The 288358-nt window shown below is 37.0% G+C and overlaps 1 protein-coding gene across 1 annotated transcript; it reads right to left on the bottom strand.

Annotated features, from left to right (window-relative positions):
- Window positions 1–58102: 58102 nt before the first annotated feature.
- On the bottom strand, window positions 58103–209383 carry PRR16 (proline rich 16). The gene is made up of 3 exons (XM_062018517.1): window positions 209145–209383; window positions 104396–105292; window positions 58103–59496 (listed from the first exon to the last, which is right to left on the bottom strand). Exons 1-2 carry the CDS (start codon window positions 209304–209306, stop codon window positions 104534–104536), a joined length of 921 nt encoding a protein of 306 aa, XP_061874501.1. The 5' UTR covers window positions 209307–209383; the 3' UTR covers window positions 58103–59496; window positions 104396–104533.
- Between the last annotated feature and the right edge of the window lie 78975 nt (window positions 209384–288358).

Genomic DNA, 288358 nt, shown 5'->3' with positions numbered 1-288358 from the left:
AATTATTTCACATCTACACGTCTGCAATTAAAAACAGTAGTCTATTAGTCTATTGCATATCAATGTATTTCTCATTCATCCAATATACTTGTAGTGAAGACACCAGGTGTATTATACATATGAACATATTTATTAGGCAAATTTCATTCTCACAGGAAATAAAATCTTGAAATCAAATAGAAGCAAGATTCTTGAAATAAATTATATTTATGAAGAGAGTAGTATTGCAGACTCTGAAGAGCTGCAAACTAACTTGTAGTACTTGTCTTGTTATCAGGATTTAATTGATATACTGTTTCTTCCATGATAAAAGTTGTCTTTCTATGGTGTTTCTGCACTTTGACTGGTTTATGTTTAGTATCACTTATCTGCTCTCTTGCCTCCATAGAAAACTCACACAGAAATTGGGAATGATCTACACATTCCTTGGGATTGTGATGTTACAATCCTCTCTAGGTACTGAAACAGTTCAGTCAGCGTTGGGATAGGTGTTTTTGTTATCATATTTTTAACACAAAAAGATTTCTTGTAACTACTAGAATCCTAATTTTTATTTCTAACAATGCTTTATTATTGCCCTTAGGAAACAAAGATGGAAACTTAACATATTATTTTTAACAAGATTTTAAAAAAGGTGCAATTATAGAAACAATTTTCGCGTTGTACCATGAAGTTGGAGTCCCTTCTTTCTGAGGTCTCCAACATAAATGAAACGTGACAAATCCAGGTAAGAAGTTAGAGCTAAGGGGTAAGGCAAAATGAATGTCCCTGTAAATTGCCCTTTGGCACACTTGAGTTACATGATTTGTTGAGAGAGATTGTGAAGTTGTCACTTACTCCACTCAGCCTGCACCATTTGATGATTTAAGAGGATGTTCTGTAGTCAGATGAAAATGAGGGACACAACATACAAACTTCATAAAGCACAGAAACTATATGTGATTTTCATTTATTTTAGATAATTATTTAGTTGACTGTCTTCGCTGAAATTGTTTTTAATTGATTAAAAATATATTAATACACCATTTAAGTGATACTCTTGAATAGTAGGATACACCTTTTGTTTTGAATGATGAATTTTGAGCAAATCCAATTATCTTTTTAAATATACATTTCATAAAGTATATCAAGCTGTACATAATTCTCTCAGGAAATCAAATGTACTGGAATGTTTTTAATGCTTCACTGCTTCATGAAACAATCATGTTAAGAACTTCTCTTGTGCATTATGTAGCTTATTAGAGAGATACATGTCATGAACCCTCATGTTCTTAAAGCCAAGAAAGAATAACCACTTTTCATGTAAATAATTTAGAATTTGTTTTTCTGTGTTGTATTTCTGTAATATTTAGAAGCCCCAGAAACTCCACTATTGCCTTTAAATATGACTGAAGTAGACTAGATATGTGTAAGCATCCTTCAGACAGTCCTAAGCCCCTCCATTCCTCTGTCCTCAAAACTCTCCAGAGCATAGTTTCTCCTGAAACTATCATTGCCTTTTCCTGTTTTCACCACACGTTGAAAAACAAAACAAAACAAAAAAATCCCTATTAGGTATTCCTAGTGTTTTCATCTTGTTTCACTACAGGCCTTTTTTCAATGTAATATGTTTACCAAACTTCATTTGAATTTACATATTTTCACAGTTGCTCTCTCACTTTATTTTTCAGAATTAAAAACAAGTTGTCAGAAAAAAAAGGAATAAAAAGAGGAACAAAAAAATACTACCATGTTTTAATTCTGAATGAAAGATCTGACTAAACAAAAGAAAAGTTACTTTTTAATTGCTCTCCAATTGAAGATTATTTTTTTTCTCTTGCCTTTTTTCTTTTTTGAGGACAGTTTTTCCTCTGGAAGCTAAGTTTACAAGTTATGTAGAAGATTTCTAGAAGCATATGTGATCCTCTCTTTTAAGCATGGAAAAGTATGTATCAGACAAATCAAGCAACAGACAACACATACCCTGGACTGTGATTCTTTGCTTCACCAATGAAATCAGATATTGATTGGTGGTGGCAGAATAGACACTAAAGCAGCTAAAATTTCCCTTGTTATTCAAATTACAATCAAAAGAAAATCCCCACTAAACTCCAACACAAGATCCCATGCATTTTGCAGTATCTGCTAACAATTAGTTTTAATTCAGGCCCAGAAGGAGCTAATAAAGAAAACGCACAAATGAGACTTCTGATGAAACTCTATTCCAACTGCAATTAAATCAGTTCACACTTTGTGGGAACGAACTATTACCCAGGTTCACAGCAGTCCTTGGAGGATAGGATAAATTACTACTGGTTTTGGTTTGCTCAGGTACTATGGGTAAAGTGCCATGTCTTGAGAAGTATCAGCATTCCAACACATACTGTTCACTGAGGTTAACATGCTTCAGTGACATTGAGAAAGTAGCCTAAAGCTAGTGACCTGCTGTCACTTCTGCTGCTTCTTTTTTAAGACATTTCATAAATATGATGGAAAACAAAACAAAACACTAAACCCCAAACAAGAAAGGTTCTGTCTTTTCGGGCAATGTCAGGTGAGAAGTGAGACACTTTTGTGCAAGCCTCTGGTGGAATTAATATTTAAATCTGTATTTTAAAAAATGAAATAATATCCAGAATAGAACGTTAACAAAATAGACTAAGTAATTAATCCCAAAATACCACCTAGTCTGATGATTACAGCCCCTTTGTTTTGAGTGTGTAAATACAGGTTGCCTGTGCACTAAGCAGCTGTCTTAATAGACAAAGGAGTTATTCCTTCACCTTGAATGGTTTTCTAACTAATGTCTAAGTTGACCTTTCATTTCCCTTTTTACTTTGCTTTCCTGGTTTTGTATATGTTAAAATGTTCTAAATAGAAATAAAGTATTTTATTCAGAATAAATGCAAATTTCCATTTCAGCAAGGAGGAGTTCTTAGAACTTTTCTGTAAGAGAAATGGAGACCTATTAATGAGAACTTGGATTGAAAGAAGCTTCTCAAATTTCACATCATTCCTGATTATTCTTACAGTTCATTCAAAAAAGCTGTCTCAAAATCATGAGTCGTTAAACACTATACATGGAATGGTCTAGATGAAAAAAATTCTAAATGAGAAGATTAATGTGACTACAGGGAAACAACTATGCAGCAAGTCAGTCCACAAAACTGAGAAGTCCTCCAGTCAGAAAATATATTTGTAAAATAAACTGTGAAGAGCAGCTACTTTTCATTATCTTATCTGTCCTTCATATTACCATCATAAATGGTAATGTCACCTTTCACCTGTTGTTGCTAAAAAGAATTGCAGTCAAACATTTAATTTGACCTTTCTTTTCCTTATTTTAAGTGGGGCTGCATAAAAATGAATATAAAAATACTTGATTAGGGTCCCAGCTTTTTATTTGATTCTACTCTTGAAATTTACAATTACTATAATATCCTTGCTTCTTTTGAGAACATATAACATTTTAAAATAGGAAAACCTGATGAGGGCAATGAGGAGAAAAAAAACAAAACAAAACAAAAGAAAACCAAAGCTAAAAAGAAACCGTATAGTAAATTACCATGTTCTGCAGATAAAACCTATTCAGAATCATAATTTCTTTAGAAAAATGAGAAAGTATGACGGTAGTAATTGTAGACTAAATATGAACTTGCTTACTCACAACCAAGGTATTTCATGCAATGACAAAAATACAACAGAACAAACCTTATTCCTTAATATAATTTAAGGAAATACTATTTTAAAAATTATTTGCAATGATATAGTTTGCAGAATAATCTGTTATTTTTTCCTCCATGTTTCACCAAAGAAAATCAAAGAAAAAGTAAGCTTCTGCTAGTTAAAACACTTATCTCAGAGAACGAGAAAAATTACTTGCTTTCGGTCTCAGAACAAATAATTGAAGTTAGTTATTGCCCAGCAGAATGCAAGATTCTAATCAAGTAGATTAGATTTTTTTCTACAAATATTGCATTATGTTTTCAGACATCTCATTCATCTTTGCACCAGAAAAGGTAAGAAAAGTATGCTATTCAATGCGATATTTCAGTCACTAGCTGCTGGATTAATTTTTCTATCTGAACATTTGTGTATCTGATTCATTTGTCCATCTGTTTATCCATTAACCTCGTTTACAATACAGATGTCTACATCTAAGCAAGTTCCTCCAGGCATCCTCTATAGTATTCTCTGTCATTAATGTAAACTGAAGAGAGCTTGTACGATAATATTCATCTCACCATAAGGTAGAAGTCTAAAATCACAGTTACTGTTCCTTAAAATTACTGTTTCTCTGTATTCACTACAGGGAACTTTCAAGCTGAATAGATTAGAGCTATTTCAGATACTTGAGCTAGGGCAGATTTTTGACAGTTTAATTTTGATTTTTGATGCCACATCTCTGTAGAAGATTTTCCTATAGAGTCTCAATTTTTACTTATTTTAGCTTTCTTATTTGGCAGATTTGTGTGGATTTTTGATTGAGTAATTCAGTTTGCCATATTATTGTCTTGTTTTCCTTCTGTCATTTGCAATGTGTCCAGTTCCTGTTCCAGAGACACAGACATTGCCCTCGTGCTCTGTCATTCCAGAATTTTCAAAATGTTCCTTGTTCAGCATTGAAATTCAACCCAGATGCTACATTACAGATTCACAAGAGGTGTACAACTGTATTTCTGACTCACAAATTTCAAACCTGTTAAAAAACTTGCAGTTGTTTGCACTTTTTTGGTTTTGTTTGAAGTTTTTGTGGGTGTGGGTTTGAGTTTCATTTTTTTAATGATTAGTCTAACATCTCCCCAAAGCCATAAAGTTCTTACACCAGTACTGGCTAGAGGCTGACCTGCTGGAGAGCAGCTCTGTAGAGAGGAACCTGGGAGTTCTGGTGGACAGCAAACTACACATGAGCCAACAATGTGTCCTGATTTAGGCCCATAAAGGGATAAAAGACCACAATTAGACTCAAGTACCAAGACTTGAGAATTGTAAATGGGCAGGGAGGGCTTAATTGCCTCTTATAGTCCCAGACAAAACAGACCGGGCTACTGGCTTTGGGAAGAAAACAGAAAATAATTTAATGCACCACCAGCCAAAACATAACCATAAAACCCCAAAACATAACCAAAACAAAAAAACACAGAGTGGTATGACTATGAAGAGCACAGCCTTTTATGATCACTTTCTCCCCACCGCTCCCCTCCTCCTGGGCTCAGAGTCCTGATCCTGGTGTCTTTTTCTCCTCCCTCATTGAATGGCTCAGGGGGGCAGGGAATGGGGGTTTCAGACAGTCTTTTCCTGATGGCTTCTGCCATTTGTTTCTCCTCAGAGCAGGTGGGCTCCTCACTAGTCTTCCCTGCTCCTCCGCAGGGTACCTCACACACCCGGCAGCCCTGTATGGGCTGCTCCAATGTGTGTCCATCCCAAAGGCTGCAGCTCCTCTCCATCTCTCCTATGGGTCTGCTCTGCAACAGGGCCTGTGCCATGGCCACCTCCTCACACAGTGTCTCACCCATCCGGGCACACTCATCCAGAGCTGCTGGTGGCTCTCAGTCCTGCCATTGCCCTCCATGGGCTGCAGGGGTACAGCCTGCGTTCTCGTCATGGGTTGCAGAAGGGTCTCTGATCTGTCACGCCTACTTTTTTTCTCCTTCTCTGGATGTGGAGTCTGCATGGTCACCTCCATCTTGTACCACTCCTACATCTCCTCCCAAGCACTTCAAATTCTTGTCCTTAAATAGTTAAGGCAGAGATGCCAGATTGGCCCAGCTGGGCTGGAGGTGGATCTGAACCCAATAGCCAGAGGAAAGTCCAAGAACTCTTCACTGGGTCTGCACTGCAACCTCCTCCCCCTGTTACCAAGCAAAAGCAGCTCCTTGCTAAACCATGACAGTGGCCAAGAAGGCCAATGGTATTCTGGGATGCACCAAGAAGAGTGTGACCAGCAGGTCAAGGTAGGTTGTCCTCCCCCTCTCCTCTGCCCTGGTGAGGCCTCATCTGGAGCCCTATGTCCAGTTCTGGGGTCCCCAGATCTAGAGGGACAGGGAACTTCTAGAGAGCATAGGGCCACCAAGATGATTAGGGGACTGGAGCATCTTCCTTATGAGGTAAGGCTGCAGGAACTGGAGTAGTTCAGTTTGGAATAGAGAAGACTGTGGGGCTATCTCATTAACATTTAAATGTATTTAAAAGGTGTATGTCAGGAGGATAGGGCAGAATGTTTTTCTATAGTGCCCTGCGACAGGACAAGGGGTAATGGACATAAGCTGAGACAAAAGGATCCACTTCAGGAAAAAAAAGAAAACATTTTATACTGCCAGATTGAAGGAGCCCTGGCACAGGCTGCCCAGGGACAGTGTGGAGTGTCTTTCCTTGGAGGTCTTCAAGACCCGTCTGGATGTGTTCCCTGAAACCTGAAGTAGGTGGTCCTACTTTAGCAGGAGAGTTGGGCTACATGATCTCTAGAGGTCACTTCCAATGTCTACCACTCTATGAGTCTATGATTCTAAGGGTAAAAGAGTCTTTCTTCTTGCTTTATAGAACTTTTGAAAATTCTTTATTTTCTCTGCTTGTTCTTTGGGAATGTAGAAGACATGAATAATATCTTCATCTAATCACCTGGAGGTCTTCAGAACAATGCAGAAGAAGACTGAAGAAGACTCATGTTGTGCGTAGGAAGTGTGGTCAGCCTGGTGCTTCCTATGTCTTTTTACTTTGAAGATAGGTATATCTCACTGCTTAAGACAGAATAAAAATGTATCTATTGTAAATTAATGTGTGATGTAAGTTCTAGTCCTGAAATGTTAAGTACTCTTTCAGTAGGTATGAATCCTTAGATGTCATATACCCATGTCCTTCAAAATGCTTTCTATTTCATTTTCCATTTAGATCATCTTTCCTTATTAATATTAATAAATACATTTACTTAGGGATTTTTAACTTTTTTCCTTATTATTTTTGAGAGATCTATTTATAGGTTAGTCCTCATACACGTTTCAAATAGTGTGAAGCAAGATTTGAAATAATAAGTCTTCTTGAGAAAAGCCATAAATTACCAAAAAATTATTTTTCAGTTAGTTTATCAGAGGTACAGAGTCATATACCACGCCCTGCACTTGTTTTGAAATCAGCCTCAGAAGATAAACCATCAAAAAATAACTACTATTGACATTTCTCTTTCAAAAACAGTAAATCCACTTTAAGCATTCTCCATTGTATAATACTGCAGTCAAACAGAAAATATTTCAGAAAAAAACCACCATAATTGTTCCAATGATCAATGAGCAGAGATTGAAACTGTGAAAGTAAACACAAGTATCCAAAGCTTACTAATTTTAGTACATTTTAGTTAGTTGGGAAATCCTCTAGAACAATATTTAATATCCTTATTACCAATCAAACTAAGATATCAGTAAATCTCTGTAAATAACAACATAAGATTAAACCTTTTCAGTCAGTGAAGCTTCTCTTTATGAATCTGTTTCTTGAAGACTCTAATTACCAAATCATTATTTTCAGATCAGATAAATTTTATTTTAGATATCCATCACTTTACCACTAAGATATCTGAATTTTTTTTTAACTGATATTGTTGAAGATGTAGTTGCACTAAAATAGGTTGTTTTGTTTTCTTTTTTCTTTCTCATTATTCATTCTTTCTTCAGACTAAAGTTCACATCTCTTATTGACTAAAACTGTATGAAAACTTGGTGTAAAAAAATAATTTTGATATCTCTACGTCCACTCTCAAAAGTTGCAACCAATGAGTAACAGTTTACATTGACACACACAAAAAAAGGCATGTATCCTTCCAGTTCTTCAATATGTGAGTTATGGATCTTCTCGACATAGAAATAACAAATGTATAAGCTGAAACGAATTTTAAATTTGCATGCTATTTTGTGGTCTAGTCCTTAAGAAGACATCTTAATAAGCTTTCAGACTGTGTAAGCCTTGATTTCCCAAAATGTACATTTTGATAAACCATCTAAATATAATAAAATATAAGCCATAAATACTAAGATTGTATTATGAATCAAAGTTCTTTCTGAATATTTTGAATTATTTCCTGTTATTTTTTCTTATTTTTTAAATTAGAGAATAAATTAAATAATCACTCCCTGGAAATTCTGATGTAGGCTTTTATTATGAATCACACTTTGATATGATCAGGAATAAAATGTTTATGCATGTCTGGAGAGATCATCCAGTATTTCATGACATGATATTAACTTATTTTTTCTAAAAGAATTAAAAATAATTTTATTCAGTAATTTCTGGGTGCATTAATTCATTATACTCTCAAATTGCATTATTTCATGTCCAGAAAGCACTTTTTATTAGTCATAGCTTGCAAATGTCTAAATTGCACACATATTTCCTGTCAAGGACATAGCAGTTTGTAGTAATAAAATTCTTAAAAAAAAAAGGACAACTCCCAAAGGAAAAGCATAGTCATTAAATTAAATCAGTACACAGAAAGAAAGAACTGTTCCACCCCCTTATTTCAGGAAGCTGAGACTGGTATTATTATATCTCTAGGTCATGATGTAGTTGCAAGGATGTAGTTGCAAAGCTAATGAGCTAGAATCCCAGAGACAAATTAGATTGAGGTAAGCTTTCTTCTTTCAAAGTTTATTAATGTAAACTAAATTAGTTATTTTATTTTAATAAGAAAAAAGATATAATGCAAATGTGGCATTACAATGATGAAAATTTATGAATGCAAAAAATGTGGGCTGGGTCCCAAGCCCCTATTTTGATCCATCCTCTCCAGGCAATCCCATTCAATTCTGGGTCTCATCAAACCCTAGCTAATATGCTCAGCTCTTTAGCTCCCTTGAGACTAAATTGTTAATACTGCAAAAAAATGCAAATACATGCAGAAGTAATTCCTAAATATATGTTTATCAAAGAAGTCTTTAAATATTGCTTCAAGAGATATAATACATACATGACTTTCATCCTTTCCAAAACTATACATGCCAAACATTCTTATTTTAGTTATAGAATAATAACAGATTGTGACTAATATTTTCATTTGAAAGCATATAAGTAGATTTTAATTTTTCCGTGAACCTCAAAAGTAAATTAAAAAATACCAATATGTTGACCAAACAATCCAAGGCAGTATCTCTTCTGCTTCAGCTTAATGCCACCCCTGCAATCATGATAAACAATTGTGGGAAAATACATTGAATAATCACAATTTTTGTGGTGGATATTTTGAATAGAAAAAAAAAAAAAAAAAAAAGGTTCTTGACTAGGTGACTAATCCCAACAAAATAAAGCATGTTTTAATTGATTCATGGTATGCATTGGTCTTCTGTGGTTTGCATTTCATAAATATCTCTTCTTCATGTCTTAATGAGGAAGAAACCACTGCAAAGAACAGGTGTTCCTCTGTTTAGGATCCCAGACAATAAAAGGAGTCACAGTCTTCTGTTTACCTAGTGAAGAGAGGCTAATGGATGCTCCTCTGGGCTTTTTGAGCTACAGACATAAATGAATACCAGAAGCTTAAAATAACACATTTTGAAATACATTTCATTAATTACTTGCCAGAAATTAAAGATATAATTGTTTCACAAAGTAACTAGAAGTATTGTCTTCTAGAAAAAGAAAAGATCAAAACTTAGGTTTAGGAAAAGAAACATAAAAAGATATTTACTTTTATATATCCATATTTATAGTCAGTTCTTCATGTTCCATTTTTATTTTCTACTCTATGACCTCACCTGATTAGTTGTTTAAACACACAGAATTGCTCCCTAGATCACATTTGTGCATCTGCTGCATCTTAGTTTGTTTAACCAGTGTCAACATGTGACAGCACATTTATAACAACAATAATGAAAATAAAGGAAGAAATTCACATAACTGAAACCTAGTTGGATTATTCATTTCATCTATGTCAACTTTAGGAAGAAGTTCTGTGAAAAAAAACAGTTGTGCTATCTTGGACTATGGAAGCAGTACAACCACCTTGCTCAGATTCACGTTTGCTTCTCTATGTGCCACTGTGCTTTTCTGTAGGTACATTTGTTGTGGTTTCACCCCAGCTGGTAGTGAAGCCTCACACCACCTCTCGCTCACTTCTTCCCAATGAGATGAGGGAGCGGATCAGAAGGGTAAAAATGAGAAAGCTCATGGGTTGAGATAAAGATCATTTAACAGTGAAAGCAAAAGCAATGCACACAAACAAAGCAAAACAAGGATTGTCAAGGGCAGAAGGGTATTCAGCTATCTCCAGGGTAGGAGGGCTTCATGTGTAACAATTACTTGGGAAAATAAGCATTGTCACTCCCAATACCCTTCTCTTTCTTCTTACCCCAACTTTATATGCTTTATATGTATGATGTCTTATGGTCTGAGATATCCCCTGGGTCAGTTTGGGTCAGCTGTCCCAGTTGTATTCCCTCTCAGCCTCTCCTGTACCCCCAGCTCACTCGCTGGTGGGGTGGGGTGACAAGCAGAAAAGGCCTCCACTCTGCAAGCACTGCTCAGCAGTTACAAAACCATCCACATGTTATCAACACTGTTTTCAACTCAAATAAAAAACATAGTCCCATGCCAGCTACTGTGAAGAATATTAGATATCACAGTCAAAACCAGCAGAATGTCCTTCATTTACATGACACAGAAATCAGTTTAAAAAAAAAAACAACAACAACAAAAAAATCCAACCTAACAAAAACACCACAACAGGAAAAAAGAAAGCTTGTTGGGAAAATGTATCACAGCTTTTAAGATCCTGTGAAAAGCCTGAAGTCTATGACACTTTTGAAGCCAGATCATAAAGAAGTGACTGCAGAAGATTTATAAACTAATTAACACAGGTAGATTTTTTTTCTTCCTCTGTTTTGATTCTTCTATTAAGTAAGAAACAACTACATCAACATCATATTTTCATACTGCCCTTGAAAGGTGATTAGAACTTTGTAATTTAAGGATGGATCTTCAAAACAGTTTGAATTAATAATTCGAGTGTATCTCTCATTTTGGACAGCAATCAACTCCTACACAGAGAGAGTGCTCCAATCTTGTATTTTATTCCATTGAAGAGCAATAAAAGTCAGAAGTCTAATTCTTTTAGACCTTTGGAAATCCCAGTTAAAAAGAATAGTAAGAGATTAAAAAGTAATAGTATGATGTACCACACACTTTTTGGATAATTTATGAAATAAAATCTGCTTCCTAAAAATATATCATGGAATACAGATGCAGCTGAATTGTCAATATCGACTCAAGCCTATCTTCTACTGTCAGCTTGTAATTAAAAGTACTTACATCTGTTGGAATCTTTATTAACTAAGGGTACATAGATGTTATTGATCACATTCATATGGATGTGACAACATCTTTCCTGATATTTCGCTTCAATGAACTGGATTTCCTGTCAATTATCTTGACTTTGTTTCTTTTTGTGGCAAAACTAGTTTTCAGTAGAACCTAAATTACTCTTCCTCCCTTCTAAACACTTCTGCTTTGTTGGTCTACATTATGATTTGTCAATGTGTTACAGTTGTAATAATAATGTTTAAAGAAAATGTTTTAAAACATGTCTTATCTGAGCACGACGTATCTGGGCATGGGTACAGAACAAGGGGTGGATAATGTCCTGGGTTAGGTGGGGATAAGGTTAACTTTCACCAGATACCACAAGGAGACTGTGCAGGCTATTGAATACCCTGCTGACATCATGTTCAGTACATACGGGTAGCTATCAGGGCGTGGTGGTGTGCACGGGAACTGCAGTTCCTCAGTCAGGCTGAGCCTCAGGCTGCAGGCGGTGAGCAGTGACACCGGGCATTGCTGTTTTCTATATTCCTTAGCTGACATTATAACTCCTTATTCTCTATTAAATTGTCCTTATCTTAACCCACAAAGCTCTATAGTTTCCTCTTGACTCTCCTCCGCATCCTGCTGAGGTGGAGAAGAGTGAGAAATTGTGTAGTTTGATTATTAGCAGTCAGAGCTAAAACACCACAATCCTGTTCCAGTGCAGACTGAATTATTCCATGACAAGTGGTATCATTGTGCTTCTAACCCTGGAGCAGTCAATCCCAGGTGTATTGGACATGCCTCAATGTGACAGCAAACAGTTGTCTACACTCAGCTCCTAAGGCACTGAGAAAAACACATTGACAGTGTCAATTGCCACATACCGCTCGACTGGTTTCGTATTAGTTCTGGCATACCAAGTATGGCAGCATTCGGTTCTGACATTAATTTTTGCCAAAACAGTTCACTGTTAACTTCTGCCCTTCATCAAATTTTTGCCCTGGCCATATGGGACTACTAATGAGTGAGCAAATCTTGCTGGTCATTTCTTACCTCTCCAGGCAGTGAATCAGATGATGAACGCAAACCAGAGAGTTTTGATTGATTTGTTATTGCCCCTGGTGTACCATCATGACAGCAACTGGTTCCTGCTGTTCAACCTATGGCAAGCCCACAACAGAGGGATCTTCCAAGAGATCAAGCAAAGTAATCAGTTGTTTAGTCTTCTCTAGATGCATGGTGGATACACCTAAAACAATTAAGAAAATTTTGGGTCCTTGAAGTACCCTCTCTTTAGTCAGTCTATGCCAAGGATATATGATCTCTGGGCTGGTCACAGAGGTATTTAGTATTTATCATGGATCATAACATTTTCAACTTTACTTTTTTTTGTCTACCAAAGTGTGCCAGCTGTTTAACCTTGCAAAATACATAAGTAATTCACCAGTCCTTGTCATAAAATTTGGCTGTTAGTTGTCCTGGTCAGCTTACACTTTTTGAATGAGAACATAGCATTAATTTTTATCTAGAATTCATGGATTTCCTCAATGTTTCAGGATTAAAGAAAGTTAATCATAGCTATCTCTTTCAGAGACTATTTAGATTTTCTGTTTGTAGACAATGTTTAACATCCTTCAGGCATCAACTGCTCCAGCCTGAGTCCCTCACAGGTTCACAAGTCCTGAGAGCAAACCTGCTCTGGTGTGGCCCTCTCTCCTCACAGGTCCTCTCTCCCCTGTGGTCCTCTGTCCCCACATGGTCCCAGGTCCTGCCAGGAACTTGCCCCAATGCAGATTTCCCACAGAGTCACAGCCTCTTTCGGGTATCCACCTGCTATGGCATGGAGCCTTCCATGTGCTGCAAGTGGATCTATGCTCCCCTATTTCCTCTGTGAACTGCAGGGGTACAGCTGCCTCATCATGGTCTTTACCACAGGTCACAGGGGAGTCTTTTTTCCATGCCTAAGCACCTCCTCTCCTTCCTCCTCCACTGACTTTGGTGTCTGCAAAGATGGTTTCACACTCTTACTCCCTGTTACGGTTGCCATTTAGCAACAGCACAGCAATGCCTTCCTCTTTTCAAATACATAATTCACAGAGGCATCACATTGTCACTATTTGGCCAGGCCTGGATCAGCTGCCAGGTCTATCTTAAAATTGACTGGCCCTAGCCCTATCAGCTACAGTGGAAGCTTCTGGCAGAATTGCTTCTGGGAAGCTCTTTGTTTAAAGAAGCCACCCCTGTAGTGCCCTCCGCTACCAAATTCTGAGCCAGGCAAAACCACTACTGTGACATATACTTTTTTAGACTTCAGGAAAATTATTAGTAAACTAGAAAGAGGTTTTAGATATATTTATTAATTCTTTTTCTTTGTTGACTCATGGCTGCCCATCCACATGAAAAATTGAAGATTTCTCAGTTGTCATCTGTCATTTTCTGCTTGTCTTTCCCTACTGACAAATCCTGCTCATATTTTAATGTAATTTGATTAATTATTTATTTGAATTAGTCCTTGTATAATATAAAATATGTGTTTTCTTTTATGTATATGAACCATTTCACTCATGCTTTTACCATCTTGAATATAAACAGATCATGATTCCTGACCTCTAAACAACAAGCAACTTTCAGATTAGTGAATATTTTTGTATTTTTATAATTGTTAGTATACTATTGCATACATTAAGTTATTGTTAGGTATAATGTAGACACTTTTGTCACCTTTCCTAATGATTTCATATTGCATACATGAAACTTACAACATATTTATCTTTAAGCTGACCTTTCTTTTAGCAGTAAAGTTATCTTAAAATTTTAAAAAGCAGGTCTGGAGTGAAATACTGAATTAAAATTCTAATTGGTAGAATGCTTTAAATGAAGCACTTATTGCTACCACTCAAACACACACCAATTTAAGATCTTTTGATATTAAAACAATCAACATAGTTTGAAAAAAGAGTTTCTAACATGACTGTATTGTTACTATCTGTAGTCATCTGAATCTAGCAAAATAGATATAAGTAGATAATCTAATATACAAGTGACTTTCAAGCAGATTTGAAATTGTCAATTATACCATGATTATTTTCAATGATGGAAATACCCAGTTCCTCTTTCTAATTTATGAGACTCTAAGTATTGTCAAAAACAAGAAAATAAGTTCTTATCTTAAACTTTCTTACCACAGTAGTTTGATGGTTTGCAACACCCTAAGCATATACAGCACTTAAAATTTACATGAATGTATATAGACACTTCTGTGTACATATGCATAGACAGCTGCATAAGGCACGTGTTGATTTAACTCCGTCTTAACGTTAAGTTCCTTCCTCTCTTCATCCGAGAGGATGCCAGTTCTCATACTATGATGAATTCTAGCATTCTATAAAACCAAATTTTCAGATGTGCCATCAATTCTTTCCCACTTTCCTCTTTTTGCTTACAAAAACAGCTGTGATAAAATCATCCAGACTTTTGACTTCTTCTATGCTCTTCTAAATAAAATTTTTGAAATGTCCTATAATGTGTGTATTTAATGGTGTGCAACTGTGACCAATCCAGATTTCTCCAATAGCTCAAGACAGTATGATGTTCTTATTGTGAGGAGATAAACATACCATTATTTTTCTGAGTGTACAGTGCCAAATTCTCTAGACATTTTTTCTAATTAAATAAAGACTACTGACATTTAGTTATATTATTAGCATGTCTGAACAAAACAATTAGTCAACAAAACAGTTTGCAATCACTATTGTCCATATTTACTTGTTGGTATTAATATCTGCATTTAATTAAAAGAAATAAAAGCATTGAAACTACAACTATCATTTGTCTAAAGCATATACTTTGCATATACTTTAATAATAGAGAAAAAGGAAAGGCTTCAGGTAGATCCTAGTCTGTCAGTTAAAAGTCTAGTCAATTCAAAATACTATTTGAAGGAGACGCACAAGAGCTATTATTCACTTCTTACTGGCTTTCAGTACTAGCAAGTAGTAGTAGCAGTAGTAATAATTGTAGTCAGGACAATCAAGTCAGAAGCAGTCTAAAATACAGATTGAAAGACGGTATCACTCATATTCTTACTATAGCCTATTATATGAAAATAACATTGAGCAAAATCATACAGGACTGCTTTTTCCTGACTGTTGAAATTCAGATTATTCCACAAAGAAAAAAAAAAAAGTAAAAAATCCCCCAAACCACGTGCAAAAATCTACACCACCACTCCAACAAGAAAACCCCAACTAAAACAAAAAAAACAAAACAACCAGATCTTCCCTCCTACCACACAAACATATGCCAAAAAAACAACCAAAGAAACCTAGTTTGTATGATTTTAAAGCATGAAATAATTCAGGAGTATGTTTTTTTCTAGATAAACACAAGTACTAAAGTAGTCTGCAGCTGTGACTTTTCACAGGAGGTAGTAGGTCAGCTGAGGGGAATTTGAGTCAGGTGCTAGCAGTGTTATTTTTTTTTTAGAATGAGAGCTCTGAAAGTCAGTCTTGCAGGGTTGAAGCTAATGCTTCATCTCTGTTACATCTTGCTTTAATATTTTTTTCCTAGTTTTAAATCTAAACCTTGACAAAATTGACTGTTAATAAAATGGTTAAGACAAATGTCATCACTATTTGTTCCTGATGTAGACTTAACAGATCCTTCATCTTAATATGGTGCTTCAAAATTTCAGTTACTATTGTATCATTCTAGTAACAAAGATCATGCAACATAAAATCTTGATTTTTGCTACGATTTGTATTTCACAATACAATCACTTACCAGGTTAAATAGTAATAGTAACAGCAGTAGTAGTGTTAGTAATATAAATATTGTTATAGGTATTACTTTTATTATTTCATAGAATCATAGAATCATAGAATGATAATGGTTGGAAGAGACCTTTAGAGATCATCTGGTCACACACTCCTGCAGAAGCAGGTTCACTTAGGTTCACTTAGGTTCACTTAAGGTCACACAGGAACACATCCAGGCAGGTCTTGACCTCCAGAAAAGAAGACTCCATGACTCATCTGGGCAGCCTGTGCCAGTGCTCTGTCACTCTTACAGTAAGATAGTTTTTCTTATGTTTAAATGGAATGTTTTGTGTTCCAGCTTCATGCTATTACCCCTTTTTCTGTTACAAGGTACAACAGAATAAAGGGATGCTTCAACCTCCTGACATTCACCATTTAGATACTTATAAATATTAATGAGATCCCCTCTCAGTCTTCTCTAGACTAAACAGCCCCAGTTCCCGTAGATGTTCCAGTCCCCTGATCATCTTGGTGGTCCTGTGCTGGACTCTTTCCAGCACTTCCCTGTCTCTCTTGAGCTGAGGATCCCAGAACTGGACACAGGACTCCAGATGAGGCTTCAGTAGGGCAGTGTAGAAGGGGAGGACAACTTCCCTCCACCTGCTGACCACACTCTTCTTGATGCATCCCAGAATGCCATTGGCCTTCTTGGCCACGAGGACACATTGCTGGCTCATGTTTAGTTTATCATCAATCAGGACTCTCTCTGCAGAGCTACTCTCCAGTAGGTCAATCTCCAGCCTGTACTGGTGCATGGGGTTGTTCCTTCCCAGATGCAGGACTCTGCACTTGTCCTTGTTGAACCTCATGAGGTTCCTCTCTGCCCAACTCTAAAGCCGGTTGAGATCCTGCTGAATGGCAGCACAGCCTTCTGGGGAATCAACCAGTCCTCCCAGTTTGGGGTCATAAGGGAACTTGCTGAGGGTACCCTCTGTCCCCTCATCCAGGTCATTGATGAAGATGTTGAACAAGATTGGCCCCAGAACGGATCCCTGTGGAACTCCACTGGCCACAGGCCTCCAACTCGATTCTGTGCCATTGATCACCACCCTCTGGGCTCTGTCATTCAGCCAGATCCACCTCACCGTCCACTCATCCAAGCCACACTGCTTGAGCTTTCTGATGAGGATGTTATGGGAGACAGTGTCAAAAGCCTTGCTGAAGTCAAGGTAGATGACATCCACTGCTCTCCCCTCATCTAGTCAGACAGTTATGCACTCATAGAAGGCTATCAGGTTGGTCAAATAGGATTTCCCCTTGGTGAAGCCATGTTGACTCCTCCTGATAACCACCTTTTCCTTTATTTGTTTAGTGACAAATTCAGGATGAGCTGTTCCATCACATTTCTGGGATAGAAGTGAAGCTGACTGGCCTGTAGTTTACTGGGTTGTCCTTCCTGCCATTTTTGAAGTCTAGAGTGACATTGACCTTTCTGCAGTCCTCAGACACCTCATCTGTCCGAAATGATAGTCCAAAAATGATGGAGAGAGGCTTGACAACCACATCAGCCAGCTCCCTCAGCACTCTTCAATGCATCCCATCAGGACTTATTGACTTATGAGCCTTAAGCTTGCCCAACAAGACTTTAACCTCTTCCTTTTTCATCCAGGTTAAGTCCTCTACTGTTCAGGCCATCCTACTATCCTTGCTGGACTGGGCTTCCTGAGGGCCAACCTTGGCCATAAAGACTGAAGCAAAGAAGGCATTCAGTAGTTCGGCTTTGTCTGTATCCTCAGTCATCAGGGCATCCTCTGTGTTCAGTAGCGGGCCTGCATTGCCCCTAGTCTTCCTTTTGCTGTCAATGTACCTGAAAAACCCCTTCTTTAACTTTCCTGACTAGATTTAATTCTAGAAGGGCTTTAGCCTTCATGGTTGCAACCATGCATGCTCTGGCAATGTTCCTATACAATTCCCAAGAAGTCAGGCCCTGTTTCCACCTCTCATAGAGGACTGCTTTCTGCCCAAGTTTTCCCAGCAGATCCTTGCTCATCCATGGAGGCCTCCTGCTTCCTTTTTCTGCTTTACTATATGTGAGGACACACTGATCCTGGGCTTGGAGGAAATGGTGCTTGAAGATCAACCAGCTCTCTGGGGCACTTCTGCAATCTAGGGTGTTATGCTATTGAGATCTCTCCAAGCAGATCTTTGAAGAGGTCAAAGTCAGCTCAACTGGCTTATGTTGATGATAATAACAATATCATAGAACTGAGAGGTAAAAAATTAGATTTTTTTTTTTTTAATTTAAATTTGACATATTTATAGACAATTTCCTTCCATTTCAACTGCTAGGTTGAAATACAACCTAAAGCTCAGTTAATGTATTCTAGACATCACATTTGCCCTGTTAAACAGGTTGCTTTAAATATATAGGCAATAAAACAAGCAGAAAATAATAGAAAACCATAAAATACATTGGTGACCTTGTTCTGTCAGGAAATTAATGAAAAAACCCAAACGAATATAATAAAATTTTACATCTGCTTCCAAACATAATTATGAAATAATCACAAAATTCCTGTGTCAACACCTTCACCTGTTTATTTTAAACTTTAGTTAACTATAAAAGTCCATTCCTTAAAAGTCAGAATTATGTATTTTTGTGAGTGTTTTGGCATTTTTTTCCATTTATTTCTTCTTTTATAGATACATGAGATAAAAATAATAGTTTTTAAAACCCACTACTGGATCAGGAAGTATTTCCATGAGGACAGAGAATGTCCTATGTTTAATGCATATACATTTCCTTTCTGCAATATGTTTTATTGGTGACTTGAATAGCAAGTCTCAGTTTAATCTTCAAACCTTTGAAGGTTTTCTTTTAGACTTTCCTTTGCTCTTTTCCATAAATGTAAACACCTAAGGGCCAATGCAGAGTATCATTTCATAGCTGAGACAAAGAATAGATCCTTCTGCTGTTTATTAAGTAGTGCAGCTGAACTGAAAAATAAGAGACAGTGTTTTTGAGACTGCTAGTATGTACTGTTTCACCTGAAATAACATGGAGGATAACCAAGCACGATACCTAATTTCATTACTTGAGACTTTTAATTGATCCTGCTTTTGAAACTTAGTCTCTGAAAACAAGTACTCTGGATCTTTTAGGTAGTGTAGTCTGCAACTTCCTAGAAATACTTTTATTTTTGAAAAAGATCCCAAATACAAAACAAATGGAAATTCCGTACCAACTCTAGATCAGATATGGCCGTTATGACCCATGATAAGCACTATTTAGTTTTGTAAGAGTTGCCATTTGACCTTAATATCGGAGGTAAGTTACTCCTCTATGTGACTAAAAAACCCTCTAGTGATTTTGTCCACTTTACTCCCTCATCACATTCTGCTCCTTATCAGACAGGCTGTTGCTATGTGTCCTGAATAAGAAGGGGGATGGGGGCTGATTCTTCAGCTTGACTAATATATCTTTATTCTTTTTAAAAATTTGTTAATAGATGAAGTGAACAAAAATAAATCCCATAACAAAGTAAATAATATAAGGTAGATCTGGAGTTTTAGGGTGAATTACGTTGATTTATGACCTGAAATTTTTTTGCAATTACTTTCTAATAAGTGACAATATTATATTCTTGTTTTTCTGGTCCTGTAAGATATCTTACACCCCTGGGGCAATCACTAGATTGCACATCTCTCAGCCTCAGAGTCCACTAAAAATTCTACTTCCTGACACTGAGGCCCTAACTTTAGTTTTATCAAGGGCTCAGTTCCTCCTGTGGTCCTCAGCAAATAGAGCCTCTGACCCCTCTATTCTTCCTTAAACATCTGTTCATCCTGGAATCTCCTTCTACAATTCCTTTTTAGGTGTCCCTTCTGTTTACAATAAAAACATTCCATCATCCTTTGATTCCTTTTTTCTGATGAATGCACCTGTCTCGCAGGCTTTTGTTTCCCTTTCTCATTGCCTTGGACTACTGCCACAGTCCCTTTCTGCCCCTCCTGAATGGCTGCCACTAAAAGTCTAGTTTGCTTTCTCTCGGCTTCCTCCTCTCTCCTCACATATACTTTTTGTGCCTCCCTCAGTAATTCATCTAGCCCTTTTTCTTGCCAGTCTTCTAATTTTTCTAGTTTCTTTTGGATATCTACCCATGATTTTGCCACAAACTGAGTCTTTAATAACGCCTGTCCCACTGGAGCTGTTGGATCTACTCCAGAGGCTTTTACATAATCTCTGAAGCCAGTCGGTCGGGGTTTCGTCTTTTCTCTGTCTCTCATTGAATGCTCTGTTAATATTCTGTCCTCAGGGAACAGACTCTCTGATCCCCTGGACAATGATGGCTTGGAGGTCTGCCATATGGGCTCTGTGCTCTGCCATCTGGTTATTCCAATTGGGCCTTTGCAAGGGCCATTTCACATCTGCAGCTGGTCCTGCCTGGTGCTGTTGATCCCAGATTCTCACTCCTGCTCTTCAAATCATTTCCTTTTCCTCCATTGTGAATAATATACCTAAAATCGATTGGAGTTCATGCCAGGTATAGAGATTCAGCCCTAAGAACTGATCTTATCTCTCAGACACATCCAGAGGATCCTCTAATAAACTCCCCATCTCCTTTTTGAATTCTCTCACATATCCGGTATTCAGGGGCACAGCTATATAACTAACCCCTGGTCCTCCTATCTAAGCTCCTGCTCCTGCATTCACAACGGGGACTTCCCTCAAGGGAAATAACCCCTCCTCAGCCCTTCCCTCCTGAGTCCTACTCCTTGTCAAGGGGCCTGGAGGTTTCAGCTCTAACTCGGAGTTTTGGTCCCGATGCTCTACTTCTGGAGGGACGAGACTCACCTCTGCCTCGGGCAGAGGGGGAGGTGAAAGAGGTACAATTGGAGGACCAGGCTCAACAGTTGGTGGAACATATGGGGGCGGCCAAATCTCCTCTTCGGATGGGCTCTTTGCTTTCTTTTCCTTAAGAGCGAACAAGGATACCTTATCAGAAGGTTGGGGTATCCAGAGACTCACATATTCAATTTCCTCTTGGGTAACGGTCTTCTTATCATTTACCCACAAATTGAGATCTGCTCATAACCAGTCCTCAAAAGACCCAAATATGGGCCAAATAATATGGGGATTTCCTAATGACTTCCCCCCCGTCCAAACTTCCATACAGTAATGTACCATCTTTTCCTTACTCTTTTGTCTTCTACGGGGAGAATCATTCCAAAATTTTATCATCGTTCCCAGAGGACTTTCTGGGGGAATATCTGGCAGCCTATCCCTATGGCCACCCATGGGATCAGAGGGCTTGATCTTCCTCTGTCCCATCTTCCAGAGTGCCCTTGACTCGTTCTCACAATCGTTCCCCTCAGTCATGATCCGCGCCCTTGCGGGCAACGGGAACTGCACTACTGGAGGGTCTACACTCGCTTGGTCTCCTTGAGACCTCTCTGTCACTCGCACTCTAGGATACCCACCCCGACTGAATGGAACCACACAAATACAGACCCAATCCAGAGTCTTTGTTCGGATCTTTGTGCACAAAAATTATGGGGTACTGCAGGTTTATTTGCTTATTTGCCAAATTTGGAGGGGGTTTGGATTACAGAGTTTGGCAAGGGAATTTCCCACACCAGGGCCATCCACAGATGGGGCGCCCCTCTAGTCTGGAAATCCAATACCAAATCTACCTGTATCCAAGTCACGGCACCAAATTGTTATAGATTGCTGTGATAAAGTTCACAAGCCAATTTAAACGAGTCATAGATCAAATTTATTAAGCAAGCGGCAAATAAGCAAAACAGCACTGGGTGGCCGGGAGACTCTGCTCCACCAACGGCACGTGCCACCCCCCCCCCCCCGCCCCGTATCACAGTCCTGTCATACAGTCCTTATCTGTCGGGTGCATCGCTCCCTGGTGCACTCTGCGCATGTGCCCATCTTGTTACTAGGGGGTCTTCTTCTGCCTCCTGGTGGTTGTAGGGTGGTCACTGGGATGAAGTCAGTAGTCTTCCTCTAGTGGCCCGCTCATGAACTCTTCTCTTGGCTCTTATCAGCTCATGCGCAACCTATTGTACCTGCTATAAGCATCTCAGCCAACTGCACCTGTGCACATTGTAGAAACTTTACGGTTAAAGTTTTACAAGACTTTTACAATTACTTTAAACAGTTCCTTGCACAACTATTCTTTCATTATTTGATTAACGAACATGACCTTTTCCGTTACAGTAGGAAATAATTAATAAGAATTGAGTCAATAATAATTGGCTCAGCCTCTGAACTCAAGGATAGAATTTGAACTCCTGACCAAACTCTGCCTTTACCTGTCATTTACTAAAACTAAGCAAAAAAATACTTAGTGTTCATGCCTAAAATAAAAACGTTATTTATCTTTATTATCTGCTTCACTTACTAAGCAGAAGCAAGTAAATGCATGTAAAAAGATACCGAATTTCTCCATAAACTATAGATTATGTGTTTATGGAGAAGGTAAACCAAGGGTGGTTCAGACTGTATATGAGGGGAAGTTTCTTTCCTGAAAGGTTTATCAGGCATTGGAATGGCTTCCCAAGGAGATGCTGGAGTCACCATCCCTGGAGGGGTTTCAAAGACGGGTGCATGTTGCACTGAGAGAAATGGGCTAGTTGTTGGCAGAGCTGGGACTTCGTGATCTTAAAGGTCTCTTCCAGATGACACAATTCTATGATTTCATTAAGCATACTTTGATGCATAACTTATTTTGCGATTCATGTCTTGTTTTTTAAGTGCTAGAAGTGTTGCTGAAAAAAAAGAACTCAGACATTGATTAAAGAGTTTGACTGAAGATATATCAATTGCTTTAATAAAATGTAATAAAATTTAAGGGAGGTTTCAGTATTCCTACGAATACCAAGACCAGTGCTTAACTTTTATAAAATTTCTTCTGCTGCATTGCTGACCTCCTTACTATCCCATCATGCAAGCAAACATGGAATTTGAAATCTACCCGGAATAATTTTCTTTGAACTTTACATTGTTTTACTCTTGTTCTGCTATAATTTTCATATTTTTCCTCTGATACTATCTGCACATTCTCAAGCTCTCATTTTCCCTCTCTCAACTCTCAAATGACTGGTTTTATTCATATAATGCTAACCTACCTTCGGGATTCTACTAAATGATTGCAGGAACCAAGAAATAATTTCCCCCCTGCCAGAGAAAACTTATCCACTTCATGAACGGGTCAAGAAGCTTTCCTCTACAGTCAGAATAGCACCTAATTGGTGTAGCTGGTCATTTGCCAACTGCGTGTATGAAAATATGTAATATGGAGAACTCCTTTCTGATGTGAAAAATACTGTGTTCTTCAGAGTGTTAATGATGTGTTTATAAAGAGTATGATTACTGTGAAGTATACAACTTTTAAAATAAAATAGGGTAAAATTCTCAAATATTTTCAAAATGAAATTATTTCTCAGCAATTGTAAACTAATTCCATTTCAAAAAAGATTTCAAAGTGTAAGTTGCTAGACTGTGCCACTCTAGATAGGAGTAAAAGTTGGGGAAGGCTTAATAATAGGTAGTTTCACTAAATAATGTAAAGTTTTAATTTCCATAAGATTTTTTTTGTATAAGAATCAAAATTAATAAACATTTAGCACCTTGAACTACCTCTAATTTTATATTTTTATTTACATCACTGATAAAAAAATTATTTTATCTGTAATATGTCATTATGTATTTATGAAATATTAATATATTTGCACCACAAAGAGTATTCATTTAATTACTTGAATGAATCGATTTTTCACATGGCTTAATTTCAGAATTATTTTCATATTTTTATAAAAATATATATTACATTCTAGCTTGTAAAAATACATGAGAACTCTTCCAGGGAAATTTCATAAGGGATTCATTGCCACTGACATAGTGGTTGTGGAGTTAAATATAATCATGCTGGGGTTTTTTGCTGCACTTGTGCTTTTGGAAGATTAACACTCAGACAAAGTCAGTTCAATAAATCTTCTTTACCAGTATTTTTCATTGATACTGAATTCACACAGACAAAGGTAACTTAGGAGTTGCAATGCATCAGACAGACTTCAGTGTATTTTGTGAGGATGTTTCAACTAACTTCATTGGGGTTTGGATCAAGTTTTATTGTCATTGTGATACAGACACTTGCACCTGTGACAAAAGAGCACTGACGATTAATTTTATTCACTGCTAACTAATCTTTGATTCAACTACAGAGTGAAGTAAGTATTTGTTTCATATAAAAGTGAAGTAAAAGTTACTTCTACCAAATCTAAGTAAATAAAACTTCCTATTTCAGCACACAGATTGTTAACTTTGTGAAGCAGAGTTACTGGGAAATAAAGAATTTAATAAATAAAGGCAGTGTCATGGTTTAGGCCCATTAGGGAACAAAAGACCGTGATTAGCCTCAAGTACCAAAGACCTGAGGATTGCCAAAGGGCAGGGAGAGCTTAATTGCCACTTAAGGTTCAGGACAAAACAGAGAAGGCTACTTGGTTTAGGGAAGAAAACAGGAAATAATTTAATGCAACATCAATTAAAACATAACCTTAAAACCCCAAAACACAACCAAAATAAAACAACACAGAGTGGTACAACAATGAAGACTCCAATCGGCCCTTTAAGAACACCTTCTCCCGACTCCTCCTCTCTTCCTGGGCTCAGAGCCCTGATCCTGGTGTTTTTACTTCCTCCACCCCTGAACGGCTCAGGGGGGCAGGGAGTAGGGGTGCCAGTCAGTCTATTCCTGATAGTTTCTGCCATTTGTTCCTCCTCAGGACAGGTGGGCTCCGCACCAGTCCTCTCTGCAAGTCCGTGGGGTACCTCACACACACGGCAGCCCTGCATGGGCTGCTGCAAAGTGCATTTATCCCAAAAGCTACAGCTCCTTTCTGCCTCTCGTGTGGGGCTGCTCTGTGGTGCATGGGCTCTCCAGTCGGCCTGCGCCATGGCCGCCTCCCCACACAGTCCCTCGCCCATCCGGGTGCACTCACCCAGAGCTGCTGGTGGCTCTCGATCCTGCCATGGCCCTGCATGGGTTGCAGAGGCACAGCCTGCATTCTTGCAATGGGTTGCAGAGGGGTCTCTGGTCTATTGCTTCTCCTTCCTTCCTCCTTCTCCGACTGTGGGGTCCGCCTGCCCACCTCCATCTTGTATCACTCTTACACCTCCTGCCAGCACTTCAAATTCCCGTCCCCTAAATAGTGATGGCAGAGGCGCCAGATTGGCCCAGCCGGGCCAGAGGTGGGTGTGAACCCAGGAGCCGGGGGAGAGTCCGCAAACTCTTTACCGGGTCTTCACTGCAACCCAGTCCCCCTGTTACCAAGCAAAAGCTGCTCCTTGCTAAATCATGACAGGCAGGAAACCAGGATTTTAAATTTTTTTGTATTGTTTTCATGAGATACAGAATAATGCTTCCAGTGGTTTGTTTGTTTGTTTGGTTTTTTTTTGTGAAAAATAATGAAATAAAAATTAGCAGACAATGTTGTCCCTTGCTGCTTTGTGTCAGCCATGTCAAAATGCAACAAGACCTTGTCTTATATGGATTTTGTCACCTTTTCTAAAACACCAGTAACATTAGCTGTGCATTATGGTAATTTGCCTGGGAACTGTTGCCTCTTCCATCAGCCATTCCTATATTTATCAACGCACATTTGTGTTTTCACTTTTTTAGAGAAAGAGAAGCTTACAATTGATGCACGGTAACTAAACATATCAGACTGCATGAGGCAGCTGCATTTTCACACAGCATTCCTTCAAGACTCTAGACTTTAAAATTCTCCTTCATAATTCCTTTTTACATAATACAAACTCAAAGCAGAATAAGCTCAGGGAAACAATGTCTCCACGCAGAGAAGACATGTTTATTGGTATAAATCTCATGAGAGATGTATTACATCCTAATGGTGGTGAAAATTAGGCTAGTCTTCTCATCAATTTTTCTGAGGAGATAAAATAAGTTAACAGTTACACCCATGTTCTAACTTCTCTCCTTACTTCCTTTTAATTTTCCTTGAATCTAGAATATACACTGTTACATGAGCATTTATATTTCACGCTTAAGTTTGTTAAGTCTTTAAAAAAAATATATCTCTCTCTACAAAGCAGTGTTTTGAACAGAAAGATCTATACCAGTGTACATTTCCAGTCAAGAGACTTCACATTTCAGCATGGTCTCATGTGCCTGAAGCATAACAAAATCAAATTATTTCACTCTTTTTTTTAGGTATCACCTCTCAAAAAGCTGCAGGCATGAAATTCCTAGAGCATAATCAGCACTTAACACCCAGCTGTGAAAGTTGTTTGTTTGGCTATCACCACTGCAAGTACACAGCCAGGTCTTTACCAGGTATCTTGAACACACAGTACAGTTTGATAACTGAAGTCCAGCTACCCAAAGCTTGGTATCCACAGTTTCTAAAGCGTTTTGGTGAGTTCAATACCTTTAACCAATCTTTGCACTCATTTTGCTCTCTAAGGATAGCGGAAGAGTCCAGGGACTGTTGATCAGTCTGTTGAGCATAGTGCTGTACACAAAAGGGAGGAAATGTAAATAAAACCAAATCAAATAAGATATCTATAAAAGAAAATCTTGATATTTTGCATTAATTTGTTATAGGTAAATACTCAGGTTCATACTTGTTCTTCAATTTGTGGAGGAGAAATATCTTTTGCTACTTCTCAGTCTTTTTGTTCCGTCTTTTTCAATGAAATATAAGAAGAGCTTGATAGAGTATTTTCTTGGCATACATTTCATCAGTAAACATTTTAATTATTTCTAGCTGCACATTTCTTACCAAGGAATGCAGAAAAGTCATAGGAAGATATTTTAAATACTTGGACACAGTTGATTTCAATGTAGAGTATGTTTTAAAATAATAAATATAATTTCCTTTTACTCCGTGCTGCTCTTATGCAATGACTTTCAAAGCAGAAATTGCACTTTAAATAATAAGGCTTGTGTGTATAAATCCTGAATTTCTTTGAAATGTGCCTCTAAGGAGCCATTGGCCTTTTCTGTGTAGCTCTGTAACTGTAAAAGTCTAAAGTCAGCCTCAAGGCCTTTCTGAATAAACAGCTTTTATTCAGCCTCTGGGACTGTGGAATGGAATAGGTGTTTTACTGAAATGCAAACAACAGTGGCCCACTTCTCTTTACTTCACTTTACAGACACTAATTTCTCTGAACCAATTGATGTTGGGAGTCTTGATTTCCCCTATGTGGTTCGCTTAATATGTTTTTCTGTTAAGCTTCTTATGATGGGAACATTGACTTGTTTGCTCCAAAAAGATAAGCACAGCCAGATTAATCCCAGCACAAATATCACCAGGGCTCTTTACTTATTCATCAGCTGAGATGTCTGCACAGGTCCGTGACTTAACTTGGAGATCCATGATGTTTTCCCTTTTCTGCTCAAGCCTTGCCGCACCTTTTTGCACTGGGCTGCACTACAGTTGCACCCTTATATGGCCTGGTGGATTCACATAATAGAGGAAATATCATCCATTTTTTCCATTAGTTATTTCCTAAAGTTTTCCCATCTATCCTTCCTATTAACACTAGCATTAAGCAACACAAACTGAACTCTACTAATCTATTTTCACTTTTTATGTTTTTAATTTTACTAACATGAACATTGGAGTTTTCATATCTGCTATGAACCTAATAAAACTCAATGTTCTGTGTTTTACTGTCTCTCGACTGGTGAGTGAACTGTGCTGTTTTAATTTATATTTTGCTAGATAAACAATACAGTGGGGAATTGATCAGTTCATGGTCTTTTTCTCATTATTATTGTAATGTCCCTTACAGTCTCACACAGAAACTGTCTGTTCTGCGGTCTGAAGAACAGCTTTTTTTCCCTTATTTTCCTGAATATCCAGAAAAGGCCAGGTTGCATTTCAGGAGATTAAGCAAAGATTTTAAATTAATGTGTTAAATCTCTTAAAAATATTACATACTCTGCCTTAATTAAAAAAAAAAAAAGCTGAATTACAATAAATGGACTGACATACACCAGATTTTCTCTTAAGAAGCTCGGCTTTTTAACTGACTCTGAAAATAGAAGCAGTTTATTCCTTCCTATGTCCCTAAAACAAAATGTATAAAAATACACAAATCTGCATTATATTTTGAGTCAAGTCTCTGCCAATTTACTTATCTGAGTTTCTGGTTTGTATGAATGGACAAGAAGACTGAAGGGCAGAATGTAGGTTTTTTGGCTCTTTAGTAGACACAGTTCATATCTCATACAGTTTACATACATATAAAATCCTCCAATTGCTTTAGTTATATTTGGAGAGGAGAACCTCACATCCAAAGCAGTTTTTTCAAGTTCACAATAAGCAATGGCACATGTGCTTTAGCGATTTCTGCATAACTACTGAGGTTTCATCAGAGCTTCCTTTCCTTCTCTCCAAAGTGCAATCTTTCCAGTAAATTTCACAGTTATCATGGGATAACAACTGAGTTTCCCAATTACTATATGTAAAGAAGATGATCAGAAGGATTGGAATTGGGTATTTTTAGCCCACTATCTCTTAGCTATTATAGAGTCAGTGTTTGATCTTCATGGTAATTGTTCATTATAACATAAGAAAACAGAATGATTATGGTGCAATACATTTGCAGATGTGTTATTTAGCTGTAAATATCTTAAGAAAATGAAATATTTCAGTGAAAAATAGGCACAACTGAAGATTTGAAAATCTGGACCTTAAGACCTAAAATATGAGTTTTCCGTTTTTTTTTAACTCATTCCTTTGGGGATTTAGACCTAGAACTAAATTCTTTTCTTGCCATATAAGTTTATGAAGAGACCATAAAACTGAAAATTTAATACAGTTCAGAGAGAGGAGAATAGGCCAAAGAAGAGGGTTGATCTGTATCATCATAACATTAATCGTCAACAGATGCTTCCATGACTTGGTTCCTGTTCTATATTCTGCAGAACTGTAGGAGTATCACTTTTGCTTCTCTGGATCTTTTTTGTTGTTGTTGGTAGTGGTGGTGGCAGTGATTTTGAATCGAGATTCTTTTTTTTCCAAAATTACATTTTAAATGCCAATTTCCCTAGGCTAGACTCTTTGGAGATGATTCACATGCAGAGCAAAGAGCATAGCAAAATATTAAGGTTAGTTTTTCAGCTAAATGGATGTCCTGGGATTGGCCAGGATAGAGTTAACTCTCCTCAGCCGCCGCCGGGGGGGGGGGGGGGGGTGTGGCCGGGCACGTGTGACGTCACATCAGGCTGCCAGGGCAGCGGCCGCGCAGCGGCGGTGCCGCGGTGACTGCGGGGACTGTGGTTCTGCAGTCGGGCTAGGCGTCGGGCTGCGCGTCGGGCTGCGGGCCGTGAGCGGTTACACTGGGCATTGCTCGCTTTTCTGCGTCCCTTGCACATCATTGTAACTGCTTGCTCTTTGTGGTGTTCTATTGAATTGTCCTTAGCTCAACCCACAAAGTTCTAGAACTCTCTTGATTCTCCTCCCCATCCTGCTGAGCTGGGGAGCAGTGGGTAACTGTGTGGCTTGGTCATTGTTCAGCCAGGGTTAAACCACCACAATGTAATTACTGTAGTAGATACGTAAGTATTTTTAAAAAAATATTAAACCAAGATTCTTTTACTTCTACCTGCTCTTCAGACAGAGTTTGAAGAGATTACATCTCTTCCTAACAAACTCAGAGACACTCTTGCTGGTCTGTTTTCTTTTAGATATCTATTTTTTAAAGCCAAGAAAATCTTCTTACAACTTAATTAATTTACAGACACACATCTTAATCGATTGCTTTGGAAGTATGGTAATATGTCTAAAGCATATTAGATACAACACAAGTCACAAACGTAATTTAAATGCACTAGAATAGCTCTTCTATATAAGACTTAACAGAAATATTGTTAAGCGTCATCACTGAAAGCCTTTGAATTAATGTCTTGTGACTAGTTCACTTACATTGCACAAAGCAGTCTCTTCCTCTGACAGCAGGGAGTTCAGTGTTAGTAAGGATAAAATTACTATGACCGTTACCCTCCTTATTAGTATGTGAAATTAGTGTGTTTTTTTCTGCTTCAACTTAAGAAAATTTTACTCACTTCATGAATAACTTTTTAGAAGTTAGAAAGCAATACCTTATTTCTATTCCCTATGTCACAACATAGTGCATCAGATAAACACTTTAAGGGAGTTTGTTGATTTTTGGAGCATCTTTTTTGATAGATTGACTAACATAATTATATTGCAATAGATTTTGTAAATTACTTAATAGAAAAAAAGCTCTCTCAGTATGTTTCACAGTGCTTGTAGCTCCACATACCATGGTGATTTATGGTGATATTCATCTTAAGATGACAAAAAGTATGACCAAAAAACTTAAATTTTAAGGATTACAGTGGTGCCATAGGAGAGGCTAGAAATATTTTTTTGAACTATGTTATTCAGGGTTTTGTTTTGGTTTTTTTTCCCCCTCATTGTGTGCTTTTAGCCTGTTGTTTTCTGGAAGCGTTTTTTTTTTTTTTTTAAGTTCTCTTATAATTTATTCAGCCGTGAGATAAATAATGTGTCTTCTATTCAAGCGTTCTGACTGCAAAAAATGATTACCTCCTTATAACATTTGTGGTGGTCAGAAATAATAATAAACATGGATAAAGATTAAAGCCAGAATGCTCAGTATCACAGATTGGACTGAAACTGCTTAATCCCTTTGCAGAGCATTAATGAAGGCATTAAATAAGCCTGGATGCAGAAAGCTGTTTCAATCAAATCTGTAGATGACTCTAAACTGAACAGACTTTAAATATCAAGAACAAAAAAAGAAGGTAAGCAGACAAACAAAAAAGACAAAAAAATCCCAAACCAAGAAGTGATCAGAAAGGCAAACCACAGTAAGAAGGTTTTAAAAATGTGAGGATACAAAAAAAAAGTGTGAGGATATAAAATGGAACACAGCTTTCTGGACCATCAGAATCAGACATTGAATTGATATATATATTCTATTTAATCAATATTACCCATTGTTTTGCTATACCAGCATACTATCCCAGGCTGTTCCAGCTTTTTCTACATCACATTCTTTTATTTTGAGTTCTTAAAGCTGGTGGTCAGTACAAGGGACACAGAGACATATTGTCTGAAGGTAGATAAAAATTAGAGGCATTTTAGAAACATGAAACCAAAGGAGATCTATATAACTTAAGCTCCCAAAAAATGTTTCGTACAGTTCTCTTTTAGTAAGTCGCAGAGAGCTAAAGATATGCTATAGATCTGTAAATGTTGTGCATTCTCTCAGAAGAGTATATTAAACAAATATAAGTCAATCAGAATACATTCTAGAACTTTTGTCAAGCTTGGTTTCGCTAATAAACAGAAAGTTATTCACAAAGCTCCAAGAAACATGCTCAGAAATTCTGTCTACTCAAGGAATTGCTTATCTTTTGACACCATGCAGTTTTCTACAATGGAGCAGCTCTCCCCACAGTATGTGAAATAAGAACATAGATTTTTTTCTAGGAAAACTGAATACACAACTGTCTTAAGTATTGTTAAACCCAAGGAGAAATATTTTCTGCCTTTACTTTTTCACCTACAAGCACAACACATCTGTGCAACTCTATTAAAAAGTGCTACATATTTAAGTTTTAAAGTAAAAAGAGAACTGTTAAAATCAGAGGTATTTCTGCAATACCTTTGTCTTGTGCTCTGAGTAATGTCTTTTCCAGGTTGCAAAAACCACTATGTTGATCAATCCTGCATTTCTTGGAGATATGAATCACAAGCTATAAAATATTTCTCAAAATCAATAGAAACGTTGTTCCTAAAAATAAAATGTGAGATTTTCCCAGGCTGACCGATGTCCCTATAAACAGTAAACTGAGGATATCCTGAGACCCAGATGGTGTCATCTGACTGCTGCTTGCTGGCCTGCAGAGTTTACAGCATCATTCACTGCACAGATGGCAATCCCTGTCCATATCTATATAGCACAAAAAAATGGTGTCTGGCTTTCAAAGAGGCTCTACTCCTCTATCAAAAATGATACTGGATAGTATTGAGTGAAGGTCAGTTAGTTCAATAATGAAACCAAAAACTGAATCTTTGAAAAGCTTAGTTTACTAAGCTCTACTTAGTTTACTAAGTTTACAAGTTTACTAAGCTCATTACTGAGCTCATTACTGGTTTGGTTTGGTTTTTTTAAGTCTTCGTTGTATCATAACAGCAAGACTTTTTTTTTTTTTTACAAGACCTTTACAAAACTTCTAACACAAGCTCTTCTGTCAGTTCATCAGTTTTCCTTTTTTTTTTTTTTTGTTAAGTGCATCGGTCTTTAATTTTTTTAATATTAATATAAACCTGTGTTGTAGCCAGAAACCCTGTAAGCCTTCAATGGATTTATTAATAATATATGCTCAGACACACTTTACCATCTTTTCAGTCTAAATATTGATGTTTTAAACAATACCAGGATATAAAACTGTTGGGAACCAAACATAAGGAAAGCACTGACAAGGATTTGCTGAGACAGGAGTATGTTAAATTAATAAAGAGCAAAGTGTGTGAGAGAAGAATTACATGTCACAATACCAACTGGGCAAGAAAACTAAATCAGTGCTGATATAAGGACAAGAAGTGACAATATATGCAATGGCAAATATGAGAACATAGCTAGTCTTCACCAGAGGAAAGCTGGTGGGGTCTCAAATTGGTTTGAGGAGGTCATGAGAGGACACTGCCTCTGCTACTTTTTGGACCACACAGTGAGCTAAAGTAACCAGTCAACAGGGAATGTTGCTTTTCTTGCTTGCCAAGGTAGTATTCTGGTCTTTTGGGGAGCTGAATCAAATTAAGTGATCAGATAAGTGCTACAGAGATGGTAGAGTAAGGTGGGAAGGTAAGAGAGAAAGAAACTGGTTATGCATCTTTCAGTGGATAAGAGCTGTTAATTTAGCATAAACCACCTTATGAAAATATACTCTCAGGAATTGAAGAGTCAAGCTACTTCTGACATGCCTAGATGAAGGAAGGACAGGATTTGCAGAAACATTTATGTGCTTGTAGTTTTTAAAAATTTCAGAATTATGTTTTCTACAGCTTTTCCTTTTTGATGGTAGTATAGTAGTCTTCTGAAGACAATCTATACCAGAAAAATACAGAATAAAATGTACAATTTGTCCTTCAAGTGGAACACAGCCATTTGTCTGTTACCAAATATTGTTGCAAATAAAAATACATCATGGTTAATTTAAAAAACCTTGTAAACACCACTACTTCTTTTACACATTTAGGTGGTATTACTAGGAATTGAGCAAACTATTTAGAATATTTTAATAACAGATTCACACCTGAAACTAGAACCTATATGATAACTGGATGTGTGCCCAAGTCTGTGAAGAGGGAACTTCGACTTCCAGTCTTTATAAACTCCAGAGCTCTTCCAGGACTAGCTTTGCTTAAGGCATTCTCAGACTAGTCTTAGCTAGTGAGCTTGTATTTACTTTGACTAAAAACCCAACCAAATCCTACAGTATCCTTGGCTGACTGCAGCACAGATCTGGCTCAGAGGGGCCAGAGGGGTGCTGCTGACTGCTACAGAGGACAAGCTGCTACAGGACAAAGGTAAATCTTTCATTATTGAAAAAGTGGAAAAAGTGGGTGTAAAATATGTGAAACAAGCTGAAAGTGAGAGCTGAAAAAGAGATTATATTAGCTACTTTTTAAGGACTTCGAGTATTTTATAATTTGGTCAACCTGATGAATGATATGAAGTATTGTTTTAGTGTTCCCAGTCAACTTGGAATTGCAAATGTATCCTAGAACAAGGATAAACAAATATTTTTTCTAATTGTAAATGACTTCTTTCAATATCATTTTCCAGTTGTTGTCATGTTAAATAAGTTCTTCCTTTTAAAGAAGTACTTCTTCATATATATCTTCATAGAATCATAGAATGGTAGGGGTTGGAAGGGACCTCTAGAGATCATCTAGTCCACCCCCCTTTATTTCATTCTTGTCAGTTTGTAAGCTTTGAAATAGAATTTAAAGCAAGTCTGTTCCAAATTTGATCAGTTGAAGTTATGAAACAACCTCTACTAAACTGGTAAATATTTCATGCAGTTTTGTGTAGAAGGTAACCATTTCAAAGAATTTATAGAAAATAAAATCTTGCAAATTCCAAAGAGACTTCTTTCCTAGGCAGGCAAAGCTTTGTCTTTCTCTGCTACTTTGTGTCACAATTTGTAAGCCTGGTAATGTCTTAAGAGCTGCATGGTTGCATCAAAACCTGTAAATACATCACAAAATGAGAATTCTACTCAAAACTATGCATGGGTCTATAATAATAATAAAAACCATTAAAATTTCCAGTGTAGGTATTAAGAAATGTGTCTATATTTTGGAATGTTGCATCAATATTTTCCTCAAGTGACTTTTTCTGCTTTCTGCTTGCAATGGTGTCTGTAAATAAAACTGATATGTGTTACTGAATATGATTTCTTAGTAATCCAACAAAGCAATTGTACCATGGGTTGATAAAATAGTAGGTTGACTCTTTTGAAACTGTTTCTTCCAGACTCCAAAGTAAACAGATTTGGTTTTCAGTTTCTCCTTGTGAAAGCAATCTGTGATCTGCCTCCAGGACTGTCTTCATTGATGTCTCAGGATTATTTTTATCTGAGTTTTACCCATAATACATTACAGTCCCCAGAAATGTGGCATTTCCTAAAGTTCTCCCTGAAAATTCTGTGAATGACAGTTAGAATATGGAGGCACAATAACAACTTTTTAAAATAAAAAGTATATTTACCAAAAGGTGAACAGTCCTCTGAGAAAAGATTTTAAACAAGTGTGTGTTTTATATGTAAACTCTACTTCCTTTCTTATTCCATTCATTGTCCAAACACGCATTAGTATTTATGCCCTTAACTATTTTGCAGGCCAAGTGATGGACTACTTGCTGCAGATTCAGTGCCTGATCTTGCAGAATCCCAAACTAACAAATCCACACAGATGAAAACAATGTCATGTTGGATTAGATCTAGACTCAGGAAATGCACATTAACTCAAGAATTACATCTGAACTAATAAACCCCAAGTCTCAACAGGGCTCCAGAACTGTAACATCTCTACACTGTGTCTGGACTTAACCTAGATTACACCTGACAGCTCTGTGCTTCTCTGTTATGTTACAGTATACTTTTCAGGCTAGGGTTAGAGCAGATGAAAGTCCATACCCCACACAAGCCCTCACTGACATTGTGTTGTCAGTTGACCTACACTTTGTCAATCTTCCTCCCATGTTCTGGGTTAGAGAACCATTCCTTCTCGATTAAGCTTAATCTCTTTGATTTTTACAGCTCTTGCCTATATTTGTCCTCTAACGACTGTAAGTATGAAATAACTCACTGCAATGAATATATGCACCGAAGCAGGTACTATGGAAATTAATATAAAACTGATATTTCTGTCTTTGACAGTACAAATTGCCACAGTTATCATAATGCTTTCCTGTTGGTCACATTAATCCAGGTTTATTAATAAAAGGCCCTCACTTTTAAGGAACTAAAAGCATTTTTTCAATTTTTTCACTTCACTGAGGGAGGATGATGCAGATGTCAGCCAAGATAGAAACACATAAACTACCCATGTAACAGAATGTTACCCGTTTGAAAAACAGCATCATGTTGTCCTCCTAAGGCAACAGCATTCCTTGCAGGTATTGATCATAACAAACTTGCCAGTTGTGGCTGTGTAGAACAGGCAATTCCTATTAAGCTGAAGCTCTGATGAGTTTTGAGAGCCTAAACTCTCTGGTTAATGCTGTGCAGAAATGTACTTCTCTATTTATACTATACTACTTATATTGTTGGAGGAGATATTTTACATTGTATGTTTTTCTTCTGGTGTTTCTATTTCATGCAACACGATTTTACTTTCTGGCAAACCACTGAAAGATGCAAAGCATTCATTTCAGATACTGAGTTAGTTCAATAACATTGATAAAAGGACTTTTGGTTAAACTTGGTTTTGACAGCAAATTAACTCAAGCACAGTTTTCCTCTAGAATCCTATTGACATCTAATTTGATACAAAACAGTGACATTCAATGACTTCAACATCTGTGAAACATGTCAAGTTTCTGACACAGTATCTGAGAACTGCAAAGACTTTGAGATGGCAAAGGGTTACTCAATACATTCTTACTGCACTGCTTAATACTTCCAAATACTTAATACAGCGCAAATATGTGATCAGACAGCATTCCTCTTCCTTTCTCTGTCTCCCATCCCTGCCCTTCCTTTGGAATTAACTGTCAGCTATAAACCTGAATGTGATATTGCTTTATAATTAAAATCTAAAGCCATGTTTGTTTGTTCAGAATGCTTTTTTTAGGCTTCACACATTGCTGTCACTATCATGAGAAAAGCTTTTGCAAAATGTGATATATTTTATTTTGCATCATCACTGTAGCTCATTTTCATTGGGATTAGTTGTTTATCAGTCTGATAAATGTAGCCTGCAAGTCTAACACAGTTTATGGAAGATTGTGTTTACAATGAATAGTTCTGATAGATGAAAATATAATAAATTAAATTGTGCCCTAAGTTACACAAAAAACTATCAGTTATCTCTGTGATCCTCAGTGCTTCCAAGTATAACTTAGGATAACTTGGGGCATGATACTTTGTATAATTCAGTATCTTTGTACTGATCTCAGGTCACTGTTTACAAATGCTCATTACATTACAATATATTTCAGATAAAAGAAAATTACCATATAAATAACTTCTGGTCTTTGTTCTCCTTCCTGTTTCCTACCCACCTAGGCTTTTTCCTTATGATATTTTTGTACAAGCAGTTATATGAAACTTAAATACATTTTATTATTATTTTTATATGGACTGATTTTATGTAACTTAGCTAAAAGGACAGAAAAAGGAAATGAAATGGGTAAGGATGTTCTTACTGAAGAGTCATCTGCCTTCATTTCCATCTGAACTCTGTAGTGTTTTGACATGCTTAAAAAATAGCACCAGTTTGGCAATTCTTTTGTTTGCTTAGGGGAAAAAACAGTTTAATTTGTGTGCCTGGGTTTTCTCTACTTTTCAGACTCTAGTCACTTCAGTGAAGAAAAGAGGGTAGATACTGTAATTAACTAAAAATGTGGTTAATTTATATTAATGTATGTTAATTTATATTCACAAAAACATACTGGTATTCTGCTAGCTTAATTTCCTTTGGGATGCATTGTTTGAACTATCACCACACTTGCAACCTTTGAAATTTGGGATACTAGGAAGCACTAGGTAGAAAAAACAGCAATAGGTACTTTGCAAAGGATGCCTGTCCTTTTTCTTTTTAGTCGCACCTCCTATCCTACATGCCTGGTAAGGTGGCTGCAACCACTCTTTGGACGGCAACATAGATGTTGCATTTCCCTCTCTACAGGCCTTAGAAACTTCACATTGTTGAGGCCCTTGCCTTATGTAAGATTTGGCTGATAATGTTTGCAGTGGATTGCCCTTGGCTGGATGCCAGGTGCCTACTAAGTTACTCTATCAGTTCCCTCTACAGCAGGACAGAGGGAAGAAAATAAGATGGAAAAAAATCATGGGTCGAGTGAAAGAGAGTTTTAAAAAGCAGTAGCAAGTGACAGCAAGGGAAACCAATAAAGTTCTGTTCTCTGCTTCAACAGAAGAATGTCCAGCCACTGCCCAGGAAGCAAGGCTTTAGCGTATGTCATGCTTGCTCCAGAAGACAAACCTTGTAAATCACAAATGCCTCCCCTTCCTCCTCCTCTCCTACAGGTTTTATTGCTGAACAGATATCATATAGTATAGAATATTCCCTTGGTCAGTTTGGATTAGCTGCCCTGGCTATGTATCCTCCCAAGATCTTGCCCACCCCCAGTCTACTGGTGAAGGGAGGAGAGATGTTGGAGAGACAGCCTTGATGTTATGCAAGCAATAGCTGTGGCATTGGTGTGTTATGAACACCTTTTCTAGCTTCCAATGCAAAAAAGTATCTCATCTCAGTCAGACCCAGCACAGTGGCCAAGAGTTAAAAAAGTGAGATGTAGAGGTAGATAACATAACTTCGCAGGCCTTGTTTCTTCAGGCAGCTAGGCAGAAAACCAAATGAGATGCATGAATGTCAACTAAAATAAAGTAATGCATGGAACAATAGAATTTGTACATGAAACCTGATTCTGTGGAGACAGACTTTAAACAGTAGATGAATAACATGAATGATGTGTGTGTTCTTCTCTCAAGATTTCAGTAAAAAATAAAAACTGTATTCATTTAAGCCTGTACAGATTAGCATGATATTTAGAGGGCAAAGCCTGTATTTTTCTGAATTACTGCTAGTTGCTTTTTAATCTATGGTGTTTTAGGAAGAGATTTAACAGATGGTTTGGATTTTCTCTAAGCTGTCATGGCTGGTTGCTACATTGAAGACAACCCAAAACCTGAAAAAAACATATCTGTATTACAAAGGTCAAACATTAAGTAAAACAATCTCAACTAATGCCTGTTCCACTTGGTTTGCTGAAAAGTGTAAAAATGACAGGAATCACAGGACTTTGATTGCAAAGTCAGGACCAGCTACTTGATTCTTTGTGACAACATCTATAAGCAAAGTTTCTCTTTCCTATGCCTTCTCTCTGCCTGTGCCACATCCCCTCCCCTCCTAGTATGTAGCATATCATCTAGTACAATAAGAGAGCTATTCAAAACTATCAATAGGATGACTAGCCTAAATTTTCTTGATCCTAAAGAAAAACATATACAACAGCATTGTTTTTACTTCATTGCTATTAAATATTAAATTCCAGAATTATATGTTTTATTGCAGTAAGATGTAGAATAGTCTCAAAAGGAATATTCTTCATGGAATTACACTTATTAATAAATAGGGAAGATAAATTCTCTTTCTAGACTTCAACTATTTTGAACTCCATGGTATTGATCAATAGTCGGCTGAACATGAGCCAGCAGTGTGCTCAGGTCATCAGGAAGGCCAATGGCATCCTGGAAATAGTGTGGCCAGCAGGGCCAGGGACATGATGAACCCTTTATATTTGGCACTGGTAAGGACATATGTCAAATGTTGTGTTTGGTTTCAGGCCCCTATCTACAAGAAAGACATTGAGGTTCTGAAGTGTATCTAAAGAAGGGTAATGAAGCCGGTGGAAGGGAACTGGGGTTGTTTAGCCTGGAGGAGAGGAGGCTGATGGGAGACCTTATCACTCCCTATAACTACCTGAAAAGATCGTAACAAGATGGGGGTCAGGCTCCTCTTGCAAGTAACAAGTGATAGAACAAGAGGAAATGGGCTCAAGTTTCACTATAGGAAGTTTAGACTGGATGTTAGAAGAAACTTTTTCACTGAGAGGGTTGTTAAACACTGAAGCAGGCTGCCCAAGGAGGAATTTCTGAAGGTGTTTAAAAGATATGCAGATGAAGTGTTGAGGGACATGGTTCAGTGGTGGGCTTGGAAGTGTTAGGTTCGTGGTAGGACTCAAAGATCTTGAAGGTCTTTCCCAGCCAGAACAATTTCATGATTAAGGGGTTCATTCCCTATGATAAAAGAAAGAACTGAAACAGTTAACTTCCAACATTTTTGATTCAGTCTCCTTCTAAGTGGACAAAGTTGTACTTTGCCCTGACCTGAAAGCTCCAGAAAGCTGGGAAAAATTGAATATAGATGCAGTACTCCAACACCTTGCCATACAGAATAATTGCATTCTACAGATGCTTGAACTTTCCGACAAATATTACTCAAGGAGACAAAGTGACAACCCAGAATCCAAAGAAACAAAACTGTTTGGGTTGAAAATATGTGGAGATCAATGTTCAGTGGGCAAAAGGCTGGAAAGCAACAGTCTTATTTTATATTGCCAGCTAAGCTACTGAATGTTGTCATTAAAAAATGAATGATATAACCACTAGCAGAGTTACAACTAGGGTGCAGAAGTTCCTTACTCCAGAGAAAAATAGTTGACACTATATTTGGGAAATTCTCTAGTGTAGCAACTGCAGAATTAAAAGTCAATAATAACTCTTTCCAAAGTATGCTCTAAACCTGACAGAAATGGTGTGTATGGGGATGAATCATTCATCCTTTTAACAAGTCTGATGGCTACTACGTAGTGAACCAAGCAATTTATTTCTTTAAGCATTTTGCCAATAACCTCTTCTGTGGCTTCTGCCCTCAGGAAAAAAAGAAATATTTTAAATATTTTGTTCAAATAGAGCAATTAATAAAGAAAATACCAAAATAGATGCACGGAATATATATTTTTTCAAATACAGAAAAGTTCATGTACTATAAATACGGTAGTGGTTGACTGCAACAGCTTTTTCTAGGCAGTTCAGACCTCAGAAGGGGGACACTCCTTTTCCTATTTGCATCTTTGAAATGATTAAGCAATTTTTAATATGAAAAGGAATAAATATTAAGTCAGAATTCAATGTTGTTTAAGCTATATTTAAATGCAGTTCAGCAGCTGGAATCCAGGCAGCATGCCAACATTTTATAATGAAAGAACATTGCACGAACCACCACAAAATACTCTCTGGATCTTCTTCAGAGATGGTATTTCAAAACCAGTACACTGTCCGAAAATAAAGACTGATTTTCTTGTTCACACCATAGCAACTGTCTCTGTCTCTTTCCATATTACAGTGGTAATACAAAGTATCTGCAAAGTGGCTGCAGACTGAGATGACAGATTTCATTGTATCTCCATTGTACACTTATTGCAAAGTCACCAATATATTATGCTTTCATTTTTTTCTCTATAGAGGGATATGGTTGTGCAGTTCTATTAATAATCTGTTAGAGAAATTAAGGACTGTAAGCCAAAGAAAAGATAACCATTGTTATTACACAAAAAGATTTACATAAGAACATAATGGATTTTTAACATGAAATACACACTTTAACAAAAAAATGATGATGTCCTAGGCTAGTGGAGTAGTGAATTTAAGAAATGTCTTGCAACTGCACATCATTCAGGGATTTTGCTGTTGAGAACTATTGAAGGCAATTGCAACAGTCTGACATCAACATGGTGCATTATTTGGGGCTCTAGTGAGTGAGGAGTGACTCCTCCTTCCAAATCTCTCAGTGGCTGTGAAAACATCAGCAGTCCACAAAAGCAAATGTTCTTTTCTCTCACATTCAACCTAGAAGTAGTTTTCTAGCTCTGCAGTACTGCCAGTATCCGCTAGTCTTAAAAAAGGCAAAATCAGAGAGTGACTTTGAAAATATTCCAAAAAAAAAAAAAAAAGATCCACAGGCTAGCCAACATTCATTCAAGTGGATGTATGGATAAAAACTCATTTCTACGTAGGCTTTAAATTAAATTCCCAGCCTGATTTGAATGCCCGAAAGTGTAGTAGGTGCACTACATGCTGTAACTGCACCTAGTAGGTAGCTACTCTCTTGATAAAGTTGAGTAAAATGCATTCATGAGTAAAGGCTTTTCACTTGATAAATTTCACCAATAGCCCAGGACTCAAATTTTATTACTTTGGAGACATTTCTTAGCCAACAGGACCTGAAAAAATAAAATTTTTTTCCTTATAAGGACCTATTAGATAGAATTAAAGTGAGTAGAGGAAAAGAATCACTTTCTTGGTGGGAAATTCGTAAATATGCAAAAATTTAGGATAGTAATAATGTACTTTACATTTGTGAAGACCAACACCACAGAAGGATGTTTGTATTTTCATCCACATAATTAAATATGGTATTTTTATCCACAAAATTAATCTTGATAAAATTAGTCTCCCAAGTTCATTTTCATGTACCATGAAGTTAGTTTGATGGTAGACCAACAAGCAGCTCAGGAACAAGAATTTTTTCCTACTTACATCAGGGGCCTGGTTTTTAACAAACCTTAGTACAGGACCCTGTCAAATTTAAACTGTTACCTAGAAACTCAGAAGTATGAGATTCTTTGAAAGCGATGCATACAAAGTGGCATGCTACATAGTATTGCTATGTTTCTGGATGGCTTTTATGTGCATTTGGAACTGGTGAGGTCAAATTACTTTTACAGCTGTGATAAAATACTGAGCACTTTTTAAAGAACAAAGGAGCAGTCAATGATACAAATACAACAGAGATAAAGCAAGAAGTGTTTTTCTTTGCCCCAGTATTTCCTCATCCTCTTTTTATATCTAGGTACCTGAGATTCAATTTATCTTATTTAAGCTTCTATTATTAAGACAAATGGAGTCAGTACATCCTGAATAGCCGTCCTCTGAGTTTCAGAATGGTTTAAAATGCTGTTTGAGTTTTTTGCAGGTTAAGAAAGTAGTAGCAATCAGTGCAAGTATCTTACAAAATCAGTGATGTTGATTGCTAGTTCCCTGTTACACCTCTTTCTCATTCTTCATGTAGTAATACAGCTTTAGAGTTATATTAAAAGAATAATAAATCAGAAGAATAATATAATCTGGCATCTAGCCATCATTGCAGGAAAGCTGTATATGAGAAAGCAATTAGTAATGATTTATTTCCAAACAATAATGACACAGACATCTTCATAAATAAAATTAAATGTATTTTTCCTTCAGTATATATGTAGCCCTACTGAGTTAAAAGCAGCAGTGAAGTCCTTATGCAGTATGTACATTGTGAAATACAGATGTGTATATTTAGGTCCAATACCAAACTAAACTGTGTATTATTAATTGAGGAACTGAGGCTGTAAACAAACTGGGGGTTTCAAATAGCCTTTCAGAGAGATTCAAGAAAAATTGTGCAAATAAGTTTGGCTTCCCCTTCTTCCTCTTCATTACCATTACAAGTGCTATTTATTAATTCAATTACTTTTCCCCTCAGGCCATACATTAGTGCTGCCTAATACAGTCTTCCTAGTCTCTTCCTGGATGCTGTTAGTGCTCTTCTATTTAGTTTCTTTTATGTACACACCTGTGTGCATGGAGACGAAGTCTTTATATCAAGTATTCAAAGCTATCAACATTTTCATATTTCACCTCGCTTTAGATTAATTTTTTAACTTAATTTTTCCTTTTAGATTTACCCTAAATGAAGACTGTTGGCAAACTGACTCGTTCAAAAAAGTTATTATCCAAAGCTAAAATAGAACTCATGAATGTGATGCCACTGAGCCTTCATAATCATAATGTAAAACACTTATTTTAAGGGGAGATAGACCAAGAGAAGCAGAAATGTAGGCAGCAATTTACATGATCCTTTGAGACTGCCATATTCTGGACAGTCAGCTCGTATTACTGCCAGGTGCTTATAATACTCAGCTCATTGCATTTATATATGATACACTTGCTTTATAACCTCTCTTCATCAGGAATGCAGACTGATGTGACATAAATAAAGACCATGTCTCAAAATTGTAGCACAAATTTACTGCACCAAACACACCCAAAAGACTGTTTTGTATAAAATCTGCCCCCTGAGAGCAGGTGTTTCTAGGCAGGAAATTCTGTCAATCTCTTTTTCTTTCAGAAAGACTTGTGTACATAGTGAAGTCTTCTCAAAGGTTTCCCGTTTCCCTCCCTGATGCCTGGTCACTTTTCTCAGAAGGCAACGAAGAAGTTGAAAGTAAGTTTGCTACATACTAGACATAGCCACAGAAGTTGTGTATTTTCATTGCAAGAAATATTCACTATTTATACAAGAAAGTAGTCTGCAAGAAAGTGGCTTTATTTACAGTAAAATGTTTGGGCATTGGCAAGATGCTCCTTCCACCAATATATTATATGTGTACCTTCAGACCACACTCTTGGCAAACAATCTGGATAACACCACCTCATATGTTAAGAGAAAAATGTGAGCATAAATAGTATGTATGTGATTGAATACATAAAACTGAACATCTTGAATGGCAGAGTAACCGTCAGATGAATTAAACAGTAAGGAAGGAATTAGCAACTTTAGACATGAAGATGGAATCAGCCTGAGAAGAAGTACGTAAGAGAAGCAAGAAGTTACTTAACCATAGAGACAGACCTTGGAATGGAAACAGCAGCAACCAATACTCCATACGTATCAAGGAGTTTATGTGCTGTCACCCCTATTATAAGGTGTGCTCCTCAATGGAGTACTTCTATTAGATTGCACCTCATTGTGGTTTGGCTTCTGTGCTCCTATTCTCAAACAGCCCTCTTCTGTATCCTGCATTCATCTATTATGACATACGTTATTTCTCAGATTCAACCAGAGAGCTTTCTTTCTATGTCTATGGAAGACTCTAGTTAGTATATATGTCATTTTCAGTAATTATCATTCTCATATTTATCATTCTGAAATACTGTAAATAATTTCCCTTTGCCTAGAGCTTTGTTTCTCCCAAATGATTTATGGATTTCACTGACGTTGTTAGACTCTGGTATGTCAAACATGGGAAAACGTACTTTGAACATGGATTTAGAAGAATAGGAGTTTTTCACATGGACAATATAAGGTCCATTTAACAGAAAGTGTTATTTAAGATATTCTTTATCATAGTATGAATAATTTCTAGCTGAAAGTTACACTTTCTGGACTGATTATCTTGGAAGTACATGAAACTATGATGCTTGGAAACACATTTTTAGTCCAGCTTTAGTCCTGTTTTAGTCCTAATATAACTTATAGTTGCGCTTAACTGTTAAGGGTGCAATATTTGTCCATATAGAGACTCCTTCCTTCCTTCTTTTTTTTTTCTTCTCTCTTTCATACCTTTAAGAACATCAGAATATTCTCTAAACATATGATCAGAAACACCCACGTTTTCTCTGCAGGAAGCAGTATCAATAAGTAGAAAAAAGTATGAATGTCATGCTAATGCTTTAAGTATCGTATGAGGCAGGTAATCCACAAGATCATTCCTTACAAAGAATAAGATGAAAGATAGTATATTTGCATTGGACTTAAAACAGATGTTTTGTAGTTATTTCCAAGAAGTTCCAAAGAAAGTTTTATTTTGGGAAGATAGAAATCAGTGATAGTTTTAATGATGGATCTGAGAAACAGTGCTGGTACTTTGAGACTCAGATGCCATCATTCTCCTGGGCCTTTTGAAGGCTCACGCAAGGCTTGTGAATGCAATTTAGAAACTAAGGCTGTGAGAGTCTGTGGGCAGAAGAAAGGGTGGATGTGGACCTTCTAAGGAACTCTAGTCTAATTCAGCAGACTTTATGTAGGATCCTAGGGAACTCAGTAAAACAGGAGCTTGTTACTGTAGCTGTTCACTAGTACATAGTAGCACAGGCTTCTGAGCAACGGAACACAGTCCTAGTGTAAAGAAGAAAATTGTGAAAAGGCAGTCAAGCAAGTAAGTTGTCAGCCCTTGTGCTTGCTTCAAAGGATGTTATAGTACTTATCTGAGAGAAGAATTTTGCCATTTACAGTAATTTTCTTTCTCTGTTTTAAAAAATCGGATTTGTTTCATTTACTACTTAAAATAATTTAGTGGTGCTTTAGCTAAGCTAAAAATTCTTCTTTCTGAGTAGTCTGCATATGTCATCAGCTCACCTACCACATTCCTCCAAAAAGCATCCTTATCAAAGAAATAACTTATGCATTCCAAGAAGTAAGTGTCCAGGGATTTAGTGCTTCAGAGTTAAACTGAGACTCTCAACACATATTAACTGTATTTTGTCTCCAAATGATCATGATTTATATACACACAGTTTAGGAAGTATTTCTTTCTAGAACTACAGTATCATGAAGACGCAATAAGCATCCTTAGCATAATGCCTAGATTGGATATTGGAAAAAGAAACATTATATATTCCAAAGGAAAATCATTCTCAATTTTGTACTCTACAACATTTTTGATTCATTAATGTAGCCCAAGGAATACTCCTTACTGCAGTATGTATCACGTCTAATTTGTTATATTTGTTATCATTCCATTCTTCAGCAAGATATTAAACAAAATGAATTGCCCTTGGCAAGATGACAATGAAGATAAATGTCAAAACTCCTTCATCCAAACCTGTAAAAAATTTTCTGTATATGCAAGCTCTGTGCCTGCATTCTTTGTGGTTCTAAATAATATATTATCTAAAAATTTCAAATATTAGAATGGTATTTTCATGCAACTTCAATGAAAAATATGTTTGCATATATTTACATCTATATAATAAGATTAAATATCAGTGTAACAAAAACTGACATGATGCTATCTTGGGTCAGCTTTTAATGGGGAAGAAGATGATTCAAAAAGATTGAACAAGTGAAACTTATTTTGGTTAAAAAAAAATAAAAAGCAATAAAATAACCTGAAATCTGATTAGTACCAAAACAAAAATGATAGATAAAAATTTTCGTGGATATAGCTGGCCACTCACATTAGCTGTTCGAAATGTTCTCTATACCTGACAACTTAAGGTTCCAGCAAAAAATATTACTTTAAATGTATTTGTACTAGAGAATTAAATGAGGCTTCATATATCAAAATAAACAGTAGGTTAAAAAATCATATCTAAATCACTCTTAGTTAAAATTTTAATAATAAACATAACAAAAAACATGTCCCTCTAGTAAACTGATTTTTTCTGTGAAGACTTAAGTAGTATATGAACACACAGCAGGAGATCAGCAGGTGATATCTATAGTCTTTATGCTTCTACATCTATGTAATATGTACATTTTATCAAAGATGTGAAACCAGAGACTACACAAAAAAATTTATCATCTCTGCAATCCACATATTTGAAACTCCCTCTGTTCTTCATGTTTCTGCTTGGAGCTCCAATCTTTCTGTCCTTAGAGACATCAGTAAATTGCATTTCCTATTTCAATCAAATAATCCCACAAAGTTTATGCCAATGGCCCTTTCATGCTAATTTGAACTTTGAAAAGATTTTGAAGACAGCTTTTTGCTTAGAGATATTCACACTTAAGTTAAACATTTTTATTAAATATATCTGTCCATGTGTCTGCTTTGTCAGTATTACCCTCCTCAAAAGAAAAATTACTAGTTGCAAGGGTAGGTTCTAGAAAGAAGATTTGTTAAATGTTAATGCAGGTAAGTAGAGATGATAATCTGGTAATATTTGTTGGAATCCAATGAATTAATATGAGAAGGCATGAAGTTTCTGTCTTCCATTTATCTGGGTAAATTTTCAGCAGCAGTGTATTTTCTGATTATGGAAAGTATGATAAGGCCATAACAAACTATTTCCATTTACAAAAGTTCTGATAAAAGCCAGCTTATCTGTTACCTTTACTCAGTGAATCTAGCTGCAAATTACTGAATTATTTTTAAACATAACCATAAATCATTGGTCAAAACTTATTTCAGTGATCTTCTTGAATTAAGAAGGATTCATTTTAAGTAGCTTCAGTGAAGGTTAAGCATGTAATCTAAATCAGCTTCCCATCTGCTCAGACTTTGTGCCAGTGGAAGGATGTATATCCAGAAGATAATGAATTCTCACACAATACATCTCAAATAATGAGAAATAAACATTATTCATTCTCGGCATTTTTCCAAATCATATCTCACTAAGATTCTCCAAGGAACTGAACATCCTAGTTTTTTGATAATTCAGTAGCTTTCCTACAAATAGTGAACCAAACACTAATTACTCAATTTCCTATTGACTATCATTGAACAATAGTGGTGAGGAGAAAAGGTGTTATTTTCATTTGAGTAAATCCCTTTGCATGATGCTGTTGACAGAAAGTAGAATTAAAGTGAGAAAAACCATCATTATACCTGTGGCAGGACATATATATTTTCATTCTGCTAGGCATCCAGATTAAGTGGAAGTGATAAGCAAGTTTCAGGCAACAACTTTTTTTTTTGCCCATTCATGATGATTCTGTCCACATAGATAACCACCTACTTTGAAATGCATATGAACAAAACACCAATGAATTAAAAGCTAATTCAGATAACAAGTTCAAATGGGTTCTGTGCTTGCCAGCATAACAGACTATTTGATCTCAAATCTTTATTCATAAGAACAGGCAATACTCAATGTTTGCAAATTTCACATTTTTTCAAGCTTTTCTATGGTATTTTCATTGTAACTTTTGTATATTTTATAAAATCTGACAACCAAATATCTTGTGCTTGAGTCATCCTGCTGTGTCAGGTAGATTTTTGGTAATATGTGTGTCATAATGAGCACAATGTAGCTCTTTGAAATGTTGACAGGTACCTTTCACGTTTATTCTTGGGGTCTCACCCACCTTCTTTTACCATCTTACCTGTTCCCAGTTGACTATTAAGTCAGTAAGTCTCCAGCCTCATATGCCATTAGTTGATTATTAAGTCAGTAACAGTCTCCAGACTCATATGCCATTTAACAGCTTTTGTCCTGTTTATAGAGGGTCATCTAGGTCACTCTCCTGCCTCTATACTTGAACAGCCATGCCTAAATCTTTCCTGTCACCTTATTGTATGCTTCAAGACCTCTAAAGATTAAGATTGTGACACTTATCCCAGTACTTTTCTGTCCTTATCTTTCTCCTCATATTCAGCCATTGCTCAATATGGTGGATATTGCACATCTGGACATCTACTGAACAGGCTATACAAGTCACCCTAGAAGTGTCTAAAGGGCACTGTTTATGACTTCCTAATGCAAAGTCTAGAGGAGTCAATTAGGGAAATACTCTGATCTGCTGCTCAACGAGGAATAATGGTTGTGAATGTGATGACAAATGGCAGTGGGGTTTGCAGTCAACAATACTGAGATCAAGATTTGGAGAAAAGCTGAGAAGAAAAGTCACAGACAAAGGGCAGCGGGTACAAGCTGGAACATAAGAGATTCCAAAGAAATACAAAGAATTTCTTCACTGTGAGGGTGATGGAGCACTGGAACAGGTTGGCCAGGTGGGTTGTGGAATCTCCTTCTCTGGAGACATTCAAAGCCCACCTGGAAAAGTTCCTGTGTGAACTACTTAAGGTCCTGCTCTGGCAGGGGGGTTGGATTAGATGATCTTTCAGGATCCCTTCCAGCCCTTGAGATTCTGTGATTCTGTGACTTTGACCCTTAGACTCCAGGACAGCAGATTTTGGCTTATTTAGAATATTGCTGGAGTAATCCTCTTGCACTGTCCTACAAGGGTCACTCAAAATAGCTAGCTAACTTTTAAAGAAAACTTAGCTGAAACACAGGATTAAACCACCCTTTCTTGCAGGAAGACCGGAATTTTAAACCAGAATGGTTAGGCGGAGAACTTCTTTAAGAAATGTGAGAAGAAACTATACAGGAAGTGAAAATAAGGACAGGAAACAAAAGAAGACTATAAAAGCATTGCTTATGCTCTTAAGGATAAAAATCATGAAGACCAAAACCTGATTAGAGCTAAATCTACTTAGAAGCATGAAAGACAACAATAAGAGTTCCTACAAGTATGCTAGTATCAGAAAGAATTTCACAGAAAATAAAGACTACTGAATGGGAGAGAAAATTGACTAACAGATTATATGTAGAGCTAAATTATTTCATGCCTTTTACACCTCAATCTTTGCCAGCAAAGTCTGCTTTTTAACTTCAGCATGTATCAGCCTATTTTAGGAGTGAGACAGGCAGGAGATCAACAAGTTGGGGACAGCTTAAAGAAATTGGACTTACTTGTGTACATCTGATGAAATTCACCTCGAGCTGTTGAAGGAGCTGGCTGAAGTGAGCACACGGCTATTATCTATTAAAAGCCCCAGTAATCAACAAAGATCCTCAACAACTGGAAAAAGTCAAACATTACATTCATCTTAAGAAGGAAGAGAGATTCAGGAACTCTAAACCGGGAAGCCTCACCTTAGACAATGGAAAGATCATAGATGACACTCCTTCAGAATTCATTTCCAAACATGTGGAAGACAAGACAGCCATCAGGATCAATGTGCACAGATTTACCACTGGCAAATCATATTCCACCAGCCTTAATGGCTTCCATGATGACACATGGGATCAGTAACAATGTCCCTTCACCTTGGATGATGAGACAGAATGCAAACACCACATTTCTGGATGATGTTTTTGAATGTCTGTCATAACAGCAAAAATTTGAGCCAGCAGGATCCCGAATTGAAGCCTCTTGAAGTTTAACAGATGAGCCAAGCTCTGCATCTGTGGTGAAGGAATTGTTGGTGATGGGGACTGACTAGCTGAGCAGCTATTCAGGACTTGAGAGTGATGGTTGACCACAAAGCCGACAACATACTCTAGCTTAGAGGTAGATGGCCGTTATCAAATGCTCAGCAGAGGAGCGCAAGAAGCCTAGAAGCACATGGCTGATACGGAGAGATTGAGTGAGGTGGGTTTAGTCTGTTAATGTCTTACAATGCATTTTCAGTTAATTTGTGACTGCGCCTTCAGAAAACAAATGGCTTTTTCCTACTTTTTAAATTTTCTTTTTATTTCACAAATATCTCCCTTTCACCACTACACATTTTAACACACTTTGTTACACACTTCTCAGAGTACAATAAAAAAGATGAAGAAAATGTAAATCTTCATTATAAGTTTGTTTTAATGTGAGCTAAGATCTTCTACAATGCACATAAGTAAAAAATATAACAAAATAGAAACAGATGAGCTATATAGTGATGATTTCATTCACATAATTTCATTCGAAAGATCACATCATTAATTCAAATGAAACAAAGATATAACCATGTATATGGAAACACTTCTCATACACTCCCAAGATGTTTTAAATTAGCTTTTTCTTAGAAAAATCTGTTTAAACAGCCTATAGAAAATACAGTGCCTTTGGTTAGGTTTTCCACATATGTGCTAAGTATTTACTTTTCCATAAGACAAAATTAATCTATATCTGATAACACAAGACTAATCTGAATTATCTGCTTCTAAGCAAAAAGGACAGGGCACATGATCAACAGGCAATACATTCCCAACAGATTAAGTTATTTGTAATGTCAGAGATGACAATTGTTATTTGACAATAGAGGACTGAATAAATCAGAGGCCTCTTTTAGCAATACGAAAGCAAATAGCCTTATAGAGGACCAGGGAAAAAAGAATAAGCATTTGTTCTAAGAACAGATAGATGAAAAACAGTTTTAAAACCAAAACTGCTGTCTTATTTCAGCAATAACACCACAGTTTAAAAGTGCTACACACATGGATAATCAAATTGTACTGACTTAATTATAATAAATAGAAATTATTTACTGACTTTCCCAGCTACAACATTTTAATATTTTTCTTTATTTTTTTTTTATTATATAATTATTCTTGCACAATTATTCATGCTTTGCAAAACCTCTTTAAATGGAAACAAACAGACCAAATCAAATAAACTCTGTTACATTCCACGTTACATGTAGATTTTGGTTCATTTTAGAATCTTATCCAGGCTAGCCATTCAAGACTGGTTTCAAAAGTTTAAAATTGTGTTGACGCAGTTTTCTTGGTAATAATAGTTTTAATTGTGAATAACTCAATTAAAATGCCTAATTAAAGTTTTCAAGTACAAATAATAGGTTTGCTTCTGTCAGTTTGGTGTATATATCTAAAACTTCTGTAGCTATTTATACGTAGGTAATTCAATCAACATGACTCAGAAGTAAACTACAAAGTCCTCAGAATTCTGATTATTCAAATGTTTCCGTTCACAACTTACAATCCAACTGCATGTGTCAGGAGAGTGGATTTATTTCAATGACAAAATTAGGGAAATAAATAACATACACATTTACTTTAAATAAAAATATAATCAGTATTAATCAATAAATTGTAAAACATAAGGGAAAGTTTTACTTTCTGAAGCATGCAACTCTCTGCTTGGAACTGTTCTTTTAATTACTATACATGCTTATTTAAACCTCAGTACCCAAACATCAATGCAACAAGTTAATGAACATTAGTTGAATTTTTATTCATGACATGACCATCAGAATACCATTACTTACCTGTCTTAAGACTTTTTTTGTTGTACTTTATTTATGAATGCTCTTAAATAGTTTTGTCAACTTATTTGGAGTAATAACAATGCCTCTAAAAAATACACATCAGACTTTCAAAACCAGAATTTGTTGACCAGTTGCTTCAGCTTACGTAAATGACATACATGGACCAATGATCAAGTGATCAATGACAATGATCAAAAATATGAATGAAGGAAACCATCTTCATGATATCTTCCCTGACACCAGTTGGTAATGCATATCCCCTGATAATGGGATAATCAAATGTAGCAGCTCCCAGTGACTATTTTTGCTTTGCTTCTTACAGATTCAGCTGAATCCCATACACTTTTGGCATACACAAAACGTTGAAAAGAGTTCCAGTTTTCCCCCATATTGCTTAAATAACCAGTTTTTTGTTGTTTTTACAAACTACTTGCTTTGTTTGATATCGCCTATCACTGGACACTCGATACCAACCGAGTTTTAACTGCTTTGTATTTTACTTCCCCTTTCCACCTCTGTTTTGAGCAGAACAATCATTACTTGGTGTTATTTCTCAAACACAATCTAATCTTACCATTTCACTACCTTTCCCATTCATTCTCTTAAGTTTTTTCTACCTTGATTACATCTTTTTTTTTTTTTTTTCTTTTCCAGATAAGGATCACAGCTGCACATATTACTTTAAAAGTTAAGTATCAAGGCCTACTACACATCTATTAACAGATACAATTCATTTATTTTGTCGGTCAATTTCTTAATAATTCTTAGCTGCATACTTGTGACCTCTTAGGCACAAGATTGAAATTTTTAGAGGAATATTTAACCCCCAAATATCAAACTAAGTGAAATACATTAAATAAAAATTGATCTTCCTATAGCTCAGTTTACATTGATCTTCACTGCATTTCATCTTCCATTGTAATAACCAGTCATTTAGGCCACTTAGATGGAATACTTTTAATAACTTAGTAAGATCAGCAAATTTGTCAAATAACTATTAACTACTTTTCCAGAGTATTCACATGGTCACAACTATTTTGAGAAGCATGGATCCCAATACCTATTCCGTGGAACTTCACTTACGGCCTCTTTACATTGGGAAAACCGACCATAAAAAACTCATCCTTTCCTCTCATAATTTATCATTGCATTTACAAACACAGGAAGTTTCCTTTTAGCAAGTTGAACCATTTCCTTGTGTTTCTTCTTAGGCAGCCGTGCTGTTTCCTGCAGTGTTTGGTGACATTGTCACCGTTAGATTCCTTCTAGTTTGGTTTTTGTTTTTTAAGAGTTACCTCAGTAATACTATATGAAGACTATGAAACTGGTAGTTTCAACTGTTTTGCCCAGTATTGATTAGTGGTCTAGACTGTTCTTTCAACCTCCCTCAAATTCATTTTCAAATTGGTGCTGTATTTCTAACTTCATATCTCAAAAGTTGTCAAAATAGTTCTAAACACTGAATTTCACACCATAATTACAATTTTGACTGTTTCATGGGTATCTTTAAAAATATTAGATGTATGTCATCTGATCTTGTTAATTTCTTCGTATTGTTTAGTATCAGCTCATGACAATTACTTAGATGAGTTCTTCCATAGAGAAAAATTACTTTGTGAGGATCTATCAAACCCCTACTACAACTAAAGCAGAATTAAAATGTTAAGACAATTTTATTCCTACAACTTCTACTGTTTTCTCTGTAAGATTCAGTCTTATCCTTCTAACTCATTTCTCATTTTCTCCCATTACTTATGCCACATGCTTGACTCCAGCTATTGTCTTTTTCTCACTCTTTAGCGGGATTCACCTGTGATCACTATTTAAGTGTCAACCTTTCTTTACAGCCTCCTGTATTTACAAGGACTCCTTGATTCCTCTAAAGTATGAACTTCTCCTTACATAATTTTTGCAGTTTCATGGGAAAATATTCCCTATCAACTGTTCCATAAGTCATCAAAAGTCACTGTAGAGATCCTGCTCTGTTGCATCAGTTCTGTGACCCCTACAATGAGCAGGACCATTTTGAACTTAATCAGGTTGCTCGGAGCCATGTCCAACCTGACCTTCAGTGTTGCCAGGGATGGGGCATCTACCATCTTCTGTGCAACCTATTCTAATGTTTCACCATCCTCATTGTAAAGTGTTTCTTCCTTACATTTAGTCTGAATTTAATCTTTTTTTCATTTAAAACCATTCCCCGTTGTCCTATCCCTACAGGTCCTACTAAAACATCTGTCCCAGTCTTTCCTATAAGCCTTCTTCAAGTATTGAAAAACCTCACTGGAGGTTTTTGTTTTGGTTTTTTTTCACTTGATCAATGCCAACTCTCTCAGCCTTTCTTCATAGCAGAGGTGTTCCAATCATCTTATCGTTTTGTGGCACTCAGTCCTCCTCTTGGACTCGCTTCAACAGGTCAGCGTCTTCCCTGTGCTGAGGGCCCCAGAGCCAGAGGCATTGCTGTGGCATCTCACCACAGCAAAGTCAGGGGACATAATCACCTCCCTCAATGTGCTGGCCATCTCTCTTTTGTTGCAGCCTCGGATATTGTTGGCCTTTTTGGCTGTGAGCACACACAGCCCGCTCATAAGCAGTCTTTCATTCACATTAAGTCTTTCTCAGCAAGGCTGTTCTCAATTCCTTCATTTTCCAACCTGGATTGATACTGAGGTTTCCCTGACCCATGTGCAGGACTTTGTGCTTGGCCTTGTTGAATCTCATGAGGTACACACAGGCTCACTTCTCACTCTTGTTCATGTGATTCTGGACAGTAACACATGTCAACCACTCCACTCAGCTTGGTGTCCTGTGCAAACTTGCTGAGGATGCTCTTGATCCCACTGTCTGTATCATTATCAAAGGTATTGAGCAGTACTGGTACCAATACTGACCTCTGAGGGACACCAGTTATCACTGATTTCCATCTAAATATCGAGCCATTGACCACTACCCTCTGGATGTGACCATCCAACCAATTCCTCATCTACCAAACACTCCATCACTTAAATCTGTACCTTTCTAATTTAGAGAGATGGATGTTGGGGGAAACTCTATCAAAGGCCTTATATAAGTCCAGATAGATGACATTCATAGCTCTCCTTCACAACTGATGTAGTCACTCTATCATAGAATGCTATTAGTTTAGTCAGGCATAAGTTGTCCTTGGTGAAGCCATGCTGGCTGTCTAGAACCACTTCTCTTTCATGCATTTGCGCTAACATGGCTTCTAGGAGGAATTTCCATGATCTTTATAGAGACAGTGGTAAGGTTAACAGGGCAGTAGTTCCCGTGGTCTTTATGAAGTTTAGATAATTTGAAACCTACAGCTTATTTCCAAACATCTCTTCACTTTTGCCCTACAAGTTCCTCTCTCCTTTTCTTCTGCCACAGGCACACAGAGAGTCCATGCCCACTGACTCCTCCTCACTGTTGGCTAGCAGACAACGCTTATATCAAATGATAACATGGTACCTCACAGTCAGCAAACATGTTCCCATACAGCTCTCCCCTGATGGGCTCTGGTTCCACTAAAATTTCTGCCTTCATAAGTCCTCCTGCCTTCAGTAAGAGCCTTAAGGTAGGACCATGGCTGCCTTCCTCCCTAGGCAATACTCTTCCACAACAAAACTGGCATGGTTATCTTGTGGACAGGTTTTATTACAGCATCATTGAAAAGCCTTGCTATGAATTAGGCACAGATCTATGTCCCTTGGGGATATTCATGCCTTGCAATGTTTAGGGTGCTTGTTTGTATCAGTAGAAGGACACTTTTATAACATGGTGGTCATCAGATCTTTTAAATCTTTTACTTTCACTTCACAAACCAATTTTAACATATTACTATTTTTTAATGAATGATGGGAGTCTTTTTCTTAAAAAAAAATCAGATGCTGACAGTAAGTCTCATAGATACATACAGAATTATCAGCTTTTTGTTTCATATACCTCATCATTTCAAGCATATTGATTGCTTCAGATAGCTTTTTAGATGCTAGACAGCACTGCACTATTCTAGAATCACTTCTCTGGAAACTTCTTATAAATCCAACACCTGTAAACTTACAAAAGAACCCATCAGTCACCATAATGTAACCTTCATTCAAAAAAGTTGTATTGGTCTTCTCAAAATGTAAGGTCATGGAAAAAACACAAAATTTTTATTGTTTAATGACATACACTATTTTTTTCCTCTGCTTTTAAACCTTATGAAAAAATATTTCAGTGCTAATACTTGGCCAACAATTTCTGAAAGAAATTCCAGTAGAGTTTTATTATCCTCTATTTAAGTGTTATCTCAGGGGAATATCTGCATAGTATACTGACAGCAGTTCAATTTATATCACATATTTAGCTAAAGCTTTAATTATTAAAGTTTACAAAAATAAAGAGAACTGTATTTACCCCAGTGTCATTGGTAGTTAAGATGTGATATGTGTGGATGCACGTGTGTGCACACACATTGAAATTCACTTTCCATCATGGAACCCCATTAATGCAAAGCTGTAACAACAGCATGTAATTGATAAGAACCATGATTTGCAGTATACTCTCCCAACTACATTTGTAATGTATTTTTGCATTAGACACATTGTGTAAAACCTCTTCTGGGACAAGGCCATTATTTTTCATATCTGTCATATTTTTCTGAAGAAAATTGTATCTTTTTTTTTGGTTGGTTTTTATGCAAAAAAAAATTTCACACATAAACTGATCTAGAACTCAGAATGGCAGAAAAGTATTTGCAAGTAATTAATTATTTCACTAGAATTTTATTGGGCTATTTTCAAATATAGGTGAGTGCATTCTGTTAACAAAAGTAAGAGCTTTTCCAAATATTATTATTAGATAATAATGGAAGTGCTCAAATAATCATTCTGAAACTTTGTTATAGTTTCAATAGTGTTGTCCCTTCTTTAAACAACTCTGAATATTAGTCTCAAAGAGTAAGTTCTCTAATTTTTAAGTACAGGTCATCCAAATAGGGAGCAAAACCAAGTCCATACAAGTTGTGTGTCAAAATATGTTATTCTAAGGACACAGAAACAAAATCACTGTAAGCCAACCATAAGCTAAAATGTGTAGGAACAAAACAGAGCCATTATTCCTTTACAAACACAAATATTTTGTTTATCCATTACACCAGTGGAAATCGACCACTAGCTTTCTTTAAAAAGAGTCGAACTATGAGATGATCCCAAGCCAAATGAGAGGCTAACATTCACTTAATCATTTCATTTTGTGATTTCCTGACAAACTGTAAAAGCTACTTATGGCTTCAGAGTCACAAGCAAAGACAGAGCTCAGGTCTTTCTCCAAAAAATACAACAACTTGAGCATCTTTTGCTGTAACAGGACTTGTGGCACTTACTTCAGCAGAGCTGTCATTTCATTCATCAGCAGGTAAAGGTGCACATGCATGCACACACACACAAACACACACATACACTAGTTAGAACATTAGAGCAATACATTTTTAAGATATCTGCCCTTTATAAAGTTAACCCATAGATTAAAAAAGCCTTGAATTTTCCATTTTTTGTTGTTGAAAGACCATGTTTTTTGTTAGTAAGCACTTAGTAAGTTCCATAAAGAAAGGAAAATACAGAAAAACATACTCAGTTGTAAAAATCAGATACACATGTCTGAATTTGAGATCATTGTTTTAAGTGAACTGGGGATCACATGCTTTACTTTTCTCTTAAAGTTACACACAGGCTAATGGACTAAGAAAAAAAAGAAAAAAAAAATTATTCAACACAGCTCTAGGATTGAAATATCCAATGACAACAAAACACTGCAGTAGATGGATAATGACTATGTAAACTGTAGATTGTTCAAAGAAACAAGCTCTTAATCTGTAGCTTCCCAAATTGTTTATGATCAAATACTATCAAGTTCACAGCCTTGTCAATATGATAAAGCAAACAAAAAACAAACAAAAAGCCCTAACACACATGCATACTGAAAAAACTCCAACCCCAAAAAAACTAAACCAGTTTTTGGATGAAATAAGACAGCTGACAAAAGGTCTCAGTAAAATTTGGGAAACCACCATTATTTGACTACATTCCTTCCATTATTAAATATCTAAATCTTCACTTGCTAAAACTCATTGGTAATAAAAAAAAAAAAATCCCATTATATATTTAGATTTTCTCATATGGATACTAAAATAAACTATGTTCTGAAATTAAGAGTTAAAATACCTCCATTTGTTTTCCATACATATTTGCCTGTATAAATATACTTCATCAGTGTACAAATTACAGTATTTATATTAAAGCTTTCAGTCAGCAAATCATTATAGCTTAACACAAACAAACAAATCCTGCTTTTTGGTTCTGTAGTTAAATCTATTTTGGAGATAACGAAAACCAGCCAAAATTAGTGATTGCAAATAATATCAACCACACATTTATTTAGAAAAATAAACTGAAAATGCTGCTTATCTATTAGATTTCTCCATGAAGTATAGACAAATGGCTAGAAAAATTTTATGTCAAATACTTATTACAAATGACTCTTTTAACAGTAACTGGGACTACAATGTCAGTGTTCAATAGGAACAGTTTGGATGTATAATTCAATAGGCTAAATTTCTTGGCTGCTAATATGATAAAAAAATGGATAATATTAGAAAAGATTATATCCCCTTTTCAAATACACTCTATCATTTTCTTATGCTTTTCCATATATATACATATATCTATATATGTATGTATATGTATTTATTTATTTAAACCTAAGAAAGGACCATAGTCCTTTCTGTGAAGAGATCCCCATAGTGAAAGAGAGTGTAAATGTTTCTCTTCAATTCTAACTTTTTAATTCCTCTTGAAGCCCCGGCAAAATATAGCTTGTTGTGGTCAAAAATCTCCTGGGGCCATCTGTGCAAATGGTGGCGCACATCATTACCCTGAATGGAAGTGACAGTGCAAATACTAGAAGTGCATTGAGATGCAATCTTTAACAGCTGAACTTCTTCAAAGTCGAGTGGAGGACAGGAGACAGCGTCTTTCTAAGCAATTTAACATCACTGATGCCCCGTTCCTGTATGGCTTTGAATATGTACAAGGGATGACAGAGGTCTTCTTTCCGCACAGAAAGTAACATTCTTCTGTTACAGAAAATGTATTAATTTTCTGTTATCACCTAAATGCTTCAATTCTCCTTTTGGCTACATATTGAAATATTTTTGGACACTGACTGGACTCGCAGAAACTACGTTGTTTGTTATACTGGTTGCTCAGCACAGAAGTCCAGTGTCAGGTTTGGAGAGAGCAGTTCCTGCAACGGGGGAAGACATTTTGTCCTCTTTATTCTTCTTCCCCACTAAAGGGAATTTAAGGCTGTGGCTTTTGCTAGGACTCAGCTTGTAGCTATCAGATCTGAGAAGGATGATTCAATACAGATTACACTCGTGATCATTTGTGCTCAGACTTGAGGGGCTTTTCCATTCTTCATGGAGGGTTGGGTTCCTGGTTACTTCTCAGATCTGGCCTGCAAGAAGTCACAATGACGAATCTGATATGCAAGAAATTAACTGACATGCCTCCAGATATAGATATTTCTTCAAGCCTGAAGGTGCTGATAGAAAGAAAAGAAGACAAGGACAAAGTCATAAAAATGTTTCTTTGAATAGACAAATTTAGTAGCAAACAAACCAGAATTTTGAATGATTGTTTCTTTTTTTTGCATGTAAGGAAGAGTTCAAATAATTATGACATTTTTGAAACTTGACCTTTTGTAGTTGTACTTTATTATTGGTACATGTCTTAGTTCTCTACTGGAATAAATGGGTTTAACTTCAATGGTGTCTTTGGAATCACCTTATAATACACTCCCCAGGAAACTGATCATTACTATTCTATGTCACTGAGTCTATGGGGATTTTGAAAGTATGAGTTTTTAGTAATTTTTGTAAATTCTTTCTAAGAAGATTACTCTTCTTAACCTACCTAACATAACAATTCAGCTTAAAAATATGCCTTAGGACACAAAATGAAACAAGAACTCTTGAGATCTCAAAAATAAAGAGCTATACATTAAGTATTTGAAAAAAAAAACCAAAAAAACCCCACGAATTCAAGTCTAGTTTAACCTTGGATTCCAGATTCTAATCCTGTTCTCAAATTAAATAGTGAATTCAGCAGAAGATTCTCACCTGACAGGTTAGTTTCCATATCACTAAATACTATATAAATTTTTTATTTGGGTCTTTCACATTCCCTTTTATGAAACTGCTTTAATTTGTATAAAACATTAAAATAGTCCTTTCACTCTCAGTGAAAGAGAATCATCCTCCAATCTAGTGCTCAGTGACTCACTGTTTATTAGACAAGATGAAGCAACAGCAATAAGAGAGATTTTATGATACTTACCTGTCGGTAGCTAGGGTACTAATTTAGGTTACGTGATTCAATTCACACCTCCTCAGGAAAACCAACTTTTGTTGGTGATTGATTTTGTTGGTGATTTCCTTGGTGATCACCAACTAGCACTGGTGGTTTACACCCAGAGTTAGATAGTGCAAGGGGAAGGAAAATTACTCCTTTGCCATTAGTTTTATGAATCTAGCCTTTCATTTTCGTTTGGTCATATTTCATATTGACTGGAATGCTTTAATGATAAAGATTGCCAAGGTATAGAACAGTATTTCATTTTGGCAGGGAAAAGAAAAAGAATCTGAAGTTAGTGTGCAGTGATCTTTTTTTTTTTTTTTCCCCACAATCAAAACAGAGTATCAATTATTCAAGAAAAATTAATTAACATTTCAAGATTGTAACAGTGGCCCAGTGTAACCCAACAGTCTAGTAAAGATAGTATAATAAATTTGTGATAAAATTGTCCTGGAAGGAAGTTTTTTCCTAGTCACCTATTTAGAGATTGGCTAAAATTATTAATGAAAAAGGTGAGTATCCTAAACATCTGTTAGCAGCTTATTTTTTAACTGAGGATAGTCTTCATATCACTCTAGGAACACACAAGCGTTTCTTAGCTTTCACAGTTTCTGGCTTCAATTACATTTGGCCTAATGATTCATGTATGTTAGTACTTCTTAAAAATCACAAAAAGAAGATTGCGTTGCCCTTGAAATCAGCTTCATGAAACAGGATGAACATAATACAACAAAGATATATGTAAAAGTAATAATAACAATAATTTAAAAACAAATCGTATATATTCTGTATCAGAAAACTTATTCTGAAGACAGTACAGTATGGTACTGAGCAACCACAAATATGAAAAGCAATGTAATTTTTTCTTTTCCTCTGGGTTGCATTTCCTCAACATATTCAATATCATGCTCACAAAACCAGTAAGTGGTTTATCAGTTACACCTGGATTTCACTAGCATCTAATTCAATCATCAACCCACATAGTTTGATTCATTCCCAGTCATGTAACCGTATGACATTCACTTCACTTCATGAACACTCTACTAAACAAGACGAGCCCATCTTTTGTTTCTTCATGATATCTTTGCTAAAAAGCACAAACTGCACCACTGTGAAAAATATGATACACTTCTCCATACTAATAAATAATTTTTCAAACTATAAGATTAGGGCTAAGCTTGCTAAGTGAAAAATTCAGAAAGAGACAATGCCTGTATTAAAACCAGAAGAAGCAGTCTATCTTGCCACTTAAAAAAAAATCCATAATTAAAAATCATTATTGTACTCATGAAGACGTGAGACACAGAGAGAAAATAGACCAGTCATTGAAAAAAAAATGTGTTTACTAAAAACAGATTCCTGTCTTGAATTGTGTAATTCTATAGCTTTTACATTTCAGTCACTACATTGACTTCACCACTACAAAATCCCTTCATTGCACTGTATCTTGTCAATATAAATTGTAGTGAAAAAACCTAGACTTACTAGGAGGCTAGAGTACAGATAATTTAATGGAGACTGTTTTGTTAAGTCGCATCCCTTCTCCCCATTTTTATTACTTTGGCAGTGTCATTGGGTTGTTCTCTTCCCTCTACGACATCAATTATTTAGCTCAAAAATCACAGGCTCAGAGAAACCAATATCAGTGTTTCCTCCTCTTCTACAATTAAAAAAAAAAAATTCTTTGTCAGTGTTGCCAGAAAGACATCTATTCCCTTTTGCTTCCATTTGCCAGTTTTCTTTAAAACTGAAAAGGAGTTCAGTCCATTCTACCATGACATCCTCCTCCTTGTCACAGCCATGATCTCAGTGTCAGTGCACAGAGGGAGAAGGCTACTAAAGGTAACCCACTTTTCATCTCAGACCTATGGGATGGCTATGCATACACTGGTTAGCATAAATTGAGCTGTGTTTTACAGGTTTGGTACAGAAAAGGAAAATTATAGGACAGGACGGTTATAAAAACTTAGGTGAATAAGCTACTCAGATATAGAGATACTCAGATTCAACTTAAAGTATTTAAAGATTAACAAATGCAGTTTGATTCTATAGGGACATGATAGGAAAATATCAAACAAATTATATAAAAGATATTTATTAACTTTGAACTGAAGAGTACAATGGTGACTATCAGTGATCACAGAAGAAGACATTTCAAATGTAACTTTCTGTGATAGGTCTAGTGCCTTTTATGGAAAAAAAATAAAAGGAGAAAACAAGTAGGAAATTCACTTCACTTTCAATTGAAGAAGAAAGATTTACTTGATTAATACCAAATCATACAATTTCCACATCATTTTAATAGTCTGATAAAAGCATCTGAAAGTCTAGCTGTTTTAATTCTCCATTATTTAGGCTAATTTAGCATAGGCAGCATAATTGGAATATATGCTGATACCTGTCATAAGCCCGCTAACAGTCAAATCACTTGCCAAATTATTTAGTTTTACTCACATCTTTAAGCGTATATAGATATTGTTTAAAGAGTAATGACATCTGTTCCCATTACTTAGTTAAACCTGAAAGGTACAGAAATACTTAGATTCAGATATAGAATATTTATAGAATATTTTTTCTACATTACTTTAGGGGTTTGCCTCAGATGCATTACTCTGCTAGTTCTTTACATAGACAAAAGAATTATTGAAAGGGAAGAGAATGCTTTGGTAGTGTTGGAGTTTTTTTCATAGAATTATAGAATGGCAGGGGTGGGAAAAGACTTTTAGAGATCACCTAGTCCAATCCCTCTGCAGAAGAAGGTCCACCTAGAGCAGGTCACACAGGAAAACATCCCAGGTGGGTTTTGAAGACTTCCAGAGGAGACTCCATACCGTTCCTGAGCAGCCTGTGCCAGGCCTCCATCACTCGCACATTGAAATAATTTTTCTTATCTTTAAATGGAACTTTCTGTGTTCCAGCTTCATCTCATTACCCCTTGTCCTGTTGCTAGATATAATAAAGAGGTACCTCAACCTCCTGACACCCACCATCTAAATATTTGTAAATGTTAATGAGCTCCCCCCTCAAGTCTCCTCTTCTTTAAACTAAACAGCCACAGTTCCCACAGCCTTTCCTCATGAGGAAGGTGCTCCAGTCCCCTGATCATCTTGGTGGCCCTGTGCTGGACTCTCTCAAGAAGTTCTCTGTCCCTCTTGAGCTGGGCAGCCCAGAACTGGACACAGGACTCCAGATGAGGCTTCAGCAGGACAGAGGAGATGGGGAGGAGAACCTCCCTCGACCTGCTGGCCACATTCTTCTTGATACATCACACAATGCCATTGGCCTTCTTGGCCACGAGGGCACATTGCTGGCTCATGTTTATTTTATTGTTGACCAGGACTCCCAGGTCTCTCTCTGCAGAGCTGCTCTCCAGCAAGTCAGTCCCCAGCCTGCACTGGTGCAGGGAGTTGTTCCTCCCCAGATGCAGGACTCTGCACTTGTCCTTGTTGAACCTCATGAGGTTCCTCTCTGCCCAGCTCTCAAGGCGGTTGAGATCCCACTGAATGGCAACACAACCCTTTGGTGATTTTTTTCTTTCTGGTCTTATCCAAGAAATCCCCATCATGACCCTGATATATTTGGGGTTTTTTTTAGTAGGTACATATTTGAATAACAGATTTCAGAGGGTGAAAACATACAGCTTCAGTCAGATGCCATGGTATTTCAGATAAAAATGGATATGTTTTACTGAATGGAAAAATAATGTTTTTGCCAGAAGTTTCATTTCTTCATCAACATTTTAACTGTATGAGCCACTGTTTGCATTTTTGTGTTCTGTGGTATAAAACTTTTGTAAAACCTTCTGTAAAACCTAAACTAACCAAGTCTAAACAAAACAGAGAATGTAAACAAATCCACCACCACACTTCTTTGCAAGTCATCAATTTTTTTCTTCAGAAACTTTGGAATACTTATGTGTGATTGCTTCAACCCAGTGTTTCAGTCCATAAATAATTCATTCGTCACTGAGCAAACAAGAATTCCCAATTGCTTACTAGAAGTTTTCCTTTTCCTTTTAAAGCTTTGAAAGAGATTCTAAATGGCATGAGAAATGAAATTAAAGTTATACATTCTTTTTTCCCTTTACATACTATAATTCATTTATATGTTTATAAAAAAAATATTTCTGGGAGAGTGTTTTTTCCTTCATTTTGTCTCTAGGATACATATTTACTAGATCCCAGAAAAGCTGTCTTCCCCCCAGAAATAGCTTTGGACTATTTTATCTTATATTTGACTAACATTCACAGAAAAAGCAAGAACTTATCAATAGTCAGGAATTAACTTTTTTTGTACTAGACTATTATACAAAATTCAACCTATCTTGTGCTTCAAAGGAACAAGGCATGAATCTTCCTAATTCTCATTTACAATTAGGCTTCTGATATAGATTTTCTTAAAAATACAGGTCAAGTACACATTAATGTTTTCTTATCAATGCTGTAATAAAAGATATATATACATATAGATAAGTATAAACAAACATAAATATGCATTATTTATATATCCTATATATGTGTATACATGTTATATATATATATATAAAACTTATAATTCTCTCTTCTACGAAGTTATGTTAGCTATAGGACAGACAACATCCACAAGACTGCAATCAGCTAGACTGTAGTTTGCAAGGTCACAGCCAAACCCACAGTTGAAGCATCCAACAGTAGCAGCTGAGCAATCAATGTGCAAAATGGATTAGGTCTGTCTACACAGAAGTAGTCACTCTTCATCGTAGTTTCATATGCTAATGTTAATGTGGAAATGAACTTGAAATACTGACAGCCACTCTATCATCTGGTGATGTCTCTTGAAGGGTAGATACTAATTTTTTACCATTGTTAGTGATAAAGAAATATTTGCTTCTCACAGCATCCTTCTGAACATCAGAGAGGTAGGGATGTATGTCTAGGTAAACTTGAGGCTTACTGCTGCTTTCCCAGATTGTGAACAGAACAGTTTATGAAAAAACAGTGCAAAACACAGCTAAGTCCCTAACAAAAGTTTCTACTTTTAATGATTAGTGAAAAAATAGCCAGTAACACATATCAAAGCTGTCCCTGCTATCTCTTTATATAGTCTAAGGACCTTGCAATCATTGCCATTTTACATTTTTAGTTCTCAGAAACTAAACAGAAGGTCTCACAGGTTAGAAAAGGTGTCACTACCTCATATCCCATACACATCAGTGTTCTTTTTCTGTAAAAATTCAGATTTCCTGTGGTTTAGTTTTGAATTAGTCAGTTCCTGAAGCTGACTGTAGAGCAGGAAACAAAATGATAACACAAATCCACGTGAACCTATACTCACTCAATAAAACATTTCTTTGAGTATATGGCATAATCTACATGCCAATGGGAAAAAAAAAAACCCAATAAAATCCAAACAACTTTATGCCAGTGAAAGTAACAATAGTCTCAGGACAAGTGAAAGTTCACACAGAACACTCAAATGCTTTAAAGGACTTGCTATTGTTTAAAAATTTTGAGTTTCAAGTTTTTGGTTTTAGGGGTTGTTGTTTAATTATGTGTCTTAAAGTGATATGCAAATAGCTTGAAAATTATTCTCCCCAGAGTATATCTTCCAGCTGGCGCATGTAAACTTTTCTTATCCAGTCTGGAGTTGGGAAGGATAGATGACAAGTGAACTGACAGACATCCACTTGCTTATCCAAAAAAAAAAGTATATAGTGAAAGAAGCCACAGCGAAGACAATGTAACCATCAATATTTTTACTTTTTTTTTTGTCATTTGCAGATCTTTCATCTATTTCAAACTACTCAAGCAACCCAGCAGACTTTTGAGATTAAGCCTACTTTGCCAGCCAAAAGGACTTAAAAGACACCAGAAGATACCTGTCAATACTTTGGCCAAGTCCTTCTACAGGTATGACTATTTAGGGATGAAATAAATTATGATTCTAGCTGACAACATGCTGTTTGCTAATAAATGCTTTGCAGGATTTACTTTTTCCTTTATAACTTGACACAAATATTTTACCAAACAAGAAAACTACCAAATGTCACTGGTAGCAGAGATATGGAGATTACTGCAACTATATTTTCCTGTTTTCCCTAGACATGCAAATGTGACTAAAGGCTTTCATTACTATTCTTACTAGTCAACACACTCAAATTCATTTTTTTTTCTTTACAAAAGGAAAGGGTTTTCTGTGATGCTTTTCAGCACTGACAGGCTCTGTCTTTGTAGCTAGGAATTTTAGCTGCTGCAAATTACTGAATAGCTCACAGCTGAATCTTGGATGGAAGCCTATAGGTGCAAAAGAGGCTCTGAGGCCATGAAGAAAAAGAATAGTATTTTTGGAAAGTCTTCACACTTCAGCAGCCTGCTGAAAGACTTTCTAACCACTAGCTGCAGCCCTATTCCATCAAAAGGCACCACAGAAAGGGTTGCATCTATTGATTGAGACTTCATGTATCATAAAAGAACACTGGAACTTCTACACATTCACTTACCAAGACATGACCAGATATTCTCTTGACCTCCCAAGGAAATCATGATATAGGAAGAAATTGAATAGAAACAGTAAATACATTCTAAAAATGAAACAGATTTTTTTTTTTTTTTAACGTAAAAAAACACCACAGTTTGAGATTTCTTTCCTTATTACAGGAAAAATTCAAAGCCATAAAGCATGTCTGCATTAGACCTTTCATAATGTCCATAAATGGTTAACAAAGAATGTAAAATCTTTGGTTGGATGATTTGGGTTTTTTTTCAATATCAACATTTGCAAACCTGAAGACCTTTGACAGTGCAGACTGGTTTGCTGACTGAAAGTCACTGGCCATTCGTGCTTTAACACAAGTGCTCATCTGATTTTGGAATGATTTGCTTCACAAATAAGCTCCTTGGGCCAATAAAACCAGCTCAGAATTCAAATATTAAACTCCCCTGATAATGCTATTCAGGAAAATGTTACTAGCACAATGTGGAATCTAGTACTTTGCAAACTAAGGGCAGGCCTCAGATACAGCATTTGGCCAATAAACTACCAAAAACTGTTGTGCGGGCAATTCTGTAAGCTGTTCACCAAAGAGGTTAGTCATTTTGATTGACTTCCTTGAATCTGAAGACAAAAATAAAACCTCTGGATCTCTTTGTCTTAAATGGTTAGTCAGATATGTAAGAAAGCCTGCTGCAAATTCTTGTTTCCAATCAGAGCAGTGGTACATGCTCTGGGCTATGTGGGTTGGAATTACGCTTGAAGCGCTAAACCTACTGTGTGCTGGCTGGGTTGCTAAGATCCTCTCCAATGTTGCATTCCAAGTCACAGTTCAAACCAAGACTTTAACTTTTCAGATAAGTCACAGATAGTCCTCTGCATATTGGAAACATCTTTTCAAGCATTTCCTCCTCTGCACAGGACAGAAGGCCAAAATGACTCTTATTTTTTTTCAAGTAGGATATACCTTCTATCTCTCATGATATACAGCAAAGACATTTGGCTTTGCTTTCTGTAATCAATGTATCCAGAAATTATTTGCTTTTCTGAACTAGCCAAAATAATTACAGTAAAATACTTAATCTTGAACAAAGATTCACAAGGCTAGTTAATTTTCTTTATAGTAGCTAGGATGGGGCTATGTTTAGGAGTAGTACTGAAGAACAGAAAAAACACAGGGATATTTTTATTACTGCTGAGCAGTGCTTACACAGCATCAAGGCCTTTTCTGCTTCTCACTCTGCTCTGCCAGTGAGTGGACTGGGGGTGCACAAGAGTTGGGAGGGGACACAGCCAGGACAGCTGACTCTTGACCAAAAGGATACTCTAGACCATATGATGTCATGCTGAGTATATAAAGCTGTAGGAAGATGAAGGAACGGGGAGACATTCAAAGTGATGGTGTTTGTCTTCCCAAGTAACTATTCTGCATGATGGAGCCCTGCTGTCCTGGAGATAGCTGAACACCTGCCTGCCCATGCAAAGTGGAGAATCAATTCCTTATTTCACTTTGCTTGTGCATGTGACTTTTGCCGATTAATCACAACACATGAGTTTTCTCTTTTACCATTCTAATTCTCTTCCCTATCCCACTGTGACAGGGTGAGTGAACAGCAGTGCAGTGCTTAGCTGCTGGCTGAGCTTAAACTATGAAAAAAGTCTATGGTTACAGTTAGTTATACGCACAAATTTCTAACTTCCTGACTTTATTTTGTACACCATTGCTAACTTCTATTCTACAGTTTTTTAATTTTCTGGTGTTTGAAATAGAGTCAATTCTCACTTAGACATAATCCCTATGCCTAAAACACATCGATGTTGGCTGTGGTACCTTGCATGGGAAGGTGGTTTCTTCTTGAAGTCACTGGAAATCATCATTGTTTTGATGTCTCCACAGATGCTCTGAGAGGCATCTCTGTGCCCTGAGCAACTTCTCCAGTGACCCTCTTTCCTTTCTATGGAAAAGAGTTTGACAGGAGTACCAATATGAGAAATAAAACTGAAAATACAGGAGGCCTCAGAAACAATCTTTGTTGAAGTCTGAAGGCCAATAAAATGCTACCTATCTATCAGAAAGCTTTTTCAAACTAAAAAAAAAGAGAATACGGATAGAAAAAAAGGCCTTGCAAGTAGATTATCCTGATTTCTCATAATCATGGGTTTTTTCCTTTGTTCCTTCTTTCCTTTTAACACTAAAACATTCAAAAAATAAGGACTAGTGTTAGTTTAGACAGATAATAGGCATCTACGGCACTGATCATGCATCAACCGTGCAAAAGTCCAACTTAAGGTAGGGCAACTGTCAGGAAAAGGAAAATTCCCCAACACATATGACACTGTTGTATCAAAAATTATTTGGTGAAAAGCATTAATTTAGTCACTAAAACAAAACCCAAGAAAGGAATTTACATAATTACCCTAATGGTCCAGTAAACAAAATATAAAAAAACACAAATGCAATACCATAATGTTTAAGTAAATTAAGTCATGGAAACATAGATTCATTTTAAAACTCAATTTTTTGAATTTTGTGTTACCAGTGAGTACAGCTTGGTAAAGACAACACACCTTACGTACAGTTCCGTGTGACAAAGCAACACATCCAGAAGCAAAAGAGGAAGCAAAGGCTGTTGAATTCATAATTTGAGTAATCCCCTTGAAAATCAACTCTGGTATAGTCAAAATGCACCTTGTTTTGATTTTCAGGGTGTTGAATTTTTCGGAGTTTTTTTTCTGCAAAGAAAAAGTGAGGTGCTTACTAGAAGTTCTTAGCTGATTAAAATAACAATGGGGGGAAAAAAAGGCTTTATATTTCCCTTGCAAACCAAACAAAAGAAGCTGGAACTTTGTCATGATGAAACTTTCTTCAACAGTTAATACTGAAAAACTTATTAATCTTTAATAGCACTTCTGGTTTTTTTAGATTATCAAAAGCATCTTAACTCTTAATGCCTAAATGAGCCTTTAATCAAGAGCGTTAAAAAAATTATAAGTGAAGAAAACTGGAACAGCTTGTTTTTATTTCCAATGCTTGCTTGCTTGCTTTTATTTCCAATACTTGTATTTCATAGCTGCAAATGTACCCTTGGACAACAAACTGGGATAACAAACTGAATCATCTGTATGAATAATTAGAAGTATGTGCTTACTACTCACAATTACATAGTTAATTTTCCAAACACTTTTTTTTTTTTAAGGGCTTTAATATATAAGCATGACTAAAAGTAAAGGTGCTAGATTTACCTTTGTAAACTGTTTTACCCATATCATAGCGATTTTCCAGTAACAAAACAAGAAAATGAAAACCAGGAAGAGATATAACAAGCTCTTAGTATGAGGATATATAAATGACTGCATTAATCACAGCTGTTAAGTCAGTGATCAATTGAAAGCTCATTGCTAATGTAACGAAATCTTCACATACCATGTCAAACTTGCAAAGTATTTTTGTATGGACAAATGACAAGCTGACAGCTGACTTCTGAAAAGCCTTTTTCCACAACACCAGCCTCCATTTTGAGTGAAGTTTTACCACTCCTCCCACCAACACAGAGTATGTGCTGAACAGTAAATTGCTAGCTGCATCCTCCTGCAATCTTCTATTAAAAGTCTCAGTATAACTGTGAACTTACTTCAAGAACCAAATTCTAGACTATTTTAGGGAATAGCTAAACAGATTCCAGCAGAGAGCAGACGAAAAGGCACTCAGCTGCCCTTGTTGCTGCAATTAACATCAATTAACCAAGTCATCGAGAAAATATGGCTTCCTTTAAAGGGGTGGAGAGGTAAGAAAGGGAAGGTTAAAAAGGTAGAAAGACTTAATCCCTTCTTGTGGCCTTCTTGTAGGAAAAGTCAGCTTCTGATGTGGGATCTGAGAAAAAAAGGACAGGAGATCAGAATTTGGTGAAGTTCTTATGTGCCGTTTTTTGTATTTGTGGCTGTTGAGAGAGGGAGAAACCTGGCACAAAGTGCAATCTGGCTGGTGGTCACACTTGCAGAAGCAGCACCTTAGAGTGTGGAGTAGGCCTAACAGGGCACTGCAGGCAATGGAAAGGCTTTACATATGATGCCCCAAAATAGGGAGTGACATCCATAATTGTTGAATAAACTGAAGTGGGTACATGCTTGTGGAGATTGCAGAAGAGGAGCTCATCTATGTTTAATGCATGGGATATAGTAGATGAAAAAGGGATGCTCTGTCCTTTAAGTGTGGTGATTATTGCTTTTCTAAAACGTAACAACTATCCCAGTGCTCACTTTCACCTCTCTTGTGGCACCTTCCTCTACCAAAATCTCAAAGCAGCTGGAATTGCTGTCATGAACAGCTGAAGCCATACTGCTCCTTACAGAAACACAGACCATGCTTTAGATGCAAGGGAAGAAGCAAGTTCAAAATACTTCATAGAATCATAGAATCATGGAATGGTAGGGATTGGAAGTGACCTCTAGAGATCATCTAGTCCAATCCCCCTGCAGAAGCAGGTTCACCTAGATCAAGTCGCATAGGAACATGTCCAGGCAGATCTTGAAGACCTCCAAGGACGGAGACTCCACAACCCCTCTGGGCAGCCTGTTCCACTGCTCCCTCACCCTCACAGTGAAATAGTTTTTTCTTATATTTCAGTGGAACTTTTTGTGTTCCAGCTTCATCCCATTACCCTTTGTCCTGTTGCTAGCTACTATAGAAAAAAGGGATGTCCCAACCTCTTGACACTCTGCTTCAGGCAGAGGAAACAACTCAATTTGGATTTCTCTTATCTCTAACAACAGAAGGCAAAAGAAAGGCAGTCTACAATCATCATCTCCTTCTCCAGCAATTTGTAAATCTAGCATATCTGTCTCATGCTTTATTAATGATTGAATGAAAAGTAATTGGATTTGTGTCAGACCAAATATCTAAATGCTGAAAGGAATGATGTTTCAGTTTTTCATTTTTGCCATACAAATACACAGTCCACATTTTACTTTCACTGTGAGTCAAAATACACTGGTTTTCCCTCCAGAATTGAAACAAGATAGATGTAAATAAACACTTTGAGCCCTGTTGGCTTTCACTGCTTGAGATAATGCAGCCACCTCAGGTGATGATGATAGTGGAAAAGTAAACTGTCATCTTTTATCTTCTTTTTGATGACTTGGTCTCTAGGGCCAGTATTATTGTAGCTACATTTCACATGTTTCTAATGTTAATAGAAATACAGGAGTAGAGCTACAGATAGCAACCAAAAAAAGCTAACCTTCTATCTTGCCTGTGGGCTGAAGTCAAACTATACACTAGTTAAAAAAAGGAATTATCTTGTATGCAAGTATTTTTTACAATAGAGATTAGAGGTGAATAATTCTTTCTACGTATTATCCTCCCTCCTTTTACCTTCCATAAATAAAAGAGTTCAATAAAGTGTGAACTGATTGTTAGCTGAACACTCGAGTAATTGATAAGAATGCAGTCACTAAAATGTGGTTTCTGCATTAGAAATTTTAATTGAAATACAAGTCTTCTGCTGTTCAGATAGTAATTCTTTAATAAACCTATGTGTAGAACCAATTAGAAATAATTTTATTTCACTGAAGCTGTCAAATAGTACAGTAGAAAAACTAAGTGGGATGAGGGTGCCTTGGGTTTTTTTCCCTTTAAAAAATAGGCAATCAGAAAAACAGTAACAAGATTAAACAGATAAAACTCCTTTGTTTGATAGGACTTTGAAATAAGGGCCTGTTAACTAAGATGGAATTAGAAGGAAATTCCAAGGAGGTTATTTAAGTTATCTATAGTAAGTAAAATGTAATTCTTAATGTTTTATTCTATAAGAAGTAGCTAGTACACTTATCATGATTAATAATATTTAAATTTCTCATTTAATTTTTCAGCAATTAAGAAAACTGTTTAAAAGGAGCATCTCTTCTTTTGATGGTATCTAGCAACAAGGCAAGGAGTAATGGGATGAAGCTGGAACACAAAAAGTTCCATTTAAACATAAGGAAAAGCTATTTCATTGTGAAAGTGAAGGAGAAATCCTTCAGAGTCCATAAACAAGAGGAAGTATAGGACAGAAAATAGAGAAAGTGAATTTTTGTCCTTGTAACTGGTGAACAATTTAATTCTGTAAGTCATTAGTGAATAGAACTGTAGGAAGAAGATATGTTCATGTAAAAGATAGGAAGGCATACTCTTCTCTCTGAAGCTTCATTGAAACAGTCAACAAACATTGAACAGTGTAAGAGCAGAAGACTGAGCAGGCATGTAGATACACAATTAGTATGATTAAGAAATTAGAGAGGATAGTTGTGTGACTATTCTGAGTGTTGAAAGCCTTGATAACTAATAAAATAAAAAAGAAAATTTTGATTTGTTGAAAGAATTTTTTTATGTTTTTATCAGTATCCAACATATGCATACTGGAACAATGTGTTCTGAGGTTATCAGCTCCCTAATGTGTGACAAGTTCACAGATACTATCTGTGAATAAAGACATAAATACCTATGTTTAGAGTAGGTGATTTTAATGTTAGGGTCATAAATGCCTATGGAAGTGGAGAGATGAAAAGAATAGAGTTTAAAAAAAGTCTTATAGGCCCAACTCTACATGAATGTTTTTTAACAGTGTCTGAATCACTCTTCATTTAGGAAAAGATCAGCTAAGTTGGGATGCTTCTTGTTTTTTTGAAGTACTTAGGGAACAGTGACATGAAAGATCAACAGGTTATCAGAGTTCAAGTGTATCAATGCACATTTCTGTGGAGAGAAAGTTTTCATTTTTCACAAATGAAAACCGGAAGCATCATGTGGCAATAATATATTTCACATCTGTTAAACAATGCCATGATGAATGTATTGTAGAAAACGTAAAAGAAATAAAATGACAAACCACTACTCATTGTTATACACTGGGAATTTTTCAGATAATCATGTACTGTAGTAATATCATGTACTGTAGTTAAAATCTTCCACCTCGGCTGTGAGACTATTTACTCTTGCAGGAGCTAAGCCACTCAAGTGGGATACAGGATGGGGGCGGAGTGGGAACATTGCACCCCAAACAGCTCTTCTGTATATACCCAGCAGTAAGGTGTGTAGATGCACTCTTGAGTGTCAACTGAGACACGGCACAAATCATTGCTGTCTCTACTGCCTTTATGCCCTCAACTTACACGTAGTTTGTTTTCTTGCTGATGTAGATATCTTCCTTGTGGTCCAGGCTATACTGACAGCCAGGCTGTAGGGCTTATGTGGATGAGTAGGTGTCCACCTAGAGTGAGATATCACTGTAATAAAGTGGAACAAAAGTTCAGCGACCTTTCATTTAGTGGTATTACAGTCTCATTTGAAAGGTTCAAGTGAATCTGAAATGTACCACATGGAGCATAACTGATTCAGCAGTAAGAAGCATTAAATTATACAATTAATACATATTTTACTTCTGTATCTTCAATCAAAACCCATTGATTTGAAGACAATGTTGCAATGAGAAAACAGATAAAGCATTTACATGCTAATAGCCATCCACTGTTTTTCCATCAATTCACCACAGTCTTAGAAAGGAAAAAAGTTTTCCCATAACTTATGGAAAATCAACTTAGTTTTCAGGATTTGGTTGTGCAGCCTGAGAGGTTACTAGGTGCCACAGAGGTGAATGCAGCAGTCATATAAATATTGCACATTATTTTCATGGTGATTTATAATACAAAATATTTGAAGGCAAAATTTTCTGTTAAACTTGCCAACACAGCTTTGGAGAAGAACCTTGAGTACCTTTTAGACTTTAGAGCATTCACCTGCAGGGATGAGCTGTAGAACCAGCTCCAGAAGCAGTTATTTATACCATCTGCCTATAGCGGTGCCACATAAGCAGCACTGGGAAGACAACTTTGACTGAGTACCATCTGGGAGCAGATGGTATTTGTAAAGAGAATGAAGCCATCTGTCATGGGTTGATCCTGTCTAGATGCCTGGTGCTCACCAAAGCCACTTCATCACTCTCCTTTCTTACTTGGTCAGGGGAGAGAAAATATAATGAAATGTTCATGGGTCAAAATAAGAACAGGGAAATCATTCACTATTTACCGTAACAGGCAAAACAGACCGAACTTGGGGAAAGCAGTTTAATGTGTTACAATTCAAATTCTCAAAAATGAGAATTGGAATGAGAAATAAAACTAAATCTTAAAACATCTTCCCCAGCACCTCTGTCTTCTACTCAGACTTAACTTTACTCCCAAATTCTCTACCTCCTCCCCACCAGCAACACAGGGAGATAGGGAATTGTGGTCAGTTCATCACAATTTGTCTCTATCACTTCTTCCTTGTGAGTGGATCTCTGTTCTGCTCTGGCCTTCAGCTCTGCAGAGACAGTGTCTACCTTACCATGGGCTACACCATGAGCTGCCGGGAAATCTCTGTCCTGCTCCTGGAGCACCTCCTCCCCTCCTTCTTCAATGGCCTTGCAGAGTTGAACCTCACTGATTCTGCAGAGTTGTTGCTCTCACATTCTCACTTCTCTCTCCAGCTACAATTGCCTTTACATAATACCTTTTCTTAAATACATTATCCCAGGGGCACTACCACCATCTCTGACAGGCTCAGCTTTGGCCAGTGATGGGTTCATTTTGGAACTGGCTGGCATTGGCTCTATTGGCCAGGGGGAAGCTTCTAGCAGCTTCTCACTGAAGCCACCTCTGTAGCCTTCCAACATCAATTGAAGGCAGTGAACCTCATCTGAGCACTCAAAACACATTCTTCAGTTCAAATGAGACATGACAGTAAAGAGATTCAACAAGGTGAGCAGAATGAAGCTATTACCATTAAGTCATAGGCATGATACCCAGATTGCAAGTTAATATTACTACCAAGGTACTGTAGTGGTTCTGTGTGGCCAGGTTTTGGTAGCAGGGAGCTATAGGGTGGCTTCTTTAAACAAGGAATTGCTAGAAAATTCCCCTTTAGCTGATAGGGCTAGTGCCAGTCAGTGCTAAGATGGATCTGCCACTACCAAGGCCAGGCCATTTAGTGATGGAGGTAACGCCTCTTTGAATAACGTATTTGAGAAGGGGAAGAAGTTGTTGCACAGTTGCAAAACAGCAGCAGGAGCAGAAGGGAATGAGAATGTGAGAACATCTCTGCAGACACCAAGGTTGATGGAGAAGGAGGGGAAGGAAGTACCCAGGCACTGGCTGAGAGATTCTACTGTGACCTGTGGTGAAGACTATGGTGAGGCAGGCTGTCACCCCACAGTCTATGGAGGTCCACAGGGGAGCAGAGATTCACTTGCAGCTCATGGAGGACTCCACGTCAGAGCAGGTGGATGCCCAAAGAAGGCTGTGATTCTGTGGGAAGATCACATTGGAGCAAGTTCCTGTCAGGACATAAGAGCCTGTGGAGAGAGGAATGCATGCCAGAGCAGGTTTGCTGTCAGGTCTTGCTATACCGTGGGGGACCCACAATGGAGCAGTCTCAAGGACTGTTCTTCTGGTGGATGTCCCATGCTGGGGCAGGGTGTGAGGAGCTGCCCCCTGAAGGTCCCATGCTGCAGCAGTTCATGAAAAATGGTAGCCCACGGGAAGAACTCACATTGGAGTAGTTTGTGAAGGACTAATGTCCATGGGGGGAACCCTCCACTGTAGCAGTGGGAAGTGTGAGGAGGCCTCCCACTGAGAAGCATCAGCTTCTGTAATGAACCCCATCTCCCATCCCCTGCACCGCTTGAGGACTAGGAAGGAGAGTCCTGAGAAGATGGAGGGATGAGGGGAGATGTTTTAACATTCAGTTTTGTTTCTCAATTTCCCTGCTCTGATTATTCATTAATAAAACAGACTTTTTCTCCCCAAGTTGAGTCTGTTTTGCCTACGATGCTAATTGCTGAGTGAACTCCCTGTCCTCGTCATGACTTATAAACCATGCAAAGTATCTCAACTAGGCCAAACATTCAAGAATAAGCAATCACCTCAGTAAAACTGAGCAACAAGGAATGCTGCTCTGTCACAGTCAAAAATGGCCAAAAGAATCAGGAAATATTTGCATTTTGTTCCTGGACATATCTGAAGTTTTCCAAAGCTTATTAGGATTTTAGGTAGTCATACAGTACCAAACCACTAGATTGTCATAGAAAGGTCATTTGGAGTTCATCCAAAATTCCACAAGTTAAGCCTCATAGTACAGATGCCCAGAAAGCAACACAAGCACAAAGTTTAAAATTCCTATCCTGAAATGCCTGTATGTTATGTAGTGACTACCATATCCTGGAGATGCCTTTACTTAATAAAAGTGATTGTTTGCAGCTTTACACATTATAGGTTTTGTAGACAGGCAAAAACGCTTTTCAAGACTGAGTCATTTTTCCCAGTTGACATTCACATTTACCTGCAATTCAGAAACAAGTATTTTTGTATCTGATTTACCTGTGAACACAGATTTTCCTAGAGATCTGACCAGATCTGACCCACCTTAAATGAAGTGACTCTATCTTTTTCCTTTTAAAATGCAACCAGAGAAGGCACTTAGAAGACAGAAAGAAGAAAGAAGAGAAAGAGATGAAACCATATATTCTATGACTGGATTTTTAACCCCGTCTTCTATTTAGAAGGTAACCATGATTCCCAAATACAAAATATTATGAATATGGGATTTTCGCCCATTGTTTCTGCTGAAATTATGCAAAAAACTTTGCCTAGTTATTCAGCAAGACAGCATTACTGCAGTTACTGACTCACTACAGGTGATCTAAGGATTCTGACAATATAGGTTTATAAACAAAACCTCACATTTTATACTGAAAACAAACTTGCTCTCTCCTAATTTCTATCCTAATACTGTGCTACCCTAAAGGATTTTGACAGCTAACCCAGGGTACTAAGCAGAGAAAGTATAAGCAAAAAAGGTCTCTCATGACCTGAAATAGAATACAGTTTTCAGGTGGATCTTCTGTAAACTGAATACGCTTCAAACACTGAAAGTTCTTTCAGTTCTTAGTGTTTAGTTTCAGTAGGGTCCCTGGAATAAGTTAACATGCAGAAAATATAATTCATACCTGTTCTGTGATACTGAATCAAGACTCAAATGATTTTGAAAAAGTCTTGCCTTGTCCAGGACATCCATCCATGTTTCCTCTACATTCAGCATTTTTTTAATGCTTCCTACAAGTTAATAATCTTCAAAAGGTTACTCTTTTGCTTCTATACATATGTCTTCCTTGAGTCTGCCAGAGCAATACTGGTAAATGTTTTCTGCCCAAATATTCTTCCAAAATTTTCATCTCATGTGCACAGACATCTTGCTATACAGCAGGTTTTGCTTTTCTCCCAGGACTCATAGTCTAACCTCATTACCTGCTGTACCTGCAGTACCTACACAATGACCAAAAACTAAAATTAAAAAAAAAAAAAAAAGATAGGCAGCACACTTATAGCAGCTGTCACACTGCTAGATAAAATGTTCTAACACAGTCACTGCAATTTACCCCATGAAACTAAACAATACAAACCAGCAGTCTCATTATGGCATTAAGTTCAAATCATCTATATATCATTGCTTCTTTATTTTGTATTCGTCTTGACTGCTGTAACAGATAATTTCTTGAGCACTTGTGAAGCACAAGGAAGATTAGCATTTCTTGTAAATGCCTTCCTTTTTGGTATATGGCAATGAAAGACAGTAATATTTCCTATTTAGGTACTCTCCCAGAATGTTGTGACCACTAATAAATAATTATAGAGAAAGAGAGGAAAAGAAAGAGAGAGAAAAAAGAAGCACAGTCCTATAGATAGAAGCAATAGGGAATGCCAGATAATATTTTCCTCAGGTATTTCTCTGGATAAGTTTTCAAGGTAACTGAAGCCCTGAAAAAAAGATTCTAGATAAGGGAAGCAATCAAAAACTAGATTTCATGACAATCAAGTTATTGTAGTAAAAGACTTGAGAAGCAATGAAGTACTAAAATGTCACATAATTTCCACCTATTTGCATTCATTTGTATGTGTGAAGAGCCTGAGCTGCTGTCTATAGCCATTTAATCACCACAATTCACAACCTTTCATCTGGCCTGAACATTTTATGAGCTGGCTTTGGAATTATTTTATGCACCTGCAATTTTCTCTCTCTGCAAGGAAAATGAGAATGCAAAGTAAATGAATACTTTCTTGAAAACTATCCTATGAGATCTGCTGTTGCTTCAGAAATTACAATAATTATAATCTGTAAAAAGAACACTGCAACACCTGGTTGCTTTATTGCCTGTGATATTCAAGACAACAGTGCTTGCCAGTGTTACTGGAAAGCAGTGGTAATATTTGTAAGTGATTCCGAGTGTCCAACCTTTGAAAAATTTTTAAATTGCTATTGAAGCAAATGGACCCAGAAGTGATTAACCAAAATGTAACTTTATGTGTTCTCCAAGTTTCCAAAATAAGCAGAGACAAAACCAGCTTTTTCTTTGTTTGGTTGCATTTTTTAAAAAGATGCATAGTATTTTGCTCAAATGTTTTATGTTGATATGACAAAAATACACTCTATGGAATTTTCTTAGTAAACTCATAGAGGAAATATTTCTTATAGGCAAAATTACCTCAGGGGAAAATGAAAGTATCTTTTTTTCACCGATTACTTTCTATGTAGGGCAAATCTCTCAAAAATGGCATCTAGAAACTAAAGTCGGTAAATCAGTTCAATGGGCCGGGCTACCTGCAGACAACATACCAACAATATCAATGAATACTGAAGCAACAGAAGGCATGTCTGCATGCTTTTATGCTAAGGAATGGAAACAGAGATATGGTTGTGCTCAGACATATGTGATAATTTAAGGAAGCCAGTGAATGTCAAATTACAAAACCAATGATAGTGTCATTAACTAAAACTAATGAAACTTTTGATGATTATACTTTCTGCTCTAACTACAAACAACAGTGACATACGGTTCAAATAGCCCAGCAACATGGTGTTTGCATTTCAATTCACAAAGTAACAAAGTTAAAAACGTGATGGTGAGACTGAATCAGCTGTGGAAAGCATTAAGTGAACAGCTTGAAGGATCAGACTTATTTATTCAGAGCAGATATCTCTCAAGAAGGAAAATGAATGGTGCTAAACATGGTTTTATACAATATTCAATGCTAACACAGAAAGGCTGAATCATAGCTTACAAATTTATGAGGGAAATTCAGACTCATGAAAATCAAAGAAAACTGAAGCTGGTAATAATAACTGTAGTCTAATCCAAAGCAGCAAAGACTTTAGCTAGATAAAATTGTTTTCAACCTTGTCCATCAATGGACATAACATGGTACTTGAGGCATCTACCTCTAGTCTGCCTGCACTGAGTATAACAGCATATCCACAGATACCTCTGCTTTCTGATTCTCGAATGCATAATTTTTCAAAATTATCTAATTCTGGAAGTGTTCAGGGTCAGGCTGGATGGGCTGTGAACTGGTGGAAGGTGTCTCTGACCATGGTAAAGGGGTTGGGAGTAGATGATCTTTAAGATTCTTTCCAATCCAAAATGTTCAATAATTCATAGAGAGGTAGGGGTTGGAAGAGACCTTTAGAGATCATCTAGCCCAACCCCTCTGCTAAAGCAGGCCCACCTAGATCAGGCTGCACAGGAAAGCATCCAGGCAGGTTTTGAAAACCTTCAGCAAGGGAGACTTCACAGTGCATCTGGGAAGCCTGTGCGAGGGCTCCCTCACCCTCACAGTAAATAGTTTTCCTTATGTTTAAATGGAACTTTTTGTGTTCCAGCTTTTTTACATGACCCCTTGTCCTGTCACTGGAAACAACAGAAAGAAGAGATGCCCCAACATCTTGACAATCAACATTTAGATATGCGTAAATATTAATAAGATGTCTCCTCAGTCTCCTCTTCTCTAGACTAAATAGCCCCAGCTCCCACAGCCTTTCCTCATAAGGAACATGCTCCAGTACCCTGATTATCTTAGAGGCCCAGTGCTGGACTTTCTCCAGATGTTCCTTGTCCCAGAACTGGACACAGTAATTCTGTTTTATCTGTTTACCATTTAGTCAGTGGTTATAACAGAAGAAGAATAATCTAAAAAGGATCCTGAAACTAAGACTGTGTATGTGACTATCTTCTGAAAAGGGATTTTGAACATAGCATGATGGGGATTCTATATTTGCCGTTTCTTTCCTGTATCTTTACAGTCAACCAAGCAGCCTAGAGTTTCTCCACATGTGAACCTCCTCTTTTCTTGTAAATATTACTTTTTTAGACTACTACAATTTCAGTGTTATTTGCTGTTTAAGGATATGCAATTACAGAAAACCTTTTCAGAATCAAATATTATGATTATTCACAAAATTCTTAATGTATTGATATCAAAAAATGCTAAAGACTCTTATGACACACCCATTTTCTTCTACTGTTAAAAAAAAAGTCTGATGGTAAGCAGCCTGTCTTTTTGATTCCTTTGCTGTTTATCCTAAAATATTTGCGTGATTCTTGTCTTGACTTATTCTGCACTTGTGAAAACACATAGCTGGAAGAAAGAAAACTTTAGCCTTTTCTTTTAATCATACTTGTTTTCTGCCCACCCTCCATGGTTTCTCTACTGACAGTTCACTTTAATATTTTACTGTTCCTTCCCCTTAGCTTAATTTTTTTCTTCATCAGATGATGAAAGTCAATGTAATTTGGGCTTACAGAGGAAAGAAAAAGAATAAAAAAGCTTGAGGTGAAGTAATATTCACAAGCATAAATATCTAACATGGTACAAATACATTTTCTTTCCAATACTATTTTCTAGTAATTCAAATATAATTTTCAGTAGAAACATAGATCTCTGCAAAATTCACATGACAATAGAAGAAGAAAAATTGTTAATAAAAACATTATTTTAGAGATGTTAGGAAATTATAAAAACAAATATATAATAACTGTGAAATGCAAAGTTATCCCTAGGTCTTTTAAAAACAGGTATTTGTATATAATTTGCTATATATATTCTAGATCCTATAACTGGTCCAATTTCAGGCTGACTTTGCAAAATAAATGGATCAAATGGAATTGCATCTCTGAAATTTACAGTTTTCTAATACCATCATATCTTTCATTTTTGCCATATGCATTTGTGAACAGATTTTTGTTCTGAGAATATACATTGAAGTGTTTTTCTCAAAGTTTTTCTATATCCTTGAAATTTTACAAAGGATTTAGGAATTTTATCTATAAAACCAAGATATCTAATAAATATCTACCAGTCTGCACTGCAATGCAATATCAATGTATATAAAGAGAAACGATCAAAGTAAAAAATAGATTCCACTCATGGAAGTGAATTGTTTCTCTGCAAAGTAGCACAAGCCTTGGTAATTTACAAATCTGTACAAGGCTTAGATCAGCAATACATTGTTTATAAGTGGAGAATTTAATATATGACAAAATCCAATATGATCCAGAACAGCCCATGCAAATCACACTTTGGAAAAAAATACTATTTTGGTACAGCAGTAAAATAAAGTATATGAATTTGTAAAAATTATCTTAATCTTTTCAGGTGAGGTGGAACAGGTATTACATTTTATTATTTTATCTTTGAAATTCACCTTGGAAATTTCTGTGGCATAAGTCCATCCACTCCATCACTAGAGATCTGTGTGAACTCACACCTGAGAAGTCTGTCGTATTCTGAAGAATAATGTTACAGACTTTTCAGAATATATTTTATTAGGAAAGAGCAGTAAAGCACCTTATGGAATTGCTGTCACAGGCAAGACCCTAGGAGAGCTCTTTTCCACTTCCTAATGACTCCACAATAGAATACAAGTGTACAGCATCTTTCTGTGATTCTGTGAGACGACTGCAAACTTCGGAACTATGCTGCAGACTTGAAAAGTTTCCTTTAATCAGGAAAAGCTGATTTACTCTGATAGCTCTGTTTATGAAATCTTTTTGTTTACACAGAAAATAATATAAAATTTTTATTATGCAGAATCCAAAAACATTTTCTTAAATATTTTGAAATATGTGTCATTTAAACACAATCAGATTCAAGAAATATTTTATTTATTGCTTAAGTAACTTAAACCCTTAAAGTTTCATTCCTCATTTGGTCCCATTACATGAGTTGTTTCAGATAGAGCCTACAACATGAATGACTGCATTTTCAAAAGACAATTGAATATAATAATTGTTCTGAAGAAGCACTGTTTTTCTAACTGTGCACAGGGCTATGATTTCTGTCACAAAGAGAGTAGAACAATAAGTATATTTATAGTCCTGTGAATATTAGTCTTCTCAAAGGCACAAGGATTTTAATGTTTTTTAAAGAAGCAGTTTTTAAAATTTTCATAAACGTATATATAACTAATGTAATTCATCTTCACCTTAACTCTATACATGAAATTCTGCATTACTTTACTTTACAGAACACGAAATCTTGTTTGAACAGCATTTCATATAGGATTCATTAGTGTTCCTAGAGATGGCAGAGGAAATTATTTTATATTAAGCCTTTAAAATTTCAGAAAAAAATAAACAACAAAAATATTTAAAAGCAATGTACTTTATATTAGCGTGGGTGAAGAACTGACAGGAGGTACCTGAACTTGAGGAAAACTGCAGCAATGTATCTTTCAGAGCTCAGAGTGACTTTCCCATTATATTATAACATAACTAAGAAACACTTACACTGTGGAAACATTGAGTATAAGTCGTTTGGTTTTAATGGATCAAAATCACTATTTGTATAAATTGTTATGAATATACTAGTGAAATGTGTCTGTTTCTACCAGTGCTGAATTTGGCTATACTTTTATAAATAAGAGTTTGCCCTGAGCTATAGCCATGAACTCTTCTACATACAAAGGCAACAGGTTTCCACTGCAAACTCTACAGTGGAAAGGATTTTCATAATGAAAGGCAGTCATTAACCTCTCTGCTCAAAGTGCAGGGTGTGATTCAAAAATAGCAGGTCAGTGTGGGCAACTTTTACAGCAGAGCAGAATGAATACAAAACACTATTCTGACACAGAGCACCATGTGGATTTGAAGATGCAATTATTGTAAAATGAAATGTTATTTTTAGTATGATTTATGGTGGCTCAATTACAATCTCATTTTGTTAGACATTTAATAGAAGCATGCAGTATTTTGTAAAAATCACATGAAACTATGGGTTCATTTATCAGCCTCTAACCTGACCCACTGCTTTTACATATTGCTACATAACAATTTCCTTCAAAAGATCTCACAAATCCCCTTCAATCAATTAAGTTAAAACCAACAACAACAAATCAAATCCCCAAGTCAAATGGTATTATCCGTGTATTATTTTTAACTGTTTTATCATTAGATTTCAACTACATTTAAAATATATAATCTGTCACTCTCAGTGAGTATTAGCACTCTGCAACTATAAATCCAAAGGACAAAAGAAAACACTAACACTTCATATTCCTTTCTTTCAAAAGGTGATTTTTGGGAAAACAAATAAAGCAATGCATGGTACACTAAGAATAAATTTTCAGCATAAAAGTTTCTCTGTGTTTATGAAACCAGAATGGTTGTACCAGACAATGGTAATAGAGGATGCTTATATGAAATGAAATTTGATATATCCAATCATAACATACAATAAAAAATTTTATGCAGAAAATGAACCTAACTTTTAAAAGTCCTGATTTCAGGGCCTTCAGAATTTTTATAGATGAGAACGACCAGGTCAGGACCATGTCACCAAGGTGACTGGGACCTGTTTTCTTCAGTATCATCAGAGACAGGACAGAAAATAGGAAAGTCTCATGGTTGAGACATACACCGAACATATGGCATTTTTTACTTCATATCCTCTAAAGCACAAAAAGCAGCAGGATTTTCTCCCAGCATATTCATAGTTTTGAAGAATTCAAGTCATACGTGCTATTTCTCTGTGTTGTCAGTTGTGCTATTTAAATGATAAGAATGTAATCTTCTTGGTCTAACAAAAAGCATAATTCTCAGTTCAGACAAATGAAGTTTTTTGTTATTTTGTACATAGTTTAATGTTTAGAAGTAGCTACCTGGAAAAGGCTTTCAAATGATGTGGGTCTAAGCAGCTAAGCAGGTAAACATCTCCTGTTAAATTCCTATAATGTTTTCCTGATACCAAAGAATTACTTGAAGTACGACGGAATTGTTCCAGTTAGAGTATACCTGGGATTTGTGCTCCTATCTATACACAGGCAGATCTGTCACTATGTATGAACCTTAGAACCCATATGGTATTTTTATGCAACTGGCCTTTGCCACTGTAAATAAACCTTGAATAAATACTTCATGCCAAAGTTTCTGTCTCTACAGAAAATATCTGATACTTTTTGTGAATGCTTATCCTTTCACTAGACTATTACAATGTGGTTCAAATAGGAAAAGATCTGCATACAGCAAACTTTATTTTAAATCTGGTCAGAAACATTATTTAGGAAAAAACATGTCACATTCTCACCATAGATAGTTGGGCATATAACCTCAAATATGTATGAAAGTCTTAGTCCCATTTTGGACAAACTCTGTCACCTTGAAACAGTCATGATTTCCTCAGAGTGGACCAAAAATTAATTATATCACTATTAGATACATTAGTTACCGTAGTGGTTGGTAAGTAAGTATGTACTCCTTAAAATTACCCTTGTAAAAAGTCTCTCTGCATCAAAAGTTTCCTTGGCTCAGTACATCATGTAAAAAGTCAGCTTCCTCTGAGAGGGCAGTCTTTCTCAAGCTGGAGTTATATAAGGAAAATGGCTATATGAAATGACTGCCATAATCTTAATAACTTGACATTTGTTGAATGCTGCAAATAATTGCTGTGAAGTTGGCCTATGCGAACCTAATAATGATGGTGTATTAGAAGTGGTGCAGTCAGTAGGTCGAGAGAGGTTCTCCTTCCCCTCTACTCTGCTTTTGTGAGACCACATCTGGAATATTGTGTCCAGTTATGGGACCCTCAGTTAAAGAAGGACAGGAATCTGCTGGAGAAACTTTAGCCCAGGACCACCAAGATGATGAAGGGAGCGGAGCATCTCCCTTATGATGAAAAGCCGAGGGAGCTGAGGCTCTTTCGTTTGGAAGACAGTGAGGAGTGATCTCATTCATGTAAAGGACAGGTGTCAGGAGGATGAAGCCAGGCTGTTCTCAATGATGGCCAATGATAGGACAAGAGGCAATGGGTACAAGCTGGAACATAAGAGGTTCTGAAGAAATACAAGGAAGAATTTCTTCAACGTGAAGGTTACGGAGCACTGGAACAGGCTGCCCAGATGGGTTGCGGAATCTCCTTCTCTGCAGACATTCAAAATCCACCTGGACAAGTTCCTGTGACCTACTCTAGGTGGCCTGCTCTGGCAGGGGTGTTGGACTAGATGATTTTTCAAGGTCTCTTCCAGCCCCTGAGATTCTGTGATGTACAATAAGGCCAAGAACAATTGGCCTTATTGATGTACAATAAGGTCCTCCATATGGGTCAGGTAAAATCCCAGTATCAGTACAGTCTGGGAGATAATAGGATTGAGATCAGCCCTGTAGAGAAGGACTTGATGATACTGGTATATGACAAGCTGGACATGACCCTGCTATGTGCCCTTGCAGTCAAAAAAGCCAAAAGTATCCTGGGCTTCATCACAAGCAGCTTGGCCAGCAGGTTGAGGGAAAGCTCTATAGCTCAACTCTGCTCTGATGAGATCCTATCTGCATTGCCTCCAGCTCTGGAGTCCTCAGTACAAAAAAAGACATGGACTTGTTGGAGCAGGTCCAGAGGAGGTTCACAAAGATAATCAGAGGGTTGTAATAGCCTTCCTAAGAAGAAAGGCTGAGAGTGTTAGTGTTGCTCAGCCATGAGAAGAAAAGGCTCTGAGGAGACCTTATTGGGGTATTCAGTACTTAAAGAGGGCTTATAAGAAAGATGGCCACAGACTGTTTAGTAGGGTCTGTAGCGATAGTACAAGGGGTGATGGTATTAAACTAATGTAGCTTTAGACCAGATGAAGGAATACATTTTTTATCATAGGATTGTGAAACAGCGGAACAGATTGCCCAGAAATTTGTTAGATGCCTCATCCCATGTGACGTTCAAGATCAAATTGAACAGAGCTTTGAGCAACCTGATCTAATTGAAGATGAGCCTGCTCATTGCAGGAGAAGTTGGCCTAGATACCTTTAAAGGTCCCTACTAACCCAAACTACTCTATGATTCCATAATTTGCCAGACATGGAAAGCGAGATTTTAAGGTTAAGTATTAAACATGTTTCAATATTGTCAATTTACACCTTAGTGTGGCAGTGAATAAAAAGAACAGGCACCTTAGACTTCACTTGCACAGATATCTGAAGAGCTACTAAGAGATGTCAATCCCTCTCTTTCCCTCTCTGACTCTCTTTCCAGCTCTTCTTGTCCCCTTGTGTCTTTCATCAACTGCTTTGCCCAGTAGCTACTTCATAAATGCTTGATTCTAAGAATTATTTCTGACATCTGTTTCAATTTTATCTTTTTTTCATGCCCTTTTCAAACTCTATATCTTATCATCAGTACAGTGGGCTCAATTCACTCTTGATGTAACTAATCTAGCCGCTGGCTCTAGGGATGGTTTTGGTCTTGCCTGTTCAGGGTTAATTTCTATCTAGGCTATTTGAAATGACATTTCAATTCAATTCCCTCTTAACTATCATGTTCTGTTATATGCATTTGTACTTCTCCCATAACTTCAATTTACTCCCAGGACCACCTCTATGGCTTTTATGAAACATTACCTATTCCATGCAGCAGGTTTTTGTTTTTTTTTTTTTTTAATACCAGCAATGCTTTTAGGTTTCCTGTGGTTATGTTAGTCAGAAAACTGAAAAGAAAAACTTACAGGCATTATACGGATAACAACCCACCCCCACCCCCAAAAAACAGCAAGTCTATGACGACGTGGAACTAAAACATATCCTCCCAATCCTTATGTGTTCAATACAAACCAAAAATGTTAACTATTTTGTCATCTCATGGCACATGGCCTTCAGGAAGGAAATTTTCTGAAGAAGCAACTTAGATATTACCTGGAAAACTCATCTAATAGCAGATGTCAGACAGCAGTGATGCAGTTGAAATATTTTCTAATTGGCTGTCTTTTCTCACATCCTTCGTTCACCCTTTCCTCTTCACCTCTACTTCACCCTCTGCTTTCCACTATGGCTCATTCCTTCCTTTCATTGCCTCTTAAACTTGCTTATTCATCCTCTCCAAAGCTCTCCTCTTTTCAGCCCTGTCATGCCATAGCATAACTTTGGCAATGGTCAACTGGCCAGCAAAAATGTTTCTTCCACCCTGTTTCTGTGCCATAAATTAAGGTTTGATCCTTTGGAGAGAGGGCTAAGAGACAACTTCCTGTTATTCTGTGTAGTATTTGTTGCAATCAGTAACCCCTCAACATACGTAACCCTCAGCCATGCCTTGGGTCCACACAACTGGTGCTTAAAAACGTTTGACAAGTATTAGAGAGACCCAAACCATAACCACTCAATAAACTATTCTGTCTTAATAAGGGCAAGAAACAACAGCATAAGCTTGCAGTTATTTGTGAAACATTGCTACATACAGTTAAGCATACACAGAAATGTCCATAAATGTTTATAAATTTTTCATATTTGAAACAGTATCAAGCTCTTCCGTTCAAGTTGAAGCTTTGGTTTTTATAAATAAACTACTGAAGCAGCATTACAAAATGATATGCCAGGAAAGAACTCTCACATTTTGAAACCTTGACCAAAGAGACTTTTTCTAGTTTTTCTAATATTTTGTTAGCCACATTTAAACATTTGCTTGCATATAAACATGGGCATATCATACTAGCTGGGGGAAAGAAAACACATTTAAAATTTCAACACAATGCCAAAATACTTGCTACTGAACATGTTGGTAAAGCTTCTAATGTAAAATGAATATGGCACTTCTGCAACTTGGACTGCCAAAAACTCTCTAACAGTAAGCAAAAATGATGAAAAATCAGTAGGCAAAAAGTTTTATTTTTCATTAACTTACATCACTTTAAGCTCCTTGGGTTCAGAAAGACATGAATAAATAATGGAAAATGATCAAAAAGTTCTCCAAAGCAAAGAGGCCAAACAAACTTTTCACTTGTACATCATACAAAACATGGTAAGTGATAAACAAGTTACCTCAATAAATTGGATACAAACAAAACAACTGAGAAACAAAGTGAATCACTAAATCCCAGTTGCCTGTGCCGCGTAAGCTACTCTGTTCACCAACAGCTGCATTTGTCTCCAGTTCCTTCTTGGGAAATAGGGCAGGGAAAATCTTCTTATCACCCCTTCTCTGCACTCTTCCTCATCAGCTCCTTGCATCTCACTGCTGCTAGCCTTTAGGTGGATTCAGCTTGCACAGGAATGAATTCACCAGGGCTCACGCTGCCATTTACTACCAGTCTTCAAATAAAAGCCATGACAAAGACTATATTCATGTGTTTTGCTTGCTTGTATTAGGTGTAATTTGTGAGATTCCTCTGTGGATGTAAAAAAAATCAAACTACTTTCTTACCTCAATCACCTGGTGACGGTCAGTAGCTCTGTGCTACATTTTTAAAGCAAATTTGACCTCACACCCCTCATTTAGAAAGAGAAGAGCCAGCTCTAGTTTTGAAAAGTCTTTTTTATTGCACCTCAAGTAACAGATTGTAGAGCTTATAAATTCATAATCAAGCAATAGATACACTGAAAGATTCCTGAAAAACTGCCTGAAAAACTCTTTTCTTTGCTCTCTGTTCCTTCAACTGAGTCATTTTTGTTTAAAATGAAATAAATGGAAAATCATAACTATATTAAAATGTGAAGAAAATGCTGTCTTGATTTTATTCATGGAATATATTTTTAAAACATATTTTCCAGTAAATCTATTTCTCTGATAAGCAGAGAATGGCTGTCAGTTTTACGATTTGATTTTAATAATTTCTCCCTCATTCATGTTGATTTACAAAAAATCAGAAGTGGTCTAACAAAAACATTAAGCATGGAATCTGGACTGCCAGAATAACACATAATTTGTATATTGAGCAGTATGAGTGCACATGAGATATCATTCATGTTTCTACTTCGTATTAGTTTTCTATTTCTTTGAACAGACTGAGAAACCCTTCTTGACCTTAGGCTCTATGTAATTGAAAAAATAACATGTGCATGAGTAGTGACAGTTAGGCATAGGTTCCACTGTGGTGTAATAGATTGATTTTGTCTGGGTGTCAAGTGCACGCCAAAGCTACTCTATCCCTCCCTTCCTAAACTGGACAAGGTGGAGAATACGGGTTGAGATAAAGACAAGAAGAGATCACTCAATAATTACTGTCATGGGTAAAACAGACTTGACTTGGGGAAACAAATTTAATTTATTGCCAATCAAAGGTCAAAATAGGATAAAAAGAAATAAGGATGGATCCAAAAACTCCTTCTGCCCACTTCTCCATTTTTCCCATCCTCAACTTCACTCGCTATTTTTTTACCCCTCTCCACAAGCAACACATGAGGACAGGGAATGGGGTTTGCAGTCAGTTCATCACATGTTGTCTCAAATGCTCCCATCTCTTCACACACTTCTCCTGCTCTAGCATGGAATTCCATCCACATGAGACGGTTATCCATTAATTTCACCAATGTAAGCCCTTCCCACGGGCTGCAGTTCTTCATTAACTGCTCCACCGTGGATATCTTCCATGGGATACAGGCCTTCAGGAACAGACTACTCCAGCGTTGGTCTCTGGTGAGGCCACAGATCCTGCCAGAAAACCTGCCTCAATGTGGGCTCCTCTCCACAGAGCCACAGGTTCTACTAGAAGTAGGGTCCAGTGTGGATTCTCCACAAGGTCACAGTCTCCTTCATAACACATCCAACTGCTATGATGTGAAGTCATCCTCAGGATGCAGGTGGATATCTTCTCCACCTTGGACCTCCATGGGCTGCAAGGAGACAACCAGCTTCATCATAGTCTTCACTATGAGGTGCAGGGGAATCTGATCTCCAGCTGCAGGATTACCTCCTCCTTGTCTTTCTTCACTGATCTTGATATCTGCAGAGATGTTTCTGCTTTCTCTCAGCTGCTGTTGTTGAGCTTTTTTTACCCCTTCTTAAACATGATATCATAGAGACACTATCAGCACCTCTGACAGGGTCAGCTTTAGCCAGCATTGAGTCCGTCCTAGCATTGGTTGAAAGTGGCTATGTCTGATATGAGTATAGCTTCTGGCATCTCCTCACAGAATCCACTCCTGAAGCCTTTCCACCATACCAAAACATTGTCATGTAAATTCAAGTGGTTACCTGGCCTATCAAAGTTTAGGACTCCAAGCTTCCTAGGCCAAATCTGTGTACCAGCTATAACAGATCACTTCCTAGCAAAAATTAAGAATGTAGCACTACTCCCTTTCTGCCTTCTATTCCCATGCACTAGTTTCTACAAAATGGAAGCTGAAAATGCTTTGACCATTCATGGTCTCATCAACCCAGCTGAGAGATCATATTCTTCCACACAATACACAAACCCACAGGTCAAATACACAAGGGATAAAACTGTTTACAAGTATAGGTGATTGAATCAATCTACAGTTCATAGTTTTTGCATTCAATACAGATGAAGTAGTGATGATTTATCAAACAAGCAATTTCCCATTAAATAGAAAATGAGCACAATACCTCCGTAATTATAGTACTTCAGAATATTTATCTTGTGTCCAAAAATGGAATATAAATTTGATTGCTTTGTATTTCAGACATTTTAAAGCTTCCATACATAAATTTTCTTCAAAAACACACTATTTCAAATGTGATTGCTGAAAGACGATGAATTATTGAATTGAACATGATTTAAATGATTCATCGCATGTTTGAGGGAGAAATAATTAATCTCCTGCACGTATTGTTAATGAGTAATAGCAAAACAAAACTTGCTAAGAGATAGTATTTACAAATGCTTTTCTAATAGTTTTCTTTCCTCAGCCTGTGAATTTGGACTATAAGACTGTCACTGAATCTTGTTACGTTGGCAGTCTTCACTGTAGAAATCAATGAGTCAGATGTAATTTATTTACAACCTTATTTCTTGTTTTCTTAGCCTTAAAAAAAGTGACTGAACAGCATGTCTTTGTACAGCTTGGGCTGAGTATCAAAAAAATGAAGAGGCAAAAAATGAACAATGAAATGCATTAAAACCACAAATTTATCTGTTGAACCTAAGGTTTATATGGAAGCTTCACTTACCATATTTACTCTTCTACTTCCACTTTTCCTTTTTGCCTCAGCAATTTAATTCAGACTCTAAAAGCTGTTTCTCATGTTGGAGAATGGAAAACAGCTTTAGTAGGCTTACTCTCAATTGTGAATGTGATCAGAATTGATCTCAGATTATATCAAATTACAAACTACTTAGAACACAGTTCTTAATTTTCTGCATATTTGCATGCAACACTGTCGTAACTTGCCTATATATCAGTGCCGCAGATTAAACCCAGCCAGCAGCTAAGCATCATGCAGCTGCTCACACACCTCTTGTGCTGCACAGGGAGGAGAATCAGATAAAAAAAGTAAAATTTGTGACTTGAGATAGGAGCAATTTACTAACTAAAATAAAAATAAAATGATGATTAAAAAAAAAAAGTGAGAGAAAAGTAGAGAAAAACAAAAACCAAGAGGGAGAAAAAAAAAAAAAAAGCAAGTCCCTCTCTAAATCATGTTCAATGCAATTGCTCACCACCTGCTGATCGATGCCTGAGCAGCAATTGGCCCCTCCTCACTGACTCCCCCAGTTCATATCCTGGTCATGGCATTCTATGGCATGGAATAGCCTTTGGTCAGCTTTCCTGGCCATGCTCCCTTTCAGCCTCTTCACTGTCAGGACAGGAAGGAGGAAGCAGAAAAGGCCTTGACACTATGCAAGCCCTGCTCTGAAATAACAAAAATATTCCTGACTTATCAAAATATTCTTTTCAATGTAAACCCAAAACATAGCTCTATAGCAGCTACTAGAAATAACTTTAAATCTATCCCAGTCAAAACCTGGACAGACAGCGACAAGTTCAAATCTAAATGACTATCAACCAAAATAGAAATATATGCATTTTAAGATGGTTAAAAGGTCAATACTAACTTCTGGGTTTGAGATGAAGATGTTGTATTCTTATTTTTCTAAGATGAGCTTCTCATCTCCTCCTGCCACTGAGATGTAGAATCATAGAATTGTTATGGTTGGAAAAAACCTTAAGATCATTGAATCCAACCGGTCATCTCGCACTGCCAAGCCCAACACTAAACCATATCCCTCAGTACTACATCTATGAGTCTTTTTAATATCTCTAGGAATGGTTACTCTACTACCTCACTGGGCAGCCAGTTCCAACGCTTAATAATCCCCTCAGTGAAAAAGTTCTTCTTAATGTCCAACCTAAAGCTCCCCTGGCCCAACTTAAATCCATTACCTTGTGTTCTATTCGTTACTGGAGAGAAGATAGACACTCATCTCACTACAACTCCCCTTCAGGTAGTTGTAGGGAATGATCATGTCTCCTCTCAGTCTCCTCCAGGCTAAACATCCCCAGTTGCCCCTCATCAGACCTTTTACCAGCTTTGTTATCCATCTCTGGACACACTCCAGCACCTCCATGTCCTTCTTGTAGTGAGGGACCCAGTACTGGACACAGTATTTGAGGTGTGGCCTTAGCAGCGCTGAGTACAAGAAGACAACCCTTTTACTCTGATATACTCAATTTATTGTAATAAAAGATTTTTCTAGTCAGAAAAATATTTTGTAATATCATAAGAAAATGGTTGTTCCAGTATTTATGATCATTTTCCAAGTTTGGCAAAACTCAAGTTGAAGTAGTATACAAATAGCGCAGCCAGCCCCCAGTGGTATATAATTACAAGTCTGCAAGTTAGACATACCAAAATAAATTAAATCTTCCTTTTCTAATGTATTCAGGATCATACTCAATTTTGTATACAGATTTCAGAGATATGAATTAGAAATTATCAATTATCATATCAAGAGATGTGTTTACTGAAGAGTTTTAAAAAATTTTTCACAGAATTATATACTTTAATTTTTCAGTAACATACTATGACTGATGTTACAAAAATTATTATTAAATAATAAAATCCTAAAAAGAGTCTTACTGTGAAAATTTACTATGAATTATGAAAAGAAATGCATAATCAAAATATAGTCTACTGGCCTAAACAAGCTTTCCTGTAGAGATTTGTAACAAATTACTACCTCAATGCAGGTAAAGGCACAAAATTTTCCTCATAACCTCTTGGGGGAGCATCACAATCTCTCTTTGTGATTTCTTTGTGAACTGTGATCCTTTTTTGTCAAAAAACATGGGAACACTGAAGCTTTGTCAGATGTGTCTGTGTTGCCTAACCTATTCAGCAGCTATAATTTAGTGGTATTGTGATTCTGTGTATTGTATGTTTATCAAGATTGTTGTTATTCATCTTTTCGGAGGTCAGTTTTTCACTACTGCTAAAATTGCCGGTTTTTCTCGAGTAGGCAATGTTAGAATTATTGATGTATTTAAAAATGCTTTTACATGTTGAATTATAGATCATACAGAAATAAAGACATTGCAGATTTCTTTTCTCTCTCTTCTTCCTTTCTTTTTTCTCCTCTCCTAGTTGTTTTTTGATGGAAAGAACTCAGAATAAAAGATGAAAAAAAACACAAAGAATAAAAAGTACACAACTATTTCCTTATAAAATGACTGTGTTGGTTTTAATTGCGATAGAGTTAATTCTCTACATAGCAGCCATTATGGGACTATGGTTTGGATTTATGCTGCAGTGTTCATAAGGCAGCTAAGTTTTTGTTCTTGCTGAGCAGTACTTAATGTTCATACATTTCCAGGAAAGCAGACCACCATTAGGTGTAGCAGTTACTTGTGAAGACAAATGCCAACACTCTGAACATCCCTCCATTTCCTTCTTCCCCTCTCAGCTTAATTCTCTGAGCATGATGATGTATGGTTTGAGATATCCCTTGGGTCAATTGGAGTCAGCTGTCCTAGCTGTGTCCCCCTCCTTGTTTCTCCTGCACTCCCAGCCCACTCACTGGTGGGGTGGGGTGAGAGGCAGAAAAGTCCCTGACTTTGTGCAATCCCTGATCAGCAACAACAAAAACATCCAGATACATACATATTTCAGCTACTATGAAGAAAATTTTCTCTGCCAGTCAAACTCAGCACATCCTCAAACAAGTTCCTAGGTGAAAAAACCTGACTGGTGAAATCCAATCACCTATTTGAAATATATCACAGTATATATAGGCAAGAACAATTCTCGTGCATCTCTAACATGTTTTTTAGATACTAGTCAAGCAAAGACAAAAACCCACATGCATACGATAAGGTTAATTCTTTTCCTCATTTAATGGTAAAAATAAACAGAAGAACACAGACTTAGATATCTACTTTTAGTTAAAGGTTTAATTAGCTCTCTGCTTAACTTCACATGCAAATAATCTGAGTGCTAAAAAGCAAAGATATGTAAGCATTATATGTCACTAAGCAAGAAAAAAAATCCACTTTTTCCCTTTTTATAGACTGTCTCATTGATTGACTCACAAATTTTGAGGATAAACATTTTTTCAGGCAGCTTGGGTCACCCATCTGGTTCCTCTCTTCAATTCAAAACTGTGAGCAGTTTACTTATTGCAAGGATGGTATGAGAATGAGAAGCAAAAGTGAGTTAGGGTGCTTTTTTCAAACAATGGTGCAGGACTAAATGTATACTGAGCCACATCAGCACTGGGAACTGAAGAGCATTTGTCTATAGCTGCGTCCACCAACTGATTCTGAGACTGATTCCTTCACAGCTAACTAGCACTTCTGCTGCCAAAGGATTTGTCACTGTGGTTGATATGGAGAATGCCATTCTGCTGTGTGTTTTACATACAGATATAGAAAGACAGCACATTCTGAAATCATTAGTTCTAAAAAGGTAGGCAGGCACATATCAATATACACCTATAAAAGGCATCCAACCAACTCATTTCCAGTCACCATTCAAGTAGAAATAATTCATTAACACTCTGCACAATTTGTATCTGTTTACAAAAAAAAGTTGACATTTCATTTTTCCATTGCTTCTGGCATACTTAACTACATTTTTTCATCTCTTTTCTTTGTCAAGAACAAAATTGTACCTGCTGGAAACATGGCAAAGGTCTATTTTTTCCCCATCTTTTAATAACTAACAGGGAGCATTAGGGTAAATTACTTTATCTTCCTTCTTTTCACTATAAATCTTCAAAATTATTTTCACAGACTTAGATATCTTTCTTAAGAGACATAGAATTTTAATTTTAGAAACTTCATAGTGTGGGTTACTGACTACTTTTCCAATTAAGTTACTCCAATAGCTATACACCTCACTGTGAGGAATTTTTAGCCTATTTATAGGCTGATTATATTAACTTAGGCAACTGATTATATTAACTTAGGCAACTAAGTTGGACCCTCTGCTGTCAGAAACATTATTTCCACTGAATTCATGAATATTTTATTTGTTAAGTTACAGCAACTCAAAATCAGAAAATTTTAACTTCCAGGAATGCTTTAAGAGTATGAAATAACTTTTTTTTTTCCCCTGAATTTTTAATTTGCCTTGGCTTTTCTGAAGTTGTATTATAAGGAAAAGATGGTTTCCAGTAACAGTCTCACTAGATCTTGTCTCTTAGACACTGCTTTTGATATTCAACTTGTTCATCAAGACTAGTACGACTCTTGGAATCACTGCTTCAACATGCAGCCACTGAAATGAACAAGCCTAACTTTGATGTCCAGGGGTGTGGCCTTGTCTGTACTTTGTCACACTAAAATCTAATTTGTTACAGAGATTTCTTGCTCAAAAGGAAGAGTCTTGTGGTAAATACTTCCTTTGAAAGACAGTAACTGAGATCATTTGTCGTCTGCAAATGTTTAATAACTGCATGTTGTAGTAGTCAATTCAGCATACATTTTTCACAAAATCATAGAATTTCTCAAGTTGGAACAGACTCGTAAGGATCATTGAATCCAACAACCTGCTCTTCACAGGACTACTTAAAACCAAATCATAAAACTAAGAATATAACCCAGATGTTTTGTGAACTCTGACAAGCTTCATGCCACTATTTCCCTGGGAAGTCTATTTCGAGCTTTAAAATCATTGTATAGATAGTTAAATGTAAGAAGTCTGTAGTTCATCTTTTTGATAGCCTTTTATTCCTTTAAATCCCTCTAAACTAAAAATATTTTTCATTGGACTGCACTTATACAAGCCACCAGTTTTAATAATTTCTAACTCAACTAGTATAAAATTAGTTTGATGGTGTCAGATGTTTCCTGAATTTAGACTAGAAAATCCTCTTGCAGCAGAGACAGTCATTACCCCTTTCTATCAGGGGTGTTACACACTGAAGGATTAAATCTTTACACTTGAAGATCTTGCTGAAAGAAACTCAGTATTTTTTTTCCCTTGCATTTTAAAATACCAGAGCTAGGATATTTTTGATAGCCCTTGTTTCCATTCAAACGAAATTCCAAGTGTGTTTAAGCCTTATCAGTTAATATATTTTAGAAGGTAGTTATTGATCACTATTTGGACATTTAGAGTATGCAAAGATTGCTTTCCTACATTTTACTGCTTGGCACAAGCCGCATAGAGAATATTACATCTCTTTGAAAACAGATTAAAAAAAAGTCATCTTTGATTTCCAATACAAAAAGAAAATTGCAATTCCAAATTTGTAGGATGTCCTGTTGATATCCACTGGGGAAATAAAGACTGATATGAGAGCAGCAAGTAATCTTACGCCCTGCTACACTAACACGCAAGACCATTCTTATATTTGTAGCAGTCATTCTGTAAGATTCTCTTGCTAAGACAGATACTGCCTGAAATACTTGAATGGGCACAAGCTAGGAGTATTTGTATTGGTAAGGAAATAGAGTATTTTGAAAGAAGTGTTATTTCACTTCAGAACAATAAACAGTTGCTAAAAAAGTAATGGAAAGAAATATACCATTAAAATTGTTTCAGGAGCAATATGATTTATTTCAGCCTTTTGACAGATTTGTTACTATAATCTGTAAAAACAGACCTCCTGTGCTACCAGTACTTTGATGGGAAGTTGAGAGCCCCAGAGAGCCTCAGCATTTTAGGCTTCAGCCTAAAATCAGAGTTTAGAAGGACCAGCCCGTTCTGACAAGAAATTACGTAGATTTATGATGGGCAGCTTTTGGTGTTGCAGAAAGAGATGATAAAACAATACCTGCTCTCTATTCTCACTCAATATTTAAGCATGAATGATAATGTCAGAATCTTTACTCTGAATATTTAGGATGAAAATCACTGACCATAACACATTGAATATTTTCATCTGTGATAAACAAACCAAGGAGCTCTTAAATCTGTGAAATACAAAACCATTAGTCAGTGGCAACCAAGGAGACCTTACCTTCAATCATTTTCTTAAAACCAAACTCAGTGATAGCATTGGGAGTCTACTTGGCTATTCAGTATCAGTTGATGTATGCTAAGGCAGGGAAGGTAAACCTCTTGTTCAATTCCTAGCACTGTCTGTTGATTGGCATGTTTTCAGTTAAAAGTGAGATGAGAATTTTGAAATATCCTTTGTTGCCACATGTAATATATTTTAGTAATCTTGATCCATACTAAATAAAGTGAGACAGTTCACAATAATCCTAATGTTCTAATCCTAATGTTCTGCTATTGTGCATTTGGGAAAAGAAGAACCTCATGAAGTTCAACAATGATAAGTACAGAGTCCTGCATCTGGGAAGGAACTACTCCATGCACCAGTACAGGCTGGGGTTTGACTTGCTGGATAGCAACTCTGCAGAGAGAGACCTAGAAGTAGTGGTTGATAATAAATTAAACATGAGCAAGCAATGTGGTCTCATGGCCAAGAAGGCCAATGGCATCCTGGGATGCATCAGAAGAGTGTGGGCAGCAGGTCAAGATAGTTCTCCTCCTGGTCTTCTCTGCCCTGATGATGCCTTATCTGGATTCCTGTGTCCAGTTCTGGGATCCCCAGCTGGGCAGCGATAGGGAACTTCTGGAAAGAGTCCAGCAGAGGGCCACCAAGATGATCAGGGGACTGGAGCATCTTCCCTAATAGGAAAGGCTTTGGTAACTCGGGCTATTTAGTCTAGAGAAGAGGAGACTGAGGGGGGATCTCATTAACATTTATGAGTATATAATTGATGGATGTCATGAGGTTGGGACATCCCTTTTTTCTATTGTATCTAGCAATAGGACAAAGGGTAATGGGATGAAACTGGAACACAAAAAGTTCCACTTAAACATAGGAAAAAACTTTTTTACTGTGAGGGTAAGTAAGCCCTGGCACAGGCTGTCCAGGAAGATCATGGAGTCTCCTTCCTTGGAGATCTTCCTGGATATATTGCTGTGTGATCTGATCTAGGTGAACCTGCTTCAGCAGGGAGATTGGACTAGATGATCTCCGAAGGTCTTTTTCAAACTCTACCATTCTATGAATTTACAATTCTATGATTCTATGATTTGTAAGATAATAAAGGGGGAGAAAAGGCTAACTTTCAAACTACTTAAATAAAATATGATTCTGGTAGAATTAAATCTTGGGCTGAGTGAATTGTGTGGTTTGTATTTTGTGTAGTGTACTGAGGTACTGACTTCTTACTACACTGACCTGCAGGTATGTCTAGCTATGGAAAGGGTTACAATGTCTCTTAACATCTGCTTTAGTATCAGGTCTAAAAATGTTGCCGTGCTAGAAAGCACCATCCCTCCAGAAGGAAATTTGTCATTACCTCCAAGCGTTCCGCCTGGACAGTGCAGTCATGCATCATATGTTCTATCACTCTGTATCCAGAGGTACTAAAGTCTTATTATCTCATTAGAATCAGCTTTAAAATGTATAATTTTCCTGTTCCGCAGGACAGGATTTAAAGAAGTTAAGCACATTTATCTTTTATTTACTATATATTATTAAATCTCATGTTTTCTCTGTGTTCATCGAACACTTTACATTCACTTCACAGCTAATAACAAAAGTCCTCTCTGACACTAATCATAAAAGTCCTACTAAACACCACTTAGCTTTCTCTATTATTTCTCTGTCTTCAATTCTAGCATAGGATCTTACTTTTAATGAAGATATCACCCTGATTTTTCAGTTATATCCTAAACAAGAAAAATTACTTTCATTCCTTGATTTAGTTAATGAGCTAAAAAGAGAGAAGCATTTCAAGTACTTTCCTGCTTAGGTAATGTAGTACAAGTTAAGGTATCAGAAGATTTATTTATGAACATTCTTGAAATCCTCTGTGCTTTAAAACTGCTGGAGTAAATGGGGACAGCTTTTACATACAGCTGAAATTTGATGTTTCCAGCATAGAGAGAATGGGTTGACTCTATTATATCTGATTCTGTCTGAACTGTACTCACTGCTCCCAATGTGCTAGATCTATTCATGGTTCAACCAGATTGGTTTAACAACATAGTATGAGAAAACTGGTCCAGATGGTCCACAGAGGGGGATAAAATTAGAAGGTATCTCCAGTACATTTCCTTCATGCATTTTCATCAGTACAGAGACGTACTGCTGCAAAAGAAGTTCATTTTCATCTGTAACAATTACCACATAGTAGCATAATTGCCATTCTTCATATGTGTCTTGTCATACGCTGTTGAGAAATACCTACTCTACAGTTTTATTATAAAAGTTCACACACAATATTGTGAGAATCATAGAAGTTTTTCTTTTGCATTGTATTATCTTAAATGAATCAGTATTTTCTAATATCAGTATTTCCAAACATTACATTTACAAAAATAGATGTCACTGTGGAATGAGTTTTATAAACAAGGAAGAAGCTTGAAAATACAGACATACAAGCAGTTTTTTATGCAGTGCCAGATTGATTCCATAACCAATCAGTACACCAGCTTTGCTTCAAAACTCAGTTTCCACTGGTGTTGTCAGTAGGTTATCTTAATTACTTCAAAGCACAATGTTTTTTCTCACATTGGTTTAAAGTCATGAACCATTACAAAGTTGAACCACATAATCATCTTAGAAGTTGGGAAACTAAAGGAAAAATGATCATCCACGGCTTGTTAGTTACTCCTTAGTGACAAAAGATAATGTGGTTTGTACCTAAAGTGTACAATCATCACTCTATTTGAAATAACAAAAAAAAAAAGCAGAACAAAATATTGTGTAGGTATTACAGATTTATACAAAAAGATATTATTATCATGGTATGATTTCTACATGCTAATTTATCCAGGAAGGAGACTGACATGTGTTAATAATATTTGCTTAGCAAAATCAGCATTGAACTGGAAAGGAAAGATACATTTCTATAAAAAATTCTGCCACCAATTGGCTTTTTTCTTGCTCATTTATATTTAAAGTGATTCAAGATTAAGTTTAAAGTGATGATAGTAACCAAAGATCCTATTTTTTTTTTGGTCCTATTTTACCTATTACTTTCCTTCTTATGTAATTTTTTTTTTCCATTATTGATTGCAAGACTGCAAAAAAGTCAATCAAAAAATCTGGCAAACTGTAAAAGGAAACAGATCTGAGACCTGAAAACTTTTATAAAAATATAATTCCTTGTTTTGAAATTAAGTTACAATCAACAGTGGAGCAGGCTGGGGTCAGTTTCCTGAAGAGTCTTACTATATGAATAAAATATTTCAGGATAAAATACAAAAATTTTTCTCCCAAGAAGAAGAGAGAGCAATTTCTAGAGCTTTGCTTTTTGTCTTCCTCAAGCAAGGTACCAGAATGGTTCTCGTCTTACTAACTGTTTAAGACACTGCTGTTGACTGGCTGATGGGTGGAATTTATGTTATACTTTTACTGGATCAGAATACTTTTCTTGTCTATCTATAAACACTATTTTTGCATCTCAAAGGATATATAGTCCTGCAATAACAGAATCAATCCTGCAAAATGAGCAGGTCACAGAATGCAAAGGCAGGGGCTAGGAGAATGAAGAATCTCTGACCATGTGAGAAGATCAGATTCGAGACTATCTAAGGAACCTGAAATTGCACAAGTCCCTGCCTGGCATCTGATGAGATGAATGCTTGAGTCCCAAGGGAACTGGCAAAGTGCCTAAAACACTACCCATGATATCTGAGAAATCATGACAGTCTGATAATATTGCCCTGACTAGAAAAGAGGAAACCTAACATAACCCCCTGTTTGAAACAAGGACAAAGGAAGATGGGCCAGTCAATCTCACTTGTGTGCCTGGCAAGATCATGGCGCAGATTCTTCTGTAAACTGTGCTAAGTGGTACACGTAAAATGAGGATGTGATTGGTGACAGTCAACATGACTTCACTAAGGACAAGTTGGGCCTGACAAATATGGTGGCTTTCAACAATGAGGTTACAGCACTATTGAGTAAAGGGAGAGCAACTCATAACATCTACCTGGATTTGTGTGAAGCATTTGATACTGTACAGCACAGCATCCCTGTCTCTAAGTTGGAGAGATGTAGATTTGATGGATGGGCCACTTGGTGCATAAGGAATTGTCTGAATGAACTTAAAGTGTTGCAGTCAACAGCTCAATGTCCAAGTGGAGAGCAATGAGGAGTGGAGTTCCTCAGGGGTTGACACTCGCACTGGCGCTCTTTCACATCATTATCAGCAAGATGGACATTGGAATTGAGTGCAGTCTCAGCAAGTTTTCCAACAGCATCAAGCTGTGCAGTGTGGTCAAGGGAAGCAATGACATCCAAAGAGATCTTGACAGGCTTGAGAGATGAGCCTGTACAAACCTTGTGAAGTTCAACAAGATCATATGCTAATGCTGCACATGGGTCAGAGCAATCCTAAGGACAAATGCAGGCTGGATGATGAGTGGACTGAGAGCAGTCCTCAGGAGAAGGATCTGCAGATGTTGCTTGGTGAGAAGCTGAACATGATGTGGCAATGGGTGTTTACATTCCAGAAAGCCAACTGTATCCAGGGCTGCATCAAAAGAAGCATGGGCAGCAGGTTGAGAGAGGTATTTTTTCCTCTTACACCGCTCTTATCAGACCTCATCTGTGTCACTACCTATAGCTCTGGGACCCCAACATAAGAAGGACACAGACCTATTTGAGTAAGCGAAGAGGAGAGCAACAAAGATGATCAGAGGACTGAAGCACCTCTTCTATGAAGACAAGGTGAGAGAGTTCAGGTTGACACAGGTTGAGAGCCTGAAGAGAAAGCTTCAGGGACACCTTACAGCAGCCTTCTAGCACCTAAAAGGAGCCTACAAGGAATCTGGGGAGGGACTTTTTACAAGAGCATGTAGTGACAGGACAAGTGGTAATGGCTTGAAACTGAAAGAGGGTAGATTTAGATTAGATATTAGGAAGAAATTCCTCTTTGTGAGAGAGTTGAGGCACTGGAACAGTTTGCCCAGAGAGGCTGTGGATGCTTCATCCGTGGAAGTGTTCAAGGCCAGGTTGGATGGGGCAGGAGGTTGGAACTAAGGACCTTTCCAACCCAAACCATTCTATGATTCTGTTTTACATTCCAGCTGAAAAAAAGCATATAGCTTTTATATAGCATCTGCTATTGGACCATTTGAGATTAATTTGGCACAAAGTTTGTAAATAACAGACATATTATTGGATTTTCTGCACTGATTGGATGGTTTTTAACTTGAGGTCCCACAAATTGTCTTTATGAGAATAAAAGAATGTTCTTTCATAAAATAATTAAAAACACTGAGGATTTCTTTTTTACTATTAATATTAATTGGTTTCACCATCAAAATGTGATAATGTGTAAAGTATCTTGTTTTGCGTGTTAATGCTTCGTAATTGCACAGAGCTTTTCAACTTCAAAGCTCTTTACATTAATTAAGTGGATATCCCTGAAGGCCTTAGGCAAAATTTTTTTGGCCTTCAAAAAGACAGTTAGACCAGACAAAAGCTTTGTGAAAAATGCAGGACTGCACTTTGTTGTTTTAATCAACCATCATCACACATGAGATAAAATATTACTATCATTTTGCAATGAAGCAGTGGAAACAGGGAAGAACTGAATGGGATTATACCTGCTCACCTGAGAACTCTGTACTTCACCTTGACTGTGGAACATTGAGCAAGTGAAAGAGCAAATATGAGGGAATTTAATTTTCCAAAGACATGACAACACACCTTTCAATTATTTACTTCCTCACCAAAGATCAAGCTGCCTGAAAACCTATTGCACCACTCCATACACAATGCCTTTGCTCAAGCAGTCAGCCAGAGAAAAATACATTTGCTAGAATTCAGTCAAAAGTTGTTATCCAATACTCCACTTTGTCAAATGACATTTTAGAAGGTACTTGCTGGAAAGATGAAGTTTCCAAAAACCCAGGAGCAATGATTATTCCCTTATGTGAGATATGATGGAATATATCACAAGATTTTACTCTGTATTTCTGAACTGAACTTTCTTTTCACTGCTTTTCACCATGCTACAGATACAAAACTGCAGCAATTTACAACCTATGAGCTAAAGCATAAATATCTTTTCAACATCCTTTGCCATAACAACCTTTTTTGGTGAGTACAAATAAGATCAACAAACATTCCTCTTTGTACTTACCATGTGATTTTTATGCCACTTCACTGGACACAGGGAGTAATACAATGGACCTTTTTATTGCTCAAGTAGAAAGTGCTCATTACCTATTTATGTTTATGTATAGGAAGAAACCCAAAGAGTTGCTTTGAGTGGCATACATCACACTGTTGTAGTGGTTGACTTCCTCAAGATGGTCTTCTGGGGTTTTGGTGCGGTTTGTGGAGGCACAGTCGCAGGTCTTGGAGGAGGAAAGCTATTACTGGGACTTATGCCCAAACCTCCATTTTCCAGAGGAAATGGAGGGAGTGGAGGTGGTGGAGGTGGCAGAGGAGGGCACTGGTGGGGCAGCTTTCCCATGACATGGGCAGGCTCGCTGTGCAAGTGCACCTCCCTGTTTTTGATGTTATACCGAACATCGCAGTCAGGGCAGTAGCCATGGTACTGCACTTTTTCACTGAACCGTACGCGTTCCCTTGCTCCTGACTGAGGACACCGCTCTTTCTCAGCTCTGTGTGCTAGAGGTTGCATTGCCACTTTCTCCAAATTACTGCTAGGTATACAGCAAATATCTCCATTTGGGATGCGATTGGCCCCGACTGGCAAGCCCCCGTTTCGCAGCAGGGTGCCATTAGTCTTGACAGGGTTGGCTGAAGGAGGAAGCCTCAGAGGCTCATCACATTTGACAGGAGTCAGTCTTGGTGGAGGTGGGGGTGGGTTTGGCTTCCGCAGCACAGTGAGGATAGCAGAAGGGTGCGTGGGTGGCTTGATGAGCGGTGCACTGCCCCTCACCTTGACTTTTTCCAAGCTAGAAGCTGTTGTGCTGCTGGAGCTGCTGTTGAGTGTATCCGTTTTGGAACTGTCTGTCATTTCATCCTCCAGCTGTAGGTCAGATGTCAGAGTGTCAATCTGGTCAACCACCTGCACAACAGCCAGAGTGAAAACAGTGAGAAAGGTTGCCCCAGTGAAGGCACAGGAAAACAACAGTACCCTTCGCTATCTGTTTGGTCTTTCCCAGAACTGAAGCACCCAACATTTTTTTACTATTTCTTCTTTTTTGTTCCAAATCTAACATACTAATATTACTACTACTACTAATAAAAATAATAATAGGGATGTCTAGTTTGCTAGCTCATCACCAGAATACAGAAGAAATCTAATTTGAAACACTCTAGAATGAAATTATGTTTCTTTCCCTCTAGTGTTTACTTGGCAATGTCATTGTAAGTGAACTGTAATCCTTCCATATTATGCTTTGCCTTCCAGTGCAGGACAAGACTGAATTATTTAACTTTAGCTTCTGCATGACAGCTTCTGAATCCAAATCCTCTACTGAGTATCTTTTAGCTCTGACCTTTCACATGGTCTAAATTTAAATACGCATGTCTCTATAGGTGATACCATACACCTGCAATCATAAGTTCAGTACGCTCCCAACGATTTTTTAACATAAAGTACTGAAAAAGAACTGTCCTCTTGTATTGGACTGCATTATCTCCCTTTATGAATATTTTCCTTGAGATCTGAAATCCTCTGAGACAATCCTGAAATAGCATTTGTTTAAAAAAAAGAGAGGCATCTTGATTTCCAAAGTTACAAGAATTTATTTATTCATGTATTTTATCTCAACATTTCTTCTATCTCTCAAATTTCTGTTTGTAGTTTCTACAATGTTAGATCTCTTCTAATCTTTCAATGTACTCAACTTTTTATAGGACATGAAACTGATAGTGCCTTTACTAAGTAGAAAAAAAAATGTTATATGACAATTAAGGCCCTTCCAGAAAACTTTATTTCATTCGGTAATGTCATTGCTTGGGGTCCTTATGGGAGATCTGTGACATTCCAGAGGGAGAGCTGAAGGGGACACAAAAGTATACCCTAAATGAAACTAGATGCCTCCAGTTGTGCCCCTGAATCAATCCTCCTTACTCCTTGAGACTTTGATCTCTACTTCCTGCTTTCAGTAATTTGGTCCTAATACTATTTATTTCTAAGTAAAGCTATTTTTGAGGAGTATAAGCTGTACGTTAGCTGCAAAAAAAAAAATGAAAGTCAGTATTAAAGGCAGAAAATCTTTATTCAGTCAAACTAGTAATTAATTTATGTTTCCAGTGGTAAACAATAAATAATGAAAGCAGAAATACCATAGAAAGAAGGAGCACTTTGGATTTCACTGCTCATACTGTAGCTAAGAGTTGCATAATATAAAATTCATAAAAATTCATATGTAACAACTCAGTTCAGTCCCTTGCTTCTTCTAAAAACAGCAATCATGTGGATAACTATGATTCTGAAAGTGAGCTTTCAAACTTCTGTGAAAAAAATATACAGTACTTTTTCTCTCCAAGACCAAAACAACTATTCATTTATTCACTCTTCATGTTGCATCTCAATTTCAACATTTTTATTTTTCTTCAATACAATATAAAAAAAAAAAATCTACTTTTTTTAGGTCTTGTGTGCAAGATCATCCCTGCTCCATGTTGTACAAAATAAATGTCCTCCATGCAAAGTAAATCTAGAGAAAAAAATCCAGGTCTTCATTATTTTGAGACACATATTAAAGGTCACATTCCATTGGTGCTATGAGGGTGTAGCTATAAGTATGCAGAAACATGTGCCATAAAATGGCAGACTCTGGTGCTGAGAAAATTTACATCCAGACAGATTGTCCTGGCAGTGCAAAAATTTTCTCAAGGGTAATAGGAATGTCTGTCACAAACTGTTCCTGAATTTAAATGACTACAGAATTTATGCCTTACTCTCTGGGAAATGCGTAGTATACCTCAGAATTTCTTGTCATCTACCTATTTTTAAAACATAAACCCACCATGAAATGGCTCAGATATAACAACACAGTTTATCTGTCCAGATTCATTCCCACGAAAAGTTATGAATTGTTTATTGTTATTTTCTTTTGTCTTCTTTTTGTTTTTTTTTTTTTAATCTCAGTAGAAAAAACTCAAATGAGACAAAAAGTAACAGAATTGGTGACTAACACAGTAAAACTTATGTAGTAAAAAAGAAAAAAAGGCTGAAAAAAACAGCCTCCATTTTACATCATACTTCTTATGGAAGTAAGAGGATATTTAGAAATAAAAAAGCTGTTCTAGCTTTTTTAAAATCTGTCTATTTTACAGTTCAGTAATAAAATAGGACCTGCTTCACATGTATAAGGATTCGGAGATATCCTTTAATAGCCTGAGGAGCTATTTAGCCATTATCTGGACTTGAGCTCTGGAAAAATGCCCACTTTGCCAGTAATATCCTGAGACTTAAAGCTCTGTAGAATCCAATGTGACACTCCTGAATGAACTAGGACATCAGTTCATTCCTACTCTCTTTCTGGGTTGTTACTGGCCAACAATATTAGTTGTCCAGTGGGGATGGATTTGCACTTCTATAGCTGACTGCAAAAATTTAATCAAAGTCTGTTAAACCATACATAGATGCAAAATATTTTATCCCGAAATCTAGATTGTTTGACAAGTCAAATCTTTGCTTATAGCATCACTTTATCCTTTAGTAATATATGTATGTCTTTTAGATTTTTGATTGGTTATTTGTTTATTTTTTATTTTGAGAACAACTGAGTGTCTTTACCACACATGAGCAGAAAAAAATTGTTTGGATAGAGCAAATTTAGCGTAGATATTCTATTTCTCCTTCTCCTCCAGTTTACCGATTGAAAATTATTTTCTCATCCTTTAATAGACAGAAGATCAACAATAGCATCTGTAAGGAACATACATAAGAGTTTATAACCATCATTTACAATCAGCAAGCAATTGATGTGAACTAAATCTCATCTTTACCTATAAACTTAAAAAAGCAAGACTATGTATAAAAAACCAATACTAGTTAACAGCAATATACCATTTTAAAAAAAATCAACAACAGTAGAATTAGATTTATGATTCAAATTGTTTCCCTTGTTCCTGTTTTTTAAATTTTTACATAGACACTCAAGTAATTCAGTACATTTGGAAAGAACATGTGAATATTCCAATTAGGAAACAGTCAAGTGTTCCTCAGTTACTTGAATCTGAGAAGCTGACTGACTCATTTTGTAAGCTGCCTTCTTGTTGACCACTTTGCTAAGACAAATACATACTAATACTGTTGAGTTCTTGTTTGTCCATGCACTAACTTTGAACATTTTAAAAATAAATATTCTAAACTAGTTTTTTTAAACTCTATTTCAAAAGGTTTTCTCAAGATACCTAAATTAACAACTTGAATAATAAAAGTGTGTAGAAAGACATAACTGAAAAGATAGTAGAAATTAATCGGGTATTTTCCTCACGTCAGAAAAATCCAAGTCTTTAGAAAATGCTATTAATGCTTGAGACATTATGTAGAAAAGATAAATCATAGAATCATAGAATTATAGAATGGTAGGGTTGGAAGGGACCTTAAAAAATAACACATTTCTGTATGCTTCAAGAGCTCTCAGGTTTAGTTTAGACACAAAAAACTAAAAAATTAGAATAAAATGAAGCAAAAATAAAATTATAAATCTGTGGTTATGTCTGAAATTTGTTCTTCCTTTTGGTATGTAATTTTAATGTTATTTTTCTGCTAAATAAATATAAATAGTATTCACCAAAGAAGTTTGAATGAAATCAAAACAAAATAAATGGTTAAAAGTCCATCAAAGAGGATATGTGTTAGTGAAAAATCCACACGCCAGAGAGGACACAAATGAAATCAAGTACCTGTGCAGGAAATAGTTATCAGATGCAGAAATGTAAACATGAAGTAACTAAGGACTGCTTCATGCTGACAACTTTCTGGCTAGCAGTTACTCAGAGAAGGAAATGAGGCAAGATCACTAGACATTAAGACAGAAGTACAAAATAAAACAGTGCTTGCACCATGGATCCACTTAATCAATACAGTATGGAAGCTGAAGAAGCCAAACTGAATCAGTGGATGAATGTTGTAAACATGACTCCTGAGAGCAAAATGGTCACGTGAAGAAAATTAGGAAAAACAGGTAGGCATGTAAGAGCTGATCTCACAAGTTTCTGTTAAAACACCTGAGCTGATGGCTATATTTTTAGAAGCATTTGTAAGAGTGATTGCATGCAGTATTTTACGTACCGAAGTTTTAAATTCACACACTATGTAAGATCTATAGTAACATTATATGAATTTTTATTCCCACTTAAACAAGATTAAACATGAATTCCATTTGCATGACACTTGTAAGATAGAACTATAAGTAAACTCAGACTAGAGATTACTATTTAGAGACAACTTTTCTCCCTATTGTCCCTGGGAATGCATAGGATATTAAACTGTTAGAAACAATGTAAAGATTCTTGTTGCAGACAGAGGTAGGATTAAGTTATGTAGTACTGAAAAAAACCTCTTATCAATATGTATTTAGACTCACTAATTCTGTGCTGCAATCAGCAGTGCATCGAGAAAGAATTGGTATTGTCAAAGTAAAGAGATCAAAAGGACATAAATATTATCCTCCACCAATTAAAAAAAAAAAAAAAAGAAAAACAAACGCAGGCATTGAAATTGCAAACAATTTAGAATGCAATGATATCCTGTAATTAATCGCATTTCTCAATGTTAACAAGCTCTTATATTAAACTGGTTAAAAATATAGAATTAGCATCAAGTACTGTTTTTTCTAATGAGTTCAAGCTACAGTCCCTCTTTAAAGTAATCAAAACTCTTATCCAAGAAAATGTTTTCTTATTATCAAAAGCAGCCTATGCTGGCCTAATATTTCTATTGTTTGAGTGGTAATTAAAAGCTTTGGCTGTTTTTTTTCCCTGCTATGCTAAGACACTTTTGTGAGTGAATATCCTAACTCAATTAGACTAATACTCAAAACATCAGGATCTCATTGTAAGAATCTAACTAGGTTATAACAAGATTGAAACATGACACAGAAAGTAACAGCTTCTTTTACTTCATAATTGTATTCCTACATTTCTATGGAAAGAGAATCTATAGTTAGGCACAAACACTTTTTGCATTTATTTTCTTTATGTGATTAAGAGATACACATTTAAAAATGTATATTTAATCTAATGGGAGTTTTACTATCTCCTAAGAGTAAATGTTTCGTCAGCTTTGGTTTTCCTTCTGTTTAAAGGTAGTGGAAGACAAAGCAGTGAGCTGCTGGTTTTAGGTGAATATATAAAGTGCTAGCTGCACTCAATTCACCACAGACAATTGTGGGGGTTTTTTTTCAACTCTAGAGAAGAAAATTGCTTTTCAGAAAGAAAAGCAATATACTATTAAAGATTCATAAATTTTTAGTTCAAAGAACTTCAAAATTGTACTTTTTTTCTAGCACATCCAGCCATTTCCACTGTTTTATTCTTCAAAGTTGCAAGCAAATATGCAAGTAACTTCTGGTTTTAAAATGACTTGCTACTGTATGGGCTACTACCTCTCAAAAGAGTTCCATAAGGAAAATGGAAAATATATTTTCCTGTGATATTATTTCTGACATGGAATAGTTATAATCCATATATTATTGTTTAGTACTACACCATAGCAATGTGCAGCTATGAGATTTGATTTAACAGTTTGCAGGAAGTTTTCTAGAAAACAAATAGTTACAGATTGATATTGATCTTGATTTTAAATCAATTTCTTACTCATGGACAACTTAACATATTTTTCATTAAGTAGATATTTACATGTATATCTACCGTGAACATGCCCATTTCTACTTGAACTCATATAACTTTTAGCATCTACAATATCCTACAGTTTCCCACTTTCATTATATGGATATATCACTCACTACTCTTCTGCTTGAGAAAAAATACAGAAGCTTTTATAGGCAAAGTGCTTCATGGACTTGTATAATACTTAAGTTGTAGCTGTTTTTTTTTTAATCAAACACATGACAAATGTCTGTAGAACAAAGACTAATAACCTTAAAGAAAGAAACAAAGACTCAAACAGTTGCCTACATGCAATTGTCTTTCTGATACCACTAATAAGTTACAATAAAAGTTTTACAGTATATCCAGCAGCATCTTCATATCTAAATCTGTAATCATGTCTGTCTATGACAATATATTCTAGCATAACACTAGGGATGAATCCAGTATTTGAGTTAATATACATTTCCAGGCAAATTCAGAGTTCATCTTTCAGGAGATGATTCTCACAGTAGTGTCTCAGACAGCTCAGTGACCTGTCCTGCAGCATCAGACAAGGTCATGGCAAGTATTGGACCTATCAGTGTTAATGTATCTAAAAGATCAATGTCATCTTAAAGCAAACTTACACATATGTGAACCCTATAAATAAGAGAAAAAATCCCACATGTAGTTTTTGCCAGAAGAAAAAATTTGCTAAAGAACATGCTAGTAATTTCAGCAAACTAGTATGGTGCTTTGGAGTACATTACGCAATCATTGATTCAACATTACCCTCTGTATACGAATTAATTCATATGTTTTCAATTGCAGGCTTTACTAAACTGTATCCTGACATTTGAATCTAGTCTGAGCATCAAGTTAGGCTGGAACGTATAAATGAAAATTTAAGAATATACTGGACTCCTGGGAATCTAACAAGGCCATAAAAGCTCAGTGTTGTCATCTTGACAGCATTTCAGAGGAAGAAAACTGGGAAGCCCATTTTCAAAATCCTAAAAGTAAACAGGATTTTTTTCCATGAAGGAAGGAAAGCAGAAATAGAAAAGAAATAGAGAAGTTACTGTCTCTGTCATCCCTTAAGAACTCAGTATAGCTATGGTAATTCTGCTGTGTACTCTTTTGGATGAAGTTCGTGTCAAGGTTTAGCAAGGAGTTGCTTTTGCTTAGTAACTTTTTTGGACTCTACCCTGGCTCTTGGGTTCAGACTCACCTCCGGCCCAGTTGGGTTAATTTGGTGCCTCTGCCATCACTGTTTAAGGACGAGAAGTTAAAATATTTGGGAGGTGTAAGAGTGGTACAAGATGGAGGCGACCACGCAGACACTGCAGTCAGAGAAGGACGAAGGAAGGAGGAGTGTCAGACCAGAGACCCCTCTGCAACCCATGGTGAGAACGCAGCTGTGCCCCTGCAACCCATGGAGGACAGTGGCAGGACTGAGAGCCACCAGCAGCTCCAACTGATTTGGCCTGGACGGATGAGAGACTGTGTGAGGAAGCGACCATGGTTCAGGCTGTGGTGGAGAGTCTGAGGACCACAGAGCAGACCCACAGGAGAGGCAGAGAGGAGCTGTAGCCTTTGGGATGAATGTATGTCAGAGCGACCCGTGCAGGGCTGCCAGGTGTGTGAGGTATCCCACAAAGGAGCAGGAGAGGCAAAAGGAAGAAACCATCGAGAATAGACTGACTGAAACCCCCATTCCCTGCCTCCCTGAGCCGTTCAGGAGTGGAGGAGATAAAGACACCAGGATCAGGGCTCTGAGCCAGGAAAGAGAGGAGGGGTGGGGAGAAGACGATCTTAAAGGGCTAGTTGTACTCTTCATCCTTGTATCATTCTGTGTTGTTTTGTATTTGTTATATTTTGTTTTCTTCCCCAAGCCCAGTAGCCTGGTCTGTTTTGTCTGGGACTATAAGTGGCAATTAAGCCCTCCCCGCCCTTTGACAATTTTCAGGTCTTTGGTAATTGAGGCAAATTGTGGTTTTTTGTTCTCTGATGGGCCTAAACCAGGACAGTTTGCCAGGGAAGCTGCTTGGAAGAGTGATAAAGGCAGGTATGTGTTAGCTATTCATTTCATGAAGAATAGCCCAGTTATAGTTCCCATCACACACAAAAGAAACCTGAAAAAATTATGATAAACAAACAAAAACACCGAAAAAATAAAAACTGGTCAACTAAACAAAAAAAATTATACAAAAGCATTATAAGAACATTTGTATAAAAAAAATAATTGTTTGAAAACATTAACTGAAATAAATCAGCATTCCTTACGAATGGTAAGAGATTTTCATACTTTTAGTGAAATACATTATCTCATATTTGGTAATATAGGAAGGTAATTAATTTCACAAATGTACAACAACTAAATCTGGTTTTCTGTCACATCTAGAGACACAGAGATTAAATTTTCTTAACTTTGACAATAGAATGCAATGTTTTTACTAAACAGCTCATAACACAGACTGAATAACAAACTGGACTCAGACACAACACTAAAAAAGAAATAAGACTCTTAGTTATGGTCACACCTTTCCCTTTCTCCCCTTTCCTGACAATAGCAATGCAGTCAACGAAACTGTAAGCATAGTAAATCAATCCCCACATGTGAAAGAACATATAGGATGCATATTTCTACAGGCAGCAGTGTTAACTAAGAACACAATCCAAGACCCTCAAGTGAGTCAGGTAGAGCTTAATCTGAACATCCACAAAAGAAAAAAATATGTTTTTGACTGGATAAAAAAATGAGGACTACATACTAAAATATAAAGTTCTTATGAGTCAAAAAGAAAAGTGCAACTTAATGGGAAAAAGCAATATTCCTTTTATTGTTATACTGCTGTAAGTTATAATTTTTAATTCTTATTTTTTGTTTTTCTTCTTTATTTTTGACAGTGTAGGCATAGCCTGTGTGACTATTTAAGATCATTAAAGTAATTCTACAATTATCTTTTTTATTTGAAGACACTGAAATCTATTTGTTACTCTATCTCTGAAAATGGCTAGTGTAAGACTATAAGTCATTTGATTTTCATCTATTTTTTTCCTAATTTTGTGACAATTTAAATTTTTTTAAAACATCAAGACATCTATTTCTACGCCATTAGATAAGAAAAAAAACACCTTTAAAATTATGAAGCTGGACATCACAAATATGCACTTGATGAACTATTTCTGCATGCATAGTTTTGTAATTAATGGTCACAAATCAGGAAACCTAAAAAGAAAAATTGCTAATTAGCATTCAATGTTTAAATGAACAAATACATACAAATAAAAGAGATTCCCTGCAAAAAAAGTTAAATTATCTAACGGGAATAACCCTTGTGTATATAGTTCAGTAACATTCTCTGACAGTGGAGCTCTTGTTTAATATAAAGAGATCAGAGAGTACCAGAGCTGTGAGACATAGGTATCTTTTCTGAATCAAAAGTAATAATAACTACAAATACAGTGACTTGCATAATCATATATCATATTAATTTAAATGAATGCTTGTCTAAGCTCTTAACTATTAATGTGAACACCATATAGAAGTTCTATAAAGTATGCACATCTCCAAAGTATTAGTACTCATCAATGTGACCGAAAGTAAAAAAAAAAAAAGCTCCAGTAATCATATACATAGTTTCCTAGGTAGAGTCTTCAGGTACCTTAATAACAGCCTTTTTGAAAAAAAAAAAAAAACCCAAACCAAAACCACAACCACAAACTCATAACTTTATAGCTTTTAAAAAGAATTTAAAATGTTTAACACACACATACACACACATACATACACAAAACAATTTTATGAGAAGCTGGTAAACTATATTGCAATTCTTTTCTGCTAACTCCAGTCTTAAGCACTAGGTACAGTCTCTCGTTTTTAATAGACCACCTCACTAGGCAGATTATTAACCAGCATCCTTCCTTTTCCTCTAACAGTCTAAAAAGACATAATAAATAAATGTTTAACATCTTTCTGTTCTAAAACCAAAAAGATGTCTGTGAAGAACAGCCAATATATTTGTTGTGAGGCCACACATTGGGCTTGGGATTTTTTGTCTGAAAGGATTTTATTAGTGAAATACTACTCTGAGTCTAGATGGTCTCTGTATTTTAATATTTCAGCATCACTTCACTTACAACTCCAAAGCCACATTTAAGCCTAAATGAAATGTGCAATGAATTTACATTAATCTGGAAGTACTAATTCCAAGCCTGTTGGACATTTATTAAAATGCAGTTTCAACAGAGCCGAACAGAACTGGAAGATTTAGAAGACACATTTCAAACCAATCCTGGCTTCACAGTATGACCTAAAATAGCACAATCCATTAAGTTTCATTCTAATTAAAAGTTTGAACAAATCCAAAGTTCAAAGCAAATTTTAAATGAAATTATATGCTTTTTACAGTGAAGAAATGCTAAAGCAGTAGGCTTTTTTTTTTTTTTTTGCTTTAGCTGTACCTGCAATACTCTCTGTTGATACAGTTTCATTAAAAGAAAGAGTTTCTGTTTATACAATAGATTGAACTAGCTGCCTGGATAAAAGTCATGTTACTGATAATGATGATTATAATTAAAAGTTGTGTAACTCTTTCAGCTGATAAGTCTTAAAATGGGTAAACTGCCTTCTCTCCCTTGCTCTCCTGGTGAGACATATAGAAGTGTGTTGTAGGCATTGTTCTAAAAATGAAAGAACACAAGAGACGTTGTAACACTGACCCTATTGGAGGCTTCTTGGGACTCAATTAGACTTCTTCTATCTGGATATACTGGGCAGAATACATAATAGGCAATAGTCCATGGTGAGCTTACACCACTAATAAATAATAGTAATGAATCAGCCAAACCCTACTAGAGAGAGTAAATGCTATGAATCATGAAGGTTTGAAATTAATACCTGGTTGCTTTTTAATTATTAGTGCTCCAAGGTAAATGACTTCTGCTCACACTGCATCAGAACATATTTAAGGAATTTAATTAAAAGGTACAGAATATTGTATCTGAACAATTATGAATAATTTTTTTTTCAGATTTCTTTAGATAAAATTCTACACATGAACAAGGAAAACATAAAAGTAAGGACTTCCATCTCATACATTATATATCTCAAAATTATATAATAGTTTGTTGAGTCTCAGCTCTCCATGACTTTAGCCTGAACCCCATTTTTAATTCAATCTGATAATTATCTGGAGAAAGCTAATAATAATAGTCTAGTCAAAATTTTTGTTCCCTTAAGCAGATACATAAATCTGATCCCTTCAAGTAATTAGTAAAATGTATGTGTTTTTTAAACTGTGTCTAAGAGCAAACTGTAGCTAAGGATTTTAAAAAAAAAAAAGAAGATAAATAATTTAGCAATAATTACAGTATTCATATTAGCATTATTTGAACATTGCCAAGACAGCGGTATAAAAAAATGGAAGTATATAATGTCATTTACTGTTACACATTTACATAGATGTTTGCTTACTTTATTGTTAAATCTCAGTTTAGTCAAAATCATTTATTTCAGAGCCTGAAAAAAAGCATTCTATCTGCCTTCCAGCCAAAAAAAAACCCAGACAAATACCACATAAATTAAGGATTCATGGACAGCAAAGGTGAAGGTGCAGAGTTTACAGCTATTATTTGCAATGAGTTACACATTCAATTTTCTGACCCTTAGAAATGCTTATTTAACATTCCTAAGATATTTTCTAAGATTCAGAAAGCTAAATGTAGCATTTGTACTATTGCCCAAACAGAAAAAAATCAGAAAATCTGTAGCTGAGGTATTTCCAGCATTTTTTAAGGAGGTAAGTGTTTCAGAGTGTGCCAAACCCAATACCGTGGGTGTTTTTTCACACAATGACAAGTAATATTTGTTCTTTATAAGAATGTTAGCTCACATTTTTGACACTACTACTTGCTGTTCCAATGCCATTTCTGGTTAAAGATTAAGTGGGTTAAGAAAACAAACTTTTTCTTGGCTTTTGCACAATCTACAAAGAGTCAAGGCCTTTTATGTCCAGAATGTATTTATAATCCTAGCACTATGGAACTGTTAAAAGAAAATTTGACCATCTCACTTGGTATTCCAAGTTGTCCTCAGTACCATGACACTGTTTTTTCTACTTTTGGTTCGGTCATTCTCCTATGTAGTTGCTTCAGATGCCTCTGCATCTGTATCTGTCACATAGGTTTCCCTTGGATATAGCTAGTTCTGCCATTTCTAATGCAAGAGAGAGACATGACTTATCAGAAATATTAATTAAAGGTTGGAGGTGAAATCAAAGAGGTATCTTTCCCTCAGTAAATGATTAGTTGCATTACAGCAGAAAACTGCAGTAGTGGACTACACTACTGCAGAGTAGAAAAACATTTCCCAAGAGAGCTGTAAAACACCACAGTTTGCAGGGTAGAGGAGCAACCCCTTGCTTCAGTCATGCAGCATAGATAACTGCAGTGTAGATTTTGCACAGCTATTCCAAATTTCCAACCAAAGATACATTAAAAATTATTAACTCTTTGAAACAAACTGTTGATACTCACCTTTTGAAGTCTTACATTGGGTTTTTTTTGCTTCCCTGTGAAGCATTTTATTTTAGTTAGAAAGTTGTTTAAAAAACAAAAAGCTGTGGGAGAGGAGAGGAGAGGAGAGGAGAGGAGAGGAGAGGAGAGGAGAGGAGAGGAGAGGAGAGGAGAGGAGAGGAGAGGAGAGGAGAGGAGAGGAGAGGAGAGGAGAGGAGAGGAGAGGAGAGGAGAGGAGAGGAGAGGAGAGGAGAGGAGAGGAGAGGAGAGGAGAGGAGAGGAGAGGAGAGGAGAGGAGAGGAGAGGAGAGGAGAGGAGAGGAGAGGAGAGGAGAGGAGAGGAGAGGATCCTTTTCTTATAATTGCAGTACTTGTCTCAGCAGGAATGAAATGTGGTCCTTAGGAGTAAAGAGTGGAATTGTTACAGCACATTCACAAAAGATGTCCACTGATGATTCCTTTTCTGATGATTATAGAAGACTGTTTTGTTGCTCTTGATTTGAATGTATTTTTAAGGTAAAAAAACTTTCCCTCTCCTCCAGATCAAGAAGTGCTAAAAATCACAAACGTATAATATAAACCTTGGTTCATCAACATGATAGGTTTCTACGAGGGCATAACTGGCTGGCTACATGAGGCAAGAGCAGCAGATGTCATCTACCTCAACTTCAGCAAGGCTTCTGACACTGTCTCTTATCCTCATCGGAAAGCTCAGGCAGTGAGGCTTGGATGAGTGGACAGTGAGGCAGATCAAGAACTGGAAGAGTGACAGAGGCCAGAGAGTGGTGATCAATAGAAGTTGGAGACCTCTGGCCAGTGGAGTTCCAAAGGGATCGGTTCTAGGGCCAGTCTTGTTCAATATCTTCATCAATGAACTGGATGAGGGGACAGAGTGTACCATCAGCAAGTTGGCTGATGACACCAAACTGGGAGGACTGGCTGATTCCCTAGAAGGCTGTGCTGCCATTCAGCGGGATCTCCCCTAGCTTGAGATTTGGGCAGAGAGGAACCTCATGAGGTTCAACAAGGACAAGTGCAGAGTCTTGCATCTGGAAAGGAACAACTCCATGCACCAGTACAGGCTCGCGATTCACCTGCTGAAGAGCAGCTCTGCAGAGAGAGGCCTGGGAGTCCTGGTCAACAATAAAATAAACATGAGCCAGCAATGTGCCCTCATGGCCAAGAAGACCAATGGCATCCTGGGATGCATCAAGAAGAGTGTGGCCAGCAGGTCAAGTGAGGTTCTGCTCCCCCTCTACTCTGCCCTGGTGAGGCCTCATCTGGATTCCTATGTCCAATTCTGGGCTCCCAAGCTCAAGAGCCACAGAGAACTTCTGGAGAGAGTCCAGCACAGGGCCACCAAGATGATCAGGGGACTGGAGCATCTTTCTTATAAAGGAAAGGCTGTGGGAACTGGGGCTGTTTAGTCTAGACAAGTGGAGACTGAGAGGGGATCTCGTTAGCATTTGTGAGTATATAAATGGTGGATATCAGGAGACTGGGGCATCTCTTTTTTTCTATTGTAGTTAGCAAGGGGTAATGGGATAAAGCTGGAACACAAAAAGTTTCATTTAAACATAAGAAAAGCTTTTTTTTTACTGTGAGGGTGATGAAACCCTGGCACAGGCTGCCCAGGGAGGATGTAGAGTTTCCTTCTTTGGAGGTCTTCAAGACTGCTTGGATATGTTCCTGTGTAACCTAATCTTAGCAGTGGGAGTGGACTAAATGATCTCTAAAGATCCCTTCTAATCCTTTGCCATTCTAAGATTCTATTGTTCTATGATATTGGAAAAAAACACCACCAATGAGTCATTGAACACACTCCTGTTCAGGCCCAGCCATTGCAACAGAATGAATAATTGGTAATATATACTTCATCTCTTTTTCTCTTTGTGATAGCAAAAAAAAATCACAATAGTTTTTAATTTAGTTATTAGTGACTCAAATAGTACATAATCTACAGATCTTGAAAGAGAACACTTGAAACAAACATGTGCCTAGTGATTTCTAATTTCTAGCACTGCTGTTGATATAACTGTTGTATTAACTCAAAATAAGAGCTTCATCTTTATGTCATCACATCTTTCTCATTACTCTTTATCTCTCATGCATTTAGTCTGTACACTCTTGAACAGGAGTTAGACTTTGTTGTGCACAAATGTTGATGCAAAATACGTGCTACTTGTTACTATTATTTATTCAACACTATTTCAGAGCAGAATACTGTTCATTACTCTTGTTGATTAATTTTGTTGGCTAATAAGTTGCCTTGACATCAGGACAAATAAAACACTTACAGTTAAGTTTCAAGTTATGTATATCTCAAAATTCAAATACACCTTTCATTAACATTTCTTTGCAGCATATGCACTGGAACATCAATTAAAATAAAACCATTCAAAATTCACAACATCTAACTATATTTTGTGGAAATTCTGTTTTAGACATCAGTTTCTGTAAGCAGTTGTGGAAATTACATATTTTCAAGAGCAAATTGTAAGTATATGACAGATTAGGCTCCACAACACTAAATGTCCCCATGGCAATTCTGAACATGTCCTACCATCCCTGACCACTAAGCCATGTTCTCACAGTCACAGATCACTACACTCATAGCACTTCTTGCTTGAATCTTGCTCCCATTCAAATGCTGTTCATTTCTGCCTAATCTCCCAAGAAGTGAGTTAAAACACTTGTCCCAGAACCTAGATTTCAGGAGGAAAACAATACCACTTCCTTTTTTAAAAAAAGAAATTCAAAGTAAATATATCTATGAAAAGAAAGGCAGGAGAAATACTCCCATTCATGACTTGAACTGAATCTATAAAACCTGTTACAAAAGATGGGTATGGGGTGAGAAGAAGTTACATAAAGTAATAGCAAAGGAGCAAATTGACTTGTCTTAGCAGTTGAGCTATGTTTTATTTGGTATTGAAAGATAAAACTTTCTTATCAAGTTTCAGAAGAATTTCAAACTTCAGCTTTCATAGGATTACCTATCTCAAAATCACTGTGTTTTGGTGGAAGAGGACAGTAAAGTGTTAAAGCTGCAGAAGTCCCCATGACCACACTTTTCATATTTTCTATTGATGTCCCAGACTACTTCTGCTTTGTTACTATCTGTGTTGACTTCCATGCAGTACAAACAACTTTTACAGCAAGTTAATAAAGGGACACACAATTTGTGTCAAAATCACTCTAACTTTCTGAAGCCATTATACCTTTATACTCACTTGTCCTGGGTTTGGCAGGGACAGGTTAACTTTCCCCAGATGCCGCAAGAGGCCATGGCTATTGGATACCTTGCTGACATCACACTCAGTACATAATGGCAGCTTAATGGGAACTGTGTCTGTTCTGTTGGGACTGAGCATCAAACTGTGGGTAGTGAGCTGCTCTGACACTGGACATTGCTCACTTTCTGTATTCCTTTGCTGTCATTATGGCTTTTTTTCTCTCCTTGTGCTGTTCTATTACATGGCCCTTGTCTCAACACACAATTTTACTTTTTCCTCCCAATTTTACTCCCCAACCTACCTAGGTGGGGAGGAATGAGTGAGCAGCTTTGTGGTGTGGTGGTTGTCAACTGAGTTTAAACCATGACACCACTTCATTGTGCATTATTATAAATTATATATTATACACTATGAATTATCTAGCCTTCCTTGTTCCTAGATCTCAGAAGACTGTAAAAATTCTCTGATATTCATAACTCTTAATTATCCAAAAGTAATAGAAACATAAATAACTCTTGACAAAAAATTGTTCACAAATTCTCCAAGTAAACTTTTCCTTATGTGTTAACCAACACAATTTCACTCATCTGAGCATGCAAAGCTCTTCTCAGACACATTCAACTTCTGGTCTTGAGTTCCAAGATTCACCAAGATCCATGCACTCATTAGTTACACAACACATAGATGGTGCAGCTCCAGCTTACTTAGCTATATTATGTTTTAAGTCATTAAAGACACTATTGCTTTTTCCCCACAAAAGGCTATCAAAATTTGTAGTGAGCATTTTTTTCAAAAGAAAAAAATAAACACCGGTATGGTGTCTCAGTGACTGTCAGAATCAATTATAAGCTGCACAAACATGTATTCATTTCAAACTGGATATTGAATCAAATATTATTAAAAAATACACATATGTTACTTTAATATTTACAAACAGTCATAGCAGAAAGGTGTGAAAGCATAAACATTACTCAGCTTATTCATAAGCTTACATTGTATAAGCTGTCTTATGCACAGGTATAGAAAGAAATTAAAATTTCTAGCACTTCTGACATACAAAAATATAAATCCCTGAACTAGAATATTTTAATGCACCATAAAAGAAAAAAGCTGGAGTGCTACTTCCAAGATGAGAAAAACTGTCTGTATTAAAAATAAATATAAAAAAGCTATTGAAAAATGGGTGCCAAGAAGCATTAGCTATGGGATTTTTCACCCAAGTCTTTAAGTAAACCAACTTTATTATGAAAACTGGAAAAAACCAAATATTTTTGAGATGGAAGTGATTGAAAAAAAAAAAAAATAGAGCACATGCTACTCACAAACTCACTACTTCAGGGACATCTAATAAGATGACACTAATATGTGCACCAGTCTCAGACTGAAGGACAAGCTGCAGATCTAGGTTGGCATGGTAGCATTAAACAAGCAGTGAGTATAAGACAGAGGTTTTGGTGGTGGTTTTTTGGTTTTGAGGTTTTTTTGTAATAATAAAAGTGATTGAGATAAGCAGTAAGGATGTTCCTTCTCTAGTGAGGCAGACAATATTCAGGTCTTTCAGAAGCTTAGCAAGGATAAAGCACAGTTATGTTCACATTATCTAATTGCAATTCCCAGGCTTCCCAGAATTGTTAGGATAAATGGAGTTAACAGTCAGAACAGAGTCCTTAAAGCTAAAAGACCGAATCTGTTAAGCATTGTGACTGTAGTACGATTTATGTAAAAAAAGTACAACCACGTTACAGATAATTAAATAAGGATTTAGTTCGTTTCTTAGCTAAATCAATGTGTTTCTGTTTGCTGACATCAGATTTTGACTTCGCAGACTCCTCACAAGTAATAGGTATAATCTCAAATATTAGCACTGTTATCTGAAAACGAGAAAATGAATGAAGAAAACATGATGATATAAAGGAGGCAATAACAAGGGGAAACCATAAGCCAAGATATTGTGGCGATACACAATATGTTCATTGATATTGACAGTTTTTACTGATAAGAGAACTGTAGAACACAGAAATCTGTACTTTTTCTCACTGGGCTGCAGTAAAGGAATACTAATTGGTAAAAAATCCCCAATAGTACTCTTCTTCCCACTGCTACTAACAGCAGTAGAGTTACCTTTAGTCCTTCTCTCTAAGGGCAGAGTTCAGATAACAGAATCCAGGAATATATAAATAAATAAATAAAGACTGTGAGAATTCTCTTCTGAAGAATACATATTTAAGACCGGTTGAAATTATTTGGTGGATTCGTAACAAACCGGAAGAGTTTCTTGAAAGTCATACATTAGACTTTAATAAAAAAAAAAAAATACTCCTAACACCCAAGTGCATGTCACTCTCAGAGTAAAGTATTTACTTACAAAAATAAGAAAGCAATATCTTTATATAGCCAGCTGATGGCTGGAAAAAAGCACTCTGCCTTTCATACACAAATGAGCTTTAGTAAGTAAAAATACAATTAAATAATATTAAATAATTTTAGTTTTACTTTTTTCCATTTTTTTCTGTGCAATTCAACTCCTCTCAATAAAATGAAAACTTTGAAAAAGTAGGTGATAAAAAAGCAGATTTTCTCATATAAATTCCTTACTAAAACCGCTTCAACTTTTAATTTTGTGTATGCTACCCACAAAAAGGTGAAATAATTTGTTTTCATTTATGAAGCAACAGCTGCTTCAATCCACAAGCTATGGAATATTTTGATCAAAGAAGAAACAAGGAATTCAAATTAAATTCTATTTTCTGACTTGCATTGTCAAAGCTTTTGAAATGTTATTTGCAGATATTTATAACTGTTCATTACATCATCCACTTCTATCACATTATTTTTAATCTTCCATTTTATTGTGATTAAATGTGAAAAAAATTAAACTCAGTTTTCATTACCTCAGTAATTGACATTTCACATATATATTTACTCTTTAGAACTTTTACTCCTATCTTTGGCCAAACAACTTTCCTGAATCATGGGTCCAGTATAAAGTATTTAACATTTGAGCAAAAACAAAAGTAAAAAAAAAAAATCTATGTTAGTTCAAAGCATAACTGACATTTACATTGGGCAAATTTTTAAAGCAGCTCTAGCTAACCTGAATAAAAATCACTTCATTAATATGCAGTAATAAAAGAAAATTAATTCTTTTCCCACTGAGCTCCTATTTTGGTTGTTGGCACAAGCTACTATGTTCATGTTCATAAATTCTGAACAGGGAGATTTACTAATGACTATGGTTGCCAAGACATCAGTATTCCAGATTGTATCAGAGTGCAGTACCAAAGTAACTGCAGTGATAATATTTAACTAGTCATCAGAATTTTCACATTCAGCAATACCAACCACGTGCAACATACATGTAGTGAGTGAAACTGCAAGAACAATTCAGAATCCTCAAAACTTAGTAATCTTTTGTAGTACCCAGCTGTAAGAAGAAATATGCTGACTGTACTAATACTACTCTGAGCTTCAAAGCTACACAAGCCACGACCTTCAAAGTAGTGAGTGTACTCACTAGATCATATCATTGGGTAATATATATTTTATATTATCACTAGATAATATTCTTGTTTTCTAATAGATAGTAACGATAATATGCGAGAATGCATCCTTGCATGATTGGGTGTAACGTGGCTGCTTCCATTGAATATCTGACAGCTAGAAACACTGAAATACACAGAGCAATTGAAGGGAGAAAACTGTCATAAAGTGATTACAGCCATCTCAAAGTAATGATACTACACAAATCAGGCAGTTAACCTCATGACCAGTTAACTCATAAAATCTCTTTCTCATTTTTGATAGTACATTACCAATAAGATGACAGAAGAAAGACTTGGAAGAGAAAAACTTCTACAAGGCTTGTTAATTTTTAAATTCAGCTTACAAGAACTCTGCCAAGGAGTTTAGGAATCCATTACTGTTACAAATGGAACAACAAAAATGTTTGCTGCCTGAATGTAAAGTGTCTGTAAAACATACAGTGCAGGCCTCACAGACCAAAACTCCCAACTTACCTTATTCACTGCTGCTTTACCGGCACTACATATGTCTGTCGAGTGGATGGAGACAGTGGTGGTGCAGATCCTGTCCTTCCTGGGCCACATTGCTATGATGGAACCAGACAACATTGTGTTCTTGTTTTGAACACCAGCACAGTGAGTCAAGGCTATCTGGTACCCTATCGTCCAGGTTGCAAGTGCAGTTGGTTAGAATGATTAGGTAATCCCTAACTGTACCTGAAACTCCTGCTGCCTGGGAAACTTATCACTGACTCCAGGTGTTTGGCTTGTAGCCCAATCTGTGGGATGCAAGAACTACCTGACGAACACTGTGGTCAAAAAGGAAAATTACTAACCAGTCAATCATCTTGGATTTCTATAAATAGCAACCCTAAGTGAAACTCTTTGAGCTCCCACAGCAGGCTGTGTCCTTGATTCTTCCTCTGATTTGGGATGCCTCTCAGGGCAAGAGTTTGAGATGAACACCAGAACCATCCACTGGTTGATGCTGACAAAGGATTGGTTATTGTCCACTGACAAATGCCAATGATTGAGTGGTAATTCACTGCACTCGAGTTTTGCATGGATTCAGGATTGAAGATTAAGGATTACAGATTATTTGGTACAGATAATTTATTACAATTGTAAAAAAAGAGAAAATTTTATACCTATGCACATATGGGTGATTTGATTTAAAAGCTTCCTTGTAAGTCTGGCATAAACTGTTATTTTGAATCATTAACTAAATAATTGTGTTAATTTTGGTAAATATTATTAAATCATTCTAATAATTGACTAATGGTTAAGTATTGGTAAAATCATATAACCTAATCTTATGATTTATCTATAGTAACAGTGGTAATAAGTCTTAGATTGCTACTATCTCAAAATTGTGTAAGATCCAATGAAATATTTTCTTTACCTTCTGTATAAATTCCATTTGACATAAACAGTTAACAAAGTCTGAGACACAGTCTGGATCCAGACTCTTCTCTGAGAAGTAGTGTAGAATGCAAGGGAGTCCATTCGGAATATCAAGACTGAAGGAGAGTGTTTCCCTTAAGCTTTCCAATCTCTGTACAAATCATTCTTAACTGACACTAGCTTAGTTTTCTTTTGTAAGGTTCTTCCCTGTGGTAAGTAATTGAGAGTGAACCTTGCCATCAAAGTCTGTTGAGGTCTACATTTACAAATTCATATTAAAATCACTTTCACTAATGCCATTGATAGTGTTTCATTAAGTGATCCAAATTCTGGTACTCCTCTGTGCCAGAAACATTTGCAACAGCCATGCTCAAGCATTCTTCTTGTGCTGCCCATCATGCAGCCAACAGTGTAATGGAAAGCATCACATTTCAGACTAGTTGCATGCTACAAAGTTTTAATGACCTAACCACATGTTCCAGACCTTGAGGACACATCACTCCTTCCTGACCTTTTCTGACATCAAAGCCATGGAGCAAGCAGCATCGTATTAGTAAAAGGGTGCTCTTGCTGCCTCATAATCTCTACTGTGCAGGGTGTGCAGCCATACATGTGGACTGTGCTAGGAAAGTCTCTGCTACGATCAATACCAGAAATAATGAGGGCAGAAGACTTTACCACAGATGTAGAGCAAGCTGGATATCAGAAAGTAATCTGCACAAATTGAAATGTAATTAGACAACCTCCAGTCTCCAAGGTCTTGGATCAGCAAGAGTAATGTAATGTTTGCAGACTTTTGCCCCTCAATACTGTAAGCATCAGCCACAGCCACTATCCTAAATTTTCCATTAGTCCTGAGACACCCTAGAGGTGGAACTGATACTCCTTACCAACTGCCACTCTACTGAGGAACAACACTGCAGTATCACTGGTCTACCAGGTCTAGGGACAGAACAGTGAATAAGAAATTTTACTTTGCCCCTTACAATCCCATAATTTGAGTTCAGAATTTTTCTCAGGGAAGAGTCTATGGACATGTTTTTAAACTAACTTCTGAATCTTAACCTGTAGAAAAAAACCCCTGCCTTGAATGACAGAACTCTCTATTTAAGGGTAAGAAAAACTAAAAATAATACTGCTGCACAACTTTGGGTTTTTAAGATTATACCAAGTTTAATGAGAATGTGGTGTTTTGAGGATACAGGATGCAAGGCAGTAACTACATTTTAGGGAGGGCCTGTATAAAAAGTTTTATATAAGATATAACATATATAATTTTTATTCACCTTCAAGACATGGGTCTGTATCCATAAAAAAGTCACTGAATTATGTAAGTTCACATATGAGTGAAAATACTTCTTTTAACAACGTGTTTGCCTTTGTACTTTTCTTAGAGAATGAGAGAAAAATAATCAGGAGAATATTGTACTTCTACTAGAAATAATGTCCTAGTACTAGATTGGAAAATATTATTATATGAGTTTTTCTCTCTGAAAAGCTTCTTATTGGTCAGAGGTTACTCAGAGGAAAAAGCATATTCAGAACAGTGATTACTATTTCCTTTGAGGAAATATAGTCAGACCCAAGTTAACTTTTTAATTCATTTCTTTGGTCAAATGGTGTTTCTGAGGTGACTGAAAATGAAAGTGATTTTCCTCTCCACAGAAAATATTATTAAATTTGCCATTCATTTTTTATACTTGAATTACTGGAGACGATAAAAAGAATTTGAAAAAAAATACACTAGTTACTTTGAAAAAAATAAGTCTTTATCCTGAATCTCCAAATTAAGCAACTGACATTCAGAAATAAAAGACATGGACCTCTGCTTCAGTACATCTGGCCTGAAAGACAACTTCATCACCCCACAATGAGTAATTCTTCACTGATTCACAGTATCCCCTATATTCCTGGTTTGAACACCCATGGGCAACACGGCAAAAGCTGCAGAGATGAACACCATTGGCATTGCCCGTACCTCACAACCTCATGATGTAACTCTCACCTCTCATACAAATACAGAGACAGGCAATGCAGAGGAGCACCAGGGTGCTGGCATAAGGCTCAAAACCTGTTTCACCAAATGGCTGAGGAAATGTTGACTGGATGTGCATGCCCAGCAATATGGTCTGTCTTTGGCTGTCTAATGCCGAGAATTTTAACAGCTTTCAAACTCAACAAAAGTAGGAATAAGCTACTTAGAACGTTTCATCCTTACTGAATGCAGTGCTTCATCTCAAAAACATTAACCTGTACCATATTTCTCCCCGGTATGACAAATGTTGTTTGTCTTAAAACATGCTTATTTTTCAGTTTATCTGAATATCATACAGTTGTGGTGGTTTTGTGTGGAGCTGCTTTCTGCTTGGTAACAGAGAGAGAGAGCTGCAGTGCAGTTCTTGAAGGCAGTTCTCAAAAGCAGTTCTTGAAACATTCCCCAGCTCTGAGGTGGACCCATGTCCAGCCTAGCTGGGCCAATCTGGTGCCTTTGTCATCATTATTTAAGAAGGGAAATCTGAGCCAGAAGAATTATAGGAGTGGTACAAGATGGAGGTGAACATGTGGACCTCACAGCCAAAGAAGGATGAATGCAAGAAGAAGAGTGTAGCCAGCAGGCCAAGTGAGATTCTTCTCCCCTTCTCCTCTGCCCTTGTGAGGCCTCATCTTGAGTACTATGTCCAGTTGTGGGCTCCTCAGCTCAGGAAGGACAGAGAACTTCTGGAAAGAGTCCAGCACAAGGCCACAAAGAGGATCAGGGGAGTGGAGCATCTTTCTTATAAAGGAAAGGCTGTGGGAACTGGGGCTGTTTAGACTAGAGAAGTGGAGACTGAGGGGGGATCTCATTAATATTTCTAAGTATATAAATGGTGGATGTCAGGAGGCTGGGGCATCCCTTTTTTCTATTATATTTAGCAACAGGACAAGGGGTGATGGGTTGAAGCTGGAACACAAAAAGTTCCATTTAAACATAAGAAAAAACTATTTTACTGTTCAGGTGAGGGAGCCCTGGCACAGACTGTCCAGGGAGGTTGTGGAGTCTCTTTCCTTGGCAGAGGTCTTCAAGACCTGCCTGGATGCATTCCTATGTGACCTGAGCTAGGTGAACCTGCTTCTGCAGGGGAGTTGGATTAGATGATCTCTGGAGGTCCCTTCCAACCCTACTATTCTATAATTCTATAATTCTATGATTATATGAATAAAGAACAACCCATGGCAAGAATGCAGGCTGTACCCTGGCAACCCATGGAGGGCAATGCCAGGACTGAGAGCCACCAGCAGCTCCAGGTGAGTACGCCCAGATAGGCAGGAGACTGTGTGAGGATGTGGCCATGGCGCAGGCCTTGCTGGAGAGCCTGCGGGCCACAGAGCAGACCCACATGAGAGGCAGAGAGGAGCTGCAGCCCTTGGGATGAATACATGTCAGAGCGGCCCATGCAGGGCTGCTGGATATGTAAGGTACCCTACAGGCAGGACTGACAAGGAGTCTGTCTGCCTTGAAGAGTGATAAACAGCAGGAGACATTAGGAAAAAACTGACTGAAACCCCCATTTCCTAAATCTCTGCTCTGTTCAAGAGGGGAGGAGGATCGGGGGATCAGGATTAGGAGGATCAGGATCACAGACACAAGGATCAGGGCTCTGAGCCCAGGTTGAGGGGAAGAGTGGGTAGAAGGTGGTCTGAAAGAGCTGGTTGTGTTCTTCATCATCGTGCCACTATGTTTTCTGTTTGCTATGGGTTTAGTCATTGGTGGATTAAATTGATTTATGTTTCCTTCTCTGAGTCATCTGTTTTGTCTGAGACCATAAGTGGTAAGTGAGCCCTTCCTGTCCTTAGGGGGTTCCAAAGGCCCTTTCTTTTCCAAATAAAAGTTAACTATCTAAAATGAAATAAAATATAGCAATAATAAAAATAGATATATTACTAATAATAACTGTAGTTAATATAACAAAAGATGGGAATTAAAACCCAAGAAAGCCAAGCAATGCATAAGGCTATTGCTCACCACCTGTTGACCAATGCCTGAGCAGTGATCTGTGCCTCCAAGCCAGGTGTCCTAGTTTATAGGCATGATGTCTTATGGTATGGAATAGCCCTTGGGCTAGTTTGGGGCAGTTTTCCTGGCCATGATCCCTCCCAGCATCCTGTGCACCTTCTCACTGGCAGAGCATGGGAATCTGAAAACATTGTAGCAGTACAGGCTGGAGAATGAACTCTTGGAGAATAATATAGGGGGTCATGGTGGATGGCAGGATGAGCATGAGCCAGCAAAGCGCCCTTGTGGCCAAGAAGGCCAATGGCATCCTGGGGTGTATTAGAAGGGCTGTGGGCAGTAGGTCAAGAGAGGTTCTCCTCCCCCTCTGCTCTGCCATCATGAGATCACATCTGGAATAGTGTGTCTTGCTCTGGGCCCCTCAGTTCAAGAAGGTCAGGGAGCTACTGGAGAGAGTTCAGTGCAGGGCCACCAAGACAATGAAGGGAGTGGAGCATCTCCCTTATGATGAAATGCTGAGGGAGCTGGGGCTCTTTAGCTTGGAGGAGACTGAGAGGTGACCTCATTAATGTTTACAAATATGTAAAAGGCATACATAAGGATGATGGAGCCAGACTGTTCCCATTGATGTCCAATGACAGGACAATGGGTACAAGCTTTAACCTAAGAAGTTCCAAAGAAATATAAGGAAGAATTTCTTCACTGTGAGGGTGACAGAGCACTGCCCAGATGGGTTGTGGAGTCTCCTTCTCTGCAGATATTTAAAACCCACCTGGATGAGCTCCTATATGGTCTTCTCTAGGCGGTCTTGCTCTGGCAGGGGGTTTGGACCAGATGATCTTTTGAGGTCCTTTCCAACCCTTAAGTTTCTGTGATTCTGTGATTAGGGTAAGCGCTACTTAGCAAAAACTAAACCATCAGTGTGTTATTAACATTATTCTCATATTAAATCTACACATAGCACTGTACCAGCTACTAAAGAGAAAATTAACTCTGTCGCCACCAAAACAGGAACACCAGATACCATCTGTAAGAATCCAGGAAGCTGGATAAGCCTAAAGAAAGATTCACAGATTTGGAGAGAACAAGATAGTGAGTGGGATATTGAAGTGGTTGGAGTAGCAGCTGTCTTAGAAAGGACACCCAGGCTTTCATACAGGCTATTACAGAACCTCCCCAAGGCAAATATTACCATTAATCTAAATAACAGGAAACAAAAAAATTCCCTTGAGCTTTTCAACTTTAACAGGAGGGAGAGAAAAAGAATCAGGTTTTGTAAAGAGACTAGAGGAATATAGGCAGTTCAAGTTTAGGAGACAAGAAAATGAGAATGGAAGTCCCCTACTCTAGAGAAAAGCTAGTTAAATCATAAAGTTTTCTGTGTTTCTCTATGTGAATCTCATCATACAGAAAGCGTTGAAAGTGTATGCAGTGAGGTCAGCTGAGGGTAATGCTTATAAAAAGCACAGCAGTTTAGGGTCTTTAAAATATAAGCTTGACAAAGCATTAACAGGATCTCATGCAGTAAAATTTTATGCAGGAACATCAAAAATGAATTAATAAGTCTGATTTCCATAGGCTGAAGTCAGAGTTCAGTGTTGATTATTATATGACTTCTTGTATGATAATAGCATAAATTACTGCAATTCCATGTTTAGATCTGTATACTGAATTCACAATTAGGCATTTATTCATTCATAAATACTTGTGATTATAAATGACTCATGAAAGTTTGTGAAAAGAAAATCCAATAAGTTAATCTCTAGATATACTCAGGATATCAGTACAGAAATTTTCCTACAAATGCTCATCTTGCAAATCCAGAATAAAATTTCTTTATTGTTCAGAATCAATGTTAGATTTTTGTCTATCATAAGAAAGACAACTCTGAACATTATTTTATTTACTCTTGGTGTTCGTTAGTAAAATATTCCTTTCCAACTAGAATGACAGGCCGCAACACCAATTTCATAGAATCATAGAATGGTAGGGGTTGGAAGAGATCTTTAGAGATCATCTAGTCCAACCACCCCTTGCAGAAACAGGTCAACCTAGATCAGGTCGCACTGGAATGCTTTCAGGTGGGTCTTGAAGACCTCCAAGGAAGGAGGGTCCACACCCTGCCTGCGCAGCCTGTGCCAGGGCTCCCTCACCCTCACAGTAAAATAGTTTTTCCTTATGTTTAAATGGAACTTTTTGTGTTCTAGCTTCATGTCATTACCCCTTGTCCTGTTGCTAGATATCATAGACAAAAAGGGATGCCTCTGCACTTGAACTTGTTGAATCTCATTAGGTTCTTCTCTGCCCAACTCTCAAGTCAGTCAAGATCCCACTGAATGGTAGCACAGCCTTCTGAGGAATCAGCCAGTCCTCACAGTTTGTTAGAAAATAACTAAGTTTTACACCAAGATCTATGTATACAATGATGTGATAGGTCTACCTAGCATAAACTTGCTGAGAGTATAACCTTCCCTTGTAACTTCTCTTTTTTCTTCCTTCTTTTTTTTATTATTTTTTACTGCTAGGAACATTCAATAATGTCTGGAATCTTCCCAGAACAGGTAAAGTAAAAGATAACTGAAATTTCAACAGTTGTTATGTGATAAAAAGTACCAGACTACTTATATTTTTTTCTTCATTATGATTTACATAACAGATTCAGAGGAACACACATATTCCTCCTTTTTTTTTGAGACTAATGTCTTATTGCAGTAGTTATTTTCCAAATAAACTCTAACTGTACATGTTGCAGAGAACATTAAACTCCCTGAATGCTTCAATATGACTGCACTAAGATGAAATACACGTTTACTCCTCCTATGCTTTTTTTTCTTCTCCCTCTTCTGCCAGACATTAGAAATGCAGTACTTCCAATACATGACAATCAAATCTCCAAACCAAGTGAGCTAACAGGTAAAGAAGTTTAGCTGCCACAAAAATTCATTTACTGGTAGCAGGAGGCCAGTGAATAAAACATGCTCAGTTCTGGCACCTCATTCTAAAGTTGACACAGTGAAACTAGAAAAGCTAGATAGAAGAGCAACAATGGCAGTGAAATGGCTCTTGCATAGGAAAAAAAAAAAAGCCTTATATAGACTAAAATACTTCAACTTGGAAAGCCAACAGCTAAAGGAAGATATAATCAAATCATAGGGTTATTCCCCAACATCTTACTATGACTGACTAATCTTTTTCCTGTTCACCACTAATTATCAATGCAAAAAATCAGTCATTCACTTGCATAATAGAGAATGTAGAGTATTAAATGAAACTATCAAGATGTAATTTAAAGACATGACATAACTGGAATTATTGTCTTGTCTAAAATCAATTATTTTTTAATATTTCCTGCACTTCAGTTCAGAAAATCCTTTCAAAAAGTTTAACTAGAATTTGAATATTTTCAATAGATTATATGTTCTCCTCCAGTAAATGTTTTTTAGGAGGAAAAAAACCTAAAAAAAAAAAAAAAAATCAAAAACCACACATACAGTATGACAATTTAAGGAAACTCAGGTTTCCTCATTTACTTCCAAACATGCACCATCCCCTATCCTCTCCTCCAAAAAAACAAGGAACTGTGAGTTACTAAATAAAGTGGGGTATTTGAGGTAATTAAGGACATATTATTAAGGTCATATAAGGCAAAGCTTGATTTAAGAGTGAGTGAGTCACACAGTCCTTCTATGTGAATAAATGTAAAACCACACAACAACATGGATTAATGAAACATAACAGGGAACACAAATGCAGATAACTAGGGATGAATTGCAGAGCAGTACTTTTCCAGATTACATCCCTCTGACATTTTCCACAGAAAGAAAAAATAAACTCTGTTAAGAGATTAGATGGCAGTTAGTGATTCAACTGACATGTCAAGCAGCTCCTGCTCACAACTCTTCCTGAGCACATGCAGCCCAGAGACAGACGCCCATTAAAACAAATGGAAGAACATGTTTCAATACACTTTTCAGATGTTAAAATTGAAGAATAAAATATTTGCATAAAATGAAAACCTATCAACTGATATTCTACTTTAATTCATACATAGCGAGATACAAGCAGTTCATGGACAAGAGAAAACGGCCTCAAGTTGCACCAGGGGAGGTTTAGACTGGATATTAGAAAGAACATTTTCACTGAGAGAGTTGTTAACTAGAATAGGCTGCCCAGGGAGGTGGTCAAGTCACCATCTCTGGAGATAGTTAAAAGATGTATAAACAAAGTGCTGAGAAACATGGTTAAGTCATACACTTAGCAATGTGAGGTTAATAGGTGGACTTGATGATCTTAAAGGTCTTTTCCAATCAAAATGGTTCTGTGATTCTTTGACTATGATGAAGTTATGTGCCATTTCAGTTCACCTGCCATATCAGCACATTTAGAAACACACCTCATTATAAAAATACTAAAAAAATCCCCCTGTTCAGATACAAGACAAGCACTACTTAAAGTACATTCACTTTATTTATTGTAATATTCACTCATATAAATTAAGTTACTTCTTAAGGGAATAAAATTATTCTGGGTTAACACAGAGAAGTGAACATATGCTTTTTTTTCCACACATTTTTGATTGGCTGCCTTCAGAATAAGTGACTTCCTAGCAAAAAATACTAATTTTCTTGCTTGATTTTTTTTTTTCATTTAATGGAAAGAAGGAAATGGAAAGAACAAAATAGTGAAAGAAGAGTTTTACTTAAAAACCCAACATTAAATACTGAATACAAAAATTTAAGGTATACATACTTCTGTATATGCTGCTTTTCAAAGGCATTTGCTAATTTACTTGACTCTCTATGCACTCTCTCATTTTTCATCTTTTACTTTTCTGAGGGAAGAAATTAAATACAAAAAAAGTCTCAGAACAATTGCATATTGAAAATCTAAATCCAAGGCATTGTGCTTATCATGCTCAGCCAACTCTTACTTAATGAAGGCAAATACTTAAAAGTAAAACATCCTGGTTGAATGAAGACAAATGAGTGTAATTTGAGACCCTTTAACTCTTGAGAGTAGACCTTTTGCCTGAAATTCAAACAAGGCTTCAGAAAACAAAAACCTGGAGATTGCTTTAGAATCACAGAATCATTTCAGTTGGAAGAGACCTTTAAGATCATTGAGTTCAGCCTTTGTCCGAGTCCTATCAACCACCAGACCATTTCTTTAAGTACAACATTCAACCTTCTCTTAAAATCTCCAGGGATGGTAATTCACCACCTCTCTGGGCAACCGCTCCAATGTCCGACAACCCTTTCAGTAAAGAAATTCCTCCTAATATCCAGTCTGAACCTCTCCTGGCACAACTTGAGGCTGTTTCCTCTTTTGTATCACTTGTTCCTCTTTCTCTTGCTTGTTACTAAGGAGAAAAAACCGCCCCCTGCCTTGCTACAGCTTCCTTTCAGGCAGTTGTAGAAAGTGATAAGGTCTCCCCTGAACCTTCTTTTCTCCAGGCTAAACATCCCCAGATCCCTCAGCCTTTTGTCGTATGACATGTGCTCCAAATACTTTACTAACTTGCTAGCCCGCCTCTTGATCCCCTCCAGGACTTCCATGTCCTTCTTGTAGAGAGAGGCCCAAAACTGGACACAGTATTTGAGTTGCAGTCTCGCCAAATCCAAATATAGGGGAATGATCAACTCCTTCATCCTGCTGACAACACTGTTCCTGATACAGGGAAGGATGTCATTGGCCTTCTTGCCCACCTGGGCACACTACTGGCTCATGTTCAGCTGGCTGTCAGGCTGGCACTCCCAGGACCCTCTCTAACTGGCATCTTCCAGCACTGCTCCTCAAGCCTGAGGGGCTTGTTGTGGCCCAAGTGCAGGACCTGGCATTTGGCTTTATTGAAACTCATGGCATTGACTTTGGCCCAGCCATCCAGCCTATCTAGATCTCTCTGTAGAGCTTCCCTATCCTCAAGCAGATCAACACTTCCACCCAGCTTGGTGTCATCTGCAAACATACCAAGTGTGCACTCTATCCCCTCATCCAGATCATTAATAAAGATGTTAAACTGGAGTAGCCCCCGTACTGAGCCCTGAGGGACACCACTTGTGACTGGCTGCCAAGTGGATTTCACTCCATTGATCATGACTCTTTGGACTTGACCATTTAACCAGTTTTTCACCCAGGGAAGTGTATGCCCATCCAAGCCAAGAACAGACAGTTTCCCTAGGAGAATGCTGTGTGAAACAGTGTCAAATGCCTTGCTCAGGTCAAGGTACATCCACAGACTTTCCTTCATCCAACAAGCAGGTCACCTTATTAAACAGGACCTGCCCTTCATAAACCCATGGTGACTGGGCCTGATCACCTGGTTGTCCTGCATGTGCTGCATAATAGAACTTAGGATGATCTGCTCCATCAGCTTCTTGGATACTGAAGTCAAACTGACAGGCCTGTAATTTCTCAGATCATCCTTCCATCCCTTCTTATATGGGTGTTTTATTGGCTGACGTCCAAACAGATAGGACTTCCTCAGCCAGCCAGGACTGCTGATAAATGATGGACAGTGGCTTGGTGAGCACCCCTTCCAGTTCCCTCAGCACTCTAGGATGTACCCCATCTGGCCCATACATTTTTGTACATCATCTTGGAGCAGCAGGTCACTGACCATCTCCTCCTGAATTGTAGGGGAGATATTTTGCTCCTTGCCCTTGTCTCTTGGCTTGGAGGACTGACTTTCCCCAGGGGAAATGCTGGTATTACTAAATACTGAGGCAAATAAGGCATTAAGCACCTCAGCCTTATCCTCATCTTTTATTACCAAATTTCCTCTGGATCTAATAGTGCATGGAGGGTCTCCCTGGTCTTTCTTTTATTGTGAATGTATTTCTAGAAACTTTTCTTATTACCCTTTTCCTCTAAAGCTGGTTTAACTTCTAGCTGGGCTTTTGACCATTTACTTGTCTCCCTACATAGCATAACAACATTTTGTACTCATTTTGAGTAGTTTCCACCTTCTTCCAAAGGCCATAAACTCACTTTTTTTCCCTGATTTTAGGCCAAATCTCCCTATTCAACCAGGCCAGTTTTCTTTGCCTCCAGCTTGTCCTACAGCACATGGCCTGTTCCTGGGCCTTTAAGGTTTGCTTTTTAAAAAGTGTCCAGCCTTCCTGGACTCCTATATCCTTTAAAACTGACTCCCAAGTAACCTCCTAAACAAGTCAAAGTCTACCCTTCTGAAGGTAGTAAAGGAGGAGTAGGCAAACTCCAAGATTATCTAAGTAGAAATCCCATGAGGAAGGGAACTAGGAACTCATGACTTCTGGTGCCAGATGACTAAGTAGCTGGAAAATATCTTTTCAGAAAAGGACTTAGGGGTCTTGGTGAACACTAAGCTGACCATGGCCAAGTAGTGTGCCCTCACAACAAAGACAGACAGCAGCCTCCTGGGAGCTGATTCTTCCTCTGCTTTCAGCACTCATGAGATACAATTGGGATTTAGAGCTTGATTCTGGGCTCCCAGTAAAAGACAGCAAGTCTTACTGTGGTTTCAGGGTTTTTTTGCTTAACTGTTACTACAAATTATTCACATCAACATGGCAGGAGGTGCTATATGGTTGAACAGTGATTTGGAAAATTATGAAATTGTGTTTCAGCTGTAAGAACACAAAATTGTTAAAAAATAAATCACTTTGATCTTCTAAATCAAGTTTTAACATTACTATTAACAGCAAATGTTTGAGAAACAATGCTAGTAAATGTAAAGTTCCCCATGCAAGTTTAGATTGAAGGTACTGTGCTGCAATACTGCTAGAACTAATGTATTCTGCAGCATTGCATATACATCCTTCCTTTACATACATTGCAGTAAGGTGGAAATGACCTAGATCCAGTGTGCCACTTCACACATGAGCCTAACCATCTCTGATACTCACAAGAGGAGAGCTCAGTAAAGATAGCAGGGGATAAGCCTAGGTTTCATTTACACCATAGTGAGAAGAGACAGAGTTAACCATCAGAAAGGCTGGTGAGGTTAAGATATGGCTAGCTGAGTCTTGCTATAGAAACAAATCAGACACATATGGTATTACGGCAGTGGCTTCCTCTCTGAACAATTGAGAAGAAAACGTTGACATAATTTTGTACAAATAGACAATATCAAAAAGATTTTCTTAATAAAAATGGATGAATCTCACCTAATATTTTGCAAATGTCACTTTTCTAGACATTCATATTTAGTTGTCATTGGAGGCAGGCTCTTGAGCTGGGTATAGACTTAGCCAGCACAGCTGTAATATATCAATTTAGAATTCATCAAATTTGGATAAAATGTGGGTTAAAATTTTGTATAAAAATGCATTTATTACAAGACCATAGTAACAAGAAGCAGCCTCCTTCCACTACATATCACACACTCTAGATTCAAAAAGTGTTTCAAGTTAATACGAAAGGCATCTTTGGAGTGCTCAAGTACTTGTCATCTAAAGTCAATCACAAATCATTCTTTTCTGGTTTGGTTTGGTTTTGGGGTTTTTCTGCAGGCTTACATTGCCTAGAAAGTTTTCATAATTGGACTGTACTTTTATTGGACTTAATTTCTAAATTTGTTTCCTTTTTTTTACAGGTTTGTTGCTATTATCAATTATTGTTATAATATCAATTATGATACCATATTAGTAATTATTAATTATTAACAATTCAAATAACACTAATAATATCAATTTTAGTAATTATTAATTAACAAGAATATAATTCGTGTTACTATTGTTAATGCAGGGTTGTATTACCCTATCCAAAACATCCTAGCTTCACATAAAACCATAATGCAGAATCCAAGGGGCAATCAACCCTTAGTGGGGTTCAGAAGTGTCGGAAGGAGTTTATATTCTATCATGGACATAAATCTGGCTCCAAGAGTCTTTTCTACTTGATGAATGAAGTAAAAAACCACTCACACAACCCTCCCCAATTTTCCTTAATATCAGTGCTATTTGATTTGGTTTAATGACAAGACACTTTATACAGCAATTGGAGACAAGACTTGATATCTCTCTTTAAAATTTTACTTATTAGTCTTCTATGGACTGGCACAGGCAGTTTTAGACTCCCTGAAGTACCAGAGATGTGACTGCAGGAGCAGAATTCCTATGGCTTTGAACTGCTTTTGGGAGCAGAGACCTCAGAGAGCAATGCTGACCAAGCAAAAGACTTTTAGACTGATTATGAAGCCAAAAGGCATTTCAAATGCTCAGCATTTTTCATGAGTTTACTAGATATTGTTTGTAATGTGTTTTGACAGCATTTGGGATATATGAGTCAAATATTGCATAACTAAGCAACAATCCTTTAGTGCCCATTACATCTCTGAATACATCACAATACCATAACAACAGGTGGAGCTTAGGAAATGTTTTAAGAAAAACTGCAGTTTGTAAAGACAGTGAGGTTCACCTATACAATCAATAATCTCAAGTGTAAAGAATGAACTTGCTCTGCATAGATACAATAACCCAAAGCAGTAATCTAAGGGTCATAGAAAGTCACAAAAGAGCAGAGTCACATAAGTATATAACAAATAGAAATTCCCAGATAGCAATGACACATCACTACATTGGTACTGTCTTCATGATTTTATAGTAATATTATTTGATTAGGTTTCATTTTTCAAAAGCACTTGTTTTTTCTTTGTTTTTACAACAGTATGATTTTTCTAGGTTCAGTGTATTCTTGAGATTTTCAAAACTAAACTACTAATAATTCACATCAATAATGTATTTAATATTTAAAATACAGACACATTGGTTCATATTCTATAATTTACAGTAAAAATTCTTTGTCTGACAAGTTGATACTTATTATTGCAATTTTTAAGTACAGTTTTGTACTATCAAAGACAAAGTACTTCTAACAGCATGGCAATATCCATCTGTTCTTTTTGCAGAGGACAGAAAAACATATTTTATTTTAAGAAACTGAAGCTTGCTTGAAGGTGCAGCAAGTGTTGAAAATCTTGAACAGCTCTCTGTGTTGATGTACCAAAAAAAAAAAAAAAAAAATTTACTTACATTTTAAACACCAATGCATGTAAGCCACTGAAATTCTGCTATTTGTGTGCTTTTCGATTTTTACAAAAAAAAAAAAAAAAAAAAAGATACTGCTGCATCTCATTTCACTGCATCTTCTGCTTTGATATATTTAATATCAAATAAAACAGAGTTTTGATTGAACCAGTTTCAATATTTCCCTGGCAGACTGAATGTATTTTTCTTGATCATCAACCATTTTATAAGATCTATAGTCATTTATATTCAAAAAAAAAAAAAGGGAGTTTGAAACACAGCATATGGTTTCCAGACAGATTCTATTAATACAGCTTCACAGGATGCTGATATGCAGCACAAAATTGGATCATTCCAATAAGAAGCAGAATCCAGCAGGTCAGTAACAAAAACTTCTGTGTTCAATATAATCATTCTTAAATACACACCTCAAGGAAATACTGAAATAAAATGGCTGTGAATAAGGTAGGACTGAAAGAGTCTGAGTTTACAACTGAGATGTACTTCTTCCCTTACAATTTTCACCTGAAATATGTGCTATCCTTTCTTTCTTTAGTTGAAACCTCTCACAAAAGGCCAGGTTTTCCCATGCCAATGTGATTCCTTGATTTAGTATCTTATATCCTGAGAAACAGTAGCAGGGTTTATATCTATAACCCAAATATGAAAGATATAACCCAAAACATGGGTTTTATATATAACCCAAAACATGAAAGAGTTTTCATTAGCCTTCCAAAACTCCTTGGCTTTTCATGGCAATTAGAAAATTATCACATTTTAGCCTTTGTTAGCTTCCCTTGGTAGATATTGATTTTGAGGCAGCAAATTTATGATTGCTTTGGTATCTTCATGTTTTGGCACTTCTGATTTATCATTTTCTGTCATTCTTAATTTACTAATACTAAGACATTGATATTGATGTCATCATCAATATATAAAATCTGCAGGATAGATCCTCAAAATTTACTTCAATAACATTGAGAGACCTGGTATTTCTACTGAATTGTCTTAAATCACTAACCCAGCAATTCCCGACTTGGAGAACTCTCACAGTTAACCATAAAACTCAAAACAATCTGTACATAGTGGTACTTAAGTTTGAATAATGTTTAAATATCTTTAGGTAAACTGTTACACATATTCTCAGATCTCACACCATTTAATTACTTATTTACTATCAGGTTTCTAAAGCTTTACAAGCAAGTTCTATCATACTCATCTTAAACAGTGGATAATAATGACAGAAAAGAGCTGAGAGAATACAGTCGAATATCTAAGGACAGCTAAGAGCTACCAGTCTTTAATTTCAGAGGCAATATTTGGTCTTACAGAAAGACTAGGAAGGCTTTTTACGATCTGAGCTTAAATAAGGAACCATTAAACACTATTAGTGTCTGCTTTTGTTGAAATAACATTCCATAAAACACCAGGTTCAGTATTATTCTGGGTTTTTTTTAACCAATCTCCAACATTGTCTCCATACTAATATTTTTAAAAGAGTTTGTTTTATTTACAAAGACTTTCTAAAATTAATGTTGTGTTCTTATAATGTTTCCTGTTTTTACTGAAGAAAACTATGAGTCAAAACAGCAAAACCCTTAAAACTGGTGTCTCAAGGGCACTGAGAAGTCCAAATAAAGGAAATTCAATGAGTCACCTACAGGATTTTCAGAATGCATTTCAACTGTACAAGAATGGTTCAAAAGCCTTGAGTCTTTTCTCCACCAGCAGAACGCCTTATGGAGAATAATATTACTGCATCTCACTTTTTTTTCCCCCCACATAGTAGATTTATCAAATCCATAGTAAAGGTCCTGTGCTCCATATAAAATATATATATTTGGACAAAAGATTAGGTCATAATTGCCGTCTTATATAACTGTCTAACTTGTCTAAGGAGACAAACTAGGAGTCAATTCACAGGATATCAGCTAACCTAAAGAATACAAACACAGCAAAACTCAACGTTCTGGGTTAGACTTTTTCAGATATGAGAAGTGTGAGTTTTATTTTTAAGTGGTATGAACTGTCTTTATAAGTATGTCTGCCCCATTTACACTTGGGCTAAAATGTAACTCCTTTAGAGCACTGTGATTAGCTGATTCTCTGTAGGTAGAGGAAATGTGTCTCACTCTCCTTTCAACCCCTAGCCCACTAGTGCTAAGTTCCTTACCACAATATCTGTTAGTAGATCCATTGTTGCACAGTAAACATAGGTTTAATGTACTATCAAATGCAAAGTTATCCTGTTACAACAGAAGTCCTCCCAGACCAGAAACGACCTGTTTTATTGAAAGTATGGTTACACTGGAAGGCTTTCAGAGAATGATAACTTTAACAACATGTTTTATTTCCTCTAGGATACTATCTTTAAATCTCTGTACTCATTTGAGAAAGAAAATTCTGGTTTTTCAAATAAAAAAAAAAGGAGGGAAATAGTCATAGGGCTAGAGAAACAGATGGAGATAAACAATTACAACTCCTGTATATTGCATATGGTAATGTACGATTCATATTTCACCTCCTATGTAGAAATGCTGGTTATGAAGGATAGGTAGGAAAAAAATGGAACATCCTGTAGTTTGGAATCAGCATGAAGTAAACAAATTATATATACTGCAGAGAACAATATTATATGAAGCATTGTTTTTGTTCCTTTGATATTATTATCTACTCCCAAGTTCAGGGAACCTTACAACAAAGGTGAGTTTACTGTTTTATAACAAATTAACATCATAAGAAGCATATTTTCCAACAGTAATTTCTTGCTCATTCCTATGACGCTTTTAATCTCTTCTTAACAAGGCCTCTGATTCTCCTTCCCCACAGAGTCCTAACAGTATCTATATATTTCACTACATAAAGAGAAATTAAGCCTACAATTACACAAGACACACTTTAGATTATCTCCACTAGAGCCCTAATAATTTAATTTTGGTTTAATCCACTAGCAAATACTGCAGCTGAAAATTTTATAAAAAACTCACAAGAAAGATTAAGATGCTTAAAGGAACTATGAATAAAGACGTACAAATAAACTCATCATCAATACCCTTAATCCCTCTTGGGTATTAAAAGATAGGGCTACTTTGGATTAGAAAGTGTAGAGTTAGTATGAATATGACACTCAAGAGTTTGCATACAACTGCAAACCATCTGCACACACTACAAAAGGCTCTTATTGCAGGGCACAGTTCCTCTCAAAATCCTAGAAACACTGAATCCATATTAAACTTTTCAACATAGCAGGAAACACTTGTACTGGATTCATTTTCTCAAAAGAAGAGCACCTGTAATTACAGTTTCTTTGCAGTTTCACACAAACTAAAGAGTAAAATTCCAAAAAGTTCTAACATTAAGCTTCAACTGTAAGAACAGAAACATTGTGGTAAAATAATGTATAAATGCAATCTTTACCTATATTTTTGTACATGAAGACTAGCAACTTCCTCATATCCATCTAAGGTCAAGCAGACATGGACCATGGACCCGATCTATGATTTTTGTCTGGCTAACTGCCAGCTTTTTCAGAATCTTGCCCTAAAACTAGCTCAAAACCTAGTGATGTACTGCCCACGCTCTGCTGTCCTGCCCTCAAGCATTTCTAGTCTCTCTGTGTTCAGTTTAGTATTTTTAAATATCTTTTTATCTTGGTGCTCTTCTTTTGAGAAAAAAAAAATAATATAGCTTTTTAGAGCTACTTTTTTTTGTTTTGAATAGAGGGATGGGTTGCTTCCTGCTTAATAAAAACATAATTTTGATGATGCATATCTCCTCTGTCTATTGTCTTTGAAGTTAGGTTGCAAGCTGGAAAACAGCAGAGAGAGTTTTTGAGCCCTTTTCTTATTACCCTATCTCCATCACGTTTTTCAATTGTTTCACAGTTGGCTTTCATACTAATTTAAAAGATCTCCTGACTGCTAAGAATTCTTTAAAACTGTTATACAACAAATTACTCATCACATGAAATATGCACTGCATATGCTTGGTATTGTCACTCTGTATCCTTGTGACTACAGTATCACCATTGCTAGTAATAGATTTCATACTGACTCTGAACAGCCTCGTGACTCATCAGACTTGCATAGAGATTTGTTTTAGCTGGTTTAACTGTATAAGTCTAGATGCCTACTGTCTGGTTTGTTTTACTTTTAATTATCTTTGTATAATCACGTGGTATAACTATAATTTTTATAGAGATAGTAATAACAAGCAGTTAGACTGTATGGAATGAAATTCTTATAACCCTTATTATTATGTAAAAACCAAACCAAAATAAACCAAACAAAAATTAGTATGACAACAGTCTCAAAAGCAGAGACACAGGGTGAAGACAAAGGTCACAAGACCATGGGTACTGTATGATAAGAGGTAGCACAGGATTAAAACAAAGATCCTGTGGCTGTGAACATACTGCTCACCATCATTCAAATGCATTGAAAACCTGGAAACTGGGCAAAGCATTTTTCTTAGATACACCAAAGGGAACAAAGAACCCAAGACACAGAAAATCCACCACATACCTCAAATTCCAACATAAACTGAAGTCACAGACCAATGAAGATGTGCTGTGCATAAAGTATGATGGAATCTTCCCTCAGACTCCAGAGAGAGAAAGAGAGTACGAACATCATGATTCTCTTAGCAAAGAGGAGTAAGAAATATGTACTATCAACATCATACCCCACCCAGCACACAATAAACCTGCTGACAGCTTGCTTCTAACATCACCACCCACACAAAACCAAAGATAACCACCTTAGGGACCACTCAACCTGTGATGGTAGAAGTTGACCATAAAACCAAGGAAAGGGCAGCAAGAAAGGCATCCATAATGATTTTAACAGTATTGTTAAGAAGAATATATCTCAATTGTGCTGGCCTGCTACAGACCTCAAAGTTTGTTTCTCCTGCTGTATATGTAGACTCAGTTTTGTTTATTGAATGGGCTAACTGCAAAGACAACTGTTTTTTAAGAGTTTGTGTGAAGTCAGTCTCTTGATATGATATTCCAAAATCTTTAAACTTGGGAAGATTTTTGTACTGTTTCTAAAATATAGAAGTTTGTTGGTTTTTAAATACATCTGATAGCTGACCAGGTAAGTTACGACATGAAATGTAACTGCAATTCATCTTCTCAGTCGCAAAGGCCAAAGTAGACACACTATTGTTCTTAAACAATCTTACTAAAACTTCCCAAAATGTTACTTTGCATGGGAAACAAAAGAGAGTGTCCTGGCTTTGGCTGCAATACAGTTAATTTTCTTCCTAGTAGCTGGTATAGTGTTGTGTTTTGGGTTTAGGATGAGATCATGTAACTAACACAAGTTTTAGTTGTTGCTAAGCAGTGTTTACACTAAACCAAGGACTTCTTAGCTTCTCACCCTGGCCTGCCAGCAGAGGCTTGGAGTGCACAGAAGCTGACAGAGGACACAACCAGGGCAGCTGACCACAACTGACCAAAGGGATATTCCCGAGATCGGTTCCGAGGCCAGTCTTGTTCAATATCTTCATCAAAGACATGGATCAGGGGACTGAGGGTACCCTCAGCAAGTTGGCTGATGACACCAAACTGGGAGGACTAGCTGATTCCCCAGAAGGCTGTGCTGCCATTCAGTGGGATCTCAACTGGCTTGAGAGTTGGGCAGAGAGGAACCTCATGAGGTTCAACAAGGGCAAGTGAAGAGTCCTGCATCTGGGAAGGAACAACCCCATGCACCAGTACAGGCTAGGAGTTGACCTGCTGGAGAGCAGCTCTGCAGAGAGAGACCCAAGAATCCTAATTAATAATAAACTAAATATGAGCCAGCAATGTGCCTTCATGGCCAAGAAGGCCAATGGCATCCTGAGATGCATCAAGAAGAGTGTGGGCAGCAGGTCAAGGGAGTTCCTTCTCCCCCTCTCCTCTGCCCTTGTGAGGCCTCATCTGGAGTCCTGTGTCCAGTTCTGGGCTTTTCAGCTCAAGAGGGACAGAGAACTTCTGGAGAGAGTCCAGCGCAGGGCCACCAAGATGATTAGGGGATTGGGTTATCTTCCATACAAGGAGAGGCTGTGCGAACTGGGGCTGTGTAGTCTAGAAAAGAGGAGACTGAAGTGAGATCTTATGGATATTTACAAATATCTAAATGGTGGGTGTCAGGAGGTTGGGAGATCCCTTTTTTGTATTGTAGCTAGCAAAAGGACAAGGGGTAATGGGATGAAGCTGGAACACAAAAAGTTCCACTTAAACATAAGAAAAAACTATTTTACTGTGAGGGTGACAGAGCAGTGGCACAGGCTTCCCAGACAGGTTGTGGATTCTCCTTCCTTGGAGGTCTTCAAGACCTTCTTGGACATGTTCCTATGTGACCTGATCTAGGTGAACCTGCTTCTGCAGGGAGATTGGACTAGATGATCTGTAAGGTTCCCTTCAAACCCTACCATTCTATGAATCCATGATATCGCATCATCCCCAGTATATAAACTGAGGGGAGCTGACCAGGGAACATTCCAGCTCAGGAACTGCAGTATGGTGAGCAATTGCATTGAGCATCACTTGCATTGTATATTCTGTTATTACTATAATGTTTTTCCCTTCCTTTTCTGCTGTATTAATTATCTTTATTTCAACCTATGAGTTTCACATTTTTCTCAATTCACTCCCTCATCTCATTTTGGAGGGTAGTGTGTGAGTGGCTGAATAGTGCTTAATTGCTGGCTGGATTAAATTAAATCTATACAGCCATAGAAAATGAGAACTCCTGTGAATAACCAGTAATTCAGACCCATCAAGAGAATAGATAACAGAAAAAACAATATCAAGACATTATCTGAGGACACATACCCCACCAATCGATAAGTCCAAAGCTAACAGCTGAAGTAGTGCCTTTCTTCCTTCCTCCCCATGTAAGTCTGGCAGTGATTGCACCTTCTGGACACTGGTTTCCATCTGTGTTTTTCAAATGTCTATAAAAGATGGTCAAGGGTATGAAGATAATAAAAAGCTACATACAAAGGAAGTAAACTTACCTTCAGTATACTACCACAAGCAGCCTAAGATAACTTTCTCTTTAATATGCAAAGAATAGTCCTAGTGAAAAGGCTGGAAGTATCCTCTGAAGAGTCAAAATAGGTCACTTTCTTCCCTATTTATATCTTGGGCTGTAATTCAGAGAGGTTCTTGAGCAGGTTCCTGCAGTTAGGAATAATGTCTATGAAGATGTGCCAGCATGACCACTGCCAGTCTTGCTATCAGGAATATAAAACCAGACAAGGGCTAAAATATGTTGCACTAATTCTTCATCAGCACAGCTGCAGGAAAACAGATATGAGCAGAAAAACATGTTTCAATATAGAAATATAAAGGTGAGGCAGCAGCTTGTCACCAAGAGCAGAACAATCTGTTCAGGTGAAATACCAGAATTTATGGGGACACAACCACTGATAAAAAAATATGCACTCCCTAACATGAAGAAGAACTTAAAATAAACATTTTAATCACTGTGAATTAAGGGGTCGGACAAAACTGCACTTAAGAAAATGAAAAACCTCATCATCATTCCTTCAGAGAATTCTTCTCTGCAGTTACTGCTGCAGCTGCAGCTCACATTGATGCTCTTAATCCAGCTTAAAGTTGGTAACAAGATCTCCACGGTAACATGCAGCTGAGACTTTACAAACCATCTCCCACAGTTAACACATCAGTTACATAAAACTTGGGTGGGTTTTATACTTGCGCTGCTCTCTGCGCCAGTATGGCAATTTTGCTTGCAGAGTCCAAACTAAAGCTAGTGCAAAGCAAGACTCTTTTTACACACTTAACAGAACAGAACCAGGAGAATTTAGATGCTGTCCCATTTTAAACCATAAGGAACCAAACTGCTATTTCCAGGTAAAGTTGCTTTCCTCTGTATCACATCTGCATCTCATGCTACTAGATCATTCAGTTCACTGCTGCACCTCCCACATCCTTGGGCATTTGCAGTCTCTTAACGTTCCTATTATACTCTGAGACCTCTCACAACATAAACTGTCGCCTGATCCCATCAGTGAGCTTTAGCTTCATCTGCCGAATAAGGTCACAGAAAAAGTAAGAAACTATAACGCTTCACTGCCCTGGAAACTTTGTTGCACTCAGAGGACAAAAGATATCTTTTTCCAGCTAGAGATACATTGTAACCATTGTTCCTCTCTCATCCTGTTATTTGCTTAACACTTCTGCTTCTCACATGAGCCAATATATGAGCTTCTTGTTTCATTGGCTTTACCTTGAATAAGCTTCTAAACACATAAGTAAGTAATAAATAATGATGTTTTATGATATTTTATAAAGACACAGAGACCTTTGCAAAAAAAAAGAAAAAAATCCCCCCCAAAAAGCCTCATTTAATTTACATTTAACAAGCAGCATAATCATGATTTTAAAATTACTTTAGAATTTTTTTCCAAATAATAATTCTGACAGTTACATTGTAAGTATCACTTGAAAAAGACTAATTTGACTCCCCACAGAAGAGTTTACATGATACAGATGCACAGAAACATCCCCTACTTTAAGGATGGTTCATAACTGAATGACTAGAGGGTCACAGAATTTACCTTTTTTTTTTTTTTTTTACACTTAACAAGCTACATTTCCTGCCTTCTTGTCTAGCAGAAGTAGTATAATTTGTTTCAAATGCCCATGAGATTAATTCAGTCTTCCACAACTTCTCAAAGAAATTTACATTAAACATCACTAACTTCCCTGTTTTCTTTCAGTTATGGCTACTTTTTTTTTAAGGTAATGTGATGGAATCTACAGTGAAAGAACTAATTAAGATTAGAAAGCAATCAGTAGAGCCATAGCTTGTCAATTGGTTTTAGAAAATTGTTAATCTGAAATTAACTTTCACATTTCAATTTTACATGGAAAATCATTACTTTCGAGGAAAAACATTACAAAATATTAGTTATTACATACATGACAAATCATCTGCACTACAGATAAATGCAACTGGAGAATTGGATGCATCTCTTTAATAGCACTTTGGAGAATAAAAAAGAGAGGATGAGGCAATGTTCAAAATTGATCTGTGTCTAGCCAAATATATTCATCTCTCATCTTTTGTAGGAAGGCAGGGGTGTTTCTCTCTTTATATGATAAACAGTATTCGTTCATTAATCTGAGAGATTTGTTGTCAGTAATAGTGCTTGGTTTCACAGGTAAATGAAATTTGAAATTTTCCCTTTTTCTGAAATTAAAACTGTGGAAAACCTTTTTAGTCCATCTTAGACAAACTGCAGCTTCTTGTAGTTCCTTGGAAACTAATTGCTGTATTTTTCTAAGATTATTATGCCATTCTGAAAAAATGGAGCCAGACCTCCTAACTATGTGGCTTAGAGATGAGAAAGGCTTCGGCTTAATTGTCTGGTTTTTTTTGTCTGACTCTTAACAGTCCACACATTAAGAATGCAAACTGCTACAACTGGGGTTATGACACAGCCCTTACTCAGCTACCATGACCAACATCAAGTTGCTAAATGTGCTGCTGCCACTTCCAGTTTGCATTAAAATAACTTCTGAAGCATTACATATCAATTTGGATAGGGGATAGCAGTTGTACAGAAGACTATTTTCCATTTGGAAAAGCTACTAGTCTTCTACTACATTTACATTTTCAACTCAAGTGTGAAACAGGTGCATATAAGGTAAGTAACACAGAGTGACCAAGATGGTCAGGGAACTGGAATATTTTTTAAGAGGAAAGGGTGCAGGAACTGGGGCAGTTCCGCTTACAGGAGACTGAGGGGGAATCTCATCAATACTAACAAGTATTCAAAAATTGTATGTCATGTTTAGGGTAGTGTCCAGTGATAGGACAAGAGGTAACAGACAAAAGCTGGAAAACAAAAAGTTCCACTTAAACTTAAGGAAAAACTATTTTACTATGAGGGCGAGGGAGCCCTGGCACAGGCTACCCAAAGAGAGTGTGGAATCTCCTTCTCCAGAGGTTTTCAAAACCCACCCAGATGTGTTCTTGTGTGACCTGATCTACGTGGACCTGCTTTGCCAGAGGAGTTGGACTAGATGATTTCTTATGGTCCCTTCCAATCCCTACCATTCTGTGATTCTGTGAAAAATTCTTTGTGTCTGCTAAACCTTTGTCTGAACTCAGTGTAATGTGACTGGGTCAGTGTTTTTTGACATTGGGGGACTATGCTAGCAACACGGCAGCTCATGGCACTCCCATGCTCAAAGAGAGGCTCCTGTTTCAAATTAAAGTCAGCCAAATGAAAAATAGATTTTATTTTGCTGCTTTAGTCCATGTAGCACACTTCTGTCTTTTCACTGAGAACCCTTTCAGAACCCTTTCAGTCCTGCTGTGATCTTGTACATACCGTGACCTTCTAAGTAAGCTCTTTCTGCCCATCTGCTGTGTTTCACATCTGGTGTTCCATCTCACAGTCTCTGAATTTAGCCAAGAGTCTTTTGGACTGTTTTGATTTTTTTTTTTCCCAGTGAATCTTCTAAAGCTCTCAGCATACAGACAATGAAAATCTGCACTTAACCAGGTCAGATAAGATAAAATGTTAATATTTCTCTTGGCTTGCAAGTGATAACAGGATTCAAATGTCTGTGAGGTGTTCTCAGGAAACAGGAATTTCTGATGATTAATATAGAAATTGTCTTAACTCTTTAATCTGTTTGACAGGGTAGGGTAATCTCAGCAACAGGCAGAATACAGAAGTATCTAGGGAATTGCTTTAGTTAATCTGATTTACTGTGTATCAGAGAGTGAATATTCAGCAGAGAAAAATATTTGTCAGATACAGCATGGCTTTATGTCAAAGCTACTTAATTATTTAATACTTTAATACCTTTAGACATTGATGAAAACTTGTTGCACATGAAAGTTGGTTAGGCTGTGAGGTTACTGAAGTTACTCTTCCTGTAAATATATAGAAATTGACAAGTGCATCTTCTGTATCATACTCTGGAAAAAAACCCAAACATTATGTACTTTTCATAGACTAAACAGGCACTGTATTCCTGCATAAATTTTCTAGTAGCTCTCACTACATGCAATGCTGGTTTTGGTCCAATGACATCTTCCATGAAATAGAAGTATCTATCCTCTCCCAAGACTTCTGTCCATTATGTTTCCATTGCCAAAGACAACTTTTTTGGGGGGATGTGAGTGTGTTGTGCTTGTGAGGGCGTCTGATGAAGATGGAGCTTTATCACTTCAGGAATTGGTTACAAGCAGATTTTTATAGGCATTTGCAATCTGGCTTTTTTGGTTGTGGATTGTTTTGTTTGTGTGGTTTTATAAAAAAATTGCTATGATGACTAATATATAATTTACTGTAGATCCAAGATCCTTCCTTCAGATTTATCTGGTTCTTCCCCATCTTGTATTTTTCCAGCTGATTACATTCTTGTGTAGAAAATGCACATAGCTGGCTTGCGTCTGACCTATTTCAGATTGATTTTCATTCTAATCCTTTCTTTCAAAATAACTGAGTTGCCAGTGTCTGTAGACTTCAAAAGAGTACTCTCCCTTTCCTTAAATTGTTAGTAAAAATGCAGAATGGTAGCAGACCTAAACCACATACCTTAACAGGCTCACTAGGTCATTTTTTTTTTTCCAATTTGACAATGACAACTGGCAGATGCTATTTTGGTACTGTATTCCTGTGAGTTTTGCTGGTGGTGTAGTGAGATCTCTATATGAGATGGTTTGAAATCTGCAAATACCTGCAGGCAAGGTTCCCTTTGGTAGTGTGCTTTGGGACTGGTGGCAGAGTACAAAGGATCGTTTTTCTAGGTCTGTCTGGTATTCAGGTTTATCCTACACTTCAGCTTGTGAGGCAGCAGAGGGGAATGGGAAGGGTTCTGTAAGGCACTAGAATTGTGATATTTCTGACATGGTGAAGCTTTCATGACTATTACTTTGGACTCCAGCCTTAGAAATGGAAGACTCATATTGAAAACCTTCTAGAAAAATTGGGAGAAGAACATAAACATAACTCAGACTTAAAAGAGCAGTTATCAAGTGAATATTCATGACCTTGTTGCATTGTGCAGGAAAAAAACATGCATAAGTTCTCTACCACTGGGTCCATTTGCCACACATGTGGCCATGTCATGCACCAGATATTATCTGGATTTTTTTTTTTTTTGCCCGAGTTATTTTAATCTCTCTTTTCTTTGAGTAAGAAAAAAAGTGGTTTTGTGTTCCTTGATTAGTCTGTTCCCAAATAGGCACATGTTAGAAAAAATGGTATAAAATTTGAAAGTGTCTGTTGTAGGCTGTTTACTTAACTACCTTAAGAGGATGACACAAGAGGAAAAAGCCCATCTTTGTGTCTTTCCTGTTCGTTATATCTGGTACCCTGTCACAAAAGCATTGTAGATTTGTTTTGATATGGTTTGTTTATGAGAAGCCACTGCTGGCTATTACTCATCTCCCTGTTTCTTTGTCTGAGTTTATAAGGTATTGGTTTGACTATTTCTTCCAGTAGTTCACATTTTAACAGGGTTTCTTTTGAGTTTCAGCTGATTAGAGGAATCATGTTAGTCCATTTGATTTGCATTTATAAATTGTTTCTTTGCATTGGGATATAATGTGGTTGTACCTTTCATATTGCTCAAGAAATTTAAAATGTTTATTCCTTAATCCATTCTTCCCATAGATTCTTGCTTATCAGTTCTTTCAGTTTATAAATGTTTATTTGATGCAGATGATTGTCTTTTGCTTAAATTCCTGCCCTTCCCCCAGCCCTCCCCCATCAAAACCCACCTCAAACAAACCAACCACTTGGAAAAAAACAAATCCCAGATAAAAGGTTTGAATGGCCTGTGAAGGTCATTCAGTCTAACCATGGGCTTGAAACAGATCTAGTTTCACAGTTCAGTCAGGTTTCTCAGATGAGTTTATTTTTTTTTCCTAACAATGTGTTACTTGTGCGAGTTGCTGTTTATGTTTTAACCAGCTCTTCCCTTTTACTCAGAACTAAATCTAGCAAAGCAATTCTAGCTTTTGTTTTCAGTCTTTTGTATAAAAATTTTTGAGGAAGATGCTGGATATGCATTGTGCACTGCCAGTTCTTTTTGAAAAGGTGTCATTAAATGTTTAAAACCAAGTGCCACAGTTCAGGTAGTTCTATCTGTGCCTCAAGAAAACCTTTTTCTATGATGGCTCCATACTTACTGGACTGACTCCTCACTGCTGGATATTGTTTTATTTTATTCTCTTCTATCCAGAGGTTTGGGTAGTAAGGTGATGCTCTATTTTTCTTTCATCTTATTTTCAGGTTTTGCTTCTTGAACGTGCCCTATCCTTCTGTATGAATTTTGAGACTTGTTAATGATCTCATCTCTTACTGTGACACTACCTAAATTGTCCAGGTAGAAAGTTTCTAGTGTGCTCTAAAACACAGCCCTGACCATACTATAAGCTTCAGCCAGCTCAGCAGATAAAACATACTCAACTAGAAATATGGGATTCACACTCTCCCACTTGGAAATATAGTCTTTCATTCTTTCATGTTCTTTAGCTTCCTATTTATTGCTACTTGTTTCCTACTAACAGCATGTTTGCAGTGGCAGCCTTATAGAAAGAGAAAAAAAGAAAATAATGCAAAGTTCAGTAGACACTTGTATGTTGCTGTATTATTTATTTCTAGTCAGGAAAGATTAAGTTATAATTCATGAGAGGTAAGACAGTGGGGTCGGACTTCTCTCAGTAGAGGTAAAAATGTGTGATGTATGTGACTGTCCACCATTTTTGGCAGTAACTACTACTAAACAAGCCACATGTAATTTTTATTTTGTCCCTTCTGTTCAAGCTGAGAACTTTTTGAAGCTGAAATATTAATGTTTTGTGCCAAGGAACAAAAAAAACCACTAAAACCAAACCAGAATAAGAAATTACAAGCCTCAAACACCTCATAGTCCTTATGCCTATAGAGAATTCATGGATGCAGTTGCATGATTACAGGTATATTCAACTTCATATGTCTGATGTTTCATGGTTAATTATCTTTTAAAGTAAGAATCCAGTAGATTGTTAAACAAGACTGGCCCCGGAACTGAGCCATGCGGAACTCCACTGGCCACACGCCTCCAACTCAATTCTGTGCCAATCATCACTACCCTCTGGGTGGTCATTCAGCCAGTTCTCAATCCACCTCACTGTCCACTCATCCAACCCACACTGCTTGAGGTTTCTGATAAGGATGTTACAGAACACAGTGACAAGAGCCTTGCTGAAGTCAAGGTAGATGACATCCACTGCTCTCCCCTCATCTAGCTAGACAGTTTTACCATTACAGAAGGCTATCAGGTTGGTGAAGCAGGATATCCCCTTCATGAATCCATGTTGAGTCCTCTTGATAACCATTTTTTCTTTCATGTATTTTGAGGTGGTATCCAGGGATGGAGGTGAGTCTAATTGGCCTCTAGTTTCCTGGGTCCGCCTTCTTGCCTTTTTTGAAGGCTGGAGTGACATTGGCCTTTCTCCAGTCCTCAGGCATCTCCATCTGTGTCCTTCCCTGAATTGTGACCTTTTTTATTTAACAAGATGGGGAAAACACATAGAAACTTGCTGATAAAAAAAGTCTTGAACCTTTCATAGACTGCAGTCAGTACCCATTATTTTACTACATAAATCTGCTAAAAAAGATTTTTTTTTTTAATCAGTGAAAAATGAAACAAGCTTAGGTTAGGAGAGGCCAAAATGCAACATCAGCTAGTGATTCATCCTTCTAGTGTGGCTGTCTGTGTATTAAATATTGTGTTAAAAGATTTAAGAACTTCAACAGATAACAGTCTAACATAGCAACAAGGAAGGATAATTTGCTGTTCCATCTTATAACAGAAACACGGCATTTCTGCCACAGTAGTAAAATTTCAAAAGTAGGATGAGAGTCAGAATAGAACCTAATTCAGAAGAATGTCTATTGCCTTTTATTACCTCTGAAAGGTGCATGACTGACAGATCCAGAAACATTTATGCCCCGTGTAAATTTGACACAGACAGAAGATGTACCCTAGAAATTTCACTGTCAATGTACTTCAATCCTTATCTATGGATAAGGATAAAGACTGGCCAAGCCAGTCTTTAATATGTAATTCTTTATTATCTTGTTAATTATATATTTATATATTAAATATTAAATACTTCTATTAAATATATTAAATATTATATATTTATTATCTTAATTCTTTATTATCTATGTTAAAATTGCCACAAAGGCAACAAACTTGTACCAAAAAAAGGTACAAATTCTCGGATATGGCCACTTGCCCACAATAAATTGAACAAAAATCATTAGTCTGTTTCACTAAAGCATTAGACAATTTCCAATCAGTATTAATCTAGATGTCATCTGAACTACCAATCCTTTATGCTGAATTATCAGTCACTAAACTCAGTAAAACTTCTATCTCACCATTTTCTTTATGCTTTTCTGATGCATACTTTCTTTTTGCTTTTCTACAACTCTCTTTCCTACTGGTCTTGCATTCTTCCAGTGCAGTACACTGAAAAATAGAACAGATCAGAACATTCAAGAACACTTTTCCAAACATGCTGAAGGATGACTCTGCAAACAAAACTGTGATAGGACAAGAGGAAACGGCTTCAAGTTGTGCCAGGGAGGTTTAAATTAAGCTCTGTCACAGGCTATGAAGGGAAGTGGTAGAGACATTGTCTTTGGAGAAATTTAAAATATGTGTAGATGAGGTCCTGAGGTACATGGTTTTGTGGTAGGCTTGGTAATGTTAGGTTAGTGGTTGGGCTTGATGACCTCAAAGGTCTTTTCCAACCAAAATGATCCGATGATTCTATGAACAAGTGCTCTATACATCAAAGAAGCAGCAAAAAAACTAATCAGTTTAAAACGCAGCAAAGAGGACTCCATTAAGAAAATCTTTATAACAGTAAAGACAATGTAACACTGGACCAGATCAACTGGAAATTTTGTGTAAGCAACATCATTTGAAATATTCAAAGAAGAAATTATTTTGATCCAGTCTTAGAGTATAAAAGGAGGAAAGAATAATCTCTTAATTTCCTATTTGATTTCAGGATTGGAAATCTAAATTATTTAATTACTGGGACAGAATGTATCTGAGAAAATCTGTTTACAGCAGTAAAAAGCTCTTTTAAAAAAAACCTTACAATTCTGAATCTTATTGTTTCTGTTATGCATTATGACATTTTGTGAGTATGTGCATACTGTAAATATTATAAGTGTCTCACAAACTTGAGCATACCTATTTTGGCAAATACAGCTTGATATTGATAAATATCCATACTTGCAACATCTTAAAGGTACTAAGAATAAAAACTAAGAAAAAGAAACACACTAACAGGTACTTCTCTTTAAACAATACAAAAAAGAAATGTTTTGCCATTTCAGTGATTCTTAAAGATTAGCTACCTGAAGTCTTATGTATTAGTATCACCTGTTACTACATGAGCCAAAATTCTCAAATTTTCTCCAGTTCTACTCTTCCAGACATTAAGGCATAAAAGATGAAATAGGTTAGGTAGCAGACAGTTAGATAGCTGCAATCTGGTCTACTCCTTGCATTGGAGTAGTGCAGATGGGCCTCAAATATTTAGTCTGTAATCCAGAAGACTTACAAGATATCTCCTGATCTACCTGTTTCCCACCTACTCTTAGCTACAACATTTCCAATAAACCTACTCTGACTCCTCAGTACCATTTGGAGATTTGCACTGAATGTCACTGACCACCTGACAGCAAGCTGCTTCCCCACCAACTAGCTCACCTCTAGTCCAATGGCCAAGGGAGCACAGTGATTTAAACAAAGCATAGCACAAATGTCTCACCAGTGGCTGGTTAGCTCTTTGTGCTAAGAAATTTTCTATCAAGTATGAACATAAGCAGTCAGCATTGAAAATATCTGCAATAACTGAGAGGTAACACCAAGCCTGCTGTGGTTTCCCTTGGCTGAAGCCCTTCCATTCTTTCCTCCTTTTGCTGAGTTCCAAAATAAAATCTCCCACCAGCAGAAAGCAATTATCACTGTTATTTTTAGATACCACCTCCCATACACTTCCTGACATTTTCTATGACAAAAGTGATACCTCTGCTGTTTATGAAAGGAAGCACTCACACATGGAAGGAGTTGGACATCCAACCTGTGATCAGAAGCAAGACTAAAACACATGAAGCATCAAAAGCATTTTTCTCCTGACTAGTTCAGCTACCCTGTGCTGTCTGTTGGTTGTTGCAGCTTCAAATTGAATGTACTTAATCTCCTGAATTACAAGGAGCTTAAGTACTCAGGTCTGCGGTTTCTTCTCTGTTGCAGTGACTTCCTATCAACCATGTGTAGCAGTGCAGAGAGTAAAGGTTCCCTGCATACATATAAGCCCTGCGTCTTCACATGACATGACAAAAACTGAGATTAAGGCTTACACTTAGCAACAGCCAGGTGAACACCAAAAATTCTTTGTTAGTTAGTTTCATAAAGAAAAACTGAAAAGTTCCCAATTGGTATCAAATTTATTCTCCAAATCAATTGAGTTGCCTTTTCAAACCATAGCCCATGAAGCCATTTTTTCCTTCCATCACCAGTCAAATGACAGAAAATACAAATCATAGAATCACAGAATCACAGAATGGTAGGGGTTGAAAGGGATCTTTAGAGATCATCTAGTCCAACCCCAATGTATGCTTGTTTAATAAAAACAGGCCAATTACAAGGTTAATCAAAAGCATTAAAGAACAATAAAAAGGATTCATGGCATCATACATATGGAAAGAAATATACATTAGTACACATAAACATGTCCCTCCCCTTCTCATGTCAAATTTAGCGTCTCAAATAATTTTTTAAAAGCTAGAAATCAAATATGAAACACCTATCATCTTCCAAATATAAAGTTTAGCAGGAAGAGTAAATAGGTCTCCTGGTATAGATAACTAACATAGGCATCTAAATTGTTCCAGCTAAAGCCACACCTCAGATGCACACATGTACTATACACATTTCATGTTTTGAACTAAGAAGGATTTTAATGAAGTATCAGCAAATGCCTTGAGAATGACATTCTCCTTTCCCTTTAATACTGAATTCTTCACAGTTTATATTTTTAAATCCTCTGCATCCAAACACATAGATTGGATGTTGGCAAGAAAGGATACGGAAAACCCATAGTTTTTGAAAATGCCTGTGAAACACGGAAAAGATCTCTTATTCCACAAGTTTTGTCTATTATCACATTCCAGCAGTATATAAAGATTAAGAATTTCCTCCCTTGGTTAACTTTGCAAAATTTGCTTGTTTGGTTTTAGGAACTTGGGGGAAGGAAAGGAATTAAATACGTTTTTTTCATTAAATTTAAATTGTTCAGCAAATGAAAAAAGATATATCTATTTCAATAATCATGCATTATAAAGAAAATCAAAGTTGCCAAGAGAAAGGGAGCAACCCCATGCACAAGTACAGGCTGGGGATTGACCTGCTGGACAGCAGCTCTGTGGAGAGAGACCTGGGAGTCCTGAGTGATAATAAATGGAATATGAGCCAGCAATGTGTCCTTGTGGCCAAGAAGGCCAATGGCATCCTGGGATATATCAAGAAGAGTGTGCCCAGCAGGTCACGTGAGGTTCTGCTCCCTGTCTCCTCTGCCCTTGTGAGGCGTCATCTGGAGTCCTGTGTCCAGTTCTGGGCTTTTGAGCTCAAGAGAGACAGAGAACTTTTCAAAAGTGTGCAGCTCAAGACCACCAAGATGATCAGGGGACCAGAGCATCTTCCTCATGAGGAAACACTGCGGGAACTGGGGCTGTTTAGTCTAGAGAAGAGGAGGCTGAGGGAGGATCTCATTAATATTTATAGATAACTAAGTAGCACATGTCAGGAGGTTGGGGTATCCCTCTTTTTGATGGTATCTAGCAATAGGACAAGGGGTAACAAGATGAAGCGGGAACACAAAAAGTTCCATTTAAACATAACAAAATACTATTTCACTGTGAGGGTGATGGAACCCTCACACAGGCTGCCCAGAGGTTTTGTGGAGTCTCCTTCCTTAGAGGCCTTCAAGATCTGCCCAGACAGGTTCCTCTGTGATCTGATTTAGGTGGACCTGCTTCTGCAGGGGGTTTGGACTAGATCTCTAAAGGTCTCTTCCTATCCTCACCATTCTATGACTCTATGATTCTGTGATCTCAGAGAAGATGGGTAGGAAAACATGAGACCCTTGTCAATAGTGTTAAACAAATGAAACCCTTGTCATAAAGTTAAAATTCCATTTATTAAGCAGATGGCCTGACTTTCCAGCACAGACTTCATTTACCTATAGATATTAACCACTAGTTGAAAAAATGATAAAAGAGAAGCTTAATAGGATACTCTGGCAAAAACATAAAAGATATCCCAGGAAATTGTATTTTCAACTTGCCAATTCAATTTATGATTTACATTAGTATTATGTCCATCACACTGTGATAATTTCCGTCTGCCCTTTCTTGGTGTCCTATTTTGGCATCTGTTTTTAGAAGAACTATATGTTGCCACAGTTCTGAAACTCGTGCCTGTGACAATCTGATGGGGCTGAAGTTCAGCTGATTCTCTGTGAGGGAGGCAGGATCAGCTTGGGTTTAGTGAGCAAAACAATACCAATTTTATCCATGTTTCACTCCTGTTTGGGGAAGAGACCTTGAATGAGTTAGGGCTTCCATAATTTCCCAAGATCTTTTCAATGCCGTTACACAGAAAACCTTGTCCAACACTGTCATGCAGAAAACCCACAAAAAGGGCAGTTCCCAGTTTTAACAGAAAAATGTGTTTTATTCCTGCAGTAAGAATAACAACTTACCAGATTTCTCCCATATACACTCTTGCAATTTCATATTAAAATTTTCATATGATACCAAATTTCTAGTATCATAGAATCATAGAATGGTAGCGGTTGGAAGGAATCCTTAGAGATCATCTAGTCCAACCCCCCTGCAGAAGCAGGTTCACCTAGATCAGATTGCACAGGAAAGGGTCCAGGTGGGTCTTGAGACCTCCAAGGAAGGAAACTCCACACCCTCCCTGGGCAGCCTGTGCCAGGGTTCCATCACCCTCACAGTAAAATAGTTTTTCCTTATGTTTAAATGGAAAGTTTTGTGTTCCAGCTTGAACCCATTACCCCTTGTCATATTGCTATATACCATTGAAAAAAAGGATATCCCAACATCCTAACACCCACCATTTAGATACTTATTAATGGGAACCCCACTCAGTCTTCTCTTCTCTAGACTAAACAGCCCCAGTTCCCAAAGCCTTTCCTCGTATGAAGGATGTTCCAGTCCCCTGATCATCTTGATGATCCTGCACTGGACTCTCTCCAGAAGTTCTCTGTCACTCTTGAGCTGAAAAGTCCCAAAACTGGACACAGGACTCCAGATGAGTCCTCACCAGGGCAGAGGAGATAGGGAGCAGAACCTCACATGACCTGCTGGCCACACTCTTCTTGATGCATCCCAGAATGCCATTGGCCTTCTTGGCCACAAGGGCACATTGCTGACTCACGTTCATTTTATCATCAATCAGGACTCCCAGGTCTCTCTCTGCAGGGCTGCTCCTCAGCAGTTCAGCTCCTAGTCTGTACTGGTGCATGGGGTTGTTCCTTCCCAGATGCAGGACTCTGCACTTGCCCTTGTTGAACCTCATGAGGTTCCTCTCTGCCCAACTCTCAAGTTGGTCAAGATCCCACTGAATGGTAGTACAGCCTTCTGGGGAATCAGCCAGTCCTCCCAGTTGGTGTCATCACTTAACTTGCTGAGGGTACACTCTGTCCCCTCATCCAGGTCATTGATGAAGATGTTGAACAAGACTGGCCCCAGAACCAATCCCTTTGGAACTCCACTGACCAGAGGCCTCCAACTCGATTCTGTGCTACTGATCAGCACCCTCTGCTCTCTATTATTCAGCCAGCTCTTGATCTGCCTCACCGACCACTCATCCAAGCCACACTGACTGAGTGTTCCTATGCGGATGTTATGGGAGACAGTGTCAAAAGCTTTGTTGAAGTCAAGGTAGATGACATCTACTTCTCTCTCCTCATCTAGATAGACAATTATACCCTCATATTGACGCCTCATGATAACCATCTTTTCCTTCATATGTTTAGTGATGACATTCAGGATGAGTTGTTCCATCACCTTTCCAGGGGCGGAGGTGAGGCTGACCGGCCTGTAGTTTCCTGGGTTATCCTTCCTGACCTTTCTGAAGACTCAAGTGACATTGGTCTTTCTCCAGTCCTCCTGCACCTCGCCTGTCCTCTATGATTGTTCAAAAATGATGGAGATTGGCTTAGCAATCACATCAGCCAGCTCCCTCAGCACTCTAGGATGCATCCCATCAGGACCCATAGGCTTATGAGCCTTAAGCTTGGCCAACAAGTCTTTAACCTCTTCCTCTCCTACCCAGGGTAAGTCCTCTGCTGTCCTGGCCATCCTGTTATCCTTACAGGACTGGGCTTCCCAACAGCCAGCCTTGGCTGCATAGACTGATGCAAAGAAGGCACTCAGTAGTTTGGCCTTCTCTATATCCTCAGACACCACGGCAACATCTGTGTTCAGCAGCAGGCCCACATTCCCCCTGATCTTCCTTTTGCTGCTTATGTACCTGAAAAATCACTTCTTGTTTTCCTTAATTTTCCTGGCTAGTTTTAATTCTAGAAGGGCTCTAGCCTTCCTGGATGCACCCCTGAATGCTCTGGCAAAGTTCTTATACTCTTCTCAAGAAACAGGAACTGTTTCCACCTCTTATAGATGGCTGCTTTCTGTCTGAGTTGTCCCAGAAGATCTTTGCTCATCCATGGAGGCCTCCTGCCTCTTTTTCCTGCTTTCCTACATATATAACTCACATATATATATATATAATCATATTCCTAATATGATCCCAAGCCTCACCCAATGTGTAATTAGGTTGCTTAGAAAAATCTGATCATCATCCTATACATGTCTTGTAATTTACTATAATTTTGGCATAAATTTTTCATAGGAATGATCTGAAACAGATCTGAAATAATTTGAAACAAAAAAAATAACTCTATCTTTTAGGTAAGACTAGCAGATTTATCTATCATTGAGTCTATAAATAGCTGAAGAATCAATCTAGATATTCTGATTGCTAACCTCAGTTCAATATCCACAATCATTACTAAAATGCAATACACTAATTCATTTTTTAATCTTATATATATATATAAATCTATACTTGCATAAGAATAAGAAAAAATTGTTATTAGCAGTTAATGTCTTGTTACTGCACTGAATTCCTACCAGTTGTCTCCCAAATGAATTACAGTTCTTAAAATACAGCAAGCATATGGCCTAATTGTGATATCATTTTAAAATTTCCTTCACATTTTCAACTAGAAAATTCATAAACTTACTCTTTTATTCCACAATATTTCTTAAAAGATAATCCTTTGATTTCCAGGTTTTTAGGAAAAGGAGTAATAGACTGGTAGAATTACATTAATTGATTGGTTTTACTTTTATGCCTTTTGCACTTCTACTAAAAACCCAGAATTGCCCTGAGAAAGGGCAATTACAAAAATTGTTATTAAATCCATGGAAATCAGTTAAAGGTGCAAAGATACAACTTAGTGACATTTCTCTAAATGTTCATTGCATGTCTTCACAGACAAGCACAAAATAATCATTTAATCCAACAAAAGAGGTTTTCCTTTTCTTCTATTCTTTTATTGAAACTGCAGTTCATGCCTTAAGCATTTTAAAATAACAGCTTTACCCATTTTGTGAGAAATTCAAGTTTGCAGAAACAAATCAAGGGGGTTGGTTTGTTTCTTTGCTTTAGAACACCTACATCGTAAGTCCTAAATACTATTAATAGTTAGCCATCTCTCAAAAGAAAGTTGTCCTTTCTTCAGTAAATCAATGATAGTTAAACTCTACTGGTGTAATTATCTTCACTGTATAAAAAGTAAAATTCATCACCTTTGTTCCCTTTAAGTGTCTCATAACAGGAATTTTTCCATGCAAGCTTTATGGTCTTGTATATCATTTATACTGTCTTTCAATCCATCCTCTTTGAAGCAGGAAAGGTGTCTATCCTTTGTCTACCTCTGCTAAAGCAGATGATTTAGTTATCACTACCAGCAAGTTTATGGCATGAAACTGTGGCCGCACCACAGCAAATTTCTCACAACGTTCTGTTATGCACACTACAATGTTAGCTCTCACATGCTGACAGTCCATTTTCTAGCTTATTGCCCACCAGATGAGAAAACGCAAATAACAGCCTTCCTCAGTGGTTAAAGGAGCACAGAACTGCCTGGTGTCCCCATGGTCTGTGATGTCTGGGATCCACTAGTGTGGCACCAGAACAGATAAAATTATCATATAATGTCTGTTCTTTAAGTCTTGCTTTAATTTTTGAAGCAGAAGTATCTACTTTCTCATTTTAGGGAAAAGAAAAACTAAAAGCTTACTTTAGATTGATAATGCTTTTAAGTAGGTTTGAGCTTGCTCAAAAGGAGTCAGATGCTAACTTCAGTGACAATTCTGCTTTGTGAATTTTACCCTCTTCTGAAGTTCCATTACGATGAATAGTTGCTTATTGGCCTTCAATCCAGTTCTGCAGACTCGAGTGCAGTTATTTAAAACCTGCCTCCCACAAACTGTGTTTCCTCCTTGCCAATGGAACTTTGTTTCAGTAAGGTCATGCTCTATTGTTCACCAGTGAGGCCATGTCCTATTGTTCTCTAGAAAGAACAAATCATATTTCCCATTGCCTTTGCACCACTAAGAGAAGAAAGACTTCCACCACTACTGAGAAACAAATCTACAGGCCAAGATTCAAACCTGTAACTACCTAGGCTGTGCATTGAGGACGTCAAGCTTTTGAAAGAACTGCAGTGCTTCTACACCCGCAGCTGTGAATTTCAGAGCCCATAGCCTTGGCTTAATATTGTTTTTTGTTTGGAAATGGTTTATACTCTACATAAACCAAGATTCTTGAAATCAGGAAGTTTGTATTTGGTGTTCGTATATTTCATTTCCACTAACCTCTTTTTAATCATGCCTGTTACCCATTTGCTGGCAATGACCAATGTGAGAGTGCAATCTAGATGGATACAAACAGCAATCAGCTAACACAGTATTGCATTACACGCTCTACATCTTCTGCCAGTGATATTTGCCAGTCAAGAAACACTTAAATCATCAACTTTCTTGTTTCTGAGAAGTATGACATCTGTTTGAGCATCTGTTCATACTAGGCTGTAACAGCTAAGCACATGGGAGCTGAAAAGGTTCTCAAAGCAATTTATGTTGTTTTACATCTTCTCCTGGGCAATAGGTTAGTTCTCCCATACAAAAACAAATTCTGTATGGTGAAATGATGAAGTTCTTGATCAAGGAAAAGGAGCTGAGTTAAATTACTGTAGACTTTTAGATATGCTTTCCTAGGCCCTTTGTATACATGGACACGGTAACTTTGTTATAACTTCGTTAGAGGTGTTAAACAGGATATTTGAACTCCTGGCTTCTAGGAATGTATTTCTCAGTTCTTGGACTCAAATACTTGGTGCTGTTATTCATTTCTGGGAGCTCCTTAGATTGGAAAAAATCTATGAACTCATCTGCCATTCATAGCAGAATTTGCACTGTTCAGAGGAGTTTTTCTACTTTGTGGGAGCAGACAGATAAGAGAGGAACTGACACATGCGACACCTAGCTAAGTCCTGTATTTGCAACAGGGTAATATTGACTAAGTCATTAAAAACCAAAGAAAGCCTGATGACTTCAATGAGCTTCATTCAGATTAGTCATCTTATTTTTATTTCTCCAACATCAAAATACGAATACATATCTCATAAAACAGAAGTTGCTGTGGATATAAGTAAACTGGTAAGCACTTTCCTACTAACAGAGGGGTGAAGTACTAATTTAAGTTATTATTTTATTTTCACATTAAGCAACACAAATTATCTTAACACTATGCAGAGATTTTCATGAGACTGAGATGGCCAGGTACTATGAAGTCATGTAAAACCCCAGAATCAGCAGAAGCCCATAGGATGTGCAAACCACAGTTTTGCCTTTTATGGCTTCAGATAGTGATACATAAATCCCTGAAATACCTACCTCCAATTCATCATTTATATCAAACACCTTTCTACTTTCCCATAACTAGAAGATATATATTACAGTGGTTTAGTCAAAATCTCCCACTACATGTTATCTAAATCTCTGTGTCTACTATAACAAAATATTTCTCAGACTTTGCTGTTTGTGATTGATGTTTTTCAGAAAAAAAAACGTGATAAAGATAAGTCCATAAATAGAGATTTAATGAATTCAACTGGTATCCTTTTCAAGTGTTTTGTTTGGGCTTTTTTTCTGTAAACTGCCCAAATTACAACATTGCCTTAAAAAAAACACAGATGCTAATGCAAGTCCAACATTTTCAAATAATTCAGTAACTATTTCTTAATGTATCACTTACTGCAATTAGTATTTTATACATCTTTACAATTTTCTATCAGCAAGAGACAATGAGAACAACTGGCAACACTTAGATCATCTTTTTTTGCAAACAGCACAAAAAATCTGTTACATAGATGTCAATATATTATCTATATTAAAAATGCAATTGGCTAATTACAAGAGTAAATGCTATAGTTTACATTTAAATCAAGTGTCTTTAACTCCTAGCTTCTCTGCTGTTACAAGGATTGCAAACACTAATACAGATTAACTTAAACTTTCATGTAGCCATACCCTTATTTTATTGTGCTTAAGTATCACAAGACTTTGAGATAATCTTAATGGGTGTTTGACAATTATTTTTGTTAGTCTATTAATCAATTTAACAGCTTTATTTTTTGAAAAATACCCCCACATTTCTTAAAAAATATTAAATACTTAACTAGTGGTTGTAAAATACACAACGGATTATTTATCCAAGTTTTTTTTCAAGTAACTTGCAGAGGCTTTGCTTATAGACAAGAATTTTTTGATTATCCTGTAAAATCTTTTCCCTTATGGACACAACATATGCTCAGGAGAAACTGATAAAATCTATCTACAGACCACTAGTATGATGATTCAGCTACTAAATTCCCTTGTGCAAATGTGCACAAGACCTCACGGACACTTAAACAATATATTATTGGCATAACAGACTCTACCAGCTTGTGTCAGTTTCTGCTTATGTTATTTTAATCGGGATTACCAACACAGGAAAAGCATCAGAGTTTCAAAACGTTCATTATGGTCTATTTTGCAAATAAAATCTTTTCATAAATGGTAATACTGTAACATGATATAAACACACTTTATGCATCACTGTCTCCCTCCAAACTGATCATAAATGATACATATGAACAACCATTGTTATAAACAAATATATTAAATAAAGGTAGAATGTACGTGTTTGATTTTACTTAATGTAGCCACAAAAATGAAAATTATCTGAAAATTATTCAAGAGCAGTGTGCTGAAGTTTACAGAAAAGAATTTGTTATTTTTTACTACATAAAAAAGCCCATGAAACTTCACTTCCCCAATTAAACTTCACAATCAGTTAAAAATATGGAAATACTGAAACCAGTTAATAAAGGTGTAACTCAGTTATGCATTAATTTTGAACAATTTGCATTTAAATACTGTAACCTTTCCCACAGTACCTGGGAATGCAAATGAAAGATGAGATACATGGCTGCATTACATTTAAAATTTCATTAAAATACACTTTTATGTGTCTTTAATATGAATTATAGTAAACTTCAGAACAATGTAGTATCTTTCCTCTTAATATCAATAAAAGAAATAACAGAAGGTAGTTTGAGATGGTGGTTCTGGCAGCCTAAATTAAGACACATCCTCTACATGCTGAATTGTTCAGAACTTCAATTTTATCTCTGGAAACTAAATCAGAACTACTGAATTTGTCATAGTTGTAAAGCCTCTATTCAACAGAAGAAAAAGGAAACCACTAGAATTTGCCAGTACTATAGTACTACACTTCTCTTTTTAAAATTCTTTTATTTAATATTTTATTTGAATCCAGCTCCACCAAAGTTACTGTTATCTGTTTAATGAATGACTCTACAAAACTTTAAACATAGAAAAAGCTGATGTAAGTAATGAGCAATATTGTCCTTCTAGAACTAGAGAAAAGGTAGTCACTGTCCATCAGAATAAACACTCCCAATAATTTGAACATTTTTATTTAATATTCAGAGGCTATATAATATTCAGAAGAAACAGCACAGCAAACAAATTATCTCTAAGATTCAAATGAACAATAAACAATAAAACAAAGGCTATCAGCATTTTTATTGCTAGCTTTTGAAGCAAAAAAGTAGAAACTTTTTAACCAGCTTTTATGGGTTTCATAGTTAATAGCATTTTATTCAATGACTCTTGGAACTACAAAAGAGTTAAAAAAAATTGCATTTGGCGTATCAGTAGGTCTGGCTCCCCATCAAATCTCTGATACAGCAACTGCACCTGTTTCTTCTGGTCTTTTTTGTCATTTAGTTCTCCAACACTGGCATTGCACTTTTCTGATTAACAGCTGTAAATCAAAAAGCACTCAAAATAGAAATCCCAAATTTCTGCTTTCAAAACAAACAAACAAAAACTAACAACAACAACAAAATCCAAACAAAAAAAACAGCCCAGCTACAGAAAGAAGAGAGGCCAAAGAGACAAATTTAAGAGAATTTGCAAAAATGATAGATTTCCATGCTATTTATCTGACACTCTCTAGAAAAACAAGAAAAGCTGAGATTTTTTACACAAGCCCAAAAAAGATCCCAGTCTATAACAAGATTTCTCAGGTTTGGGGCACTTAGGCTTTGTGGTTTTTTTCTTCCTTTGTTTGTTTTTTTAAGTGTAGTTGCTTGACAAGATAACAAATTATATAAGAAGTCAAATTCAACAACTACTTCAATTCATTCATATTTTCATAGCATCACATAAGCTATAAATAGTCACATGATAAAAAACAAAATATGCACTTCTCAGCATTTGAGATCTCAACAAAAGGCACCCCTTTCACTACTAGTGAACAACTACTATCCATTCACTTATAGCAAATAGTAGTTTACTCTAAATAAGAAGTTATCTCCTGACAGAGAAGCAGTGGTTTATCAGGAGTCAGATCAGCTACACAGAAAGGTCACCTGAGGTGCTGCAGCTGTTGCTCAGGTAATTGCCTGGAAAGTTGCATGATTTCCAAATCTGAGTTCTTTGATACTTTCAATGACTCAAGCTGTGGTGAATGTTCCTAGTGACACCTCCCCAAATGCCTATCAGATTTCAGAGACCCTTATGGAAACAATGATCTTGAATAAGGAGGTTCTATTTATGATATGTGATCTTCATTACAATATTTTTGCTTCTCATTTAGAGATAATGTTGTGTTGGTAAATGATATACAACATATTTTGCTTAAATCCAGTGCTTTCAGCAGTTGAAATGTTAATCTTCAATGCAACTCTCAGAAGTACTGTTCTTCAGCAGTGGCTTGGATATGAAGTTTGAACCAGTGGAGAGGGAAGGCCAGACATATCTTGGAATGTATGAACAGAAGGTTGGCCAGTATATCAAAGGAAAGGATTTTCCTGCCTCTACTCAGCACTCATTATGCCACATACAGATACTGTGTTCCACTTGGGCCCTCCCATTGTGAAGAAAACATCAATAAACTGCAATAAGCTCAGTAAAGTGCCATCAACATGGTTATGGCTGGAGCATTCATTGCGTGAGAAGAGGCCGGAGGACCAGAGATGACTCAGCCTGGAGAAGGGGCAGCTGCAGGGCACCCAGTGCCAATGAAGGGATGTCAGTGAGCTGGGCTCTTCTCAGCAGGGCATCACAAGAGGGTGAGGGGCAGGTGAGGATGGGACCAGACGTAAAGAAATCTTTCCCCAGGATCAGTGAGAAATTACATAGGCTACCTGGGTGCTGCACAAGCTGTCTCCTCCCATAAGCAGCCTGATCAGAATCCATGCCTGATTCTTGCTGCAAAGGCAGGACCTTGCACCAGGCACCTCCCAAGCTCCCTACCCATGGGTTGTTCCACAACCCTACAAGAGGCAGACAGAAGAGTCTGGAGGTGAAAGACAGAGGTATTTGAGCACAGACAGAGACTGAAGCAGGGAGACGCAATACTCTGAGCAGCTTCACAGGATTTAAAAACATGTAAGAGCCCAGAAGTGGATTCCTTGACAAGTCCACCTAGTGGTCAATGTGAGACCCCTAGCTCATCACTGACATAGCAGTTAAAACCTACATTTGTGCTTTCACTGTTGTTAAAATACATTATGGATTGCTTATAACACCTCCCTTCTACAGGGTATTGCACTTGTCACACTTGATGGAACTATCTTATCTGATACTCTCAGACACGAGTTTTGAAGAACTTCAGACAAACAGAGGAAGAAAATCCTGTCTTTGCAGCACCTCAGCTTTTCAGAATCCCTCATAGTCTTCACTTTATGACATTAATCAGAGAAATGGATAAACTTAGTTGTTTCAAAATGCAGCAACTAGTCATGTGAGTAAATAGCAATCTGTAAACTGTTTCTCAGCGATCCACTGCAGCAGACGCTGTCACAGACCAGGAGCACAGGTAAGTAACTCTATTCCACAATAATTTCACTTCTTTGTACAACACAAGAGGAAGAAGCCATTCATTACCAGCCATTCTAATCTATCCTATTGAGTCTGTTATTTTTCCCTTTGAAATGCAGCCTAAAAATGGACACTCTGTTACAAATTAATAATTTTAACATGTCGCTTTATTTTTTTTCTTCCCATTTCATAGAATCAAGCCTCCTCTTAACACATCTAGGAATTCTACATTCATTGACAATTCCTATTGCTAGATCTGGTTGGTGTTCAGATCAAGCTGTCATGTTTTTGCTGGAAGAAACAGTGACCGTGTAAATATTGCAATTATATCATCAGATTAATCACAGAAGATGATGCATATATAGAAGTGGATGTCAGTGAAGAAAGAAATATCTTTGCTGAATACATTTAATGCATCAAGTCCAGTTAATAATTGTCTGGTTTTGGTAATATAAATACTGGATTTTCGTTATTGCCACCAGACTTTGGTTTTTTTTTACTATACAGGACAACTGGCAGGAACTGGAACTCAACAGGCTAGGACTGGCTGAAATAAAACCTTTCCCCAGGAAGACAGGCAAATTGTGGCACAGGCTGCCCAAAGGCTGTGCATCCTCAACAGGTCTCATGGGGCTTTAAAAGGATGAACTTCTGAGTAGTTTGGTCTGACTCCATTGTTGACGCTGCTGTTAGCAGCATCTTGCACCAGGCACTTCCCAATCTTCTTTCCCAGTGGGGTTGTTTTCCATTTATGATCCATATTTCACTGTGGCAAGAGGCAGAAGCCTTCTTGACATCTTTTCATACTTTGAGCAGCAGAAAGGAAAACCATGCCATTCCCTTACAAATAATGTATTTCTACCCTATATCATGATGTCTAGGTTGTTTTTATTTTATCCACTTAATAAAAACTTGTCCCTGTGGCATTGAAGTATCATTCCAGTTTACAAAACAGTATGTCACCTCTGAGCGCATGACCTCATCATTTAAAAAAAAAAAATTAGATGTGTTTTATGATTACATGAAGAGATTAGTCTAGGCTTAAGATTTCTCATATGATACTCAACTGAGGTTTACAATTAGAGTTTCCAGAAATCTCTGCACTACACTCCATTTTGCAGTACATGCTAATGAAGTGACTATATGCCATTTCTCTTCTCAAATCAGCTCTACTGACACACACTTCAGATTACATCTAGTACACCACAACACGATTCAAAAACAAAAGGAAAAAAAGTCTTAAAATACTGTTAACTTAGTCTTAAGATAATTTATAGAAAGTTTTTGTAAATATGTAGAAAAGGAAAAAAATACAAATATAAAGGTAATTCTACAAAAAAAAAAAAAGACTGATCTATTTTCATCAAGTATTGCATTAAAAATATGTTTGGAAATGTTGTTGGCTAGTTAAAAGTCATCAAGTATTAAACAGAACAGAGTAGAGCAGTTAGAAAGGAAATGTACAAGTCATTTGAATTATGATTGTTCCTGCTAAGCCATTATCATATAGACTTCAGTATGACATTGAACATTTTAATGTAAACATCAGATTTCAAAGTGTATGCCTTTCATGTTCTATTTGCAGCAAGCCTTATACTTTTAATACAAGCTTTCATCCTTCTTGAACTCAGGTTTTGTAAAGGTCACAACTCTCTATTATCAAATATAAATACAACTTATATTACACTTTGCAGAGCAGGAAAATAAGGGAACTAGCACCAGTGTGCTGTTAATTCTCAAAACATTTGAGATTCAAATACCTTCTTTTATATCCAGTTTAAGTGCAAACAGGTTGACAGTGAACTCCTGCCTTTTGCCTAAACAAAAATCATTATTTTCAAAATTCTGTCATTCTTGTTTGCTGTTGTTGGGTTTTTTTTTTAAAGAAGTGTAAAGCAAGTGACAGAACAAGCATTTTGCTCACTCTTCTAAAACATTTTCATGAACCTGAATGACAGTAATTCCCTGATTGATCCAACTCTGATAAGCCAATGGTTTGTTGTCATGTGATGCACTATAAAACAAATACGTATTAGTAACTTGTTTTTTCTGTTGCAATTATTTTGTGTATTTTGAACCACACATCCCATGTATACAGGTACATTCATATACACATCTTTTCCTGGTGGGTTTTAGGTGTTTAGGTACTACTGTTTAGTTTTTTTGCTTCAATATAAATACTAATAAAATAGTTGCACAAGTTTCTCTCTGACAAAAACAAGAAAGCTAACAAGCTAAGGAAATACAATTACTTCAGGTAGGAAGTAGTGCTTTATGCATATGTATGCACCTATAATTACGTGATACATACAATCATATAATTATGTGATATAGAGATTTTACTCGAATAAATCTTAGGTAGATGATTTTGTACAAATATGGTATTCGTTAATGACTAACACGGGTCAAGGATTTATCTAAATGGTTTGGGTTTATAACATCTCTGAGAAAAAGTTTTGTAAATCTATATAAACTGATTTATAAGTTTATACCATGTCTACATATATGGAGCAGTTATACAAACTACATAGTCCATACACATTACATAGGCAACTCTGTTTACTTATGCTTGGTTTATTATTATTTTGGGGTAATGAGAGCATACTTTGCTGTATTTGGAATAAATACGGAAAAGTAATTAAAGACAGAATGTAAGGACTCTGCTTCTGGTAAATGAAGAATGTCGGCTCTGCAAGCCACAGTTGTTAAGTCTATCTGCTGTTCCAGGTTCTGTAACTGCTGTGCAACTGTGTGTACCACTCCTACTGTCCCAGGTATAAAAAGATATATTTGCAAGTTGAAAAGAATGCTTTTTCCTGCTAAAAGTCCATCTTTTAATATACATGTTGAATACAAGCCTTTAAAATAAGATAATGATGCTAAGATAAGAAAATACATCTTCTTCCTTCATACATGGGGAATGAGATATATGTTAACACTAATCTAAACTGATATTTATCTTGGCAAAGGTACCTTTAGAGTACATTTAAAGAAATGATGAAATCAAGTAATATCTATTTTAAGAATTATTTTAGTAAATTACAATTGAAACAAAAGATTGGGTAAAGCAGGTCATCTAAACGCCTACTATATTTTTCAAGCTAGCCTGACACGACCCACTTTCTGCCCCTAAATCAATCTCATGCTCAAATCAGCATGAGTAATCCATTCAGATATCTGACTCAGCATACCAAAAAGGTATAAAGAGAACTATCTAGGGGAAGACAAATTGTCAAATGCAGATTTCAACTAACAGAAGTTACGTAAAGGTTAAAGGAAATCAGATTATAAACAACACTAAGTGAGGAAGTTTCATTTTCAGTTTCTTTGTCTTCCATCACAGATAAGTGGAATAATGGTCACAATGTGGATCTTTATGAAACGGTAAACTAACTCTCAGGAAGATAAACCAACAGGAAGGAAATGTACTGTGGAAGAGATTTCAAAAAAGATGGTACAGGGAGGGTGTGAAGTTACCCAGATGGCATGTTTATATATCTTTTTCTTTTTCCACAAAGAGTGGGTCTGGATCAAGTATCATACAGCCCTGCCTCAACAAAGTTGCATTCCCACAAGATGCATCATTTTCGCAACTCTTACTTAACTCTGTGGGTTGACTGCTTTCAGTTATGGTAAATGAGACTTTAGTGCAGTACAGAGAACACAATGTATGGTTATGTTGTACCAAAGACTGTAAGATTTTAGTTGCTACATGTTGTTTGGAAAATTCCCAGAATGCTCAGAAGCAAGTTAACATGACATGCTAAGTGATGCAGCATCATGTAACCATATCTGTGAGTTTTTCCAAGCCTCTAGTGCCATACGAGCCAACCTGAAATAAAGATGAGGTAAAAATAAAAGATAAGCATTCATAAAAATTTTCCATGTGGTTTGATATGGAGCAGACTCATTGGGACTCATTAATGCTTATAGGTACTTAAAAGGTAGATGTCAAGAGGATGTGGTGGCACTTTTTCCTGTTGTCTCCCATGACAGGACAAGGGGTAAAGTGCATAAGTTGGAACACAAAAAGTTCCACTTAAGCACAAGGAAAATCTTCTTTATGGTAAGAGTGAGGGAGCCCTGGCACAGGCTGTCCAGGGAGGCTGTGGAGTCTCCTTCTCTAGACACTTTTAAAACTCACCTCGATGCGTTTCTGTGTGACCTGATGGAAGTGAACCTGCTTAGCAGGGGGGTTGGACTAAATGATCTATAGAGGTCCCTACAAACTCCTACCATTCTATGTTTCTATGATTGCAGAAAAGCCTGGTTTAGGCAGAAAGCTCTGCTCTCTCTTCACAATTTCATCCATTGCTGGGTTTGAATATGTCCGCAGGTTAAGGCTGTAGAAGATGTGTCAAGAATTCAGCAATTTGCACTTACTGGAATGTGCATCAAATTTTCCAGTCACTTCCTTACTTCCCTTTTATTTTAAGATAAAAAAGTATATAAAACTATTGGAGGGCTGAGGTATTCAACTCCAGCTTAAACTCAAACAAGAAAGCCCACATAAAAGGATTTAAAAATAAGTTTCATATAAAAAAATTGACACTCATCATGGAGTAATTTTATTTTGTCAGCTTTGACTACATTAGATGTAATCTAATTTTAGATTTGCAACAGAGTGGGTCTTTTCACTTCAAAAGGCATTCACATCTTGGAAAGCAAATTAAGTTATGCTTGTTTGCCAAGCTTCCCACTGTCTTGCCTTATAAAAAACAAATGGGACTGAATGCTTCACTAAAAAGGCTTTATCCTTCATCCTTTCACACTAATACTCCAATAAAGTGGTTTTGTTTACAGATTTTTCTAAGGAATGTAACATGCCACGTAAGACATAAAAAGTAAGAAATAGTATTTAAACTAAAATACAAAAATATCTGCTTAGTAAGTACTGAAATCTGTCTGCAAAGTTGGATCTTTATTATGAGTGTCAAAAAACCCCTCAACAGTAAGAATTTAAAATACTTTGCAAATGGCATTTTGGTTTGTCCATTGATATTATCAAACCACTAAAAACCAGACTATCTTTCCAGAAGAAAAAAATAGTACTTTCCTTATTTATATATCTCATCTCTTATCCAAAAAAAAGCAGCAAAATAAAATTTAAAAAATATTCTTGTTGTTAAGTCAATATCTGTTTTATAGCTACGAGAGAAAAACATTAATTAAAGAAGCAAAGTAGAGCTTTGTAAGCTTCAACAGTGAATGCTACATATTCTAACCTTCTAATAAGGACCTGCAAGTTACGGAAAAAAAAAAAAAAGTCAGTTCTGTCACTAGAAATATCTTTTAACAACCTGTAGTTTGAGTACCAACCTCCTCTTTTGTGGGTTCCTCTAGAATGTGCAGTGACATAAAGGAGAAAAATAGTTTTCTCTTTCCTCTCAGGATACCTTATTCTCCCCAGCTTTTAAAATTCACGAATAAGTGGAGTAGGAAGGAAGATCAACCTCTTACATAGCCTCTTCTGCATTAGAATTCACACAAATTTAAACTTGCATTAACATATTTGCTGACAGTTTACTAGTCTGCAGAAGAGGTTTTTCTCCACCAAATTGTTAATTACCCATTGTTGAAACTGTTACTGAAACTGGTATGTAATAATCTCCCAGATCTGACAGTCCTAAGTGTACTCTTTACCAAATGATTAAAATCTACCAAATTTCATCTCAATTATTTCTTATGCAAGGATCTGCAAGTAAATATAAGCTTGTGATTTCTTTTAACAGAACAGTATTTTTCGATAAGCTTTTAAAACAAGACAAAAATATTAAGAAAGGAAAATTTTAGTACCTTATTGTCATACATAGGAGTATTTTTCAAAGTAGAATTCTGCTCTCATACCTTCCCTTCTGAGACACAGAATAAAGGATGCTCTAAACAACAGACTTGCTACCAAAAAATAATTTTTTTGTGAAGCGTTTTGTCTGTGTATTGGGTTTATATGGCAAGGTTTAAGAAACAGAGTGGCTTCAGTTGCGGCTTTTGTGAGAAGACACAAGAAGTTCCCCCATGTTAGACACAGTCAGTTTCATCTGGCTCCAAGATGCACCTACCATTGACCAAATCTGAGCTCATCAGTGACACTGATAGTGCCTCTGTGATAACATATTTCAGAAGTAGCAGAAAACAGGACAACAGCAGCTGGGAGAGAAGAGTAAAAACACAGACCTACAGACACCAAAGTTGGTGAAGAGTTAAGGGGAAGAGGTGCTCCAGGCACCAGAGAAAGGACTCTACTGAAGTTCAAGGAGACCATGGTAAAGAAGATTGTCTCTCTAAAGACCATGGAGGACGACAGCAGAACAGATACCCTCTACAACCCATGGAGGGCACCATGTCAGAACAGATGTCTGTACCCTGAAGGAAGCTGTGACTTCATGGAGAGCCCATTCAGCTGCAGGTCTTCTGGGAGGATCTGTGACACCATGGGGAATCTGCAGTCCATTAGTGCAGGATTGCACCTTGTGGAAAGGATTCACACTAGAGCAGTCTTGAAGAACTGCATCCCATGGGAGAGATCTAACACTCAAAAAGCTTGTGAAGGACTGTACCTCATGGGAGGGGCACCACGTTGAAGCAGAGGAAGCACACAGGAAGGAAGCTTCCAAGACAAAATGTTATGAACTGACCACAAGCCCCATTCCCCATTGTCCCGCACCACTTGACAGCAGGAGGTGGAAGAGTAAGGAGTGAAGCTGAGCCTGGGAAGAAAGGACGGATGATTTAATTTTATTTTTATTACTTACTATTATACTCTATTATTAAGTGGCAATAAATTAATTTTCCCAAAGTTGAGCCTGTTTTGCCCTGAATGGTAACTGCTGAGGGATCTTCACATTCTTATTTTGATCCATAAACTTTTAATCTATTTTCTCCCTCTGTCCTGTAGAGAAAGTGGAGTGATGGAGCCACTTGGTGGCCTAAAGTAAGCCCACCAGAGTCGGGTATTAATAATGCCTTACCCATTCAGGAAGAATCTCTGTTGAGATGATTCTTGTTTCACTTTTCAACATGTGGCCAAATAAACAAGTGGGAAATTAGTCCCTACATTAAGCCTTTCCCATCATCCAGGCACACAGACAGACTTCAGGACCACTGGAGCCTCTCAGCTTTTCCCTCTATCATGAACTCTACAAAAAAACAATAGGAATTTGCTCACTGACTATACAGATTTAAGAACTTAATCTAAGAATTTTAGTCTGTATTGACCACACTTGAACAGGTTAGGTATTCCATTCACAAGTGAAGCTCTGTAAATTAAAAGTTTAAGATAAATTAGGTTTTTCTATTTCTCACGGTCAAAGAAAAAAATAGGGATGGGAGGGAGCTAATGGTTACTTTATCTAGGTTCTTTAATTTTACACTTTTTGAAATTTAATTAAAGGTCATTCTCTGATGTGAGATGAGAAAGTTTATTTGGGATTTCGGAGGTTTTTTCAAGAACAAACAATTTTTGTTAAAATATTATGAGAATGACAATCTTGTAAAGGCAGCCCACTGAAATGTCAGATTTCCCAAACCTTAAAAAATAATACAGCAGAACAAAAGCAGTCTTCAGGCAGTCAGGCATTAAAAAACCTCTGCTTTCTTAATACTTTTTTTTCAAATAGGCCAGGACACTAACCCTAAATTGCTTATGAACCTAAGAGCATTTTTTTTCTCCAAAATAACTACTAACATTTCTATATCAGAAGTTACTACTATCACATATGATTTTAGAAAAAAAAAAAAAGGCAAAACATACATAGCTAGCTTTGAGAAGTACTGAGCACATGGAAGATGCCCTCTTTTTCTTAACAGGAAACTGAGGGTCTTCATCATCCCGGAGATAAGGTCAAGGGAAGGAAATGAAGAAATAAAAACAGTGTTCAGAAAATAAATCCCTTTAATTTATTGTTACAATCTTTTTCCTCTCTAACCTTCTAAATCAACCACTGAACATCTGTAACAGTCTGCAAAGAGATTAAGCCATAATGGACACATGAGTAGCATACACAGATGTTCTTCAGTTTGTATCTGGTGTCCTGCCTCTGGACATATTTCTGAAAGAGAAATATTTCTTCACCATCATCCTGCTCACATATACTCTATAACATACAAATTAAAGAATCACTGATATCATCTGGAGTCTTTGTTATTTTCACTATTTCATTTGCTAAAACCGCACTTCATGAATGATAATACAGCATGCTGCTGGTTGATTTGTAACTCTTCATCAGAACTGTGCAGGAATTAGTTGCCAGGACTTCCAGGCAAACCAGGAGTTGTATGAAAAGCAGTTTACTCAAAACTCTCTCAAACAAAGTGTGCTGGCTGGCCGGCCCAGAGAACAAACTGAAGGCAGGTGAGAGGCAGATGACTGACTCAGGAACACTGCCACTCTGACTGAACATCATTTTCCACAGCAGTGGATATACAGTTCTCCATAAATGGGACAACTCAACTCCCAGAAAAACTTAATATTGTTGTTATTAGCATCAGGTCATATGCTCATCAGACAATACACATGGCATGTACAGGTTCCTACCTCAGCAAGTCACACACACAGAGGAAGAAAATATAGCCAGGACTCATATTTAATGCTCTCCAGAAAACAGGAGCTATGTCTTTGGGGATTACATAAAGTTTTCTAAATTTATTCTTTTTCTCCTCTGCTCAAATAGAATTCTATTTCTTTAGGCCTAATTACTCACTTTGCATATTGCAAGCTTGGAAATCTTGTTCCTGGAGTGCTAAGGACGTTTCAAACTTCCATTTTTTTACCGCCTAAAGGAAACTCAGTGAAGACCAATAGGTTCCCATAATTCTTGTTACAGGAACTTGCAACTGATAGGACTCAACCATCTTCACATACCATGGGTGGATTCACCAATCTATAAAGAAAAAATGGCACTCAACAGTCGTCAGTCATGTTAAAAAGTTTTATTCAAAAAATTGTTTATGAACTTCCAAGAGATTTTGCATTTCTCAATTTGTCCAATTGCTATGCAGACAGAAAAAAAAAAAAAAAAGATGGAAATATGGAAGTCATAAGCCTAAAACAGTAGTTTAAAAGAATAAGACAGATAGATTCTATATTTATCTACATTATCTGAAAATAAATTATATACTTGCAGATATTGCCTAAAATGAGCTTTCAAACACTACTTACTACAATATCAAAATTGTCAAATCACTCCAGCAAGCTGAAAAGTATTTCCTAAACAAATATTTCTTCTCCACTTGCAAGGAAGATGGGAGGAAGGACAAGTAAAGAAACAAGAGATGCCAGCCACGTGTTAACAAATATTAACCCCAGACAAGGAAAAAGAAGTTTACCTCTGCAAAAACACTCGGACTAGTGAAAACACTGTAATAGTTTTCAAAGCTCTATTTACATCTCAGTCATGTTTTTCCATTTCCCCTTTCTTTTTCTACTCCCACCTCAAAGAAGAGGAAAGCTTTTTTGGAAGAGGGAAAAAAACTACATTCTGCACAGAGAGAAAATAAAATCTGGAAAAAATCCATTCACTCTTCAAAAAACTTGAAAAATAAATCTTTCTGAGTGACATATATTTATAGGTTTATGTTTTTTAATAGTGTTCTTAAAGGTATTTATTCTTCAGGAGTCACTAATTTGACATGTGTCTGATGGCTGTTTCACAGAATCAAATGAAGTTGACTACAACCAAGTTGAGAAGTGACAGAGAGCTCAGAAAGGACCATGTTCATAAGAGTGAAGAGTAACTGCCTGAACTTTGAGCTGCCAGCTATCAAAGAAGCAGCAACACAGTTGCACAAAAAACATCTCTTCCATCTGAAAAAAAATCCCAAACAAACTAAAACTCTAGATAATATTGGAAAGACAACAAATCAGTGATTTTTCTTTAGCATGCTCTGCTACTTCCGCATTGGTAGACTTCTATCCAGGCTTCTAATAAGGAATGAAAAAATTTACCCTCATGCCATTGGTACATTTGTTTCATCTTCCCAATTCAAAAGCTATTGACCTTAACAGTTTATATAAAAATTTGAGTTAGGTACATTTTCCACGTTAACTACAGATTTGTCCAAATGCACCCTATTTCATTTTTACAGCTCAATAAAGTTTCTAGAGCTAACATCCAGCACTTGTAGTATATAAGTCAAAAGACTCATCAATAATATCACTCTGAGATTTATCCTTAATTACTTTGACTCTATTTAAAGTTTCAAGACAATTATTGGCCAATAATACAATGGAACTCCTTAAAAAATGGTAGATGGCTGGAAGCTTTCTCTAACAAAGATATGTTTATGGAACAAGAATCACATCCATTGAAAGAGATGACTTAATTTTTCTCAATGTCAACATGTCTTTTAGGATATTAACTCACTTGCAATTATTTGGGAAAGGATTATAAAGTAGTATTAAGCCAATTTCTTTTAATTCCTCTAACTAGTAAATAGCACATTTAAAATTCCAGCACAGAAAGAAAATGTAATTGAAAATTATTTCTAATATAGGCTCTTTTGGTAAGCTATGTCTTAAGTTTCCCATTATTCTTCTTCTATAATTGAGCAGCAACTAATAAATGTAATACAATTATACATTTTTATAGTTAAATATTAATTAGAATGATATGCAATAAAAAGAATTTTTCTTATAAAATTCATACCAGTACAGTTCAAGTACATGAATTTTTGAAAACAGAATAAACCAAACTTCTCTCAGGATCTAATGACAGCAAATGTTAATGCAATCATGGAAGGCTGGTAGGGACCACTCGAAGTCATCTGGACCAAAACCCCTCTGTCTCTATGCTCTTTGTCTCTTGGAAGAAAGAAAAATTTTATATAGTCATACTGTAAGATCAACAAAATAAGATCACATGTCACGCACATAATAGTGTTGGCTACTGAATTCACACTACATCTCTTTAGGTCTCCTTTCCAACAGTTTGATTTTTCAGGCTGGTAGACTTGGAGATTCATTGTGTCTCTCCTCATAGTCTCTCTTCCATCCTAAACTGAAAGTAGCTTGCTAAAAGAATACAGCATCACTTTGAAGTCATGCTGTTACACATCAGCCTACCATTAGTGATCCCTTGTATTAGAATCCTACCTTAGTTTCTGCTTTTGATTGTGATGTTAAAAGCAAAAAGCCAGTAGAAGTGATATCCAGTACTAAGCACTAGGGCACAGACTATGTTTTGAAACATGAAAACAGATGTTTTATGTTGTGATTGCATTACAGTTTCTCTCCTTAAACACTTGGAGGCCTTGAAATAACAGTAAAAATGCTCCAAATTTGGTTCCAGTATAACTAGCATTCAAATAAACTCACTCTTAAGAAGTTAAATACAAAGTCCAACTAATTGTAGACATGTTAGCAATCCTTTTATCACTTTCTTCTCATCTTGCTATATTTGCTTAGCAGTACAATCTCAGTAAACTACTCAGTATATTTACATACTTAATTCTGTATCAAGTGATCAAATACTTCTATTTGACTATAGAGAACAAATTCTGACTTCTGCTTTATTTCTGACTTCCACAAAGTTTATTAGTTGGAGAACAGTCATAAGATCAAAAACTTAGAAAACTGATTCTTAACAATTAAATAACTAACTAAATAAATGGAATGCTAAGAACACAATCTGGAAAGTCTAGGCTACTGCAAATGAATGCTTCCAACCTTCAAAATATTGTAAGTTATCACTAAGATCACAACAGTATTTAAAATCTACAGCCTCCAATTATTTTACTAGCCTTCTTCCCCTATTAGTAGACTAATGGTACCTAAAAAAGAAGAGTCAAAGTAATATCCTCTATTTTTATCTTTGACTCTGCCTGATCACTAGAATACAAATCCAGGATCTTATTTAGAAGTTTACTACTTTCCAAGTTTTTATCAGCCAGCTTTTTAAGTGGGAAAGGAGTAAGAGAAGAAGGGAGCCATTCTTAAAAGCATGTATTTTTCTTGCTCTGCCCTTTACACTCTTGTTTTTAGCATTAGCTTCCAGGAACTCACTTTTGTTTTTTCAGCTTTTTTCTGATGACAAATCGTGTTGTGATAAGTCATATCAGGCTGCATCAATCACGCAGCAAATACACTGAAATGCTGAAAAACACTTTTAATCTCAAAGCCATACTTACAGAAGTGAAGAATTTAAAAGAAGGAAAAAAACCCATGATCTAGGGGGAAAAAAGGTACAATATTAAAGGTCAATTTAATCTCTCCATTAATTCTGATTATTCACTGGACCTAAGTATAATTCTCTGCTGATGGTTGTCCAAGAAGGAAATTTCAATCTGTTTCATTAGATTTGGGGTTTTTTTTAAGTCGTCAGATAAAGAGGAGATGCCTCAAAATCTGTTTTCAAAAGGCAAAAGCAATAGATTAGAGAAACAAATTTGTGCATACACAGAAGTGAACTCAGAAGACATACAGTCCTGCACATGGCATACTTTAAAAGATCTCTCCTATGAGATGAATAAAAGTAAAACTCCACTGCAGCCAAAAAGCAGAGCTTTCAGAGCTTTGCTAGTAAAGGTCTCCTAGAAAAGGAAAGGGAATTATAATAATTATAATAATAGCCTTCAAGTAGGCAAGATACCAACAATGTAATAGAAGGGGGTTTATAAAATTAACATACTGAATTAGAAAACTAGATACAACCTGAAAACGAAGAAAGCAGGAGAATTAAGGGAACTTGTACCACCAGAAACCTTTGATGATGTAGTACTCATTCCCATGACATATGGCATGATCACAGCTGCATCTTCCCATCTTGCCCCATTTGATGCTCATCCAAATGTTACTGCTTTGAAGTTCTTAAAGCAATCCTTATAGAAGCTGTTCAGTTCCTCTTCCTCCAGAGGAAATCTTCACAGCCTGTTGGAAGCATGTATCAGTAAGGCAGCGGTGCTTCTGAGATGGATTCTTGACATAAAACCTGGATCATGGTACTACACTAGAAGAGGACCTGGTAAGTGCAAAAGTGTGCTAATTGTACTAATATATAGGATATCTTTACCTATGAATCACAAGCTAAACAAAACGCCACCAAACAAACCAAGAAATCAAGGTCCAAAATTCACAGAAACTTTCTTCCCCCCCCCCCTATTTACTCCTAGCTCTTTAAACCCTTTAGGTCTGAATAGCAAATGCACTACTGCAACTACAACACCTAAAAATCCTCAGCATTCAGCTACCATGTGGACATGAAGGGGTCATCAGGAGTGCCAGTATTTGATACTAGGTTTTGAGATTTTAAGAAAAAAAGACAAACAAGAGTCATAAAACATGGTATTGCAATGGGAGCTTGTAAACTGGGGGAATCTGTCAGTGCAGCAGTGCTGGTGAAGGAAATGGCACTGCTTTGTAAAAACAGAGCAAGGCTGACTTTGAGAGAGGAGAAGCTAGGTATAACAAGCTCATATAGTTTTAATCTTGTGCTGGGTAAACAGTGCTGAAAAATGAAAGAGGCAGTGACATCACCTGTCCATTAGGATACTAGGATTTTTAATTACAGAGAAGTCTGTAATTAATTTGGAGCAAGTGAGACAACAATACTCCTTCTAGCATCCAATTCTTACTGTGTTGCAATCACTTGTTCTCAGAGACACGTTCTGCTGGCACTGACAAATACAGACTTCCATTCCTCAAGACAGAGTGATTACTGATGGAGAAAGGGCAAGCTATACAAGAAGGTAGTTATTCCATGATCTATAACATCTGTGTACTGTGCCAGGCACTCTTAGTCATACACCTTGCTGAACATTTTCATAATCATTACAGGCCAAAAACTACCATTATGCTCTGATGGTAGAAGTCTTACAAAAAATGTCAGCAACCGCTGAGGGAGAGTGCAGTCACCAGCAACCGTACAACTTATTGTAATATCTTTTTCCTAGGCTTTAAAGATAAACTCGCCACATCCATAACTATCCAGAATGTTGTTGCAAAGATGACTCACCTAACAAGTCTTTCTGAAGAGGTTCCTCTCTACTGCAACACCGTTTCATGCATTATCTCTTTTGTTTTCCATTCCCCATCCTTCACCATATATCCTTGCTCAGCCTTGCAGTGGGAACAGCAATAGCAGAGGATCCATGATTAACACACAGCATTAAATTTTCCTGTGAAAATTTATGAATTATCTCCAACGATATTACACAGAGGTAAGATGGATATTTCTGCAGAAAAATCTCCTTCAAAACACGTGAAAGGCAATAGCTAAACTAATATTTAATTAATATTAATTAATATTAATTAATATTTAAATATTGTTTTCCCATGCTTCCAGTTAATACTCACTCATTGATTTTGTCTTATCCTTGCACTACAGACCACTGGGGATATTCTTCTACAGTATGGGGTCAATACAGTCCCAAAAAATAAGTGAATAATATAAATAATTTTGAATCACAAAGTACCTGTGGAAGCAACCTGTGAATTTCTTTCCCTTCAGCATCCCATTACCAACTGAATCCACTCCACTTTCCAGCGTGGGATATTTTTTTCCAAGTAGCAATGTAAATACTTGCAAAAAAGCCTAAGAAGCCTGGTGGCAGGCTATGGTTGTTCCTGAAGCAACATTAGACAATTGTATATAGATTCTCTCAGCTGCTGTTTTCAGTTTTGCTTTTTCCTCATGAACAAAAATACTCCACATATAGAACTTAAAAAAGGACAAGTGCATTTAACTTTATTATTCACATCCCAGTCCCTGAAATACTTCAGATCTGCACTTTCCCCGAGGACATGTTGTAGCATCCCCCTGCTCACAAGAAAAACACATTCAATGAATGGAAAAACAGTGTATTTGTTCAATATTAAATACTTTGTATATATTTTTCAAGTGAAGGGACTCAGGAGTCACACAGGTTTATCATTTTCATTTCTGGTCTATTTCTGAAGTTTATGCACTTTACTTTTTTTTACCTTGCCTTAGCTGTAGGTTCTCCTCATCCCTGCTGCCCCAGACACTCGTTGCTTACAATCCTGTCAGGAGTCTTTAAAATCAGTCAGTTATCAAATAAATTCATTTTGGGTCACATTCTAGAAAGGGTAAAGAACACTGAGCAATAGCAGCTGGGAGAGAGGAGTGTGAAAGAAACAGCCCTACAGACACCCAGGTCACTGAAGGAGGGGGTGCAGGTGCTCCAGGCCCAGAGCAGAGATTCCCTGCAGCCCATAGAGAAGACCATGGTGAAGCAGGTTGTCTCTCTGCAGCCCATGGAGGACCACACCTGAGCAGATATCCACCTGCAGATCATGGAGGATCCCATGCTCCAGCAGGTAGATTTGTCCTGAAGGAAGCTTCAGGCCATGAAGGGTTTACACCACAGCAGGCTCCTGGCAGCAGCTGCAGCTTGTGGAGAGAGGCCCACATAGGAACAGGTTTTCTTGCAGGGCCAGTGACACATAGGGGACCCACAATGGATGGAGCAGCTCTCAAAGAACTGCAGCCTGTGAGATGGATGCAGAGGAAGAATGTCAGGAGGAAGGAAAGGCAGAGGTGAAGCATTAGGAATTGACAGCATTTCCCATCCCCCTGGATCACTTAGGATGAAAGGAGGTAGAGTAGCAAGGACTGAAGTTGCACTTGGGAAGATGTGAGAGGTGAGGCAAAGATGGTTTAGGTTTCACTTTTGTTTCTCACCTTCCTATTCTATTTTTAATTGGAAATAAATTAATTTCCCCAAGTCAAGTCTGTTTTGCCCATGGCAGTAATTGCTGAGTGATCTCCCTGTCCCCATCTCAATGCATAAGCTTTTTCATCCTATTTTGTCCTCTATCCTAGTGAGGAGTGAGAGTGACAGAGCAGCAGAGAGAGAGTCTGGTACCCAAGATCAACCCATCAAAACTTGTTTTCTTTTGCTTGTAGGTCATCATAACAATTATATCTGAAAGAAACCCCAAATAAATACATTTTACTTACATTCTTATAATTTTAAAGTTTACAGAATAAATGACAGATTAAGTATGGACTCAAGTAACCTTAGTGTTCTTTATTTAAAACTGAAATGGCACAAAAAAATTAGAAACTTCTAAAGCTATTTAAATTTTCTTATCTCAGGCAAGAGCCAAAAAGGAGTAAGAATATAACTTAAATCATACAGGCACCAAAATCAAACAGACTTTGAACTATGAAAGATTACTTCCAATTGTAAAATAATTCACATTTTTAATTATTTTCTCCACAAAGTACTTGAAATTACACTTGAAAAAAAAAAAAAAGTAGATTTCTATCTGCAAGTTTTTCACTAATAAAGAAAAGGAGAATGTAGTTTCTCTATTAGCAGAAACCCAGACAATTCTAGCACCATCATTAGACTCTCCTTAGAATTAGCACCATCTGTTTAGCTTTTCCTGTGCTGGTAGAGTCTAGTCATCTTTTACAGACTCAGATTTAGTAAACTATGTCAATTACCAGAACATAAACACTGTTCTCACCTTGATTTTGCCTACAAGCTTAAAATTCCACGTGACAATCTGCCACATTCTATCACTCTAACAAATCATTCCTGCTGTTTCATATCTTCATTTGAATTAAGAATAAGTTGCCTTTGAACCTAGCTTCAAATGAATGGCAAACTCATTTCTGAAAGAGCAGGGACTATGGTACAGAATTAAGACTGTTCTAAGCATGCAGTGTTTCTCACTGTAGACGAGAATTCTAATTTCAAAACACTCATCAAAAAATCTTTTGTCTACTAATGGCAAATCAACATCTAAACTCTTACATAAGAAAAGGTCTGTAAGAGTCTGAAATTTTAAGCCCCTTGAAATGTGCTCATGACTGCCATATGAAGGACCGTAAGGAAGGTTTGTGGTACTGACTATTCCATCACTGAATTGCAAGTCAGTGGAAAGAGATGACATGGAAGAGAAAGATGACTTTGGGAGAGGGAGGAGGAGAGAGGACTAAGCCTGAGTGGTACCAGAGTGGTATTTTAGAGCTAAATGCAGGACTAGAGTGAATACAGGAATGATAGGCACCTAAGGGAACTCTGCATCAGTCCCCATAGAGGGGATTGTTTAAGCACACTGTCCCTACCTGCCCATAGCTCTCCAAAACAGTCTTCATTTTACCTATATCTATTATCTTAAAGACCTTCCACTAAACTATCAGAATTAGACCAACATAAATCCCCATTCCCTTTTATATCTTATCCTTTAGATCTTTCCCTTCAAAGAATTTCCTACAGTTTGAAACCTGGTATTTTACCCTGTAGCCAAAGGAGAATACTGAAGCAACAGCGGAGTCTGCAGCCAAATCATTAGTGTTCAGCCTAACTCATTACTACAGGGAAGATGTGGCATATTGTTTTATGAAGTATTATGACAGATGAAAGTTACATTAAAATCCCAATGAATTGTAACAAACCCTTGACAGAACAGTGATGTAAGATCATGCCAACACCGCTTCAGTCCAACTGCAATGACAAACTTATCTTTAAACATGATTTAAAGTTTGGCATCTTATATGGATCTTTCTTTCTGAGACTGTTCCTACAGTAATTTCCTCTTTTATTTTGAGCCAACATGAATGCATAATGAGAGAATGAGCCATAGAAAGAGTAAATCCTGAAAACCTTTAGAAAGAGTCACTGGCAAATTTAATGCATTAAATCCTAGCACTCCTGTATATTTATTTAGCACGGTCCTGAGGCTTCATTTCAAAAGCTCTGACTACAGTGGACAGTCTTACAGATGTGGTTGGTATGTAAGGCTTTGTGTAGAAACACCACACTTTTAAGCAAGACAAAGCAATGTGCTAATGTATTATTTTTATAAATTCTGTTCAGTGAGGGAGCAGGTTCTAATTGGTATCATTTAAAAAGCAGACAGGGATGGCATACAAGCTACAGAATACAACCTTGCACGTGCAGTAATGCTACCATTTATCTAGAAGACAGATCAATGGATGCTCTAAGAGCACACTTTCAAGCTCCTGGAAGGAAAATAAACATGCAATAATTACCCATAAAAGCTTAGTGGAAAATTTTCTTCCATTGGTTCTATTAAAAAGTAATTAGCACCTTTGCAACTGCCAAAAATTGGCAATTAACATTGCTACATAAGAGAACATTGGTACTTAATCTTGTTAGTGATCTCAAGGAACCCTCTAATGCACTAATGCTATCTGTCTGTCTATCTATCTTAGGTACTTACACAGTCCCTATTACCATAATAAATAGGCATTCTACAGTCTTCAGTGCAGTTATTTTTAAAACATCCAGGTGAGATGGGGAAAATAGTCAAACCATGTGCACACATGTGGAGCTGAGTTTAGCCTACAATGTCACATAGCACTTCATTTTAAAAATCCTTTGACAGGAGGTATTTCTGGGTGCACTACACTTCTAAGAAAACCTACAACTAGGTCAACCAAGGAAAAATACTTAACTTCAAGGTTTCATTTCAAATATAAAATCATTTTCAGAGATTGAAATGGCTTTGGAAAAGAAATTACTGCAGCACAGGTTTAAAACCTGAACGAAAGCTTGTTTTGAGGGTTTGCTGTAACAACAATCTTCCAATCCCACTGAATATAAAACTAAATTTTAAATTGACACTGCAAAGGTGGTCTTTCTAGAATCTCAATAGATGCAAGTTTAGTGGAAGGGCAGTAAGAGTTAAGTAAGAAATTTGACAAATGGGCCATGAACATGCCAGACCTTTGACACTGCCACAGTGATCATCTAGAGAGGTGACTAAAAGATCTGAAAAAAAACACTTTAAAAAACCTAATAAAATCAGATAAGATAAAGTCTGTACTTGTACATGACTGTACATAAAAAACCAGACAGAATTACACAAAAATAAAAATTGTTCTAAATTCTATTTTGCTTAAAAAACCTAAGCTATAATTGCAAAAGACATATAGAAATTAACAAAAGATCAGTACCCACTTTTTTCAATTTTAACTGCTGACCTGGGCATAATTTTAGCTACATGTAACATAGAGATTTGTCACCTTTAAATATAGCAAAAACATTTTGAAAATTCCTCTTTCCTGTCTTTCCATGTTGTGGTAAACTTTTCAACATATGTGAAATGAAATAAATTACCAACTTTGAGTTTATGCTGCAACACAATTCAGGAATGAATAACATTTTGCAGAAGTAGCTCAGCAATGTCTTCCTTAATGGTGTATTATGCTGGAAGCTGTATTGCCTTTGTAATAAGAAATAAAATGTTACCAATATCCAGTGAAAGAAACAAAGAAACACCAGAGATGGAAGAGTAAGTATTGTAAAATATTTACATCTCAATTTTTAGCCTCCTTTTATTACATAAATAGCAAACAAGAAAGTTAAATGTGCTGTGGAAAAAAAGCAGAGTGTGTTACATAGTTCACCTATGGGAAGAATTTTCTTTTTGCAATATGCTTAGGTTTTTATAGATTGTAATTTAGAATTTTAAAAAAGCATCTACCCTAGTTCCTTGATGGCTTTATGTAATTAAAATTCCAGTTAAAAAAAACATAACCAGTCTGTTTTCACCATACATACCATAAGGAAGAGCAAGCAAACTCCACTTTCTTTTTTAAAAGAAAAAACACTTTTGTCTGAGTGACCAAGATCATCCATAATTAGGGAGTAACAGATTCTTTTTGAGTGTCATAGTATCTTTAGAGGTATTATTGAGTAAACAAACATAGTAAAAAGAGTACACATTTCTCTAAGTGCATGACTTATAATGATTTGCATAATTTTTTCATGAAAATAATTTAATTATCTTTGAGCCATGAGATAAAACAAGACTGAAATTTAAACCAGGAAATTTACAAAAATGTAGGCCGTAAGAAAGAAAATAATATCTCAGTTGTACAAAATATTAACTTAATATTACTAAGCAATTCAGATTGTTTAAAATCAATGGTTATAATTACTTTAATCAATCGTACGTAAAAATATTTCCATAGACTGATTAGACTCCACAGATCTCAAAATACCTTTTAAATAGCTAGCTGCTTATTCCTGACATCTTTGTGATCTGTGATCATGAGCTTTAGGAAATCATTCAGCAAAAGCATCTGCAAAACAGATTCTGAGAATAGAGAATAATGAAAATACAAGGCTGAAATCTCTTCTTGAAAACAGTCAGCTTTTTGGTGGTATTTTCTCCTTTAACGCATACAGATTTTGATAGCAGTTCATCTGAAAACAGTTAACAGACATACTATCATACTTCTTCATAATTCAATAACTTAATTTCAGGTAGCTGTTGATTCATTTTAAATAAAACATCTCAGAACTTATCATTTTTAGTGGCCTCATTTCAGTCAGGGATTTGGTTTTAGATGTTGGTTTCCATATATATGGTTCAGTTTTCCTAGACCACTTAAACTAATGCAAACTCTGCATCCCTTAGGTGTCTTTCCTACCAAAGTCTAAAGCTTAAAAATTTAGGTAAAAATTAGAATCACTAGGTCAAAATTGTTCCTACAATTTTAGTTGGAGACCCTAGTACATATACTTTGTGCTATAGACACAGATACTCTGGATTACACAGTACTTTCATAATAAATCCCCTTTGACTGAATGGAAGAGGTTAAGCTGGCCTGAGACTACAGCAATTTCATTTTGCAATTTTGTAAAAAAGCAACAGAGATGTTTTTTTTTGTATTTTTAAATAAATAAAAAGAAGATGGGGGGGATTATCCAATAATTCAATAAACGAGTCAATGAGTTTCAAAAATACGCTCATGCTACTCCTGCCTCGCCCATGCAGTTTGGTGATACCATAGGAAATTATTGCAATTAAACTTATATCTACCTTACAGATGTATATTCCTTATTTTCTGACCTGAAATACTCATATCTCATTTGTCGAAGATAAACCTTGTACAGCTGAAGTCAGTGAAGCTATAAAGTTCTTAATACATTGAAAAATAAGGTTTCTACTGTTTTGCATTTGGCATCCTTCAGTCTTCTTATCTGTGAACTGGAAAGCACAGCCCCTCACCTCATAAATGTATTATGAAAACAAATTCATTAAACATCTATGAGACTTTCCAGGACCATAATGATGCTTGTCACAGAAAAGCCCAATAGGAAATTAATTATCCATTCAGAAAAGCTTTGAACATCATGTTATGCGTAAGGCATGGGCTACCTCACCAAATAATTATAACAACATATTATCACACAGCTAATTACATTGCAAGCATGAACCATCATAAAATATGCTAAGTTAGGTAAAGTCTCACATAAAACAGTTATGAGACTGCAACAGAAAACTTTATACAAAACAATACAGAAACCATTTTAAAAATAAACACATGAAGTTTATTTTGCAAATCAAAGTAGGGAAAATATCAGATCCATCACTTGGTACTGTACTGATAGTTGAGTCATGTAGATCATTAAAGACACGGAGAAACAAAATAATTGGCAGTCTTGCCATGCCATCAAGGATCTAAGAGACTGGCGAATCTTTTACTAGAGGATTTTCCACATTTAGAGATAAAGGTGGGAATGAGTCTAAGATGCTGGGAGCCTTTTCACTCACCTCAGTACATGGATTCTGCTCAGAGCTCTCAAACTCGACATCTTCCCAGAGCCCCCAAGCATGAACACATACCCAGCCATTTTGGACAGTGCTCCTTTGACATTAATATGGAGCATACTACAGTAAATTAGTTCTTCAGACATTTTACCTCACTGATAGAGAAAGTTTGTAACAATGAGCAAAGACAAATGCTTAATGTCATTACCTCATTAAAAAAGAAACAAATTGCTATCTTCAACTTCTAAGAAATAGAAAAATGTATAAGTTTATAAATAAGAATAGGAGACTATCACTGTGAAAAAGTCACAGTGGACATATTCCTTCATGCAAATAAGTGCCACAATTTAAGGTGACTAAGAGGAAACTTTTACATAAAGTGGAAAAAAATATAATTAAGAACAGCAAGGACAAATCTCAGTGAAAATTTCTCCTGCAGTTGTATTCTCGACATTTCGATTTCCTCGTCAGAGCACACAGACATTATTCAGACTCTGAAGACTAACAGCAGTTTTTTTCACTTTGTGTCCTGCTTTTTTCAGCTTGTCCCTTTGCAGTCTCAACTTCTGTCATTTGAATTATTGTATCAATAATTTCATAACATTACAGTGGTGCAATTGTTTCATAAAAATGTTTGCTAACAACTAGTCTTTGAACCTATCAGACCAGCTAAGCTCATAGAATTTACTTCATGGTCCAGTAAAATACTCATTTGGTGGCATTTGCACTTTGTATCTCTTCCCAATTCAAGCACATCCAGTAACACATGAAACTTTGTTATTGTTAACATTAATACAAAAATATTCCTGATAGTGCAACCAGACATATCTTTCTCAATTAGTCATTGCTTCAGTAAGATCATACCTTTTCATGACCTCTAGAAAGAGCAATCATTGAAATAACCCTCCGTATAATGCCAATAAATTAACACAATTAAAAACAAATAAACACAAAATAGGTCTTGAACTGTAAAAAGAAGACAAAGGACTGATCAACAAAGTTAACTGGGAAGCTCCCAACCTGTCCTTCAGGTGTTCTAGGGTCTGTGGTACTTATGTCTAATCATGATCTTTTGTCCCTGGATAGGCCTAAAACACACACATATCTTCAGGGACAGTAGCAAGACTTTTTAATCTTGACAGACAAATCAGATACCATGTGACTGATAAAAAGTATTATATTATATTTTTATTTAAATGGAAAGATGGTAGCTACAGGCTGATAAACCTAAAATGAAACTATTTATATTTGAAAAAGCCTGAGAGACAGAAAGACAGAAAATAAAATTGTCTAAACTATAGTAATGAAACTACATAAAAATGGCCTCATCGGATGAGATCACACTTCTGTTTCGCCTACCATTTTGTCTCACAACAGTGATCTAAAAAAGAAACTGAAGGAAACAATGAGTAGTCTAAGCACTTCGCAAGGCTAAATCACCTACAACCCAAGGTTTTCCTGAGATATATACTTAGTCGGCTTCCATGTTTTTCTATGCATTTAGCAATCTCTCTCTCATTAATTTTGTCCACATTCATATTCAATTCATGAAAGCACATGTTCTCCATATTGTACAGTGGCAAGATCTTCCACAGACAAGGTACATACTATTTGCAAAGCCATCTCTGGGTGAATTGCTGATTACTTCACAATTAACTAGTTTTCTAGATATGCAAAAAGTAGCAGATTCCAGTCAGAAGCAAATAGCAATGAAGCTCCTTAACCAGACTTGGGCTGATGTCATACCATATTTTTATGAATTATACTGTCACAAATGTTGTAATTGCTCTAACAAATCTGCTAATTCAGCAGAGCTAGGAAACAATTAAGTAAACCTCACAGATGCACAGAAGTGGAATAAAATTCCCATTGTGCAGCATGTAAGATCAGAACCACGAGGACAACCTTAACAGCTTTGTGCCACAGATTGGAAGTTCACTAATTTATAGAACCATGTGGAAAAGACCTCCTGTGTACAAGGTGATCACAGCATGGCTGTCATCTGACACAAAAATGGAAATGCAACTTCAGGATGTAGCAGAAGAGACAGTTCCAGTACAGATAAGCAAAACTCTGCAAAGTTCTGGTTACACTTCACCTGTGGTATCGCGCACTCTTCTATGAAGGTTAACTCAATCAAAGTAGAGATAGAAAAGCTCTCTGTTTTGTCAAATGAAGAGCGTATCAAATTAATAAAAGAAGTAAGACTGTCTTCACTAATATACCAACATACAAGTACAGGTAGAAGAAAAAATGTTCAAGACCTACCTGAGCTAAGCAGGAACATTAGCAAAAAAACCCCAACCTTGGGTGTTAAAAAAAAAAAAAAAAAAAAAAAAAGATACCAAGTTGTTACATCAGTTGTTACAAAACAGTTTGGTGGGGGGTTGGACTAGATGATCTTTCGAGGTCCCTTCCAGCCTTTGAGATTCTGTGAATCTGTTATAACAATATGCCAATGAGAACAGGAAGAAAAGAACAACAGAAGAAAATTATATACTTTAAATGGAGCTAGATAGACTCACAAAGAAATATGTAATCTGCCTCCAACAGAAGGGTCTGAGATTCAGAGACATCGTTTGCACTTTCAAGCCATCTATTCTTAAATAAAACAAAGATCAACGCACAGAAAAGTCATGAAATTTCAGATAATATCATCAGCTCAGGTTATGGCTAGAATGTCTTTTACTGCAATTTCACCTTCCTTTTCAACTGGAAAAACAGTCAAGCAAAGCTTTTTTTTCCCCACCAGATGCCTTCCTTCACCATCAGTATCTCTCCCTTTTCTTCCTTTCTTTCTTCCTGCATTTTCTCCAAGTTCTTAATTCTACATCAACAGTTCCAGTGCCTGTGGCATCCTGAGGTTTTACTAAGAACTAAAAAAAAAAAAATCACAATTAATTCCTATTCTTAATTTTTCTAGTAATTTTCTTCACACCTGCAGTGAGTGTTACCAGTCTTATTGTGCAAGGAAATGACGAGCAGTTGAGGTCCAAGACAGTCTGTAAATCAAGATGATAAAACTATGTCAACGTAAATATAGAATGCATTCCTAAGGGAACAACACAGAATCTTTCTAAAAAGGAAACTGTTAAATTCTAGACTATTCACTTCCAAGATTTCTGTCCTGATATTGTACATACTGCAATGATAAATAGGACCATACTACTATCTCTTCCTACAAATACTTCTCCTTAGTGTGTTCATGTCTACAGAGCTTTTATAGTATCATCGTTTCTCAGATGTGGTTCAGAAAACACTAAGATAATTCGTTGCCCTTTAATGTCCTTAAAATCATTCCTTCAGAGGAATCTCCTTCTACAGAGCTAGAATCAGGATGAGCTTCCTAAAAAAAAATGAGGATGCCTTTTGTATTATCTGCAGCCACTTCCACTAGAGGACATATATGTACAAACAGAGAAATTAATGAAAAGCATATGTCTATGTTACAGAATAAAAGTTCTGCAAGTAGTCTAGCCATAACAACACTGTGTTCTGTGTATAATAATTTATGATACCTATATTTGCATCTTAAATAAATGCTATATAAAAATTAGAACCAGAAAGAAACCAAATATAAGGATTCTGATAAAAAGACTTACTGATAAAACTCCTCATAATCTGTGCTACTACTAATATTTAAACAGAATTTTATTGTCATAGCTTGTTTGCCTTTCAGAGGTGGTTTTTTTAACCTAGATTACGCTGTTTCCATCCACCAAAAAAAAAAAAACATTGTATGTCTGTATGTATTACATGCCAGTCCACAGTAGAAAGCACATGGAGATTCCTTCATGAGAAGAAAATCTTAAAATGACATACCTTTGTTACTGCTCTATGTTAGAAAAAAGCAATATGCTGATATCTTGTCCTCTATCCATACAGACTCCCAAAGACTAACACAAAGTTCTTCAATTTAAAATGGTACTTAAGTGTTGCAAGACTATAGTTACTATACATAAAGCAAGGAAACTATTTCCTGTGTTCAAAATAGATATTTAACTATCATAAAATTCACTTCATCAAGATTTAATTGCAGTGTATTAACGTTTATGTAAAAGACAACTTTGTTTTATTACGTACATGAAACCATGTATAGAAGGCAAACATATCTGTAATTCACAGTGATAATGATGTCTCATTCTTCATAAATAAATTAAGCTGAGAAATAATAGATGAAAAAAAGAGAAATATTCTGCCTGTACAAAACAAGTAGTTATTAAAACAAGAACTAAATTTTTAGAAAATTACATCTCAATAATGTTCCAAACTCCCTCTTGAGCCTTGCCACTCTTTCAAAAGACAGCTATAAAAGAAACAAAAAACATTTGAAAAGCTTTCAGGTAATATCAGGACATTAATGTTATATCATGAGATGTCACTGTCAGAAGTGGCGAAAGCCAAACAGAAGCATACTTCACATTTAGCAAATGATCCACAAGAACTACAAAAATATAGATCTTTCCTTCTTTTCATAATGGATTATGATTAACCACACCTGACTCCAGAATACAAAGCATCAAGGCTGTTTACATTTTTCCCAAAGAAAGAATTAAACCAGAGGGTTATTTATAAACTTTTTCATTTAGCATTTTATTTTATTCCCTTGCTGACTAATATATGTTAAACATTAAATCTCAGAAATATTTTATATTCTAATCCAGATGTAATTTTGCAGCAGACTACCAGATTATAGAGAAAATAACTGACAAGGTATATTAAATATTCTGTTGGAAGAATTTAAAAAGTGCCCCCTATTTCTGTGGTGGTGTGCACTGAATACATCTTGACTTTTATAGAGCTGATGGTTTTTTTTATTCATAACAAACTTGAAGTAGAGACTCAAGATGACAGCTAACTGTCCATCTAAAAAGAATATGCAGCAGTCATTCTTTAAAATACAGTCAGGTTTTGTACTAAGATGCTACTTGTAATAATTACAAGTTTGCAACAAAGATGCACTTCTGACAGAATATATATAAGTCCTTTTAAGAACTTTTAAGATTTTAAAAACAGTTCTACAGATTTTTAAAAGACATTTCCATTAATTACCTAATATTTAATGTAAAACTCCTATGTACATCTCACTTTAATCAACCTTACACTATAATTCTTTGGCATGCAATGAACTTAAGCCTTTGAGAAAAGAACTGGAACCTCGTCATTACAATTTGTACACATTATTTTCTATGCAAGTATTAGAGTTCAAATTTCTCCTGAAATGAAGAACAAGAATTACATGAATCAGACACTAAGTGAAATGTGATGTGAACACACATCTCAAATCTCTACAATAACTGGCACTGCTTAAAGACAATAGGCTACTTAATACAAGAGAGCATAGCTCTGTCAAAGTCAAATCAGGTTTATTCAATGTACATCACTTTAGGAAAACTGATGGCGGAGGGTGAGGGAAGTCATTCAAGACAATGTTCTACTTGTACTAGTGTCCTCACTTTTACTACATCTACATACTTCAAACCTGTCTCAAAAACAAAGGGAAGACTTGATACAATGTATCATTTTTCTTTCTCTGTCTTGTTCTTGCTGGTTTAATTTGAAGAAAGAAAAGCCTAAATAAAAAGTTCTCCTTTCTCTGCAGATTTTTTCTCTACTTCAACATCCTTGCACCTCAAGTACTATAACTTTTTTGTGTGCCAGTCCTTCATCATCTCTAAAGATTACTATATGTCACAATATATTAGGTCAGGGTTTTTTTGTGCAGCTATTTTGTCTCAAATGTCTTTGTTAGAAAACTTTTTTTTCTACAGTTATCAGTGAGCTTAAAGTCTCAGTTTAGTCAAATACCTTGATGATTACATTCTATTGTATCACCAAAGGCTCTGCTTGCTAAGATTTGAGACAGCTAATGAAAATAATTAACTAAAGTGTTTGCACATGACTTAAAGTGCTTATAATCCAACCACTCACATTTCAGGATTTTTTTTTTTAATAGAATCAAATAACCATCACCTGGAAAAAAAGCACCAATAGGTAACAGCAAAAACTAACAATCACCACCACCTCAGTCAAGATCCTATATGAAAGAAGCAAGGCATCAAGCAGGATTGCGACCCTGGATTAAAGGTAAGCTGACTTTGGCCTCTTCAAACATCTGCTAGGAGGGATCTCACGGGATAAGACCCTAGATGGCAGAAGTGCACAAGAGAGCTGGCCAATCTTCAAGAACGGCTTCCTCCAAGCCCAGGATTAGTGTGTCCCCGCATGTAGAAAAGGAGGCAGGAGGCCTCTATGGATGAGCAAAGATCTGCTGGGACAACTCAGGCAGAAAGCAGTCAGTTGTAAGAGGTGGAAAAAGGGCCCGATTTTTTGGGAAGAGTATAAGAACTTCACCAGAGCATGCAGGGGTGCAACTAGGAAGGCTAAAGCCCTTCTAGAATTAAACCAGGACAGGAAACTTAAGGAAAACAAGAATGGATTTTCCAGGTACATTAGAGGCAAAAGGAAGATTAGGGAAAATGTGGGCTCACTGCTGAACACAGAAGATACCCTGGTGACAGATGATACAGACAAGGCTGAACTACCAAACACCTTCTTTGCTTAAGTCTTTATAGCCAAAGAAGGCACTCTGGTAGCCCAGCCCAGTAAGGATAGTAGGATGGTCTGGACAACAGAGGACTTGCTCTGGGTGGATGAGGAAGAGGTTAAAGACTTGTTGGGCAAGTTTAATGCTCATAAGTCAATGGCACCTCATGGAATGCATTGAAGAGTGCTGAGGGAACTGTTTGATGTGGTTGCTAAGCTGCTCTCCATTGTTTTTGAAAATTCATGAGGACAAGCGAGGTGCCTGAGGACTGGAGAAGGGCCAATGTCACTCCAGTCTTCAAAAAGGGCAAGAAGGATAACCTGAGAAGTTACAGGCTGGATAGCCTCACCTACATCCCTTGAAAGGCAATGGAACAACTCATCCTGAATGTTGTCACTAAACATATGAAGGAAAAGATGGTTATGGACTAGATGATCTCTAAAGGTCCCTTCCAGTCCTACCATTCTATGATTCTATGACCAGGGGGAGTCTACATGGATTCACAAAGGGTAGATCCTGTTTGACCAATCTGATAGCCTTCTATGAGAGTATAACCAGCTGGCTAGATGAGGGAAGAGCAGTGGATATCATCTCCCTTGACTTCAGCAAGGCTTTTGACACCGTCAGGCAGTGTGGCTTGTGGACAGTGACGTGGATCGAGAGCTGGCTGAACTACAGAGCCCAGAGGATGGTGATCAATGACACAGAATCGAGTTGGAGGCCTGTGGCCAGTGGAGTTCCGCAGGGATCGATTCTGGGGCCAGTCTTGTTCAACGTTTTCATCAACGACCTGGATGAGGGGACAGAGTGTACTCTCAGCAAGTTGGCTGATGACATCAGCCTGGGAGGACTGGCTGATTCCCCAGAAGGCTGTGCTGCCATTCAGTGGGATCTCGACTGGCTTGAGAGTTGGGCAGAGAGGAACCTCATGAGGTTCAACAAGGACAAGTGCAGAGTCCTGCATCTGGGAAGGAACAACCCCATGCACCAGTACAGGCTGGGGGTTGAACTGCTGAAGAGCACCTGTGCAGAGACACCTGGGAGTCCTGACTGATAATAAGCTAACCATGAGCCGGTAATGTGCCCTTGTGGCCAAGAAGGCCAATGGCATCCTGAGATGCATCAAGAAGAGTGTGGCCAGCAGGTCAAGGGAGTTCCTTCTCTCCCTCTCCTCTGCCCTGGTGAGGCCTCATCTGGAGTACTGTGTCCAATTCTGGGCTCCTCAGGTCAAGAGGGACAGAGAACTTCTGGAGAGAGTCCAGCGCAGGGCCACCAAGATGATCAGGGGACTAGAGCATCTTCCTTATGAGGAAAGCTGCGGGAACTGAACCTGTTTAGTCTAGAGGGATCACAGGGAGATCTCATTTATATTTACAAATATATAAATGGCGGATGTCAGGAGTCTGAGGCATCACTTTTCTCTGTTGTATCCAGTGACAGGACAAGTGGTAATGGAAAAAAGCTGGAACACAAAAATTTCCATTTAAACATCACTGTGAGGGTGATGGGAGTACTGATACAGACTGCCCAGGGACATTGTGGAGTCTCCTCCCTCGGAGGTCTTCAGGATCCACCTGGACATGTTTGTGTGTCCTGATCTAGGTGGACTTACTTCTGCTGGGGGGTTGGACCAGATGATCTCTAAAGATCCCTTCTAAACCCTGCCTTTGTAGGACTCTATGATCCTCTTGCCTCAACATAAACCTGCCAGATTTGTTCAACACCAGTACCATCTATACTTTGATTTGAAGAAACAAGAGTTATCACTAAAGTAGAGGTACATTTGCTTGTGTAGTTTCTTATGTTTTAGAAATTATGCAAACTAACAGACGCTTAAGTCCATTAACAGGATACTTCTTTATCTAGACACTATAGCTTTACTAAACCTCAAAACCATCTGGCAATTATCCAAAGGCAAGGAAAGTCGAATAAGCCTAACATTGTACTACTCTAGTTATTACTGATGCAACTCATTGGTGTCTGCTGTCACAAACTTATCCTATTTAAATGGTCTGCAATCATCAGTAAAAACATGGAGAGAATCAAGTACACTCTAGTTATCAATTGAAAATAATTTCTTTAAGGGAGCAGCACTGTAGGACTTTGAGAAAAGATGGGATAAATTGTAAATATTCTGAATGTTGAATTAGAAAGCTAGAAAACAACATAGACATTAACCAAAAAGCTTTTGCTTGTGATAACAACTCAGATAACTGGAATTCAAACAATACAGTTTTGAGATGCTTTACCAGATTGGAAACTGAGTTAGAAAAAAAAACCCTTAGCAATGCTTCTAGGGAGAGAAGACTCTCCCACTAGCATGTGTAAGATGCATGAGGAGAACAACTGTGGCAATAAGATGAATGCTAGAGTCACCTGAAATTCTTAAAACCACTCTTAAAAGTTTGATGTTGACTTTCCTGAGTCAATATTAAGAATGGAGAGAAAAGAACTCTCACTTTTAACGACTCTCACTTTTAACGGTGAGGTACATAAAGTTGCAGAAGCAGCAGAAACTGTTATGAGGTTTGTCATGGTTTGACATGACAGCCTTTTCTGGGAAGGGGGAAGGGGCTGTAAAGATGGCTCCTGTGAGAAGTTGCTCACAACTCTCCCCAGCTCAGAGCCAGACCCACCGCCGGGACTGAGCCAATTAGACACATCCATGATCACTTTTTAAGAAGAAGCCAGAGGGGGAGGTTTCTTCCTCCATCTTCTTTCTTTCCTCTGCTTTCTTCTTCTTCTGGCTGGTGGTAGTGCAAGGAGTAGGAACAGTGAGAGAAACAACCATGCAGACTCCAAGGTCAGTGATGAAAGAGAGGAGGAGGTGTGCTGGAGTAGAGACTCCCCTGCATTCTGTGGAGAGAGCTGGTGAAGCTGAGATTTATTTTCATTTCTTTAAAGACCCCACATCAGCAGTAGAGACTCATTTTGATAATGAGTCCGCATCAGGGGCAGAGACTCATTTTGCTAAAGCTGACCCTGGACCAGGGGCAGCAATTCACTTCATTAAAGGTCCCGAGCCAGAGACAGTGACTATGGCTGGAGGAGGCCGTGTCCCATGGGAGGGACCCAACCACTTCACTGCAGACCCCAAGCCAGGGGCAGTGATTTTCTTCTTTAAAACTATGGCCGGAGGAGGCCATGTCCCAAAGGAGGGACCCAATATCCACAGCTGTAACTGTGGGGAGGAACCCATGACAAAACAGCTCATTAAACTTATGCCCAGAATGTTATAGAGGAGTGGCATTCCAGTGAAAGCAGAAGGAGCTGCAGTCCTGACTTCCTAATCATCACTGCCAATTGTTAACCTACATGCTCCAGAGGCTGCACTCATCTAATGACATCAGCTCTAAATCCACAGTGTATTGGGAGTTACACTGAAAATCTGTTCTTCTGCCTGAAAGTAAAATCCAGATTCAAATCAAAGGCAGTAAGAAATGCACAACCATCTATTACTGCAACTTTAATGAAAAAGTAGAGAATATGTTTTTCAGCTAATTTAAATTTTTCAGATAAAGAAATATTTATTGAGGGAGAATAATGTTTGTAATACAACATTTTTACTAAGTATATACCTGATTTTTTGACACCATGTCTAGAGTACTGTGTGTAGCTCTGGGCTCCCTGTTTCAAGACAGTTATGAACACCCTGGAGTTAGTAAAAAAAAAATGTTGGGAAGATGAATAAGGAGTTGAATCATGTGTTATAAGATGATCTGAGAGAGCTGAGATCTTTCAGCCTGAGAAGAGAAGGGTCAGGGACTCTTATTGCAACGTGTATAAATACTTGATAGGAAGAAGTAATAAGATGAAGCTAGACTCTTCTTAGCAGTGCTACATGGGAGTATAACAGGCAACAGGCAAAAACTGAAATACACGAAATTCTACTTAAACACAAACCAAAATATTTTTAATGTAAGAGTAATTCAGCACTGGAAAAGGTAGTCCAAAAACATTGTGAAGTCACCATATTTGAGGATATTCAAGAAAAAGATCCTAAGAAATTTGCTCTAGTTGACTCTTGAACAGGTTGGACAATATCTAGGAATCATTTTCAAACTCAACTGGTCCGTGATTCTGTACTTAAAAATAAATAAATTTGTTCCATTTATTTTCCCAATAACTACTGAATATTCAGTAGTTAATTTAACTGGACAATTACTGACTTATTAGCATGTGCATTTACAGGAATTCAGAGAACTAACACTGGAAAAGTGCTCTTTTTTATCTGGCTTTAATAAAAAGGTGAGGAAAAAGTAGGAGGCACATCACAAGAGAACCTTGACGACAAAGCATTCAAATGAATAATTATACTTGTATTTTGCACACTGTGTTAAAGAGAAAATATACTGACCTTGATTTTTTATATTTTCACAGTCATTTTATACAGACAAAACACAGTTACATGGGTATAAACTGATAAATAATAATGGAGATGCAAGACAAAACTGTTCATTTGTTCATGTTTTCAATTTACTTAATTGTTTTTACAATCTGCATCTTTTCAGGCCATGTAAACTGCCTGCTTGAATACAATGTCATTTCCAGTAAAGTATAAAATGTTATTAGATACCAAAACTTTTGGTTCCCCACCAAAATGCTGGAGCCTCATGCAGATGGTCTCACTTTAAATATATAATAAAGTTCTGAAAATATTTTCAGAAGTGTTCAATTACCTTCTCTTGTTTACAACAAAAATTATTACAGCATAAATAAGCAAGTCTTACTCTGCTTTCAGTTCACCGAAAGTACTGCTACAGACCACAATAAAGAGAACATAATACTATCATGAGTGAAAGATTAAAATCATTACTGAAGATTTATCAAAACAGACTTAAGGAGAAAAATTGAAAGATGTTTTAAACTGCAGTACCTTTCAGATTACTAAGAAATAACCTACAACAAAATCTTGAAATGATTGAAAATCAGCACTCTTAGTCTTCATAATGCAATGTGGCACATAATTCATGATACAATGAGTCCATTAACCTTTAAAGACGTATGAACATACTATTATTTCTGCAAAAGCAACAACTGATAGCACAACATCTGTTTGAAGGCAATTGCTTCTCACTACTCCCATCAGCTATAGAACAATAATTTTAAACCAAAACAGAATGCCAGCAGCTCAGCCACCATCCCCTCTAACCCCAGTCATTCAACACATAAATGATGTGACACAGGGAAGCTGTAGTGAGAGATCTGCCTAAAGGGTATTCTCAGCCTTTCCACAGTGAAAGGAGGTTCCCTTTTTTCTTCCCCTGAGTATACTAAGAAAAGTCATTTTTAAGCACTGCAGGTAGCTGCAGCAAGACTTACCAGAGTCAATGATGTACAAATCTGGACATGAGCTGTCAGAGAAGAAGGCTGCATCCCTTATCAAATGTTCATGGCTAACATATTAAAGATTCTATAAAACAGATAATATGCACTCTACATTGAAATTTGAGTGAAATACTACTTCAAGACCTCTGCCTTAACAAAAAAATATACATTACCTGCTATTTACTGTGTCTACTTAAAAACAGAAACACACAAACAAAACAACAACCAAAACACTAAACCAAAACAAAAACTACTATCAGAATAAAACAAAGCCCTTTCTATGTATAGGCAACTTAGCTAGTGTTAATGTGTATGGCTGAATGTCAGCTACAGGATATGTGGCAAAAAGGAGAGCATCCATACGCAAAATAGATCCACTCACTCTATCTGCCTCGTCAATAAACTTTACTGAAGGAAAAAAAAAAGTGGAGACATCTGAACAGGATACGCATGAGCTACTTGTAACATTGCTGAGCATTCAAATCATGTGCCTTTCAAAGAATAATATACAGAGAAGAATAAGAGCCAGCAATATTTTTCAGCTCTAAACAAAATGAAAACTATGAGAGGATAGTGACAGTCTTCATAATGATACTGTAAGACAGGCACTATAGGAGAGCAGTCTTTAAATTCAGGTGCAACATTTGCACCTACCCCACACCTCCCCCAAGAGAAGTATTAATTAGCTGTGCACAAATTGATTGTGAGTAGTAATTTGGATGGAAGTTTTTGACTGGAAGTGGGAAAGCTATTCCAAAGCATTGTCCAATGTGAGTAATGGGAAGAGAACCATTGTTTCATTTCCAGAGGAAATTGGCAAAAATCTACAAAACTTCAATGATCGAGCTCAACCAAGTCATTGTTTTTATCTGATAGATTCATACATACAAATGGCAGTAACTGATTACTCTGAATTTTGAAGTTTTAATAAAAAAATAAGTAGCCCAAAACTAACTAATGTCACTCTTAAATTTACTACTGTTCCTACAGAAGTCAGTGGAAAAATCTGATTTCAACAGACTGAAGTTTGTGCCTGACTACTTTTGTTTTCAATGTCATGGTCAATAGTGCACAAACCCTGTGAAGTCCAAATTTTAGCACAAAGATATATATTTTCACTGCAGTACTGCTTTTATTTGAAAATTGAATTTATATATGCTCTATTTAGCTCATGGTTGCACAATACACATTACTATCAGGAGCTTAGTACTGCATAAAAAGAATTAAGTAGCTGACATGACTGTTTATAAAAACAAGATAGCTAACATAAATTGACAGTATGCTTGCCTCTGTCAAGTCTCTTAATATTAACAAGCACTGTTCTATATGTACACTGGTTATTCTTTTCATTGTGTTACACAATACAATTACTAACTCTTCACAGCTTTGGTTACAAATCAAACATGGAACAACTTTATCGTGTCAAATATCAGCACTTAAAACACTCTTAACAACCTTAACACATGGAGTTTTTTAAGGTTCAGTTACCTTTTAGCTTTATTAGCTTTATTGACACTACAGCATTAAGAAATTTATCTTAATACATTTACGCTTTTTTATTGTCTAAGACCTTGTAAATGCTTTGTAGACCACAAGAAATAAAAGGAAAGGAAAATTATTATTTGGTTTTCTGCAATGAGTATTTATGGCCCTGTTTGGACCCCTGGGTAGATCACAATAAAGTTGCTATTCTCTTACATAATGAATCATAGTCTACACTTGCAATAAACATCCAGGTATAGCTCATGAGTGCATTTGTTGCTAGAGATTGCAGTAAGAGATAGGAGGGAAAAAAAAGCCTGCTGCTGGCAAGATTAGCAAGTTTTGGAATGAGCAATGTTATCAGTCATTGAACAACTTGGTCCTGGTGCCTGAACTGGATCCCAACCCCTGCTATAGCAATAAAAATCAAAAGAAAGCTTCTGTTCCTCTCACATCTTGCTGACCAGATCTGCATATGTGGAGTGTATTAACTGAAGCAAGACTCCAAAGGGAACACTGTTAAGAGGGATGGCATCCAGAATCCATATGTAAGAAAGGCACCTGGATTTACTGGATTTCTCTTCCTCCAACTGCCACCGCCTAGCAAAAGGACTGGCAGGTCCTTGATATCTGTATAGAGCCAAAAAAAAACAGATGAGGCAGAGATCAACAGAAGAAGGAGCTGATTAAAATTTTTACTGTTATCCTCTCTATCCTCAGGTTTCAACATATTCAAGTCTGCAGCAATGCTATAATATTTTCCCCTTTAACCTTCATGCAGTAATGTGAAGCTAAACCATTTTTTGTATTGGTGTTTGTATTGCTGCCTGCACATCAGAGACAGTGATGCATGATTGATTGTTGCTTCTCTAAACCTCTTGGTGGATACAACTGCAGCTTCCTAGTCTCTGGATTAACAGGCAAGAACCTCAAGTGCCTTCCTGTCATCTGGATTGCTAACCAAATATGAAAACAAAAATGGAATGGAAGATATTAGTGTTGAAATTATAATACACTCTTGTAGGCCTGATCCAGAAATGGAGACCACAGAACACATGATCACCCTCTACTTCAAAGAATGATGACTGGTCTGTTATAGAATCAGCTCATCTACCCCATAACAAACTTTGTAATGGTGTTTGGAGGGAGAAGGTTGGCACCTGCTAGTTCTATCATCACTTAAAAAATTTGTGAAGTCATGCATAAATTCTATAGATCACATCTTTATGGAAAATAAACACAGCAGTTAAATAAGGGGGGATTATTCACTCATGCAATCAGCAAGACATTTTTTGAGGATTTAAAGCAGAGAGAGTAGACTTTGAAAGACTGGAAATTTACTGACGGGTGTGCAATGCCTATGAGGGCTTCTATTTCTCCTGTGCCTCCATTCTGGACTATTCCAAATATTGGCAATAGCTACACAGCTGCTTCCTTCCAATAAAAGGTTGAAGCATATTTAGCCAATTAAAAGCCATGCAAATATTTCTCACATAACTTTCAGGAATTTGTTCTCCATTATGAATTTTTATTACAACAAAAAGTACTTATCAAATGATTTAGTTAAGTATTTCCTTAATGTAAACAAGTGAAAGGCTACAGAAATGTGCAACACTAAAAATGCAAAAGTGGGAAAGTCTTTAACATTGTATCAGTATTAAGAGATCAGAGATCTCTGAGCCCTGCTGTCCACAGGTGCATGGTGCATATCCCCAACAATCCCTTCTACAGTCATCAGAGATTTAGGGCTACAAGATGCATTTCACATTCAAAATGGTTTAATTAGCCCACATCTTCTGATTTCCAGTAATGCTCATCAGCTCATTATTTAGGCATCACACAGACCACAGAATAACCATCTTTCCAGACAACCTCCAGAGAAAAAGGTCTTTATCCAATCCTCTGGAGGAGAATCAAAACTTAAGACTTCATCAACTTAATTTTGAAATAGCCTGGACAGTCAGCATTACTCAATCCTCTGGCATCCCTTTGATTTTTCTTCAGAATATTCATCAAATAACAGCCACTCAATCCATTTTAAATCCATTATTTTTTTCCACTACAAAAACACATCCTACTGTTGGTACTCAGCCACACAGTGTTTCTTTTGAGTAAAGAGATAAAAGGGGTCAAGCCTCTTCTAAGTTAACTGCACACTAGAAAAGACTAGACACACATGAGCTCAAACTCTGGACTTAGCACCACTCTAAACTAACATGTCTTTCAGCCACCTGCCTTCTCCATCCTTATTCTTTTGTGGATATCTTTACTTAAACAGACCAATCCAAGAAATAAGGGACTAAAAAGAGACAGATGTTCCACTTCTGAGACATAGTAACGCCTAACATGTACTTGTTTTAATCCACATGATTTAGTCATGTGTTTGTACAAATAAAATGTATAAGCTTCATGGTTTGTGCATCTGGATTTAACACCCCATCCTCTCCACACTTCTTCTCCCTCCCTTTTAGAAAAATCTTAAAGCATCAATTAGAAAAAGCACTGGAAGAAAAGGCAGATGCAAATACATTAATATATATAACCTATGACAATCTAAACACAATAAGATATACAAGCTTTGTACAGTCATACTCAGTACTATTAGAGAATAGTTCACTTTGATGTGATGAAATTCTTTCAATGACACTACTTTGCACATAAAATCCTACAAACAAGATTGAAGAAACAAGGACAGAACATCCAGTCTATTCCCATACCTAAACTACTACATTAAGTATAATCTAATAATTAATTAACTATAATTTAAAGGTAATAAAAAGATATAAATAGGAAAAAAATCTACAAATGCTGTATTTGTAATATCACAACTAAATATTACTGTGACTGTACGAAAAAACAGCCCTCATGCTCTAACATTGTGGCAGAATAATATAATCCATTAACTCATTTTCACATAAAAAGGTATACATTGTAGATGTATCAGGAGACCTTGAACTGATTTAGTCCATACTACAAAAGGCAGACAACTGGAAGGACTCAAATGGGAAACTTCTATGGACTTATCAAAAAAAAGAAAAAGTCATACAAAGTGTATTTTACACGTAATGATAATATTGCAAGCAAGTAGATAATTGCATACATAATCCTTGTTTGTCAGGGTATTATAGTTGTCATCTTTTAAAGACATTTTTAGAAAAAAACATTACTCAAAAACTCATGTGTGTTTACAAACAAGTCTTAACTATGCTTTTTATAAAAGTACTTTTATTTTCTCAAAGCAGATGTTCTTGGCAATCCTTCTGCCCTTCGACAGGTACACGGTACTTAAAAGAATCATAGCACCATTTGTCTACAACTTCCCTTTTACATTTCACTCTACTTGGGAAATGGAGTTCCACACAAGCCACTTCCCCATCAAGCAGAGGTAAACCCAATTCGCTTTCATAGATTCAGTCAAACGGAACAGACAAGTTTGCTTAGATAAAACATGCCACAGTAAATCACGACATACGACCTCCACCTACAGTGATCTTGTTTGCTCACTAGAGGAAAGCTAGGACTGATTACGTACAGAGAATGATTTACATTCATGAGACATATCACAGTACATCCTCTTCAGGTCCTGAAAATGTGCTTCTGCAGGAACAGAAGCCAGTTCACTTTATCAGACTTTAAAACATTGAAAGAACTGCCCTACAAACAATATTTATTTCTGCTTCCAAATACCTCAAAAAATTACAAAGCATGGACAGCAGGATGCTAAGGAAAATAAAAATTATAGATGTATTTTCAAAAAATGAGAAATCTGGAATTGCAAGTGAGAAAGAAATTAACAGTTGCGATTAGTGAGCCATATGGTTATATATTTTTCAACATGATATGATGTAGCAGGTGAATTTCAGACTACCTCAGATGGTAAAAGTCTGTTGAATTAAACTTGTTGACAAAGTCGTTATAATAGAAAATTAATATTCGATAGTAAAAAAAAAAAAAACCCACAGTGTGTTATAAATGTCAAATAGAGGATTATAAAGCAATGCACAGAGATCCTAGACTTGAATTTCGGTGCATAATCCAATCATCTGTCGACCAGTTGTGTAGTAAAATCAAGATAATGTGGAAATCTCCAAAAGGACAGCCGAATTCTCTTCCTGCAGCTACAGCATTTCCCTACTTACAAATATGCCCGCGGTAAACGCACTTTGCCTTGCAGATTAACCTGGGAAAGATGACATTCGTCACCGGCAAAAGGAAGATTGCAAAGGCAATCTGGCTAGATCGTCAAGATAAACAGGGCGCTCGTCCCTGGGTAAAGCAGCTTGCAGAGGCAGAAGCAGACTTCGCCGCGCCACTACTGCCGAGCTGGGCAGGGACCCTACGCCCATTGCTACTAGTGGGTGCAGGGGATCCGGGACCCCCTCATCCGTCACTGTCCAGGAGATCCGAGCTGGGCTGCTGCTTGGGGGTGAATATGGGGCTGCACCCAGCAGACAAAAAGTAAAATCCGTTGGAGCAGGAGCGGAGCCGTTCCTGACGCCTCTCCCACATCGTCGGGATGGCCATCCCGGCGAGTCCCGCAGCTCCCCCAAACACCCTCCTCGTCCAGTGGGGACCCTGAAAGAGAGGCAACCGTGGCCTCCCGGAAAACAAATCTCAAACAAATAACAACAACAAAAACAAAAATTAAAAACCAACAAAAACCTTCTGAGGGGTGCACTGAGGTGGGAAGTCCTCGGGAAGAGCCGCCTCGCAGGTAGGGGCAGCACAACCGGGCAGTGCACGAGGGCCACGGGGCTCCAGCCGCGCCGCCCCATCCGCTCCAGATGGCCGGGTGCCTCACCGGGGATCAGGCCCCTGCCCCGGGACATGGCCGGGGGCAGCCTCGTGCCTGCCCGGGACACCAGTTGCTCGACCCGCAGCGAAGTGGTGAAAGGAGCCTCGGGGCGGCAGCGGAGCCCCGCACGGAGCGGGGCCCACGGGCGAAGAGTGCTCCCCCCCCCCACGGGGCAGACCGGCGGTCCGCCCGCGCAGCCCTCCGCTTCTCACCTCCTTAAGTTCCTTCGCCACGTCTTTCAGGTCGCCCAGGACTAATTCCAAATCCTCCACGATGATCTTTATCTGCTCCTTCACCTTGGCTTTAGAGGCTGCTGGCGGCCCCTCGGATGGCGACGAGGAGGAGGATATGGTCCCCTTGGACTGGGCGGACATCCTTCGGGGCAGCCCGGCGCGGCCAGGGGGCACGCAGGTCAGACGACCGCGGCGGCCGCTGGCCGCCCAGCCCCGTCCCTCCCGCTCCCGGAGCTGCCGCAGCCGCTGCCGCCGCCGCCGCCGCCGCCGCCGCCGCCTGCCCGCCCGCGCATCCCGCGCCGGGGGCGCCGAGCCGCGCCGCGCTCCGCCGGGCGGCCGCGCTGTGCAGCTGCCATCGGCTCCCGGAGCGGCGCGGGGGCCCGGCTACCGCCGCCGCGCCTGCGCCTCGCCCCTCCCGCTCCACCGCCCGCCCTGGCCCCGGCTCCGGCTGCCGCTCCAGCACCGGCCCTGGCTCCAGCTCCGTCCGCAAGCCGGGAGAGGGGCCGGGGGAGGAGCGCCCGCCGCCAGCGGTATCGCCTCCGCCCGCGCCCCTTGCGGGGACGTGGGAGGCCGAGCGGCTCCTCCGGGAGAGGAGCAATCGCCCCCACCCTGTCCCTGCCCGGCAGCTGGCGGGGGTCAGCGCACGGCACTGTGCCACCCCGCAGCCGCCCTTCCCTCTGCGCCCCGGTGGACCCCGGATACGGGGGCTGGTTGCACCAGCTTTGACAGAGAACGGTATTTAACCCCCAAAATAGCTCTTCCCCCGCCCCCCGCAACCCCCCCAAAAAACAAAAAAAAACCCCACCAAAAACAAACAAAAAACCCCCACCCACTTTTAGTGCCTGGCTCATTGCAAAATTCCTGTCGGAGGAGACAGCACCGCTGCCTGTTTTGTTTAAAAAAGTCATCATTGCGAGGTGATGCTTGCACACCTCTGCGCTGTACAGTCACTAGCATGTACTGTGCTCTCTTTGGATTTTGCTGCTGGAAGGAGGCTATGGGAAGGACAGTGTTTTGCAAAAGCCTCCAAATTGGTAGAAGGTACTTATACATTTCTGCCCACCCCTATATACTGCAAACACGCAGTGATCAGTAGATTCTATTCTAGTTGGGAAGTAGAGGTTATACCTCATTAGATAGAAATAAAACCATACATGAGACAGAATAGTTTTTACGAATATGCTACCTGGCCTTTCCTGTGGAGATCAGTGCTGTCTCTATTCTCTACCACTACTCAGAGATTGATCTGTGTGACAAAAAGAAGAAACTGCTAGCTGTCTCTCACCTCTACTGGCTTTTCATCTTACTGAAAAAAAGGTGGCATGTTCAGGTAGAACAAATTACTTTAGATATTTCTATCTCCCACTAGCTATGAACAGTAAGGAAAGGGCATGGAGCCAAGCCCTTCTGAGGATTATCCTGCATAGTTGCAACTGATACTGTAAATGCTTCTGAGAATTTTGGCAGCCTGGGATGTTGCAACCTAGCTAAAGCAGGAGAAGGAAAGCAAAAACTTTGCCTGGACCAATGTGTCTGGGTTAAAATCTCACTTGGTGATGACCAGTTTGTTGCTGGGAAGGGTGTGGGACTAGGATATGAATAGACAGGACTGAACGCCTCTGACTGTCTTGGGAGATGTCTAATTATCTTTCCATTTTTTGCCTCTACAAAACTTGCTTTGTTTGACTGAAATCATTTGTTAGTGGGCATATATTATAATGTTTCCTCCTCCCACCCAAGTGTCTCACACATAATTTTAAATAACGTGAAGCAGACCATATGCAAGAAGAGGTCATCTCTTTCCTCTTGACTTTTCTCAAGTATCATGGTAGATTTTTTCATCTCACCAAGGAAAGGCTCATCCAATACTGACTTTTAAAAACATTCCTGCTGGTTATTTTTGCTTAACTGTTTCTGTATGAGCAACAACGTCATATGATTTTTGAAGCTAGCTAAGTAATACAGTCTGAATTTCAAGACTGCAGTCACCACTAATTTAAGAAAAGAAGCAACCCACAAGTTGTTGGGTAAGTTTTAATTAATGTGTTTGAATAATATTCCACAAAGGCATCATATTAACAGGAAAAAAAAATCCAAAGCTACCAGTGAAACTATCCTTGCAGAAGCCAGCACATATCCAGTTTATAATTAGAAAAACAAAGTTGATTTTTTGGCAAAAGTTAAGGGTAGTCTATCATTGTATACTCTACATACATATACATAACCTGACTTAAGTAAGTGACTGCTTTGACTACATTTCTGTAGAAATCATGCTTTGTCACAAAACTACTACCAGGTTTGCTACAGATCCTCTAAATTTTATCTAGACTAATTTAGCATTCATAATTAGACATTTTCTCTACACAATTGTTTACTTTTTTATTGTCTCTATGTAAAGCCTTGTCACCTCTCACTGCTTAGAAGGGAAAATCGATTGCTTTTCTATCTCAACAGTTTTATGTCATGAAAAGACTTTACCCGTAATCCTGTGGTAATCTAATTTCCTTCATCCTATGATCACATTTGGAGACTTCCCAAACTTTTGCAGATATAAATCATGCTTATTTCAACAGTCCTTCCACTTTTGAAGTGATAATCTTCCAAGACCTGTGCAGGATTAGATAGTGGCTGATATGTTTCATTCATCCAAGTATCTACTGCTTGTTCCTGAAAAATGTTCATTGTCCTTTTAGTCTTGAAAACATTTTAAAGCTTTAAAAAAGTGTGCTATACCTTGCTAAACCATATTTCAGTTAATTATTTCTTTTGCTTGTATCTCCACAAGTAAATGCTCATAATCACTGTGTTACTAGTTTATAATTTTTCTGAGTCTTTCTGTCTGTACTGTCACCAAACCTGAAGTGGTTAATTACGGGAAAGGAGGATCAGCTCCTCACCAGAAGTTTGATTTCTGTAGGCTGTTAGAAGGTGCAGGGGATGCACAACAAGTCTCAAAAATCGTTAGAGATAAAATTATTTTGGAAGTGAAAGCTTCAAATCTTCAAAGTTCAGTTAATTCACTGATCTTCCACTAACACTTTTTAATCCAGAAAAAGCCATCCAAACAAAACCAAAACACACGTTAAGTGAATGCTTAGTGAAGTAACGTGGCACTTGACCATACCATTGCAAGCTCATTAAAGCTCATAAGTTGAGTAAGGTTTGGCCTAATCATAATTGGAAAGGTCATCTCATGAAAATCTCTGAGAAGTTTTGTTTTGGTGATTCAGTAGATGGCACTTTTCCTTTTGGAAAAAAGTATTGTGTATCTCTGCCTAGTGTTACAAATAGAACAAATTGTGATTTTGAAAAGCTATTGATTTTATGTGTGGAGTCACAGAGTTAGAAACTGTACAGAAAATCATGAGTAATCATAAAATGTACTTGAATCACAGAAATAATCTTTAATGAGAATCAGACGGAACAGTTATATCAGAAACAGAGAAATGGAGTTACTTTTAAATTTACTCACTTTTCACTTATTAAAAACCACAAAATTATAACAAAAAAGTCCCATATGCTTACCTACTTGGGAAGGATTTATACAGTACCATGAAACTTACACACTTGTTCTTGTATGAGACTAGAAACCAAATAAATACTTTACAAATCACATATATTTTGAACTACATCTCATTTTCCCCCAGTCATTAGTGTTTAAGATAGATTAATTAAAAAGTAATTTAGTCTGTTTGTTGAAGGCATTTTGTTTGAAATTTGTACTATTTGTAAAAGGTAAAATTTGAACAAAATCTTCTAGGTCAAACAAAGCACTTTGAATCTGAATGTTTTGATGTTTTAAAAGTAATTTCAAACTTTCTAAAAAAAAATGACTTTACAAAGCAAAGAGATACCCAGCTAAACTAGCCAATTTAGGAATGAGAAAATAAAACCTTTATTTGTTTTCTATCCCTCTTTTGAATTTGCCACTATAGAAAATATTCCATATACAAGATAGGGAAGTACTAAAGCAGTAAACCTGCCTTTTTCATCCCAGATGAAATTCCAGAAGAAAGATTAATTCAATTACTGTGTGCTAGAATATCGGACGTGTGGTAATCAAAACATTCATTAAAATCTTCAAAATTAATTATAAGTTACTTTAAAACAATGGATTAAAATACAGTACAATGCCACTACCTTACATTCCAGATACTTGTTAAGCACAGGTTTCCATCTTTTGTCCTTTCTATCCTGAAAAAATAGTGGGCTAATCTCTTTCCAAAATGGTCCTGTATTTATCTGCATATGGTGTTCTTTTCTTAATGCTCAAATAATTCTTTAATAGTCCTGTTGAGGAAGTTGCACTGGCTGCTTACACTCCAAACCATAGTGTTGTATGTAGTTCATTTGACAGATGGAAGCAGAAAGACTACTCAGTTCCATGAAAAATCAAAAGCATTTTCTGAAGTGTGGTATAATTAAATGCTGTTACATTATTTCACTTCTTTAAAAACAGCAAGATATTTCCTTAAAAATAAACACTGGATCTCACAAAATAGTCTACATACTTCTAAACTCAGTTGTTTCATTTCCAAATAGTAACTAGCAAACATAGTGGAAGTCTGGATTAAGGCAAAGTCACTCTTCACCAAGTTCTTGTCTTAATTCAATCTTTTTCATCTTGATTTAAAATCAGACATACCACATGTATAGTATGAAACTAGTCATATCACGCTTTCAGTCAATATACAATCCATGCATATTTCTCATCAGTGTTTATATGTTGGTAAAGATGGTAAGGGACGCATTATTTGTAGAGCAGAACTCTGAGAATGTAGCTAAGCTTTTAAGAACCAGAACACACAGCTTAGAGTATGTTACTCTACTTCAGAAATAAAAGTAAAGCAGACTTTTATGGTATCAAAACCTATTTTCATTGCATGTTGTTTGTAATGTCCATAATCAGGGTGCCAGTAAAAGTTACTTTTCTTGTCTAGCAAATCCTTTGTTGAGTGACAAGGCCTTCTACGAACAGCTGAGAGCTGCCTCACAGTCACAGTCCCTGGTCCTCATGAGGGACTTCAACCACCCTGATATCTGCTGGGATAGCCACACAGCCAAGCACACGCAGTCCAGGAGGTTCCTGCAGATTGTTGATGACAACTTCCTGTCACTGGTGATTGAAGAACCAACAAGGAGGGGTGTGCTGCTGGACCTGGTACTGACAAAAAAGGAGGGCCTGGTTGGGGATGTGAAGGTTGGAGGCAACCTCGGCTGCAGTGACCATGAGATGGTAGAGTTCAAGATCCTGTGTGGAAGAGGCAGACAGAAAGCAGGACGTGACCCTGGGTTTCAGGCAAGTCGACTTTGGCCTCTTCAAAGATCTACTTAGACGGATCTCATGGTTTATGATTCTAGAAGACAGAAGTGCCAATGAGAGCTGGTCAATCTTCAAGTACCACTTCCTCCAAACCCAGGATCAATGTGTCCCAATGTGCAAGAAAGGAGGAAAAGGAGGTAGGAGGCCTTGATGGATGAGCAAGGATCTGCGGGGACAACTCAGGCAGAAAGCAGCCATCTATGAGAGGTGGAAACAGGGGCTAGCTTCTTGGGAAGAGTATAGGAACATTGCCAGGGCATGCAGGGGTGCAACTAGGAAGGCTAGAGCCCTTCTAGAATTAAATTTAGCCAGGGATGTTAAGGACAGTAATAAGGCATTTTTCAAGTACATCAGCAGCAGAAGGATGGTTGGCGGGGGGGTGGGATTGGGCCCACTGTTAAATGCTGTGGGTGCCCTGGTATCTGAGGATGCACAGAAGGCTGAAGTACTGAATGCCGCCTTTGCTTCAGTCTTTACTGCCAAGGCTGACCCTCGGGAAGCCCAGTCCAGCAAGGATAGTAGGATGGCCAGGACAGCAGAGGACTTGCCCTGGCTGGAAGAGGAAGAGGTTAAAGATTCATTGGCCAAGCTTAAGGCTGATAAGTCAATGGGACCTGATGGGATGCATCCTAGAGTGCTGAGGAAGCTGACTGATGTGATTGCTAAGCCTCTCTCTATTATTTTTGAACAATCATGGAGGACAGGTGAAGTGCCTGATGACTGGAGAAAGGCCAATGTCACTCCAGTCTTCAAAAAGGGCAGGAAGGACGACCCAGGAAACTATAGGCAGGTCAGCCTCATCTCCATCCCTGGAAAGGTGATGGAACAACTCATCCTGAATGGTATTACTGCTCATATGAAGGATAAGATGGTTATCAGGGCAAGTCAATATGGCTTCACCAAGGGGAAATCCTTTTTGACCAACCTGATAGCCTTCTATGAGGGCATAACCAGCTGGCTAGATGAGGGGAGAGCAGCAGATGTCATCTCCTTTGACTTCAGCAAGGCTTTTGACAGTGTCTCGCATAAAATCCTCATCAGAAAGCTCAAGTAGTGTGGTTTGCATGAGTGGACAGTGAGGTGGATCGAGAGCTGGCTGAATGACAGAGCCCAGAGAGTGGTGATCAATGGCACAGAATCGAGGTGGAGGCCTGTGGCCAGTGGAATTCTGCAGGGATCGATTCTGGGGCCAGTCTTGTTCAACGTTTTCATCAACGACCTGGATGAGGGGACAGAGTGTACTCTCAGCAAGTTGGCTGATGACATCAGCCTGGGAGGACTGGCTGATTCCCCAGAAGGCTGTGCTGCCATTCAGTGGGATCTCGACTGGCTTGAGAGCTGGGCAGAGAGGAACCTCATGAGGTTCAACAAGGACAAGTGCAGAGTCCTGCACCTGGGAAGGAACAACCCCATGCACCAGTACAGGCTGGGGGTTGAACTGCTGAAGAGCAGCTGTGCAGAGACACCTGGGAGTCCTGACTGATAATAAGCTAACCATGAGCCGGTAATGTGCCCTTGTGCCCAAGAAGGCCAATGGCATCCTGAGATGCATCAAGAAGAGTGTGGGCAGCAGGTCAAGGGAGTTCCTTCTCTCCCTCTCCTCTGCCCTGGTGAGGCCTCATCTGGAGTACTGTGTCCAATTCTGGGCTCCTCAGGTCAAGAGGGACAGAGAACTTCTGGAGAGAGTCTAGTGCAGGGCCACCAAGATGATCAGGGGACTGGAACATCTTTCATGTGAGGAAAGGCTGCGGGAACTGGGGCTGTTTAGTCTACAGAAGCAGAGATCTTATGGATATTTACAAATATCTAAATGGTGGGTGTCAGGAGGTTGGGACATTCCTTTTTTGTATTGTAGCTAACAACAGGACAAGGGGTAATGTGATGAAGCTGGAACACAAAAAGTTCCACTTAAATATAAGAAAAATCTATTTCACTGTGAGGGTGACGAAGCCCTGGCACAGGCTGCCTAGAGGGGTTGTGGAGTTTCCTTCCTTGGAGGTCTTCAAGACCCGTCTGGACATATTCCTATGCAACCTGATCTAGTTGACCCTGCTTCTGCAGAGGGGTTGGACTAGATGATTTCTAAAGGTCCCTCTCAACCCCTATTATTTATGATTCTATGATTCTTTGATTCTATGATGTTGTGGAAAGAAATTAGGTACATTGGCCTATGCTTAAAAACATATGCAAGAATTTTCCTACTGAATATGAATAAAACATCTCATGCATAACTCGTTCTTTTCCATCAATCTGCTTAGGACTGACTGTTATATTAATAAACAAAATACAAAGCAAAATCTATATAGTGTCTCTGTGTTGGAATGCCAGCTCCAGGATTTACTACTGCTTCACAAGGAAATAAGAAATACTACCTAGGTGGAAGATAAACTTGCTGAAACCAGGTCCTTTTTGAACCACTTGTGTTCTATCAGTCGTCCTTGGTGAGCTGTAGAGCAATCATAGCAAATGAACTATCCTCCATCTGGGATATTCCCCAGGCACTAAAGTGCAGTGGGCTTTTTTTCTGTTGAATTTTAACCAGTGATATTTCTCAATAATTGTCAAAAGCTCTGAAAAGTACCCAAGAGAAAGAATTTAAATTATTTGTTTACCTCAAACTAGTCCCTCAATACCTAGATAAAGAAATGGAGCATCCTACTAAAAAAATATATCAATTATATCTGTGACTTGTTCTAATTCAACAAAGATTCTGTTTTCAGTGTAAAATTCAACACAGTACAGCCTGTGGATTTTGTAAGACAGGCTAATTAAACCAAATTCAGTCAGAATACAAGTACTTAGATGTAATGTATTATTGTTACAGATTGCTGTGATAAAGTTCACTGGCCAATTTAAGTGACTCATAGATCAGATTTATTAAGCAAGTGGCAAACAAGCAAAACAGCACTGGGTGGCCGGGAGACTCTGCTCAACCAACGGCTCGCGCTCCGCCCACCCCCCAGCCCCGTATCACAGTCCTTTCATACAGTCCTTATCTGTCGGGTGCATCGCTCCCTGGTGCACTCTGTGCATGTGCCCGTCTTGTTACTAGGGGGTCTTCTGCCTCCTGGTGGTCATAGAGTGGTCGCTGGGATGAAGTCAGTAGTCTTCCTCTAGTGGCCCGCTCATGAACTCTTCTCTTGGCTCTTATCAGCTCATGCGCAACCTATTGTACCTGCTATAAGCATCTCAGCCAACTGCACCTGTGCACATTGTAGAAACTTGACGGTTAAAGTTTTACAAGACTTTTACAATGACTTTAAATGGTTCCTTGCACAACTCTTCTTTCATGATTTGTTTAACGAACATGACCTTTTCCATTGCAATCGCCCCTTTTCCTCATTTCGTTCATCAAATCTCCTAAGAACATCTTTAGCCATTTCTAAAATAGGTGTTCACTTAATTCATCCTCTTCATTGGTTAACTGCTCGTACTGCTTTCTAATCAGCATTAAGTGGGCTGCTTCTAGCCTGGTTTTTACAATCTCAATTACCTCATTGAATACACAAGACCCAATCGTCAGCTCTAATACCAGTAGAATAACGGGCCCAACTGTAGCTGACAATAACGTCTCATGAGCCAAGGGGAATAGTTGAACCATGACTCATACCAGGCCTGTTGCTGTTCCCTTTCTCATTTTCGTTTCTCCAAGCCCTCCCGTAATTTTGTCATCGTGTCTCTCACTATACCGGTATGATCTGCATAAAAACAGCATTCTTCCCCTAGGGCTGCACACAGTCCCTCTTGTTGTAAAAACAGCAGATCCAACCCCCAGCGATTTTGTAAAGCTGGTTCTGAAAGCTCGGAATTTCTGGTTCTGCTGCACTAGAGATATAATCCCGGTCCCTGCTCCCACTGCCCCAATTGCCATCAAGGTAGCTATAGTTAGGGCTGTGAAAGGCTCCAGCTTGTGCCGGAGCACCCTGGTATTCCAATGATTATAGACAAACTCTTCAGGGTGATTATAAAATGCATGGAACAATGGTTACCTGAATACAATATTCACTGCTGGCATTAAATACCTTTAAAGAGAGGCATGGGGTTACACCAATTTTCGAACAAACCCACTTGGAGCCATTCATAGGTCTGATTGGTTCAGTCCGATTGCCTCATAAAATGGGAGGTTCATGCTATAACATAGCCTGCAGCGCTCCATAACATTTGGACTAGGATAATTAACCACTCCATCAGCCAGATAACAACATACCATCCCTGGATAATGGGTGGGGCCTTTATCAAATAAAGTAGTACTTTCCTTTTTAGTTTTTCACCCCACATTCTTTTACTGACACCCTTCTTAGAGGTAGGCTTGGGATCTTAGGATTCCCAATTTGAGGCTTTGAGAGACTCTATACCTCACTCCTAGTACGCCTCTGCCTCCTTCACCTACTCTGCTGCTTAGAGCAGTGAGGTTTATGATCTTCTTGGCAGCAGTTGTAATCTTCAGGGGTATTCTCTATCTCCTTATAGGCCTCTTTTCTTTCGCCTTTTCCTCCAACACCCACGGGGTGCCTGAAACACTGGCTTTCACATCCAGGTCTCGGTTCTACGGGCCTTCTGCGTATAAAGCACCCTTTTATAAACTTAAATTACAATCCCCACTTGACTCAGATTGCTTTATACTTGTAAGGCATTTCTATTCCACGATCTGTTACTTTAAAATAGCCCCACCGATTATCTTACACCTTTCTGATGATCACAATTTAAACATTAAACTCTAATATTTTACCATAAGGAAATCACTCCACTCCGCTCCTCAGTCAACATGTCACTTTTTACACAGCTTAAGCTTCAGTTCTCCTGGGACCTCTGCAATTTGGTGCCATGACTCAGATACAGGTAGATTTGGTATTGGATTCCCAGACTAGGGGGGCGCCCCATCTGTGGATGGCCCTGGTGTGGGAAATTCCCTTGCCAAACTCTGTAATCCAAACCCCCTCCAAATTTGGCAAATAAGCAAATAAACCTGCAGTACCCCATAATTTTTGTGCACAAAGATCTGAACAAAGACTCTGGATTGGGTCTGTATTTGTGTGGTTCCGTTCGGTCGGGGTGGGTATCCTAGAGTGCGAGTGACAGAGAGGTGTCAAGGAGACCAAGCGAGTGTAGACCCTCCAGTAGTGCAGTTCCCATTGCCCGCGAGGTCATGGGTCATGACCGAGGGGAACGATTGTGAGAACGAGTCAAGGGCACTCTGGAAGATGGGACAGAGGAAGATCAAGCCCTCTGATCCCATGGGTGGCCATAGGGATAGGCTGCCAGATATTTACCCAGAAAATCCTCTGGAAACGATGTTAAAATTTTGGAATGATTCTCCCCGTAGAAGACAAAAGAGTAAGGAAAAGATGGTACATTACTGTATGGAAATTTGGGGGGAGGAAGTCATTAGGAAATGTAGATTACAAGCTATGTAATCAATATTGTAGATTACAATATTGTAATCAATAGATTACAATATATGACTAAAATTAAATCAGAAATGGATCACTTAAGTAAAACATGATTATACCATAATTATTGCATGTCTTTTGCTGATATGCATCAAAATAGTTTTCAAGTATAGGAATTATGTGAGATAATTTACTTTTTTTTTCTATTGAATACATTCTGTATAATTACTTTTTATGAGCAAAAGTTTCTCTTTTTTTATCTTCAAAACTGAAAAGCAAACAGGTGGCAAGACTGAAAGGAGAATATGGCTGAATATGTTTCTGCAGCATTCCTAAAGCAACAGTTTATATTACTCATTTCTTATTTTTGTTTTTCAAACTCAGTTACTGGAAGTTATATACGCACACTGATTTTACTAAGACTACTTATTTGTTTACTGGTTAACTGTCAGTTAACAAATTGGTGGATTTTTTCCCCTCCTAAGGAGCTATTGGTTGGTGTCAGATGCAAAGTATTTTCTGTGGAGCAATATCCCTTCACTGTTGGCATTCGCTTCAGTAGGGTGTTATTGCAAACGTCTGTAGCACACAAGCTAAACAGTGTCTGGATTCTTTCCTAAAGCAGTTCAGTCAGAATAGTCCAAGCAAGAGAAATGCTAGATTAGATGAATAATCCAAACAAGGAAAAGGACTAGAGTGCAGTAACAAGAATATAGTGGCAAGAAAAAATGAATTTCTTTAACTTATAGGTCTGCAGTGGATTTATACAGCCTCTGTCTCAAAGATCACTTCAGCTACTGCAATTAAAATAATATTTTCTTCTGTGTCAGACATTGTAAAGCAAAGATATTTAGGATATTCACACATTCAAAGCTTTAATTTTGGTTTGATGAATTATCTATTGACAGGCAATGAAACTGTCACCTCCTCTTCTGCTCCCGAGTGTAAAATTACAGTAAAAAACAAGGTACAAATTAAGATAAAGAAGCCAGAAATGTAAATAGGAAAGAGCTATTACTCACTGGTGAACATGGGACTGAATTACGTATTCCCTGGAGGGATGGTGTTAGAATATGTTGGTTCTGTCTTGCTGAACTGGCCTCATAACATTACAGATCCAAGCAAACAGTGGTAGAAATCAGAATCTTCCAAACAATAGAAAAATATTCCAATTATCTGCTTCTAAATTCAGATAATGATAATTGAAAATACATGATCTTTTCATTATTAGTTTTCATTGATTATTTCATAATGTTAATGTAATCTGATATTAATTTGGACATTAATGCTTTTCCATTATTATTTATTTATTTATTTATTTGAAACAATATTTTCTATGAAGTTGTCACTTTGCAAATTCCCACAGTCAATTTACCTGGAATGAGTCACATCATTTCTAGCAGTCTCTCATGATCTATGTCTTTAAAATGTCAGTTGCACAGTGATACATATCAGTATCTACATTTTATCTAATGCTTCTTTGAGAGGTGATGTCAGGTACTTTCAAGGAAATAGTATTTTCAGTGGACCTCTGAAAGCCTCATTCACCAGTCATTCAAACAAAGTGGCTGTTCTTTCTTACCTCAGCTTTGAATTTGTTCCAGAGAATTTGCAATTCTCTGCAGCTGTACTGGGAAAACTCACAGCTCTCTTTCTCTCTAGGTAAAAATTATTACTAACAGAAATCTTCAGAATCGTGTGTGTGCCATTTGTTTCCTTGGTAATTACCACTAGTCCATTTTTAGCTACTGGTTCAGAAAAAGGAGTTCAACAACCTGTGCACTCTGGATTGTAAACTGTAAGGTCAAAGGCAGAAAACCAACACAGTGATAGAGTTTTATCTTTTCTGTGACCTCAAATACTCATTTTCTTTCAAAATAGTGGAGTTTCTGATTTTATTAGCAAGCATTAGGAAAAGTTAATAGCACTCAGATGACTGCAAAAAGCAGTTGTACCTTACTCTTTTGTGTGATTTTTTTTAAATTATTTTTTTGAACAGGATTGTGATGTTGCAAAAACTTAGGAAAATAATTCATTTTTTTTTCCATTCAAATGCAGGCTGATTGCTTGAAAACAAGTCATCAAATACCTGATTAGTAGGTATTACATATTAAAATATGCCTGTTTGACTTTCAGAAAAGCCGTAGTTAAACTTCTAACATGCTTGATTTACACTGCCTCAAGAACTGACTCACAGTCTACAAGACTCCTTTAAAAAGTAAGTCAGTTTGGTCTAAAATTCTGTAAAATTGTTTTGGCCAATCTTACATTTTAGCAGAAAGATATAACTTTTGTCTAAGAAAGACCACAAGAATATTTTATTTCCCTGGTATGTGCTCTGTCTTTATATCATTATTCAATACCAGACACAGCTTACTAGTCTAAAAGGACCTTATGGCTTACCTGATACACAGATACTTCTGATCCTGAGGTCCTAACCTGTACTTTCACTGTAAAATTATGTTGCTGAATACATCTATCTTGGTAATAACTATAGCTAGATTACTCTCAGTAATGGTGCAAAGTAACATGTTTACTACATTGTCATATACATCTCCTATATTGGGTTTTTTTAGCATTGGAAAATGTTAAACCTATTTAACATTGAATATTTTTGCTTTAGGAGACCATACATAGAATAAATCCACTCTGAAAAGAGCTTTAAAAAGTGAATGAAATGAAATTAAATGAAATAAATTAAATTAAATTAAATTCCTGCATATCATTTACAGTCTGAAAAGTTAGAAAAATTTTATTTTTTTTGTCCCTTGCTTTAAAATATTCATTATTTTGTAAAAGAAGAGCAAACCTAGGCTGCTCTGGTATCCAGAACAAGCTGAATTTTCATATGGCTTTTGCTATTGCTTAGGCATTTAATGTGTGGAGATACTTTATTTTTGTCATTAGCACCGTTTTGAAGTTTTTTACACCAACACAGATTTCATCTAGAGATAAAATGGTAAAGATCAGAAGGCTTAGCATTAACATGTCCATGTGTCTCTCTCTGATAATTTCCATTCTTTTTTCTGCACTTGAAAAATAATACACCAGTAGTGTGCCTGAAAAACTCACTAAGCACTATTTAGTATAATTTATCTTTGTAAATTTGTGACCAACAACTTTGTTAGTATTTGAAGTTAAAAAAAAAATCAAACAAACAACAAAGGAAGAGCTACAATAGATTCTAAAAGCTTCTTCAAAATCTACTGAACTTTGCAAATTGTTTGGAGTGCAGTGTTGATTAAAGTTTCAATAAATATTTTACAGCACTGACCAACTGCTTCAGAAATTGCTTAAACTGGAGGCATTGAAAGCAAATATAATCTTAGACCCATGTAATCTGATAAAATGGATGTCCAAGAAAAAAGTTTAGCCAATTTACAGCTAGTTTGGCCTGTCTTAGCCTGCTACTGAAAACATTTCTTCTTTTCTGGGAAGTTCAAAGGAAATGTTTTGTTGCTTTGACAGACACTGGAGTCTATAATCCCTTTTCTAAATTTCCATGTGATTATTCTTTCTTAAATTCAAATGTAAATCCAGTTTTTAAAGAAATTGCTGGTCTGATGGCTTGGATTTAGTATTTTGTGATCCAGACATTTAGTGGCTTCTTAATTTTTTGCTACTGCAAAAAGCAAGTAATCAAGTACAAAAGAAAGATTATTTTAAAAATACTAGTTTTATATGATCAATCCTGGTTGTATGGGAGCTACTAAGGTCTTAAGGTCCATCTGATGAAGCATCCTTTCTTCAGATTTATAGGAGGGAGTACCTAAATACTGCACTGTTCTCACAGAGCACCACCAAGTCAAGATAGAAGTCCTTTTACTGTTGTGCTGGTTCTGTAAAGAATTTAATTCAACTATGTAATTTCCATCAGCAGAGTGAGAAACAGAAATTTGTAATTTTTGGCTTATTTGAGATTTTTTACATTCCCTTCTGTTTTTAGTAACAGGAAATCAGCATCCATTGTTGTGGATGTTTTTTGAAGAAATGGGGGAAAATGCATCCAATGATTGTTTATTCTCAAGTGTTGAAATTTTTATCAAGCCTTGGCTTTTATCTGATGCCTTTTGAAGTTAGTAGACCTTCTGGTTACTTATGGTCTGTTGTTGCAGTGCAGCAGTGTATTACAGCTGAAATTTTTTTTGCAATCCACAGATTCCAAGTCTTTGCACCCACCAGGATAAGGAGTAAAGTATACATATAAGCTGTACAATTAATCATAGATAAATATAAAAGAATAATCTCTTTGATTTGGCATTGTCTTTGACAGGCCTTCATACACGTACAGATACAAAGGCAAGAATCTCAAATCATGGCACAAAAAGGGCTTGTGCAGAATTAACTGCCGTGGCTCTTCTATCATATGGAGTAAGATGACTCAGCTTTGTTTTTCTGTAGCACTGCCAAATCAACCATTAGAAGGTCTGGTAACTCAGTTATTGTCTAGTTTTTGTTTTACAAAAGACAAATATGGTAAACCATGAGATTAAAAGTTTTCAGTTCTAATATTACAGTTGCTTTTACTTGGTACTTTTACTATCATAACTGTGTTTTAATCACAGGACTGCTCCACATTCCCATGGCAATTAGGCACCAGAGAATTACAGTCTAAATTTTGCACCTATAGCAAGAGATTCTGATTTATAGGATCAAGCTCACATAAGCTGTGAATACCTATTTAACTAATATTTGCAAACTGGAAACTAATATTATTAAAATTTCAAGACAGCTCAAACTGCCTTCTGGACTTGTCACATAGAAGTTGTGTACTGTATCTACAGAGACAAAGAGGGTCACTTTTAGCACACAGTGAGGGATAAGTAAGTCTTGGGACATGAAAGAAAAGAAATGACATAGTCTTCTATTTCTGCATTTATGGTCGCCCCAGCAGGCATGTGGTACCTGAAGTCAGGGCTTGAGCAGGAAGTAGGCACCTGATTCCACCTTTTGGAGTGAGGTTTCTGAGAATCCTTAAGAACAGATGTTTAAATTCCTAGGTTTTGCAAGTACAAATTATTAAAAGTCTATAGGCTCCTAACAAAAGCTCTGAGTGTGGAAATGAATGGAAGGGAATATTTAAATTTTTTTTAATCTCTTTTTCCTTAGCTTCAGTGGTTGAAATTTCTGAAATGTTAAATTTAAAAGTTGCAAGCTATGCAAAAGCCTAAAATCTGTTCTACAACAATATATCACGAGTAGGGTAAAAGCAACTTGCCCTATGACAGTTTAACCCAACTCACATTCCATATTAGTGGGTGAATAATCCATCATCTGGTGAAGTTCTCTTTTTAAGACTTGGCTATTTTTAAATTCATGCAAGGAGGAAGTATTTTGTAAAAATTGTTTTATTCTTAAAACTTTGTAGTAAGAAATGGAGTTGTAAAAAATTGGACAGTTTGTATTTTTGTCATTTGTCAAACATTTCAGACATCATTGCCACACTCTGATAAGTTTGAAAGTTGAGAGTAGTAGTCTCTAAAGTGAAAAGACAGGCTGTTAATCCAATCAGTGTTCTTAAATATTTGGTGACTCTCTTAATACTAAGTGATAGGAACCATATGAGGAAGCTAAATAAATAGACACCACTCATTCACTTTTGGCTAAGACCAGACTCACTTCCATTCTTACATTTCTGTCTTAAATACAAAATGGTGTGACTTAAGACAAAAAGTCTTGGCTCAGTTGCATGGCAAGATGGGATACTTGGAACTCTTAATATACTGGCATGTAATTCTTTAGAAGACGGCCAAAGTACTTCTATTTAATTCCAGATGGCATGTAATGTACTCCTGCCACAATCAAGACCTAAAAAGGTTTACTCAATAAATGTATGAAGTTTTCTTGCATCAGACACATGTTCACTTTTTTTAAGCTCTTATGACAATATTATATTAATACTGTCTATATTATTTTTCCAATCTTATATTAACATATAATATTAATATATTTTATTAATATCTTATCTCAAAATTATTTTTCCAAGCATTATTTTATTTATCAGGTTTTGTTTTCTTTGACTCGATTATTATTTAGATGGAATTTTCAGTCCCTAAGGAGAAGATTAAACCTTGAGGATATATGTGTTCACACTTTATTCATTTTTGATGACTTTTGTACATTGTCTTCAGTTTAAATGAAATATCACATCAAGAAAAATAAATAAGATTTGTCATAGATATAAACTTTTATCTACACTAAAAATTAATTCATACAACCACAATGATTAAGCTTTAATATTTAACAGCTTTATTGACTAAAAGTATAAACTTTAAATCAAAATTATTAGTAATCAATGAATATTTTATATCATAAATAATATAGAGCACTCCTTTAACAATGAGGAGCAGGTAATTGCCCTGCTCTTCAGGCTATAAAAGCTTATACAAGCTTATCTCATTCTTACAGCCTTATGAATCTTGAATTTTTTTCTACTCAATGTCACACTTTCCTTTGCTGATTACTTAGAATGTTTCCATATGAGGCATAAGTTGGGTATCTGAATTTAGCCAGGAAAATATAGTCTTCAATATTTTGACAGAATTCTCTGATCACTTGTAGTCAGTGTGCAACAGCTCACCATGACCTGCAGTGTTTTAAATCCTAACATTTCCCGAATATTAGGATTACAATTCCTTGTAATATTTGCTTGGAAAAAACAGACAAAATAGCATACCTTCTTGACTGCTTCTCCAGAACATGAGATCTCCTTTTGGTTGTGTCATAGAATGCAGTCCTGTCCTTAGTATTTCCTTTTGATTAGCCCTAAGCAATTCCTTCTGGAAGCACGGTTATGGGTTTTTTGCTCTGCAAAACACACAAGAAGCTCTCTGCAACTCCCAGTGACTTCTGATCACCCTTCCACAGGTCATATACCTTGGAGTTGATGCCACAATGCTCAAACTTTTGTTTCTTCCCATTTTTCTTAGTAATTAGATATATCTTTAGCAGCATCATTGAATATGTCTATTCTGTCACAAGGGAGAAAGATAGAAGCTGATGACAAGCTTTACCAGAGTAGTTTTCTGAGCTGTGTTCTGCTTATGACCCATATGAAACATTGCTCAGAGAAGAAGAAATTAAGAATGTCTTTGGAATCTCTCTTTACAAGGTGCCTTAAAGTCCATAGTTATGAAAGTTCATTAAGATATTAAAATATATCATATAATCTGTTGGCTGTCATGCACAGGTCAGGTTCGAGTCTGTTAAATTATCAAAAGATCTTCAGAGAAGCACATCTGCCTTACTTCCTAATGTACAAGTTATTTAGATACTCTACCGAACATACCTGGAAATTTCTGATACTATTTTGATGTCTAAGGAGACTTGAATCTGCATCTTTATGGAGTACTCTTTAATAAGGGATACCAGTGTCACTGATCTTTAAATTCTCTTCCATTTCAAACTACAATATCTCTCATGGATAAATTTGTGGGAAAAATATACAGTAAACATTATGCCCCGAGGATACAGGTCAAGTGTACTGCACATGAGGAATCAGTGATGCACTGAACATGGAAGGTATTCAATACTTCTCAGTCAACCTGATACAAGCATTTACGTTTCCATTTGTACATTCATGCACATGGCAAAGATTCTCACTAATGGACTGGTATAGATAGAAAAACTAGATCTAACCTGTAGAAAGGCTGCAGATCAGAGAAAATTATCTGCTTCTGGTAGTTCTTTCCTACTTGAAATCTTGTTTCAGGCTTCATTAATCTTTTACCACAGTAATTATTATTGTGTGCTATTAATGATTGTGATATTGTCAGCTAGATTGCACCTGCAGTCTAGTATGAATGTCCACATACTACACTTTTACAAGCAAGCATTAATAGCAACATCTTAGAAACTTGTGGGAATCATATGCTTTCAGCCTTTTCTGTTAGAATAGTTTGAACACTTAGAATAATTACATGTGTCATCTAAAGAGAAGGATTGAGAATCACCTATGTGTGATAATAAAAGCAATTTTTTTGCACATAAGCCTCCACTATTCATTTCTAATCTTAGAAATATTTTTCTTAATGAGGACAACTTGAACATAGGTCTCACTGTTCACATAGTCAATTACAGTAGACGTTAAGTTACTCACAAATTATTCTAACAAGTATATTAAAGCCATACCCAGGATTTAAAAACACAACCCTTAAGATTCTGTGATTCTGCGATTCTGTTGTATAGTTATCTTTTTAGACATATTCTTACTGTCTATCTTCTGACATATTTTTAACAGGTCAAGTTGGTATCTGAGGTATTTTCAAATTCTTACTAGGAAAAGGAGATAGAATTTGGATACTGTGGGGACAGATAGTAAGGATATGATGTTGCAAGTTAAAAATCTGGCTTAGTTAACCTCAGTGGCCAAGGATACAGTGGTAGTAAATGTCAGCAGCTAGGGATTATGTTTGCAATCCAGACAATAGGATCCGCTAACCTGTGCTGGATCCTTATTTTGTGTTTTTGCAGAGGCTGAAAGGTTGCAAGTAAACCCTGAGACCCTCTGATGGAAATCTGTCAGGGTACTTTGGCACTTTGGGGCTTGAAGCAGGTGAGATACCACAGGCTTTGATGTGAATACAGAGGGAATGAATGGAAAGTTATGAGCTCTTATAGAGTAGCTTTGAGAAAGCAAGTACTGCCATTTCTGGAGCTGCAAGTGATAAGGCTGTGAATCACTTTAAAGTAAGAATATATAGAAAATAATTTTGCTTTCTCCTTCCTGCCACTAATATCTTACATTCATTACCATACTGATTTTAGAGAAGGAGCTCGTCTTGTTCTGTTATACCATACAAAATTAGACCCATTTCAGCTAGGGATTTGAGAACATAACTGCTGTGAACTCTTTTAAAATCTAACACAAGGATCATTCATTCAAGAAATTGAAAGACCTGGCCTCTAACACCTTCCCCAGAAGGATAGATTGGCTTTAAGTATCCTCAGGCAGAGAGAGTGTTAATGAAAAAGGCTTCTCCTGTTGCTGCTTGAATAAAACTGGGATAAGCCTCTTGCACGTATGCCTTTCTTCTGACAGAGTTCAAATTTTGAATTCCTATTTGAGAGAAGCATAGCCTGAAGCAAATCATTGCATTTAGAGAGAGAAGACCAAATGCCTTCCAATCTAGCAAATGAGCTGTTGAGGACCAGCCTCACAAACACTTACCTGTCCCTAAATATTGAATAGGGAGTTTGAACACTGAACTCAACCAGTGGTTTCTACTGCAAAGTTAGGAGCAGCAGTTTTAATTTCTGCCATTCTAAGGTTAAATCGTTTTTGCAAGCCTACTCCTGAGCTCTCGCTTTGTACTTAAACAAGCTTTTGTTTAGATAAAACCTTTATTTCAGACAGCTACATCACCAAACACTGTACTTACAGAAATGAAAGTTTCACTAAGAAGATTTAACCAGATTATCTCAAACTTAAACAGTCAAATTTAAAACAAGTTAAAAAAAATGCTGAAAGCATTAGTAGATCTTTACAATAATAGCTAGCTGTTATGCCACAAATTCCAATTGAATAGATCTTTTTAATTTTTGAATTAGTAAGGGAAGGTTGGAATTTGAAATTCAGAGGTTATTCACTTCCTTAGGTTAAAATATTTTAAGCAGTATTATACAAAATAATTTGTTAGTTGCATTAAACTGCAACAAACTGAATATAGTCCTTGTAAACACATATTAACAGCATATGTAGTTCAATAAACAAGGAATGCACCCTCTTATCACAAAACAGTAGGTTCCAACAACTCCAACTTTGCTAAATCACACTTACAATGATTGAAACCATCTTATTTGCACAAAAGAGCAGTGGAAAATAAATTTAGCAACCCATTTGGTTTCACACATGTTTGCAATAAAACTGTTGTTTTAAATTACTTAATTAGAACAGTTTGTCATAGTTACTGGAAACTAGCATAATGGCATTACTATGACCACAAAAGTCAGAGAGGGAGTCAAAGGGCTGCGAGTGAGAGCACAAATGTTTAAAAATTCCCAAAGAGTTTAACAGTTCTAGAAAAAAAGAACTCTCAACTCCAGACACGTATCTCTATGTATGAACACACATATGTGTTCTCTTAAGAGGAGAATTGTAAATTTATTTTCTGCAATGTGCTTCATCCAAAGCAAACTGTCATTACTAAATCTTATTTAAACTATACTACATATCTTACATTGGTACCACTCACAGCAAACAAAAAAATTACAACCGATGCCTTGATTTTCCCTCCATGAGATTTTCCACTTGGGTCTTTAGTTATCCTTAGAAGTTCTTCCAACACATTATGGCAAGAAGGTTGGTGGAAACATTGTGGCATAACAACCACCAGTAGTGACAACCAGGAGAACTTTCTGGAATTCAAATGAAAGTCATTTACTCTAACTTCTGGTGTCCCCAGAGCAGGTTTCTACCTTCAGACTGATTTGAATCCAGTCTCTGACCTTCAGTCTCTCTGCACTCAAGTTCCTCACTAGCCAGCACCAAACCTAGTGAAGAACTTTAAAAGCTTGCCAGTCATAATTTTCTCTCCCCACAAGGTCATTAACCATTACTCAAATGTTTCATCTCATATGTTCATCTTTCAGATAAGTTTCCCATAGTACCTGCATTGATCGGACTACACCACAGAGCACAACTTCTTCACAGAGACCCATTTAAGTTTTAGAACTTCCATTATGGCTCTCTATCCACCATTCAAGTAAGTCAGGAATATTTGCCTCAGCTTATGCACAGTGAAAATATGTTGATATTTTCCTTGCTTGACACACACTGTTCCCACTTTTGCAGACCATTATTAGTGGCTTCTGTTCCTTCAAATATGCTGCAACATCAGCAACATCAAATACAGTTTGTTTTCACAGTGCTCTCTGCTCCTCACAAGTCTAATACTATGAGCATAAGGAAGTTTAAGCACACAGGCATCAACTGAGCCAGTTTTAAACTATGCTTAAATATTTTAAAAAACTCAAGATTTTTTCATATACATTGAGAAAACCAATTAACATTGCAGATATTGAAAGTTGGAGATGTAAGTCTCTTTCAGCATCTCTACTTGGATGCTAGAGATGACTGAAAAGTGGAATTTCTTTTGCCATTGGAAGTTTCATTATAACTAAATACTCTATAACTCAAGAGAATTAAAAGCCATGAATTTCTTTGTTGTTTTCTTGAACTCTTTTTTTAGTACCAGAAATCAAAAGAAGATTCTGTCCCCTTTTTCCCTTTCAATTTTAGTGTCTTTGAAGTAGATTTAGAATCCATTTGTCTTAAGATCTCTTTAATGTCACACCAATTAGTCAGGTAGGCAGAATGAGAGCTAGGAGAAAGTAAAGACTTGCTTATCACTAAGAATATAATTCTCCATGCTTTCCTACCATACACTTTCCTTTCTTCTTCTGTAAATAGAGGGGAGGGAGGGAATAAAGAATGAAAGCTTTCTTAGGACAGGCTAGAGACTGAGACAAAATTCCTGTTCAAATGTAAGTCACTTCCCTTATGCTTCAATAGTGAGGAATTTTATGCTTTAGTGTTTTAGGTACCTTAATTTTACCTACTAACTTTAGGTTTTACAGTGTTTCTGTATCTGTATGTACAAATGCTTATTACAATTGATTTGATTTTACTCTAAGATTATAAAATAAGAAAGCCATAAATCTTGAGCCATATATATCGTCATTAGTAAAATTCACACACCTGAAGTGAAACAGAAAAAAAAAAAATGCAGCCAATATCAACATCAGTCTCCCTCCCCTCCCGTTTTTTTTTTTTTTTCCCCAGAAACTGAACATTTTATGATTCTGTCTGACATAGATACTGACTAAAAAAATGTGAAGGATTTTTGTGTAGTCCTCGGAATCAGCAGTGAGTTTAAATCACAGATGGAGTGAAACAGACAGTTCTTTTCTCTGTCTTAGTTACATATGTCTTTGCTCAAACAGAAATTACAGTTATCGAGTTTGTAGTGTGTCTTTTTTTTTCCAACAGCACAGCCTTTAAATTAAACACTTCTGTGCTGAGGAGGGAATGTTGTATTGTTCCTTTCTTCTCCCCTTTAGTCTAAATTCCATTAAAAAAAAATCTTTCTGAAGCCAGAGGGTTACTTTGATTTTTATAGCCTCTGGAGAGAGAAGAAATTGTATTAGTATTTAAGTGATGTTTAACTGATGAGATTACGTCTAATCTAAAAGGAGAAAAACACAGTGTATAGAATCCCAAAACACAAACCCACTAACCACCAATTTTCAGGATAAAGCTTGAATTCTCATATTCTCAAAAGCAGCTGTGCTTAAAAAAGAGTGCCCATTTTTCGCCTTTAAGGAATCTGTGTGACTCCAAATTAAGTATTTCCTTCTCCATCTCTACTTTGAAGATGAAAACACACAACTTCTGTTCAATTGCTGTGTATGAAAAAGGCAAACAGCAGCAGTCTGTTAGGGGAGCGATGATGTCAAATAGAAGTCAGTGGTCATTTATTCTTGAGTCTGAATAGTACAGAATTTATAGAATGAAGAAGAAAAATAAGGTTTTTTTAGTGTGTTAGCAGGTTGTATCATCTTAACATATATAATTTTCCATAGTATAATTTTCTTAACATATCTACTAATGTTGCTGCAACTGTTTCAAGCAGCAGGGTTGGTTAAAAAGATGATTTTTCAGAGGAAGTATTTATACTCAATTCAATGTGCACTTCAAGCTTGTGAATCTTTGATTAGTCACCAAGTAGTCTGGTAGAATTAGCGCATAGATATGATAATAAGGATTGTTTGTAGAGTTAGAGAGTAAAATGGCTGATTGTCCCAGCATCATATGCATGTGTTGACTAGGCTGAGAAAATTTTAATCTTTCTAAGTCTGGAACTTTTTACTCGATGCTGACCTAAGGGACGGTATACTAACATGATGTCGTTGCACATAACCTAGGTAAGCTTCAGCAGTGCAATAAGTGCCAGGTCCACCAAACAGAGAGAAGATTTCACTGATCTGAAGGATATTGATCCTTTTTACTTTTGTTAATATACTGTCTTTGAGATTCGTGGTTGTTTAAAAGTGGTGGAATAATGATGTGGTGCTAACACTCCAGGTGTCTGCCTATTGGAATAATAAATTAACATCAGTAAAAAGAAAATTTTCTACTTTTGACAGAACTGTCACATGGAAATGCTTAAAGCTATGTTTTTGATTCTATCCACCTTAAATATAAAATAATATTCTAAAGTTCTTATGCAGTAACATGTTGATCTAGTAATCAGACATGTTCTTTTGTTATTACATTCTATTAGACTTGTTGAAATATTCATTGAAATATACTAGAAAATCTATCTTACTGAAGAATAATAGTTATATAAAGTGGAAAAGGTCAGTTGTCACTTTTGTTTATAGTGTTTGGAGTGGCAGTTTTTGGGGGTTTTTTGGTTTTTTTTTTTTGTTTTTTTAAAAAGGTAAGTATTGAAGTGTTGAAACTGCAGACATAGACCATGGGACTGGACTTTTATATCTTTTCAAAATGGGCTGTGAATTATCTACTTTTTATTTTTCTTTTTTTTCTTTTTCTTTTTTTTCTTTTTTTTGTCCTTACTGCAGAATGTTTGAATATACCATTAGCTTTTAGCCAGGAAGCTCTGCTCCTCTAAGAGGGTGCTTGTGCATCTGTTGCTGAAATCAATGATAAGCTGCAAGTTACCCTGAGTGCAGAAACAGAAGAAGTTCAATTCATAATAGCCATTTGTGCTGAGCTAGAAACCAATTAAGTGTCTTAGTAAATAATAAAGAAGACACCATATTAATGATAGGTCAAATAAATATTCTGCAGACTAATGAAGACCCTATAGAAGACATGTGGTAGTAGATTACTACTTGCTTGTGTATGTTTTTTGTTTACTGTTTTATTTCTAGGGAGAGCAAGAAAAAAAATTAGAAAGATATATTCCTTAGACAGGTATAATTACCAAGAATAAAACTTTCTAGAGATGATGTAGAGAGATAAATATGATTGGAGCAAGTTGAAATTCCAACTCTTTATCTAAGCTTTCAGACATGGTTGACTTTTTTCCTCATATTAACAGAAAACAGAAAAAGCTGTAAAAATAAAACAGATTTTGTTTTCTTATGTAAGGATATAACCCCTCCCCACCCCTGCTTTCTAGGCACTTTTCAAAGCAAGCAATATTTTACAGGAAATTGTACCATTCCCTGCATAATGATTGAGGCTTCATTGCCACTAAAACCAGTGAAACTTTATATTTGAAAGTGATAAAATGGTAATTAGATTATCATCCAGTGACCGATTTTTTTTTCACGCATATGCAAAGTAACCAGTGTTCTCCAAAGCAAAAGGAAACTGCTTTAAAGAAAAATTTATCTCTGTGTCTTCAATTAGCTGTGTTTTCTGCCTTCCTGGATCGGAAATTGAAGCTTCCACAGCCCACAGCATGGAAAGTGCTATGGAAATATGAAGTATTACAGATCTGCAATGTTTAAAAAAAGATTTATCAGGATTATAAATCACATCCAGCACCTGTTTTCATAAATTTGATGATATATTTCAGTTATACAATTGAGTTATTGCAAGCAGCACTGTGTAGCATACAAATATTTCTTTCACTAATTGGATAAAACTAACAAACAGTTACAGGGTAAGGACGTTAGCCCAGCCAATAGGCTGATGAAAGTTTTATGTAAACTGCAACTCTATTATGGAAAGTGTCTGGCACTGTCATCCAGAAAACATCAGATGATTCCCTGTGAATGATTTTTTTTCTGGTGGAAAATGCTGACTTAGTTGAAAATAATATTTTTTACAGGAATAGCATTGTATCCCATTTTGGAAAAAAAAAATGTGTTGTGACTGTTTTCCTAATACTACATAAACTTCTTGTTGAACAGTTAGTACTTGACCACATAGGGCAGAGGAGTTCCCTGGCTTGACCTGAAATACATGTGTTTAGGTTCAGACAAGTCATCCATGACAGAAGCTGACAAAGAGAAAGAGATGATGAAGGGCATTGTGATAGTATCCCTCAGGTGAGACATGCAATTTATCTTCACAGGTTAGTGAAGATATTCAAAATAAAGCAAAGACATAACATCTCAGCTGCTAGTCACAAATAATTCCAGTTCAATCACATTGGTATGACTCAGGATTGGGAACACACCGTGCCAAGTCCTGTGGGTAAGAACATGTAGTGACATTATTAAAGTTCTTGCCTGCAAAGACACAGGAGAAAAATATTTCAGCAGAAAGATATATTGTTCGGGATCCCAATTTCTGAAGAATTCTGTATATATTCTTTCTTAATTTAAGTATTTCTCAGTAGATTCGGTATTTACAATCACACTGTGGATATCCACCTCAGACCTGAATACAAGAATTCAGGGAATCAGGGGCGAAGAAAGCCATTTGTAGTTAAAAATATAATAGTAGTAAACTACAGCAGTTTACTTTTTTAGCATGTAAAGGAAATTGACTTTATTGTCAACTGCTATATGAAGCAGACATGTAAACAGTTGTAATCTATTAAGTTTAACTCCACCTCTTTACACATCATGCTCAACCTTGCAGAAGTCCATATTCTCCAAGTGCCTGCTGCAGGCCCCCCCTTTGCACTAGGCTGTAGTACAGGCTACTCCACTGGATCCAAACTTGTGTCCAGAAAGCTGACTTTTCATTTTAAACATTTCAAGTCAGATTCTGAGTGAGCCTTCAGTTCTGCAAACCCTACACAGAACCAGTCAGTGATTTGCAGCATCTGCACACGCCACTTTTGCTTCGTAACAGGGGGAGGAGGCTGCAGTGCAGACCTGGTAAGAAGTGCTCAGACTTTCTCCCAGCTCTGAGGTTCAGACCCACTTCCAGCCTGGCTGGGCCAATTTGGCGCCTCTGCCTTCACTATTTAAGAATGAAAATTTGAAGTGCGTTGAAGGAGATGGAAGGGAAGGGCAAGATGGAGGTGACCACGTGGACCCTGCAGCCAAGAGATGACAGAAAGAGTGATACTGGGCAAGAGACATTCTTGCAGCCTGTGATGAGAAGCAGAGACCTCATGATACAGAAGGTGAGAGCTGGAGACTCTGGGTCAGAGGGAGCAAGCAGTTTAGACACCAGTTCGGAGAAAATGAACTGGGTTTGCAGTGCTGGTTGGAGTAGCCCTTGCAGGGCTACTCATTGTGTGGGAGACTCTGAGCTGGACCAAGGGGGCAAGGAGCACTTCTTCTCAGGATTGTCATAAATGGCAAGAAATATCTGGGAAGGACTGACTGCACCCCCCATTCTCTGCCCCAAGCACTGCTTATGGGGAAAGGAAGTCATGAACTCTGAGGTACATAAGTTTAATCATGGTCTTTTGTCCCTGGATGGACTTAAACCACGATAGCGCATTAGACCACGAGTGCTTACAACGTACTACAGTCACCACACGTTATTAATGTCTCTTCCAGGCTGTAAGGAAGAAAAGAGAGCACAATGTAGAATTCTGTTCCAGAGCACAGATCTGCACTGCTAGTTGCTGCCCTGTGAGCCTCAGCTTCATCCTGGGAGCCTGTGTTTCCAGGACATTCAACTGAATGTTGAACGTCTTTTTCATGACAGAACACAATCTCATTGAGCTGCTTTTCAAAATGTATGTAAACCAATCTTGGCTAACCCTTGGGAGTACAACAGAGGAAAAAAAAGAGATTCAAAGTGTTTTGAGAATTACCTGTGCCTTCTACAAAAATCTTAAATTACTCTGTGAGAAGCAACAAAGTTTTTTTCTGCCACTGTCTTGGTTTTGGCTCAGACAGAGTTAATTCTCTTCGTAGTAGCTGGTACAGTGCTGTGTTTTGGATTTAGTGTGAGGAAAATGTTGGTACACATGAATGTTTTAATTGTTACTAAGTAGCACTTGCCTTGAGTGAAAGACTTCCATTTCCCTCCTCTGTCAATGAGGAGATGCACAAGAAGCTGTGAGGGAGCATGGTCAGGACAATTGTCCTGAACTTCCCAGGAATTATCTACAGTCCCTTCTAGTGCAATCCACAGAGGCAAGCAGTGTTTCTGTTAATACAAATATTGACCACAGAGAGGTCCACTAATATCAAATGCAGAGGTTTGAGAAGGTCTTTTCATCATAACAAGATTTCTATTGCTTAGGAGTGAATGGCATCAGCACTATCCAATTCACTGACTGTACTGATCAAGCAATTCTAATTTTAAATCTGTATAGTTGCCTTATCATCTCATTTATGAAATAAAAATATATTAAGCCATCTGCATTTGTTGGTCTTTTGTGCTGGAATTTTCATACTGATTTTACTAGTCAATTTTTTTTTACTTTCCAGACTCTTTTACTTTCCCTTTGCTTGCTGCAAATACACTTCATTCAAAGAAAACTTTACAAGTGGTTGAAATATCACCTGATATTCTACACTCACAACTTCCTTTTGGTCTTCTATCTTTTAGCTTTTTTATGACTTCCTATGTTTTCTCTTTCCAGACTGTTTGTGTTACTTAAAAGCCTTCTGCTCATTGTTCATGTTAATTTCTAATACTCTCCAACCAAATTGGTCTCTGTTTCCCCATTTCCTGTTCAAGTTCAAAAAGAAGGAATTTCTACTATAGCCTCTACAAAAGTGTTTCTGTATTTTTTAGTGTTCTGGTGTTGACATCACAGGTATTAAAGGAATCAGCAGTTAATAGTCTTGGCACATTCTTTTAAACATCTTTACTGTTATAAATGCATGTTATCTTATGTGTATTTGTCATGACCATTTTGGTCATGATATCTGGTACATACTATTAGAACTCAAATTCAATAAATTATTTTAGATCAACTATTGGAATTTAAAGGATTCAAAGCAGGTATCATTTAAGAAATTGGACAATGTACTTAAATATTAACCCAAATTAACATATTTCTTTCCTTTGGTAATAGTGAAATTTTTACAATAATAAACACTTTTCAGTTGCCCTCAACTGTAATAATTGCAATAGATTCACTATCATTAATGCAATTTTTTAAACTTGGGGTTTATTTGCCTAATTTTTCTTATCTTCCAATCTGTCAATGTGTATCTATACTTAAATATTACTCAAAGAAAGGAAAAGAGGAAAATATCAAGGGATGTCTTTATGTTGGCAGTCTCACAACCTGATGTGGATTATATATATCCTTGCTCTGGGTCCTGGCTGTGGAGTTAGTATCTGACTCTGTGAAGCAGCTGCAGTGTCTGCTCACCACCTCCACATATATGGACTCTGAGCACTGTCTTGGCTTTTGTTTAGTAAAACTTTGACAAATATTTTAGCTGTGCCAGGTTCTGAGGCTTATACTCTCAGATATGGAAGACGCTATATTTTAAAGAACAAAAGAAATGTATTTAATTTCCTGATGAAATCGGTAAACCTGTCACACATTTTGTAATATGTGATCATCCTGAATATTTCTTGTTTTGTTTCAGGGAATTTCATTTCAGGTGCCAAAAAAAAGCCACTGCCTCCATATTTCTATGCCATTATTGTCTTACACAGATGGTTTGGAATATTTAAATCTTCCAAGTCAGTTTATTACTGGACATCTTCAGCAAATGAAGCAGGCACTATCACTATCAACATTTCTGATACTACTCCTACAAAAAACTGGAATTCGTGATGTTCCTTAAAGGTAAACACAGGCACAACTATTCCATAGCATTTTGTTTAAAAAAAAAAAAAAAAGAAAGAGAAGAAAATACATATAGACACTTTTCCATGGGCACTTTCCAAAACTCAAAACCAAAAGACCAGAGACATAAACATGAGCCTTGACAAAAACACTGTGAGTACATCCCTCCTGTATAAACATATCCTAATGATAGAAAATAAAAATCAGCCACTGTGAAATGACAACTCAGAGACATTCTGAGATGATATGTTGAAAAAATCATCTTTGAGGGAAAAATAAACTTACATATATGATAAATGTACTACAGTTGTGGGCTGCATTGATGCATTTACACAATAAAGCCTCACTTATTATATAAATAAAGATGTATCTTTAATGAGTCGATACTCCTATTCTGATTGCACAGTGGCAGATAGTTTGTTATGTTTATTTGTTTTCCTTTGAAGCACCTGCAATAATTTCAATGACTTTCCTTGGTTTGGAGCAATAGTGTCACACTTCACTGTGTGAAGTTACTTAGGGGTAGCTTCCTCTTGATCAAAACTCCCCTCCCTGCCTTGTTAAATGTGTAAGGATTGAACAACTCAGCAATCCACTTGTTTTTAAACAATATAAAATTGTTCATTAAGCAACTTATCAGAAATGACCATAATCCTCAATTTGCAAAAATGTGGTTGAGTCCTCTCAAACTCATCCTAATTGTTGGCCAGGTTTCTATCCTCCAAAATTTCACTTGTAAAACATGTCATTATGAACAGATAAAAGATTCTTCAGGTCAAAATTTCACTTGTAAAACATGTCATTATGAACAGATAAAAGATTCTTCGACTCTGATTAAGCTGGAACACAAAAAGTTTCACTTAAATATAAGAAAAAACTATTTGACTCTGAGGGTGACAGAGCCCTGGCACAGGCTGTCCAGAGGGGTTGTGGAGTCTCCTTCCTTGGAGGTCTTCAAGTCCTATCTAGACTTGTTCCTATGTGACTTGATCTAAATGGACCTGCTTCTGCAGGAGTGTTGGACTAGATGATCTCTAAAGTTCCCTTCCAACCCCTACCATTCTATGATTCTATGATATATGAACATCCACTGTTTGAACCTAGCTGAAAATGCTCTGAATTCTGATTAATATCAGTGAAGCTGTGCAACCTGTCACTGAGAGAAAAACTGAGCGAAGCATTTAGATATGTGTGCTATCAGCATCAGAGTTTAAGTAAGATTAACTAAAACAAACAACTACCAAAACTCCCAAAACCTCACAACCCTCCCACTTTCCTTAAATATGAATTCAATTTCTTACTATTATTAACATTTTTAAGATTTCACACTGGGGTAAATTACCATCCTGTCATAAAAAAACTTCAGTATCTATATGAGAATAAAAATGAAAATAACAATTTCCAGTTTATAAAAAGCTGCATACATCTTTCTCTCACAAAAATAATACCTCACAAGTCAAAGACAGAGAATCAACTTTTTTTCTTTTTTTTTTCAGAACTGTTACCTAGATAGGAGAGTTAACAGATAAGAACAGGATAAAAATATTAATAAGGCATACAGATTAGCAAAGATATGTTTCTGAGTGCATGAATAATTATTTATAGTTTTATGTTTTCTAACCAAGTTAAAATTGCCTTCATATGGAATCAAATCAGTGGTCTGGGATGAAGCCTTTAATGAAGCCTGATGTTCTCTATTCCTTGCTCAATCTGTTGGATCATCCTGCTCATTAAATAGGCAGAGCACTCACTTGGCAATTCAGAAGGAAAGCCACACAATCACACAAACTTTAGTTCTATTTACAACAGCCATGGCATCAGTCTTATCCCACAGTAGGAATCTGGCAAAGGAAGGAGATGAAAAGTAAAAACCATGAGTTTCAGTATTTTGCAAAGTAAAGGCCAGATTTGAGTAAGGGACCTATGCATTATCCTTGGAATAATCACCCAAAAACTATTTGATCTCATAATTAATTTGTATTTTCAAAGATCTTGAGAAATAGAAGATTTTAGTCTTAGAAAACTGTGGAAACACTTCAAGAGTTTAAAACATCATCATCAGAAGAAATGTGACCTCTTTAGGTATTTTCCCCCCTTCCTCTCTGTCTTCAAAAAGGATAGATAAGAATGCTCATATAATCTCCAGCCTGAAACTCTAAACTCTGTACACATGTTATATCAGACAGAAGCAAGTTGGGTTAAGATAAGTCTCATAGGTATCAATTAGGTACTAAAATTAGAGTCCACCTAAGGATTCATCCAATAGGTTTCATTCAAAGATGAAGTAAAAACAACTGATGGTTAAACCTACAGCAATGGATATTATTGAATTACCACAGTTTGATATGATCAGTTGCCAGTGATCAGAGTAGTTAAGACTAGATACAGCATCTTACAACTTCCTCTTCAGATTGGATTTCCATTTGAACAAATCTCAGCAATTGATAGGCTAATTGCATCAGATAGAATAGGTTGTTTCTTTTCCTGTTAGCTTGCCAAGACTCTTAAATCAAATGTTAATTCAAAGCTGTTTTACAGATACTTATCTAACGCATATTTCAGATAACTAGACTCCTTACTTTTACATTGTCTTCCAGAAAGGAATTATAGGAGCTGGCATAATTTTCCAATCTTTGGGAGTGTTCTCAAAGAATTAATCTATAAATTATTTTATGAGATTTTCTTCTTAAGCTAATTGGTTAACTTCTGGGATAATCACAAGTCTGAAATGTATAAAGCTTTCAAATTGTGTTCCAGGCAAAAAGCTCATAGCTAAACAAACCAGAAACCTAACTTCAAATCTCTATAAACTGTTTGCAGTGCTGTAATGCAAAGGACAATGAGTCCATTTAAAAAAAATTCTTTAATAAACTGCTCACTTTCAAGATAGTACATACAAGTCAAAATGCTGTGGGCCTTCATTGGATCCTGAAGGTTAATTTTCAGGGGAAAGGGAAGGTTTGTGACCAGCTTGCTGGTACACTGCAAGGATTATGTATTCTTTACAAGTGAAAACCTCAGACATGACTAACAGATTAGAAGAATGTGGCTAGATAAGAGTGCTGCTATCCCATTTTCCAGAGAAGACGTGCATCTCTAGTAACATGCAGAAGCACAGCCCTACAGGGTCCAAATTGAACATAAACCCAGCGTCTTTGCTACCTATATAAATGAGAGATAAAGCACACTGATAACAGTACTAGTAGAAGATACAGACAAAGGTTTCATTTGGCAGTTTTACATACACCTGGAAGAAGTAATTAAGCCATTCCTAAACCCTTTTAAGATGAAGTTTAGAATATAACCCCCCCACCATGTAACTTTGCAGACATTTATACATGTCAGGGTATAAATCTTGGTATAAGAATCATCTCATATTTCTAAATGAAGTAGAAACTTTTCTTGAAATATCGAAAGTACATGACTTTTCCTGGGGTCTTGCTATAGACTGGGGTAAAAACTAACACACAGAGCAAGACTATTTTATTTCTACCATCACATTTTCAGACACATGACTTCAGGCTGCACAGATTTCTTTTTAGAACCCTTGCTTTTTACTTGCTGCACACATACTTTTAGCTGAACTGCTCTACAAATGCAGGTAATTCTTTGTGCTACAGTATAGTATCAGAATGGTGTAATTAAGTACATTCTTCCACTTGCAAATGCTTCAAAATCAAGACAGAAGTATCGGTAATATAAAGTTTTTGGAACTGAATAATGGGGGGAAAGCAAAACAAGACAGCATATTACAGGGCTGCAATTTTGAGTTCATAAATATTCACATTTTCCTGAACTCATTTTTTCCCTCAGCTATATCAGTATAACCTGTTAATTTGAGTGGGACTTCACATGCAAAATGACACAAGAATGATTCATTTACATAAATGACAGTCAATTAAAGAGAAAGAAATGTGATGGATTTGGCTTTTTTCTCAAAACAGGCAATTGTTAGAAAAAGAAAATAAATTTACTTATTTGTAGAAGACAAAAATGCTCATTCTTATAAAAGCAAGATCCCTTCCAATCCTACCATTCTATGTTTCTATGATTCTTTGTTCTGTTGTAGTGCTGTAGAGGTTTCAACTTTTGTCTGGCAATACTATGACTATCACAACAAAACACTGTGTTAGGAGTGGTTAATTGAATAGCTTTTTACACCAGCTATGTTTCTATTTGAGAATAAGAGAAAGCTAGAAAGGGGGGTGATAGGCACTGATATTATGAGCCACTTAAAAATGAATTCCATGAAAGTTATAGTCAATGAAAATGAGAATTAAAGTTTTAGGGATCAAAAGTTTAAAGAAACAAATGATACTAATGAAATATGCTTAGATTACAAGGTGAAAATAAAAAGCTAAGAAAATACTTCTTGTAGCAGAGTTCTTATTTATATAATCAAAGCCACAGAAAACGGTGGTGCAGAAACCGAAACACAATATAAGGAGGATTTTAGCCATATGGCTACTTGGGAAAGAAATATCCATAACACCCACATCAAGAGTTAATATATTCTCAAATACATCAGAATTTTAAGCTCATTCTAGATTTGAAAGTTTAGAAGTTGAAGAGGAATTTTGCAACCACATTAAACATGAGTGATAGGCCGGATGGTAGTACTGTCAATGCTGATCAAGAAATAGAGAAAGTGAGAGATAAATAGAGGTTTTATACTTGATAATAAGAGAGAAGAGAAGCTGATCTGCAAGGTATTGTCACAGAGATATTCACTAAGTTCAAATTTATAAATTATAGAGAGAAAAATTACAGGAATTGCCTAAAGAACCATTTAATAACCTTCTGACAATACATAGGTGCAAGGAACAGTTATAAAAACTGGAGACAAATCAGTAGATGACAGGCTACTGTAGGCCAATCAAGGACAAGACATTAAAAAGAAGAGCCCAGATTTGGATGAAGATGAACAGTAGTTCTGAAACATGGAAAAGAGAAAGAGTCTTAACAAAAATCCAGTCAAGGGAATTAAAAAAAACCACAAGGAACTAATATGAAAGTATTCTAAAGTGGAGATGGCAAACTCAACACAGATATCATCAAAAGTTTTGAATTATCTTTTAGATGAAAATGAGAAAGTAAAGTAATCAGGCTATTGTTGTATATTATTTGTACAGCATTATTTGTACAAAAATGTTAATATTAACATCGAGGTTCTCTTTTAGAAGAGTTAAAATATGTAACTATCATATTGCATAACAAGCAACAACTACCACTAAAAACATGATTGAGTAGTCTGAAAACAGTTGGAATAGCACTATCTCAGGTAAAGTGAATGAAGTGAAAAAAAATAAGGACCTAATGGCTACTTTAATTACACAAGTGTACTATGTAACATTTCTTGGGAGCTATTATAATTTCAGAACACTTTTAGAGCAGTATACTCAGTAAGAAAAAAATAAGTTCAAGATCAGTGACATATTCCTATGTGACCTGATCTAGACTGATCTGCTTCTGCAGGGGGATTGGACTAGATGATCTCTAAAGGTCCCATCCAACCCTACCATTCTATGATTCTATGATTCTATGACATGAAAAAGTGGTACAATGTAAGAGAAAAATTCAGGAGACAATTATAATGTAATCCTTTCCAATATTCTAGTTTAAAGTCACTGACAGTGATTACAAATCCAGAAACTTATTAGTTCCAAAACAGATGCAGTATAGTCTTACAAATGGATTCCTAATAACCTACCTGACTTAATGTACAAAAACCCATTTATTTTTATGTCTATATATATGTTAGCATTTCTGTGAAATACTTGGCTTCATGTTCAACAGGAGACAGAAAAAAAGCACACAAAACAAATTATGCATCATTGAGAAGGGTAAGTAGAACAAGAAAAAGACACAGCATGTCATTTTGCCCTACTGAAGATCTTGCTGCACCAACATTTTAAGCACATTGTGCAATTCTGATTTCTGTATCTCTGGACATTAGTCAATTCAAAATACACATAGAGAGAACTGAAATGATCAGAGGATAGAATGACTGCCTTCTTAGTTGAGACTGAAAATATTGGGAGTCTTGATTTAGGGCAAAATGCAATGTAGAATATGATCAAGGTTTACAAAATCATGAAGGCAGATAAAGTCACATTCACTGAATTCTAAATTAGCTAAAGTTCAATTGTTGAAATTAGAAGCAAATCGGTTTAAAAGAGTTAAAGGGAAGTACTTTTTTAAACAGTACCAAATAACTTCTGGAGTTTATTCCTAAATAAAAGTGTAGAGAAATAACTTCTGGAGTTTATTCCTAAATAAAAGTGTAGAGAAAGTATCACCAGATTCAAGTAGGCGTTAGAAAAGCTCATGGAAAATAAGTCCATATTAGATAGATAAGGATGTACCTTCCAACATCCATAATGCAACAGCTGTAACAATTGGCAGAGACAGCTACCGTGGAAAATAGCCTGGGTGGAGAGGTCTTGCTAAAGAGCTTCTTCCACTGTGACTGGCTAGCTGAATAACTGTGCTTACCCAGAGAGGCAGGACTATCATATTTTTATTTTCAAACAATGTTTCTGTTGAAAGGAAACTTTTATCAAACTGCACACACACATAAATGGTACCCCTGACATTACTAGCTAATGCTAGCTGAGCTTTCTAGACAATTAATATATCCTTTCCTTCTGATGTCAATATACTTACACCTAATTCTTTAACATCTCCGATTAACACCTGCATTAGCATAACCTGACCTGTCTTTTTGAACACTTTTTCATCTTGGCTTGACTTCTAGTGTTTTTGTTTATTGTGGTAGTATGTAGAGAGACATTGTTAGAATAGGCCTTTATTAAGCTCACTTTCTGTTTAAAAACTCATTCCACAGCTCTTACCATGCAACAATGTGATGATCATCAACACTAATTAGAGACAGACTGCCCCATCATTTATGATTATCTTATTACACAAATACCTTAGTAACGAGAAATGGAAAGAATCATTCCTGAAACATTTTGAGTCTTAATGAGTGAAGATACTCAGATATTGTTTTCTGTTGGGTTTTCTTACTTTTTCCCAATGTAACTCTATTAGGTTTAGTTTGATTTCTTTGTTTTCCTAGACAGACAGCAGAACACAGTTTGAACACTTGTTTTAAAGAATTTCTTTCTAGAACCTATTTATTCCCCCTGACTATATTCCTGATCTTTTTTTTTCAAGGATTCAATAATTAGTTTTCACAATCCTCTTTTCCAATAATTTGGAAACTATGATGGTCAAGGCCATAAATCAGACCATAAACTTCATTAATATCATACATTTTTACATGCTTACCAATGTACAAGCACCTATAACTTGATTTTAAACCAATGTAGAAAAAGAATGTATTCATTCTTGATGTCTGTAAGTTAACAAGGAAAATTCTTTTGCAGTAGCTAGAAGCAGGTACACTTTATATAAGTATTCTTTAAAAACATTGTAGATATAAAAAGAAGAAATGAAAAGGGCTATTACATTGTAATACAAAGTGCTATAGTTTAAAAAGCCTATAATCAAAATAAGTTTGTATGTTTAAATCTTCTAAATCACACCAAGTATTAAATCACTAAAGCACTCTGTCCATGCTTCTGGTGTTGTGCAAGTGAGTGCTGGTAATGCTCTACGGAGGTCTGTAAAAATGCACAAATTAAAGGAAGAGAAATTTGCAGCTTTCTGAATTTTAAAATGTAAGCCATCTGGGCAAATTTGTGAATCCAGCAACACTACTTCAGTTCAGCTTGATACTCAGGGAAAAGTCTGAGTGAGAGTATGGTTATGGAAAGGAAGGCTATTGACTTATCCTTAATTTGTATGCTTTGTGAGTCCTCTAGTATTTTTTAAGGAGTTTCTCTTCAATAAGTCACAGCACAGTTGAATAAGGTGGTGCAAAACATTTGTCTCACTGGAAATCAAATCCCACCTTTATATAAATAACATGTATCCATTTTGCTTCTGGTTTTGGGCACAGAGAAGAGTTCTGTTTGTGTTGCTGTGGGGATTTCATCAGTTCTTTGTTGATTTTATATGATTATATTTTGGATCTGCTTGGATATTGTGCCATTTCTTCAAAATTTCACTTTTTTACAGACTGGTCTTACTAACAAGACTATAGTGTAACACACTATAGACTAACCTGTCCTCTTCCTATTGTTTACCATTTGCTGGTTTTGGACACAATACAATATGTCATCCATACAGCAGTCCACACATGCTTCCACTGTCGATCCTAGTCATAAAAAATTTTCCTGAGGTTCTAGATAATATGTGATGAAATATCCAATGATAATAGGAAAGTTGTGGAGTCTCCTTCCTTGGAGGTCTTCAAGACCTGCCCAGTTACATTCCTGTGTGACCTGATCTATGTGGACCTGTTTCTGCAGTGGGGTTAGACTAGATGATCTCTAAAGGTCCCTTCCAACCCTACCATTCCATGATTCTATTGTAAATGAAACTCCACACTATAAATGTGACAGATTATTTTTGTATGAACATGAATGAAACTATCTCTAATTTTTAAAAAGTGAAGCTAAGAACAATTATTGATAATTGGCCACAAATATTCATCAACATTGTTTGATATAAATACCCAGTAATGTTAATATTTTTTTAAACTGAAAATCAACTAATGATATTCAATTGCAGCTTATTATGATATCAGTTTTGATTTGGATTTATAAACTGGTAGTGGTGGCTTAAATAATAAAAATAACGCTCTTTTGAAAGAAAAATAGTCTGAATAATTCAAATGAAAATGTAAATTCTGGATTATTATTTTTTATGCCAGGAATGAATCTCAGCTATTTACAAATGTGAATCAAGTAAAATGTACTTCATCATTCTGATTTTGTTTCTCTGCCAACTGGAAAAGAAGAGTTGCTAAAAAAAAGAGTTGCTAAACTTGATTTCCATTAAAAAAATCTAAATTACAGCAATACCCAGAGAATGGCTTATAAACTTAAATTTATGGATCTCACTATGATGTTATAATCCTTTGTGCCATAGAGGAAATTCTATTTTTAATTAAGGCAAGCAACCTATTGTATTCAGATGTCACAAATTGCAACTGAGATTTCACTCACATTGCACTATGTATAATCAACAATAGTTGTCTATCCAAAAAATACTGTTGGTAAGACGATGCCAATGCTTTTGAAGGTACTTGGAGACTTGTTTTGACTCTGGACACCTAAACATCTTTTAAAAACCTGTATTTTATAATCATTTATTGCTGTGAAACTGACTTAATCGACTCCCTGATCCCAGTCAGTAATAAAACTTGACAAGGCACCTAGGTAGGATTTGTCTGACAATACATTTCATTGTCCTCTTCCTGCAGGAAAGTAGCTTATTCTTGAGTGTAAAATAAAATGATTTGGTGTAGCAGCAACATTTAAAGATTGCTTGAGATCTCAGAGGTGTACTTTAGGACTCTACCTGAAGTGTAGCTCGCTACTGAAATTTTACTTAGTAATTGCCTAGCAGTAGAGGCACTTAAGCACAGTAAAAAAATCTTTCTTTTCCTTGATGCTATTCCTCCCTGAGGATAGGACTTTGTTGAACTTCTTTAGACTCCTGTCTGATGCCTTTTCCATCCTGACAAGATTCCCCTGAACAGCAGGATGACCATCGGTTCTATCATCTCAATTTCTTATTGTCTGCAAACTTGTATAGGGTGCACTTTGCCTTATCATCCAGATCAGTAAAGAAGATGCTGACCAATGTACATATCACAAGTTTTACAGACATCAAAAAAAGTAAAACCTCTTGGGTCCTGGAGAGTACCAACAGACTTTAACAGCCCTTCCAGTTTTGTCATATCATCCCCTCTCCCTGCCCATGGCCCAGAACACCTTCTTTGCAACCCATCTCAATTCTGTCAGTCGAGGGTTGGTCACCAGCTCCCCACAGCCCTGTCCAGCCTGGTTACAGGCCCTGCTGAGCTAGTCCCAACCAACAGGTTGATGTCCTAGAATGGCCGTGGTCTGTCCCAGTGTTATGTTAACCTCAGCTAGGAACCAAGAACCACACAACTCCTCACTCACTGCCACACAGTGGGGGAAGAGTAAAAATAAGAAAACCTATGGATTAAAATAAAGATAGTTTAATAGGGAAAGTAAAAGACACACACACAAGCAAAACAAAATAAGGAATTAATTCCTCATTTCCCATGGGCAGGTAAGTGCTCAGCCATTTCCAGGAAAGCAGGGCTGCATCAGGCTTAACAGTTACTTGGCAAGACAAATGTCATCACTCTGAATGTGCCTCCTTTCTTCCTTCTTCCACCAGCTTCATGTGCTGACCATGATGTCATATGGTATGGAATATCCCTTGGGTCATTTAGGGCCAGTTGTCCCAGCAGTATCCCCTCCTGACTTCTTGTGCATCAACCATTCTGGCTGTTGGTGAGGTGAGAAGAAGAAAAGGCCTTGACTCTGTGTAAGCACTGCTCAGTAGTACTGAAAACATCTATTATCAAATCTGTTTTCAGCATGAACTCAAAGTATAGCTCCTATTAGATAATATGAAGAAAACTGACACTAACCTAGCCAAAACCAGCACACTCTGTCCCCATTGCACTGCTTGACATTCATAGGTTGCTGTTTGGCATTGGTTCACCTCACTGTGCCTGATCTAGCCTCCACCTGCATGTTGATATCCCAACTATCCATGATATCATGGCCTTGCCCAGTCACCACTGGATATGGTTCTAGCCTTGCTACTATAGACCAACTCTCCACCTTATACTCACATCTGTCTCATGATCTTAACACTGAAATATAATCTGGGCTCCTGGCCCCTGGATCTGCCCAGCACCACCAGATCTAACCTTCTGTACTCGCTCAGTTAATCATTTCCCTGTCCTCCAAGTGAGCAGCTCCCAATCTTGCTGCTTCCCAGCAAAACATCAACTAGGTTTGCAGGTATTTTTCTTCCCAATACTGCTAAAACAGGCAAGCGTAATCCATATAGAATTAATATATAGGTGGATGCTGCAGCACTTTCTGTTGGTACACTTAGCTTATGGAGAAAGAGATTCACAATTCAATAGGTGATTCAAATAGTTATAACTCATTCAAACCAAACCAAATTGCTTCCACCATATTTTTGTTTAAAGTGTCATTCTTGTGTCAGATTTCCACTTGAAAGACTCAACTCTTTTCAGAAGAGTGTTCAAAATAGGTCAATCTTTTATATTGCAAAGACCTTATTGTTTTCCCCTCCTTACTCTCAGGAATGCTCTAAATGTACTTCCTTAGGCTTTCAAAAATCAGTGAGAATCAAAGATTGAATAACGGAAGGAAGCATTTAGGAAAGGGTGTAGAGTGGAAATCAATAGGTAACTTAATTTAAAACAGTAATTTTCTGGCCCCATAAGTGGACAGTAAGATGGATTGGAAACTGGATAAACTGCCAGACTCAAAGGATTGTGATCAGTAGCAATGTATCTCCACCTGGAGGCCAGTTACTAGTGATGTAGTCCAAGTGATGTGGTGATGTATTGGCTGGTGCCAATAGCATTTAATATGTTCATTAATGATCCTGACTACAGTACAGTATGCCCGCTCAGTAAGCCTACAGACGATATAGAGCTGAGAGAAGTCATTGACACATATTATGTTCACACTGCCATTCAGAGAGACCTCAACAAGTTGGAGATATAAGCAGGCAGGTGTCTGGTGAAGCACAAAAAAGTCACATATGTGGATATTCTGGTCCAACAGTTAAGGACTTCAAGTAACTGATGAAGATGGAGAGGGAGAGAGAGGTGTGATGTTCAGTATGGACAAGTGTCAAGGGAATCTTATCAGTGCGTATAAATATCTCGTGCAAGGATGTAAAGATAGAGTCAGATTTTTCTCATGGGTGCTCAGTTACAGGACAAGAGGCAGTAGGAGTAAACAAAAATGTAAGAAATTATTTCCAAAAGTAGAAGAACCTTTTTTTTTTTTTCACTCTGAGGGTAGTCAAACACTAAGCAAATTAACCAGAGCATACAGAACTTCTGTCCCTGTAGTCACTAAAGATCTGACTGTAAGTAACTTTAGGGTGCCTGCAGTTGCTGACTCTGTTTGAGCAGCGTGGTTGGACATGATGTCTATAAGTCTTCCAGCCTCAAAAATTCTGTGATTCCATGTGAATTTAATATATACAGAGGCTTTTTGCTGTGTTGCAAAAAACAAACACTAACATCAAAAGTACATTTAAACTGATTAATTGACAAGAAAATGTAAAGTATGCAGAATGTGAACTAATTTTACACAGGATGCGATTTAAAAAGTTTCATTCTGTCATTCATGATATATGTAAAAATCCTACCAGTGGATTCATTTTAAGGAATTCTGAAACATAATTGACTTTTTCATGGTTTTCCACAATAAATGTGTCTGTCATTGTAGATAAATAGTTGAGTGGTTAAACAACAATTTTTTTGGTTATTAATTACAAAATTCCTAAATATTTATTCCTGAAGATATACATAGCAATATCACCAGCCATCTCAAGAACTTGCTTGATCTTCAAGAACTTGGTGAAGACTTCTCAAAAGTTTCATAGTGTATATATGAAAAAGAAATGAAAAAAATACCATCAAATTGAGGCTGCATAAAATAAACTAGCTTTGACTCGTTTCAAGTTTCCATATTTAATATCATTAATTTTTATGTTCAAAAGAATTTATATTTATTATACATACATGTAATGAAGAATTGGTTGTGTAGGGCACAATCCTCTCCTACATCCATCCTCCCAGTTTAACTTCAAACTTTCAGCAACAAAGCACAGACTTCTATCAGTTTTATTGTTAAATATCTCTATATAGTTGTGAAGTTATAGATAAACTTATATGAAGTGTATTTATTTTCTCCTTCCCTCTCAATACCTCTTCAACTGGTGGTAATTTTTCAAACAAACATTAGAATGTCATGCTGTATTAATTGTTCCAAATAAGAGGCAGCAAGTCATGAAGTGTATAGTTAAAGGGTGTATGTCAAGAGAATCGGATGGCACTTTTTTATGTTGTCTCTAGTGACAAGAAAAGAAGTAATGGACAAAAGTTGGAATACCAAAAGTTCCACTTCAACTTAAAGAAAACTTATTTCCTATGAGGGTGAGGGAACCCTGGCACTGGCTCCCCAAGGAGGTTGTGGATTCTCCTTTTCTGTAGGCTTTCAAAACACTCCCAGAAGTGTTCCTCTGACCTGATCTACAAGATCCTGCTTTAGCAGGGAAGTTGGACTAGATGATCTCTAAAGATCTCTTCCAACTCCTACCATTCAATGATTCTGTGATTCTATTCTGCATTAAAATTGCAGGAGGCTGAAAGATGAACTTGTTTGTCTTTGAGTCAATCTCCCACTCACTGCAAAATTTATTTCAAAGCAATATACCATCTGGATTCCTAACACGGACAGTGCAAATCATTGTCCAAGGCTTTTGGAAGTGATGGGTAGGTCTAACATTCTTGGCATGTTAGTTATGCTTGACATCTAAGAAACATAGACTCTTTAGATCCTTGTTTGAATGTTAAGAATTCTTCCAGAAAGCAAAAACTAAGACATAATTTTTCATCTTATATCATTGGCCATTATTTGCCTTCACTATATAGAAGGAACTGAACCTTATCTGCTATCCACAGTAATCCCCTCCAAGGATGCATCTTCCCAGCTGCATGGTACTATCTACTATAGCTCAAAAATAAATATAGCAAGATTACATTTCCAGAAGTAGTGCTGCTAGTAGCTGCATAATCACAGTCATCAAAGGGACAACCAGAAGGATAAACTCTTTTAAAAAAAAAGAAAAAAGAAAAAAAAAAAGAGAGCTTAGGAAAAAAATGGAGTAGTTTGGCTCATAGCAAAGCAAGTTGAAGGAGCATATAGATTTCCAAGGAGGAATTTTTAAAAGGCCTAAGCCTGATCAGATGTATGTAGGAATGGCTCAGGAAGTCCTGATATTATTGGTTACTAGAAGTACATGATGCATGAAATATCACACTCAATACTCCCAGTTTTATACTTTGTCCTAAAGCGTGAGTGACTGTCAGAGACAGAATGCTTGGCAAGGCAGATTTGGTATGAATCAAAATGGAAGATCTTGCACTACTGCCTACCTTTTGCTCACAGATTAGGCTATCATGTCCTGGTATCTGAAGAGATATGAGACGATGTTACAATTTATTTTACATTGCACAATTCGAATGCAGAAGTGTGCCCAGCTAGTGGTCACTGACAAAGAATCAAATCCTAAACTGTAAAGCTGAGTATTTTTTTGTGTACATCCATTAAAAAACACAGACATATTTTTGTCTTCACTCCTAATCCAACTGCTATGAACTGTTTCAAGTGATCAGGTTTCTGATGAAAAAAAACCTTTGGGGTCAATTCAAGAGAAAAATATTTATGTTTATTTAACTTTTGGATAAATATTTACAGAACATGCTTGCTGTGCAAATCTGTGTTCAGTGTATGTAGCTTTATTTCTAAAGGCTTCTTCCAGGTGTAAAACACAGCAATAAAATTATAACTACACAAAGCCAAAAGTAAACAGTCTCACACAAATACCATTTTCAATTTTTTTTTTCTTTTTTTCTTTTTTTCTACATTGTTATGTTACATTGTGTGTCTAGCAGTTACTTCATTTGGCTTAGTCTGACCCATAAGATATATGTAAACAAAGTATGGAGAGCATCAGATATGTCATCTGCTGAATGAAAATCAAGCCCTTTACTGTCCTAAATTCAAAGAGTTATAGAAATGTCATCATTATATCTTTATAAACTTGGGAGTGCTCCTTTCCTATATTAGATCACATGAGTTTATGCAAAATTAACCTCTTCTTAAAATCCTATCATTTGATTTGTGGGGTTTTTTGTATGTTTTATTTACATTCCCGTAAAAAGAGTAAGATTGTTTCAAGCTGTGTCTTTAGGCAGCAGGTCAAATGAATTCTAAAAGCCAGTGGCACTGACCAGACAAGTTCATCAGAGATATACTTGAGCTTATCAGGTCCATCTTTCCCCAATGTCAGGGAAGAAAATGAAAGGCTTTGGATATGTTGAAAAACATTTATAAAACTCTTATGCTAAAAAAAGGTTTTACCTTCCTTTAGAAAGAAAATTTCCCTAATATACGTTAGATAACTAAACATCATTCAAATGTAAAGGTGACAGATCAAAAACCACTATGCAGACATACAGACATATTTCATTATAATATTCAGTGATTGTCTTGAGTTAGGACCTGATGAAGTCATGAAGTCAGAGGAACAGCACCATATATTTAAGTAAATTCATTACTTTTTACATGACTATAAACACATTCTCTATGGACTCAATAGAAGATTATTATAGCTACCAATTTCTCCTCTCTGCCTTACTACAAAAATAAAAGGAGAGGTGATTTTATTGTGTGCATACGTTTATAACTAAATGAAAAATTTTAGTATGTGCAATTAATATGTATGTGAGTATGTATGGATTATCCTAAGAAAATCTTGAGCGGCAAAATTTTCAATACCAAACTGAAGAAAAGTACTTTGTTAGACTGTTTCTTCTTACTACTTTGAAATTAATGTGTCAGAATCTTCTCATATCATTCAACATGAACTTCAGACTTCAGACTGGGAGAAATGAGTGACAGACAGTGATGGAGCACTGAAACAGGCTGCCCAGGGAGGCTGTGGAGTCTCCTTCCTTGGAGGTCTTCGAGACCCACCTGGACACATTTCTGTGAGACTTGATCTAGGTGGACCTGCTTCTGCAGGGGAGTTGGACTAGATGATCTCTAAAGGTCCCTTCCAACCCTACCATTCTATGATTTTATGATTCTATGAACTCCAACATCTTTGAAGAAGATATTCTAAGAAACTATTTGCTGAGAGAGGCACACATGTAGAAGTGTTATACTTGAAACATAGATGGTCTGTTGGTCTGGAGCAGCATTTGCCAGGATATGTGTGGAAAGTTATCCTCATTCAGACATGTTTAATTCCACACTGGGACTGTCTAGTCTCATACCACTGAAAGCAGAAGTGCAAAATGTTGTTAAACTAATGTATATTTTATATTCTTTTCCTGAATGTGACAAAACTCTAGGTTTTGACAGGCCCCATCATTAATGCTTGGAACCAATCCTGTGTCAAGAAGTTTGGTAGATCAAAAAGTTATCTTTGAAAAGTTAAAATAATTAATTGGTACATAATCTCTATTAATCCTGATTTTATAAAAGCTGTTTCATTAAAGAGAGACTCAATTTTGTAAGAAAAACTGACTATTGAAACTAGTACAATGCTGTACTAATACTAGTACAATAAATGACAAGGTATTGGCACATGACAAAGTCCATTATCTTTCGTTGCTATTACCTTCTCCCTTAGTAACCTGTATTTCAAAGTACGTCATTTTATTATGTATTGACAGATAACTTTAAAATGTGGAAAAATAGGTATCGCTTTTTTTTTTCTGTGGGAATCAAGTTTGTGGTGATTCATGGATGTAAAATGAAAGATAATTCTTAATGATCACTAAGAATGAGATGTTGTGCATGCTAAAAGTGTCTCATTCACTATTTCATAAGAGAAGTTCCCATGATGAGTTACTTCTGTCTCATGCACTAGCAAGTAGACATCTCATCACTCAGTCTTTCACATTTTTTAACTAGGAGAAAAGTTGTGATAAGGATACTAAATTTCAGGGTTAGTATTACTGTTGTGTTTCTGTGATAGCACACTTTGTGAAACATCAAAACACAGGAAAACCAAGAACAAACAAATTCTTAATTCCTTTATTGACAGAAACAGGCTTATTAAAACATTGTGCCTACTGAGTAGTCTTGTACAATTATTCCAAAACCAGTTCTGATAATTCTGATCCTTCCTATAGTTTTGTAGGCTATATGATTGTGGATTTCTTCCTATTAATGTATAGAAATAAAAATTATGCACAATAGATTAATTTCATTAACATTTTTGGTCATGTTATGCATGGAAAGTAGCATTTTTTATTAATTCAGTGTTGTCAAAGTTTAATCCTAACTGGTTTATGCTTTTATAATGTATGTACTAATTGACAATGCAGAGTCAGGGATCAGCAGACAGAATTGTAAATTAATTAAAAAAGACTCCATGGGACTATTCACTTAATGGTGGTAAAATTCATTTTTGTCTATATTCAGTGTTATCTCAATAATTGCAACGTCATAATTTTGGAGTAGGAGTTATTCCTATATTATGGTCTGTTAAACTGTTAATACACTGTCTTCTAAGTGGCTTATTTTATGGTGCAGTGAACTCATGATTTTAGAAGGCTTTAAGCTGACCCAGAATTAATCAGGTTGGGACAACTGCAGGGTTACAAATCCGATATTAGTAATTAAAATGAAGTATTTTCTTTACTTGCACATTTACTACCTTTGGCAAGAGATCTTAATTCCTTTTCACTTCTGAATGGCTAAAGAGTGTTTTGCTCAGTCTCCTGTAGTCTGCCTTAAAAGACAATTCTGTACTTAAGTTGAAAAGAAAGGGAAAAAAGGGTAAAGCTTAAATTTCAATATATCTTAATTAATCCTTTAAGCAAAGGCATATTTCTTTGCCTATTTTACAGAATGTGTAACTCTTGACAATTCCTTCTACCTGAAGTTACATTTAGCTTATGCATCTGCAAAGTAAGAAACAGACCTTGTCACTTAGGATTTTGCCAGATGGCAGTGGAATTTGTAGTGTACCAGAATTTTTTTCCTAAACTGTGGAAATAAAGCTTCTAATGTGATGTTTGTAAAACATGGATCCACACCATGGAGATGTATTCTGAAAGTTCATGAGGATTTTTTGTGATCATGTTTCTTAAGGTTTGCACGAGGAACTTGGTGAAAGATGTCTTCTCTCCTTCCCTACTGCTCCCAGCTTTTATTTCAGTGTTTTCTTGCCTGAAACTCTTGCAACACCTGAAAGAGTTTAGCAGCCGATTGGGGCTTTCCCTTAGTTTATTTCTTTGATTGATTTCTCTAACAGCTGCTCCATGATATAATAATAAGGGAAGTTATTCTATCCCTTTCACCTTCAATTGAATTACCACAATTGCTCTCACTCATCTGTTGCATCTATCAAAATTTAACTAATATTTTTCATTCCTCTCTGTAAATCCTGCCAGTTCACTTACATATCTTGGTCTCATTAACTATGTACGTAAGTATGTTACTATGGAGATGCAACAAATTCCCAGCTGCATGTGCAAGCTAACAATACAGGCCCTCTAAGGTGAAAAATTCTCAAATCCCTTACTCACAGTATAATAAGCATTGACATCAAGACTTTTCAGGGCAAATCAACACCAATATTTGACACACGAAAAGAAAGTTGGGTGCTACTGAAGTGGGAGACTTTTGACAAATGACCCTCTGGTTTTGTAGTCTGTATTACCATGACAGAAGCTGATTTAGCTTCATGGATTCAGGAATAGAATTAAACACTCAAAGGAAAAGAAATAATGCAGAAAATATTAAGGACGGGGAATAGTTAGTACTACAGTTCTGTTGAAAGGTGTTGTTATGCATTGCATGCAAATAAAAGTGCAGAAAAGACAAACCAATTGAGGAATGTGCATCAATCTCTATAATTTTGTATCCTTTCTTCGGAGATCTAAGTCCTTTACTTTTGAGGCTGATACAAAATATTGAAGTGCTACTACTTTGTACTCCACATTTGTTTCTAAATTTTGTGGCACCAACAGCCCTTTTCACAAATATATGTGTAACACTTGTAAGCCACTGTTCTCAAAAAGATGTGAGGTTATGTTAAATTAACCTATGCTTAGAGACAAATAGAAAGTTCATACCATTGAGAATAGTTACATCATTTAACTTTTAACTATGTTCTCTTTAAGAAAATGTTTTATTACAAACTCCTTAATATTTGGTCTTAATGAACATAGGATTTCATTTGCCATTATCTGTACTTTTCTTCTGTATTTCATCAAACCAAGCTGTATACATTTTAATTCTTTTTTTTTTTCTCTCATCTCCAGACTGAATCCACAGGTTTGCTCCAGATATTTTCTGTTTCCCTTTAGCTTGTGTATTGGCTTACATATATCTAGAATAGTCAGTTCAGTTATCTCTAAATTCTTTAACTGGTGTTATTCTGAGGTAATGATTAAAGACTAAACATATCAAGACCTACCTTAATTATCTTGTACATCTAATATAATGTTCAAAGAAAATGAGACTATGACCCCAAGAGTCATGAAATCTGGCAGCAGGGTATTTTGATATATGACCAGGTAACACTGAATCCTGAATTGGCCTCATAGATTAAGAATAGTGTAAAGTAGACCTATAAACATAAATGTATATGAAATATATATTTGAATTTGTGTCAACAATGAGCAGTTAAACATGGTTTTGTAATGCACAAAAATGGTAAAAAATGCAAACAATTTAGATGTACAATATACACAGCTCTGTCATCTGTACACATTTCTCACCCAAGAGCTTAGATTCTGCTAGACTAGTAGTAAAACAGGCACCAGACAAGCAGAGGCTGTAATCTCTGCTCTAACTGCAGTACAAAAGATGAAGAAAGCATGATTTACCAGATATCCTGATGAGTAGAGGATAAAAGAAACCTTTTCTGCTTTGTCCTAGATTCGTAGCATTCCTATCAGGGCTATTTTTCAGACTCTACATAAGAAGCATTCTAAAATGTGGTGTGGCTGTTGGGTCTACACTGGGATAGTCTGCTTTTTCAAGTTGTTGTGTAAGCCCTTCCATACTGTTTGTGTAGTTGGCCATATTTTCTGTTGGCAGAAAATCTATTAGCTTCAATAGTGAAAGGCATTGTACACAAATCTGACTTTTAGTGACAGTCGAAAAAAAAAAAAAGAAGAAAAAGAGTTGTGATGTCAAACTAAAAAGTTCTTTACTTCAGACGAAGATTCAAAACAAATCTAGAGAAAAACAGACATTGTTTTTTAAAGTAAGTGTTCTAGAAAAATCAATCAAAAGCAAAAAATAAATCAACCAAACTGCTTCTAAATAATTACCCTGCACTTGACATGTGGAGACGTTACTTAAGCTGAAACCTGAGAAACGAATTAAATAATTTATTCTATATACCCCATAATTTCAGACCTCCTTACTCAGTCTAAAAAGCTAATGTTTACTATAGACAATGACACTGCAAACATATATGTGCAGATACAATTTACAGCTCAAAGATAAAAAAAAAAATTATTTCACTTTGATAAATTCATAAGAAGTACTAGTCCTTTAGTTTTAGTCTGGTGTCAATCCTTGAAACCAAAAGAACTCTTAAAATTCTCAAAGGACTTTGACAGACAGCCTGCATGGTGATCCATAAGGCATGGATTAAGTAAAAAAATATTCCATGAGCCTGCTTCCTACATTTTAGAGACATTGTCTTTTCAGTTAATGCAAACCAAATACAAAGATCAAGTTGTTCAGTTAGGTTCTTTGAAGAATCCTCATCACAATGCTCCCCTAGTTTCATGTGCTTTGCCATTCAAAATCTATACTCTCCTGCTAGGTGAATGCTTTTGGTGGAGTCCAAAAGCAGTGCTTTTATGAACAAAGCTAAAAGGCAGCCCAAAAAATATAAGATAAAATCTTAGATGCTTCACTATCATCTGCACATATTTCACAGAGACAGAGGAAGGAAGAAGCCATGGATAAGAAGTCTTATTTATAGACGTACAAAAGCATTTGACTTTGCCTACAGAAAACATGAACTTCAGAAGACATCTGTGTGGTGCAGTAAGTTTTGTGAACAGTTAATTCTATAATTGGAATCACACTAAACCAGGGCAGCAAAATGATTGGTTCTGCTGAAGAGCTAGAAGTATTAGTCTAGGCAGATTTCTGTATTTTTATTATTGCATTGCTTTCAGGATGTGAGCTAGTGTTTGGATGCAGAAAAAGTTTTTTTTCAACAGCGTTCTATATAGCACCATGTAAACATAATGATTTTGCCTTTCTCAGGAAAACAGTGTGACACTTGTTTTCTAAGGTATTTATAGACAATTGCATGAAAAGCTAAAGAATTTTTTTATCATCTGTGATAACAGATATAACTATAATAATAGTAGGTATAGCTAATCATAAAAGCTATATTACTATATAGTAGTGCTCAAACACTAGAGATGTGTACTAACACCTACAAATTTCTGAATGGGTGGTGGAATCAGGAACGTATTGCCACTTACCAACTTAGATGTTACGTCTCTCAATTGATTTCCATATTAACACGATCAGAGTTATTGTGGGAACATATTAGAAGGAATATAAAAAGAAAGAAGAAAAGGAAATAAACTCATAAAACTTCTCTAGAATGATTCAGGGAGGTTGTTCATTGTTGGTTTGAGTAGGTTGTTTTTTTTTTTTAAGCTTGGTACATAGCATGCTCAGGTGCTTTCTTGGGATGAAAAAAGGTAAAAAAAAGAGATCAAGAGATTCTCAGCCAAATTCCTCTGACAAGGAAAAACATTTTTTACCATAATATACTTAAAATCTAAGGGATCTGCCAAATGAACTTGAAAAACAAATATTTGCCTATGAATTAGCTAAGAATAATGAGATTTTGATGTGGAACCACTAAGTTTGCTATGCATATTCTTTGTTTTTAGCATGTGTCGTTTATGGGGGACTCAGAGATCCAAAAAGCATCCACTAAAACATATTTCAGCAGCAGCACGATATTTTGTTATTGTTTTTGGTCTGAAAGATAATGTAAAAAAGTCATTTCCATGAAGAATATTATATATTTAAGACAATTATCATATTTTAAAATCTGCTTTAGTAGATATTTTACAGATATATATTTGGCAAATCACTTATAATCTTTCTAGACAATTTAATGGGGACTTGAAGACTAATGCAATCTTCCGTTACAATGGGTAACAAACAATAGTTTTATGCTTCTTGGCAACAGATCCTGTCATACGACTGTGAAAGGCTCCTCAAGAATGAGCTGGTTAATATAATCTGATATTGATTATTTTCAAGATAACATTTTGTCAGGAAAAAAAGGTTTTTGGTGGGTTTTTTTTTGTTTGGGTTTGGGTGGGTTTTTTTGTGGGTTTTTTTTTTGTTGTTGTTGTTATCAAAGAGCAGGCTTTAAAATTCTGTAGGGAAGTCCACAATATTGCTCCTTTCCTTTCCTTTCCTTTCCTTTCCCTTTCCTTTCCTTTCCTCTCCCTTTCCTTTCCCTTTCCCTTTCCTTTCCTTTCCTTTCCTTTCCTTTCCTTTCCTTTCCTTTCCTTTCCTTTCCTTTCCTTTCCTTTCCTTTCCTTTCCTTTCCTTTCCTTTCCTTTCCTTTCCTTTCCTTTCCTTCCCTTCCCTTCCCTTCCCTTCCCTTCCCTTCCCTTCCCTTCCCTTCCCTTCCCTTCCCTTCCCTTCCCTTCCCTTCCCTTCCCTTCCCTTCCCTTCCCTTCCCTTCCCTTCCCTTCCCTTTTCCCCCTTCCCTTTTCCCTTTCCCTTTCCCTTTCCCTTTCCCTCTAAATATCCTAAATACCTAGTTCTTATGCTAAAGTTACCCAATACTCTGCATGGCAGCTTGGGGACTTTCTCAGAGGCACATCTTTGTTGGTGTCACAGTTAGGTGCACAAGCCCAAACAATCTTGATAAAATATTCAACATTCATTTTTCTGCTGCTCATTAATTCAGTACATTATTTTGATCATATCACCCATCTTCAAACTTCTTATCTCTCAATTTTTCATACAGTATTATGGTTAAGATAGCTACCCAATATAGAAAGATCAAAGTTCAAAACAGTCCTCTTGTCTGATGAAGATCATTGAATCCACTTGTCCCATCTTTTAAGAGATATTTTGTTTAAAATAGTTATACACATAGGGGCTGGTAGAGGGATACATTGGCATTTTTTAAATTGTGGTCTGTGATTCTTATGGCTATTCTCATGCCTCTTCTTTCTTTGTTCTGGATAATATTTTACTATTCATGTTGATTACTCTGTATTATTCCCTAAAATCCGTGAAAATACAAAAGCCCAGGAACCTTGATTAATAGAGGAGAAATCTACAATTGAAAATTGTATTCTGTTCTCCTAGAATACTATATGGAATTAAACCTGGAACCTTAGATCCCCGTATGTGGGAAGGTGTTAAAAAACTAGATGATATGACATAATGTAATAGCATATTCTCCAAGTTTAGCATATCCTATTGAGTAAATTTCTCACTTGTTCTGAATACAAATCTCAAGAAGCATGTTGACATAGTACCAATTAAGCAATAAATGAAAGCAAAGAAATGTATGTGAATTAGAAGATTTTTTCAAATTGTTATATGTTTGGTATATGATGAAAATACAAATACATCCCGAGTTATATCCTGGCCCAACACAGCTTATGTTGACAGTCAAAACAACAGGTGGGCAAGAAAAAATGAAACTAAAAAAACCCCCAAAATATCAACAAAATTCATTAACAATATGTAGGAATGTATGTTACTGAACTCAGGCAATATAAAAAATAATGGAAAATATACAGAAATATCTGTGGAAAAATCTCATATTTTTAATATTTCAAAACCAAAAAGAGATTTTAAAACAGCAAGCCAAAATATTATAAGGAAAAAAAAAAAAGATTATCGTTTGGCCAGTTTAACTGAACAGCTATGTAACTTCTTTGTAACACCTCTTCTACTGTGACTTCTTTGGTCATCATGGCTCTGACAAATACCAACGGAAGTAGCTCCGCTCTCCCAGTTACATATATCAACCAAGAGAGAGCTACTGCATTCAGCCACTGACACCCAGAAACAAGGTCTCTTTATTTGTCTTCATTAACAGTTAAAGAAGATTGAATATGCCTAGTATAAATTCTTTCTACTTCTAATTATTTCGCCTTTACACAGGGTGAGTTAGACAGTTTCCTTCACACACTGTATCTGTGCAGTAAATCAGAGCCACTGACCACTATGCTGAACCTTGAGAACAGGCAACGGGAAGGAAGAACTCTAGGCTCACCATTTCCTTTCACTTGCAAATCCCAGCTACAGCAGGTATATTCTAGCTGTGACTCTAAAGTATCTTGTAGAATTAGATTGTCATTCACATACTTGACCACAAGGGCACTAACTGTAAATGAGATGACTCATCTTGATCAGCTTCCTTGAACTAAGGCTAAAAATAGAGACCCTATGGCAGCATGGTGATAAAAAGCTGATGCAACAACAGTGCTCAGCAACTGTTACATCTGCTAAAATGCTAGCAAAGAACATTTTGCAAGAGGAAGTGAGTATCTTTCAAAGTAGTATAATATGAAAGGAGGAGTTTTTTAACTCATGCATTGCAATAGTTTTCCCAATAGAAGTACACGGAAAGACAGATTATTTATCTGTGCAGTCTAGAAGTGGAAATTCCCCAATACCTGGATGTTCATACACAAGAGTTCTGCATGTCAAGTCATGTTTTGTACACCTTAAATGATATGTATTATTAATAGATAACTATTTCAGAAAGAGTTAATAATACAGAATAATCTGCTTATTTTGCTGTGCATTTTAAAAGCAAACTATTTGATGTTTGGACACAAAGTCTCTTTCCTCTAAAATCATAGGGGAGAAGACATGAGCTGCTTAACCCTAAGGATGTGGAAACAGGCAGAGGTTTGACCTCATTACCTAACAGGAAAGAATCAGATAAATTTTTAAAATGTGTCTGCAGGGTAAATAGTTGCTTGCCAGAAGCATACAGTGTATTTCAAATGCTGCATGGTCATCCAAACTCATATGAACAATTTAAGATCTCTATTTCTATTTTTATTATTATTATTATGAGGACCTTCCACAGTAGCCAGTCAGCTTCTTGTGCCTATATCCCAGATATGCCTGTGACGAAAGACAGCTATTTTCATATTAAAGGATACTCAGTCTGAGCCACTGAGGCTTGAAGGAAAACTGTCTTCTGGCTTCTGTGAAAATGGGAACTAAATGGATTGTGGATGCCTACAGCCTCTGGATGAAATGCTTTTCTAACTACAAACTTGATCTTCTGGAAAAATATACTTTCTGTACAGTCATTAAAAAAGAATATTGGGGGGGGGGGGAAGGGAGAGAGAATCCTATGAATAAGTGAAACAAAGTTCACATTTAGCAATTTCACAAACCAAAATGATTATTTGTGAAAATCAGTTTAGTCATCCTCCTGTTTTTAATAATGCTCATGTCTACCTCTTAGAAAATGTAGTTGAGATGTGGCATTTTAACTATTGATTTTATTCTCAAAAAATGATTTTTATTTTGTTGTTCGGAAAGAATCATTCCACCAGATAGTAGAAACATGAAAGATTAATCTCTTCAGAACCATTCAAATAGACTACTTCTGCAGACAGTGTGTGGAAATTCATGCCACCCACTCTGTTTCAGTTAGAATGGGCTGATTTCTCTTTCTCTCTTTTTTTCTTCTCTCTTCGCTTACTCTCTCCATCCCTCCCTTGTACCTGTTAACTTTACAGTGATACAGGTAACTAGCTTGATTTATATCTTTTTATGGCTGAAATAAGACGGAAAAAAATCTTACCTTTTGAATTTAGCTGTCTGCTTGGTAGTTAATCATACTAACTGCTATCTGTGTATGGACAGTAGTCTAGATATTCTGTAACTATCAATTTCAAGTACAAAAATACATAGAATTTTGAAACAGCTACTTGTAAGACTGTATAAATATTTAAGTGAAAGAGGTTAATGTTTGAAAATAAGAAGCCACTCCAGCAATTTTTAAAATCTATCTCTGTTTCAGAAAAGGAAAACTAGTAAAGATTTGTCTTAAAGGTAAGCTCTTAAGTGGATAGCAACATAACCCAAATAGTCTTATATTTTGTGAAAAGTACATTGTATTCCTAAGATGACATTCATATGGCAAAATGTAGCTTGAAACAACATTTCATGACCATGCTGTAAATCCTTGGAAAAGGAGAGATCTCCACGGGGAAAGAGTTCTCACACAACAATGGCACAAACAGAATTGGCAGTCATTTTCTGTAGTTCTAGTGAACATCTGGAACTCATATGTTTATAGTTGAAAATTGAAGATTTAAAAGCAAAAAGTAGGAGTGGTTTGACTTCTATTAGATAGGAATAGAACAAAATTTAAAGAAATACAATCAAGTAACAAAGCAATGAGTAGTTCTACATAATTTGAAAGGAGTATTTGGATTTGTCTGAACAACTGTTCATCATGATAATCAACACTGAACTCTTGATTACAGAACAAGAAATGTCAGATACAAAGTATTACTCATCCTTAGCCATGTCATTGGTAGACTTTATAAATAATGTATAAGATTTTAATTTATGTAGTAAAAAAATAAGAATTTTAAATATAGAAATAAAAAATCCCATATTGTATAAGATTGTCTAGTAGACTCTAAAATAAATAAGTATAAAGTGAAGTAATATTTCAGCATAAGGATAATCTCCTTAGAAGAAAACTCCACCAAGGAATACATTATTTGAGAAAGATTTATCCTCTTCATTAAGACTGATCTGCATTACTCCGCTATATTGTTGATATGGCAATTCAGAAGCTCTTAGTGACTGTAAACTAAAAAAAAAAAAAAAATACACTAATTGGCAAAAGAGATGGTCCTAAAACAGTTCATCAACTTAGAAGCATAAAAACCACACCTAAAGATTGCCTTCACATGTTCTCAGCTGTTGTCTTGCCAAGGTCCTACTATGGGACTGAGTTGCTTAGTCATAGCAGGCATGAGGTAGAGATACAATGTCTGGGTTATAATCTGGTGTGAAGTTTGAACCTACTATTTTTATTTGGTCTCATATTGATATTATGCTCTTAGAATCAGATGGCAGAAAGAATTTGCTGAAAGAAACTAATTAATCAAGTAATCTACAAAATAGGTACAGCATTCTATGTTGACGATATATTCTGGGACAATTTCTGAAAGCTTCACATTTTTTTTACAGGCTGTGAAGAAAAAAAAAAAAAAGGTTATGTTTTTGTTTTAAGATAAGCAGACCTTGTGGCAGCACTCTGAAAAGAAACAGTGTACATCACTGTTCAAATTTCACATGTGTTTTCTGTGTCACTGGAGATGTGATATGGACAAAACAAAAAATACAGATAATTAAAGCCAGGCAAATAATTTCTAATGCCTTATTCAGTAAGGTGTGTTTTGGCAGGGCCTTCATGATTTAATGGAAAGGGAGACACATATAAATGTTTTCTGGGAGATGCTTCTTCCTTATGCTTACAAGAAATCTTGTTAGCAAGGAGCTACATTAAGTTCAACAAATGTGAATTATGATTTTAAGAATCATAACTGAGTTGCATTCATGCAACTAAGGAACAAAATGGAAGTAGTGGTGTATTGTAATCTCACCTATATATTTCACAGGAAAAAAAAAAAAAGAAAGAAAGAAAAGAAACACTTCTGCTGCGAAAAGTTTTGTTTCTGAATGCCTATGTATTGCTTTTCCTAATTTGGGGTAGAAAATGAAGAGTTAACTTAGTCTTGACTTGAAACATTTATACCAAGATTAAGTTTGGAGCAAAGAATTTATTATAAGTGTTCAATCCCTAGAACAGGAAGGGATTGTATAGAAAAAAAAATCCATTCACGACAATGGTACAAACTAGAAACGTCAGCATTTTATAGCACTGAACATCTGGAAGTCATGTGTTTATTCCTGGGCCAGTAGGGGAGCATGCATATTATATTATCCAGCTATATTTTTTTCTCATTAAATGAATTATTCTTCACACAAAACAAAACAAAGAAAAACAAAAAGTCCTATTAAGTAAAAATTATGTGGTTAAAATGGAGTACCTCCTTTGGAAAAAGATGATCCTGACCTGAAGATTTCAAGTGATGCTGAGTTTTCTCCATGCTTTTGTGTTCCTTTCTGCCTTTTTAATTTCTCCCATCCTACTGAGACAGCTAAAGAGACCCCAGAATTTATATTCTCAAGCAGATACACACTCTGTCCCAGAGGAGAACTGTAAAACTATAATCATATATAAAGATACAAATCATGCCATTAGGTGTAAGCTGTAGTCCTGCAGACTCTCTTTCCATTCCTAAGGCTTCCAGGGGTAACAAAGAACGTTTCACAGCTGTTTCAACAATTATCTAAGAGCTATATTCCTATTACTCTTAAACATAATTACTGAAATTTGTTCCTTGCACTCAGATGTCCAAAAATCAGAGCTCCACAGAAAGAGTAGAAAGAAAACTGTTTAAGTAAGCAGAATATAGATGTTAATGATACACAGAAGAAGGAATAGACAGTCATATAAGTTCTAGAAACTGAAAATGTTAATCAGTTTTAGTAATAGCCTCAAGCAAAGTAGCTTTTAAGTGGAAGAAAAAAGCATACCATTAAGTTTGCTATAATTAAATGCTATTCCTAATGATATGTGTGAAAGCTGGAGGCACGCATATACTAGCATAAGTATTATTTCAAAATAGTAAGAAACATGCAAAACATCAAGTATGTGTTTTGCAAAATTGTCACACAAAATGTGTTGTTTCTTTTGTTTACTTTTGTTTATCTTCCAGAGAATAATTTGGATAGAGAAAAGATGCTATTAGTCTTCATTGACTTTCCACTGCTATGATTCCAGAGTATAATAAAATTACCTTTGATAAATAGTTGCGTAAGAACTAGCTGTTACATGGGACATAATTCCCAGTGCTGAAAATTCAAGTAACTAAAGTTGAAACCAATCCTGTGTGAAGGCAGCATTGCAATCAATGTCTGTGCAGAGCTCTTCTTTTCACTGACACAGCTGGGAATAACCTCTTCAAAAGGTAACAGAGAGCTCAGGAAATTCAACTTCTGAGTTAAGTGTCCCCTGGAGAAAGGGAAGAGGAGAAGTAAGTAGCAGCAAAAGTGAACAGAGTCTGAGGGCAAGATAAATGAAATGATGATACAGTCCACAGGGTTAATTTACAGCTGCATATATTTCATTTCCACAGTTTTGGATTACTAGAGGAGAAGACTGGAGTGGAAAGAGAAATGGTGAATTTGGGTGTTGCAGGTTGTGAAAATCTACTATGGCATCACACCATGGTGCTTTTCATAGTCAGATGATGATGACATACTCTGAAGGCTGGTGAGAGGTGGATGTCAAGGGATGAAATGGTATTCTGGGTAGCTGTTAAGCTGTATCGCTTGCTCCAGACAGCTAGTAAAACTGTACGCTTTAATGGAAGCCTGCTGAGACTACTGGGGCTAGGGCAGATCTCTGTGGTAAGAACATTGTTTTTTAACAATAAAACCACATGATCTCATAATTCATATGTCAAGAGTTTAACATTGTTTAGTACTGGCTAGACACTGACGCAGTTAATGAAACCAGCATTAATGAAAAAGGAAATCTTGCTTACTTCCTGTGTGATTATCCAGACCACAACCATGTAAATCACTTGCTGAATCCATAATTAGAAACTTTGTGTTAAGAATTTCTGAAGTCTGTCCCACAGAGTATGTGATCTTTCTCTAGCACATACTAAGAACAGGGATGATGCTACAGATATCCATTCTCTTGCATCAAGTGTAAGAACACAGGGGAAAGGAAGGAATTTTTTTGTGAGACCTAGACAAACTAATTAGAGTGACATAAACGTCGAATAGCTCAACGTCATAGGAAACTTCAACATTTGAGTGAAAGGAAACTCAGCATCTGGTCATGTATTACTTCATATCCTTCAGCTGGAGAGAAATCAAAACAGTCTGCTATTTAATGAACACTGAAAGCATTAATGTGTCAAATTATTAATTTCTCCCAACAACAGAAAAAACGTCAGATATATCTAAGATTCACCTAATACATCTTGTTGAATATATGATACTTCAGCAGTGTAAGCTAAAGCATTCAGGAGCATGAATGGAATAGACACTGGCAGGACTGTCTTTCTGTTGTGAACTGTTGGTGTGAAGACCAAAGGAAGCTATTTTGATTAACAACCAGATCAAGTAAATCTAAGGCGTTCACCAGAAAAAGTTATAGTTAACTTTGCAAACAAGTCTATGGCTAACATTATAAAAATTGATTTGGTGTTTTGTCATTTGCAGTGATAAAGAATGAATCACTGTGATAATCTGTAAAACCACTCTTGTACTTATAAAACAAAAACAAATGAGCTCAATAATAATATTTTTAAAGAAATATCACTTCTGAATTCTCATTCTGAGTTCTTCTAACAGAAAAAAACCTATGAGATCTCCCATTCCTTGACAAAGTCAAAAAATCACAATCAAAACCTGAAATGATCTTAAGTTAACGATAGACTGGCAGAACCATCTAGACATATACTAAAAAGCTTTCTGAGCCTCTGTAAGTCCCATAAATTAAAGATGTCATTATGCTCATCTATTCAAAAAAGGCAGAAGAAATTGTTACAATATATTGCCAATCATCAACAGAAACTTCAGACTCAAAGGAGGTACAGATGAAATTATACTTAGCGCTCTTTAACTGTGAGAGTAGGGTAGATAGTTGTTCTCTGTGTGAGAGTAGGTTCTCTTCTCTATCTTCAGTAATCAGATACTCATTTACAGTTATCTGTAGACTTCAATTTTGTTAGCTACCTGGAAATTTTGGATCTGTTAAAAATACTCTGATAACATGATAACTGATAACAGGACTGTCTGATGATACCATGCTTTAGACAGAACCAGTTAGCACAGTGTCCTGACCAATTCTTATCCTAGTGATTTAGCAAGGAAATGACCAAAGAAGAAAAACTAGGAACCACTTTTGTTCTGACCTCCAGCCATACTACTCCCAGATAAAGTAAGGAGTTTGATCTAGATATACTTTTCATAAAGTGAAAATTTCTTAAATTTGTGGTTGGTCAAAACCTCAAAAATCTTTTTAGACAATTCTGAGGTGATGGTATTGTAAATATTTTACTCTTGGGGCTCAAATGGTCATTGATTATTTGCTTTGGAAACCAGGTTTGTAAAGAGTTAAGGAGTCATTATGGACAATAGAAAACCACCGGAATGATAGATTTGCATTCACCAGGTAAAGTTTAAACAAAACCATAAGACTGGAAGCTCTCAAATAACTTTATCATCTTAGCAACACATCAGATGATGGTCTTATGTACAAAGGACCTTCAGTCCAGTCGTGCTCATGAACTAGTATGGCCACATTCCTGGGTCTGATCGCATTCATTGAGAAACTGTGAGGACTGGCTACTTAAACAGTGCAATTTTATTCATGCAACGGATATACAGTTTCTTATGGATTGCTGGTGATAGTGACTGTCTGCAAAAGAAAGCACATGCAAAAAATAGATATATAAACAATACGGCATGCAAAGTTACAAAGTACAGTCTGGCTATAGATAAAGTGTCATTCTCTGTAGAGATTTCTAAGTTTCCCGCAGAAGTACTTAGTTTAAGTCTCACCCAAGGCCTCCCAAGGTGGGGGAGGAAGAGAGGCTGATGGTGGGAGTCAGAGACAGTTTGCAAGGGAGTTTCCCTTACTTATTTGTAATGGTGTCTTCCCCCCAGTACCCTGCTTTTCTTTGACCCTTTTATACCTTTTTTCACCTTCAAGGTTGAGTTTGAGTGACTTTAGTCATAAATACCTTCATTACGATTGGTGTAAAATTCTCTCGCCTCACATTTAAAGGTATAGCTTACAAACAATTCAGCGTACAGACTCAAGAAGGAGCGGTTGTACCTTGGAGGTGGATAGCCTTGAGGATGGAGGTGTGTTTTAGTATTAAATTGAACAAAGTTCACACTAGGACAGCATTTTGTCAAGATTTGACAGAACCATTGGCTCAGGGTACCAAAAGTGCTGCTTATCAGTTTCAGAGGACCATCTCTTCCCGTCTGTCATCACAGAGTTTGACCACAGAGCCTCCGCTCTGCTCCACACTCCGTGGTATTTGCAAGGAATTGCTGTTCTGTGGACTCCTCACATAGCAGCAGCAGCTGTATCCACCCTGTGAACCTTCTTGATTTCATACCTTTCCTTAACTGGTGAACAATGTTGATTTTTAATATAAGTTTTAATTTCTAGGCCACTTAAGTAATAATGACACACAAACACAAATAACTTTTTGTTTTGCTCTTAAAAGATATATCATGTATATCAAGTTGTTCCAAATTATGGGAAGTATACTGCCTCCAAATGAAAATATCATTAAACATAGCCTTTTTAAAACAGAAATGTCCCTGTACCATGGAAGAGAAAAGGATCTCATCTGAAACTGACCTGGGAATAGACTAGTATCATAAAACATCAAGCAATATTGTATGTAATCTCCCATATGATGCTGAGGGAGCTGGGGCTCTTTAGCTTGGAGAAGAGGAGACTGAGGACTGATCTCATTCATGCTTACAAGTATGTAAATGATGGACATCAGGAGGATGGAGCCAGGCTGTATTCAGTGATGCCCAATGATAGGACAAGGGGCAGTGGGTATAAGCTGGAGCATAAGAGGTTCTAGAGAAGTACAAGGAAGAATTTCTTCACTGTGAGGGTGATGGAGCACTGGAATGGGATGCCCAGATGAGTTGTAAAGTCTCCTTCTCTGGGGACATTGAAAACCCACCTGGACGAGTTCCTGTCCGGCCTACTCTAGGTGGCCCTGCTCAAATAGGTAGGTTGAAGTGGATGATGTTTCGAGATCCCTTCCAACCCTTAAGATTCTGTGATTCTTTGAAGAGAAGGGACATCATTATCTAAGGAGAGGACATGCTGCTGACTGATCTATTTTGCTGTAATAACAATCTGGGCAAAAAAAATCTCCTTTGCTAAGCTTGCAAAACAGATATACATATACCTCAAATCTACAAGCCTTTACTAAGTGAGGACAGTTTCTATATCTATAAGTAAACCCTACATCATGTTTACAAATCCAAACATTTACAATTGTTTGAAGAGAATACTCATGTTCCTAATTATGTCTCCTATTCTAACTTCATACTGGATCTTTTATGTAAGAGATCTCAATGAATAATTGTGTGTATATATGAAATTCTCTAAAATCCAAACTTTGTGACTAGAGGCCCTTTTAACAGAGTCACATATTCATACTCCACAAATTCTCATCAAGAGGAGAAAATTATTCACTTTTGTGTGACTGCACCAAAAAAAAAAAGTAAAATTTTACTCTTTCACAATATCCATGACAACAGTAATAAAGCTAGACACTGCAGTATATTAAAGGTTCAAGTCCTCTACAAGAGGTTCATGTTTGTTACACTACAACTCACCATTTTTTATTAGAAAAAGACCAAAAAAAAAAGGAAGCAAAGAAAAATGCAATTATGAATTCTCTAAACAAGCTAAATTAGTTTCCATGACAAAAATGAATCTAGTGATGATTGGTACAGCACTGATGAGGTTACTGCAGTGTAAAGTAGAACATGCTGGTTTCAAAGGGCTTTTATTATTCCCTTGATAAAGCAATACAAAATATAAATAACCACTACTGAAGCATGAGTTAATGACTAAAATGCAAGAGGTTCTGCATGACTCCAACTTTTCTAAAGCAGGCAGACACCTTCTTTGACACAAATTTTCATCCCTTCCCTTATTGAGAAATACTACCTAAAAAGTATCCAACCAGTTCAAACAAACCATTTATCTGCTGTCTTTTTGTTTTAGAAGCAATCTTCAAAGAGAAGTACTGTGCTGAACCAAATCTGAAAAGATAGTTTACTGATATTCAGACACTAGAGGAACGCAGGGTTTCTTTGTTTGTATGGACTTGAGAAACCAGTTCTGCTTATTTGCTACACTTATTACTTACTATTGCATGAGATTCTACTTAGACAACAAGTTTTAAAACTTTCTATAGACATTTACTCAGAGAAAGATAGAAAGGGAAGACAACAGGCTGTCTGTCAGTCCATGTTCATTTTAAGTTAGTACTGCTTTTACTGAATGCAATGCTAGTTTGTTGGACATCCAAAACATTTCTATCACCGTAGCTTCTTTTAAAGGGTACATGCATCACAAAACAAGTCTTTACCTTCTGGTATTTTGTCTTCCTCTCAAATGATCTGAATTTTTCTCCTAAGTAACTATAGACGAGGTAGCTTTATCAACTCTATCCCAAACAAGTCCAATTTCCAAGACTCAGAACTGCGGGTACGGCAATTTACACAATGGGCAAGATCTCTCTGTAGGTGTTCTCTGAACAATGTAGTTATCAGAAAATAGTTTTCCAAGCAGAATTCTTGATCCTGCCATCCTTCAGCTATCCTGCACTTCTGCCTTGTTGCAACAGTCTTTACAGGATTAAAAGCCCCTTCCAATATCTTTCATCACTAGATGGGCATGTGACAATGTGCTGTGGCTGGTTCCAAACTAAGCATGTGACGGACTGACAAGTTTGTTATTATGATGGCTGCTGGTCCAAATGGAAGCAACAGCTACCCAGCTCAGACTGCAGCGTATCTGCCATGGCCATCATTTGGACATCCTTTCTGTACTTATTGATCACTTGTTACAAAATACATTCCTCTATTCTTTCGTTGATTCTTATTTGATATAAACCAATATTTACACAAGTTTGTTGTGAGATAAAAGGAACACACAAGTGGGAAAGTAGTATTATATTTCTCAGATTTACTGGAAGATGACACTGTTATTCCAAAAGTCCCTTTCACAGAATCACAGCTTCTTAAGGGTTGGAAAGGACCTCGAAAGATCATCTAGTCCAACTCTCTTGCCTGAGCAGGACCACCTAAGGGGGTTACACAGGAATTCATTCACATAATTCAGTTTATCTATGTCTGATTCTTCTATTTGCTTGATATCATTGCATTATTTAGACAAAGATATTGTCTTTTTAAGTAATTCCAGTGTGATGCTGCCATTTCAGAAGATGGCAAAGGCAAAACTTTCCTCTGGCAAACTAGTGTAAAATAATTCCATGTCAAGAAAAGACAAGAAAGTATGCAGATTGTTGTGCATTAAGTAAAATCTTGCATGTCTGTGAATAGTGCTGAAGATCATATTACTCCTCAACATTAGATCTGTTGACATTTGTATCTTTGCATATATCCCAATCTCATTGCTTTTAAACGCATTACTAGAGATTCGATAAAAAATATAGCCTGTAGTTAGATCCCGAGTCTCCTGTTCCCAGATTGTGTTCATTACATGACTGTCAGCCAAGCATCAAATATTTTCTTTGGATTTATAATTTCTTAAAAGGATATTAGTATCGAGATTTGTTGTAAACATTTCTTTAGGTAATAATTTTCATAAAAGAAATACTCTGCTTCACGTGGCTCTCCTCTTAATTTTTATGTGGCTTTCTAAACTCTGAATACTGGCAATCTGCTTCTCTATCTGCTCCTACAGGTTAAGCTTTTTCATGTCATGCACAGCAATATTGGCTACAATAGCGGAAAATGTGCTTCTGAAGTTAGTAGAGCAACAGACTATATCTATTAATTAAATTGATATTTGTATCTCTCTCTTTTGATACTAATATAACTGTAATAAATACAAATAACATTTAACATGGATGTAGTATAGACTGGAAAACAGAGTATTACATAAAATTTTAAACTATTTTTTCTCAGTGGCATGAAAACTCTCATTATTATATGAAAGTCTGCACCTAGATAATGCAGACGAAGGTGGAGAAATGATTCTTTATTGTTTATTACTGAGCTAGCTTTATGCATTACTCTGCAGAATTTAGTAGTACTATTGCAGCAATATCTTGAACCTCACAAGTTACAGGGACAATTGCCCTCAAACTAATGAGAACCAGCCCTTTTACATTCACTAGCATATAAGAAAGTTTGACTCTTTATTTACATTGTTTTATTTAGAGACAGGTGGACAGAAAATAGAGAGCATGAAGAGCATGTGCAGCCTTTGGAACAGAACCTCAAACAGGAAAATTTGAAATAATGTCAATCATCACAATAGCTAGATTTTACATTGTAATATTATTTTTCAGGCAATGTACACAAATACAAAAACTAAGACTTCTTCTATTAGTATTCAAGGTAAAAAAGTTAAATAGACTGAAAAGTAACATTTAGAGAAAACATCAAGTTGGTGTTTTCCATACTGTATCAATTTATTTGACAATTATTCCTCACAATCTTCTCAAGACTCTAAAACTCTTCAATTATATCTAGTTTATTAGTACTGAATGGGTTATTCTGTGATTTTCTGATAATTAAGGAGCTAATTATCTTAATTAAAATCCCAGAGAAGTACTTCTCAGACAACTGGAAATTCCTTCAGATACGTCACACCAAAGAGCTTCTTTTACACAGCATAGCTATATCAGAGAGAATACAATCTAGCCCTATGTATATTGCAGCCTTTGTGAATTAAATCTCAAATGTTGCAAAAATAATATTGTGGAAGTGCAGGTTAAAGACATTAATTGACATTTTACCCAGAGATCTAAAATTTATGGTATCTGAGTTCTATAAATCCCTTAGAGCTTCTGTGATCTGAAGCGTGCTCTAACTTTGAAGTTAGCTCTGCTTTTAGCAAAATGTTACACTAGAGACCTCAAGGAGTTTCCTCCAACCTAAATTATTGTGCAATTGTATGATTGAACAGCAGAAAGCTACGTGGTGTGGATTGTGATGGGATGTGAACTTTTGAACAATCTAGTGTAGAAAAGCAGTTTTACATTTGGCTACAGTCTATGAGCTTAAGTGAATGTAATGTATGGATAAAGTAATGCAATGTTGAATTTATAATCCCTTGACTATAAAGTGTTCTCTGATGACCTTTGATTCTATTGTAAAGTAAGGACATAATGAACAAAAAACACAAAATCAAGGTTGTATGGCATCAAAGACCTTGTGTTTTGGAAAAGGGACAAAGCCAGAAGGGTGGGCAAAGCCCTTATTTCTTCAAACTATTCTTCTGGTTTAGGAGAAACTTTCAAATTATCAAGATTTTAAACATAAAAGCTTTTAAAATCAAAGGCTCTAAAGTTCTGCATTGGTCTACATATTATTTGATAAAGGAAATATTAGGAGGCAGTGAAAAACGCAGAAGCAAAACAAGATGTTAACATGATTTGCTTTCATATAGTTCCTTCTCTTTCCCTCTATGTTCACGTTCCTTATTCTGACTTTCCCTGCAAAATATGCTTTCTATATGTCTCTAAAATATATGGCATGCAGTATACATAGACTTCTAGTATACGAAGACATGTCTTAGGAGCAAGAAACATTAGAGGAAACTGGAATTAAAACAAGATGCAATAACTTTCTCATTTTCAGATTTCAAAGAAATATTTTGGGAAAAAATGTATCCTGGTTCTGTCAATGAACACCACATTTTATATTTCATCTTTAGTTTGATTGTAGCGTAATAGATTTAAACAAATACATGGCCTGCAAGGAAATACAAATTTAAATAAAATATAACTCTTGTCTCTGCCATAAATTTAATGTGAAACATGACTTTTTAGAGTTGATCAAGACACACAACAGGAATATTAGTAAAACTCTCCCTGGATTTTATGATATCCAGTAAAGAAGGGAGACAAACCCTCAAATGTTAGATTATGGATGTATGTTGAAAAATATGAAAATATGTAATAAATCAGAACTACATATAGAAATGTAACTATTACAGGCATCTCATAATCACAGATCAAAAAAATAGCATGGCAAACACAGAACCTGATAGCTATTTGTGTTGAGTTTGCCTGGTAAGGTTTTGGTAGCAGAGTAGCTTCTGTGAGAAGCTGCTAGAAACTTCCCCCATATCTGATAGAGGCAATGCCAGTAGCCTCCAAAATAGACCTGTTTTGGCCAAAGCCAAGCCTATCAGTGACGGTGGCAGTGCCTCTGGGATAATATATTTAAGGAGTGACAGAGTGGGAAATCTACTGTACAACAGCAGATGGAACAGAAAAACCAAGAAATGTGAGTGAAACTATTCTGCAGACCCGAGGTCACTGAAGAGGGAGGGGAATAGTTGCTTCAGGCCTAGAGTAGATATTCCCATGAAGCCAGTGATGCTGCCCATGGTGAGGTAGGCCCTGCCCCTGCAGCAATGGAGACCACAGGAGAGCAGAGATCCACCCGCAGCTCAGGGACAACCATACACTGTGAATGGATGCCCAAAGGAAGCTCTGACTCTGTGGGAAGTCCACACTACAGTAGGCTCTTGGAAGGAACTGTGACCTGTGGTAGACAGAGAAGTGTACACTGGATCAAGCTTGCTGTGAGGATTTGTGACACTGGGAGACCCATGCTGGAGTAGTTTGTGAAGAACTAGAGCTTATGAGAATAACTCAATTTGGAAAAGTTCATGGAGGACTGTGTCCTGTGGGAAGGACCCCACACTGGAGCAGAGTAAGAAGGTGAGAAGTCCTCTTCTGAGGAGAAAGGAGCAGCAGAAGTAATGTGTGATGAACTGATCATAACACCCATTCCCCATAGCTTTGCATCAGTCAGGGCAGAGGGGAAGCTAGAGAAGGTTAGGAGTGAAGTTGAGTGGAAAGAAGGGAGAGAATGAGGGGGAAGTTTTAGGTTTGTTTGGTTGGTTTTTTTTTAATTCTCATTCTCCCACTCTGATTTCATTGGTAAAAAAATAAAATAAATAACTAAAAAAATAATTAATTTCCCTAAGTCTAGTCAATTCTTCCTTAACCAGTCATGGCCAAGTGGTCTCTCTGTCCTTATCTTGACCTGTGAACCTTTCATTATATTTTATCTCCTCTTTCTAGCTAAAGAGAGGAAGCGGTGGAGTAGTATTGGTAGGCAACAGGCACACAGCCTGGATCAACCCACAACACTGTTCTATCTTGCTCATGAAATAGTACGTTTCCATACAAGGTAGCAATTTCTGGAGCCTTAATTTTTTAATTTTTAATCTACTATACAATAGAATTCTGATCTCATAATAAGACGAAAACAAAGAAACTGTCTGTCTTTAAATCATTACTTATTAAGACATTTATTCTGGTTTTTAGTCAAGCATCTTTTAAAAAAGATACACTTTTCTTATTGTCTCTTCCTCTTTTACTAAGTAAAAATAAAGGAGTTTGCTTTGCTAAAAGTCATATGATATATGAAAAGAATGTCAAGAGCTACACTAGAGTTTGTCATACATTCCATTTTCCATATTTTGGTTGAGTGAGAATTCCTGTATGCTTTTTCCAAAATATTTGCCTAGTTCATTGATCCACTTTATTAAACTGCATGAATTAATTTAGTGAGCCTTGGTAGAGACGTAAAACCATGAGTCTGAAAAGAAGACATTATAATGACTCTTGCACTACTAAAAGTACCATTGCAATGTATTTTCCAACTAAAAATGTGATTCATAAACGATGCTAAGATTTAATCATTCATTCATAAATTTGGAATAGCTAATAATGAATCAATGATGTTAACAAGACTTGTACATACCACATAAATACAAACAGCCTTGACTTTTCTGCATCATTTGCCATTCTAACACTCTATATTTACCATCTGTCTTTACACTGCCATAGTCTGTGCTTTTCTTTTCCATTCTAGCTCACCTCAACCAGAAAAAACTACTCTACAGACTGCACAATAGTATATTTTTGTTACCATTCCAATGGTATGTATGAGTGAAATACACAAACTAAAGAAAGTTCTTAATGTAGTTTATTGGTTTGGTCTCAGAAAGCATTAAATTTCTTCATAGTAGCTCTTATGGTTCTATGTTTTGGATTTCTGATCAAAGCAGTGTTGATAACACAGGGATATTTTACCTACTGCTTGAGCCATGCTTACACAGCACCAAGGCCTCTTCTGCTTCTGACACTGCTTTGCCAACAAGTTGACTGGGCATGCTCAAATAGTTGGCAGGGAACAAAACAGGACAGCTGAACCAAACTGACGAAAAGGATGTCCCATACACTGTAACACCATGCTCAGCAACAAAAGCTTGAGGGAAAAAAAAGGATGAAGAGGGTGTTCTTTGTTTTGCCAAATAATTATTATGCATGATGGAGCCCTGCTTTCCTGGAGATTCCTGAAGACCTGTCTACCTATGGGTTGGAGTGAATGAATTAGTTTTTTGGTCTTGCTTTTAGATGTAGTTTTTACTTTGTCATAAAAAATTCTCTCAGAATAATTAGGTTCTATGTATACTTCTCAAAAATTTAAACCACTTTCAGAGTATTTTATTGAGTCTACTATACGATATTAATTAGTGTTTCAGAAGTGAAAAAAAAAATCAAATGCAGGGAGTTTATTAGCAATAACAGTCATAGTAATTCTACTGAACTCACTGGAAATGCCTCACTATTGCTTCTTGCATTAAAAACATTTATGTTACATAAATGTGGCTGGCACAATTTGCATTCCTGAGGACTATTACCTATGCTCATAAGTCAATGGCTCCCGATGGGATGCATCGAAGAGTGCTGAGGGAACCAGCTGATGTGGTTGCTAAGCCTCTCTCCATCATTTTTGAACAATCATGGAGGACAGGCAAGGTGCCTGAGAACTAGAGAAAGGCCAATGTCACGCCAGTCTTCAAAAAGGGCAGGAAGGATAACCCAGGAAACTAAAGGCTGCTCAGCCTCACCTCCATCCCTGGAAAAGTGATGGAACAACTCATCCTGAATGTTATCACTGAACATATGAAGGAAAAGATGGGTATCAGGGTGAGTCAATATGGCTTCACCAAGGGGAAATCCTGTTTGACCAATCTGATAGCCTTCTATGAGGACATAACCAGCTGGCTAGATGAGGGGAGAGCAGCAGATGTCATCTACCTTGACTTCAGAAAGGTTTTTGACACTGCTACACATAACATCCTCATCAGAAAGCTCAAGCAGTGTGGTTTGGATGAGTGGACAGTGAGATGGATCTAGAGCTGGCTGAATGACAGAGCCCAGAGGGTGGTGATCAATGGCACAGAATCGAGTTGGAGGCCTGTGGCCAGTGGAGTTCCACAGTGATCAGTTCTGGGGCCAGTCTTGTTCAACGTTTTCATCAACCACTTGGATGAGGGGACAGAGTGTACCCTCAGCAAGTTCCCTGATGACACCAAACTGGGAGGACTGGCTGATTCCCCAGAAGGCTGTGCTGCCATTCAGCAGGATTTCAACTGGCTTGAGAGTTGGGCAGAGAGGAATCTCATGAGGTTCAACAAAGACAAGTGCAGAGTCCTGCATCTGGGAAGGAACAACCCCATGCTCTAGTACAGGCTGGTGGTTGATCTAGCGGAGAGCAGCTCTGCAGAGAGAGACCTGGGAGTCCTGATTGATAATGAACTAACCATGAGCCAGCAATGTGCCCTCGTGGCCAAGAAGGCCAGTGGCATCCTGGGATGCATCAAGAAGAATGTGGCCAGCAGGTCAAGGGAGATTCTGCTCCTCTGCCCTGGTGAGACCTCATCTGGAGTACTGTGTCCAGTTCTGGACTCCCCAGCTCAAGAGGGACAGAGAACTTCTGGAGAGAATCCAGCACAGGGCCACCAAGATAATCAAGGGACTGGAGCATCTAACTTATGAGGAAAGGATGTGGGAACTGCAGCTGTTTAGTCTAGAGAAGAGGAGACTGAGGGGGGATTCCATTAATGTTTCTAAGTATATAAATGATGGATGTCAGGCGTTTGGGGCATCTCTTTCTTTTTGTTTTATTTAGCAACAACACAAGGGGTAATGGGATGAAGCTGGGGCACAAAATGTTCCATTTAAACATAAGAAAAAAGTATTCTACTGTGAGGGTGATGGACACAGGCTGCCCAGAGGGGTTGTGGAGTCTGCTTCCTTGGAGGTCTTCAAGACCTTCCTGGACATGTTCCTGTAAGACCTGGTCTAGGTTGACCTGCTTCTGTACAGGGGTTGGATTAGATGATCTCTAAAGGTCCCTTCCAACCCCTACAATTCTGTGATTCTATGATTACTTTAATAAAAATTTAAGGAGTATCAAACATGCAAGACACAGTATACTGCACATGAGCAGAATTGACCTAATGTTGAACATACGAGGGAAATGCAACTTGTTTCTGACTATACTGTTGTAAATGGTTTCCTTGTAGCTTTAAATATCTCTTGTTGCCTTGATATTGATGTGGTTTTGGTTTTGGGGAAAAATCATAATTTTTAACAATATCTACACAAATCTATGTGACTGCTATGGAATTTGATAGAAGAAGCTTCAGGTAACTCATGACAAGCAAATACAGCAGCTCACAAAGAATGCCATTAAAACCATTCATTTCACATCCAGTTTATTTTATGTCATAAGGTCATGTCTTTCTGAGGCAACTCAATACAAAAGAGCGAGAAGGTATTACATAATTAAGTTGTATACCTGTCATGGTTTAGCAAGGATCTGCTTTTGTTTGGTAACAGGGGGTCAGGACGGCAGTGCAGACCCTGTAAAGAGTTCTTGGACTTTCCCCTGGCTTTTAGGTTCAGACCCACCTCAAGCCCGGCAGGACCAATCTAGCACCCCTGGCATCACTATTCAAGGATGGAAATTTGAAGTGCTTGGGGGGAGGTGTAGGAGGTGTGGTACAAGATGGAGGCCACCATGTGGACCCAACAGTCAGAGGAGGAAGGAAGAAGGAGTACCAGACCAGAGACCCCTCTGCAAGCTGTGGCGAGAATGCAGGAGGTACTCCTGCCACACATGGAGGGCAATGGCATGACTGAGAGCCATCAGCAGCTCCGGACGAGTGCACCTGGATGGGCAGGAGAGTGTGTGAGGAGGCGACCATGGCACAGGCCGTGCTGGAGAGCCTATGGGCTGCAGAGACCCACGCGAGAGGCAGAAAGGAGCTGCAGCCTTTGAGATGAACTCACGTCAGAGCAGCCTGTGCGGTGCTGCTGGGTGTGCAAGGTACCCCGTGAAGGTGCAGGGAGGATCAGTGAGGACCCCCTTTCCTGAGGAGGGACAAATGGGAGAAACTATCAGGAACAGCCTGACTGAAACCCCCACTCCCTGCCCCCTGAGCCGTTCAGGGGGGGAGGAGATAAAAACACCCAGATTAGGATTATGAGCCCGGGAAGCGGGGAGGGGTGGGGAGAAGTTGGTCTTAAAGGGCCGGTTGTACTCTTCATCATTGTACCACTTTGTGTTGTTTTCTGTTTGTTATGTTTTGGGATTTTATGGTTATGGTTTAGTTGGTGGTGGATTAAAATAATTTTTGTTTTCTTCCCCAAACCAAGTAGCATGATCTGTTTTGTCTGGGACCATAAGCAACATTTAAGCCCTCCCTGCCCTTTGGCAAGACTCAAGTCTGGGTACTTGAGTCTAATCATGGTCTTTTGTCCCTTGATGGACCTAAATCAGGACAATACTTTACTTCATCGAGCTTTGGAAGACAAAGAAATTGCTCTAGAACATCCTGTAAGGAAATAAATCTTGGTCTATGAAGAAAGATCTACACATAGTTTATTTGTTTTACTTTATAGACGTCTAAATTCCCTTCTATTAGAGTTATGTTATATTGTTGAAATTGTAGACATTAGGAAGTATAATTGATAAAAAAATGTCTCTCATAGTATTCAGTTAGAAAAATAATATGTAAATGAATCAAACAGAAATCAAGGAGGCTATATCAAAGCAGTTTCAATGTGTTGTCTCAAGATAGTTTCCTTTCTTGTTAAATGTCTAACTACAGCTCCCTGAGGGAGTCTTTAGGGAAACAGCATCTGGCTGATCTGGTTAATTTTGCAGAAAATTGGTATGTTTGGAGGCAGTGTTAGGATCTGTGTTTCAAGTAAATGGTACAGATTGGTGTTAATATGCATATTTTCAATGCACACTACAGAAAAACTAACATTATTTCTCGCTGTTAAACAACTTAGCTAAACCATACACTTTGCAAGTGTCTTTTTTGTAAAAAATTCTTATTCTATGTTTTTCTTTGTGTTTCATAATTAAGGAAAAGTTAAGGAAATCCACTCCCTTGTGTAAATGAAGAGCCTCACACTTTTTGACCAAAGGCAGAAATGTATTGTTTCTTCAAAGACAAAGTCAGTACTCAGCTGTGCAATCTTTCTTCTTCATTGTAAAACTCTTGGAAGCATGAAAAATCAGATACTAAACTAAAAAGTTCTTGACTATGTCAGTTTACTCTTCATCTTAAAAACAAAACTCAGAATTTCTTTTAGTAAGTTGAGTATGTCCATGCTTTTCCTTTCTTCTAAAGAGATGAATTATAGACAGAGCCAATCCATACACATGTATGTGGAATTCTAAGAGATTATATGGAGACAAGTTCAAATATAGTAACCTTAAAGTGGTTCTACTTCTAATAATAGTCTGACTATAGGTATATTTCCAATTTAATGTTACCTATCAGAAACCTTTTGTTTGTTTTCTCAGTGTATATTTACCTTAAGCTTAACCCAAATAAGGGATATCACTACCAACTGGATTATCACCTCTGCTGTCTTTTCTATCCGTAATATTAATTAAATTAATTCTGTATAAAACCAAAAACTTAACTAAACTTCTGCTACTCTGTTACTCATGCTATCTTAAAATTACATCAGTGTGAGTGTTCTGGTTTAGCAAGGAGCAGCTTTTGGCTTAGTAACAGGGGGAGCGGGTTGCAGTGAAGACCCGGTAAAGAGTTTGCGGACTCTCCCCCGGCTCCTGGGTTCACACCCACCTCCGGCCCGGCTGGGCCAATCTGGCGCCTCTGCCATCACTATTTAGGGGACGGGAATTTGGAATGCGGGTCAGGAGGTGTAAGAGGGATACAAGATGGAGGCAACCACGCGGACCCTTCAGCCAGAGGAGGAAGGAAGGAGGAGCAGTAGACCGGAGACCCTTCTGCAAGCCGTGGGGAGAATGCAAGCTGTGCCCCTGAAACCTGAGATCCGTGGCAGGACTGAGAGCCACCAGCAGCTCCATGTGAGTGAGCCCAGACGGGCGAGGGACTGTGTGGGGAGACGGCCATGGCCCAGGCCGTGTTGGAGAGCCTGCACGTCGCAGAGCAGCCCCACACGAGAGGCAGAGAGGCAGAGAGGAGCTGCAGCCTTTGGAATGGGTGCACATCGGAGCAGCCCGTGCAGGGCTGCCATGCGTGTGAGTTACCCCACGGACTCGCAGGGAGGACTGGTGTGGAGTTCACCCGTCCTGAGGAGGGACAGACAGCAGAAGCTATTGGGAGCAGACTGACTGAGACCTCCACTGCCTGCCCCCCCGAACCGTTCAGGGGGGGACAGGGTAAAAACCCCGGGATCAGGGCTCTGAGCCCAGGAAGAGGGGAGGTGTGGCGGGAAGGTGTTCTTAAAAAGGCTGGTTGGACTCTTCATTGACGTATTCCTCTGTGTTGTTTCGTTTTGGTTATGTTTTGGGTTTTTGTGGGTAAGTTTTAGTTGATGTTGCATTAAATTATTTTCTGTTTTCTTCCCCAAACCGAGTAGTCTGGTCTGTTTTGTCCTGAACCTTAAGCGGCAATTAAGCCCTCCCTGCCCTTGAGCAATTCTCAGCCTCTTCGGTACTTGAGGCTAATCGTGGTCTTTGTTCCCTGATGGGCCTAAACCACGACAGTGAGAAAAAAGAATCTGGTATTTGTTATATCAACTTTCTTTATCAGCTCATCTGATACAAATTCTACTTTCATTATCTGAGAGTTTTGAACTGACATTTGCTGGACCATTAAGTATATTTTGATTTCATCTCAGCCATTTGCTGAGCTTTACTGCAAAAGTTAAACTGTTTTTCACTCCACAGAGACTAACATTTTCTATCTACAATTAAGAGGACAATAACCTGAGCAAACACATACATTAACATGTCTACACTAAATCAAAGAGCTTCATCACTCTATACAGCTGTCAATGTTAGTTTTGGATAAATTTTATAAGTGTGCTGCCTTTCTAAAAAGTTGAATCAAACCCATTATTCTAAAAGCCAAAATAATATTACTATCTTAATAACTGTACTCTTATTTGCAAGGAGAAAACCAGACCGCTTAATTCTTAGTTGGTAACCCCCAAATCCAATATACCCACTGCACACTGTGCAATGCTTTGAAATCTATCACACTGAACCCAAAACATAAATTATGCTGAACTCCTCCAGTGATGAGAAAGTGCCCTACTCAGAATGCTACTCAGTCCCTTGCATAGTGGAATAAATATGTACTCTCCACATCTACATAAATTAGATAATCTTAGGAACTGGCTAAATTGGCTTGTTTGGGAATATTTCTTCTTCACCCCTTCCCTTCCTGTCACTTAAAAAAAAACTTACCAGTGAGATTTTTGTACTAGATTATTCTTTACTGTTCTTGCACTTTATTTAGTGCTGTGAGATAAAAATACTTTGTTTCATTTTTTTTGCCTTTCAATTCAAGTATGCTTAGACTTTGTTCCAATGTGTCTACCATCTTTTCAACAGGATGAGTGCTGTTACATCCCAGTTATGACTTATATTCCCACAAAGGAACTAGAAAGACTTACAAAAGTACCTCCTGTGGAATTGTGTTGTAGTCTTTCGAATAACTTTAGTAGATCAGTTCTAGGAGTGTTTTAAGGACACACTCACAGTTTAGTGTCTCAGAGCTCATATTGGAGAATTTATTTTTCTGTATATGACAACCAGAAATATTTTATTGATAGATATATATATTCCAACTAGAAATATTTTTTCATTAAAATTACTTGGTTTCAATTCACAAAAGTTAAAATATCAGATATAATATATGTTATGCATTAGCTTACAGTATGCAAATTAAATTATTCGGAATTTTCCAGTTGAACATGTAAATAGCAATGTTTCTGAAAAGGATAAATGTGGTTTAGTAATTTATTAGAGCTTTTGAAATGTGTTCAGAAGGACTGAATTAAATAGATTAATATGATTTCTTTATATTTTTGTGGTGGGTTAAGCTTCAGTTGCCCACCAAGTGGGGAAGGACAAGTGGAGAAAATAAGACATAACAGTTTGTAGGTCTAGATAAGAACAGGGAGAACACTCACCAATTGCCATCACGGGCAAAAAAGACTTGACTTTGGAAAACTAGTTTAACGTCTTGCCAGTTAAAAACAGAGTAGGATAGTGAGCAATAAAAACAGAACTGAAATTGCTTGTCCCTCACCTCCTTCTTCCCAAGCTCAACTTCATTTTCAGTTCTTCTGTATCTCATTCACAAGTGGTGCAAGGGAATTGGGAAAGGGAATTATGGTCATTTCATAATCATCTCTGCCACTCGTCTTTCCTCACACTCTTCTTTTGCTCCAGCGTGAGATTCCTCCAATTGAACATGCTCCTTCACAAAATTCTCCAGTGTAGGTCCTTCCCCTAGGCTGCATTTCTTCAAGAACTTCTCAATTGTGAATAATTTCCATGGGTACAGTCCTTTTTCAGGGCATGTCTACTTGCTCTGGCATGGAGTCCACTGCTTCACTATGGTCTTCTCCTTTGGCTGCAGTAGAATCTCTGCTCCCAGTGCACCTTGTCCGCCTCCTCATTCACTTTTCTCATCTGCATAGTTGTTTCTTTCACATACTTACACTTCTCTCTCCCAACTGTCGTTGCTAAGCAGTTTTTACCCTTTCATAAATATGCTATCTCAGGGGCATTGTCACCATCACTGATAGTCTCAGCTATCACCAGAAGCAGAACTTTCGTGAAGCTCTCTGGATCTGGTTCTGTCTCAGATAGAGGCAGTTGATTGTGTTATGTCACAGAAGCCCACCTTTGACCTCTCTTTTATCAAAATTTTGCCACATAACCCAAAGACAAATTTCAGAACGCCTTTGACAAGGTCCTCAATAAAAGGCTACTAAGTGAGTATGTGGGCATAAGATGAGATGTAAAGAATTGATACGGATCAGAAACCGACTTGGAGTCAGGAAACAAACAGTAAACGACCAATTTTCATTAAAAATGGTTTGATGAAAAAGGCAAAAGATTAATAGTAGAACAGCTGGGAATTCTGTACTAGTTCCAATGTTATTTATTACATCTATTAGCGATCTGGAAAGGAATGAGAAATGGGGTAACAAAAAATGTAGATGACACAAAGTTATTTGACTGGTCAAATTCAGAGAGGAAAGCAAGGAACTTCATTTATTTGTATTCAGCTAGATACATTGGTAACATGATGTCAAATAAAGTTCAAAGTTGATGAATGAAAACCAATGATCACTGAAGGGGAAAATAAATCTTATATGATTCTAAATTGCCTATACCATTGGAAGAAAGAGTTTTAATAGTCACAGCTCAGTGACAACCTCAATTTCATACCTAGTTACTGTCAAAAGCAAATCACAATATTAAAGGCAGCATGTGCAACTGCACACAGTGTACAGAAAATATCCATATATATTAATAATATATTCCAGTTCAAGAAGACCAATAATTTCAACTGTCTCAGAGAAGGAAATGAATAACACTGGTATTGAAAGACCTCAGATCAAAACATGATGAAAAGCTTAATGCTGATAATATCTATGAATAGAGAATGATTTTCAGAAGGTAGATGAGGAGACTCATCTCTAAAACAAAACAGAACTCAATTCATAATTTATTTTCAAAACTTCTTACAAATGCTAACATTATGCACAGGAGACCATTAAAATAACTGTCCAAACATTCATGGAGATCAAGAATATTGTAATGTTCAAAGACAGTGATTTTTATGAAGATAACAAATATAACCAAAACCATAACAGTTAAATATATCAGATTACAATGAAATGATCAAATTTTATAAAAATGAAACCTCTTAGTTCAAGGTTTAAACTACAACCTGATTACAAGCAAGTTTATTCTTATGTTTAAGTTGAAAGTTTTGTGTTCCAGCTTCATCCCATTACCCCTTGTCCTGTTGCTAAAAAAGAGATGACCCAACCTCCTGACATCCACCACTTAAATATTTTTAAGTATTAATGAGATCCCTGCACAGTCTCCTCTTCTCTAGACCAAACAGCCCCAGTTCCTGCAGCCTTTCCTCATAAGTTAGATGCTCCAGTCCCCTGATCATCTTGGTGGCCCTGCAATGGAATCTCTCCAGAATTTCCCTGTCACCCTTGAGCTGGGGAGCCCAGAACTGGACACAGTACTCCAGATGAGGCTCTTCATAGCAGAGGAGATAGGGAGCAGAACCTCCCTTGACCTGCTGCCCACACTCTTCTTGATGCATCCCAGGATGCCATTGGCCTTCTTGGCCACAAGGGCACATTGCTGGCTCATGGTTAGTTTATTGTCAACCAGGACTTTGAGGTCTCTCTCTGCAGAGCTATTCTCTAGCAGGTCAATTCCCAGCCTCTACTGGTGCATGGGATTGTTCCTCCTCAGGTGCAGGACTCTGCACTTGTCCTTGTTGAACCTCATGAGGTTCCTCTCTGCCCAACTCTCAAGTCAGTTGAGATCTCATTGAATGGCAGCACAGCCTCTGGTGAATCAGCCAGTCCTCCCAGTTTGGTGTCATCAGCCAACTTGCTGAGGATACACTGTCCCCTCATCCAGGTAATTGATGAAGATGTTGAACAAGTCTGGCCCCAGAACTGACCCCCATGGAAGTCCATTGACTACAGGCCTCCAACTTTATTCTGTGCCATTGATTACCCCCTTCTAGGCTCCGTCATTCAGCCAGCTCTCAATCCACCTCACCATTTACTCATTCAAGGCACATTGCTTGAACTTTCTGGTGAGGATGTTATGGGAGACATTGTCAAAAGCATTGCTGAATATCCTGATGAAATTTTCTCACTTTGAATGTAGTTTGTCAGAGTTGTTGGTATATTTTCATTTAGAAATACTTCTTTATTGTTTCAGACTTCAGTGAAGGTAATAGTCTTAATAGTCTCCACTTTCATATTAACGACACATCACAGTGTCCACACTGTCAGTAAGTTAATCCCACTTAATGTATAGAATAGATAGCTTTTGCAAGTTGAATATTAGGTAA

The sequence above is a fragment of the Colius striatus genome, chromosome Z (genome assembly GCF_028858725.1).
Source record: "Colius striatus isolate bColStr4 chromosome Z, bColStr4.1.hap1, whole genome shotgun sequence".
Lineage (NCBI taxonomy): Eukaryota > Metazoa > Chordata > Aves > Coliiformes > Coliidae > Colius > Colius striatus.
Note: the sequence above shows the minus strand (reverse complement) of the source record. Positions and strands in the feature narration are given on the sequence as shown.

Excerpts from the sequence above, each read along its gene's own strand:
- PRR16 (XM_062018517.1), bottom strand. The coding sequence starts at position 209,306 with ATGTCCGCCCAGTCCAAGGGGACCATATCCTCCTCCTCGTCGCCATCC. Across the intron at positions 105,293-209,144 it reads TGGCGAAGGAACTTAAGGAG|GTGGTTGACCAGATTGACAC; the intron begins GTGAGAAGCGGA and ends GCTGTTGTGCAG.